This window comes from Chelon labrosus, assembly GCF_963514085.1.
Source record: "Chelon labrosus genome assembly, chromosome: 1".
NCBI lineage: Eukaryota > Metazoa > Chordata > Actinopteri > Mugiliformes > Mugilidae > Chelon > Chelon labrosus.
In genome coordinates, this window is record NC_140337.1 from 13,352,727 (window position 1) to 13,590,924 (window position 238,198).

Consider the following 238,198-nt stretch of genomic DNA (forward strand, 5'->3'; position numbering starts at 1 on the left):
GGAAAAGTATGAGGATCAAATTATTCCAACTCTGAGGACCGGGGGTGTCCGTACAAATTTTAACAATCCATTCAGTGACCAAGACTGGCATCTAACCTGTTCTAACTATCCTCCCTAGTGCTGCACACCTCCTCTATTGTGGTTTGACATTTGCAGCCTTTTTGACTTTAATGGTTGTGCTTTTTAAACACATTTTACGTAGCAGTACTCGCCACGTTTGCATTTTCACTAACGTGCCTGTGTTTGGCCACTCCGGTGACGGACACTTCTTTTGGTTATGTGCATTCACAACAAAAACTGCAAATACACCACAATGAAAAACTATCACTTTAGGGAGGCAGAGAAAACTCAATTTTGCCGTACAGCAGCTGAAAATTAATGAAGACGTATTGCAGAGAGAGAAGGTGATCGCGGACAACTGGCATTCCTTGACACATTGTAAAGTGATACTTTATGTGGCTGCAAACACTTGTGCAGCACTCTGTATTTAAGATAAAGTCATGTTCATTCTTCCTTTTAAGTAGAAGCCGGAATCTTTCACAGCTCTGACACATTGGTACATAATAAAAGTTAAGTTCAGAGGGCAAACTGCTCTGAAATAATTAAAGAGTTGGGAGCATAATCGCATTTTAAAATCTCTAATGAGTACACTAACCAGAGGCTTGATCAAAATATGAAGAAGAAAAAAAAAAAGGTGCGGCTATTAAACAGACGAACCAGCGGCCGCAGCACTTTTTTTGCGCGACCTTGCTTTTGACTTTGATAATAGCACCATTCAGCACCATCATACTTCAATATTATAACACGGTTCATCAGGTTCATTTCAATTCAGAAAGTATTCCTTCAACAAAGCAGCTGAAACCGTCTCTCCTCAGTCAATCCATTTTCCAGCCTACTCATTCTGAGGTCTGCTTAAAAAGCCATTTATTCGCACATATCAAATCATAATCGGCATTCTAATAGCAGTAAAATGACACTGATAAATACTCACCACTCAAAAGAGACCACGAGCACTTTAGAGTCTTTATATCCCCCGTTTTTTTTTTTTCTCTTTTTACTAAAGTGGACATTTTCCTCTTCATATGAGAGAGCACGACGATACCTGCAAATAAATGCATAGAGAATGACACATTTAACCCCCCCTCCCACCCTCACCCTTCCATGAAATAACCCTTTTAAATGCAAATACCCAGGAGGCAACCGGCGTCTTATCGCACATTTCATTGTCTCCTTTTGGGGTAGAGAGCTGTTTTGCTCTGCATCTGTATGTGAGCGCGCACGCACACACGCTGCAAATGTACAGACTTACTGGAACAAAGCAGCTTTAGAATAAATTACAGCAAAAACACGACAGCATCATCAAGAAGAACAATATAATTTGAAGTTTCTTTGTCACATAACTTGCAAGAGTTTTTACTTAAATGTGACGACAGCTGATCTGATCTTGTCAGGTTTGTTTCAGTTGTTTTTTTGTTTTTTTTTGTTCCCTTTGTCAAACAGGTATCTATTTTACAAGGGTGTTGCAAACTAAACCGAACCTTTAGAAGATGCAAATATGCCAGAGATGTGTGGTTTCAGACTGACAACTCAAACAGGTGTTGGATGAATGACAATAGAACACTGCTACCTCCTGCTTTGGCTTGCATATCTTGTTCTACACACAAAGTAAGATATCTTTCTGGTGCTCTCACATCCTCCACCTCAAGGAGAACAGCATTACTAAGTGACATCTTTATTAAGAAAACCTGACTGCCATGCAGCCAGGGACCATTCTGAGCCAATAAATGAACCACTGATGTCCTCTGTACAGATTAGACACGGCTACTGTGGAAGAGTAACACTGCCATCTAGTGACGGAAGAAGAAAAAAATATTCACTTGTGGTTCACTCGAGTGCAGGATGTTTAATTTAAAACATAAACTGTACAGTCTTTCCAATATGGAGTAAAAACACAACATGGTTTAAAATAGATGAGTCACGACATGCCCATCTGTGAACAGCTGAAAGAAAATAAATCCTTATATTAAACATAAAATAAACCACTCTAAATGTTTTTAGTTAAACAAGGCTTTTTCCCATTGCTTGCTTTCATCAGAGCCTTTATGGCCCTTGCCCTCATTTCCAACTCCAGCAGCTCCAGCTGCTGAATTGACGGCTGACAAACCGCAGCGGCGCCACCTGACACAGTCTGGGCAGGTAAGCCAACGTCTGCAGGATGCGGTGGGCCACTCTGCTCCTTAGCTTCGTCTTTGCTCGAAGAGGAAGAGAGCGCTAGGATTTCACTAACACTCCTGTCTATGTCGCTTTGAATGTCTTTCTTGGGCTGTGGATCTGTTGGGACGGGGTTCGCAGCGGGCTCTGAGCACTGTCCAACAACGTCTTCCGCTTTCACTGCCACGTCCGTGGCTTTTACTGTCTGCTCCTCTTTGGGTCCTTCAATGTCACTATCGTAAGTGTCCGCATTTATGCTCAGGACATCGCTCTCCTCCCCAGAGCCCCCACCCTCTGTAAAGAAAATGAGTTAGTTTGTCAGTATACCTCAAATAGTGACAAACGTTGTATGTGAGTAATTCAGATCAGTTACCTTGCTTAGGGTCCTCAGTTTTTGCTACTTCCTTGAGACATGATGTAGAATCTACATTACTGTCTTGCCTTGATGGAAAAAATAAATAAAAAATTAGAAACACTGATCACAACTTTCTTTCACTCAGAAAATATGCTTTAAATAAATATTATTCAGCTGTTAACTCACTGGCTTTCCAAGGTCTTTTCAGAGTTTTCATTTCCACTTGACAGCTCTTCTCCTTGACACAAACAACACAGTTTCAAGTTCATGAATTTGTTTTTTTTTGTATTAAAAGTAATTTAAGAACACACAGTAATAAAATAATGTCAAGCTGCTCTTACCTGCTAAGATCTGAGTGAGATTCTTCTCAGAGATCGGTTCCAGTTGCTCCGAACACAGAGATTTGATTTCCTCTAAACTACAGTCCTGTGAACGATAACGTGTTTAAAGAGTATCTTTGATGCTTTAACAGTCTCCCAAGGTCTCTGCTCTCCACCTTTATGAGAACTGGAAATCCTTTTATTCCCTCAAAGTTATTTATTCTGTCTTTTGTGTATTGGACACAAGTGGACAGTTTTTGAGGCACCCACTCAGTGAGGGGTGCACAAGTTTTGTAGAAATGGTCAGCATCACTCCTTTGCTGGTGAAAATATGGCCGCGGTCATAGGTCTTCAAGTGTATTATTTTAAAATAACAACACTCGCCAGTGCACAAAATGAATGTCCATAACACTACAGCGTGACAAAGCACTCTGTTTGTGGTGGACTGACCCATGAGAGAAAACTTTTAAAGTATAGTTTTAAATGTTGTAAAATGACCCCAACTAATTTTCCTGGTTGATTACAGTAAGGATAGATAAACAGTCAGTGATCATTAGTTTAGTTAATGTTTCCATTTACATTCAGTCGTACTCATAATTAGACGCAGAGTTTTCAACTACACGTTCTCACAAATCACCTTCAGTTCATCAGGCAGCATCTTTTGCAGCTTCTTCTCCCCCAACACGTGGAAGCACTGCTCCAGCATCTCCTTCTTGTTGCTGATGTAAGCCGTGATGGGCTGGAAGGGCAGGCTGAGGTCCAGTCCTCCTTCCTCAATGTCACTACCAATCCTGTCCAGCTCAGCGTCAGCAAGTTCCTCCTTAGAGACCTTTAAGTGGTGGGTAAAGAGTAAAAGTAGGTTGAACGGTTGCATTCTTATCCATTTCACACAACTGACCAGTTCTGATTAAGTTTACAGAAGATGTGACTCTTAAAGGACTTGTTGTTGTTTTGCAAGCTTGAGCATCACAATTCAACAAAAATGCAGGGATTATTATTTTCTTTTCAGTATATTAATCCTGGATGAGAAAAGGCAAACACACAGAGTTCAAATACTGAGTTTAGAAGTTTATATGCAACACAATGCAACACCACCACATGCCTATAATTACAATGAAGTGAAATCAACACTTTTGTTGAATTTAAAAAAAAAAAAGTTTAAACAAACACTGAACACTATAATCGATATTAGAGTAGAATTTAAATATTTTACCTTGTTGTATCTTTAAAACTGGAAATTCAATGTACACTAGACTTAATTCATGAATTATAAGTTAGAGTTTATTGTGCTTTTGTGAAGCCATAATTGTACATAAATCATCCAAACACTAAGCTAGCAGCATACACAAGATATTATCATTTTGCATTACTTGCACAACACACTGTCTCCATCTATTTATTCACATACTATATATATATATATATACATATATATATATATATATATATAAATAATGGTACATGTTAGCTTGTATTTTATACAAAATAAATCTTGTTTTATTTGAAATTAGGGCAAATGAACACAAACTGGTAATTGGTAAATCTAATAGGTCATTTTAATCAAACGTATAGTTCCTTCAGGACTAATTTACCATCACAACTCGCAGGTGAAATAATGGTTATGCAACATATCTAAACGTTATAGTTTTGCGATGATAGACCTTTTTGTAGTTTTTATTCTAAACTGAATAACAAGGCACTAGCTTGAACATCTCACCTCCAAGTTGGACTCGGTACTCTTCCGTTTACTGCTGTCGTGTCGTTCATCGGACTGCGAGTGTTTCCTTTTCTTGTCGGCGCTGCTCGATTTTCTTTTGAGCATTTTTAAAGCGAAATAAAGCAGCCCTTCTCGAGAAAAAACACGGCTTGACTATTAGCAACCGGCTAATTTTGAACGTCGCGCTGAAATGATGTCATCAGCAGGCGACGACTTCTTCTTCCGGTATCGATGACAGACCGGCCTATCACGCACAGTCGTCGCCTCCTGCTGGACTGGGGGGTTTTGCTGCTAGCTGGGAAAGACAATATGCTATATTTCTCATCTATTTGTGCAATATGAAACACAAATTAATTAACATTTTGTTTCCCTATTTATTTTCTAAGGTTTAGTAGTGCTTACGGCACTCACAGTTTTAATAAAACAGTAAAACACACACAGAAGTAAACATAATTAGGCGCACCGCTGGAAAGTAGTTTACACAGCGGTTGATCTAAGACCAGTTTAAAACCAATTTAATGAACAAATGCATTAACAGCATTACGGCAGTGGACTTTAAACATATTATAATTACTAGACTATACGTTTCCACTCTCTAACAAATAAGTCTGCACCCAGCCACAGAAACACAACCGTCTGTGCTTTAACTAAACCTGTATCTCATAAAGGGAAGGGCCTTTCCTGTGACTTCAGCACAAACTGCATTCCATCACCATATTACACTTCAAAGCTTTTACACATGAATTACCAGTGACAGTAAATCTCACGTCCTCTCCCTATACATTCCACGCGGCCTTGCCATCTACCGGCCTCCCATCTGCCTTCGCCGTTTCATCAAATGCTGCGTGTCGGATTCATTACGGCGAAACCTTCAAACCTGCTGCCGCTGCTCATTTACATCATCCGAGCAGTCACATTTTAAAACAGGCAGCGCCATCCTCCTCTGTGATGTGGCTGTGTTTGTCTGAGAGGAAACGTGGCGTGATCGTGACATGCAGGTGATTCTTATTTGCAGAACTTAAAAAGGAATTAATGCAAAACAAAGAGAATGTACTGTCTGTGGCTGTATGTATTATGCATGTCCTATAAAGAGTGAAATTATTGTTTTGAAGCTGCTCACAACAATAAATCTTGTCCTGACATAAATGCAAATCACATAAGGCTGAATCTGCCTACATACACATACAGGAAATGATTTGTTTACAGATTTCCTTATATAAAATTAAACTTAACTTAGCAGAGTTACATTCAATTTCATCAATAAACAACTCTGCTCTTTCCAGCATGATTACCACACAGGTAAGCCATGCATTTTGTTTAGCTGGACTGAGACACACAGGTTTCAAGGTGGTGACGACACAAGCAGGCAGTATATCACTCTAATTGGCTTCCCCGCCTCTGCCTGAAATAAGGCGGGAGCCAATGCGACGGCTGCCCGGGCGCCATGGCGACAGCTGTCTCCACATAATGCAGGTTGTTATCCTGATGCCATCCGCCAAATTATGCGGTGGATGTGGTGGGAGGCGCGCATCGATCACAATCACGTCACAGTGTGTTTTCCTTGCAACATCTGCTCCCGTGTGTCTGGATATCACCTCATTAAAAGGGCAATGATGGAGCTGGCACCACGGACGAGGACATTGGATTCTGGGGCCATGAAGGGAATCGGTGGGGGGAAAAAAAACCCCACAACCGCTCCGTGTGTTTGAATTCTGATTGCCGAGCTGATTCCCCTCAAAATTACGCCGCCGAGTTGTGATGAGGCAATTCTGCCGGCAATAGCACATTACTGCAAAATTAGATGATGCCTATAGACACGGTGATGTGATTGTCACTCTCCAAGGCTCTGTTGCCTAATGAGGGACTCTATGGAGGTGTGTTGGAACCTTTTTGTTATTCAATAAAGTTGCATGTAAAATGATGAGTCACAGAAATAAAGAGATGCTGTTTCGGTGAGTCAAAGAGACATTTAGGAGCTTATGAGCAAGTCTCACCTCAGTGGAAACACAGAAAAGCAGACGTGTTTAATACAACATGAAAACAGACTGTACGTGGTGGGATCAGGCAAAATAAGTAAATATATCGATCAGGGATAACATTAAAACCACTGACAGGTGAAGTAAACAACATCGACCATTTTGTGACGATTGTTCTGATGGAAAACTTTTAGACTTGGCACTCATGTGGATGTTACTTAGACATGTACCACCCACGTAGACCAGACCAGGCACCCCCACCCCATAGCAATGACACTCCTTGATGGCAGCAGCCATCCCCAGCAGGATGCAGCTTGACACAGACACACACACAAAAACGGTTTAGGAACAACAGAAAAACATGAAAAATAACACAAGGTTGATCCACAGCGGCCCCTCCCCTCAACCGATATGACCCTAAGGCCCCCACTAACAACAGTCTGTTGCCAGACACCACAGGACACCCTCAGAAGGTCCATGTCCATTCTCTGATGAGTCACAACTGTTTTGGAGGCACAAGGGAGACCTACACCACATTAGGAAGGTGATCATAATGTTATGCCCGATAGGTTATTTGATAGCATACTTCTGTGCTTTCTGTCTAAACCCACAGCCGTAAATGGCACTAATATGCTTTGATTGCATTGTAATGAATCAAATCAGGGTATGTCTACATGTGCATAATAATGCCACTTCTGTATAACTGAATCAATAGCGTTGTCGCTACATAATTACATAAACTCATGCAAAACCGTTCACTGTCATTACAGACCGCTTAAATAACGTGGCATTTTCAAACCAGTTTTTATTCTCAGAGAAAAACTGTGTTAATTTAACTTAGCACACAAATCAGCCCTGTTTGTTGACGGCTTATTTAAACACTTCCTCCCCCACTTTTTTTTTTTTTTTTTTTTTTAAATCCTTTCATCGCCTTGGGTACTTACAGACACCTTTCTTGAAGCCATATAAGTTGTGAACAGAGAACTTTCCAATCAACACCTGTCCCTGACAAATCTACACTTATTGACAGCGAGTGCAGAATAACAACTTCTCTGCCAGCGGAGATTGATTAAGTCCAACTGCACTTTTCTTTGCCAAATCACTTGACGCACGCACCTGAGACTGAGGCATTGCTTTGTCTTTTTGACAGTTAATTTCCATTAACTTTTAAAAACACCAATTCACCCTCTGGAGGTCTGAACACTTTCTTAAGTACAGTTGATGAGTGTTTTTATTTAACACTTAAAGACAAGCAAAACGTGATACAGAGATGGAACTGAAGATAAACTTTAGACTCTGGTTTACGAGTTTTGAAAGTTATCCAATTATATACAGTGCCACTTAAAAGTTTTTGCGTCCCTAGGAGTTTTCTACATTTCTGCATAAAAATTATTCAAATTATCCTAAAATTAGACAGAGAGAATCAAACAAGTGAAACAGAAATATTATACTCATGCATTTATTTATTCAAGATAATGAATCATTTGTACATATCTGAGTTGCAAAAGTATGTGAACCCTTGTTTTCAGTATCTGCTGTGACCTCCTTGTGCAGCAACTGAACGTTTCAGGTAACTGCTGACCAGTCGTCTACAGCAACTTGAAGAAAAAGTCCATTCCTCAGTGGAGAGCCGCTTCCGTTCTGAGACGTTGGTGGGTTTCCTCACATTAACTGCTTGCTTCAGGTTCTCCCACAACATTTCGACTGGATTAAGGTCAAGACTTTGACCAGTCGTTTCCGTGTAAAACGACTGGTGTGCTTGGGGTCGCTGTCTGCATAACCCAGTTTCTCTTGGACAGATGTCTTGCCATTTTCCTTTAGAGTTCACTGTTATAATTCAGAATTCATTCATGTGTTGATTTCACAGGTTAGTTAGAGATGTTTTTGTAATCTTTTCCTGCCTGATGAAGATCAACAACTCTTTTTCTGAGCTCCTCAGGAAGTTCCTTTGTCTGTGCCATCAAACACTGATATTCTTTTTTTAAACAGGCGAGTTATGCAAAAGTTCACCCCCTCGTACAGTAGTCAGGAATGGGGAAATTAATGGAGAGAGACCAAAACTATGTTTTATACCAGGCTTCAAACATGTTTATTTCAGCATTATAACACGGAGGACTGATTTGCTTTTCTACCTCTGAGGAAGTGCAGTGTTTGGCACTTCCTGTTCATGTACTTTTTCACCCCCAGATGTTGCACCTATCCTCATACCTATTCCCCAAACTCACTACAAATAATTGCACTGTTGCCGCACATATCTGGTCAACTGCTTTTCCACGCAGCCTCTCTTAGATATTGTTTAGAATGTGGCACAACAGCGAACACAAGAGGCATCGTTAGTCTGCAGTGCGCCACAAATCAAAAAATATCTCATACAGCCAATATGTCCTGACCGGTTACTTTAAACCACAAGCCACTTCTAACGATCCAGTAACACAGTAGAACTGGACACGCATCCCTCAAAAGAGAAATCAGACCGTGTCTGAACTTTCTGATCTGCCTTTTGAGAGTCTTGAGAGATTATTGACATTGATATCATGTCCCTACCCGAGGAGCTGGCTAAACACATAATGGTCCATCGATGAAGAGCTCGGAGAGCGGTCTCCTTCATGACCAAAGAGTCGCTGTGGCTGCACAACATAAGAGAAGAAAATCTTTGCAAGCAGTGGTTCATTTTAATGGCTCCCTTTCTATGCTGTTTGCTTTATAAGCCATTTAAATTGGAGTTATAAAATGTTAACCACCCTCTTTAGTGAGGCCTCTGTTATTATTAAGCAACAAATCTACATGCACCACTAACTTGCTATTGTTCTATAATGTAATATGCAGCTTTAATACTTCTTTTTTTTTCCTGCATTCACAGGGAGGATGAGGAGCTTGTTTCGGATTGCAAAGTTCCACGCAGAACAAAAGCAATCATGATAAGTAACGACGGAAGAAAACATGCAGGACATGCAGTTCCAAATACTGGCTCCATCTTTACATTCAACAGCCTATAGCCACATGCAAAGCAGTGAATAATGGTGCTGAAGAACTAATCACTCTGTTTTTGGCTCTGGATCAGAACACAACAGCTCTCCAGCTTCCAACATTCAGCATGCTGCTAACTTAAATATCAATTGTTCTCACTTAAGCAGCAGCTTTTCTCCACGGTGCAGCGAGGCAGCTTGTTAGAGGGCTGCAAAAAACAAAAAAACAAAAAAAAAACCAAGAAGGCAACATGTACGCAGTGGTTGTTGCCTGGAGTAATGAAAGCCAGAGATGTCTATTAAAAATCTATTCATTGGCTCTCACTGACTTCTAGGAGCAGTGCAGCTCATCAAGAACAGCAGCGGCTACGGAGTGAAGCTGATTTGCATTGCAGGCAAAACAGGAAGCTGGGAACACTCTTCCAGTGTTGCCTTTTGGCTTGTAATCGTCAGTTTACACTACAGCAGAGGCCGCTTTTAAATATTCACAAGCCCAGTGAGGCTTGAATTAGACACGTTCAAGTGCACAGAGTGTACAGCCTGGTTGCAGGAAGACAAATAAGTAGAAGCTTACAGGAGGTAATGCTGATTAAAATCATGTCAGACAGCAGTGCCGATAGGACGTCTGGAGAGTTTTCAAGTTATAGTTTCAGTTACATTACGTGCAGAGCATATAGCCAAAGTTATTCAGCCTACTTCGACTTTCTAGGCATGAAGCACCAACAGCAACAAATACATAAATATGTTATCAGATCTTAAAGAGCACATGCACAACTATAACAAAAAAGGTTCATAAGGCAGAATTAAAACCAAAAAGAAAATTAAATGAGTCAAATTCCACCTAAAACATATTTGGATTCTGTAGTTACAGCTTTATATAGTGTTTTTTAGTGGCAGAGTTCAGCGTGCTGGGTCCCTACAGCAGACTGACAGGAAATGTAATAGAACCAGTAAGCAGCCACCAGGTCAGGAGCTGGAAAAATACAAGACGAAAAATAAACTTTCTAACCTCATGCACCAGATGGTTTGTTTCACAGAACCATCTGGGAAGTTGTCCTTGAAAACAATGTGGCAGCCGCTTTGAAAAAATACTGCAGTGACTGGATGAACCATTTGATTACTAGATAGATAGATGCTTAGTGTCTATTGCAGGCTAACTTCAACCCAGTCAGATTTATCAGTGAACAATTTGACGTATTCAGAGAGCAGCAAAGAGGAAACACAATAATCCGCAATTTGCTTGCTAGCTTTGAAAGCTAGCAAGCAAGGAGGAGCTAGTCACGTAGTTAGCACGCTGGTAATACTTGTAAGAATTTGAGGAGAGATCATCATCACGCCTACAGATCTGCTCACAGGATGTTGATTGTTCACCCTCTCCTGCGTCCACAAGCGCATAACGTAGTTCAAAGCCTGGCAAGGTGTCTTGTCCTGTGATCTCAAGATCTAACAAATCTGGCGAGAATCCACCTGTTTTGAAAGGTAACAAACTTTCATGTTCGACTTTTAAGTTGGATGTGGATGCAGAACTGGGCAAGATCAGTTGGATAATCACAGAAAGAAGAAAAAACAAGCTTTGAGCTGTTGCAGCTGTTGCGTCCTGGGTCAAAAATGAACCATCAAACTCAATACTTTGATGTTTTCTCATTTCATTGAAATCCCAGGTGCATTAAAACAATCTTAATGTGATGCTGTTAATGACAATAGACTATGCAGTCATGATCTTTTTATTTATTTTAGGAATTAAGTGACATAAATCTATTGAAACAAATCAACAATAATAACTGCATACTGTATAAATGGCTTTCCATCACGTTCTGGATCTACACTCAAAAATTGGCTTTCCACAAACTATAACGCCTTTCCTTAACCAAGGCTTTTTTTTCTTAAGTTTTTCTCCCCTGAGAGTAGAAATGCATTTACACTTTATTCCTCCATCCAAATCGTCTTGAGAATATCCATCTTAAATCTACGCTGCGCCCAAGGAAAATGAAAAAAATAAATAAAATAGTCTCTTTTTTTTCCCACAGCCGGTGTGCATTTCACATAAACAGTCAAGTGATGTCAGTCATACTCAAATTCCAGCTGTCACTGCAGCAGTTTTTCTACTGGGATAAGCCGCTCACTACTTATGCTATAAGCCTTGAAATTGTTCAGTAAATAACAACATAAAAAGTGCATCTCTTCGTAAGGACAGGCAGGAAGATAACGCAGTGATGTGGGATGAAAACGACACTGACATGTCTCATCTGCAAGTATTCATGTGGGAGCGGCTTAGAAATAAGCAACATGTGAGGGGAGTGTGTGGGAAAAGGTGGTGGTAAGGAGAAATCGGGGAGTCACCCCATCTGCACTCCTGCCGAGAAAGAGCAATGAACTTTGAAGTTTCTTTGGAGCACAACCAGCAGCTCACTTGCAAGGTTCCCAGGAGCTGTGCTCGGTGTGTGTTCGAGTTAGAGTGAGTGAACAAGCAGGCAGAGATAGCCTGTCGGGTCCAGCAGGGTGAGATGAGGACCAGGCACTGGATGGGATTTGGCCCCCCTCTCGCCTTTGATTCAGTAATTGAGGGCTAAGACTGGGAAGGAAACTGACAGGCTCTTGGCCCTAGAGGGCCGACCTCTAGCCCCCTATACTCGTCAGGCACTGGTTCATTCCCAGAACACTCAGCCTATGCTGGGCCCATACATTACTCATTTAAAAGAGAACAGAAACACAGAGAGATGAGTTCACTGTTATCTGCTTGCTTGGGGATTGTCTAGACTACACCTACCACCTGTCTTCTTCAGCCAAAGTCAGAGCAACTTTCCAGGAGCAAAACTATTTGTACAGAAAAGCAGGCTGCAGAGTAGAAATGTTACCTGAAGGAAAAGACTAAAATTGGTTTGAGAATAGAGACACTGGAAATTTACATCCCAGCAGGCACGGACCAGCAATCTGGCAAATGTTAGATGGGCTGTCCAGTCCACCTCGTGCAGCAATGTGGTTTGAAAAATTCAACCTGCCACATGATGTTGGAATAGCCCATCTGACTTGGGGTTACATGGACACAAATTGGCTTCCTATAACCAGGGGAACGTACCGGGTCATAACAAATCAACAACCTTTTGTTCCGTAAGGCGTCACACGGTCCGGAGAGTGTTGCAGAAGCTGAAGGTTCTGGCTGTCCAGTTTCAGTGACTTGCCGATTTCTGTGCTTCTACCGCTAAACGGTTTCATTCCTTTGTCTATTTTAATCGTATTTATTATCGACTTTGTTGTGCTGTAACTCACAAATGATCACAGTACAGGTATGGACAACACGGATCCCAATTTTGTGTCTGTGTTTCAGTTGAATTACATTTGATTGTAAATACCCTTCTGACAGCTTTAAATGGGACTAATGTGTCAGGCTTGGCTGCTGTCAGTCATACTCAGTTAAAATACATTTGAACCCAGAACCTTCTTGCTGCGAGGCATCAGTGCGCCCTAAAATACAATCATCATCATCACCATAAAGATTCATACATGAATCCTCAATATCATGGTCCATGGCTCTGAAACAAAGGCGGCGCTGCTAACTAAATTTATTAAACACTAAATGTATTGCTCAGCTTGTTGTTTGCTATGAGTAGCCTGATATTGAGCTGCATATGTGGGGGAAAACAAGGCCGGTCCAGGTGGAAATTGGCTCAAGATTTACACCCAGTCCAACCCTGAGTCCCATTATTTCACCTGCTAACAGCTAATGGCAGACAGCTAGCATGCTCACAATGCTGACATGTTTATATCTAACATACTGTATATGTTCAAACTGCAAAAATTCCATTGCAATTCAGCAGTTGATAAGATGTTTTAGTTTAGTTTGAAGTGATGGGCCAGCGACATTGCTATAGGATATGAATGTCAAATATTTCATGAATGGTATTTTACACTGAGAAACTACATAAATGCTCTACGTCCTTCAAAAAGCTACCGAACCATTCAATACTTTCTTCTCATAATCTTTAACAATGCAGCTCCCGTTTAATACAAGCTCTGTATACGCCTCTAGAAATGGTAAAATTCACAAAAATGTGCCCTACACATTCGGTGGTAGGGAAAAAAACGGCGAAAAAAAAATAAGTTAGATGAAGCTGAAGGTAGATTTGAGGGACAAGCCTTTGCAACAACCTCTAAGTATGACTGACAGCAGCCAAGCCTGACACATTAGTCCCATTTCCAGCTGTCAGAAGGGTATTTACAGTCACATAAGCCCCGGATTTGTCCATGACTAACTTTTGGAGCAGCTTCTCTCGGGCACTCCGTCGCTTAAAGACTGTAAGAGAGGAATTTAAATCAGGTCAGACAAAAATATATAGAGAGCAACTGAAGGAGCATCGTTTTTAAGCTTTTGTAAACAAATTGCTGAGCACAGTATATAAATCCCCAACGGAAGGGTAAACCATTAGAAGGCCTTTCAAGGTTCGGGTGCATTTAACACAAGCCTGACGCTCAGTATTTCCATAGATGGCACTGTTTCATTGCAGAAGAGACAGAAGGGCTCTTTGCTGCCCAGAAACAATGATGTAGACCTCAGTTTAACAGGAGAATGATGTCATGCCGTGACAAGCATCGACCCACGATTCAGCTGCCCGAGATTCATGTTGTTTAAATGAATTTGAAACGATCTAAGACTTGTGCTAACTAATGTGTTTAAGGAAAACTATGTGCTTCTTTATTTCTGCGTGCGCTGCGTTGACGTTGCCACCGTATTTATAGAAAAGGATAGTTGCTCTGAACACATCAGAGCCACTGTCAGTACAAGAGAATAATTATTATTCTCCCCCGAGATCCCGCGGAGGGATAAAGTGGGAGAGACTCGTCAGGAGTCTGGGAAGTGTCTGGACGAAAATGTCTTTTGTGAGTCTCGAGTGTGTATTAAAGCTCCTTTGTGCTGAATATTAACTTCAGCGTATCACTCTCAATTTAATTTTGATTGCGCAGGATGGCTGTAGAACAACTTTAATCATGGCGTAATTGATTTATTTTATGTGTCGTCTGTGTTCGGGCGCAATGTGGTGTGAACTTGGCGCGAAGAAGGAAGACTGTTGTGCACTACTTAGTAAAGTCATATGCTAGTATTTGAGTTCGCACCACAGATACATCTTTAGCTGTATTTTAGTACTAATCAGAAAATGTTACCCGTTAAACATCAGCACTTATCATTAGCACTGCGAATGTGTTAGCATGCTGTAAAACATCACAAAGCTTCGTGATACTGTGGTTGTGTATTCATGTCTCTGGCTCTGTGCTTCGAGGTTATCTGCACTCTGGAAGTTTTCAAATATATCTCAGTCTGAATTGGGGATTTATCATGAACAACAGATTTATTTTTTTTTTTAATCTTTCTCTAAGTCTCAGCTTAAAAATCTGTTGTTCTTCTGGGAACCAGTGACATCATTAGTTCTTGGAGTAACTTTTCAGCGCAGATTTCAAGTTCCTGTCTCTTTGAATCCATAAGAAAATGTCTACACTCCACACAAAGTCCGCTTCCAGCAACAAAAATGGCAGGGTGTTACGGCTGAGTGTATTGCCTGACTATAATAGATGGTCAGGTTATTTATTTTTGTAGTGAGGGGAGCTTGAAGCAATCCAGCGGAGACAAGCCGAGGCTGCAGCTACATTAGGCTTATGTAGCCAACAGGGGCATCAAGATACTAAACAACAGATTGTACAAAAGTTTTACTCCTGATTTGAACAGAGGTGGGGTGCAGGCCTTTTTCAAAGATCCCCAAATACAAATTGGAAAAGTCAGCCAAGACCAGCAGGACTGAGAGGGCAGATGATCACTGACAGGACGAATGTTATTTTTGCTGCTATGTGTGGAGAATGAAGCAAAGGCTACAGGTTGGGTGATACATGTCAACAGCGAATAAGCAGTTTCCTCAGAAAGTTTGCACTATTTGTATGGATTTTTGTTACTTGGATGCAGTGTTATTCACTGTGTGTATATATATATATATTGGTTCTTGTTCAGCAGTGAGGTAACATTATTCAGACTATTACTTTTTGGACACAGAGGCAGTCGGCTGACTTTGAAACGCCCACCCCCACAAGCTGGGCTGATTGTTTGCGTGTCCTTGTACACCGAGGCAGCGCAACTACACATGACAACTGAGAAAACGCAGCTTTCTCTGTCAAAGCAGCAAACAGACAAATTTGTTGTTTCACTTGACAGCAACCGCCATCGACACTGATTGAGTTTCCGCGCAAGAACTGACGAATTGTCCCTGTAACATTTACTAACACAGCTATCGCAGCAACCTGCTATGCCTAATGCGCGAAAATAAATGTATGACGATGTGTTTGACTTTGTTTGCCAAACAGGGAACGATTAAATAATTCACAAATGCAAATGAGGTAGACAGGGACCAAGAATTGTCCCCTCCTTCAATATTAAGGTGCCCTTAGGCAAGGTTTTTTTTTGTCCACCTATACTTTTGGAGACGACAACAGTAGGATGTCCTGTTTGTTCTGGGTAGTTGAAGTCTGCAAATGTGTTTGAAGGTAAAGCTAGGGCATTGTTGGTGAAGGACTGTGCATGCTGAGCAGGGCTTAACAGGATATGTTGAGGTTAAAAACGCACACATTATGGGACAATATCAAATAGGCTGGACCTGGGAATTTGCATTGAATACATTTTCGAGCACTGCCATGCACTGTCAATCAGCTGCCCTTCAGCTCTTTGATTGGAGCAACAGAAAAGCCTCCAGTGAGCCGGCCGGTGACTGATTATGCACAACAATAACCTTTCAGAAAGCATCACGCCTACTAAATATGACAAAGCGCCTGGTGTGGGCTGCTGCAACCCCCAAACTACTTTCAACTTCGACTGAGAGCTGCAAAACTACAAAACGCAATACATCATTGATGTCTTAACTACTGATGTTCTCCTGTCACTGGTCCACTGTGTACCCTCATCATCCATCACAAGTACCTACCTGTCTCCTCTCTTTCTCCTTACACCTGTACTCTTTACAAATGAGCTCCCAGGATGCAGCCTGTCTATCCCTCCAATACCAGCCTTATTACGCTATTCTTCAAGCCATACCTCAGACAAAACAGCTCCATATCTGAGCCCAGCGGTCAGATCGATAAATGGGATGGATATAAATGCAGATCATGAGTCTGCTTCACTGTTAAAATACAAGGCTTCCCAAAGGGCAGCTGGATGCAGCTGGTCCTGAAATAGACCATATTTATGATTTCCATAATATTTTTCCAATCAGAATTGTAGAGTAGAAATTTGCACATCCATCTGTGAGAAAAAACATACCGACAGTCACGTGGATTTCATTTGCTGGCAGATAACTAGGGGAAAAATGAAGGTTATCAAGAAACCAGATACATTCCATTGTCAGTGACCTTGAGTTTCTGTGCCTGTATGGAGCCATTTGACTCACAGGTCCATCAGACTGACACTTAAGTGTAAAATGCAGATGTCTAAGGTGTGAAAATGTTTCCAGACGTGGTGGCACCCTGTGGAGTTTGGTGTTATGCTCACTGGCCTGTTATACACGCCCGAAAATGGGGATGGTTCCCAAAATGGAGTGCATATTCACAAAGAGTCTGGGTCGGGAAAAAAATGGTGCAACTGCTCAGCTATGCTTTGTTATTCCCACTCTTGCCTTAATTTTTCTTCAGTGCAGAAACTTTATACCGTTCAGTCTGACAGATCCCACCATTCCAAAGTAAAACTAGCTCCCAGTTCACTAAATCACACTTAAACCAATGCGTTTTAAAATTAAACCTTTCTTGGTTTGGCAAAGCAGATGACAGCGTGTCCAAAAGCCATAAACTCTAATCAACAACCGGATCCTTTACGCGTCATCCGAGTCATACATCAGCTCACAAAGTGGAACTTCAGACGCTTTTACGACCGTTAAAAAGCTAGATGACGACTTAATTAAGGCATTACTTTTAGAGAACGTTCAAGAAACAAACTTTCTCAGTTTGACAGAATTTGGCAGTCCCCCAACGAACTTTTAAATTGGAATTAGAAGAGGCTACATTTTACTTGCCTTGTTAAATTTTATAGGGGAACTCTATATATTTTACAGATCAAAGTTTGCCCAGAGGTCTTGGGAGAGCTTACCTGGATTCTCATGACAATCCACCAACAACTGACTACAGAGGTGTGGACCGATAAGGAACTACTGGCAGGTATGGTTGTCTCTTTAGATAGATCCTTAAAGTGCCTTTCATGGCAAATGTGCCTTACATTCCTTGTCCACCAGCATGCTAACTACATAGCTAGCTACACAGCTACGTTGCTTCGTAGACAGATCATTTGTTCAATCTCCTGCAAAGAGGACTTTCTGGATTGTCAGGTTAAGGTGTTACTACCACGAGTTGGATTAACCTCTATCTGGGGGCGTGGAATTAGCTTACGTACCTCCTCTTCTTGTTTTTGTCTTTGTGGTTCCAAGCTACATTAGCTGCTGCTAGCGGACTTGAATCACTGTCCAAAGCGGGGTGGTGGCATGAAAAAAGTAATATTATAGGAGTGCAGTTCTAAACTGGTTTGATTATTTTCCTAAATATTAAATAAACCATGTTTCACCACATGTATTGTTCTGTATGTGTGTAGAGTAGATAATACATCCATTTATCTAAATCACCATGGCGAGGTCAGTGGCCGCTTGTGTTTGCCTCTGACAGTCAATCTGCAACTCTCACACTCAGACCTAAAGCCAACAACCCATTGCTAGCGACTGTACTCTGTTTAACCATCAGCTGGGCGTGGCCTCAGACCATTAACACACCAGGTCATGGCTTTGACGGAGCAACCTAACCTTTGGCCCCGTGTCCTACACCACTTGGCACGACCTGCTCATTAGCAGGTCCAAGGGTCCAATCCTGCCATCTGTCCCAGGGCTAAGGTTCAGACGGGCCCCACTGTGCTCCATTGCACTCTCCGTGGCCCTCACAGCTGAGATGCCAAGGAGCAGAAGGTGACATTCCAACTTTCTGTCTTCCCCCCAGCTCAACCGCAACTCCGCTCAACTCCAGGTGAGGTTTATTCTGAGAGAGCTCGGATCCAGGTGAGGCATCGCTCCGCCGACAATATCTACAAGCAGAAGAGGTGGAGAGAGTTTTGTGTGTTTGTTTACTTTGTTTAAAACGTGAAGACGGAGCAGGGGAGAGTGTGTCTGTGCGAGTCTCAAATCGGCTGCATCTGGCTTTGAACGTCTCGCGGTGTGTTTGTGCGCACGCACTCATTCCCGGCAAACATTTGCCTATACCCACTGGCGGTCTGTGCAGCAGGAGACGAGGATGGGCAGAAAAGATGTTCAAAACGTTATTTTTTTTTTTCCCCTCTTCCTCTGCTTTTCACTAAAACACTTTTCCAGGGGGCACTGATACTTGATAGAGATGTGCAAGCCTAGCTCAGCATGACAATGAGCGCTCGCCTCTTCTAAAAGTCACACAGAACCAAGAAGAGGAGCGGCATAGAAAGAGGAGGATCAAGAGTGGTGAGAGGAAAGAGTGAGAGATGGGAGACGCCGCTGCAGCTCTCCTGTCAGAGCCCGAAGCCCGACTGGTGTAGACTGAAATTGGGATGGGCTCTGACGGTCATAAATCAGGGACAGATCCGTCGCAACCGCGGCGACCATGAATTAATTTCACCATTTAATCACTTTTAATCTCAGGTACATCTTTTCACAACCGGTCCTACACTTAAAAGAGATTTTATGAAGAACATAAGTAATGTGTTTAAAGGAAGGCTGTTAACGAAAAGCCTCCTCAGTCAATTACATGTGATGGGGATAGCCATTTGTTTCCAATCACAGTAATGAAAGATTTCAGCACTGATGTCTGTAAAAAATAAAAAAAAAAAGAAGGAAGAAGAAGCAGAGAGAATAACAGTCTGTCCTTGCAGAAAGTGTTTGCTGTATTAGCACTATTTGCAATATAAACTACATTAAGTACTTTAACATAAACTTTAATATTGATTATGCTCTGTAGCAGAAATGCAGCACAGTTCTCCCAGCAGAATAAAAGTTTCTATTCTATCAGCATAACAGTACAACGCCACAACTTTCATTTAAAGTAAAGTGAGAGGGAGGAGGATTATATGACCATAAGATCACGTCATATAATCATTCCTATACACCACAAATAGCTTACTGTACTGAACAAACGGCTCTCAAACACGTGGGGGACGCTGCAGTCTTGTTTCAAAGCTCAACCACTAGGGGCCAGTAACACAACACCTGATGGAGACGCACTTGGACAATGCAGTGTCAGTCTGCACCCTGACTCTTCTCCCAGCTGGACCAGCACCGTGCTATTTCCAAAGGGATTTTCACAAACATACAAACACAACTTGACAGGAAGGGGCTTTTTTTCATTTTATTTTTTTTTCTTTGTTCTGATAGGTGATAAGGATAATTTACGGTCCACTGCTGTTTAGAATTGCATAAGAAAAAGAAAAAAAATTACCTTGAGATTTATGACACACTGAGCTGGAAGGTAAAGAAAATCTTCCTCTCAGGTGTCTCGGTGAGGCCTGCAGCGGGATGTGATGATTTGGAGGGGATATTGCTGCGAGGACGCGGTACAGAGGAGAGGAAATAAACCGTGGCATTAATGTTGTGCTGCAAATGACTCCACCTTTGATGCCTCTCCAGTGAGCGTTCAACACAGCCACGTCTTTGTCTCTCTCTCTCTCTCTCTCTCTCTCTCTCTCTTCTCTCTCTCTCTCTCTCTCTCTCTCTCCTGTTTTTTCTCTGGTGACAAACTCCAGCCTAAGTCTTATATGTGAAGTTTCTATAGCAACCCTGTTGCCAGCATGATTTCATCAGTTAATTTCCCCATAGACCGCCTGACAAAGTGAGAAAAACAAAAAAAGACTTTGGGCATCAGGTTGACTTTGCGGGGGTGAGGTCTGCTTCTCGAGCTCCACTTCGACTCGGTGTTTAATCTGCTAAATGACTGTCACTGCTGAACTGTAACCAGTGGGAACCAATCAGAGTGTGTGATGACAGCTTTCGATCAACTTAACCATCTCAAATTTTGCGTCTGGCTGTCACCGCGCGCCAGGAGACGTTCATTTCTTAAACTTTTAAACATTGCAGGACAAATAAATAAATAAAAAAATCAGCAGTCAGAGAGTAAGAGTGTGTGTTAGGACACATCAGGGCAGCATCAGTCACCTCTGCACAGGAAGTTCACCGAGAGGATGTGGTGAACAGTCAACAGGAAAAACCCGGCGTTTGAGGACAGGGCACAACCTGCCTTGTTAATGTCTCCCTGACAGCGGGGGAGGCCTAATGTGGGTGGAACACACACAGCCTCGGCATTGATGGGCATTCGAGGGGGCCGCTCACACGGCTGGAAATCCGGCAGCTTTTAGGCTCTGACTGTGGCCCTAGAGGTCTTTGGAAATGTCAATCATGTGCCCTTGGACCCCCATGCTGGGACCTCGGCTTTACTTAACGTGGCCCTGCAATTTTCCCTGCAATCAAAACACCTCAACGGGCCTCTTCATCTAGCGGGCAACAGGAGCTGGCCTGATACTTTTGTAAAATAAATTATAGCAATTTTGAGAATCTTGAATTCTGGCCACCTTGATGAAGTGACCTCTCAGACAAGTTAACGTTAGAACTTTTGAGACTTCCATGTGCTGATTCTTACTGAAAAGTTACTCATGTAAGGAAACCAGCTGTGACACGACTCTTATATCTTTATGCTAATAAGGAGTGACAGCCATCAAACTGTTGGATTAGCATACGGACTAACAACAGGGGAAACAACTATAGTCACATTTCCAGATTATGTTTTTCATGCTTGTGGCAGACCATGTGCTCGACTAGTTCTTGGCCATGAGCAGTGGCTTCCTCGTGTCCCCACTGGTGTCTCACTCACTATTCTCGTTATAACCAACACTCTGTAGGGAACAATAAGTTGAGATCTCCAACAGCTAGTAATCATTGCCACTGTACATAATATTCACCCCTATGTTTTTCATTCGGGGGTTGAATTTCTAAGCAGTCTGTGCACATAGTACTGTGGTTTCACCTGTTTCCAGCCGTTATGCTATGCTAAGCTAAGCTAAGCTAAGCTAACTGATAGCTGGCTTCATATCTACACCAAATGTAATATGGGAGATTTATGTGCAAGAATGACAATCACAGTTGGAACATTCCTGTAAATGTGTGTGTGACTGCAGAATAAAAATCACTTTTTCATTACTTCTCTAAGTGTGTGGGCATCGAACCGTGGACAACCCGCTCAAGCCACTGACCCACAGCTGCCCAGTCAAGGCCTTTAGTGTCAAGGACTGAGAAACCTTTGCCCTCTCAGCAGTTAAACTTGAAAACAAACATCTAGCATCGAACTCTGCACTTGTGAAGCTCAGCAAGCAATACACCATCTGAAGGTAGAGGGACCTTTAAATGAAGTAACCACTCTCAAGCAGATTTGTTTTCCTACTTTTCTTTACTGCATTTAAAACCTGCTTGTATTAAATTAAAAAATTATAACGGTCCTGAAAAAAAGCCTCTAACCACACACTCACTTTTAAAATAAAGTGCCTTTAAAGCTCCCGCTGTCATAAACTAATCTTATAAATGTTGTAAAACTTGAGAAAAGTGGCTGTCAGGTTGAAATGGTCCAATAATCCAAATCCAAATGCACGCCGATATTTGTTGGGTTATCGATTTCTCCCTGCTGCTTATTTCTTTACGACCGCTCCCATTTTCCTCTAAGTTGACAAGAAGAAACATTCATTTGGCCGTGTATATTCACCCAAGCGTCTATTTGTTTCCCCATATACAACCCAAAGCGACGGGATTTATTACAGCTCAATCATTTTATCTGCGTCTGTAAAACATTTCAAAACATCAGCCTGCCACTTGTCATGGCAGATATGGCCTAATAAGTTCAGGTGGAGCAGCCAGACGCCCACGCAGACATTGATTTGCCGTTCTAATAAATAACTAAATGCTTGTGCAAAAGTTATTACTGCTTGGTATGCAGAAAGCTGGAAATACAAGCAGACGTGAAATTTTAGAAATAGAAGGTTAACCAGGAGGATGGTTTGTAAGTAATGAAAATGTTTTTCAGGTCCTGACTAAGGACTGTACTTTGGACAAGCCAATAAGAGCCCCCATAACTGATGTTTTAGTCAATTAAGAGGTCGTTTAATTTAGGTTCTTTTAGCTGAGCATACATATTTTGGCCGTCTCTTGACCTTTAGAGAGTCCTTTGTCTTTGCTGGAGTGGATTCAGAGGACAGACAGCTGAATTAGTGGCAAATAGCATTCGAGAATGAATGGAAATGTTTTTTTTGTTTTTTTTTTAACATTTCAGCCTCGTTTGATTTGATATCGGCGGTAACAGCGAACGTGGTTTAATCCGACAATCACTGACAGCTTAGCTGACAGCTTTCCATCATTCTGGGAGCAACTGTGATTTGCTTTTAGGCTGCGCACAGCATCAGGACGAGAATACCGGGGCACGATGAAAGGAGGTCGGTCACCTTTGAGGAGCTGGAGGTGTGCAGGTCTTCATCTAACGGCTCACTGTGGCTGCTCCTTCTTCTTCCATTGCTCTCCAATTAATCCACTGTCAGAAGATGAACGGATCAACTATAGCACCAAATGCTAAGCTACCTGCTAAAACACATGTCATTTCCTGTGATTACTTCATCATAAAAGTCAACTCTTATCCGTAGCAGTAGGTTATGTTCTGTTTGTGTTAGCAGCAATCACCCACTGGCTATCTTCTGATGATGTATCCAGGTATTTATAGAGCTACACATTAGCAGTAACATATATCAGGATTTATTTTTTTTCTAGGAATGTCACCACACCATGGACCTCATAATAAAAATAATCAAAAAAAATGCTTTAGTGAGCCATCACCATTGCGTTTTCTTGCTTTTTACTTGGTTTGATCAGACTGCTGGATAACATCTCAATGAAGCTCTCATCTTATCATGCCATTTGTACAAAGAATAAATGTTTCTCCGCGAAAAATCTATTAAAAACAATGCTGCTTTGGCACTGAGGTTAATATACTGTATATATATATATGATGTGTACGTCCGCCTGTTCACTAATGTGAGAACAGTTCTTTATAAAGCTGGAGGTTCTGTCGAAAACACCAATTAGTAAAAGCTGCACTTCACTAAGAGGTTAATCTCATCTTCTTAACTGCTCTCAGTCGTAATAGTTCTGCAGTCCCCTGAAAGTCTGCTGCATTTCCAGGTATTCTTCACATTTCAGAGAGTGCTCTCTCCTCTGCCTGGGAAAAGGCCTAATATAATCATATTGAGCCATGACAGTACTTCAAACCGAGCAGAACAGACAAGACTAAAATGGCATCAATAATATTCCAGTGAAGGGAGGGCAGAAAAGCTTCTTAAACTTCTACATAAAAAAAAATCCAAACAATTTCATCAACAGCCTCACTGAGATGGGTTCGGTCATGCCAGGTAAAGTCTTTGACACTGTCACCGTGACGTCGCGATAGAAGGAGCACCGGTGTGCTTGTGCCCGCCGTGGCACCGCCATCTCCGCCTTTTTCGATTGTGGATAGAGCTGCCATTCAGCGCACCCCGCCGCCCGTCAATCACTCATTTCGCCGACACATTAATGACCCTCATTATGTCATGTGGCCATATGGCCCGACGCTCTGTTTGTGTGTGTGTGTGTGTGTGTGAGGACGTTTGTCTACGCCGCTGTGTCTGCGCCACCGTCCTGAAAGCAGATTGCACCAGAGATGAGGCCAAGCTCTTGGTCACCTCCTTTAAAATCTCATCGCCGTGGTTACGCTGACAGAGGAAATATGGCCGCGGAGCTGGGGGGCAACCGTAATGGACTCTTTGCATCTGCTTCAGAATGTCATCCCAGATGTCCCCTTCTGTCCCGCAAGAGCAGGAGAAAGAGCCGCCGCCGCTGAGGCAGCAGAGGGTTTTCGTGGGAGCTTCTGAACGGTGCAGGTCGGGGTGAACTTCTCATCCTTTAAATATCAAAAGTGTCCATCCTCATTTCTGTCACTTCTGTCTGTTAATGAAGGTTCAGCCATTGGGAAATAAACCCACGGAAGGTAAGCATATCAAGATTACACAGAATTTAACCTCCCACAAAGAGGACTAAAAAGCCAATATTAGTTTGAAGACGGGTCACCAACATGGAGACTCCTGTATATTTTTGCTATTCATGCAATTAGAAACTACTTGACAATGGCAAATTATCCTCAAGGTTCGCTCCTGAAGAAAATTACAATCATGAGAGGTTTTCCTGGAAATAACACAAAGCAAAACAAAATGTCCCCACATAACCCTTATTACAGAAGTAGCTGAATGATTTGAGAATTATGGCTATCTGTGTTCTGGTGTCTGATAAGTATGAAGCTAGAGGGTGGATAAGCTGAAGCAGATGGGAAGGAGCTCGCCGATATGCAAAAGTTCAAAAATCTGTCTCCTCTCATGCTCAGTAATTAACAGGATGTCTCTCTTTTCTGGTTATTCAGGATGTCACAGAGTCTGCAGTGTCTCTGTAGGTTGGCTACGAACCCACTGTGATGACAAGACTTGAAGAAGTCCCTGCGCCTTACAGTCTTTATGATACGTTGTGCTAATTGTTTCTCAGCTCAGGCTCTAAAATTAACACAGACAGGGTTGAGTTGGTTTTCTCATCTACCTCAAGAAAGAAACTCAAAGTGTCAAACCTTTCCCTTAAACACATAAAATGAAGGGAGACTGGACTAGTAGTCAAACAAACCTGAATGGCATTGGTCCTCCTCAGCTCCTCTGCTGCGTGGTGTCCCCCAGGGGTCAATCCTTGGGCCTATCCTCTTCTCATTGTACATGCATCCTCTTGGGTCAGTTGTTTAGCTACTTTGAAGACAAGTAAATCAATTCTATGCTGATGATAAATTAAATCAGTTGTACTTTCTCCATGATTGTACACAACTTTTGAACTTCAAGTCAATAAGCGTGTCTAGTCTGTTTTTCTCTAGTTAAAACTTGCTTTCTAGGCATCTTGATTTTATTTTTTATTTTTTAAACCTCAGGCAATCGATCACAGTTGGTTCACATTTTTGCGCTCTTCCATTGGCTTCCCGTAAAAGTTTGTATAAATCTGGTGAATCTTTGGACTGTTTTACGTTGCTCTTTGTGCCTGTTTATAGAGCTTCACCACTGCTGTACATTTGTGTATAGTTGTTTTAGCGCTGTTTTCTGTGTATTCTTTCTCTGTCTGTGAAACACTTGCAACTGTGTGTTTGATGATTACGTACGCTGCTGCCAGGTGACACAAGAACTGCAGAATGACTCTGCTGTATAGAGCATCTATTCTGCATCTCCATTCGTCACGTAACAACTGCTGTCTATCATGGTGTTATTTTCCTTTTGGCCCAAACATTTCTTACTTTCTTGAGATTGAGGAAAAACACAGTGGTTCTTGGGTCTGACTTTTAGGAGGAAATGTCCAAGAAATTGATTTCCCTGTAATCTGTGCAGCCGGATCCAGGTCCATTATGGCCTGACATAATGACTCCACTGGTGAGGGTAAGCTTTTGCTTTGCCATGTCTGTTTATTTATCTTCATTTTTTCTTTTTGCATCTTCCAGTGACCCTCACTTGTTTCCTCTCTTCCATCTAATGCTGCTTTCTCTTGGTGATTTGTGCAAAATGTTGCCAATTTTTCACTGAAATGTTCAAAAATCAAAAACGACATATTCTGCTGATGGTTCGTTTGTTGTTGGCTGGCTGAGCTATTCCAATTTCCTGATTTCTATTCATTCACAGACTCCCTAATAAGAGATTTTCAAATTAAACTACATTCTGAATATTTACTCACAGCTATTTATTTAGTCGCATCAAACACGGTTTGGCTCAACCGCTTAATGAGAAGTCAGGTTACCATTACTGTCGAGTTGCACCTCGCAATGTCACCAGCGGGTTTATTTTTAGACCGCAGCGTGAACGTTACATACTCCTCTCTTCGGTCGGGCCTATCCTCAGAGACAACAGTGAGCAGAGGAGCACTGCCGCCGCCGCCTCCACCTCCTCTATTCTGTCAGTGTGTTCTAGTGATGTGGGATGCCAAGTGGGCTGGAGCACGGTAATCAAAGCTGCTGGAAACACAAACAACCAGCTGCAAGCCTGGGACCAAACGAATGCAAACCTCTCTTCCCTCGGAGCCATTGTGCTCACAGTTTCAGGTGATCTGTTTGACAAGTAAAGTGGTTTGATTAACTGTCTTAACTACAGAGGTCACGATAAGAACAGCTCAGCAGCTAAAAATGTGGTCTGGGATGATAATGTATTACTCTGAAAAGAAATTATTTGTGATGATTTACAAAAAGAAACGTGCCAGCACATGATTCCTATTCTTCTATTATTGTGCACTTAGCAGAAGTATTTTTGTTGCAAGTAATAATAAACCCACTCCCACACAACAGGATGCAAGATCTTTGTATCAACTACCATGTTCAGGTCAGATCATCCTTGTCCTACAATTTATTTTTCGCAGCATAGAAAGACAAAGACCTGAATCATAAACACTGTAAAAACACAAAAAAAGACAAATGAAGATATTGTTTTATTTCACTCAAAAAAGAAGCATGAAAGCACATGCCATCAAAATCCATCACAATCAGGTGGCATTTACTGTCTCATGCTACAGATGTCGTTCCTTTACCGAGCTCCTAGAAAGCTCAAATGCAAAACATGCATCAGTTAATTTCCTTCTACCTACGGGCATGTATGAAACCTCTATAAATAAATCAGTCAGTCAAGCGCAAGGTGTCAAGAACAAAAACATCCAGCTTGTCACTCCGACTGATGCTGGGATTTGGGGCACGGAGCTGAAGTCGCTCACTCGAGCTGAGTGCCTTCGCCCTCTTGTTTCCTCGCAGACTTCAGATGCTGTGAGACAACTTGGGGGGGGGGGGGGGGGGGGGGGAGGCAGAAGATGTGCTGGATCCAAAAAATCCACGCTTGCCCAGACTTGCTGACTTGCGGGCTCTACAGAGGGGTTAGGACAGGCGTTTGCCAGAATTCATCCAGTCTGCAAAGTCTCTCATGCGAATATTTGGTCTGGGCTCGGTTCAGACTTCCACACAGTCTGCAAACCTGTAGCCTGTCCTCGCACACATTTCTCACACTTCACTACTCAGCTTATATGATCATACTGTAGAAGACGTCAGGTGATAAAAAGTCTCTGGAATAAGTTCAGGAGCATGCTGGGAATGGCAGCGAGCCAATAACATCCATCTGGTGTTGCTAGATGACAATCAAAACGTCTGGGAAGGTTCTATCCTCTAATTTACTTTGACAGCTGAGCGTTGCCGTTTGATTAAAATACGCTGACTGTTTTTCTCTCAAAAGAAAATGCCAAGAGATGAGAGAAATCCAAGCTCTTGACCTCTTGAGCGCGGCTTTGTTCTGCACAGAGCAGCCCTGCAAACTTCACGATGAGCGCTTTGTAAAATCGCAGTCCATCGGGGCTCAGCAGCGTGTCCGGACATTTGAATTCAGCGACAGAACAGAGCAGGGCACAGGAAGCCCACAGAGCATATACCAGCAAGGCGAAATGTGCTCTTTGACTAAAGCTGTTAAGCCCCTGCTGATCGATCTGCCTGGCCTTTTAGCGACACTGTACACACACATTCCTTGGCCTGTGTGAGCAAGAACAGAAGAACGGACCAAAACATAGTGCGGCCACAGAAATATATGGATCTCAACTGACAGCACAGATATAATGAAATGCAGATTACTGATTTGCTGAAGATGGTCTAAAAATATATGACTTTTTAAAATGGTACCCAATTTTGAAATCAGGCTGTGTCACACACTTAAGGAGAATCTTCACTGATAATCTCCTGGCTAGTCTTAAACCATCACACACTACAAGATTTTAAAATACTGCAGAACATGCAGTAAAGGATATAGCTAACGTCATCATGCCAGAAAGTGGGAGCACTGAATGCACCATCTGGCTGTGAAGTGGACATAAACAAAACAGAGACTACGCTAATTCACACTCGTGTCCAATAGGTGGCGGTAATGCACCTGTAATCTGGTTTGACAACTGCCAATAAAACCAATAGAAGAAGAAGAAGAACATAAACTTGCTGTAACTTTGTCATAACTCACGGTTGCTTGTTGTTTGGGACGCAGAAATAACCGGAGGTGACATTTTAGCGGTCAGTTTTAATATGTTGCTACAGTAGTATGCTAGCTAACGTTAGCCTAGAGGGATGGGATGTTTCCGTCAGCTGTTCCGTGTCCTTGTAGGCTCTCATTGGCATCTCAAACATGTTATGTTACATGATATTAATCAGACTGATGATTCTGTGCGTAGATCAGGAGGTCTAAGAGTGGATCTGTAAAATCTCTCGCTACCAGATAATCTGGGGCAAACCTCTGGACCCAAAAAGGTCTGGACCAGATTAAATACGGGGATATACAAGCCTGAGCCCAGCAAAAAATAACAAACCCAGTGGTACTTTAAGGGCTGTAACCACCATCTCTAATACAATTTAATCACAATTATACCAGTTTCACAAAGAATACATGAAATTAACACAGCAAAATGTGTATATGGATCATTCCTGTGTGGCAAACTGCATCTCAATGTTTTGATCTATTCTTATTTAAACATCAGAGTAGACTTCCGACAGATTTCAGCAGAGATTCTCTGAACATTTCCGTCCAGCTGGTGCAGCGTTTTGAAGGTCAGCCATTCTGCACGTTCCGCCCGCTTTTTCCCTGATGCAGCGAAGTACGGTGATGGTAAACATGTGTATCTGTTTCTCTTTTAGCCGACTGAGCTTATCTGCGACAGAGAGCAGGGTGCTGATAGTGTTAGTTTCCAAGCTGTGGCGTCCCATTCGGATCTGTTTTTAAATTGAGTCCTTCTGTCCCGCCTGCTTTGTATTCCAATGACGGTGAGGTCGAACCTCATTTGATTTAAGGTGGAAGGAAATTTGTGGAGGAAAAAGACATTTGTCGTGGAAAATTTAGGGCTGGGTGTTGCCACAGGCCTCGGCAACAGGTTGTTTCTGGAAGAGACTAGAGAGCAGAGAAATGGCAAGGTTACTGTTCAAGTGTGGCCCTGAATCGCTTCATCAAAATAAAGACCTGGGTGAATCATCCTGTGCTCAATCAAGCTTTGCTGATCAGTATGCACCTGCAGGCAGATGTGTGTGGTGCATTAATAGGTTCTTTCCTGGCTTTCTTTTTTTTTTTTTTTTTTAAATCCTAACCTGCATTGAATAACAATTCCATTTAAGATCGAACTGTGTTTTATTTCAACTGGGTTTTCAAATCGTGGTGTCAGCCCACCAAGGGGCATCCTGCACACAGCAAACACAGCTCTAATCTATTTGACTTCTTGTTTATTTACTGTAGTTTATGCTCCCATAGTCAGTTATAGTGTGATAGCAGGGCCAGAGCTGCAGACTCAAGCATCTGCTCGTGCTCCCAGAACAAGTCTGGGTGTAGCTGCTGGGTCATAAAACCCTGTCAGAGTGAATAATGAGGTGGTCTCCCAGGCTGAGTCTGTGCCAGACCAGGTAGGTGACGTGCTGAGGGCAAAGCATGCTGGGAGCCGCGTGGTTCTGCCGACGGGCTGAGCAGCACTTTGTCATCTGCTGCAGTTGGCTTGCGCGCACACTGAAGGGTTCGAGCTGTCAGCGAATCGGGGGAAAGCCGAAAACCATCCACGATGTCAGATAAACACTGGGAGCAGAGGAGCATTCCCGTCTACAAAACAGATTGGAAAGCGCTGGGAGGCATTAGGAAGAGAGAAGAGAAACAGAAGGGCACGAGAGAGACTGGGCCGTGAACTCTCCTTCAGTTTTCTTACCCCTCCGTTTCACTCCCCTTCCCTTCCTCCAGCAACCTCTCTGGAAAACCGGGCCTCTTCACCAGCCCATTAAGACACGAGGTTTTGAAGTGGCAAGAGGCAGAGAGAGCCTGCTCGTTATTTCGCCTCTATTGTCAACGAGAGCACTGGTGCCTTTTCGAGCGAGTGCATCTCTTTCCAGACAAGGTTACACACAAAGTCACGACCGCTGTTGAGACTTTCAAGGCCCCTTTTAATGGACAACACAATAAAACAAACCCAAGAAGATGGCAGAGGGGGACCCTGGGAAGAAAAGGGCCAGATATAGCTGTCAAAGCACTACTCCAAGCACAGGTTTCTTTCTTGAAACACAAAAAGATATTTTATGCTACATCTACAAAATTTTCCAACATTTTGCATTTTATTTGTGAGCTTTGGCCCGCATTTCAGAAGCAGTAATTTGTTGTAGGGCACAGCTCACAAAAGCACCCAACTTGCATCTCTGATGTCGTGGGGACAGATTTGTTTTGACTCATCCGACTGCCAAACCCTCTAACCTTTCTGGACGACAGGCAGCACAAACTCTGTCCAGCAAATGAATAAATTATGAGTCCATGTGAGGTTTGTTGCTGAGCCCCTACCTCGCTTGTGGCAAACAAAAAAAAAATCTGCTCTCTCACACCATAAAAAAAGACAAATAAAGATAATTTAACGCCTTTTTTCCCAAAAATGCTGAAAAGTGAATTTAATTACAACAGGTTCTTAAATTTAGTATGGGTCAAGAGGTTGGGTTGATAGAGTTTGAAGTCAGTCCAGCAAAAACTTTATTGGTATGTTCGCTAACAATGACCATGCTGTAATTGATGCAGATAAGTTGAGTTGTAGACAGGACATGAGAGAAATTGATGCAGGGATGAGACGGGTCAAAGGGGACTGGATGAGAAGAGTGGAGGGGATGTGATGAAAAGGGTTGCAGGGGATGGGATGAAAAGGTTCTAGGTGATGGGATGAAAAGGGTTAGATGGCATGGGCTGAAAAGGGTAGAGGGGATGGAATGAAAAGGGTCGAGGGGATAGGGTGTAAAGGGTTGGAGGGGATGGGATGAAAAGGGTCTTGGTGATGTTATGAAAAAGGTCAGAGGGGATGGGATGAAAAGGGTCTTGGTGATGGGATGATAAGGGTTGGATGGGATGGGCTGAGAAGGGTTGGAGGGGATGGGATGAAAAGGGTCGCAGGGGATGGGATGAAAAGGGTAGACAGGATGGGATGAAAAGGGTTGGAGGGGATGTTATGAGAATGGTTGACGGGATGGGATGAAATTATAAAAGGAACCCAGGGAGTGAGATGAACAGAAAGAGAGACAGAGGGTAAGGACACATCTTTATAGTTAAACATGGGAAATAGAATGATACGGGCCGTTGTCTACTTAATTTATTTATAATAACTTCATATATTTATTTGATTTTAAAGCAGACTAGTACTGAATAAGCAGAATTTTAGCAGGCAGACTACAACCAGTGGATTTATAAAATGGCTTAAGCTTCACATACCGCTACTCTTTGATAACTTGAACCTTAATAAAGGCGACAAGCTTGTATTGTATAGGGAAAATGATCTTGGCGTTCATTTACACTGTATATGTGGTGTATTTTATGTTGGCCAAAGGTGAAACTAAGAGGAAAAAGCTAGAAATCCACAAATGAAATACGCTTGCCGGGTGTCAGTTGTTACAAAATATGCACGTTAGTAATGTACTTGGCTTGATTGTTTGTCTTAAAGGTGTCTGTGGGTGAGTCATTTCCATACATATAATCATAGAACCCAATCAACCTCATTCCCTTGAAAAAGACAGTTGCAATTTGTATATGTCAAGCTAGTCCAGCGGAGACGTGAATAGTGAAGTATTTCACCACTGATTGCAAAGGTGACTTAAAGAAAGCTAAATTATTCAAATGGCCACAATCAGTCAGCGCAGCAGACAGCTCATGTGAACCCCACCCCGACACCTTCAGTAAACCCGAGCGGCACTTTGGGGGGACGGCGGCCGGACTGGAAAAAGAATCGCTGGAAGGCTGTGAGAAATGTCTCCGGCTTGCAGCATTCATCGCTGCAGGAGATCCTGAATGAACACCAATCAAAAGAGAATCGAAGCCCTCACAGCGAGTTCGACCCTCATCATCCCCCAGCGGGATGCTCCAGAGAGGTGTGTGGCTGTTAAAATACAAAAAAAAAAAACAGCATCTCATGTAACTCAAATAGCCCTGCGACAATACTTGGACATAGCTATTTCTGAAGCAATGCTGCCTTATTAAAGATCAGAGACTCGATTACACTAAAGCCTGTCACTGCATGCGTCATCGCAGCGCCCTGGACCTCAATGTCAGCTGACACGAGGGTCACTCAGCCACATATAGATGCACGAAGCTCTGAACTCGCTCCATATAGTAAGTGTAAGACATTCTGCATCTACTACCTGAAGGGAACCTGGCGAATAAAGAAATAAGGGACTAACAGAAAAACAGAATCTGAGAAAAATTATTTAGAAGCTGTTCCACCCAAAGATTTTCTAAAGAAGCAGACAAGATGGAGAGTGTGCAGGAAAATGCCAACAAAGGCAATTAAATGGAGGAGTAGAGGAGAAGCTTTTCCACAAGGCAGCACACAAGCAAAAATAATATTTTGTACGAGCTGTAGACAGGGTCACACACTGGGGTCCACTGTGTGAGGAATCCACGGCAACTAGTGAGGCCAAAAAGATCAAGCACACACTGCAGAATCTAAAGCCAATGCAGTACTTACACTCATTCTTCCCTCTACTTTTGTTTGCAACAAGCCTTGAAAATCCCTTTCCACTGCAAAAACACTTTATACTAGAATACTTGGTACACAGAGCCTCGGTTGTGCCATATGCAAAGCTTAAGCCCATGACAGCGTGGCAATCAGTCAACATATACAACACCGGGACTCTGAAGTGGAAGCAGGTAATTGGAATTATAATTCACACCTGTGCTTTTCCAACCCTGACGTGTCAAAATGTCTCCTCCGGAAAGGTATTTCTGCAGAAAACAAAAGCTCTTCTCACTATTCTGTACCTCACTTCATCAGTTTCTTTTCCCTCTTCTTGGGACTTTTTGTTTATGGAAAATGAGTGATGGCAGAGCGATAGGATGTTTGACCCAGAGTGTCGGCTGAATTTGCAATACTGCAGGCAGGTAACACAGGTGTTTTTTCCTTTTTTTTCCCCCCTTTTCTTATTTTTTTGTCTCTCTGCAAAAGCCAAGTTTGAAAAACAGACTTGAGTATACCACCGTGGCAGATAAATAAATGGGGCTGTTGCACCCTTGCTGAAAAGCTATTTACCATGGCGTTGCGTGACAACAATCTTCCGCATTCAGATGCTTTTGAACTTCCAAGTGCAACTCAGCGGCGTATGTGCTGGTTATTAAATGAATAACTCATGAAGAGAAAAATTCATTTTCAGTGATGTTATCTTGTATCTTTATTCATTTTCTCTGTGTCGCACAGAACAGCAGTAATAGCGGCAGACAAAGCGGGAGAGGAAATAAAAAAAAGTAAGACAACAACAGGAGTACAGGAAGTTATTTACACTTACAAAATGAGAAATGAAAGTGAATGAGGTCAGGTTATGGGTGGCTGTGGCTCAGTAGGTAGAGTGGGTTTTTCACAAACCAGAGGGTTAGCGGTTTAATTCACGTGTGTTCTTGAGCGAGACACTGAAGCCAAAGTTGCCCTGGGGAGAGTGTGAATTTGAGTGTGCACTTGTGAACAAGTGAGTAGATGTGTAATTGTGACTGTAAAACACTTTGTGTATCAATAGGTTGAAAAGCGCCTTATAAATGCAAGACCATTAATCAACTCCAAAATTTGATATCAAGCCATCGAGAAGGACGAGTGCCAAGTTCTTAACCTCTGTAATCAAGAAAAGAAAACTGGATACTGCTTTATATTTTTAAGTGATCCATTAAGAATGAATCCCAGCTTCTCCATCTAAATCTAAATCACCACAGACACGAGGCAGCTGAGTAATTACTCAAGTCCAGATATTGTTTGGAAACGGGTGACAACTTAGCTGTAGAAAAACCTTTTGTCTTTGTCCCACCCACAGTATAGACATGGACGACGGAATTGGTCCTCAAAAGTGAAGCCAGTACAGCGTATAATCCAGTTTTCCCTTGTAACGGGTGGAGGCAGAGGGGAGGATTAATTAAATAAAAATGTGAGTGAGTCTGTATTTAAAAACTGATTTTTGTTTAATTAAATTAAAATCTACAATTGTAGTTTTGTAAGTGGCTCCAATTAACATTCCCCAATAGTCAGAATGATATATATGAACACATATCTATTTTTTGTTGATGCTTCATCTTACACTGGAGTCTTCTGATGATGGGAAATACATGTCGCATGATAAAAAAAACTTAAATCCTAAACTGAGAACATTTTATGGGGTCTTCGTTGTACAGTATTGACCAGTATATGCAGGAAGAGAGGTACGCTATGAAGATAACGGTAAGTAAAGAACTGATTACACAAAACATGCTTGACGCTACAAACTAAATCAGAATAAATAGGTTTCAAACTACTTTTCCAATCACAATCAAGACTTTAAAAGGAACATTCCCCCCGGATGTGGAGATGCAGCTTCAGGCAGAACACTTGATACTGCCACAGGTCATGCGAATTTCATATGTCTTTAATTATTTAATTAAGTAAAAAAATAAAAATAATTGGTTTAGTAAAGCAGCCAGATAGATTCTCCCTCTGGATATTGGAGAGAGAGAGAGAAAAAAAAAAAAAAAAAAACTCTGGGAGGTTAATATTAAAATCCACATGTCTGTTTAACACCTGATTCAGCTACAGCAGGAGGCCTGTTGAAACATCACTGCCTCACTGCTGGTACTGTGGAGACCTTTCAATGATTGAATTGAGAAGATGTTATATATATATATATATATATATATTAAAAGACTGTACATGCTGTCAGTTCAAGTACTGCCAGTGTGAGGTGTTTAAATCTACAAAATGTACAGTGCCTCAAGAGAATAGGGTTCAACATGCAAAAATGATCCTAATACACTATTTGTAAAAGAATATATAAGTGTGGGGATTTGCAAAGTATCTTTACCTATATACCCTATAAAGCAGCTAAGGAGGGACATTTGATTTGCATTCTTATGTGTTTTCTGTAAAAAATAGAGCTACGGGGCGTGAGGGCCATGGAAATTCAAGATAGAGCAGAATCAGTCATCAACATATTTGAATAATTTTTACAGGGAATTAAAAATCTACGAAATGTATCAGATCAAAATAAATCCTGTTCAGCCGTTTCCAGAAACATTCCAGTAACTGCTGCACAAAGAGTCACATGAAATACTGAAAAAAACAAGGGTTCACATACTTATACCTCACAGATATGCATTTATATACGTATAAAGTATAGTACTTCTATTATTACATTATAAACTGATAGAAAAATATTGGGTTTAGTTACTAGATTTAGTAAACAGGTTATATTCGTGCATGATTATGTGCCTTGTTTTGTAGAAAACCTGTTCAAGGAGAGTACAGGAGGCCTTGGTGCCACCATGAAGATACGCCCTCCTTCCGAAGAACGGATAACATGTTTGTTGCTCGGCAGTATGACGTGTACTGAAGATAATCTAGCATTGTGTATAAATGCTGTTTTCATTCTTCTGTTCTGGGAGCTCCTCTCCCATAACCTTGTGTTGTGTGAGATTTAGTGCACTGCTTGAATAAAGAAACGCTGACTTCGAGATCCTCATTTCAAGAGTGGTGATTCCTTTTTTCACCCCACATAATTACTGTCCCTAACCCTAACCCTACACTGATCTGTGAAAAAAGTTGTTAATGTGAACAGTTCATAATATTCAAAATGTAGATCGCCATAATATTTGACAACAAAACCATCGCTAAAAATCAAGAATATATTATAAATGTGCCAATATTTAAAATCATTCTAGACAGTGTGTCTTTGTGTCTGCAGTAGTATGACGCGGTGAACAGAGACATCATACCAATTACTAGCTACTCAAAGCAGCCTATAAAAGTTATCCTGAAGCAAGAACATCAGACTGAGAGTACAGGGGATGATTACAGTCTGAAAGGATGGCAGCAGCTTTCTGTAAAGCTCCACCGCCGAGCCTCTAGCTCCTGTAATCTTCCCTCTCTGACTGACAATGCCTTTTATTGTATTCTTGTACTTGACACAGAGTTTGGTGAAATGTGCAGTGAAGAGAGAGAGAGAGTGTGTTCTGTGTACAGTATGATTGATAAAAACAAGGCTTAGACTTAGATAAACTTTATTGATGCACAAGGGAAGTTGCATGGTCACAGCAGCTTAGTTGCAAATAAACACACGGTTAAGAACCATAAGTAGAAGAAAGATTAAATGAAATAAAATACAATATAAGTAAAGTCTAGTAAAATAAAACAAAAATAGTGTAAGGAAAAAACATACAGAATTAGCATATGAACAAATGTACAAGGAATAGAGATGGAAGAATATATATTATATACACAGGAATGATAGTAAGGTGCAATAGTGTCCATGACATAACATATAGTTGTCTGTTACAGAAAGGTGAGTTGTTGTACAGTTGGACTGGAGAATGATATGAAAGTAGTCCTGTAGCGTTCACTGTGGGAGCAGAGCTGGATCAGTCTGTTGGAGAGTGAGCTCTGCTGCCCCTCTATTGTCTGGTGTAGTGGATGATATGGATTGTCCATGGTGGAGAACAGTTTGTCCAGTGTCCTCCTGTCAACTCACTGCCAAGAACATGACCAGCCTTTCGGATCAATTTGTTGATCCTACTGAAGTCCTTTTTGCTGGTGCTGCTCCACCAACAAACCTCAGTAAAGTACAGGGTGCTCACAACAACAGACTGGTAGCAAATCTCCAGCAACTTGCTGCAGACATTGAAATACCTGAGTCTTGTACACAGCATCACTGTTGTCCCACCAGTCCAATCTGCTGTTCATGTGGACTCCCAGGTACTTCTAGTGGTGCACTACTTCCACCTCCGAGCCCTGGATGGTGATGGACTCCACTGGTGTCCTCTTCCTCCTCAAGTCAATGACCAGCTCCTCTGTCTTGTCCACATTCAGCAGCAGGTGGTTTGCCTGGGACCACTCTACAAAGTCTCAGAAGGTATCGACAAAATATGCCGTTTGTTTGTGAACATTTCCACTAAATGCTTCAATCTTCTGATTTTAAAGAACCGCTAAATAATTTGATGACAAAAGATGAAACCGCTGAGAAGGGAAGCAATGACAAACAACAAGAAAAGAATACTGCTGTAGCATTCGAGCCCCTGAAATGCAAATTACTTACGTATTACTTGGTGTTCCTGGGTGTATTTTCCCCAATCATGTCAAATAATAATGCTTGCTGCACAACAATTACTACAAGTGGGCATTTTCTGTTGGGTGCACCCACAGAGCCGCGTAGAAATGTAATTTCCCCTACACATTTTGCACTAATGCAGGCTTACATCACCGCACTGCCACGTCCATGTTTGATGCTGGACTTGGAGCAGTTTCTGGCGAGGTCCACGGCAAACCCAGCTGAACTAAACTGATTTGCCTCGGTTAACAAATGCGCTGCCAACATTCCTCAAGCTACATTGCATGATCTTTAAAGTCGCGCTGTTTTGCAGACAGTGGTTTTCTTCGGAAACGGCACAGTCAAATCACGTAGCATGAGAAGCTGTTTGTGTTTTTAAATAAAAATGTGCGTTACCACCACAAAACCCGATGTTTGTGCTCTTGACTTTAGACCATGGAGATTTACAATTATTTAAAGAGAGTTGGTCGAAACCCTGAGGAAACGACTTCAGATGTAACGTGAACTAGCTAAACTTTATAAGCGCTAGCTAGCATAGTTAGTAGCATGGTTATATCCACATCATGTTATTTCTACTCATGTTTGACACATGTGGGTTAAACATCAAGTTCAACTGAAACAAGTGTTTGGAAAAAATGAGCCATGCCTGAAAAGGTTGTAAAAGTATTGTCCAAAAGACATAGCCACTGAAATACAGGTTTCAACACTATAGTCACTAACGGCTTGTTTTTCAATGAAAGGTTGAATAAATAGTTATGAAGACTTTTACCTCAAGCAGTTCCTGACCATGTGGGGCAATGGTGCGTTGAATCACGTTGATTTTCTTGTAATTAACCGTAATTGGAAAAGACATGTGTAATCTCTATTGTTTCGCAGTCAAACAAAGTGATTTCTGTCGCCGTGTTCACAGGCGTATTCGCCCTCGTTCTGCTGAACTGGTGCACCGTTTTTCAGCATGATAATTTCAACCTTTGTTTTTAATCATCACGTCAACTGAATCATTTCAAATATTCCAGCGTCCCAGGCAGCCTGCTCAGCCATGCACGGCAAACGCCGCTGATGTCTAATGTCACCTCTACAGTGCGTATCACAGAGGGACAAAGTGTGCGAGGGAATAATGGCTGAATGTGACAAGTGATCTTACCTTAAGACTCGAGTTTCGTTGCCTCTGTGAAGTTCGCACTTGACTGACTATGTCTGGCGGCGTGCCCCAGAACTCTGCGCTCTAATGAGGAAAGAAAGCACGGAGGTGTGATACTGGGCGGACGTCCAAACACTAACAAAAGATATTCAGGAAAGAGTTTGCCTGCCTTCACATTACTGACTGCATGTGGGGGGGAAAAGGTGTGGGGTATGAGTGACGTAATGTAGCTGAGAAAGTACATTTAAAACATTAAAATTCAGATGTTTAATCAAAGAATTAGCTAACCTACATGAAACTGAGTACATCGCTAAAACAATCTTGAGTGGATCTATGTTATACGTCATGTAATTATACGTCTAATTCATATTTTTCCTCCATTTAGAAAGGAGCACAAACTTACAGAGAACTATTTTCACCCGGCACATCTGAACCTGAGAGAGAAAACAGGAAATCCATATAAATTTATCTGTGTAATTAAGACTGAAAAAGTAGAGCAGACATGTAAATAGATTAGTCGAGGGTTTGTCTAATCCAGAGGAGAGAAAGGAAATGGGTATGGGAAATGCTTTCCACTAAATGAGGAATCTTAATGAATTATTGGCAGACAGTCGAAATAAGAGCGACAGAGTTTGAGATAGTGGGATGGAATTTAGAAAAATAATGTTCTGACTTCAGCGATACTAGCCTTGAGTCGTCTCAAAAAAAAGCCAAATGAATAAACAGGAGTCACACACACACACAGAAAGGAAAATCCTTTCTCATCTGATAGACAAAATATCTGTTGGAGATATGTGAAATACAGCGTCTTACCTACTGTGGTGCAGTCAGTATCCTGGCAACCCAAGGACTCACTTAAAGGGATGAACACACGAGAGGCTCAACAAATTTTAGCCCGAAACTGGCAGCTTCACTCAAAGTGAACAAAACAGCGAAAGGAAGGACAAGACCACAGAACAACAAAAACAACACGTAGGAAGTTGAACTAAAGAGACTTTCACACCGATGATTCATTGGACAGCGGCGTACAAACACAAAGTCAGTGTAGCATTACAATTGCGCAAATGTTTAATCACTTGTCTTGGCATAAAGCAATGTTCAGTACAAATAGGATTCATTATTCTTTGCAGCAGGCATGATACTAGTGTGAGCACAGCATACAAATGATCTGGAGAGTAAACTAGAGGAGTGCCTGTGAGGAGTGAATTGGAGAATTATTTACATTTCCAACAAAAAAAGTGCACAGTAATGTAAACAGCACAAGAATTTACCACTTGTGCACTGTCAGTCTTCTAATGTCGTACAGTACAGAATGTAAATGAAACAAAACAATTAACATTATGCTAAAAGGAACTGTACAAACTCTAAAAAACTCCATAGATTATCTGCAAAGATTGTGATACCACATTTGTACATTTTACAGGCTGCAAGATAATTAAAAATAACGATCCAAAAGAAAGAATTTGTACACTTGACATAATTGTTTTGCATATATAACAGACCTATTTATAGATTCTGGTGCCGTTCGCTTTATAGTTGACTACTTGCTAAACCCCTCCCCCAATCAGCCCACCTGTGGAACTACAGATTCTTTACGTATGTACGTAGTAAGAGCAAGGTAAGGGATTTTTATTTGGTTAGACTTTTGAAATGATTAAACAATATTTATGCTACATGCTAAATTATTGTGTAGCATTACAAGCTGGTCCTGGAGTATATGCTAACATGCTAACAGTCTCTTGTAGTAAAGTTTAAACCATGTAAACTAAGTACCCAAATATGGCTATTTTTTCAACGTCTTTTATTTATTCAATCTACATAATCCTAATAAAGTGCACAGTCATGTTTCTTGCTATGAAATGAATCAGCTGTGAACAAAAGTCATGTGGACGTAAAGTTTTTTTAACCAACACACAGCGCCAACATGAACTAGGCAAGTAAGCTAGCTTAGCCTGATCAAATCTGCTAGCGATACATCTGCCAGTGGTGTCAATGTAAAGTCGGTCTGCTGTGTGACCGTGGAAAGAAACTAAGAAAGTAGCTAAGAAGGCTGGAGTTTAGCAAACAGTCAATTCCAGTAAAATGGTTTCCAACAATGTAAATCGTCACATACGCTCTCTACTGCAAACATAACATGTAGCTATGGTTACAACTGGATGTTTGAAAGGCACATCATGACAAAATGTATTCACGTTAATTGCAGTTTGGCGTATTAGAGGCAGTGCTACTTTCAGTGTTACTGGTCTGCAGAGGTCATAGTTCAACACACCAGGGCTATAGTACCAGCGTGTCCTATGACTAAGATCAGGAAAAGAAAGTAATTGATACAATAAAAAACATTTCACAAGGCAATGCATTAAAAATCTCATAAAACATAAATATGTCTCTGCTCATACATTCATTAGTCGTTTGAATTGTCACTGATGTGGGTGCACTTACATTCATGATCACTGCATTTAACGCAACATCGCAAAAGACTCTGGACCGTAAGCTTAGGGTATCACACGTTTGAGACTTGTGCGTGGCTTTTCTTGCAGACCCAAGATGTTTGACAGGTAGTTGAATTAGCTGAACGCCGTCTACAGCTAACTGGAGACTCATTCAGACACTCAAAGCCAACACATCTGACAGAGCTGTTATTAATTAACGTTTTGCTCAGTAACAACCTACGGAGTGCCTGTCAGCAAGTGTAACACAAGGTGCAAACGGTTGTTTAACATCTTTTGGCATTTGACTTCACAAGAGAGTCTTACACTGGATGCTTCCAAGGATTCTTTGATATTTCAATAAATGACAGCATTAGAGATCCACATTTGTTGCTGTAATGTGACAATAATGACCCGATCAAGCTAGCTTCAGCAACAATATGGCTACACCAATCATTGGTATGACAACATATCAACATATCATCATTAGAATAGAAAAAATATAATTTAATTTGAAGGTCAAGCCAGAGGTATCCTTTGTGCTGTGCAATGTGTGATGCTTTTAGTAAAGGTTTCTGGCCTTACACATTCACTGAGGTATACTACGGTCAGTGCATCTCCAGATAAAACGGCCCTGGTCTCGTCTCACTTCTTGATCCTTTGTGGAAGACATAATCTCATCCACATGCTTATACGCTGCAGAAAAAAAGCTCCTGTCAAATCATTCCTGTTACTGATTGAGCTAAATTTTCTTGATTCCACTGCAGTGGACCTTTGTATTCCAATTCTGAAAATTTCACTGATTTAAATGATATGTTGAGATGGTTAACCATGGACAGTAATGGTTAAAGAAAAAAACATTGTTTACACAGCACATCCCATTCAGGCTCGTTTAAAGAATATTGCCGGGCCACTGAAAGTGCAACGTGTTATGCTTCTCCTAGAGGTATTACAACCTTTCTGATTCTTGAAAAGTCTTCACAGACTCCAATGGCAGCTCATCTGACATGTCCACTGGGTTGTCGTAGGCCTGAGCGTCCTCCTCCCCTTGCTGGTGCCTTGCAAAATTCACAAAGACCTGGAATATGAATGAAGAGAAGGAGAAGATACTTAAAGGCAACGGCAGGATTAAAAACCTTCTAATACACACGGTGCTGAAGGGCCTGTGGACATTTCTCTACTCATTTTTATTTTTTTTTTGCTCTCCTCCTCCACTCTCTGCCTTAAAACAAACTGAAATAGTAGTACAGACGACGGGGTGCATGTGAATGTGTTGCCAGACAAGGGCTATGAGGCATCAAGTAAGCGTCTAGGCTCACACAGTGAATGTCAGTTTGACATCTTTGACCAGCTGAGAAAGAGAATAAAACAATCATTCTTCTCTCTGTGATGCCCATTTAATGTCAGACAAAATCAATCCTATGGCGTTCATAAAAAACAGTGTGTATTTCATTGTGCAGTAAACATCACTGCAGGCTTTTCATTCTCTTAGCATTAGTGGTAAAGCTACACACACACAAACACTAAAAAAAAAAAACTTTTACCCTACAGGAAAAGAGGATCATATAAAGTGATAAGAGCATTGCTTTTTCATTAAATGATTCTCATTGCCAATGTGAGTATAAAGGGACACGTGAATTACTGGATTGCATTTAAAATATATTAATAATAAAAAGTCATCCAGACCAATTCAATCACAAACTACTCACCGCCCCTATTAAGTAAATTCTTCTTCATAAGCACAAACAAATAAATGGCAAATAAAGACATTCAACAAGGCATAAATGAACACATCAATACTGTATCTGCCTTAAAAACATTCCTCTTTTGTTTTTGTGAAGCTCAGATGATGAAGACGGGGGAAATACAAAATCTATCCAGTGAGGCTTTGAAGCTTCTGCTATTCTTTTCCTTAAAGAGTAGAATCTGAAACCTTACCATTTAATGTTAATGAGCTTTTTATTAGCTTTAGTAAACTCCATTACTGAGCAAAGGATATATAAATATGTACATGTAAAGGTCAATTTCCAGTATATCTATTCTGTCATGACTGAAAGTATCTAATGAATGTGGACAGGAGGCAGACAATTTTCATTTACAGTATATATGTGAAAAGTTTGACATTTGAACAATACATTGGTTTGGTTTCCATCCAATGAGAAGCTTGAGTTCACTAGTTATTTGAATCTTCAGTATAATTATTGTATCTAATATTTCTTTAATGTCTCTGTTTTTCTGGGGAATCTCATTTTTTTTCTTTATCCAGAATAAATACTGTCTTCCAGGAAAGCCTTGGGCCAAACTCACGCCGGTGTGTGTGTGTGTATGTGTGTGTATATATGGCCTTAGAGCAGATCTGCAGCTGAAGAAGTCGCAGGTTGAACGCCCTGCTCAACTGCAGATTACAGTCCTCTCCTGAAATATTCTGGTCCGTGTCATTTATTTTGCAACGGTTTTTAATCAAACCAATAAATCTGTTTCCTGAGTAAGACGTCGTTAGGTGTAAACACATGGAGCTGATGGCTAGCTGGGAGGGGGGAAAAGCAACACAGCAGACTACCTTCTAACTGAAGAGCAAGCTATGCCTGCAGAACGCCTGAGGCTGAAGCATGCCACTGTGTGTGTGCGTGATGTCGGCAGTGTGCACCAAGGTCAAAGTTGTCAAGGCATCTTATCAAGACAGGATGAGTCAGAGGATAAGAGTGACAGTAGCAACAAATACACCCTCCGCCCATCTTCCTCAGCCTCTGACCCTGCCACTGGATGAAGCCGGCCTGATGTGCTGAGGCATGCACGCCATTTCATATTCATAGTCCATGCTAGCCTGTGCAGCTTTGTGCTGTTTGTATTTAACTTCCTGTAACACTGCAAGCATGACAAAAAAATAATAATGGCGGGACAGCCATGGTAAATGCGTCCTGTGCTTTGTTGTGCCATTATATCACTTTCTGCATTTTGCCAACCATCCATCCGTGACCCCGTGCGTCATGCACCAGCGCTGCTGAGTGGCATTTTCTTAATAACAGATGGACACAGGCGTTAATTACATTACAGAGGGTGCGTTGGGGTGTTTATTTGGTGCCCGTTGAGGCAGAACACAGGACGGGAAGGAGGTATATCACCCAATTAACCTCTGCAATATATCAAAGGAGCCCTTGTAGAGAGTAAAATGGCTATTTTTACAAACAGTACATCCACACGTTCACGCTCTGCTCTGAGGCAGAAGAAGAATCTTTAAATCTCAGCCTTAACTCACAGTTTTATAGCCATTCTTAATAAATATTAAACAATGCTGAGGAATAATGCACATCTTCATATCTGAGTTATTAGCTATGATCAAAGTATTACAAGGTACAATTTAAACCTGCAAGACTTTAGACCCTTTGGCTCCAATGCAACACATTATTCAGGTAGAATTATGCTTCTGAGCTACACTGACACTGTAGTCTGGTGTGGACCTCCCCAAAAATGCAATGTAGCATTTTCTCGTCCATGTCTCTAAGTGCCTCCTACACGCCATCTACTACTCTGACGGCTTCCCTCTTTTCAGCGTTGCAGTGATTCCAGTAAAAGTAACGGTTGTTCAACATTTATTGACTCCAAGCCCAATATGAACTGCTCCAGTCGCTGTCTGGAGTACACAGAGAAACTCAACACAGCTGACTAGTTGGCATTGTCACTACAAAACACCAGTGCACCAGCCTAGGCTACCTGCATAGGCTGCAGCGTAGGCTCTGTCCACCGAGGGGGGGGAATAAATTAAGCTTTACAAATATTATCACTTGTTTGGACTTGTGTTTTGATCTACATGCTTTACAATGTGATATGAACCAGCTTATCTAATGTTCTGTATCTCTGTTTGGTGCAGTCAAAAACAAGATTCACAAGAGTGGGTCAAAACTGTAAAGGTATGCTCGTACGTAAGGTCAGCTGTTTCGTTGGTGACATTTCGGATCATATTCCACACACAAAGCAGCAAATATTTTACAACCTGCCTCTAAAAGACAGTTGAGTGAGTCACATTTTCCTTTCAAATCTGCTCTGCGCTGCCTCGGCCATCAGAATTAACGCCTGAGCTGCAGGCTGTGCGGATCAATATTAATTGTGGTTCAAGTTGGGTGTTCTACTGTAGGTCAAGGCTCTTGTCTATAAATCACCGGCTGAGAGGTGACTGTCTGGGTCTCCACTGGCTCTCCTGTACTCCCTCTCTGTGTTTTAATTCTGCTGACCCCCTGGTCCAAGTATGATTTATTTACTGCCTCTGATCTGGTAAATATTGACCAGAGGGGGGAATGTGGGTCAAGATGACACAAACGGTAAAGGTGAAATTATACAAGGTTGAAAGTTACGGTATGACAGTGATCTGTGATGTAGAAACAGATTTCTGTTAAAAAATGCTTAGTTCAAGTTAGTCTAAGTTCAGCCTAATTGTTCCCATATTCGACTTAAACAATGCTGGTAATCCACAGGGTGATCATGTTGATAATGAAATCTTTTACACCTCTGTCTTTATATGGCATAGTTTCCTTATATAATAGTGGTGGAATACACAGACAACTCACTCACATCATAACTTTCTCTTTTCCTTTTTTTTTTTTTGTTGGCTTAATTCGAACAAGAGGCTCTTTATCCCCCCATGCTGGAGTGGAGTTATGACCTTTCCGGAGACCTCGGAGGTCATCCTCACCTCCTACCTGGTCATCTGCTGCTGAGCTAATGGTGGGTTTGCAAGACCAGACACACTCGTACTCGCCACTGAGTGCCTGATTGCATCAGATCCCTGGGGCCGCTTGGAAAACACAATGTGAAGCCAGTACATAACATGCAGGGCTCAGCTTATCTCACCATTCAGGGGGTCTAGCGAGTGTATTCGGGCTAAAATAAAAAGAAAAAAGAAAAAAGAAAAAAGGAAAAAACAGGTATTGCGGGAGCTTTGTATTTTTCAGTGTAGATATGTGATCGATAGCTGAGCTGGCAGGTGGACTGTCTTGGCAGTACAAACTCAGCATGGTCCTCATTGGTCAGCCTGACAGCCTAAACGGCGGACAACAATGTGCAGACAATGATAGATCTTTAAATCTCATCCTGTACTGAGCAGACTTGCGTTAAATAAGAGCACTTAAAATGCTGAACGCATTGACTGATGACCTAATGACCCGTTAAACCGGGCTGCAACTCCACACAATTGCAGTATGGTGGTAGAATTACAGTCTGCCTAACTTTTTGCCAGTGTCAGAAGAGAAATTCGTGAGTCAGAAATTCTCTCTTTTGCTGAATCCAGCTGAAAATGATGTTTTTACTCTCAAGCATAAACACAGAAATTATTAAACGGCTCCACTGTCGTACTGCACTTCACTAGTTTTTCAACTTTTTCAAGTGGTTTCAGAGGGATTCTGGCATTAATAATACTACATTTGTATAATGGAAAATCTGCCATCACCCAGTCTATATGGGTAAAAAAAGGAACAACATTCCTGCAGATGATAAATGGGTAAATAAATTCAAATATTCTGAGAGTCACATCAGTTGAGCTGAATAAAACTGAAAAATAGTCTAAGAGAAGTAATTTCTCAACAGTGTGTCCCAGGAAATGTACAGTATCGTACCCTGACTATAGAGGTATACTGTGTACTGGCATATTGTATCTCACAGTTAAGAGTGACTGTCATGAAAGTATTTCTTCAAATCAAAATTGGTAGTCACTTACAAGCTGGGGGCCCCCATATACAGGCCGAGTTAAAAATGGATAAACTTCTGTTGCCTGTAATGTGCCCGTCAGTTAAGCATGATGTTAATTCAGACTGCTTTAATTTAATAAATTCAAACATATCATCATGCCATGTCCACACTCTTCTGGATATCTCATCTAAAGCATTTCTTTTCCCACATCGGTAAAGGTCTCTGCTTCGTCGTCCTTTAATGAGTGCTTGTATCACTCAAATAGTTTTAATTACACACCAGTCGATAGGTTGGGTAAGACCCAATATGGGTATTCAGAGCAAAAGCAAGGTGTAACAGTCAGTCATTCATTCATTCATTCATTCATTCATCCATCTTCTGTAACCTCTTGTCCTGTGAAGGGCAGCGGGGAGGCTGGGCCCTATCCCAGCTGTCATCGGGTGAGAGGTCGCCAGTCTATCGCAGGGCCAGTTGTAACATATATCCTGTTTTTATGTTCTCACCTGATCCAGTGTAGTTTGTGACACGGAGTAGTCCTCCACGCCCAGCCTCTGCTGATGACTGGTGAACTGGCTAAAGATGTCGGCCAAAGCTCCCTGCGTGCACGGGAGCTGATACTGCAGCGTGTTGTGATGCTTCTCCTTGAGGACGCTGCCTGGAAAGGTCTCCTGGACAAAGTCTTCGACTAGGTTCAGAGCGGGAGGAGAGCCGCCGACCCTCACAATCACCGTGTAGCCATCACCAAACCTAGAAGGGAGAGAGGCAACTATTAAGTATTCATGACGAGAAAAAAAGAACTGGAAACAAGCCCACCAAACTGTCAGATTGCTCATGGCTAGTCATGGAAATAATGAACTCTTTTCTCCTGTGGTCACATCATGGTGTGATGCATAATGGGGTGGTGTACTGGAAAAAAACAGGCAGTACAGAAAGCAGTGGAGATATCAAAAAATATTCAAAATATAATTGCTCTCATATTTCCCCAGTCATTTCAAGCTTTCCTGGATGTGGCGAGCTGGAGGAGCAGGTGAGTCACACACAGCTGAGAGCAAAGGCAGCTCCACGTCAACAACACCAGTATAAATTGCCAGTTGATGAATAAATTTTTCTGGCTCGAATGAAAGCAGGAATCAACACAATCATCTGCATCAAATGTAAAAGAAAGCATCAATTATAGTGAAGCAAGAAAAAAAAGCCCCCAAAAAAGGCGAGACAGAAATTGCTTTTAGACAAGAGTGTGTATTATTTTAAAAGCCTTCACAGGCCTGAAACAGCTCACACAGGACAACGTCGTTTCAGCCCTTCATGCTGCCAGAGAGTAACAATATATGGAAACCTTGAGTTTAAAGGTGAACTAATTGCAATATCAAAGGAATTTCCCAGTTTATCTTCGTATTTTCAGCAACTTTTAGCTAACTGGTTTAACTTTTTACTATTTTGGTTTGGTCTCACTGCTCTCAACCTCGCTTGTCGGGAAGCTTTTTTCAGCAAAGGAACTGTGATAAACCAACTGTACTCTGGGGATCACTGTACTCCAGATCTAAATGACAGACAAAAGGAATTAGCCACTAGCTGGAGAACATACTTGAGCATGTGACCACTAAAAAGACAGCCACTTCCTTACGAAAGTGGTGGAGACCAAAATGGAGGCAATGGACATCTGATGAGGTGCCAGAAAGGCGATGAATGCTAACAATAAATGACAATATTCTTGCCTGTTTTGCTGACAATACATACACAAACAAACAAGTAAATAAATATAATGCAGAATACCTAGCATACGGTAAAGTGCGTGCTCCACTGATCAGCCACCACTTCTGAAAACATGTCAAAATGCACCCCTGGTACAACTTTACACCATGAACAATATCCTAAGCACAAAGCACTGTCACTAGCTAAGCTCTAAAGCTAATTAGCATTCTGCCTCTTCCTGAATATGTGCTATGTCTGGTGAGCACCAAATAAAACTCTGAGCCTTGTTATTCTGTCATTAGCACTCTTATGACCCATTGTTTTCTGCCTAATTAATTCCCTAATGTTGGATTTACTTGTGGAAAGGTCCATTGTGGCTAGCGCTGAGCAACGTGCAACGTGAGTCAGAGGCTCCCTCAGTGGCAATTAGAGATATGGTGAGTAAACTGCAGGCCTACGTTGTCCCAAAGGGAGCGAGGGAGGAAGTGAGAACGGAAGTCCCCATGGGTAGCAGAGTCCCTTCAGTTAAAACATGTCTGATTCAAGCTGAAGAGCCACCGCGCAGGAATACTGTAATGTTACAGAAACTGGATCTGGGATGGGAATGCTTATTTAATACTCTTTTACATTAAGAATGCATGAGGGTTTGGCACAATGGATGGCAGGTCTGAACCCTATTTGACTGGAATTTTCTTACATTGTGATTGGACAAGCTGGGAAATATTCAGTGTTTGAAGTATTGTGACATAAATCTGACGAAATTGATATCTGAACCAGCTACATCAGTAAAAATACTCCCAATAGCATCTTCCTTCATCCACAGTATCCACAAATGATGCAGTCAAAACACTGAGGTGAGGAAATCTGGAAGCCTGGTCCAATTCCACAGTAAAAAAAGAACATAATACAGCTACAAAATCAGGACAAATACAGACAGAATGGAGACAGTGTGGCGCAAGGATAGGGTTAATACACATATTACGATGCTATAGACCAGGTAGCATGTTGCCCATCCGCAACATCAGCCTCCATCCAACAGGGAGGATCTGAGAGCTGCGCCTGCACTGTGATCTCCTCGGGGGATGCACACCACGGGGGATCAAAAGCATCCCCATGAAACTCTAAAACATATTATGTAGCACACATCATGTGGATACTACTATGGGTGGCCTGCAAGCATCAGCACGTTAGAGCATGGACAACCCTTCAACCGTTTCAATCACACGGAACTGCACCGTGCTCCACCCTGCTATGAAATACAGTTTTGTTGCGTGTGCTGTGTTCATTTGGCTATCTTCAACACAAAACGTTTTAAAAGTGAGTGCTTCGTACTTTTTATTAGCACATTTACCCGGGCCAGGTCCACAGGGTGTAACTGTGAATCTATCTCAAACATTCTTCGGATGTTTTCATCCCAAATTGGCTCTATGTAAAGGTACAAAGGAATCCTGAGCTGTGATGGGAGTTCTCTGGATGCCGAAAAGTTAAATTATTTATAGCTTCTACTGCGAAACAAAGTACGAGTACAAACAGTGTGGGATCATGGTGCTCAGTTTCTTTAGAAGTTCCTACATAGCCTATTGTGGATCATAATAAAGCTGGACATGACACACAACATAAGAATCCTGGTACTGCAGGATTAGTGTCATCAATAAAACCACTGCATTCTGTAGACATGTAAAGGCATATTCACGCAGCAGTGAGTGTTGGCGAATAGGACAAAACTCCTTAATTGCGTTTTTGAAAATGTATGGTTTCTTTTTATGTTATAACAGTTGGTCACTAGCGGACGTTCCAGGCTCTAGTTGCCTGTGAAAAAAGCCGAACACAAAAATCTTGCTAGTGTATGGACAAAGTTAGCTTTTCTTGACCTCACAACAGAAAAAAGCCAATGTACACCATGTACACCATTAGGGTTCATCCAACACTCCAAGCCTACTATCATCATGGTGAATTCAATGGTAGGAATCAAAATTGTGGACAGTGTTTCCCTGCAGAAAATGTTGTTGGGAAAGTGAAGCCAAAACAAGCAGAGCTCCCCCTGGTGTCTGACTGCAGTATAGGTCATAAGCTCCACCTCCTCCATGTTAGTGGATGGGACTTGGGCCGAACTAAAACATGTCAAATAAAACATTTTCAGTGATGTCATATTAGATAGTTAATAATTCACGCTATAGAAACAGGATGTGTCATCGTGATGACTAACAGTTGCCGACCTCTCTGTGAAACAGTCTGTAGGACCAAGAGAGTAGGAAAAAAAAAAAAAATAATTGCAGTGTATAATCCAACATTACAGAGGGACGTAGAGGAGAGCGCAGTATTACACAAAATGCAACTAGAGATGCAGTCTAGAGGAAGTGTGGGCGGGTCATTGATATGGCGGCGCCACGTGGTTCCACTCTCGGACCGTACTGCACAGAATCTGGCTTCAAACTCGCCCGTATCCCTGGAATTCTAGTGTCAGTTTTACAAATGGAAGGAAGTGGAGACGCGTCGTCCATATTTTATACAGTCTATGGTCAACAGACCTGTGTACGCCCCTTTACTGTCACCAAGAGGCAAACTACAATACAATGCAACATGGCAAATAAGATCTGTGCCAAGCTGTTTGCAGCAAGTCAAAATAAAAGACACATTTTATATTTCCTACAGCCAGAACACATCTTCTGTCATATAAAGCCACATAATATTTGATGATTTTTATAAGATGCTACAGACAGCACAGATTGTAATCAGATGTTGACACGACTACTGTCAACATCCCAGCTGTCCATTCACATCAAGCTTAATTCATCATCTAATCCTGCCTATGACCATAATCTCTGTGTTTATTATAGCTGGCAGCTCAGGAAATATCCTTTGTCCAACGACTGTCAAGCTCAGCCAGGATGCACAAACATTGTTGCAAAAATCCAATAAAGCAAGGAAGTATTGTGGTGAACGGGTTCGGCAAGTTTGAGGTAATGAATTGCTGCTTGTCAGTGACAGTAAAAGGGCTTATCAATTAGCTTCCCCTCATTCTAACTCCCTGCCTACCTTACTTTTATTTCCTTTCTTGCCGCAGCAACACACAGGCTTCAGGCAGCGCTTTGGGAAAAATATCTTTCCTTCGTATTCTTCCTTTTTACTCTGCTTCTGTATTCACAAGAAAAAAAAACAAGTTCTTTCATCTTTGATACACAGTGCGTCTTAGCTCTCCTCAAATAAACTCTTCCTGAGTCGGGGAAGGTTAGCTTGGGTATCTGTAAATGGAGCGTGAACTGTTGGGCATGGTCCTAACAACAGGACCACATGTCTGAACAATTAATCAGCTTTTAACTGGTGATTTAAAAAGCGAGATCTTTGTAACTTGGGCTTGAATACAGGCATAATACAATGAGTGAATTATATTTACCGCCATGACTGCAACACATTGTCCCGACTAATCCTTTCAGAATATTTTACATTACAGATATGATACAGCAGCCCGGCACAGCAAGGCCGGGGCTCTGTAGCGTCTGAGGTTCTCTCGTCCTCATTTTCATTATTCCGCCTCAATCCTCTCCTCCGCACTGGTCCGCTGGAAAGTCGCTCTTCCATGTAATTTAAAACAAACAACCAGCCAGACACAGATAAGGGCATGACAGGCAGAAAATAATTCGGCTGCCTTCCTTTATCTGAGGGAGTCTGGAAAGGTCACCCTCACCACTGCCAAACCTTGTGTCTGCGTCCACGTAAGGGGGGAGGGCGGACGCAGGGCAAGAGGTCGCAGTGTGGTTTGGGTGGTCTGATACTTTGATCAAGGAGGACGTCATCAAAAAGAATAAAAAAAGAGAGCCCAAGGCAGAGTTCTAAAGGCAATGTGAGGACTGTCTGGTGGATGGATGAGAAGTCATCTCTGTCCATTTAGTTTTGCTAAAAAAGGTAGACTTGTGTGCAAAATACGAAGTTAATAAATTAAAAGTGAAGCTTCCCAGTGGAATTTATTTGCTCAGACACTTAGTCAGCTTGCAGATGTGCAAGTGTTGAACCGCAAGTACATATCTTGCACATCTTGTACACTTCTGTCAAGTCAAGGTGCAGTTTAAATAGTTTAAATCCATGTCTACTAGTCTCATGGAGTGTGTGCAGTACATGCTGTGCTGTAAAAGAATTGCAGAACATATCAATGTATTAAAGGGGAACTACTGTTTTTTTACAACCTGGACCTTATTTCTGGCATAAAATATAACTTTTGTGTAATTTGTATTCCTTCGGGAGATAATTAGATCAGTGTATATCCATATAGTGGGAGTGACTGGGGCACCGAAACGCAGCATCTAAATAACGCATTATCTGCCATGAAACTCTTTCATTTTTTCAATATTTTGTTATGAAACGCTAGTGCTATTCCCTGTTGAGTCCAGAGTTAGCTGTTATCATCATCCAGGGTCTGTAGATTGATCTCAACAGTTGGCTTGTTTACCTGTAATTTGTTACTAGCATTAAAGGGGAACTACTGTTTTTTTTTCCAATCTTTACCATATTTCTGTTATAAAATATGATCGTTTGCTTACCCATATAACTTTTTTCCTACTAGTAGTAGCAAATTACAGGTAGACAAGCCGACCGTCGCGGGCGAGCACGGCGCTCACATAGATGACATTATCCAGGTCATAAGACATTATCCGGGGTCCGTAGGTCAATCTACAGACCCCGGATGATGATAACAGGTAACTACGGACTCAACAGGGAATAGCACTAGCGTATCATAACAAAATATTGGTGAAATGAACGAGGTTCTCAGCAGATAATGTGTTATTTAGAGGCTGCGTTTCGGTGCCCCATTCACTCCCACTATATGGATATACACTGATCTAATTATCTCCCGAAGGAATACAAATTACGCAAAAGTTATATGGGTGAGTAAACAATCGTATTTTATATCAGAAATAAGGTAAAGGTTGTAAAAAACGGTAGTTCCCCTTTAATGTTACAGTGATTTGACCTTTGACCCTTTTCATATAAATTGTTATCCCATTGATCATTTCATGCCGTTGGATCTAGGTGAAATTTAGTCATGACTAAAATATGAATTCCTGAATTCCTAATCAGTGCTGAATGTTTGTGCCAAATTCCTTTAACGTGTTCACAAGACACATGTACTGAAAACATAAGGCTTTTGGCTACGAATCTAACAAAACAAAAACCAAAATCCACTAATACTGACTGTTACTCCTTCCTCATAAAATACAGCCTTTTTTTTTTTTTTTTTCAAATGTGCATTTTTATAACTACAGTTGCTTGCTAACATTCCTCTTCCCTGATTTCGCTTGCGTATTGCTGCATACTTGGCAAATCATGCCAGCAGCTAATAAATCAGTGTACTAGCGTGAAACCGCTGGCAGGAGTGTGTATTAAGCCACCCGTGGTGTTATGCGCAAATATGTATTCTTGTTTGTGCGCTAATGGAGCACATGATGGATGCACCGCTGTACGCTCATATCTAAAATTAAGACCCGAAAACCGGCTTATGTGGGTTGTGTGCTTCCAAACTAGGAACCTTTGGCAAAAGAAATACATAAAAAGAGCTATACGGTATTATTATTTATGGTCAGTCAAGAATTGAATCTTTAAGTTTAGAACTGACACCTCACTATGAGCCCTTTAAGTAAGTGCATTTAAAAATTCTGGTTTTTGTTTAAATAACACAATTTAATCCGTCCTAGTGTAACTTTTTATTGATCACTGCCTGTCTGTTAGTGTGTTAGGGGATATTTACAGGGCGTTTGCATGCACTATTGTGTTTCAAGAGTAATCTCACAGGAAGGCCGTCATTTGGGCTGTAAAATTTACTACGACAGGGTTGTCAACTATGCCAGGTTCAACATGGACCTAATAAAACACAGAGAGATATGTAATAATTTCAGCAGACCTTGAACAAGCTAATGCAGATGCTTCGTTTGCTTGTAAGCACAGAAATAAGCAATGAAAAAAAGTCAAATTTATGTTCCCACCAAGTATCAAGGCTGAAGATGTTGTATATTTTCAATGCAGACACCTCTCAGATGTGTACGGTACATATACGGTGCACCATCTGCGTCTGTCAGTGTTCTAGCAGCCTTAATTACACCTACGTTGTTGATGCATTGTAAAACCGTAAAGAGAATTATTTTGTCATCCATCTCCGCGGGTGACATGCACTTAAAAGCCGTATTTAGTTAATGGCACACCTGCAGAGCTGACGCAGAGCGAGTGGGAAGGAGTTTATTGGACTCCTCGACGTCAACTTCGGGGGGGATTGATCCAAACTTTTAGACACCACTCTTGTAAAAAAACTCTCCAGTGCCCGCAACGCATTACCTTAATGCATTAAAGGCACTTTACACCCCACTTTTATATCATGACGTGCTTTAAGCAAGGAGAAAATAAGACTCCAGGCTTGGGTGTACTTATTGCAGGTACTCTATGAAGCGAGGATATGAATGATATCAATCAGTGGAAAATCCTGCTACGGCTAGTGGGTGTCCTTCCTAACTGACAAGATTATAGGGGAGCTTTGAAGCTGCTTTTATTGGTTCCTCCACTTCATTTGGGTTTACTTAACACCTGGGAGCTTTCATACCAGCACACTGGTATACTAAAGCCCTATTTACAGCCTCTTGTGCAATTTTTTTTACTTATTTATTTCTCCCCATCTCCATCCGCCTTTCATAAATTCCTAGAAGTGTGATTGATTTGAGGGGTTCAATCCCAGTAAAAAGATGTTTTTTATCAGCCATGGAGGACTGGAATGAAGAGCGATCTTAAAATGGCCGCCCTACTGCTCAGAATCTGCCTCCCAAACCAAATCTTCAGCGCCTCTCGCACGCCGACCACCTCTTCGACGGTTTAAATAGGCTATATTGGCTCATTTGGGGCTTGATTGATGCACGGAGGCGAGGTCATTACAGCAGAAGAAGGGCGCCTCTGTGATAAAGACACGGTCACTGCTGAACTAAAGGGGGCAGCACTAACAAGGACTTGGATGGCTGGGTTGGAGGCCTCGCCACCTGAGAGTAGAGAGAGGGAGGGAGGAATAAATAAGCCTAATGTGGTGAGAGGTTTTTGAAGAAGAGGGGGTGATAGGGGGAGTGAGGGCTGTGTGTGTGGGAGGTTGAGCATGTATTACATATGAGCAATAGGGGGTCAAAATGTGAGAGCTGCCCCTGCGGTGATTCTGCACTCCTTTCAGGGGCTTGTGATGAAAAAGAGATGGAGAATTGGGGGGAGCAGGGAGGTGGGGGAAGCAGCATCTCCAGCTTTGCAGGTCAGCCACTCACGCCATGCGACAATGGCATGCATCACCTGCATCCATCGCAATGCCTCCCCGCCTTTCTTTCAACCCCCGCTGCCTGATGGAAGTCCTCCCATCTGCAAACGGACAACAGCTTGTGCATTTGTGGAAATCGGCCCCTTTATTCTCGCATTATGGACAGGATGTGGAGACAAAGTGCTGGATGTTTCAGGGGCCAGGGAGCGTCTGCGTGGGGGGGGGGCCAACAGGATAGCACAAACATGCGGCGGGATAGTGACGAGAAAAGAAAACAGAGAAGACATCCCTTAATTGCCTTTTCAGTCATTAACGGGGTCCCACACCTCATGAAACATTAATTACACCGAGCGCTGAGGAGATAGGGACGCTTAATTAGAAATTATTCACTGCATGGCGAGAACCGAGCGATAGCATTTCAGTGGCATGTAAATCGTCCGTGTGAGATCTAAAATAAGCACGGCGAAAATCGGTGTCGACGTCAAGCTTATCTGGCTTCCTCTCGCCTTGCTTGTCTTGTGAAGTGCGATTCCCTTTTACCTGATAGCATGTGGAGTGAAGTAGGACATATGTTAACCCTCTGTTCGCCTCTCTTGTTTGCTGCTTCATCCCTGCCCCCCCCCCCCCCCCTACCTATCCTATACCTCCTGTCTGGTTCATAAATTATTTACACCACCCTGCTCATGCCCCTACCGACAGGATGTAATTGACACTGAGGATCTGCCAATTACCCTAACATCTGGGAGGGACTGATTAGTACATCCCTCTCTCCCGTTTTAGTCCTTCCCCTCTCAACTCTCTGTCTTTTTTTAGCACTATCTACAATCTACTTTTTTCTCTCTTGACACTGATCTAAAAGCCGAGCCATTGATATGACATTAACACTCTTGATGGGAAATACCCTTGACACCGTTGCCCCTTCCTTGCTGTTCCAGGCATTTCACCTAATCCCCTGCACAACTTGAAAAATGGTCTGCTCCACCCCTCATCCCAGGTGTATTGATCTCTCTCTCCACCCAGCGATTGCCGCAACATATTCCTCTCATGAAGGCAGGTCTCGTGTGTGTGTGGAACGTCCTTCCTCTTACAAGCTCACACAAAGAAGTGGAAATAATGTCAGCAGACTGTACCTTAGGTAATGGATTGGCCTCACTCTTACATGCAGGGCTCTGGGCATGAGTGCCGGCCTTGGTAAATGTCAGATGAATATCAGAGAGTGGACTCGAGTGCTAAGAGTTAACAGAAGGTAGTATCTAGTGGTGGAGATGCAACAAAACACATTAAGTGGCAAGTACAACGCCTGTTAAGGTTGCCTTATAGAGACATGGGTGGTGGGAAATAGAACTGGAGGGAAAAAATATGACATTGAGGACATGGTGAAAGACAGGTTGTACAGACTAGCCAACCAGTCGACTTCACTGCTGTGCCATGCCGCTTTAAGGATCATGAGGCCCATTCTACCGTGACATGGAAAATATATAAGTCAGTCCTGATATACAACAAAAGTACTACTGCAATGCACACTCATCTAAAAGGCATCCGCTAACGCTAGCAGAGGAGCGGTCCAAATCCTCTCGACAGCCGTCAGTTAACAACTTCACAAAACGTCCTGCGCTAACAGAGAGAAGGAGGCTGATGGCTAATTTAATTGTCAAAGTTATAAGACCTTTAGCTGCTATACACGGAAAAGGCTTCGGAGAAATACTGCATTATTTAAAAAAATCTGGCTACACTTTCCCGTCTTACAACACGCAGTGGAGTACTATTATATGCTACTGACCGTGCTGAGTTGCAGCCTGTTTTTATACAGGCTATACATGTCTGCAGCACACAGTATGTAACACAGCGTATGTATTCAGGTCAAGAATATAGATTTCATTGTTGCAAAGGGTTACTTTCTATTGTGTTTTTATTAGTGACGTCATCAGCGACTAGTCAAAAAGCGCCATTGTTGCTTTGTTTGTGTGGCATTTGGCGGCTAGTAAATCTTTTACCCTCTTTTATGGTATATTCCCCATCCCAAATCTTTCGTAAACAAGTGAAATAAGCAGAACACCAAAACATTGCATAGTTCTTCTTTCGTTGCCACTCTCTACTACTAAGCAAAAAACATCAAAGCCACTGCTTTATCTGGGTTCCCTCGACACTCGAAGCTTCCTACCTCCAATTTCGGTGGTAGGAACCGAAGCCGTGGACAATGTTTCTTTGCGTTAAACGGAAATGGAATGGAAACTCTTTGTTTGGTCACATGTTAATCAACTTTATCAGTCTCTCCGATTGGTCAACACCTCAGTCACATTGCCTCATAATACCTGACAATACCTGGTACCCATCCATTTTTTTGTCACCGAAGGTTTTTCCACCCATCATTGCTTGCCAAATCTCATTTTGGCAAATCAGTCTCTTCCTGCATATTCTTAAATCTGTATAGTAAATATGATCTTGGAGCACGCTGCTGGTTAGCTTAGAAAGAATAAAGATTGGGAAGAGTGGTAAAAAACAAGCTTGGCCCTGACCAGTGGCAATAGGAACAAAATTCACCTACCAGCTACGCAACTACCATCAAAGTCACTCTTGTTAACTTGTTATATATTCGTTGTATATAAAAAAAATGCAGGGCTAGCTAAGTTAAGCTAAGCTAAGCAGCTGTGGGCATACATCCTGATAAAGTGTGTTCTTCTTTCCTTATGCAGTCCTTCTGCTGGGGCAATAAATGATAAAAGTAAAGATCTAAAGAAAGCTACTTCTATATTCCTTTTATTGCGACTATACAAGGTATTATGTTATTTATATGTGCAGTATTAATAAGAAAACACAGTAGTGGGATACAGGGGATTTCTTTCATTTCAATTCAAAGATTTTTTTTTTTTTTTTTTTTTTTGACGTTCTTGGTCCATGGTACTTAGTGGCAAAAGAAAACCCCTTACCTGCTCTTAAGATGCTGGATACTCCCAAGACACTTGAAGCGCCCGTTTACCATGATGGCCATGCGGGTGCAGAGTGCTTCACACTCCTCCATACTAGTGAAAGAGAAAGAGAGAGGGAAATTGTGCGACAAAAACGACCACAAAGCTTGAGTTTTTTCTTTGCAGACAGTGATCTTAGTCCTGCTCATGCAACTGCTAAAATGTGCACCTTTCAAGGCTATGGTAGATGTTTCTATCAATTTTAGATTGATTTAAATTCTTGGTTTTTCTCCTTTACAGTTAAAGTTTGAGCTTTATTAAATGCCTAATTTGACACCTTAAATGGACGACAAATTTGGTAATTAAAGGGCGCAGATGAGACCATCTGTAGTTCGTATTATCTCATTTTTTTTTTTCTCTTCCAGCGTTCAGCCGGAGCACAGGCCATTTGTAGCCGAGACAAAACCTGTGACGCCTTTCTGAAGAATGGTGCAATTAGGATTATGGCTTTGTAAAACCTGGCGAATTTGCCACTTAACAAAACACAGCCACCTGGTCACGCCATGGACGATTGGATGCAGCTCAGCCGCACTGCCTGGGACAACAACAAATGCTTTTATTTCTCCACGAAGGAAACACATGTAATGAGGATAATATATTCCAAATGGAGCGGCAGATCATTCACGCGCGCCGCCAGGAGTTTTGGGAAACGGTCAAATAAATAGGCAGTTAAATGTAAAATGTTCCGTATCGACTTGGGCTATCAGGTTTCATACGGAAATGAGGCATTTAATTCTTTTCTTAGTCTTGCTCAAAATCATGTCCAAAATTGGTGGCCAACAACACAGAAGCAAAACTTGGGAAACTTAACTTTGTTCCAGGAAGGCTTGGATAATGAAAAGACTTCAGCACTGATATTGACAGTTTCTCTTTTCATGGAGGGGAAAAAAAAAAACCCAGTCAGTCAATACGCCCTCACGCTTCATGAAAGCTTTAAAGCAGCCAGTGTGTTCTTGGCCACACATATTTTTATATATATACTGTATATATATATATTAACTGCCACACAAGAAACAATACTTTTCAACTTAAGTGTAACTCCAATGCTCCTATAACTGTGATATTTATGACTTATGTTTCGTTATGGAATACGTGGTTGTTCCTGGTGAAGAGCCACAATATTTTGACTCCATCTTAGTGGGTGAAGTGGGAATCGATCAGAGAGAAATCAATAGATGAGGAGAGGTCGCACCTGTGTGATGTGAGAATAACTGAGCGTCCCTCTTTGATAATACTCAGGATGCAGTCCCACAGGAAGCGTCGGGCTTTGGGGTCCATCCCCGTGGTCGGCTCATCCTGCAACAAACAAACAAAAAAACGTCTCTAAAACATCCAGTTCCGCCGCAGCCTGAATCGTCTAAGAATGAACTGTACAGTGGAAGCTGTATAGAATTTAATGACGGAATTTAACAGATCATTTAACGGTGCATTTTTGTGTGTGTGTGTGTGCTGAGAGTCAGATGGAAGGACTAAAGGAAAAAAAAATTATTAAATGAGTGGAAAATGTAATGAGCTGCGATAAATTATCTCATCTCCACCCAATTTGACTAGCTATGGATGTCATCAAAACACCAAAAGAGGGAATATTTTTGAAGACATTTTTTTTCCATCTGTTCTGTAAAGCCCAAACTATGCCAAGCAGCACTGAAGCCAACACATTAACATACAAAAAAAAAAACCCAAAAAACACACAGACATATGGTACAAAGGAAAATCCTGACTACACCCCTGTACACATAACAGGGACACAAGCTGAAGCATGCAGCAATGCAGCACAACACACACAGTCTCGGTGTCTTTTTCCTCAGGGCTAGTCTGTCCATGCACGATTAGAGAGTGACAGTACTCTGTCCACTGGCTGGTTTCGTTCCAGGCCTGGTTCTCCCTCACTAGCAGAATCCTACAAATCCCACGGGCTATTTCCGCCACCGTGCCCAACGTGTCCCTGTGCAAACCCAACGTGGCGCTGCCTCAAGGCCGCCTGGGCTCCCTGGGCTAGCACACAATGCTGAAATTGACACCGACACTGACAACACATTATCCCCCTGCCTCAGAGTGAAGGCTAGCCTGGCTCCGGCAGGTTTAGAATACTATAGCTTCATAGCTCACCAAACAGAGCCAGAAACAGCTGGAATGATTATTTCATTACTAGTATTTCCTTATGGATTACTCATTACTTAATTTAAACTGATATTAGTAGCATAATCCCATGAACTCCTGCAAATCAAACAAAGCATTTATTACCGTACACAGGCTATAATATTTAATGAATCAAGGTACTTGTGGGTGATAGATATTAAAATGTCTGTGAAGTTATCTAAAACAAAGCTAAAACAAGGCAGTTGGACTAGTTTGAGTTTTCTTCATCCGAGCGGCTTCTTTAGTTTTAAATGAATGGTGGGGAGTTTAGGATTTTATTTGGAATTTCTATGGGTGGTTGTCCACTTCAAAGTCACATGACTAGGATCTGTTAACAACCCAATACTCACCTGTAGTTTAAAGATATTCAGGTTAACCTGGGTGGTATCTTATTTCACCATTAGTGGTTCTCTAACGCGCCTCCTTACTCAAGGGGTCGGTTGTAGCAGCTGGACGTACACCCGGTTGTAAGAGTAGGCTAGGCGCAAAATAACCTTCAAGTCCTACGTAGCATTAACACCTAAACCTTACTAAATCTACTCGGAGGCAGGTGTAAAGATACAATGGCGCATCTAAATAAATCTATTTCCTGATTCTAGTGTAACTTAAAATAAGGTAAGTAATCGTAGCAAGGTGACAGCAAATGTCAGGCTGGACGTAGCTGAGCTCAACGATTTTACATCCAGCTGGTTTCAATTGGGTTGGAAAACTTTTTGTGAAGAGATATTAAGACAGCTGGCACTAACCACAGATGATCCAAATAAAAACCTAAACTCCCCCACCACTGAAGCCGCTTATATGAGCGGTGAAACATCTTCAAGAAAGCTCTAAGTCAAAGTGGCCTGTGTTTTAGGTTTGTTTCAGACATGTATTAAGATGTGGGTTTCTATTTTACAAGGCTACTTCAGGAAATCACAAATGTTTATACCTCTGTAACTCTTATTTCTGCTTTATTAGGTGGTGTGGTAGCTGAGATGACCATAATGAACATTTTTAACTTATGTATGTCCCTCATAAAATGACAACAGGGTTTTCTAATTCATATTAAAGACATTTAATTGAAAGCATGTGATTGAGTGTATTCTGAGTCAAGACTTTTCATTATTTTTCCATCAGTTTCCATGAATCCCTTCAGTTTTAAGCCCTCATGAACAAGAATTTAATGTTTGCAAACACAGTTCTTTGAAAAACCATGACCATTGCGTGACCCCCTTCTCATCCACAAGTAATGTACTTTTAATCCCAGGGGAAATTCAGTTTATGGTTTGCAAGTTTGATCCATATCTTGTTTCATCCCAAATTCCTACACTCAGTCATCTTCCCGCTACGGTCCGTGTGCTTACAGAAAACAAGTGATCTGCTGTAATCCAAACATCAATATTGATTTAAAGTATTACACTCTTAAGTCTTAATAAAACTGCAGCGTATCACGCTTTCAGCATGTACTACATATCAATAAAGCTGTATCTCACCAGAAAAATCACCGGAGGACTGCCGATCAGGGCCATCGCTGTGGAAAGTTTGCGTTTGTTCCCGCCGCTGTAGGTCCCTGCCGACTTGGTCGAATACTTGACCAGCCCCAACTTCTGGATCCCCCACTCGGCCACCTTCAGGTAAGAAAAACAAAGAGATTATGGTGTCAAGAGGAGGGCCCACACGAGGCCCCCTGACCAGACTTATGATCCCATGATGAATGATATTTTTGGGTTGCATCGCCGGTGTATCTGAGCTCTGCGGTTTTCAAGGACAAGGCGTGACAGCTGGCATCACCGTAAGACCTTAATCACAGACTGCTGAGGTGCTTTGCCGTTCCTCCCAGCTATCTCAACAACATCTCGTCAAACACAAGCACCAAAGTGAAGGACACAGGTGTCACAACAAGTGCGGGTTGTAGAATCTACAGCATATTAATTTCACATCTATTTGTTTATGCAAACAAGACTGCACGAGGGCTTGCCACCAAAACGCCATGACACAATGGGCCGCAGCGAAATTAAGAGTTAGCTCGCATTACAGAACTGGGTCCCTTTGCACTGCGGCGGAGACATCAAAGCCCTGGCGCCGGGTCCGGGACCCATGGTCACCGCCAGCTTCTTCCTCTTTTGATCTCTTACTGTTGCAGAAGCGGGCGGTGTGAGAGGAGTGCAGGGAGGCTGCCCGGGGCGGGCCACACCACCGGGCATGGTGAATAATGTAGAGCCATAACCCACAGCTGCTGCTGCTGCTGCTGCTGCTTTTTCTTCCATTTTTCATTATGTATCGGACGTCTCTCGTGGCTGTTGCCCATCACTTCGAGGTGAACTCCAGTTTGCCCTGCATGTATTCTACTTGAAAAGTAATTTGATGGTAAAGACAAACAGAAAGCCCTCTAACAGGCTACAAATATGCTATGAGAGAGTCGAGCGCTTGATAACGCAGCTGCACTGGGTATTGGGCTGGATGTATGATGCAGTGCTTCACACCATTAGCCATGAGAAGAAAAATGAATTTATTTAAATCCACATGGACGTCACAAAGAATGCAGTGGTTACCATGGTGACCTCCTTTTCTGGCACCCCTCGCAGCCGGGCGTAAAACTCCAGATGCTCCCGTCCAGTCAGCAGGTCGTTGATGGCATCAAACTGGGGACAGTAGCCCATGTTCTGGTGGACGTCCCTCATTTCTGTTCGTATGCTGGTGAGAGAGAGACGCATTAGTTATCTGACAATGTCTCAGCAAGATCAAGAGGAGGACGTCTACACAGCGGGGACAGTAGGAATGGCCAGAGGCACACACTTCATTTACGGGGGCCGTTTTACTTCTGAGAACTGTGATTAAAACAGAGTCAGAAAGACTCATCAAATATTAACAATAACTTGATAAGAAATAGAAAATCAGCACTGACCCAGTCACGGGCTGCTCTGCTCTTTGAAAGTCCTCCAACTAATATAGAGCAGCAGGGAGGTTCATTTCACATTCTCTACTTGTAGTCTTGTGTAAGTGTCCCCAAAAATCTCTCCCTCTTTCTCCCTCCCTCTCTCCCTCCCTCTCTCTCCGAAGCAAACAAACAAACACAAAATAAATCTGGCTCTGCTATTTTATCCAGCATGCAACCAACATGCACCCCCTAGAGGCAAGTCAAATAATGACAGCAGCAGTCCTGGATGCAGTCACGCCCGATTTGAAATCTACAATATTAATACTTTCACCACCTGCGGGCAACAAACGTCAAAGCTGATTTCCTCTCACAGCTGCATTGTTTTTAAAAGATAATATTGCATTTTTTTCCCCCTTAAATGTTATTTTCCTAGAGTGGTGTTCAGCCTCGGGGAAGCTCAATGTGATTTGATGAGTCTGCAGGCTGTTGGATGTCAACAAGGCCACGGTGAACAGAAAGCTCTATTGATCTAATATCATGTTTTGTTCTGGTAACTGTACGTAATGGCCTTCTGCTGATTCAGGGACAACCTCTCGACAGCCTAGTGTCTCTAATTAGCTCAGTCGGTTGGCTTTCTTTTGAAGTGGGGTTGTATGAGGGACATCTCATAGATACATACTCGCCCCTAGTTTGAAGAAGAAAGCAGTACCGGCATGGAAAATCAAGTTACACGGAAAAAGCTTCATCTTCATCCATCTTCCGTCATGTTCCTTCAGCCTCCCAGCATCAAGCCGGCGCAATAACCCCACTCAATAGCTAGAGGTGTCCCACCTTGACATCTATTTTTAACTCACTCAGACGTAAGGCAAACATATTACCAGCGGAGTTGCATTTCTGGCGCAGCCTACATCAAAGGTGCATGGAGGAGAGAAACAAACATGAAGTGGTCAAAGCTACAGCAACACCGGAGTGTGTGGAACAACTTTATTAGACAGACGTGTCTGGAATCCAGAAAATCGGCTTCTTCAGGGTCTGATGAAGGCTGCAAGCCGAAACCCACCAGTCTAATAAAGTAGTTCCTTTTTTTACAGGGAATTTTGGCCACGCCAAAAGTGAAATATTTCACAGTTCAGTTAATGGTGTGGTATCACTGTGCAGCTGCATCATATGCATGAGCCTGAGTGCTAACTTAGGAGGTTGCAAACAACCCAGGTCCAACTACAATCTTTTCTGACGTTATACTTCATGTATCGATATTAAATTTATGTAAAAATAGATGTCTTTGCACCCAGATAACTGAAGTTAATCTTACCAGGTGAAACATAACACATTCAATACGCTAGCAAATGAGAAACACAGCAACAAACATACATTATTGAGGAGAAGCCCTCTCATTAGTGAGTACTTCTCTGCATTTTTGTCAATAATTTCTTCCCAACTGTGTCCAAAAGCCAAAGACACACGAGTGATCATTGTTTTGAGATTCATAGTTGGTGCAAAAATGTACTTTACACAGCAGCTGTATTATTAATTTAAACTAGTTTGTTTAAAGTGTTTACACTGTTACTGTCATGGGTTATGAGATGTTTTTTTTCCCCCAAAAAAATGAGCATGGTGAGTTAATCCATATAAACACAGACAAATGTTGGCTTTACAAGGGATTTATTTCTTAAAATACTAAAATAGATCGTTGGATATTTGAGAAAGTTTGTGGTTGTGGCTGAGGCAACAGACTTTTATTTTTATGTGTAATCGTTAAAAGCAATCCCATCTGAGTTAATGCACTTCTATTCATTTATTTACTTTTGTTTGTTTGTCTATATGTATGCACAAGAGACAGCCAGTGAGCTACCACCTGCAGTTAGCGGGATAGCTCTTCTCTTAGCATCTGACAGATAGGAACACCACGCAGTAGTGAAGGTGTCAAATGCATGTACTTCCTTATGAGCACGCAATCATAGATAAGAGAGACAAGTGCAGGGGAGGGGGAACTTCCATTTAAGTGCTGCTGCTTTTTCCCTTCTGCCGATCATTCTTCTTTCCAATGCACCGAAAGCGTAATGAGCTGAAAACAGAGGAGTGGGTGTACGCACATCTGTTTTTCTCACTTTTCACTTTATGTTTTCCCTAAAGGTCTTTGAGATTTTTCTTTGATGTATTTCACCTACATTAATCAGCATTACCGCTGCTGTGTAAGGCCTCGCTCTACGTTGTGTCTGTGCGGAACACATCTCACAAGATGCCCAAATGAACAACTATAGCAACCGCCGCGATGCACAACTAACCGCAGCTCACCCAGGCTCGGATCAGCCGCCTTAGAGACGCGCGCGGAGGCAACGGAACACAGTTGTTTGTTCCTAAAAATAAGGAAGAACAAGCCTTGTTTCTCTCAGGCGCGCTTGAGTCTCACATTGCTGGTGTCAAGGTTTTTTTTTTTTTTTTTACAGGCATGTACAAATATTTCTTATGACTGATTTTGTAAGGCAAAAAAATCTGAGCCAGGTACAGGGTGAGGATGTGAAAAGGAATGAAATATGTGCAAGATGTGCAGTAGGTGGGGGGGAAACAAAAAAAAAAAAAGAAAAGAAACGAGAGCAGAATCTTCAGCTTTTCTGAGAATATCGCAGCGAGGAAACAAGAGAAAACCAAAGCTGAAAACACAGAGACAGCAGAATGCATGAGAGATACTGAAAGTACCTAGCCATGAAATACAAAGACTGAGGAGGAAAAGTAGAGAGCTGTATTAGCTGGGTGTGAGCTAAAAAAAAAAAACACACACTGCAGCTCGATCCCCATCTGAGAGCCTTCTTGGGTGGCTAATTATGATGAGTTACTTGGTGCGGTAGTGGGACTTAGCGCCTCACCTGTATCCATTTAGGAAGGCCTCTCCACTGGAGACTGGGATGTCTCCTGTCAGCATCTTGAACGTGGTGGTTTTCCCAGCCCCGTTGATTCCCAGCAAGCCGAAACACTGGTGGAGACAATGGGGAGGCCTCCATTAGGAAAACAGTGCTTAGCAGCGTCGCCGGAGAGCAGACAGGAGTGAACGACGCTCCGTGACATTTTAAATATTCTGTACGAAGTTTCCTTTTGCATGAATGTGATTCATTAACCCCCTTAAATGAAGTTTATCTATCGACTATGCAAACATTTGTCCCCTGCACATCGTTTAAACTGCACTTGATGCATGACTGGTTCAATGTTGAGCAAAATAGCAAACTGATATGTTGTGTACACAAACAAAACAACAGACAGCAAATCAACACAGCAGGCGCACAGGAACAAATAGTGTAAAAAAGCCTACGGTCCCCAAAGCATCTCTTCCTGCCTCTGCAAATTGCTACAACAAACACTATCCTCCCTCTGCCTTTTCTTCCTGATGCTGCTGATTTTAGTTCCCTCTGGAGGGCGCGCGACAGGAAGCCGTCTCTGCGGAGCCCGGCGGTCACGTGACCCCGCCTTAGGTGCTCCGGCTCCGGCATAAATATTTGATTCCTGTCATTCATTGATCCCTGCTTGTTTGTGGCCGGTGCTTGTGAATGCCTAGAAGAGGGCTAAGCTTGATGTAAATAATGCATGGGGAATGCGGTGTGTGATCAGCGGAGCCCCGTGAATCACAATATTCCACTGGCATTTACATTGGGCTTTGAGTAAACACTGGAAGGACGGATGGATACCAGCGGAAAGCCCAGCGAGCACGAATGCCTGTCAGCATTTGAGATTATGTTTAAATCAAGCTTCCAGGAGCACTCTGTGCGAGTCTGTGTGTGTGTGTGTGTAGCATTCAGATCGTGCAGGGGCATGTGAAACGAATAACACGTTATAATGATTAGGGATGATTTACTCCAACCATTCGTTTCTTTGTCCAAAAAGTTCACTTCTTTTGGTTTCCTGCTGCCACTTTGCTGTGAACCATACATCACCGGCTCCATATGCTCCTCTACTTGCCTGCTTGTGTGTTTTGAACACACACATGCTTGGCAGTAGCATAGTGGCATAAAACAAGCCAGATAAGGAGATTACTGTTCCCGCTAATGCCTCCTCTAAGCAGTGTTTGGAAGATATGTTGATTCCCCTCAGTTAGAGGAAACGCTGAGACAAACACACTCTATTAAATTCTTAAAAAAATATATATAACAGCAGACTGTAAACGGAGGCCAAATAATCTCCTACTCATTGCTCTCACATGTTCGCAAATACACTATATTACCAAAAGTATTCGCTCACCCATTCAAATGATCAGAATCAGGTGTTCTAATCACTTGGCCTGGCCCCAGGTGTATAAATTCAAGCACTCAGGCATGCAGACTGTGAAACAAGACATTTGTGAAAGAATGGGCCGCTCTCAGGAGCTCAGTGAATTCCAGCGTGGAACTGTCATAGGATGCCACTTGTGCAACAAATCCAGTCGTGAAATTTCCTCGCTCCTAAATATTCCACAGTCAACTGTCAGCTCTATTATAACAAAATGGAAGCGTTTGGGAAAAACAGCAACTCAGCCACGAAGTGGTAGGCCACGTAAAGTGACGGAGAGGGGTCAGCGGATGCTGAAGCGCATAGTGCAAAGAGGTCGCCGACTTTCTGCACAGTCAATTGCTACAGAGCTACAAACTTCATGTGACCTTCAGATTAGCCCAAGTACAGTACGCAGAGAGCTTCATGGAATGGGTTTCCATGGCCGAGCAGCTGCAGCCAAGCCACACATCACCAAGTGCAATGCAAGGCGTTGGATGCAATGGTGTAAAGCACGCCGCCACTGGCCTCTAGAGCAGTGGAGACGCGTTCTCTGGAGTGATGAATCACGCTTTTCCATCTGGCAATCTGATGGACGAGTCTGGGTTTGGAGGTTGCCAGGAGAACGGTACATTTCAGATTGCATTGTGCCAACTGTGAAATTTGGTGGAGGAGGAATTATGGTATGGGGTTGTTTTTCAGGAGCTGGGCTTGGCCCCTTAGTTCCAGTGAAAGGAACATTGAATGCTTCAGGATACCAAAACATTTTGGACAATTCCATGCTCCCAACCTTGTGGGAACAGTTTGGAGCGGGCCCCTTCCTCTTCCAACATGACTGTGCACCAGTGCACAAAGCAAGGTCCATAAAGACGTGGATGACAGAGTCTGGTGTGGATGAACTTGACTGGCCTGCACAGAGTCCTGACCTGAACCCGATAGAACACCTTTGGGATGAATTAGAGCGGAGACTGAGAGCCAGGCCTTCTCGACCAACATCAGTGTGTGACCTCACCAATGCGCTTTTGGAAGAATGGTCAAAAATTCCTATAAACACTCTCCTCAACCTTGTGAACAGTCTTCCCAGAAGAGTTGAAGCTGTAATAGCTGCAAAAGGTGGACCGACATCATATTGAATTCTATGAGTTAGGAATGGGATGGCACTTCAGTTCATAGAATGAGTAAAGGCAGGTGAGCGAATACTTTTGGTAATATAGTGTACTTTCAACAACATACCAGTTTTTGTTCTATTTTGGTGAATTCATACCATTTCTATTTTATTGCAGATGTAACTAAAAAAAAAATCTTCAACTTTGGGGAATTTTGAAAAGTGTAAATGTAAGAAAGTTCTCTAACGTGGACAAAAGCGAAAAAGTCTACATGCGTGAAATGGTTCTTGCGTGATTCAGCAGCATCTGGCTCACCTCTGCAGCAGGTACGCCCACACATAGCCTGTCCACAGCGGGGGTGCTCTTCCGAGGGTATACCTGCAGGGAGACAGACAATAAAATGAATCAACCAAGCAGCCAGAGAAAAAGAAAAGAAAAAAAATAGAGAGGAGAAGGTGGGAGGCAGGGAAGTGGCAGTGAGAAAGATAGCAGAGAGGGTGGCATGAGAAAATATGGAGCGATAGACCAGAGCAGCAGGGAAGAGGTGAGATGAAGGAAGCAGGTGGAAGAAAAAAAAAAAAAAAAAAAAAAAAAAAAGGGAGGAGGAGAGAGACGGAGAAAGTGAAGGAAACAAATTTTTACAAGAAGGGATCATTTGCAGCATTAAAGCGAGCCAGATGGGAAAAGCTATTAAAACAATTTTAGACACTTGCACAGAGGGGAGAAGGAGAGGACGTAAAATTTAGTATTTGCAGTGACAGTATTCATGAGGAGATCTGCCTCGACTTTGAGTACCACTTTAGCAACCTCAATAACCGCCAACACATTCACAAGCAGGCTGGTGCTTCATTGAGGCAAAGTTACATTCAGTGATCTCAATATACAGTGAGATGACCTTGGTGAAAAAGCACAGTGCATGCTGTAAAAAGTCCATTAAACACAGTGTACGTAGATAATAAGACCAAATGTCTACAGCCGCACCAGGGACCCGGCTCATCACGTCAGAAAACCAAATGGAAGAAAGATTAGACAGGCCTACCTAATAATTCAAGGAGAATGGCTGCTAGTGGCTCTTATGGACAACTGTGCTCTGGATTGAATCCTAATACTTTACATTTTTGTCCACTTTGCAACAGCAAGGCACTTTGTTGCAAAAAATATGAGTTTGTCTACTGAATCTACCAGAAAACACGGAGAGTGTAAGCACTGATTTGGAGGAATGTTTCTGGCCTGGATTCAAGTCCATTCGTTAGTCGCATTTTAGTTCCGTTTTTGGTCTCCACCAATCTCTGAGGGAAATATCTGAGTTTTTCACAACTAAATGTTCCCATGTGTTCACCAGTTAGTTGCTAGCTTTGTCAGCTATTGCCGCTTTGTTGGCCTTCTGATTGGTCTGCAACCAACCAGAAGAAGGTCCTAGATTTTGTAAGTCCTGACTTCCCATGTTACTTTTGCTAGGTTAGACAATGTGGAAGTCCATTCCCACAGAAAAAAAAAGTAGAGTTAGTTAGCACTGAAAAATGTCTAGTCGACAAGTGTGGGCAGGGCGGAGGTAATGACCGTACATTAATACTGGAAAATGCTGAATAGACTAGCAGTTTTCCTAATGTTAGCATGGCTGCTAATGTTAACTGTCCTCCAGGTAGACCATTATTACATCCCCTCTAGGAATAGACCCTTGCCTGCTATCCATAATCTGAACTAGCATCAGTAACATAGGAGGTTGGGATTTGGCAAAGGGTAGGAGCCCTCTGGTTGGTGGTCAGCAGACCAACCAGAAAGTCAACATGGAATTAAAAGAGCAATCAACACCAAACTGTGAAATGAAAACAATTAACAGAAAGAAGCTAGAACACTCTTCAAAGGGGAACTACTGTTTTTTACAACCTGGACCTTATTTCTGGCATAAAATACGATCGTTTACTCACCCATATGTGTAGTTTGTAGTTGTTCGGGAGATATTTAGATCAGCGTATACCCATATAGTGGGAGTGACTGGGGCACCGAAACGCAGCCTCTAAATAACGCATTATCTGCCGCGAAACTTGTTCATTTCACCAATATTTTGTTATGATACACTAGTGCTATTCCCCGTTGAGTCCGGAGTTACCTGTTATCATCATCCGGGGTCTGTAGATTGACCTACAGACCCCGGATGATGTCTTCAGACCTGGATGATGTCATCTCTGAGCGTTGCGCGCACCCACGACGGTCGGCTTGTTTACCTGTAATTTGCTACTGCTAGTTTTTTGCAACATGGCTGAATATTTTTCCAATTCTGAGGTTGTGAACAAGTTTCGCGGCAAATAATGCGTTATTTAGAGGCTGCGTTTCGGTGCCCCAGTCACTCCCACTATATGGATATACGCAGATCTAAATATCTCCCGAACGACTACAAATTACACAAAAGTTATATGAGTAAACGATCGTATTTTATGCCAGTAATAAAGTCCAGGTTGTAAAAAACAGTAGCTCCCCTTTAAGGTAAACTGTTCTCTGTGATTAACACATTGATCGATGAGTGGTCTAATATATTTTAGCTTGTAATATTTTGATGTTAGAACTAACTACATATTTTATTAGCATTATTTGTATTACAATTAAAATAGAAAATCAACAGACCACTGATCTCTATACCAAGTCAGTTGGACTCCCACACCTATAAATGGATCAACACTGCCATCGCTAAATCGCCAATTAAACACAAACAAAAACCATGTAGAGTCGTAGCACAAAATACAAAGAAGGGAAAGAAACTTCTTGCACTCTGTGAGTCAGCATCCTGCTAAGATCTTGTAGCGGCACTGGAAATGAAAAGTGGGTTGGCACTTTTCACATCTCACTTGAAAACCTTCCACACATGCATCACCGGCGTCTGCTGCTGACCGGCCTCATCCTGGCACATTTGCATTCAAGTCCGCGCTGTCTGAAAACCTCACCAGAGAAAGCACTTGAAAGAAGCAGGGTTTATTAAAATCTAAACAAACTGCACGAGGCGTTTTTCCACATAAAAGACTAAGTAAGGGTTTGATATGTTTTGAGAGTGGTTCAAAAGTAGTGTTGTCTTGCTCTTGCGTGGAAAGACAAGACAGGGCTTTTGTTGTCGCTGCTGAGTGTGACAGCTAAGACATTGAGCATTCAAAATCAAGGACAGCACTGTGTCCCTTTCCAGTGTTTTTGATTTTTAAAAGTTGATAACATAGTTCTATACGAATGCTGTGTGTCTATGTGCCTGCACATGAGTGGCAGACACCGAAACAGGGAACAGTCTTCATGACAGAAAGTGACAGCACTTGTTTCTCAGTATGAAGAAAATATTTCCTGTATAGAAACTCTAAACCCAATACTGAAAAACTGAAGAAAACTACCAAACTAATGTAAATTTAGGACTGCCTGACAAACAGTGACGTTACATTTATAACACAGTTGGCACATCAAAAGCACACGATAAAAGCAGAACTCATGTAGATGCATCAGTCTTTCGGAGCCATCTGGCAGCTGCTCTCAGTTCGTATCAATCTGGATTATACACACTACCTTTTAGTGGTAGTTTCCAGTGCTAAAGCTACATCAAAGCAGCGGATACATGTATGGAGGTAGGCAATTAAAGGATAATTCCCCTCCGACTGGAGCGTCGCCGCAGCCGTCAAGATAAGCGGACTGACGTCTAATCAGATAAGACAGTTGAGAGAATGTGGCGGCGGCACTTGTGCGATACCTTAAGTATAGATTGAGGTTTTAAAATCGCACGCTTTGATCTGTGAATGTGATATTTCAGGGAGGAAGATGCTTTCTTTCAAAAAGGCCAACGTCTGTCCCGTCCTTTCCATGACTCATAAGCAGTTGTTACCATACTTTTGTGTCTGATGTAGCCCCACGAGCCTATCAGAAGAGCTTGTACCTTTTCGTCTAATCCTTTTTTGTGTGTTCATATTAACTTAAATTTCAATAAACATCACAGAAATTGCAGCAAAACGAATGAAACCGTAATGAAACAGTGCAGTTGTGCAGTGTTTCAAGATACTTGAAAGGCAAATAGCAGAAGCGCTGTTGTGAATCGTTGCCCAAAGGGATTTGTGGCAATTTAATGGAAAAACACAAAAGAACATTTACATGAGAGAAAAACTAAGTTTAACTAAACTAAATGAAAGAAAAAAATAATTACTAAAAATATAGATTTTTTATTTTTTTTTTCCCAGAGAAAATCCAAGAAACAAAGTGTACTTTAGGGATAATTTGTAACGCATGATTGGTGGAAAAAGGTAGCTTTTCAGTAACCATGCAGCACAGGGACGAGTCTCATTTAAACAACTTCGCACATCTGATAAGTAGACTTGTAGAATGCCGAGGTGCCATTTATCAGCCAGCCTTCTTCTAAATTCAAACAGCTGTCACACGGTTCTTTGAAACTTTCCCTGTCAACTTAGTGAGTGACTGGAAGGTTAAACTGACAGCGCTGGGCCTCACAGACGGACACACTTCCATTACGGTCTCCATCGATTACAGTGCCGAAGCTAATGCGGCAGCTAAGTGGAGGCTAGCAGGTGGGGGCGCACAGCAAAGCGTCCCTGTTTAGAGCAGCAGGAAAAGGAAGGGGAGGAGCAGGAATCTGACACATGATTGATGGCCTGTCGATCGCTTCAGAGGCACGCTCAGATTTATGACGGGGCCCAGCCTGTGGCGCACGGCCACCGAAGCCACGTGCTCGTTGATCAATTTGTTATCTACACCCCAAATGGATGGGGCACAGCTGTGGTGGGAGTCAATGAGGGCACTGCAGGAGGAATCCGGATGCCTTCTGCCAATTCACTGCTGTTTTTGTGAGCTGATGGGCCACGGTGTCTCATCTCAGAGACATACTGTCAGCTATGAAGGTGCACATGAGCAATAGCTGAGCTGCTTGTCAACAGGAGACAAGTTCAATCAAATCTAATGTCTTCTCTGGCACAGTTCATATTTACAGAGCAGCAAGCCTTTGTGTTGTAAAAGTGCATCGAAAAGTTTGAGCTGAACAAGGTACATTTACACATCTCTCCCCAGCTTTTCACCTTCCCTTTGTGATACATTACCCATCCAACTGTTACCCGCCGCTTGCTCAGTAATTACCATAGTGAGTGTGGCGCACGACTGCGTGTGTGAGCAATGAGTGAAAGATTAAGTACGGCGCGAGAAAGAAGGCCGAGGGAGTAGAGGAGCGAAGAAAGGTGGCGAGAAGCAAAAGGCTGCGAGATCGTCCAGATGTCGGCAGCGAAGCTGCAAAGCAGGCTGCCGCGGTGACACTTCCTGCTGCCACACCGCTCGCAGGGAGGGAACATCTGCCGCTGGATGAAACGTTAATCTCTGCGGTGTTGAGGCATGCAACGCCATGGTGCGCTCGACTTCACCTACTGCGAGGGGGGGGAGGAAGAGAGATGTACAGGAGCACAGACCTTTACTCCCTAAAAGTGCTTTGCGTCCTAATGCCTGCTTATGATGCTTGTGAATGTGCACAGCTGCAGGATAGCAACCTGTCTTCCTCATTTACCATGCAGATGGAATAATGCAGGGGCATATGGAATAAATAACATAAAGTTAAAAACTCCCACTCACTCACTCTCACACATCTGCATGTTCAGTTGCTGCTGCGTAACAGCACCCTGACCAGATAGATAACTAGAGATTATCTTGTTAAGGGATCACAACAGTGGCAAGGTTAATGTTTTGATCCATATAACTTCAAATAGAAATACATGTAAGTGTTAAGTGTGTTGGTGGGGTCTGCAATTTTCTGTAGATGAAAAGTAAAATACATTATTTGTATTCGACAGCTGGAAGGCAAGAAATAAAATGGTGTCAAGTGCAAATGTGCAGGGCAGCGAGAAAGAGAAAGCCAAGAAGTCAGAGGATAAAGTTCAGATGGCCTGAGGGAGGAAGCTTTCCCTGAGTCTCTTAGTGCTGGCAATGTTTTCCCATGACTATTTAAATCTTGCATCTTATTGTGATAACAACAAAACAAACCAATATGGAGTGGCCTGCTGGAGAGGCGGCATCTCAGCGGCAGACAAAAACAGACCGAACAGACTGCATGGTGAAGGAGGCCAGCTTTGATCCGGGCTACCCTCTTGAGCCTGTGGAGGCGGGGGGTGATCGTAGGATGATAGCAAAGCTGTCATCCCTGATGGAAAACCGATCCCATCCCCTCCACGGCGCTACAACAGCACTGGGCAGCATCTTCAGCAGCCGCGCTGTACGACGGAGCGTTACCGCAGCTCCTTCCTGCTCCCAGTAGACCACACACATAACTTCTACTGTGTTTATTTTCTATTTTTTTTGTATTTATTTAATGTTTACTTTTTTGTCTCTTGTGTGTGTGTGCACTGTCCTTTAAACTGTGAGCTGCAAATTCCCCCACTGTGGGATAAATAAAGGATTATCTTATCTTATCTTAATTAAGTGCTAAAAGTGTATTATGCACCGTGATGCTCACAGCCCTCACATGGCAAAATGACTCCAGCCCACACTCTCACCGCATTAGTTTCATTCGCAGACGTGTAGTCATTTAACAGCACACGTTTGTTTAATTAAGGCTTTTCTTTCGCTTTTAACCATGTGCTACATAGAAGGCACACATTAACATCGTGAGGTTTTATAGGGCAAATAATTAGTTTCCTTTATTTGACGGATTAATCTTTTGTTTTTGAGTTATATGGATGTGCTGTCCTTCCTGGTGAGCAAAAGGTGTGGCTAAGGGTGGAGCATACTTCAGGCTCATCAGACTCATGAGGCTGTACCATGTGCTGACGTGCCATGGGGGGAATTTAGGTATACTTGGGTTTACTTTGTAATTAGTTGCAGTTCATGTCTATTTGTCTACACCTTTGTGCTTTATTTGGTTTGATCGAACCAGTATATAAGTCCCCTTGTGTGTGACTAGGCATTTATCATAACTACCCAGTATACACTGATCAGGCATAACATTATGACCAGGAGAAGTAAATGACGTTGACCATCTTGTGACAATTCAATGTTCTGCTGGGAAACTTTTGGACCTGGCATTTGTGTGGATGTTCCGACATGTACCACCCACCTAGACCAGACCAGACAACCCCACCCCATAGCAATGACACTCCTTGATGGCAGCAGCCATCCCCAGCAGGATGCGGCCTGACACAGACACACACACAAAAATGGTTTAGGAACCACTAAAAAAAACATGAAGGACAGCACAAGGTGTTGACCTGGCCTCCAAATTCACTAGATCAAGTATCTGTGGGATGCACTGGAACAAGCCTGATCCACAGAGACCCTTCACCTTGACCCAAAGGCCCCACTAACAATATTCTGTTGCCAGACACCACAGGACACCCTCAGAAGGACCATGTCCATTCTCTGACGAGTAACTGATTTGGAGGCACAAGAGAGACCTACACAATATAAGGAAGGTGGTCATAATGTTATGCCTGATAGATGTAAGCTCCCTTGTGTCACTAGGCATTTACAACCGAGTATATGCTTGACTTGACAAGTTTGTTGCTGAAGAACAGACAGGAGAATGTGTGACTAGAACAGCAGGGTGCCCACGAAATGCATCCCGGCAACTCCACACAAATTACTTCCCGACGCAACCCTGATAAAACACATCCAGGTATTTGGACCGTACTTGGTCAGCACATTTGAAAAGTCCACAAGAACAGACAAGAACACATACTGGTTTGTGACATGCACCAAAACAACACACCTTGGTGAGGTCACAGATCCTAAGGAGGTCGTTCTGGGCCCCGCCTTCGTACACCCGCTGGCGTTCCCGTGCGACGTCGATGTCCTCTTCCTCCGCACTCAACGGCTTCCCTGAAACGAGTCTGCCAGAGAGGGAGAGAGAGCGTGAGAGAGAGAGAGAGAGAGAGTCAAACCCAGCCCGCACAACACCCTTCATTAAAATTAACATGAACTCGCATGACAAATTATCTCGGTCAAAGTGTAAGCTCTGTGAAACAATCTCTGCAATTTTCACAAATAGCAGGAGCCACAGGCATTAGTTTCTATGGCAACCTTGCTTTTAGAGTAAATAAACACTCCAAAAAAAAAAAAATTTAAAAAATGTAGAATTTGCCAAACACGTTGAGAGTGCAACAGATGCTTTATGTAAAGTTCATAACCACTCTAAATGACAGAGAACAGGAGATTAATCTCTATCTGACTGAGAGGAATATTACCGCGGTAATATATTGTGGACATGATATTATGTGGACATGATCTGCAACAGTGGTGTAAGGTCAACAAGCTGCTGACAGCCACTTTCTACCTTGGTTTGCAGAAGAACTTATACTGGATGAGGAGTGTAAAGGCAAACATGACAATTCCCTGGATGGCCATGGCGCAGAGGTTTTTTCCCACCATGTCCCAGCTCAGCGGGTCCTCGAAGCGGTCTTCTCCTGATAAGAGCAAAAAAGCGAACAAACAAAGTTGACACACACAGGAGACGGTGAGCAATTAAATACTCTACGACCACGTGTCATTTTTATGCTAATTTCCGGCCCTCACCGACGAGCTCAGAGCAAGATTTAGCTCGACACATTGTCAGAACAAAAAGACGCCGCGAGACGCGTGTTTCCTTTCAAGGGCGGCCAAATATATCTGTTATCAAAAGTTTGTGGAAAGCTGGATGCTGTCAGCTCTTTGAAGTGTTTCTGAGACACATTCATTGGTGAGAGCCAGCAGTTTAAAATGCCACTTAGCCTCAAAATAAAATAAAATAAATCGCTGTCACCTATGTCATGTGAGGAAATCACAGGCGTCTTGTACTTTTCACGCTGAAGCCTTTTTTTTTTTTTTGTTTTTTGGCTAATGAACACATAAGCAAAGCGATGACAGCCACCCACTCTAGCCATTCTACAACCATCGAGCCCGAGGGGAGGGGGAGTAAGGAGACAAGAAAAACGAAAGCTCTTTCAGTCTCATTCTCTGGTAAATAGCCCCTCTCCACACTAGCCCTTTTAAGTAGTGATTGCTTTTCTCTTCCTGCTCTCCACCACCGCCGCAAATTATTCCTTCAAACCACTATTTCCTGCTCCATCTCTCTGCAGATAAGACTCCTCTTCCTCTTTCATGTGTCTCTTTGCCTCTTGATGCGCCCCCCCCCCCCCACCCCACCCCACCCCACAAACCCCGACTCCACCTCTACAACCACCATTCCACTCTTCTCCCTTTCTCCCGTCTAAATGCAACTCTTGAGAGGAGAAGAGCTCTTTGGGAGCATTGTCACAGAATATAACGCCGCTGAAGTCGTATTTAATGTTTGAATGATATTCTGTATATATCAATGACACTATGGAGATTTGTTCGTTTGACAACCTGTAGTGCTACATAGCAATGTTTTAATGAGTGGGTGGGTGCCCATTGTGTTGGTGTTGTGTGGTCAATATATGTTTGGACAGAATCTTTGAAACACATCTGTTTACCAAAAGCTCATATAGTCATATAATTAGTTTGGGCTTATAGTATAGATTATAAGATTTAATTCGATGGTATTCATGTAGCATTCAATTTGGAGGATGGATTTAGGAATTACAGGATGGAAACAGATTGGACAATTCACTTGCAAGCTGTTTCATGAACAGATGTGGGATAATTCTTCGTCAACTAAGCAGCTAAAGGGTCTAGCGCATAGACTGTATATAAATATGGACAGCGTGTTCCCCACTTCCTTGCATTGGCCAAACTAACGCTATTTTCCCGGGGATACGCGTCTTTGGAGCCAGATCCACGCGGAGCCATGATATCGATGACCCGGCCGCACTTCTGCCAGACTCCCACACATTTCGCTAAATTAGCATTAAAGGAGCAGTTGGCATTCAACTGGTGGTCGCCATTACGTCACATCCTGTTTCTATAGCGTCCAAAAAATTGACACTTGAACATTCATCAACGTTGTATAAACTACCTAAAATGAGAGATTTGACGTGTATTTTATTGTTTTAGTTTGGCCCAAGTCCCATCCACTAACATGGAGGGGGTGGAGCTTGTGACCTATACTGCAGCCAGCCACCAGGGGGAGCTCTACTTGCTTTGGCTTCACTTTTGAGGAGCAGTTCCGCCGCCCATTTTTATACAGTCTATGGTCTAGAGTTGTTTCCATGGTTACATTGGGAAACTCTTGAAAAAAATGAGTGAAACAACCCAACCTCAGGCTGCGAAAACAATACAAACCCATCAGAGAAATAGAAGCAACAGAAAAATGACGAAAGGGGTGGACAAATCAATAATTTGGTACAACGTGAGAAAACAAAAAAATGCACTGGTGAGCTCTGCAACATAAAAAGGCCTGGAAGGCAGCAGTGGCAGATGATGTCAGGATCCTTCATCCATGACAAATAAAAACCACTTCACAACATCCAGCCTAGGGAAGAACACTCTCCAGGAGGTAGGCATATCATTATCCAAGTCTGGCATAAAGGGAAGACTTCACATGAGCAAATACAGGCAAGAAATACAAGGTGTAGACCACGTATAAACTACAAGAACAGAAGAAAAAGTTTTTAATAAAATCAGGTGGGTTTTGGAATAACATTGGGGAGGATGACAGGGAAAAGGTATGTAAGGCTTGAAACAGCTCAGACTCAAATTAGCCCAGTCTGCCTTATTCATTATATAATAGTAAGTTCAGCATGTCTTTGGTAAACATCGAAAAGTAAAATGTGTATGCATGTGGTTCATGTGATCCATCCCTGCCTTGGTATAGAGCGGAAACTAGTTATGTAAATATTTTATTGCGAGGATGCACACTCGGGGGAATATTAAGCGAGGGTTCCTGAACCTTTTCATGCATTACACAGTTGCATCGTGTTTGTTCTTGTTTACTAAACGGTAGGGGCTGGGGTTGTGCTCTGTGTCGGGGTAACATGGAAGAGAAATTTCCTGTTTGTGTTCATGCGATAAATATTTCAAGCACACATCAGAATGGAGTGGGTTTATAGAAACGGCTGCAACACGTTAGGTCTTTAACCTTAAAACACAGAGTGTGCCTCTCACCAAAGCTGCTGAAGAGGGTGGCCGTGATCTGGTTCTTGGCCATGTCCATCAGCCCTCTGCCCAGACAGAAATGTGGGAATATCAGCAGCACCTGCTTCACGATGTCGTTGATTCTGGTCACGCTCTGTTGAGGAAAACGCACAGAAACACACGCAAGGTGACGAATTAGTTAGAAACTCTTAAACCCTGACTGGGAATTAAGCAATATGTGGACTAGGCACCTTGAATCAGCAAGGACAGAGAAGAGAGAGGTTTTGAAGACGGTGCCGGGACACGAGTGCATATAACAAGCTGAGTGCTGTTGTTTGCAGGGCAGTGAATCGCGGTTCATCTACCTTCCTGATGCAGGAATTTAGCAAACCTTAGGAAACATACTGTGTGGAGTGCGAGGAGGCACTCAAACAGATGTTCAACCTTAAAACTACAAGTACAAGATGCACCCGGAAATCCATGGGACACAGCTGGAAAAACTTTTGTCTCACGCAGCTTAATATTTTAGTATTTCGAGGTGCACACACATAAAAGGCCAGCATTATCTTAACAGAGTGCTTCCTGGCTGTAACTTGTCTTGCACTGTCCCCTTTTCCCTTTCCTCCCCCCTGTGGCTTCAACTCAGCGGCCCGGTAGAGCACAAAAGCAATAATTAATTAAATGAAGACACAATGGACGAGGACGTTACAAAGTAGCTCAAGTAAGTAAGGAAGTACAGTAAGTCAGGGAGGAAGAAAGGGGGCTGAGATGGAATACAAAATATTACTACGTTTGGCGCAGCACAGCGTTCACATCCAAGCTCATGCATTATGCATAGCGCTTCATTGCAGCATAGTCTTCAAAGCTCTTGAATACACGGAGAAAGACTTAGAAATTCATCATTCCTGTGTAAAGATGAGGCAGGGCGGCGGGGAGGGGGAAGGTGCAATTTGTTAAAGCTGTATGTAAGGTTTCCACATGACTCCAGGTGAATTTATTCATGGATGTGTGTTCGGTGAAACCCGTTCCAAGCTTTCAAGCGACAGTTAACGGCGAATGCATCTCGGCCTTAAAGGTAAGTTTCTCGTTGGTCTGTCCGCTTTTTAAAGGGAGTAGTGTCCCAGAGAGTTTGGTGAAAATATTGTCACCACTCTCGTGTGTGTATTCTAAATAGCCTAGCTTTGCATAAGTACCAGGGCACGGCTCATCTCTGATATTATTCCTGGAGTTAGTCGGTTCTTGTCTTAGCTAACTGTAAGCCGGCTGCAGATTTAGCATTTAGACATTTTGTGATCTTCTCATGTAACTTTTGTAATAATACCGAGAAGCTTGTTTCACAAAATGTCTAAATGCTCCTCTAAACCGATGTATTTGCTTTCTTGATTCTCCTTATCCCGCATGATCTCAGCAGGCATGAGCAAGTCTGATCAGAGAGCTACTATAGCAACAGAAAACTTTAAATGCACGCTGAAGAGCTATTCAGTCATCTTTGATGGATTAAAAGGAACATTTATTCAGAAAACCTGCTTTTGAATCTAGTCTTTCTTAATAAATACAAGGTACATAACTGTAATATGTCATAAAAGGGCATCAAATCAAAGAGAAGAAAGCAATCTAACCTAATCATCTCCCTTTGTGGCAGAACATACAGTAATTCTCAAGATCAAAAGTGGGCACAAGCATTTATGAGATGATTTCTTTTGCATTAGTAGATGGTCACTGGCCTGGCTTCTCTCAGACAGATATGAGACCAAGATGAAAAGGCCTCATTGATCATGATGTCAAAGCAAACCTTCAGATGTCCGGCAAAGTGCTCAACAATAATTCATCACTCCCTTTATCTACATTTATTCATTTGCTTGAAGACTAAAGGGTACAAAGAGCCTCAATCACACTCGATCACACACACACACGGCGCGCTACTTTCAGTGCGATATGTTCAACATCATGCCACCAGAGTACAAGAATCTGAAACGGCACGTCCGTAACTGTCTTTCCTTTTCTTTATTAACCCTTAAACATCTGTTCCAAAGGTGGGAGTATGTGCATCGAGGAACAGTTGGACTGCAACAAAGCATAGATATAACCAATGGCGTAGATAATACATCGACCTCTATTCACCTTCTTACTTTGGCTCCTGCTGAGGAGCAGCCCAAAGGAGAAGATGAGACGGTTTTGGTCAGTTCCTGGAAGTCCTTGTGGCGTCCTCTCTAGGCTCTCAGACAAGAACTCAACAAAGGCTCTATAGAGAAGTGTTGGTATGACAACGCTGCTTTCGAGTGCATTTTCACATTGTAAGCGATTTATTTTTGTGAACTATAAAAACTAAATGACGTAGATTGCCATTGCCAGTTATCTTCTAACTGGGTCTAAGCAACCTTTGCCAATAAAGATCATCACAAAAATCAGACTAACATTGTGAAGTAAAGCATCTTTCCTAATTAAGACTTAACTGAATAATACTTCAGCAAAAGTTCAACATGGTTTCTCAAAAGGTTAAAACATTAACGGTAGAAGTTATTATTATTTAGCAGTTTATTAAAGGAGAACTACTGTTTTTTACAACCTGGACCTTATTTCTAGCATAAAATACGATTGTTTACTCACCCATATAACTTTTGTGTCATTTGCACTTGTTTAGGAAATAATTAGATCCGTGTATATCCATATAGCGGGAGTGACAGGGCACCAAGACGCAGCCTCTAAATAACGCATTATCTGTCGCGCAACTCGTTCATTTCACCAATATTTTGTTATCGTACGCTAGTGCTATTCCTCGTTGAGTCCGGACTTACCTGTTATCATCTTCTGACCTGGATGATGTCATCAGCGGCGGTCGGCTTGTTAACCTGTAATTTGCTACTGCTATGGTTCGTCCACAACCTCAGAATCGGAAAAATATTCAGCCATGTTGCAAAAAAACTAGCAGCAGAATAACACTAGCGTATCATAACAAAATACTGGCGAAATGAAAGAGTTTCACAGCAGATAATGCGTTATTTAGAGGCTGCGTCTCGGTGCCCTGTCACTCCCGCTATATGGATATACGCTGATCTACTTATTTCCTAAACGAGTGCAAATGATCCAAAAGTTATATGGGTGAGTAAATGACCGTATTTTATACTAGAAATAAGGTCCAGGTCGTAAAAAACAGTAGTTCCCCTTTAACCAAAGGATTAATCAGCTACTCAAGAAAATAATCAATTGTCAAGTTCAATCAAGAAGAATAATTGTTTGTTGCAGCCCTGGTTTCCACTTATTAGCCAATATTTTGGCTTAAATATAAAAAGGACATTTCCACTTGTAGCGACAGTTCGGCGCAGCAGAAATTAAAGTTGACATTAATGCTCTTTCCTTACTGTTTGCAAACACTGTCAAACATATTTTTATCCCTCGGCTGCTCGCAAACATATGTAAATGTTCAAACACACACACCTAGGGATCTGCTGGAGGCACCCGTGTTCTCCACATTCAACGCTAAGCTTAGCCCGAGATAAGAAAGTCGAGGTAAATAAACAACAGCTATGACCTTGGCTGTGAGCAGCCTTCTGTCTGGCACAGCAATGCGAAGAAAGCGAGGCCTCATTTGAGATCAATACAAGAAATAACACATAGTCTCTTTACTGGGTGTTCATCAAGGAGATCTAACAGGGTCTTGGTCGGGGGGATGATGAAATGCAAGACAATTTCCCCCTTATGTTGGTGCTATGTGCCCATAAATCATCGTCAAATGATTCTGAAGGTGGTACAGTCTGTGCTGTGCTTATCTGACCCATATCGTTACTTGTGCTTATTCCCACAGCAAGGCTTCATTCATAATACTGGGAATCGCAGTCAAAGCAGACAGACACAATATATGGCCCAGACAGGAGCAAGACATTTTTTTAAATTTTGAGAATATTTATTTCTGGTTATTTTTGAGCGTCTCCAGATCATGACAGATAATTCAGGAGCTTTCGGGGGAAAGGTTTTTCTAAGTTTGTGTCTTTTCTTGCCTTTTTAAACATAAATACAGCTGGACTTGACACAAAGCTCTCCAATTACACCACATGAGGTAGGCAGTACCTGGCCGCGCTGGCACACCTGTATCTTTATCCTGGAAAAAATCTATCTGTGCCTGCGGTTATCTCTGAGTGGCACGTGGTGGAAGTATTGACTCAAACACTGCTTACAGCATACAAGGCAAGGCTGGGATTGATGCAGTCCACGGGGAGCTGGACAGTCCTGAGGGGAGGGAAAGCTCCCATTGGTCTCCACGCAAAACTAGGGCACAGAGTCTGAAACACAGCAGCTCTGCGTTCTCGCTCTGCTACTTTTTCTATTCCCCCTCTTGGAAAAATGGCGCTATACCCAAAAGGGATCTAGACTCACCCTGTGCTCGAAAAAAAGATAACAGACTGAAGCCTGTAGCTTTACTTTTGAGCGACGCTGTTTAACTAATGTCACCGTAGAGGAGTCTAAAAATGATGAGACAAGGCTTTGAAACCGCGGAAGCTGCACGAGAAGCAGACGGGATTGAGCTGTCATGTACGGGATCTAGCCTCTCTAGTGAACCGGAGCGTGTCGGGGCACTGTCGTATCTACGTCGCCAATTTTGTGAAGAATCTGTTCCAACGAGATATCAGAACCGAACACGGGACGCACGTGAAAGCCTGGAGAGTTGCAGCTTTTGTGGATTGATGTCGGCCCATCGGGCTCCGCTATCAGCAGCGAAATCGAGGCAGATTAGCAGAATTATCACGGACCCCTGTCCCCGTCAAGTCTCAGAGAAACACTATCGCCACCTCTAATGCCTCGAACAAGAAGAGTGCGCAGTAAATCCGTCCCTTTACACCGCCTGTGGGCAACACGCTGTCCATTAAATTATCAACAGCGGCCCTCTTTATGAGTAACGCCACTAACACTGTATCAATAAATAAAGAAAATGCAGAGACGACAAAATGGCAACTCTTTTGGTGGAGGGACGCGCCAGACGGAAAATACAAATTGATAATGAACGCTTGTGATAATGAAATGACAATGCAAATGAGGCAGCATCCTTAGGAGACAGGATACATCCCACGCCATCGTCGAGCGGCGCCAGAGGAAACATCATGTCGGAGGCAGACGTGTCGGAAGGGAAAGACTGACAACATTACGCTGCGTCTGAAGTGTCTGATCAGAGCTGTGGGAGACATTCAGAGCGACGCGCTCTTGTGTCACTTGACAAGGAATGACTGATCAGCACGAGGCTAAAAATACAAATACAAAGTGTATGCTAATCACGCGAGTGACAGTTAATTCTGTAAATAAAACGAGACAGATTTAGTTCAAGGAAAAAATGAAAAAGTCATCAGGAAAAGTTAATTTTCTACATTATCTCAACCCGTAAGGTACCGGGGTGGTGTCCTGAGGGTCCTGACTGCTGCACTAACTTTACAGTCAGATTTTATTTTTTATGAATTCGATTAAAATTCTAATCAAATATAAAAAGTGACTGACAGACAGCATCTGCCTCCCTTCTCTTCCTCTCCCTGCCGAGCTCTCCATTTCTTATTTAGTTTAGTTCCTTTTGTCTTTTGATTCCCGCGAGACAGAAGCAGCTTGCGGTTAAAGCGCAACACTTGCTGAAAGACGGATGCGGAAAGTTCTCCGAAGACCCAATTCCTACCAAACGATTAAACATTACAGAGAATACGGAAAATAGTTCCTCTGAAAAATCCTTGAGAGGATAAAGGAAATGTATTAAAAGTTGTACCTGGTGGGTACCGCCTACACTGCGGGAAAGAAGGCTTTGCTTCGAAAACAGAGCGTTTATCTGCGATTCGAGTCAATTAGACCCTCCACCAGCAGAGCTTCGGAATAATTTTTATTCTGAAATTCTGTACCTGATGTTTCACTGGTTAACTGTTGAAATTGTGCGTATATACAGCAGGAATGTGTCTCTTATTTTCACATGGTGCCGTGACTTACTTCATCATCAAAGAGCTCCATGACAAACGTGGCCACGCTGCCGTTTATACCAATGAACAGGTTGATGCAGGTCAACACCACATAAGCCGTGCTGGGCACACTGAAGATGAAGGAGGCGGGGTACATCATGGGGGTGATGGACCACCTGAAGAAAGCAAAACACTGTCACACAGACAAACAGGAAGGAACAGGAAACAAGAATCTATTGGCGTACTTTAAAGGTCGCTTGGGTTGGATTTAATGACTCCTAGTGGTGGGTTTGCAGACTGCAGCCTCCCGTTCAAAATTAAATTTTTTAGATCTAGTGTTTGGTTTATCTGTTCTAGTAGAAATATGGTAGACGAGCCCACTCCCCAGGTAAATATAAGCAGCTCATTCTAAGCCAGCAGAAACGATTCATTGTGACACATAATTACACACTAATGGCTTCTACATTTCATTTCTGCTAATTGATCCCCTTAAATCCCACACACTGGAACTTTAAGCAAGACCATAAAAGTTAAAATTACAAAGGTGCTCTCCACTGTGGCCTGCGCTCATTAAACTCCCTAAAAGGGTTAATAGCAGTGGCAAACACCGTGCTAGCAGTTCCCGAACCTGTGCCATTTTCAGATCATGAATGCAAATTACCAGGTCAGCTGAACCGTTCTGTGGCACCGGCAGCCTCTTCTGATCATTTGCATTTCCAGTAAGTGACCCATAAAAGCACTTCAAAATAAATGCCTCCCACACTTGGCAGCCAGTACGCCAAGTTCAGTATTAGAATTAGATGAGTTGAGATAGTGGTGTAGTGGTGTCACGGTGGTGATCCCGTGAGACCAGCAACCCCTCCCTGTTACATGACCTTTGCATGAAGTTTTAAGTAACTGAGAACATTTGCTCTAGTAGTGCTATGACTTCAGTTAGGCTTACTTCACTACATGCAATTGACAGTTAGTTCCTTTCTAGATTAAGACTCCCCTTCCAAAACATATGGACAGAAGAATTTTGGTATTTATCGGTCTATTTAAAATTGTGTTTTTCATAGAGGAACCAATGTGTGCAGCAACGACTCTTGGAAATTTGGAGTTGTCTCATGGATTTTTACATAATCCAGATGTGGATACACATAATAAAAATATGAAGCGGGTGCAATGTTGAACACTAAGGAACAACAATCGACTGAAGCTGATAAAAAATAATTCAAGAGAAATTTTAAGGTGAATAGTACAAAGTTTTTAATTAACTTACCCATAAAAAATAAGAAGCAGAACCAAAGCAGGCAGGTTGGAAGGTGAAACGTAGGCTTCTTGTTGGAAGCAGAGGAAGATCACAATCACAATCAAGCAGGGTATGATGTAGTTACACTGTCAAAACACAAACAAGCAAACAAATTAGAAACAGATATTCAGAAGCGATCTCCGTCAGAGGAAGAGGCCTGTGCATGATTAAAAAGTCAGGGCATTTATGACTACATTAAAATGCATTTGACATTCTTAAAATAATAAATAAATAAATAAGTGAAATAAATCTGACAAACTGAAAGGATGTGTAATTATGAAATCTGTAGATGACTTTTTAATTGGCACTCGAACATATCCGGCTTCAATCTTCTAATTAATTCGGTGAATAACAGACCCATCTGATTCTGTTCCGTCTGAAGAAAACGGCCGCTCAATGACACTCTGAAATGGATGAGCGCACAATGTTTTCATATAAAAGTTTTATCTAAGAGGCTAATACTTATTTAATATTTGTCTAAATCATGTCAGTGTTAAAAGTTAATGGAAAAGAACTACCTACTTTTAGACCGCCAGCATAACTGCAGTGCATTATTATACATTTAACATTCAACTGCGGTAAATACATAATGACAACGATGCATGTTTATTGATGGTTCACAAAAAAGGGTTACACAGAAATTTAAATGAGTGTTGGACTTGACTGTAGTATCCCTATAGCTGATAGAGCACGCATGGTAAAGCAGAAAGCTCTAGGGCTACAATCATTAGACTGGCTCCTTAGGTACATTTGTCTTCCACTCAGACAGCATTTATCCACTATAATGATGAGTGTCCTGATGCCATTTCTTTACCAAAGGTAGTTGATGAAATGTTTACTTCCATTATGCCTTAGGGAAACTGCCGGTAAGCCTGTTGAGCGTAACCAGCGGGGGCAGCTGCTGTCGATAATTACGCCTCAGCCAATAACTGTTACTCAGGTAAAGCTTTTCCCAGTAGCCAGCGGTGTCAATGCTACATTATCAATTACAGTGGATGGATATTTTTTTACAAATAGCCTTAGGTGGGGGGAAAAAAAACTTTTGAATATTTAACAAGGATAAAATGAGGCCACTGAAAACTTGCTTGAATGAATCGCGGTATGTAGCCACATTAAAAATATAAAGGAGAATACTGTGTAGGTTCCCTGCTGCTAAAATGGCTCTGACTCGTTGAGGCATTGACCCGACAAGACTTCTGAAGGTGTCCTGTGTTATCCAGGGACCAAGAAGTAGTAGTAGATCCTTTAAACCCAGGAATTTGTGAGGAGGGAAAGGGTCGGTGGTTTGGACTTTTATCAGAATATCAGAAGGCCTCTCAATGCTCGACTGAATAGATGTCCAGTCAGGTCAACACTTTGGAGTCGTTGACCCTTCCTAAGCAATTGGCAGTTGCGTAATGACCTGTGGAAACAGGCTACTAGAGGCAAGAAATACTGTTTCCATGAAGTGGTATACGTATTCTGCTACAATGCTGAGGTAGGTGATACATGTCAAGGAGATCTAGACCTAAGGATTCTCAACAGAGGGTGTCCAAGGGTATTACCAATGCCTCCGCCAGCTTGTCTTCTTCTCTGAGTGCGTCCTGCTGACATCTCTTCCCTCCTAAAGAATTAATACATACCCAACTGTCCATGTGACATAAAAGACAACTTGATTTCTCAGACCAGGCCCCCTACTTCCAATGCACAATGGCTCAGTTCTGAGGCCCATACCCATTGTAGGTGCTTTCAATGATGAAGTCATGAAGTCAGCATGGGTGCAATGACTGGTCTGCAGTCCACGAGTCCTGACACCCTTCTATCATAGCCAGCATTAAGGTTTTCAGTAGTTTTGTGCTGCAGTAGCTCTTCTGTGGGATCAGTCTACACAGGCCAGCCTTAACTCCTAATGCACATTAATGAGCCTTGAGCCTTGACCAGTTATACCTTGTAGGTACTGAACACTGGACACCTAGTGCTCAGATAGTAAACGACATGCTGTTTGCAAGATGCTCTGACCCGGTCATCTCCCAATCACATTTTGGCTCATGTCTGATCGGTACACTTGCCAGCGCTTCCAACACGCCAATTCCAAGATCTCACCATTTCTGTGCTGTCTAATATATCCCACTATCAATGTTATTCACTTAAGCTGTCAGTTGTTTTTATGCTGTCGCTCATTGTAGTTAATTTTAAAGCATTTTATGTATCACGTGATTATCTTGAGCTGTAAACGGCATCCCGATGAAGCTGGTACTTACCATGTCCCAGGCAAAGTTGGCCAACCAGTAGACAGCTGGGTTGACTCCACTGACAAATTGCAGATGCTTGGCTTTGCTCACCCTCTCTTGGATGAGGAAGAGGACAAAGCTGGCAGGGATGAAGGACATGGCAAAGATAACACAGATGGACACCACTACGTCAGTGGAGGTTGTGGCCCTGTGATTGAGGAGAGCACAGAAAGTTATAGCGAGCAATTAAGTGTGTACCAGCCAGGACACTGAAAGAGACATTTTTCCAGGATAGGCTATACATATTGCTTTTGAAGACTTTTCGAGGTGAAGCAATTTAGCTCTCAAAATATCCTATATTATGTAAATAAGGTATTACCACAAAGAAGAAAGTCACTTAATCACAACACAGGCAAACGAGTTGATGATTGTTCTATAACCACTGGGCTTCCAATGCTAAAATATAAGCCCAAGGGTACTGCTAAGATGCTCTGGATAAAATCATCCATATGAAGTGCAATATGAGAGAATCATAACATAATATATAAAATGCTTTTATGAAATGCAGAACTTTCATTCAGTTGTAATCTAAATGAAATGGTTTCATGCTTCCAATGAAACTGATTAAAGTTCTAGCGCGATATCCACTGCATTTAAATGTATCTCTTAGGGAATACTGGCTCACTTGATTTTCCGTTTCAGTGGGCACTAGGCATTGCTATACACGACGGCAGTTGCATTTACTTCCTCTGCCAACATTCGAAAGGCCACCGCCGTCTACGAGAATAAAAGAAATGGCTCGAGATAACAGAGTCCACACTCTGCTGTGGTAAGAGTGTGTCACCGTTAAAAGAATCCCTCGGATAAAAGATTCTGTTGTTGGTTCTCAAGTTACCAATAAGTGAGCCAGGTGACAATTAAACGATTCTGAAGCGTTTGGCTCATTTGCTGTAATGCAATGAAGACGTTTATTACTTTGAAATGTTACAATTTAAACTAATTTTGTGACACCTGCAGACATAATCTATGTAACTAATGTGCCAGGGCTGAGCTTCTTCGTATGAGTCTCTAAATTAGTATTACACGCACTGATTAAAAGCACTGGCAATGCTGCTTGAACATGACAAAAAAGCTTTTGAACATCATTAGCCTTCTGAAACCATATTTCTGGAGCTCCTTTTGGTTTCTAAGCAACTCTTTTAAAAGGTAAAGAAAGGAGAGGAGCACATTTTGAAATTTTGATCAAGTTAGTTTGTAAGCTTTAACCTCAGAAACGAGTTATCTTCCAAGTTTTCGACCTTCATTTCATTGTTAGACATCTTAATATATGCCCTGATGTCCTTCGTTGTGTGTGCTCAATTAGCACTGGATACATTGGATAGCATTGTGGCTGCTTCTTATGAACCCCCCCGCCACCCGCATTCTTCACCCCTGGCCCCCCCGATAATCTCTCACAAGATTTCCTGCTGCGTAATTAGCATATTAAATGACTAACCCTGTGCGGCTGCGTGGCTGCATTTATCATCGCCAACCAGGCGCAATTAGAACGCATAAATATGAAATCATCTTCCGCGGTGGGTGTCAGACCCATTTCTACAGGTTTCAAGGGCTGCGTGATGATCTGTTTGGGTGGGGAGGTAATGTAGGGGACAAAGCTGTGAATGATCCAACTCGGAGCGCTCCAAGGTGGTTAATTGCTGTGAAAAGCGGACAAGCAATCTGCTAATTAACTAATAATGGGAGAGCAAGAAAGATGAGCAGTGGGAGTAAAGTGTTACAGCAAGTATCACTTTCCCTTCTTTTTTTTTTTTTTTTTTTATTGAGAGGGGATGTGGTGCTTAATTTTAACCGTGCAAATGGCTCAAAGAAGCTCCAAGCACAACAATTGGATCATTATTTGCATTGTGAAGCATTATGTAGGCAACATGGACGACTGGCAACTGTATATTGTATATAGATATATTTTTAAACCGAACATCTTTGTCGTTATACATCAAATTCAACGAGGTGTTTGGAAAATAAGTTGTCATTTGTCCAAACTGATATTCCAGGGCAATTAAAAAGCAATGTATATTTCTCTATAGTGAAATGCTGCCAAAGCTGACATTTCTAAACATGATAGAGGGATTTTGAGGGCCCTATTTTTGTGCCAATGGAGATGAAGCAAAGAGACCTCGAGGGAATGGAGTGGGGGTTTTGGTGGGTGTAAGCATCGACTTTCTTTCCACCTGCACGCCCCTTCACGTTTGTTTTTTTCTTTTTTCGAGCTCATGACATCGCTTACACTGCACTGAAATTGGCAGTGAAGAGCACTAGAGGGGAGTGTCACTTCAAATGAGACGGCGCGGGCGCGAAACCGGTGTCCAAAACCTAGCCAGGGAACAAGTCATTAAGGATGAATTATTACCAAAATAACAAGTTTAGCAATTGTCTCTCCAAAACATTATAGAAGTGTTAATGAGACATTTAAATTCATTACCAGGACTGGAGTTCCCACATTGTTTTGATAAATTAGGGAGACATTTTAGGCTTCTGTGTGTTTGTTAGCGTTTTGTAATTGAGGTCCAGGCACAGAGTTCACAATCAGACACACAGCTACAGACGGCAAATTGAATTGGAGGCTAAAACCCAATAATGAGGGCATTTTACTTTAAATTGCAGGATTTGTCAAGTTCAACATTTTGCAGCTGACTATTTTCTGAGAATTCATCAATCCAACATCAAGCAGACATCCCGCCATGTTCGCTGTGAAATGTTAGTCCCCCCGCAAAACCACAATGACTTTATTATGCGCACTAAAATGTGAGTACTTAAAGCCGCATTCACTGTTGGGTTTGGCCACTTAGGGGGTGGAGGAGAAGCCGAAAAACGCAGCATCTGACAAATAGCAAACAAATTGCCCGCTTCCAAAAATAATGGATATAGTAGACGGGATGTAATATCAGCATCCATTTGGAGTCGTGCTTGTGGCCACAACCTCCTGAACGCAAGTCTAATATTTACTCACTTCGGCTCCATTTCCATTTGCACAGCTCTGGAGACAAATGTCTATCTTTAGCTGCTTGATGTATGGCCTTCTTGTCTGGCCTGTCGCTAGCTTTGTGGGTTGGCTCTTCGGTGCGGGCCACATAGAATATAGTTGGCTTTTAAGAGCGTTTTCATGGCTGAAAGTGGGGTCGGTAATTGAGGTATATGTTGTTCTTTGAACCGAACTAAACGAGGCTGGAAAACTGTACACACACAAAAAAAAGAATAGAAAAAGAAAGATGCATGGAGCTGTAATATTGTGCTTAGTCAGGTGCTCAAGACACATAGGCCTTTTTTACCATTCTTTTCTGAAACCTGCACACCTACTCAGCAGTAAAGGAGTGTCCAAGCTAATCTGGATGTCATAGTCCATAAATTGTACTCGTCACACTGCAAGGAGAGGTAGCAAGGTAAAGAGGCTTGTTCTGAATCCACGGAACGCCAGGACGTCGTAATTATCCTGACCCTCGGTGCGGTCTCCCTCTCTAACTACGAACTGTCGTCAGCACATGATCACTGCATAAATACCTGACTGAGGAGCGGGCTGGGGGAGGACAAGACGGAATAAAACCCGACTGGTAGCAGCCGCTGAATTGTGCTGAGGTGAGGAATGTGAAAATGCAAAATATCAACGACTGATAAGGAATACACATTGGCTCAAAATCAACAGCACGCAGAAAGAAATGAGATTTATATGGTATGAGCCGATATATTATGATTTAGCACATCATTAATCTCTGACTCTCACGGGGAGCTGCTTTCTCGCTAACCCGCGGATAAGGTCTGAAAAGGAATGGTATATCCCTGTAAGGAGCTCCCATGGGCCACCAAATCTGTGCATACTCAAACAAATCCCTCATCCATCTATCTGTCTTATGCTTTGTGTTTTATTGTCTCGCATTCATCTGTTCTCCCTTTGTGTGCGCTGCCTTTATTTCCCCTCACTTCATTTCTCTGTCCGTCTCCCTCCGCCTTATCGCTCTCTGGGCTCCCCAGTCACCGCCAGTGTCTTCTGCATCCCATGATGCATTGTCAGAAAATCAAAACCTGTCTTTTCCAACAGAGAAAAATGTCTCGCAGCAGCTGTAGACGGTGGGATTTTAGCGAGGGAGCTGTAGGTGAGGTTGGCAGGATACGGTACGCTGTTACATCCTATCCATCTGCAACGGCTGGCGCCAGCTGACACTGGGCGAGGGGCGGCCCCGGACAGTTTGCCAGTTAATCAGAGGGCTAACAACCAACCAATCACGGTCACATTTACAGCTAGGGCCCATTTGGAGGCTCCAGTTAACCCAGCCTGCATGTTTTTGGAGCGTGGGCGAAAACAGGAAACTCCACACAACTTTTTACTGTGAGGTAAAAGACAGGAAGAAAAGCATCAACGCAGCAAAAACATGGCTGCCCTTTTAACCCTTTCCCTCGGCCTCACGACTCACATGGCCACGTAGGAGAGCTGCTCCTTGGTGAGGTTGAGGGGGTGGCTGGACGCCGAGATCCCGTACTGGCGCGGATCCCGTCCCTCCGGCAGATTTCCTCTCAGGATGCCGTTGTTGGCCACGCCGAGGAAGGACACCACGCCGTGCCACGCCTGGTTGTAGAACCACACCTGCCGCGGAAGAGACAAACAACGGCGCTGAGAACAGCATGGAGGGAGAGGCTTTGCAGTTGCTCCAGATGTCTCCTAGCAACAACGTCATGCAACCTGATGGTGATTTGTTTTGGTCGCGGACGAATAATTGAGAACATTTGAACGGGGAGGCGATGAAGAGAATCGAGAAAAAAAAAAAAAGATATACATGTTGTTAAATTTAGGATTAAATACTTACATTCCTACCACTGCTGAGTCGCAACTTCTTTTATGCTCTCAACAAAAGGCAATGTCTTTGGTTTCGCTAGCAAGCTTATTAGCCAGCGAGCATGAATGAAAGGATAATGGTGGAGTGTGTCTGCTAGGTGTGACTCAGCAGCTGGGTGGATTCCATGTATTGTGAGGGGCTCTTAAGAAACATGTACCGCCAATATGGCCGACAGAGAGCACGTCAATAGAGTATAAACCCTTTTCTTTTGCACAATACAGGAAAACAAGAAAAGCTTGTGAGTAATGCACTTATATGAAAGACAGAATGAGATGCACAGCAGAACATAACAATATTACACGGCTGCACATTCCCACAGATATTTTCTGTTCTGCATTTTGCATCTTTGGGTCTTATAGTAGCCAGAATAGAGGAGAGACAGTCACTGAACAAAAGGCACTCTGAGGAGAGAGGTCAAATTATCTCGAAAACATTTCTGGGGGAACACAGATATTCCATAAAAATAAGCAATTGAGCAGATAAACATTGCTCTTTGGTTTAATGGAAAATAAGGGTCTGCACTGGCTGCCCAATTCCCATGTGACGCGGCGTGCTAGATGCAGAGTTAAAAACAAAAAAACAAAAACAAAACACATTCTCTTTTAATGTAAGCGATTCTCGGAGCCTGTATCTGCCGGGGCGCGGAAGAAAAAGAATGACTGAAAGAGAGAGGGAGACGGAGAGGACTCCCTGCTGATAGCGCGGCGCTAATTAAGAGGGGATAGGGTTTGAGTGTCGCCGAATCACAGAGGACGATGTGGAGAAATCTGAGTACGCACGCACGGATCCTTTCCGTCCCTCGTTTCCTCTGTTCTCGCAGAAAAAGAGATGAATCTCATTTTCTGCATTATATACATTGCTTGTCACCGTAAAAGTCTGCGGCTAAAATACAGTTTGATGTATTGGAGAGAGTAAAGAGCACAGGCTTGTCTGCGAAACGCGTGAGGGCGGCACTAGACAGTTCATCAGGTACGCTGGTGAAAATGAATGCATGCTAATATAACGGTGCTGCACTAAATCCTTCCTTAAGTCTATTATAATGTTCAGTTCATGTTGAGACAGTCACAAAGGTGATAATGATAATTTTGGAGGATGTAGTTTTTCGTGCTGTTAAACACTAAACTGTTTCTATTATTTAGCCTAGCAAATCGAATAAAATGAGGTTGCCAAAATAATAGAAACTTTTGTCAGCTGGCACAATGCAATTTATCAGCACTACAAACCCTTTCTAGAGTCTATTAGTCCTGGTCCACACTAGACTAGAAAGTGTGTCAAAGACAGAATGTGATGCTAGTGCAAGTTAGTAGCATTCAGTTAGCTATTTAGCATAATTCTTATTTCTTTCTCGTCTTTATTGTTTCCCCTTTCGTTTATTTAACTTCTTTAAAGAGTCAATGCCCAGGACGGGTAACGCAACTGAGTGTGCAGAGTTGTGTCAGGTGGTTGCCCCTTAGGAAGGTCTCATATTGTCATTCAGCGCTTGGCACACTGAAACAACTGAAGTTGAAAGTTTCCCCAGCCCTCAAGGGCCCCTCACAAGCCCGGGGCCCAAAGCAGCCTCCCGCCTTGCGTGTTGACAAGCTGAGCCTCTGCAAACCACCTCCAGCCTCCCAAATGGAAACACAGTTGAATCAGGGGCTCTCTCAGTTTTGCTCTTTGAAACAAATCCAGAGTAGCACAACCTCCATGAAGACGTAGCGCAGCACTGTTACACTAGCAGGCATTGGTTTTCACTCGTGTACCTAATAAACTGGCACGTGGGTGTACGTTAAGAGATGGCAAGTCACATCTCAACTCTTGAAACTACAAGGTAAAAGCATCAAAGTGAAATTCTCGGCTTCAACACTGCACACACACGTACACGCAGTATATTAATTTACTGAGCGTCTGCTCTTTAATTGATTATGCAAAGAAAAAATGTGAAAACATTTATTTATTTGCTAGGAAAGCTCAAGGTTGCACTTGCACTCATTTAAACAGAAACTATTGAGTCGCCCTTCGTTTTGTGTTCCCTGCATCAAAACGTTTTATTAGGGAGACTCATTCATGACATACTCTTAGCAATTTATTCAGAACCCAAAGTGCCACTAGTCTCCTCTGCTTTTGACTTTTCTGATGATACAAAATAATTAATTAGAAAGCGGCAGTCACATTTCATAATTATGGAAATTGCACGAGTAAAAAAGATGAATGGTTTCAGGTTTGACCCTTGACTCGTTTCCTCTTAATCACCACACTTCCTCCCCAAAAATCCAAAAACCGCACCGGGCTCATTTCACCTCAGCGATCATTAAACTTTCATCTTCTGGGATGCAACGCGAACAGCGGCCGACAATTACGAAAATACCTTGACGTTGTCCATGGTTCCCAGCTTCTTCAGCAGCGTCTCGGCGCTCTGGAAAATCTGATCAGTCACATTATCCTAATGAAGAGGAAGAAAACAAGAAGACTTAATTGGATACACTTGGAAAACCACCACTGCTCTTTGAAATGCAAAACAAGAGGCAGAGGGAGACGAGAATTAAGACTTCCGGAGAGCGTCTGGGTGTGATGCGCCACTTATTTTCCTCAGACTTGAGAAAAAAAAAAAAAAAAAAAAGAAGTGCCCCCTGTTATTCTGGCTACTTTTTTTTTCTTTTTGACATTTTTGTTTTATTAAATAGCGTGAAATAATTAAAATCATGAGAGGCGGGAGGGAACATGAAACAAAGATTCACAGTTAACAGAAATCGCCTAATTGCCTAATGTTCTGAAGTGGCACGACTGGAGCGGAGAGTGTTTACGTGCAGACGGGAAGGGAAATAAGAGCAAAGAAAGTGTTTTTCAGAGTGTCAGTTTGGTTTTTATGGTGAGGTGAGGAGATGAAAATAGGAGAGAGAGACGCTAGACTGGACAGGTTGCATTAAAATCCGCTCTACTCGACTCATGTTTCATGTGAAATGAGCCTTGGGATGAGGGCTCGAGTTGACAGGCGTGCGATTTCCAAAGTGTCATGTTGATACCATGCTGTTTCGGCCCCGGCCGTAAGAGTACTGAGCACATTACATGTGTGATATAAATGCAAATGGACCTCCCGTTGGACTCTGCCTTCATCAGAGGGCTGCAGCAGAGGAGGAGAGGAGCGGAATAGTGGGGGCAGAGTGGATGTGGAGTGAGGAGAGGTCTGCGGAGGTAAAGTGCGGGTGACAACTGGGGAGAGAGGTGGGTGGGTGGGTGGAAAAAATAAGAGGAGAAAAATCAAGAAAGACATCCCAAGAATGCAGGAGTGTGCTCAGGTGCAAGTGCTTGCAGAGAGAGTGGAAAAAAAAAAAAGAGATATCTCCAGCCGCCAAGACAGTTACCTTAATCTTTCTATCCCACAATCCTTTGCAAACCCGCACCACAATGTGACATTGTGAGGAATTTGGACACATTTCAAGACTGTATACAAAGCCTTATTTTATTTTTTTTTTTTGCCCCGCCATCGATCCAGTCTGCCGCTTTGGCATAACAAAATGTTTACACATCATTTCAGTAACGCAGCATGAACTCTTCATCTCCTTCCACATCAGAGTCAAAGAGAAGGTGAATAAACATCAACGCCATCTACACTGACAGGAGTATTTGTGGTAAATAACATCCCCTCTGTTCCAAGTCATTACCTATTCATACATCGGCCGGAGACACCTACTCTCCTATGTAACGCGTCCTCTGGCAAAAACAAGGGAATATTTAGTGTGATTTGTGTGTGTGTGTTTTTCTTTTTTTTTAAACTTCACTCTGGTTTGAATTGTGCCAAGCAGCGACGGGCAGATCCAATAGGCAGCCTTTCTGAGGATTAGCGGCGGCTGAAACGAGATGAGAAGTGGGCCAGCAGCTGCCTGGGTCTAATCCTTGACAAACTCCTCCCTGCTCAAGGACAATGACAAGGCTGGTTTGGCCGGCGGACCCGTCGGTGGCATGGCTCACGACACAGCAATAAAACCACTCGAGTGTGCGGTGACTTTTTTTGGCCGGGATTCCAAAGTGGCCTGCGCAGTTCAGCGCTCACACGGTGCGTGTGACAGTGCGTTAATATGTGTCTGCGTATGAAAACCTGCCAGGGAAGGATTTTATACTTTATTAAATTAAGGGTTTATTCCATTTCAGTGTGACATTAATATTATCTAGATTATACAGCGTGCCATGTGAGATGCCCATAAGCTTCCTCTTTCTCATCATTCCCATCACTTCTTGCTACAGAGAACTCTATTTCTACCTGCGAGAAATGTGATTAGAGAGAAATTTCAAAGCCCACCTCACGGTCGGCGCAGGTGGCTCAGGAGGCACAAACACACTACTTCCAGTTACCGTCTCACACCACAACGCCTGCCCGAGGAGCCGCAGCACAGAGCCAGACATTTCCCAAGGACAGTGTAGCACTTTAATAACAAGGAATGCAGAGCTGGGACGGCTAATGCTCAGCCATTAGGGTTACATCATCGCGGCTGCTCGAATTAAAGTCACATTAGCGTCGAGATCCGGGAGACAGAGAAGGGAGCCTGGGCAGAGATGAGACCGGAGGCGCCCGGGGGCAAAGCAATGTGCTGATCTCAAAGTAGTTTGAACGTCCGAAATTTGAAATGTTAATGAGAGGCTGTGTGATTGCAAGAGAAAGGCTACGAGAGAGATGGAGAGAGGCACGAGGAGGGGACGAGTGAGTTGGCAAGAAGTTCGGAAACACTGTGCTTGAGTAATAGTGTATGAATATATATTCATGAATCGAATTGACTGAGCTGAAGTGGTTGAGCAATAATAAGCAGTTAAGAAAAAGCAAGAGTGAAAAGGTTTGCAGGACCGCGAGTGCGTGAAAGTGTGTGCTCTTGCTCCCTGGAGTCCCAGATTTCTCGATTTATTCAAAGCGATGCCCAGACAATCATAGCCTGTTGCCATGGACACTCAACGGAATAGATCTGAAGAATCTCAACGTCCTCCATCCTTTGAATTCAGACTTCTTTCTCAATTGTTCGAGAATTCAGCGGGCTCCAAAAGTCCACTACAAATAACAACTCCTGTATCCAAGATACAAAGCTGTCTGGACAAAGAACGCAGCGCTCCAATTAGGAGTGGCTCACTCAGAGACAATTCATGACAAGTGCAGCCCAGTGGTGCAGCCTGTACTGGAGGAAAAAAACTGCTTCTGAACTGTCAGAAAGCTGGTCTAAATGTTTAGTGTTTGATAGAAGTCACACTGCTGATGAGTCAAAGATAGGTTTGGATTTTATGTGTGGATTAAGAAGCATCAATTTAAAAGTTACAGAAGGAAAACATCTAAATGTTACTATAGGTTGGTTTAGCGGGTTAGCATGCTAACATTAGGCTATTAGAGGTGATCGTAAATTTCATCTGGGAATGATGGGAATGAAAAAGGGCAATGTTTGTGCCAAGTTTCCTGGAAACGGATATAGAAGGGCCTCAGGGTTTATCCTCTGGTCAACATGAACAATAGTTTGAATATTTCAGAACAAACCAAACAACTTGCTAAACATAAGCAAGAGATGCTACTATACATTGGTTTAGTTAGCATGCTAAAATGATCTAATTAGCAATGGATGTTGTTATGCCAAGTGTGTGGACATTGTTATGAGCCAACAAGCCCATTTTTTCTTTGTAAAGTTTAAGAAAGATAATTCAGTCTACAGCAAAGCAGAGGACAAACTGGTTTCTATCTGTGTATTGCAGATAAACAAACTGTAAGTCTTCATGAGTCTTTCTAAATACCGCCGTGCTATGCTCCAAGGGTACAACTCTTGACCTTCTACCGCAGCTCACAATTTTTCTGCTGCATGTGATTCAGGGGTATCAACAGGTTTGACTCGGTGAATGTCAATATTAAGTACATACCTGAAATAAACCGAAAAGGTCTCTCAGGTCCCTGAACACATCTTCGATTTCTGCATCTGTCAGGAGAACTTGGGAGTTGGATTCTCCAACAGAGATCCCTCCGTACCTGGAGTTGTAGGGAGAAAAGCAGGAAAATAGGAAAGTTGGAGTGGAGATATGAGCATACGAGCAATGTCGTAGATGCAGCGACGTAGTGCGGAAATCTGAGCGCCCATCCAATTGTGCTTTCCGTGAACCCCCTCATGTCCATAAGGGCCATGCAGGTCTATGAGACACCAGGAATGTCAGCTGCAGTCCACCTGGAATTTTATATGAAACTCGGTGCACAGCCCTAAACTTGTAGTTGGCACTCTGCAAGTGCACTGACCGCTGGAAACAAAATCTAAGTAACTCACTGTTGTTCTTCCAAGTGAAGACCCTATGGCTAAAAAGCTTAACGCTAGTCTTTCAGAAACATCCAGTGCTCTGTGATTTTTTTTTTTTTAGTTCAATACTTTTGAAGTGACTCATCTGATACAGACCATCTCTGCTGTTGTGTACAATTAATCAAATCCATTTCCAACACTGTCAAAGTCATTTAATTGTCAATTTCAACATCACTGCTCATTTACCTGTTTATCTGTTCCATCTCCATCAGCCTAATTAGCTCCGCCACAACCAAGATCTACACTGCCTGGCTTGTGTCCCAATCTCCTACCTTCATGTGGGACTCTTCATTAAGATGCTGCTTTATTAAAAGTTGTTCTTTGTTCCAAATGACTTCTTCTTATTCAACTGTATTCCACATATGTAAACACACTCATAGCTCTACATCGGGGACCTACACGTCCGATAATTGTGAAGGGAACCTGCAGAGTAAATGTATATTACATGCTCCCTAACAGACGGCGTCATTTTCAGGCAGATGAACATGACTGCTTCTTCATATATGTGTGATATTTGTGCGTTTATTTCATAGCAGCAGTGAAGAGAGAAGGTGGGGACAGCTGGAGCAGTATGACAACCTAAAAGGTCTGGTCTGCTGAGAGTAAAATTGAGACGCCCCAGAAAATGACTGCTTGAAATGACTTTTAAGTGACACCTTTATGAGGTCAGCTTGACTGACACCCTCAGTAACGTGAGAAGAAGTCGAGAGGTGGCCTGCAGCGGATTCACTCTGTGTGGCCGTTTCCCAAACTCAAGCCACTCCTGCTGCATTTATCAGTGAGCTATTAGAACATTGGCAAGGTGGTTAGCATGTTACGTAGCGACATTAAATCATTGTGAAACAGTGCAAGCTGCACTCACAGGAACTTCTGAATGCTTTCTCCTTGATAGTCGGCCTTTTTGCTCTCTTGGTAGTTTTAGATGCCTCCTCATGTTGGAGCTATGACTTACCTCTACTACTCCCGTCACTAAGGCGTCCCGGTCACACACACATACATTTTTTAAACCAGTCCTGCCTTGCTATTCCCATTCACATGACCTACAAATATACTGCATGAGCAGATCCCACTTTGTACCCTGGAAAATATAGACATGTACCAGATGTTCTGGGATCGTGACCTAACATTCGCAGGGCTGAACAAACACATCAACCTAATGCTAACAATTAATCATTTCTCTCTGCGAGGGTTTGCTCTAAATGTTTTCATACGCTGAAATGACAGGTTAAGGGAAGCGTGCAAAACAGCGGCGCAGCAGGATTTGTCAGGACATGACAACTGCATAACGCGCAGGGGTGGAAACAGCAGCTCGGCCTGCAAGACTTTGTCCTTTCATTCATAGAACACACAGTTGATGTTCTACAACGGGATACGCCGACATCACAACAGCGGCACAGGTAGCGACATGGCTCTCTTTGTGTCCAGATGCAAAAAGTGACGAAATGCCGACATTACCTTGTTTTGCCCGAGCGCTCAAAAGTCTTGAGCAGGAAGTCTGTCACGTTCCGTCCAGTTAAATCCAGCAAGGTGTCAGTTGTGTTCTGTATCCTCTGTTAAAAAGAGAAAAACAGGAAAAAAAAAAGTTGAAACGTTAGCATTGGTTAAATAAATACACACTATTGGTTTGATATGGGGAAACTAACTCTTCTTTTATTTCTGTTTTGGTTTAAACTCTTGAGGAAAGACTGGCTATGAAGCTGCAAATGCTTTTCACCAATGGTTTGTTTGCACTGTATATTGTACAGGTGGGTTGATATTTGATTTTTTTATTTGAAAACAGCCACTTCCTGCTGCCAAAAAATTAGATTCACCAGACAAATGCATGAAAGCTACCGACTGTAAAACCAAAAAAACAATATTCTAAAATTGCCCCGTATAGGTGGAAGGAAGCGTTTGTCAGTTTCGATCAGTTTTGGTTTGTCAGTACCAGTGAAGCGTTTAACATTATACTCAGTCAGGTAATAGAAAGGTAATATAAAAATATTGCCTATTGCAACTTTAAGTTTGAAGACGCAGGAAACTGTTTCCGTAGTTTTGAACATGCGAGGTCAATCTGCAGATAATGTAAGGTGATGCTGGACTTTAATGCAAAACGGGAGCCGTGTCTTTTACTTTACTTGCGGGAGGATCTGAAAATTGCGCCCATAGCACTTGACTTGACCGTGCAGTGCATCATCACCGAGCGAAAAGGGCTGACTCCAGCAGGCGCGACCGCTCACCCACCCATAAAAACTCACCCACCCGACGCCAAATCAACAAAGCTGAAGAGCAAGAACTGCTCGCAGGTGGTATCTGTTCTCGCCGCTGTGGAGCATATTCTCTCAGCTCTCGTCATAATAGTCAATTAAGCTCGACCATGGGAAGCCCGGCTGAAACCTAGACCCCTGCCAAAGCTGGGGAAGCTGTGTCTAGTGTCAAAGGACCCTAATTAGATGCCCTTCTGTGGATAAATGGGTACATTCAAACATCCAATTAAGAGAGGGTGCGACGCGCTGCTATGAATACACTCCACCTTTTGTAGAGTGATACTCAGCACACACACACATACACCCACACACAAACTCACACCGACCCCTAGCTGCGTTAGCCCTGATTATTTAGAGAGGTTACAGTATGCTAATTAGCAGAGTTATCCTTGATAAAGTGTGATTGAGGCCCCCGACTGCAACGTAATTTACCAACATACCCCCCCAGTTACACCGGTTATCTGCCCTTGTGTACAAACAGCTTGATGTGTGAGCTTGTTTAATTAGTTTGTGTGCCAATTACATCTGTGTTGTTTGTCATTCATTTTTTCCCCCTATATATTCATAGTATAAGTATTTTTTTTAAATTTTCGTCCAAAATTACCATTTCTATCACATGCCGATCTTGCACCACGGGGTATGCAGGTAACAGCGGAGAGGAAGTAGAGGTGAAACAAGGAGGAGGGGATGCAAAAAAACCAATGGGAGGAAGCGAAGGAGGGGGACTGTATGGAGGATAGAAACATAAGTTCAAAATTAGAGACGAGAGCATGAGAAAGGAAAAGGAGGAGGAGAACTGAAATCGCAAGGCAAAGAACAAACAGACGGAGAAAGCAGAGGAAGGAGAGGACCCATCTGGCTTATGAATCAGAGATAAGGAGGAGGAACGGCACAGCAACCTTGGCTTATCTCTGAACAAACATGCTTCTCTTTCGAGAAGCCACAGGAACTGAGAAACAAACAAAACCAAAAATAAGAGTCTTTCCACTCCGCTGTGTGTACAATGAGTTTATACCTGGGCATACAGTCAGTGTGGGTCTAATTACGTTGGCCTTGGTCCATATCCCCCATCAAAAAGACTAAAATGGGAGCATTATGCGATTGTGTACTACCTGGGCCTGCATCTCTTGTTCATTACCTGGAAACAGCTTCGGTGCGCTTGGCATTCTGTGCATGACATCAGTTCTGCAGCTATCAAGCTGGAGAAGCGAGCGGGGTGAGGGAAATGTAAACTAAGGAGTAATCAAATCTGTTGAATGAGCTGGCATACTCGAGCACCGGGGAGATAAGAGACTGTGCTGTGTTCATATTAGTCTTGGCACTGGTTTTGCTGTGCTGCACCTCTGAGGTAAAATTCAAGTTTTATCTAGTGAAAGAAAGAAAAGCTGTGCTGGGGAAGCGGAATCTTCTTTGATTAAACCCGTTAAGTTGCACGGTGCAAGTGATGAACAGGTTAATTGTCTTTTTGTGCGCAGGGATATGCTTCTGCCGGTGTGAAGTTGTCATAACACGGTGTGTTGGAAGCGGCCTATTGTGTAACTGAGTGCATGTGTGTCCCTACGTATTACAAGAGACGCCCTTCGGTTCAGCGCAACTCATTGTGTTTGGTGATTGTATCCAATATGATCACATCCCAACAATCATTTTAAACCGAGCGAACGGTACTATTATATAATAGCCGGGGCATTGTGTGTGGAGCACTTTCTGGGTTACAGACAAGCTCTGTGACAAAGAGCTGCTCGTCAGAGATTGAGTTGCACAAGTCCGCGCCCAATGATGAATTGTCGTCCAGGCCCCGCTCTGTTTTGTTTAGCCACAACAAAGGGACACTGCTATCTCATCCTCCATTTGCCTCACCTCACAAGTCAATGACCTTTCCGCCTTTGTTTTGGAGCACCCCTGGCTTTCTGCTGAGAGGGTTGCTCTGGACAGGTCGTTTTACTCTAAAACCAATCTGCCCGCGTTGGGGGAAAAAGTGACAAATCTACAGCGCCAGGCAGAGAAAGGATGTGCCAGTGTCTTGTGTTCGCCAGGGCCGACGGGGTTTAGAGCTGATCAGAAGTTAGCTGGGTTTGCTCTTTCAAAAGCTGTTGTAGTGGAGAGAAAATCTGTCCTCAGACATAAGGTTTGCAGAGTTTGATTGAACACCATGAATAAATGATAAGATAGAAATAATATATCACGCTTACTGAAAGACTTGGAGTAGTCGTCAGTCATTTTTTACTCTAACAAGCTAATGTAGATAATGGCTGTTTTATTTCCTGTGCAGACTGTCTCTTTTTTTTTCTGCACAAAAGGTAAACCAATGCTCAACTTCAATAGCCTGACAGATGAGTCCAAGGAAGATAGTTTGCAAGCAAGCTGTAGTTAGGGCAGTCTCCAAATGATAAAGACATCAATCGTAATATGGAGAACGTGGAGGCTTTATCAATTCCTCCGCACGCATGACGGCCTATTCATCTATGAAGGTTAAATATCACCAGTGAACGAGAGTCAATACCTCAGAATTGATAGCGGGCTTAGTGTTGCCTGCCATTACCATGGAAACAATGATTTCACACTACCTCCCGCGGAGCTGTGTCCATGTTTTTCTGTAGCTCATTTTTCTGCAGTTTCTCAAGGGCATATTCGGAGGACCGGCAGGATAAAAGATAAAAAAGAAAACTGGTCTGAAGCCGGTACATTTTGTCATGATTTATTCAATGAGTGAGGCTTTCAGGTCAAAGGGAATACATCCTCTCGGTATGCTTGGCCTCTGTGGGTGGTCTCTGCCCTGGACTTGAATTAATTTATGGCCCCCTAAGATGGTCCACAGGTAGTATAAAGAAGTAAAACACACGTACTTGTTATATCTGTCACAATGTTTAAATGCAAAACTATACTGTATACAATGTATTTATGTTACTATCTTATGACCTCATACACTACACTGTGTTTCAAACTGTATTTTATGACCCACTGGTGGTTTGCAGTTAACAGCAGGGAGGCAACAAAGGTCAAAGAATAAAGTGTGGAGGATTGTGGGTTATGCCAAACTTTCATTCACTGGCATTCTCAGTCAGCCCTGGTGACTCTGCTTCCTCCAGATCACATATACACTGTGGAGTCCCTCAGGGCACTATTCTCGGGCCAATTCTATTTTCCCTATACATGCTCCCCTATGGACCCAGTCTTATGAGGTGCGGCATCTCATCCCGTTGTCATGCACATGATACATCAGCTTAATGGCTATTAAAAGTTGATAACTCATTAAAACGACTGTTGGACTGTTTCAAGGACATCAAAGATTGGATGGCCCTTAACTTTATAAAGTTAAATAAGAGTAAAACTGAGGTCCTGGTACTTGGACCTAGAGGTGCCAGAAACTGTTTTTTCTTTCATGCTGTGAAACCCACTGTTAAAAACCTGGGGATGATAAAGGACGGTGCTTTCAAGTTGCTTTCAAGTTGGACAAACAGATGAATTCAGTGGTCAAATCCAGTTCCTTGCAGTCAAGGCCCTTATCAAAGGATAAGTCTTTTTTTTTTTTTTTTTTTGTCTTTTATAGAATTTGAAAGGGTTGCACATGTTTTCATCTCATCTCGTCTGGTGTTCTCCAGGTCTCTTTTGCAGATGGTGAAGTGTGATGCAGTTTGTTATTTAACAGAAACATGTAAGTGAGAACACACTGGTCCTGTACTGGCCTCCCTTCACCGGCTCCCAGTTTGTTTTAAGAATGATTTTAAGGTTTTAGTGTTTCCATACAAGTCACTGAATGACCTGGCCCCAACATATGTCTTCCACATCTGGTTGTCTGTGTTGCATGATAATAACTGAATGTGCTCAAGGTTGTTTCCACGCAGAAACGATGGTCCATTTAATATCCTTTCACAAGATCTGGCACAACAGATGTTGTAAATAAAGGAGAAATGGTGCAAGCATATGTAACAAGATGTAGGTAAGAACTGTCCTTCATATATGCTCTTTTTACCAGGGCTAAATGCACTAGCAGCCACTTACAGCAGGATGTGATAAGGTCTGGTAAAGTAGCAAAGCAGGGGTGATGAATAAAATAAGAGAAAAAGATTCAGAGAGGATAAAAAAAAAAAAAAAAAAAAATGGAGGGAAGAAAAGAGCAAAATATTATATAGGGTTAGAAAGAAAGACTTTGATGGCCCAGCAGAGTAAAAGGAAGATACAAAGATACGAGCAGAGCCTCAACAAATGGGGGACTCTTTGACAGCGCTGTCATAAGCCAGGACTGAACGTCAGGGATCGGAAAAGGTTACACAAAGGCCACTTCTCTTGTTTGACTGTCTCAACAATCATCCTTTAACATCGTACCTGGACAGTAGCTTCTTTTAAATGGCCTTGAATGGCCTTGTCACCGACGGGAGCACACAGCGAGACCCGCACAAGTTCAACAAAGAGTTACAGATCGATGCAGAGTGTGAAATGGCACCCGTGCTACTATATATCTATATATAGTGGGAGTATAAGATAGGGGCCTGGAGGAAAATAAGTGGCAGATGAGCCCAGCAGGTTCAATCTCTCAGTTATTTGATGCCACTGACTTTGCAGACTTCATCTTTCTATTACCTTATTTTGTCCTGAACAAATGACATCTCCAAGTATGCCAGACATTTAAAGGGGAAAATATGGTAATTATCGGATCAAATCCTTTTACTTCACATTACTGTATCAGTATTTTCTTCTAACGTTCTCTCACATCCCTTAAGAAGTGAGTCTGAAAGGAGCCTTGTAACTTTATAACTGCTTTTTAAATTGAACTTACCACGCCTGTGTAACTTACACCTTAGACACAAATGAGTTGACACTTATAAGACTTATAAGGCCCTTTAAACCACAGTGAAGCAACTTCATAATCGTCTGTTGTGTAATTAGATTCCCCCTACAAGGTCTTTTTTCCCCCCACAGTGTGGCAAATTAATTACATAAAATGGCATTTTGATTATAGCTCATTCTTTAACTGTAAATTGCCTCAGTCTAAAAGTGTATTCAGAAAAATTACGTCTGGACACATCGCTGCGCTTTAATGTGAAATTATTGTTTCAAAGTGAAGATAAATATTACCGCAAACTCGGAACCATTAAGTTTCATTATTTTGAATCTTGTGTGAAAATTTAAAATCAATGTTATTGGGATTTGCCTTGCTCTTGTGAGGCTGAGGCCGCTCATCACACATTTTCTTCCAGTTTTCCGGTGACATGAAGTATTGGAGAGAGTTTGTGCGAGTGCGCGTTCAAGTGCAGGAAAGGAAAGATCCTTATTAAGAATGATCTGGACACAGGGTATGGATAGGTGGGACAGTGTTTGGGATTTGGGGACGTGGAGATGTTACTTCAATTTAGCATTTTGGAATATTTTCTCTTAGAAAAGCTTAATTACAACAACTGTAAAGGTATTTACATGCAGGAATCACCTGCCTAAACCACCACCAACATTTGATCATACACTAATTCTCATACATTTACACCAACCTGCACACATCACATGCTACCATGCCCTCCCACTTCCTGACTCCGGTTATAGCAACGCTGCCCACCGGCCCACACTTATTCTATTTGGTGGCAGACATGTTGACTCGTCACAGCAGGGAGAACACTGGTGTATTAATGATGGCACGGTTCCATTAAGCATCCCGCAGCAAGTCACAACGGCGAACCAGAAAGCCGGCGTAATTAATACACTTGAGCCTTCCCTACTGCGACGAGTCAAAATGTCTGCTGTGAAAAAGGTCTGTGCAGTCCGTGTGAGATATTATATCATTTCCCTGAATGTTTCTGAAAAGTTTCTGAAAAATAAATCTGGATAAACACCATGATAGTGCGATAAAGAACAAGCAGTTAGTCTGAATGCTATTCCATGTTAGCAGTGAGCTATCCAACCCACAGCTTGAGAATGATCACGCTCATAGGCAGCACAAAAAAAAAAATAAAAAAAAAAAATTAAAAGCATCAGCTAGAGGTCTTAGACAGCCAGTCGGCACAGACTTTATGTCTCTATGAAAATTAAAGTGTAAAAATCATAGTTAGTGACTGTATTTTGTGAGTGTAATGCTTTTTTTATTGCAGCTAAATCTCAGGAAATCAGACATGTCCTCCCTCCATCTGGGGTAAACCAGCAGAAACAAATTCTCAACCACCACGCTGTTAAGTCTCCAACAGGACCACAATATTTTCAGATTTAGGTGGGGTTAGCTATGACACATTCAAATTCAAATCGCTTAAAATGCAGGCACATGCCACAAAGCCTGAGCAAACAGACAAAGCCGTCTCTAATGAAATGACATTGGAGTGGCGGCGGCAGCTTCTCCATCTCTTCTCTCTCCAGCTTTAGATTTCTCATTATCATTGGCAGACAACAGTGCAAATCATTTAGCTCCAAATGAGACTCTCTGAGATGTGACTGGTTCGGTCAGCAGGTGGCTGATGGTAGGCAGTGATGTGCGGTCTCTAACTTGCCCATCGATCTCAGCCGGGATCAAACCTCTTCAGGTCAGACCCCGCAACATTCGCCCTGGCCGCATTCACCCATGTATATTGTTGAAGTAATGGCCTGTAAAGGATTGGTATTGACTTCTAGAGGATGAGACATGCAAAGCTCCCAGGACTCGTGATGTGAGCAGAAAAGGTCGGAGCTGGCACCGCACGCAATGAAACATCCAAAGGGATGCTACAAGGTTAAAAGTTACCTGAGAGAGATACAAAACACGCCGTGGGTGTATATTTTGTATTTTATTTCAGCAGGTATGAGGGACCAGCTGAATCGCCGGCAATGGCCAATTCTGTGTATTTTCAGTGGAATCAATTTTGGTCCCACTTTCATGCATGCACGCCGTTTCACAAAAGGGAGGCAGCACAAAAGGCTGATTTGCATTTTGCAATGCAATGCAAATTCCTTGTTAGTAAGTACCTTTACATTTCCAAATCAAAATGATGCTGACTGGGACTTTCAGACTGCGAGCCAAAAGCTTCCATGATAAGCATTTTTATTGTAGCGTTGTGTCACTGATTTATTTTTTACTTTTTACATGTCGACAGTTCCACTCTCTGGTTGCAGTTTATTCCTCTATGGAACGTAGAGAAAGTGTACCTATTCCACCAAAGACCAGTGGCTCTGGATCAGAAACATCTTGCTCAAGGGACCTCACATAGACACATTCAGTGTTGCAGATAATCAGCGTTATTGTACGGCCATAAACTCACATGCAATCTGATTCTACACTATCAAAATGCACGAGCCCCAGAGTAAGAGACTCACCTGCGGTGGAGGGAGGCCTCCCGCACCGAGCGGACAGTCAGGTAACATGATGGTTCGTTCAGGAGTGCTGCACTGACAGGACGGGGAGGGGTTAGACATGCTCCAGTTCCCGTTGAGGAATATGTCAGCGACGGCCTGATCCACAGGGGGAGTGAACCAATCAGACCCGCTGGAGGAACAGGTTAAATTCCTGCAGCAAAACAATAAAACACTTATCAGAATGAAGAGAGGGTCTCCAGATATATAAACTAACAAAATACCCCACATCCCAAATAATACATTTTTAAGGCCGCTGGATAATACATCTGAAAAAGAAAGTTGTGTTCGGCACAAAAAGCCGTTCACGGCGCTGAACTATTTGGGCCCCAAGCTGTGTAATATTTCCATTTCATTTCTCGGTTTCAAAAGGTTTTCATTATTCAGCCCATTCTGATCAGGATTATCTAGAGAGTGTGTGAAAAGCTAATTATTTATTGATCAAATTTGTTCTGGTAAATTGGTTTTCAAAATCATGCAGAGCACTACTTCCCCATGCTCTGGGTTACTGACTTTTTTTTTTTTTTTAACAGCTTCTTCCGTGTCTGCTGAAGGAATTGTTGAATACTCACGGCATCGGGTCTCCATTCATGCAGCGTGTGCCAAAGCCAGGGTTGTTCACCAGCGTTTCCACCACCCTTGACACCTCCGCATTTTCCGGCATATCGTTGCTGTAAATGTTGGGGATATGATAATGTTTTATTCAAACATTTCAGGATGCAATTAGGTTTCACATTTCATTCCTCACAGAGGGTACACATGTCAGCTGTAATCCACGGACGTCAGCTGACACAAAGTCAATAAAACACACCGATAAGTGCAGACGTGATACAAAAAGTGAGAGAAAGAGCGTGAACAACTTCTATCTTTTGGCAAAGCTACCTCTCCTCCCCAGAAAAAAACTGAATTACAAAAAGATGAGTTACTGACTAAAATGTTCAGTACCACTAAGGGTGATGTTTTAGAAGCGATGTGACTGGTTTAAGGACAGCTTGATTTAGGTTGTACCATTACAGAAGTTATATTACCAGAGCCTGGTGGTCATCACCAATCCCAGACATCACAAGTCCTTAATTTATGATAATTAATGGTAAGAGACAAATGACAAATGAATTGTGCCATGAATTAGATACAAGAAAGTCAACGATTACTAATGAATGATTGAGAAGTACCATCTAGTTTTTTGTGAAACCACTCAGTGAACTACAAACATCTCTAATCGTACTAGAATCATTCTGGCACATTCGTTCAACCAGAACAAGGAAAATAGAATTAAAAGAGGTGAACATCACTGCTACCTATCTGCATATCTACCTATTTACCCTCATACATACCATCCATCCATCCAACAAACCTTTCTACCTAACTACCCTCGATCCATCCCTATCCCTGCCCAACTACCCTCCATCCATCCATCCCTATCCCTGCCCAACTACCCTCCATCCATCCATCCCTATCCCTGCCCAACTACCCTCCATCCATCCATCCCTATCCCTGCCCAACTACCCTCCATCCATCCATCCCTATCCCTGCCCAACTACCGTCCATCCATCCATCCCTATCCCTGCCCAACTACCCTCCATCCATCCATCCATCCATCCATCCCTATCCCTGCCCAACTACCCTCCATCCATCCATCCCTATCCCTGCCCAACTACCCTCCATCCATCCATCCATCCATCCCTATCCCTGCCCAACTACCCTCCATCCATCCATCCATCCATCCCTATCCCTGCCCAACTACCCTCCATCCATCCATCCCTATCCCTGCCCAACTACCCTCCATCCATCCATCCATCCATCCATCCCTATCCCTGCCCAACTACCCTCCATCCATCCATCCATCCCTATCCCTGCCCAACTACCCTCCATCCATCCATCCATCCATCCATCCATCCCTATCCCTGCCCAACTACCGTCCATCCATCCATCCCTACCCCTGCCCAACTACCCTCCATCCATCCATCCATCCATCCATCCCTATCCCTGCCCAACTACCCTCCATCCATCCATCCATCCATCCCTATCCCTGCCCAAGTACCCTCCATCCATCCCTATCCCTGCCCAACTACCCTCCATCCATCCATCCATCCATCCATCCATCCATCGATCCATCCATCCATCCATCCATCCATCCCTCCCTATCCCTGCCCAACTACCCTCCATCCATCCATTTCTACCTATCTACCTTTTGGATAGAAAGTTTTGATGATGACATAGGCTGCATATTTTCACAGTTTTATACTTCAAAGGTTTTAGAAAGCTCACAAACATTATGTGTGCAATTCATGGCTCAATTCAAATGGGATGTCTCGCCAGTGACTACCGCACGTACAGAATAATAAGGTCTCATGGTAGTCCACCAGAAGCGTCCTTCCCTTTTAACTCCACTGGATGATGGAGTACCATTATTTTCTCACCATCAGTTGAATCAATGTACAGAAGGAGCCTGTGCTAGATATTTTCAATCAGATGTCTTTAAGCCCCCATGCTGAGATTCAGAGATTCACAAGGAGGGCAGTGTGCTTACTGCAAGATAAGTCTGAGCCTATAGGTGGTGTCACACAGGAAATTTAATGAATTTCACATGAGAGGCTTTAAGTGTTTTCAGTCAGTGACATAATCAGTTAATCAGTTAATAATAGTGACTCTGATTAGCAGTTCTACCTAACCAGCTATGGGTGAGTTCATACCTACATTTCATTCAGATCCAATGCATTTAACTTTGGTTTGTGTCCACAACGAAGACATAGTTCTGAAATGCCCCCAACTCTTCCAAACAGTTTCAGGAAATAATCAGAAAACTGAGCATGAGCAGCGAGTGTGGGCACTGATGAATAGATAGATACTTTATTCATCCTGTGGGAAATTCAGTAATAGGGAATTCTCTGCATTCAACTCATCCAAGAGTGCAGATATAAAGAGTGACTGTGTTGGGACTCGAACAGACAACCTTTGAGCGACCTCTCCAGTGCTTGAGTGGAAGTCCAATGGCTGCATTCAAAGCTGTTGTTTCATGTACCAGTATTAATAATGAATCCTTCCTATTAATCCTAGGTTGCGCAAGCTTCCTCTGCTATGGACATGGGGAGAATGTGAACCTGTGAACCAAGGCTGCTTGTCTAACCACTACCCCACAGCTCCCCCACCAGCATATGAACAACATGTTCAGTGTGATCGAGAGTGACTGATCATCTAAGCTATGTGAATCAGTCGTCTCATCTGTTTCCTCATTGGCAAAGCTCAGGAGTTTAGACCGTGATTAATCCTAAACAAAACTTGACACAAAAGAAGGCCTGAGAGAAAATGAGACACCAGAGGGTCAGATGTAGCACATTTTGAATAGGCCTAATAAATCACATGAATTCCCAAAACAGTACTGGCCGTACAGTGATGTTCTCTATAGCTAGAGTCCAGCTCTGTCTTAATGCGTATTCATGCACAAGCACGTACTGATAGGAGCCTGTTCAAGATTCAGTCTACAATATAGGCTCTTCACAACCTTTCATTATCATCCGAGTGTCCTGTACATATCTAAGCCCCGAGTCTCAGTTAAACAATCTTCCCATTCCAATTTCCTTCTCATTACCAACCACACACACTCTGCCCTTTATCTTAAGGGTACTGTGGGAGTTAAAACACAGTGTTTCATAAAGACCATGGTGATGGCTTGGTGCCAGCAGTGACCACAGCCCAGCCAACCGTTTGGATTAATACAGTGTTCACTGTCTCATTTAGAGGCGTCGGCATGAAGGTCACACGGTCATTTTCTCGGCCACCAGTGTGTGCAATTGAAGTGGTCCGATTGTAAAAATGGATTATGTGCAGCCATCTGTTTTGCAATTAACGATGGTTGGGTTACCGTGCTATTCAAGATAATAAAACTATTGGACAGTTTCAAAATGAAGATTTGTGCATATACAGAGAAAGAGTGGAACTAATGAATAGTTCATCTAGTCTAAATGAAACATCACAGAGAAGTAAGAGCTGAGAGAATAGAAGAGGAAAGCCAAGAGAAGGCCACATGATATTACAGAAACAACCCCACAGAGGGACTTCTACACTCTGACATCTCATTCAGAAGGAAGAAAAAGTCAATCAAACTAACTGAAACTAAAATGCAGAGGGTTGATTTATCTATGTTACCGTCACAGTTATTCATTATGAACTAATAGCAGGGTTTAAAACTTGAACTTCTAAATTAGGTCAATCCAAACTAAAACATCAATCACTGGCATCTACAGTCTGAGCCACGTAGTGTAAGCTTCTTTAATGGACTATTAGCACCACATTCAATCACAGAGTCATCATCAAGCCATAAAGAGGGGTGTTTTATAATCGCAGAAGAGAAAAGACAAAATGTGGCAGTTAATAAAGTGAATGGCAAATGCAAAATAAGACGCTTGAGGTTTCAAATGCATTACACATGAAGACTAAAACTTCCCAGTTTTGACACTTTGACAGCGACTACATGATAATCATTACCAACCCCCTACTGTTGTAAGCTCTAAGTATCATGAATGAATCTCGATCCCTTGCTGGTGAGCCAAGTTGTACCAATCTTTTGGAGCCGTGACGGTCCACAGTATCGTGTACTGCCAGTTGTCAAGTGGAAAAATCCCAAAATATTTACCACTAGCTGGTTAAGACTTTGGTTCCTATTGCAAAATTGACCATGCTGCAAGCAGGCTTGGAAAGTTTGGTGAACTCAGACGGAGCGGTGGCGTTGTTGGCGTTTTTTTCCTTTCTAATAATGAGCAGTGATGGAAAGAAGACCTAGTTCCCCCGTCCATACACTAGCAATATTTGTGTATGTTCTGCCTGTTTCACTTAGGACGCAGACCATTTAGAATGTTTCAGCACCACGGAGAGGGACAGAGTTGAATTCAAATATTTCCGCAGCAAAGCAGCAACAAGAGACTGAATAAATATTTGTTCATTCCATTACACTAGTTCACGTTTGTGGATTAAGGATGAAAACTTTTGTCACTTAAATATTTGTCCTATTTTGAAACACATATCGGCTTACAATAAGTGCAATTAATTCTAGTGGGTCTCCATATCTGGACCTTTTGAAAGGCAACTATAAAGCTTCAGGTTTACAGACTTCCTAACGTGTTAAACAGCATATTTGTTTGTTTCATTTGCATATGCGATGCCTATACCATGGTCCTATGAATATAGGATGATACTATACTGGATAGTAGTGCCAGTAGTGCCCTGCCAGCACAGAATATACGAGTAGATTAAATACCTGTAGGAAGGTAAAACAAGCTACACGGGTTTATAATTTGTAAAAACATGGAATATCTTATGTAGTCCTATTGCAAAACTAAGTAAAGCTTTACAATATTTAGTACTAAGGAGAAATAAAAATTGAAAAGAATCTGAAGTCCATGATCTCTGAGTCATGACTTGAATGCAGGCTTTATACTCTATCGGATTGCAGCAAAAGAAAGTGCACAAAAACAAAGTGAACAGCATCTCACTGTGACCAAGAGTTTAGATTCTATCTTCAACAAACCCGTATCACAAAAGTCTGCGCTTGTTGTGTTTTGACGTGAAATTCTACAAAGTGCTTTCGAGGGAAATGAAACACCAGCAGAGTGGATAAGAGACAACAGCTTCCTGTCACCAGAACACAGCCTGGATGCAGTGTCAGGATTAGTTTGATGATTTGGACAGATGCCGTAACCACTGATGCGTATTAAAATTCAGATGGAACTTTTACAGCATGTTTGTTGTTACAGTGACACAGGTCAGTGTCGAGCTTGGGGGGATTTTAAATATTAACTCCAAATGAGAAATAATTCCTGAAGACACAAAGTCACTAAATATGTCTTCTCAATGGTAACAAGCTGCAGCTATTGTAAGGAGGGGACAGCTCCCAGAACATAGCCCATTAATGAAAAAAGTTCTCTCTCAGTAATTCTGTCATTGACATGCATTTTTCCTACAGGGCTGTTGTCTCTTGGTAATCTACCATCTACCATCTATCTGCTACTATAACCATTCATCTCTCCTATCCAGTAAAAATCCACGACAGAACAGCATGACAAACCTGTCGCTGCAACTGGAACCAAAGCACGCAGTGGAATGGGAGCAATGCGTGTGGATGCTAGCTCCAAAACGTCAACAAAAAAGCAACAAACTTTAGCTGCCTCGCTGGCCGCTGACTGAGCACCGATGGAAGGAAATAGCACAAGTGCTGGTATATCACACTGGGAAAGCATGGTGCACATTCACGCGGTCCAAAAGCCTGGGTTTGCAAAGATGTTGAGAACAATAAATCAAACGTATCGACCTGCAAAAATTTAGGAGCCCAGTTTGTACAACAAAACTCGAGAGAAGATTGCGGTGCAGCAGGCGTTGTTTTACTCAACAACAACGGTATCTCTGGAGCAGCGGAAACATGCGGCCTGACATGAGCCTGGCTGTTTCATTTTACTGAGGAGAGCTCTGAGTGATGCTGTTGTTGCCACGCAGCAGCTTTTTAATATAGAATGTAAAAGAGGGGATACCGAGAAATTTTTCATTGTCATTGTTTCTCCACACACTGCCTAATAGCACCCCTTTTAATTGCTGCCTTTTTCTTATAGTTTGCTGATACTGAATATAACTTATATAGTTTTAATAAAGAGAATCCTTTTGAATCATAATTTGCCTTGAATTCATGAAGACATACAGAAAAAACTATTATTATTCGTACATGTTTTTAGTTCTACTGACCAGCCCTATCTACACATACGCTATATCATAAAGTAGCTACCTGTAAAAGGTGGTTTGAGGCAGACCATACATCCACGGCTGCAGCTCCAGACTCGGGTACTCGGTGAACGGCGGGACGATGAGGGAGAAGATCAAAGACAGGCAGACAAAAACAGCAGGCAGGACCACCTAGGAGGACAGCGACACATTTAAAAGAAAATATTCAAAAAATAATCATTAAACTGTCACTGCACCACTTAAGACATTTATCCGGCAACATCTGAAACTCCAAGCAAGTAAAAACATTACAGAAATCAATTAAAAAGACATTTCAATAAAGTCACGAGAAGCTGCTGCCAAATTACAAAATTGCCGAACGCCATCAAAATTAATAAACTGCACTAAACGTTACAAACCTGAAATGAATATTTGAGTGCTTTTCTTGAGTAAATCCCTCAAATAATCAGCCTTGGAGTTTCATTTAATCGTGGAGTTATTGTACGGTGCTCAAATACAGAAGAATACTGTTTATATATCAGTGGTGGGCAGTCAGGGACAGCACAGTCTTCTCTGCTGGCATAAAAACTTTATCAAAATCACTGACTTACTTAATCTTTTTTATTTTTTATTTTTTAATTAAATATTTCCCAATAGCCTATTCTTTTCATTTCATGGCTTGTCTGTATTTCTGGCAGTGTCACATTTTAAGTTTGTATTCTTAGGTCTTCTCTGTGGCCCACGGTAGCGCCAGCGTTTTCTCGTCCTCTGATTGGAGAGTCAGAGAGCCGCTCTGTTTAAGCCAAGCAAGCGGTTCATGTTCATCTGTTGCGAGCTGTGCAAGCAAATCGTCCCCGTCGACGTTTTCGTAGCAATTTGTTGAACCCACGATGGTGGACGGAGGAGAGGCTATCGACTCGGTTAGAGATCTTCTTAGAAAGACATTTTTACGGTGGACTTTGAAGGAAAAGCTGCATATTGTGAGAAAAAGGCGCAATCCCGGAGCTAGCTAGCCTGATCCAGCCAGGGAAAGGCTGTGTCGGGCACTTTTAGGTCAGCCACTATGAGCGCTAAGCTTGGCTGACAAATTGTTTCTTAAGTTCTGGTGACTAAAGTGAATTACATTTACATCTTTTATGTATATTTTTGCCATTTTATTGGGTCGCCATTAATGTCTGCTGGATTTGACGTATGTGGCGCTGGGTGTCTTGCTTCAGTAATGGCGTTCATCTCGATATATGAGAAGTCCTGTTTTATTGCGTATCCGTATGATGTTGATGGTTTCTACAGCAGTAGCGTCATAACGATCGTATTAAGACATGTTTTGAATGTGGCTGAATGAGTTATATATATATATATCCTTATTCATTTTATGACCTATGTAATGTAACAATCCACAGTGGCGTAGTTCTGAGTGATAAAATCACAGCTGGCCTTCTATAGGAAACAAAGAGCATCATTATGCAGTCTGCATGGCTGATATGGACGCATGATTATGTGTGTAAGCGTTGCAGCATTCAGCCAATGAGAGATCAATTTCATCACTCCCCTCCTCCCTCACTGTCACTCCATGCAACAAAATGCAAAATGACTGATGCAATCAACAATAGCGCGGGACCAGTGCAACAATGTTGCCGCATTAATATGCTCCTCGCCATCTTATGAGTTTGATTAAACACTCCCAACGCCGCCACCATCATCTGGCCACTCAGACATAATTAGTTTTTCACCATTCTCTTGTCTTTTGTGTTATTTATTTATTTTTTTAAAACAGATGCTGGCACGCGTCCCAGGCCCCCCCCCCCCCCAAAAAAAATCATGTAATTCTCTTTTCATTATATTGTTAGAACTGACAAAAAGGTCAGTGGGGAAAAATGTAAGATATCTTTACTGTTTAATGATTCGTAGGCTGGGGGTGCGCTCTGCAGCACAGGGGAGGTTTGCGTACACTTGATTAATTGCAGGGCGTGCCGTTGGTCTGGCCAATTCAGGATGCTACAATTGGAATTCCCAAATTTAATGCATGGAGCTGCGGCCATGGAAGTGTGCTGGGAAGAAAGATAAAGAACAGCAAGAGACTAAAAAGCTTAATGGCAAAGAGAGAAGTATTCTTGTTTTATTGCTCTCTCTCTCTCTTTCTTTCTCTCTCTCTCTCTCTCAGCAGTAATTGTAGGTGACAGCTGGTACTTCTTCCATTGAGAGAAATCGGCTAAAAACTGGGAGAAGTCATTATGCTCACAAAGCCAAAGCGCTCCCATGAACAATGCATGAGTTTATCACATTCTCAGGTTTAGTGGGGATTTAAAGAAGAGGGCAGGATTATACTATGCAAAACGGGTAAAAACACCACAACATCGTTAAGACGTGCTTCATTTCCCGCAAAGTCAAAAGTCTCATTAGGCCGAGGTTACTTCTTCAGCAATCAGTTACGTCTATCCACTTTCATTTGTGAATAATAGCTTTGTGGCTGCGCCTTGTGTTAAAGAGGGTAATAGCGTCAACTACGTCTTAACTACGTCTTTTCAGTCAAAATGATAATAACATAATGTTATCCTGAGAATAAAAAAAGATGTCAATACAACAAATGAAAATCTCATAAAACAAAATATTCTCTAAGACATAATGCACTAAGGAATCACCAGGCTCGCCCTCATAGAATATTATTCAAGAATTCCTATTATGATACATCAGTTATGCTACAATATGACACTCGAGTCAAAATAAGATACTATCATGATACTTTAGACATAATACAATGATATCACAATACTGAAGTCAAAGGGTATTGTCATGATACCTAGAACATGATACAATATTATCAAGATACTTAATTCATGAGGCAGTAATATCACGATACGTAAGCCACAATACAACATTACAGCGATGCTTAATTATAACTTAAGTCAAGATACGAGACTGTCATGACACTTAAGTCTCGACATAGTGTTAGCAAGATACTTAAAGAGTACTGTTTTTTTACAACCTGGACTTTATTTCTGGCATAAAATACGATCATTTCCTCACCCATATAACTTTGTTGTTAATTGGAGTCGTTCGTCAGATATTTAGATCAGCGTATGTCCATATAGTGGGAGTGACTGGGGCACCGAAACGCAGCCTCTAAATCAGGGGTCTCAAACTGATCTGTGAAAGGGCCACTGTGGCTGCAGGTTTTCATTCCAACCATGCAGCACCCATGCAGTGGGTGTGGCTGGCAAGTTTTTGTTCCAATCAAGCAAGAGGACACTTGAAATGACTGTGTGAAGGCAGTTCAGTTGATTGATTGAGCCAAGTCAGGTGTGCTGCTGCATGGTTGGAATGAAAACCTGCAGCCACAGTGGCCCTTTCACGGATCAGTTTGAGACCCCTGCTCTAAATAACGCATTATCTGCCACGAAACTCGTTTATTTCACCAATTTTTTGTTATGATACGCTAGTGCTATTCCCCGTTGAGTCTGGAGTTACCTGTTATCATCATCCGGGGTCTGTAGATGGACCTACTAACCTCTGACCTGGATGATATCATCTCTGAGCTTGTTTACCTGTAATTTGCTACTGCTAGTTTTTTGCAACATGGCTGAATATTTTTCCGATTCTGAGGTTTGCGATGGACGTCCTTACCGTTTTGAGCCAGAGCATACGAATGAGGAGCTCGTTGAAAGGAGGATGCGGAGGCAGAGAGAGGAACAGCTGGCCAAAGAACAACAAACCACTGCATGTCCGCAAATAGATAACAGGTAACTCTGGACTCAACGGGTAACAGCACTAGCGTATCATAACAAAATATTGGTGAAATGAACAAGTTTCACAGCAGATAATGCGTTATTCTGCGTTTCGGTGCCCCAGTCACTCCCACTATATGGATATATGCGGCGCTCCACTGGAGCTAAATATCTTCCGAAGGACTGAAAAAGACACCAAAGTTATATGGGTGAGTAAACTGTTGTATTTTATGCCAGAAATAAGGTCCAGGTTGTAAAAAATGATAATTCCCCTTTAAGTCAAGATACGACACTGTCATGACATTTAAGTCTTGACATAGTGTTAGCAAGACACTTAATTCATGATACAATATTATCACAATACAATTAATTTCAAAAAATATGCAAAACTGTTATTATAAGGTACAACATATTGAGTTTTTCTTTTTCATTCGAAGCTCTTTGCAAACCCCATGTGTTATATCCATGCAACTGATTTAACTGTAGAAGGCACTTTTCTGATTTCTTTCTTCAATGTCTCCTTCTTATCTTTACTAACTTCCTCCCACACATTGGCTTCTTATGAAAAGAACTCAAAAGCTCCATGTAGACTGGAAATCCAATATATATTTTTTATCTATTACACTAAAGTCCAATTCTAATTTTTAATTTACATAATAAAAAAATCTATACTGGATGTCAGTGTGCTGATACAATATTGTCACGCAAAATATCACAATACTACACTGTATTCACACTTTCTAATCCCCTAACGTACACCTTGAGTGGGCCGGCGCAGTTCAATTGAGTTCAGTGTGAGCTCCGAACACCAGAACCCTTCAACTCATCCACCTCAACGTAACCAATAACTCCTTCTCCCTGGTTCTGACATCGCCAAGGCTCGCCTGTCCCCAACTTCCAGCCCCATAAATCACTCCTTTTGTGTTCCATGCCATCATCTCTTTTATATTCCCATAACCGCTTGTATTTGAGGAGATTACCTCACTGCACAATCATATCTGCTGACAATGGGAGCTGTTGACATGACGGGGGGAAAAAGAGGAAAAAAAAAAACCTTTAGCCAAATGAATAAAGAGGAAGAGGTAGGAGGTGTGCCCTTGCAGACAATGTGCACCCTTGTACATACACAATCACACACTTATCCTTCTATCCTGCTCTGCGTCCCCCACTAAAGAGGGACGTCCAAGATTGACAGTGACTAATGGGGGACTGGTACTGCAGCAAATTACAAGAGGAACTCATACACCTCACAAAGGTGAAACACAGTTCTCTCTCTTTCTCTCTCACTCAGGCACACGGGGGAAGGATGTGCTGTACTGTTCATATTCACTTATGATTATTTCAGCATAATGGCTCCTGTCACGACTGATACCACTACATGGTATTCACATGAACACTGAGAGTGTCGATGTGAGGTGGTCCGGCTGCGTAAGTGCAATTTCAGAACTTGAGGAAAAAATATCATTAACTTGAAAACTGCTACTTACCAGAACTGGTTTTGACTCGTTCACATTGCATCTGTTTATTGGTTTTGACTTCTGAGATCATGTTTACGAGGAACAAAATAATATAGACATACACTTAATAAGCTAATAGCAGTCTGTCAGCTCGGTAATTGTTCCGCGATCACATTTAATACCCGGCTAATGAAAACACATGATTAGCACAAAGTAAAATGAAGGAAAAACAAATCGCGGGTGTCACTTTGGCTTTCCGGTGACAATCAAGAGTGATCAAGGGAAACTGATGGTCCTAAGTGATGCCGGACACAAATCACTTTTCATGCACACACAGCTTCACGGGGCGCAAAAGACTACAATATCCTCCACAGCAGCAACAACAACAAACCCTGACTTCTGCCTCGTGGCTGTCTACTGGTATCACGCATGCTTCGGGGGATAAAGATGATTATTGCACATGCAGTTTACTGACACGATGCTACATCATCCTGAACACTTACACATTGCCTTCAGTGTAGATTTCGTTTTCAACAACTTAAATTCTATTGACTCCACCAAGATGGATGACTTCTCCCCCCAGACTTTAAATTAGCTCACTCTATCATCTATGTCATTAACTGATTTTGAAAGCCAACATGTATTTCTCGCAATCCTACCTTGATCCTCCCCAGCAACCCTACTAGTATAACCCTTCAATTCATCAACATGACAGACCGAGGCCATTACCTGGGCAATGAGTCCCTTGCGGCTCCTCCGGGCGTGGTGGAAGCGCTTGATAAAGAGCGCCAGGAACTGCCTTCTGATCAGCTTCCACCCGGTGATGACCGTGGATCCCCTCCCACTGACACAGGCGTTTTTCCTGAGGTCTGGAGTGGACATTAACACGCGGAGCTATTTATCATCTGTGCATATGTAAAACAGCCGCTGAGGCAGCTTCTCAGCGCAGCTAATGGGCTGATTAAATATAACTTAAGTGTAGAACCTGCCAGCCGCACTAGCTCATACCTCAGAGCAGCAGCTATATATATTTTTTAACATCTCATGAATTGGTGTTTGGATGTGATTTAGGATGGAAAGAGTGATAAACAAAGTACTTTGTATGTAATGAATGCTGTTACTGGGAAACAAAAAAGAAAAGAAGCATTATTTTTTCACAGTAGTCATTATGATAATAAAGCTTGAAAACCATTTTCATGATGAAAGACGTGCGAAAGTGATTATTCTTTTCTCATGAGGGCTAAATTGAAAAGGTGAAAAGACAGTTGAGATAATGCATGTACTGGAAGCTAATTCAGTTATTCTGAGAGCAGAGCTCTTCTTTTCAAAATGGCCACTGAGGTGAAACAAAAAAAAAAAAAAAACTGAGTGGAATAATCTACATCCAGTGGTTGACTGTGCTAATCTGAAGAAAAAAAAAAAATTAAAAAAAACCCACAGCACCTACCTTCAACTTTACTTGTGAACTTTTCCTTTGACTCTGTACGAGAGACAGAAATGAACAAGCAGGAATTAAAGTTCATTTTACTCTTGAAATACAGCCCATTAGTAATCAGCGTATGTTCTGCACCGTTAATTACATTCCCAAATATTTAACTGAGCTCCCTTCATTAAAAAATAACGCTGATAAATCTGGAGGAACTTGCCACTCATACCAGAGATCTGCTCTGTTCTCGTGTGGAGGCTGGCGACGCTGTTCCTCTTGAATTCGCGGGAGCTTCTTTTGCAGTCTCTCACCAGCACCTCCTTCGCTGCTGTGGGAATACAAATAAGATATGTTGTTTTAGGCCTGACCCAATTTAGGGTTATAAATAACAATAAGAACAGCTAGCTGCCCCGCGTGACGCCGTATTATTCCCTGTAAAAGCACAAACCCAGGTGTTTCGGCAGCGTGAACAAATCCGATTCTGAGATTAAACTGAAAAGTGATGTTGTTTCGCGCCGGGTGGAAATAAACTGTGGGAATATGGGAATGGAAGGTTTATCCACTGAGGTCAATCAGTGACAGATATAAGTGCGTTGGAAAACAGAATATCATTTGGTATGAATATATATAGTGTGCAGTCTGGCTCGACAGAGGCAGGAAAACACAAATAGAAGGACTATGACTCCTACCTTTAAGTCATTGGTGCAAATATTGCTCATATTCACTCATATTGTCTTCCATACTAGTCACACATCGACTGACTAGTTTCAGTATGTGCTCCTCAATAATGCAGCTTGTGTTCATGATTTGTTTTAGGGAGTTCTGAGACCTTATAGGAAGTTTAGACTTATGTGTCAAATTGATGCAGACGGCGACAGAGCAGAGCATACCCTATGCACACCCTAACACCATAGCTGACGTGCACCTCCCCAGAAATGTAACTATGCGCCACAGAGACACAGACTGCAAGAGCTGTGATTGGTCCGCTTAGTAGTAGACACATGGAGGGAAGGTTAACTGAGGAGGTATGGAGACACAAGCATTTGTATGACTTGTCTTCGGCAAAATTTTGTCGAAATTTCGGCAAATGTCTCAGTTGCTATTGTTGAAAGTGAAGCAGGAAGTGGAAAATGAAGCAGGAAGTGGAATCAACCCGACTAGCCAAAAACTAGCGTTTGGGTGCTGTTTTTACAGAGCAAGCCAGTCTCACGAGCGCGCAAATATAAATGGCTCGCACCAGCCCGGGCTATGTACGAAAGTTAGGGCATCTATGTCCCACAGTACCCTAAAAGAGCCTTTAAGTTAAGATCATGGCTGTCCATTGCAGCAACTGAGAGTCACCAAGGTTGCCAAGGGTTCCTCAGGAGTCTCCCTGTTGTCTTTTCGGGAAATGCCTCCACATATCATCAGAAAACATGTGTAAAAAAAAATATATATATTTTTGGAAGTATTGACATGGAATATGAACTGGGACTAGATAAGGCTCCATGCTGTGCTCCCATTGTGTTTTCCAGCTGATAAGTCCCAGCTACAATCATCTGCAGGTATCTGTTTATCATAAAAATTTCAGGCAAAAATAAAAACCTTCAATTTCAGTCTGTTCAAACTTCTCTTATTGAGTGTCAGTAATCCTGACTATTTGGGAGGAACATTCATCTTTCAGAAGAAACCTGCGTCTTTCAGCTTACTTGGGTTATGCTGTGCCTTTGATAGGCATTTTACAAAATGTTAAACAATTCAAAACAAATCAAATGGCCTTTTGGGAGCTGGTCTCTGACACAGATGGTCACACTTATTTACAGCGACCAAGTGGCTCTACTTAGTCAACCAAATACAGCATGAGTAAGCAGTGTCAGTGGTAAATGCTGAAAACCTTTAGCCGTTGGCAGTTAAGAAGCGCCTTATGAGACAGCCAGATTCTGGCTCCACAGAAACCCCATCGGCATTAGTAAGACTGAGAAAGGCTACTTTTTTATTTTTTTTTATTTTGCTGTAAGTTGTTTGTCAATCGCTGTGAGCAATTTCCCTCCATCAAGATGATTTTAAAGCCTGAATTTGTTAAAAGACGAGTACACATGAAGTTGTTATATTACTAGTGTTTGGATTAGGATTTGGCAGTTTTTCCCAAGAGATGAAAAACAGTTTATTCCATGAACATGAATTAGTAGAAGCCCGATAAAGTTCTCCTGATGCAATATTGAGTATTGGGCGTTTTTTTTTTAGTTATTATTTCTTTGCATTTTTTCTAAATCTACGAAAAATCCCCCCCGGGTCATTCATAAATGCTTATCAAGATAATATTCTTCTAGATCATATGTGCACTGTGTAACTGTATTAAGTGCAATAGTTGAGCCTTCTTCCTGCAAAATAAATGGCAGTAAAGACATTTAAATATCTTTATAAATAGTGGTGTATCGCTCAGCTTCAACAGTCACACTGTCACAACTAAAATCTCTCTTCTCACTTCCGTAGAGTACCTGCAGACAGCAGATATTTTTAGGCATGTTCCTTAAAGTTTGGTTTATGGCAGACCTAAAACCAATATAAAAGACTGGATTTGGCTCTGCCATCCAAACTGATGATATTAAAAATGCCTTCATCGACCCAGACAGGTGAATTATCATGCATACATATTGTCATCTTACGTGGTATTTCTGCATCCACTCCAGTGTCTTCAGCCACTTTAAGAAATATCTGTAATGAAGATAGACATGTTAAGCATTTATGTACATTATAAACCCACAAACAGAATGAATGCAAGCTAATGACGCTGCAGTATCATTATGTAAGTCTAAACTAAACTTTTCTCGGCGATCGTATGCAGATTTGTTGCAGATTGTGTTCAGAATGTGATCAGGCCTTTGCATCCAGAGCTCCTAACCTTGACTTGAACACCTGCCAAGTGGCCTCTCTAAGAGAAGTGCCCTCCTTGATTTCGACTATTAATTCAGGCCATATGTCAAAATTAATAAATCTGCCTATTTGTGAACATTTTCCAAGTGACTATCCCTTATTTCGCGCAGATGTGCGTGTCAAGCCCCGTTTTAACATTTGACCTCCGAGAAGCCACACTACTGGGAGTTCAATCCCAATTCAGAACTGCATATAATAAAAATATCTGGCATTACAAAACACCGCGCACAAAACACAGATACTTAGAAAAGAGTAACTTCCAGTCTATCAGCTCCTGTTTATTAGTTCTGCATGTCAGAGGATCGCTGGGAATTTCAACTGGAGTGTATCTGGACTTCAAAAGACAACATGAATTGATGAAATAACCATGTCGCGGCTAAATTTTAGAGACTCACAAGGAATTATTTACGTTGCCCGAAGGCCTTGAGTGACTGATGCACGTCTGAGTTACATGAAGCACGTTAGGCAACAGTCACTGGGCTTTATGATCCAAGACCATAATAGCAAATATAAAGCATGACTCACTTCTTCAGAGAGTAACACAGCATGAACTGCGTATGTACTTCTTCTTTTCTATTACTAACACACAAACTGGTGATTGCTTTTCGAGGAATTTGAAATTTAAGGATATCAGTTTTACATATAAACAGAAATCCGAGAGTCAAATGGTCCTTGACTAATGCCTTGATAAAAATATGTCATCACGCCGCTGCATCGCGGCAAATTAAGAAAATATCTAAGACATAAACATGATGCAAGCAGCCGAAATATGCATTGTGCAAAACCTGACGGAGATTAAAGACACGCTGGTGGGAAACACTTGTAGATATAACGCAGTCGCTGCAAAAGTCGGCCCAGCCGCATTGAACCCGACCACAAGGGGTCATTCAAAATTCATCCGGCACTAAAACACAAGTTTGCTCTGGAGTCGGGAATGGCTTTGATCATGAGCGTGGCAGAAGTAAGAATCGATGCTTGAATCTGAGGAAAATTGTAGATTCAAACGAAAGTTATTGACGAAATTGTGAAGGTGTTTTTACAGCCAGTCTATGTCAAAGAAGTTTCAGTTCTTATTTTCTCACAGCCCTTGAGAAGCAGAAGGTCAAGGACTTAAAAAAAAAAAGAAAATGTAGTATTCTTAATTTAAGAAACACCAGAAAGAATAGTTTGAAAAACAAGCAAAGTTTTGTGAGGGGGATTGATAACAATCGCAAAAGAAATGAAACTAAAACTTTAATCTGTACGTGTAATGTTGGTATATGTTGTTGAGAAGATAGTCTCTTTATGTGTTCATCCTTTGATCTCTAGCAAGGCAGCCAATCCCATGTTTAGTTTACCTCCTCCAGCGTGGTGTCAGAGATGCCATAGCTGGTCAGGCCAAGGCCAGCCATGGCCAGGTCAAGTTCTTGGAAGAGATTGGCAAAGGTCCCGTCTCGCGCCCCCCCATAGGGCAGAATGTAGGTGATCTCCTGACCGATGCTCTCCAAGAAGACCGCCTCAGGGACGTGGCACCGCACAAGCTGACCCACGGCTGTCAAGTCTGCTGGACGGAGAGCCACAACATAACCCACAAAACAAACTCCCAAGAATGAAAGGCGTATTTTATAAACCGATACCACAGAAACCAATGAAATGCCTTAAAAACCACTCTGCGACATGCGGCGATCCCAACGTACCTGATGAGGTGACATTTCAAAACACTGTAACAGATCAGTGGACTTAATTCCCGGGCCTCATCCATTCTGAAGCCGGGTCTTAGCGAGAATCAATCCAGACAGTGTTGCAGAACGCACCACATCCATTATTGATCCAGAACCTCTCATACATAATTACTGCATCTTAACAGCCACCTCGGCTCTGTGCTTTATGAAGAGGTAAATGGATGTGCCGCACATATCGGACTGAAATGTTTGTGCGCGTTTCACTCCGCTTGCCGGTGTGTATTAATAAAGAGAAATGTGCTGTCACAGGTGGAAATATAATTACTTTTACGACATTTTCTACCTTATAGTTAACTACCGCATGGATAATGGTTTTGAACTCAGAAGCAAGCGCAGATCTGATTCAGATTTTTCCACGCTTAATAGCCTGAAGCATACCTGAGAGTTTTCTTCTGATCGCGTCTTGCATGATTACATCTGTTTACATGATTCAAGCTAAGAATGATCAAAACAAATAACCAAAAGCATATCATTTAGTTGGGCAATATCTGCACCATCTGTGCTGCTTCAATGTTTTTCTACAGACTGCATGACAAAAAAAGAAAAGTCAGATAATTCTGGTTATGACTTAGGCAGGAGTCAGTTTTGGAGAGGTATGTAACCTTACTGGCAGCACTTCCAAACAGGATGGAAACTGGTCATAACACAGCGTTTCCAAATGTAACAGATAACCACCGTATTTGCACAGGATTATATTTCTTTTGTACAGCGTACTATCAGTAATGTCACGGGTCAATCCTCTTCTTCTCCGGTGTTTCTCAATACCGAGCACTTGACGACTTTGACTGTGAAGTACAGACTCTGGAGGACAGGAGGATGTCAGGAAGGTCACTGTGTAATTGGAACAGCAGCATACTTGATGATACCTGCAGTATGCATTCCGGGACACCTGACCGTCCAAAGTCCACTCAAACTACGTCCCAATGCGTTCGCCATTCAACGGGTGAGGCACGGACACGTCCAGGCTTTTGGATTGTACTTTGTAGTTACATACTTTGAATTGGAGACTTGGATTAGGGTTTAGTCCGCAAGATCAAAAGTAAAGACAAGAATGCATATTGGCCATTTATCAATAGAGTGCATTTCAGGGGTGTCATCAAGTACGCTGCTGTTCCAATTACACAATGACCACACTGGATCCTCCCGTCTATACTTCAGAGTCAAACTAAGTTTGTGTACTTGGCATTAATAAACCTCTGTTTACTTCTTCCTCTTTAGTTTTTTATTTATTTTGGTGGTTGACACTAACAGCTTTATGGCTCATTACCTCCACCTTCTAAATTGGTGTAGGGGTCTTACTGGCAAAGTATTCCTTGGCGATATTGCTGTCTTTGCTTACTGTATGTTTTTTGTAGTTTTATGAATTCCATGGTCATATTTAGTTGCTTTAAAAATAAAATCAGCTTGACCATCTATTGAATGTACACCAATTAAGCATAACATTATGACCACTTGTCTAATATTGTGTAGGTCTCTCTTGTGCCTCCAAAACAGTTGTGACTCATCAGAGAATGGACATGGGCCTTATTAGGGTGTCAGGATGTTGTTAGTGGGGAGCTCTGGGTCCTAGGGTTAGGGTTAGGGTTAGGCCTCTGTGGATCATCCCACAGACACTTGATCAGTTTGGGATCTAGTGAATTTGGAGGCCAGGTCAACACCTTGAGCTGTTCTTCATGTTTTCTGAGTTGTTCCTAAACTGTTTTTGTGTGTGTGTCTGTATCAGGCCGCATCCTGCTGGGGATGGCTGCTGCCATCAAGGAGTGTCATTGCTATGGGGTGGGGGTGTCTGGTCTGGTCTAGGTGGGTACTACATGTCTAAGTAACATCCACACAAAAGTTCAATAGCAGATCATTGCACTGTCACAAGATGGTCAGTGTTAATTACTTCTGCTGTCAGTGGTTTTAATGTTGTGGCTGATCACTGTATATCTCTGTTCATGCATCTCTTCTCATGTGTCATCTTTCCAGCTGATCATCCTTGTGACAATGGTATGGTAAGCGTGTTAATTAATTCCCATTTCCTGATGCTTTAGTTTGCTATTATAGCCTTTAGCTTACTGAACAGCTGTGCTTTTGTTTTCAGTGTTGGGACATTATTATTTTAGTGAAACAGACGGCCCACTTCCAAGCATCACATTGAATAATTATGTCAGGATTTTTAAAATTCAACATCGTAGGCGTCATGTCTATCAATATGTATTTGTTGGTATTTTAAGTAATTTTTTTTGGTCTCTTGTGATAGCTTCAGTAGAGGGAGACAGCAATTTATGGGTGAGAGAAAGGGGACAACGTGCAGCAAAGGGCACAGGCTGGACTCGAACCTTGACCACTGCGTTGGCGACTGTAGCCTCAGTTTGTGTAGCGCTCGGTCAAGCCCTAAATAGGGGCTACAACTTTGACAAACTGAGAGGAACTGTAGATTCAGGTGATAATTCTCTTTAGGTTTTACATTAAAGGTGACCTCTTTAAGATGTTTCACAATGTTGCGTGGTACTCCGATACCGTGGCGTTATTAAATACCTATTACAGCTGCAGGATAGTTTATCATTTTACATCCAGCGTCTAGAAATTGTTACATTTATTAATTTTAAAAACGAGCCTTGCTGCTTTTATGTGAGAATGACTGAGACTGCGGCGTCTGGTGTACTGGAGGAGTGGACAGCAGTCATTCAAACGGCGCAGACAATCAAAACAGCAGATGACCTACTTCTACTAACAAGGCAGCATAACCCACTCCACAATAATTTACTGCCGAGATTGAGATCAGAGTTCATTTGCCAGGAAAATGTCATAATTTCCAAGATATTGTAATAAAAAAAAAAAGAAGAGAACTCTCTTATTACTAAAAACCCTACTTCTCCTGTATTTACCACTTATTTGGGATATTAAAGTGCACTCTACCGCCAGCTGCAGCATTTTCAAAAGCATATTAAAGCAGCAGCTACTTAAGAGCTAATGTTGTTTGCTGGTGAGGTAATGAAAAGATGAAAACGAAAAGAGTTAATGGGTTTTTAGCCCGCTTGGATTATGCTATTTCGAGAATTATTTGGTTAATGTTTGCCTGTTCCGTAACCGTTCCCTGTCTTGTTTTGCAGAAGGATGACACGGAGCGTGTTATGGTTATTGTTTGAATGTACACGTTAGGAGCTATATTAAATGTCTGTATACGTGAAACATGAGCGACAGTAAGCGAGATAAAAGTTTGTACCTGAGGGATCAGAGCCGCTCCAGCTTTGGCTGCCAATGCCATCATCTGGGCTTGTTCTCGAAGGGCAGTCCGTCTCCTGTTAATCAGAATTGGATTAGAAAGGCTTTATCATGCCGTACCACTTAGAGTGATGAACAGTGCCTCCTTGACAACTCCTGTCTTACATTAATCATATAATGGGCATCCACAAGTTTCTATATCATTGCTCCAAATAAAGCTGCGTCAACAGGTAATGTTGTCAAGCTGTAATGGAATATAAAGGCCCAATCTTTTCAGTCTAAGACAATGATGATCACATTTTAATTTCAGCAAAGTTTGAATAATTAAAGAACTTCATGTCATCTATTAAATGGATTTTAATCACAATGAAAGAAGATCAGAGCAATCTAACTTCGTCCGGGTCTGTTTCCCAGCTACGTTGGCTGCGTTCCAATTAATCACAAAAGTGTCAGGCGGCAAAGGAGGGTTACTACTCTACCTTGCACATAAAAGGTGTTTGCGTGTTTATTTATTTATTTCTAACAAACGACTGCGCTCACCTCAAACTGCCTGCAGACAAATGATAATTGCTCTAGCCCTGCTGGCATCAGTGCATCTTGTTCATTTGCTCCAATTGATTAAAACTAAGTGTGCAAGGCACCATTGGCGAGCGAAAGCGAGAATCACCCCTCTCCCAGGTGACAATTAGTTTCATCCAGCATGTAGGCGTTTGCCAATTCTCATGCTGGGAGAGACTAAACACAGATCATTACGGGGGGAGGGTGGCAGGAGAGAATGGGACTCTGGAAAGTCAGACGGAGCGGTGTTCAATAATGGACTAAAGGGAGGTTACCGTCGTGTCAGAGAGGTTTCAGCTGAAGATCATTTTTTGATATGTGAAGTCAAAAAGAATTACTCTCTTCAAACTGTAGCAGATGTATGTAAAGCCGTTTTAATATGGATAAAAAATAGTGTTTGACTGATGTATGTGTATTTCTAGCTGTCAGACTATACATGCGATCACAAATACTGAAACGTTTAACATATTTTCATATTAAATGTAAGACTTGCTCAATTTAACAAATCTCAGATGCTAAAACAATTTAAAAAAACATGTCCAAATATGTAGAATAGCAGAATAAGACACAAGGTATGTCATACAATTTCACTCACCTGTATCCCACACCTCTGCTGAACTATTACTTGATTACTTGATAAAGAAGACTAAAAATCTCAAGAGGTTACCAATGGCCAATTGCAGTTTAATTAGTTTTATAGTTTAATAACTAACTTCCACACAAACTGACCTCAATCCCATTCAATTAGTGATAAAGAGATATTAAAGATTAGTTGAAATCCATGAAACCGAAGCACGTTTAAACTCTTTTCGTTCTCAAACGAAGCCAACAAAACAAAAGGTAAATCTCTGGAATTAAAGTTGAATCACCAGGTCTCATGTAGTGGGCTGCTGGGTGAGCGGACAACAGTGGGCTAACTTCTAACTAGTGCTGTTAATTTGTCACTTGGAGCCAGAAGTTCACAAAAAGATAAACATCACACTGACATTTGATGTATCATGACCTCCTCAGACCTTAAAACCAGAATATTAGACTTTACACTTCAGTTGTCACAATCTCCAAAGAGATATATTTGACATGCTACGGGCTAGGTGCTACTGCTACATGTAGCATGTGGATATACAGTATATTGTTGACTACAATCCAAACATCTGTCGTTTTAGGCTGGGCAGGTCGACCACACTTGGTTTAGCAAGTATATATGTTTGGAAAAAGATAATGAAAGCAGAGATCGTGAAACAAACAATAAGAGGGTCATAAAACCAAAACAATCGGCTGAAAGATGCTAAAATGCTAATTGGAGCTCAGGGGAACGATTCTTACCTGGTTCATTTGTACAAATAAATCCTTTAATATTTAACTTATGCCTCAATTTGAATGAGTTTCTATGTGTTTCAATTGAAACTACAGTTGCTTGGTATGCAGCAAATGCAACTGCAAGGAACCACTTTTACGCTGCTCATTGCTAAAAGGTTAAAATATGAACATAATGTAACATGCACAATCAATCCCTAACTAGAAACTATATACTTACTGCTATTGCCTCTTTGGTCTTGCCGTGTATCATGCCGTTACGCTGCGCTGTCATCTTTTCAGTGCCGTCTCTGACCAGAGTGAGGTAGTAGCCGCTGCCAAAACACTTCTTGAGGAAGAGCGAGGAGCCGCAGCAGCGCATCTTGCCCTGGGAGATGATGGCAATGCGATCGCCCAAGATGTCTGCCTCGTCCATGTGGTGTGTAGACAAAATGATGGTGCGACCTGAGGAGAGACGGAAAGAGGGGCCGATCAATGTCACGCGTAGGCTTGTGAGCGAGTCACAATCAGCGCGTCTCATGTAACAATCAGATTGGAAATATGGGCGAAAAAAAAGTTTTAACAACTGTCATTGTTAAACGGAAGCCGCACGAGAAAAGATGGCACGGATCAAAACAGCTCAAATCAAGCCAACACCACAATCTGTCTCTGCTGCGTAGTCACTTATCTCCTTATTGCCGACTCCACTGTGTTTCTTACTCGTGCTTATCCGCATGGCAACAAAGCCAACTCCAGAAGAGAGCGTGGGCGTGAATCTGGGACAAAATTAAAATGACGATAAAGGCCACCCTAAGCCTACTTTCCAGCGTCTCTATGAGACCACCTTTTTTTATTCCAGCTCGCTCCCTTTTGTTCCGCGAGTCCTTTGATTCGAGAGGCATCAAACTGAACACAATTGCAATGACAACTACAGCATGCATCGCAAGATTATTCACAGGTGTTCTAATCCTTTTATATCACGCTGTATCAGATAACACATATTAATTATCACATACCCCAGAAATCAGAGAAACGACGAGATCTGTAATGAAGTCACAGCATGGCCATGTCTCTGCAGTCTGCATGAAAGCGCTATCACAGAGTACTGGGAAACTTTTGATCCAGTCATGTTCTAAAGCAGGAAACATTTAACCTGACGCCTTTGCTATAGTGAAATAATAAATAACACAGAGTCACTTTGAAAGAACTGTGCTTTATTACTTAAAAAGGCCAAAGGAGTCAATAAAAGTTAATTACAGATTCTTAACAATGTGTCTCACCAATTGGGGGATTCAATCCAAAACATGTAGCCACAGTTAAAGGTGCGGTGTCTAGGTTTTAGGGGGCTCAATTAACAGTGTGAGAAAGAGTGTGCAATCACGTCGAACTACGAATCATCACGTCTTTGTTAGCTCAGAATGAGTCGCTTCATATCAACGTACGGACTGGGCCCTCGTCCACGAAGCTCACCACGTTCAGGCAACGGCCCACAGCACCGCGGGCGAATGCGGCTCAGGTGGTAGAGCGCGTTGTCCGCTAATCACGGGGTTGGCAGGTCGATCAAAGCCCCTACGCCACGCTGAAGCGTCCTTGAGCCAGACCGCGAACCCAAAGTGCCTCCAATGTCGGGCGAGCACCTTGCACGGCACCATCTGCTGCCATTGGTTTGAATGGAAAGCGCTAAAGTACAGGCCATTTATCATTTCCCACAGATTTGTGCATAAGCATGTACAGTCCAAGTTTTAGCGGGGGTTATGTCAGGCTGTGTTCCATTTTTTGTGCCAAGACATGGTGCCATTTTGGTTTTTCTGAGTAAAATTTATTATGTGTTTAGTTTGGGTGGGTCTTGAGCGGCAGGTTGAAGGATTTCCCGTGCACATGGATTTGGATGGCATCGGAGCCGATCTGTGCATGATTAAACTAAAAACTGAATCTTGATCATTGGAAGTACTACCACCATAGGTTCCCCTACACAGTCGTACTATTAGGCTTGTTGCGATTTACAACCTCACTGCTGGATACCATGAAATCCTACTCACTGGTTTTCTCCAACTCTAAAAAGACTACAGTGGTCCCAGGATGAACCCTAGTGGTCTCCAGACCTTCCCTGGAGCACCTACAGTATTCACTGCATCCAGAGACGTATCTCAACATCTAATACAGTAGAGAACACGGTACAAAGTTCTGAACAAAAATCTTCCGTTTCCACCTTCCCTTCATTGAATTTGCAGGTGTTTATTACAAAAGGGTCAGGTGCTGAGCGCGGCTGTTTTTGCACCGAGCTAGGTAAATCTGTATCCTCGCAGGTCACATTATCCCCGGGACAAGGACACACTCAGAGGTCATTAACTGCAGCCCAGTGCAGCCGTTTTGCTCGGCCAACTATTTCTGCCATGTCTCCCCCTCCTCCCATCACCCACATCCGACGCCCACCCCCTCTCCCCTCCACTTTCTGTGTCCTGCCACCAGCTGAGCTGCTAAATCCATCCCTTCTCAGTTAAGTATTGCAGCCTTTTGCTATGCCAAGCAAGTCTGGATCCCTCTTTGTACAAACTCCAACAAAATGCCCAATCTGAACGAATGCCCACAACCCAGTCAATTTAACATATGCGGGAAAACGCTATGCTCATGAAGGAGGGGGGGGGGGGGTTGACGAGATTGCTGGAGGTTTAGTTTGACTGTGCCAGCTCATTTTGCATGGGATTCTAAAACTTACAGACAATTTTCTTGGGGACTTGTGGTGGTTTACAACGAGTGGGGGAAAAAAAAAAAAAATCAAAACTCACTACATCATCTGTGAGTTGGGAGAAAAATAAATGTGTTTGGATTGCAGATGGCCCACAAAGGTATTCTGATTTATAGTGTGTTGCGATGCATTACAGCGCAAAGTGATATATCAAATAGTGTTGGGTGAGCTCAGGTAAATTGCTAGAACTCGCGCTGCGTGCAGCAGAGTAGAGCTGGGAATCTGGTTCGTGTTATTCAGCTTCCTTCCCTCTAAATCAAGCTGATAGAAATGGATTTCACAGTGGTTGAGAAAGGCCGGACAGATATTATGTACATCACCAGTAAAATGAATGACTGGGCAAAACTGGGTATAAACTGCTGTTTGTGGCAACCAATTCAAATAAATACATTTTAAAGTCGCATTGCAGCCTGTCCATTAAATTGTAACAACAGATGGTGCCGTGTTTGGTTGGTCACACTTGAATGTAGTCTGTCTATTGGTACAGTTGAAAGGAGCCTCTGACTATTTGCTGAAGGTTTAAAGAGGTTGAAAAACTATTTTCCTTTGCGTGTGTGGTGTTCAAAGTTGCAAATGCGATGCTCGACAGCTTCCTATACTCATTCTTCATTGAAGAGGTTTGACTTTTAACACATTAGCATTAAAAGAAAGTCATTTTCACTCCTTTTTGTTTTCACAAAAACAACAACAACAAATGGAGATACATCTTTATGCCATTTGTACTGCAACATTGGCTTCAACCCCATATTAAACTGTATTCCAGGAAAAAAATGCATTATGCATAGCATGGAAATGTATGCTTCTGCACTCAGATTCTACAATAAATGGGATTGGTCCAAACATCCAACTTGATTTTTTTTTTAAAATTTGTATTCAAGGTTATCCCCCGTCCACATATAAAGCCACTAACTCGTCGCCCATCGCTAGTGGACATTAAAAGCTCTGGTTGCCTTGGTAACATTCTTGTAGATGTCCCACCTCAAATGGTTCCAAAGGAAACAAGCCAATGGACAATGCCAGCTCAACGCGCCACCACCACGCTCAATTTGAGTCACCGATGATACAGCTGCTCCACTGGACTTGTCTAGTGCGTTAAGCTCGCTACCAGTATGGTGAATTTGGAGGTAGTAACCAAAGTTGTGGATGGTGTTTCCATGCAGTAAACAACATCGCTCTAATTGGTAGTCGCCTTAACACCATTGCTTCAAGCTGTCATTGTCATTGCTGCTAGTCTCTTGGTGTGTACACCTCTTAGGTATTGGAAGAGAGAGGATCATTCTGCCGATTCCTTTATTACAATTCCATTCCTATTAAAATCAACACCACTGTTATATTCGTAAATGTTGGAATATTGAAAATAATAAATAATCCCGCATACTTATGCCATCCCTTTTCTCACAAACCAAATCACCTGTCTTCAAGTGACAGATTGGATCTTCAAGGCATTCATGGTGTCAGAATTCAAGGTGTGATCTGATATTATTATATTATGCCTCAGCTTTACACACACACACTGTTTATGGCAGTTTGGGAGGGGAGACGTTCGACAAACTGCGACGACTAATTAAATCTTTAAAACTGACTTGAAGGCTGTTAATGTTTTAATTTTGGGCAACTACATGACGTCTGAGACGAGCTGTTGAGATCAGAAACTTGGCAACTCAAGAATAGAAAGCACTGCATGTAACAATACATTTCAATAGCTATGTGGTTGGGATATATATGTATAAATATGTATAGACGTTAACATGTAGCAGTAAAGAGACATTTAAGGTAAAAGAGAATAGAGGACCGAGCCTTTTAAGGTTCAAATTGGTGATAATAACAGTTGCAATCAATAAATCAAGGACGCAAAGCAAAGCGAAAATCACACCAGGGCTGAAGGCACAAGGCTAAATGTTAAAATCCATTATATTAATATCATCCTCAAGGCCCATTTTATAACATAATGAGTGGGGTAATTTAATAGTAATCAACTTCCTGTAATGGATAATAATAAAAAATTCATAATTTGCTAATTTTTACTGTAAATTTTCACCTCCCACAGTAATTTCCTGATGAAATATGGGGCAAAGAGACATTAACACCCACCTTTAATGCAAAAATCAAATACCAACACTGATGCCTCTTTCTGCATTTTGATGAAGCATCACCTGCTAATTACAAGAGAGATCAAGCATATTAAACACGCACTGAGGGTCATGTTTAACCTATACTATATTCCACTATATTCCTCTTTATCGCGAGCAGTTTTAAGACAGAGTTTGAAGTGGCACCAACCAAATAAGCCCCTTCTGAATTTAATCAAAACAACACCCACTTGGGGCCGTGTGGTCAACCTGTCTGCGTGAAAGACCTGCACACTTAATTAGCTACGAAGAACCACCGTGTTAAGTCCAATTTCAGCCTTGAGCTTTTTTCATACAAATAAGACTCCCTGCAGATCTTTTTTGTGCTTAATGACAAGCCTCAGTAACACTGTGGTGCAAATAACACCGCAACGGCACAAAACATGACTCATTCAACCAGCCAGAATGTGGGGGTTCTCATTATAACAGAGTTATCTCAGGCTCCCAATTGGAGTGAAAGGGCTTGATTAGCGAGAGAGGCTAATGACACAGCGAGGGCGGAACGTCATTCAATGCACATTAAACATTTAGACATCTGCTCAGAGAATGTGTCACTGTAATGTCCGTGTCCTGCTTACAGCCACTAGCAAGCACAAAGTATATAAGGCCGGAGAGTGACGAGCTGACTGATTCTGGCAGACAATTACGGGCCCTGTTAAATAGCAATGTCAGTTATAGCTTCTTGGATTCACTTGTCTTCGCTCCCATTACAATCTGTTTAAGTAGACAAAGACAGCAAAGCTAAAAAATGACTCCGCAGGTCACTCTTCTAGTTGGTCCATTACCTTAACAGCTCTCATACCGTATACATTTGAGTCTTGTCAGTCTAAAGTTTGCCTCGAGCTGGGCCAAGTTTGGAAAGTTCCTGGGGTTTGAAAGAGATCAAACATGCGCTCTGTGTATTCCAGACGATTCTATAAACACAAGGGGCTTCAAAGCCTGACCCCATACCTTGTTTGTACTTTAACAGCAGCTCCCAGATGCCCCTGCGGGCGTAGGGGTCCACTCCTGCCGTCGGTTCATCCAAGATGACGATTTTTGAGCCACCGACAAACGCTATGGCCACAGACAGCTTTCTCTGCATGCCACCTGAAAGACACAACAATCTACATCAGCGACAATACCTTAGCAACACATTATGGCAGGGACATCTGGACAATGTGCAACGCGCAAACCGCAACGGAAGTCTTTGTCTGGGGTTATAAACATTCCGCTTATAATCTGTGGAAAAATCCTACAAGACCCCATATCGGGAAGTGATTATGGAATAAATATGTCAAGATGTACCTTTCCATGTTTTATTGTCGTGTGCAAGCCATGCAGTGATTGATGGCCCTAGGTGGACACACCTTCCTAGGGTAATTCCAGTCTCCACTCTCTAAGCAAGCACTTCAAAACGCATCCAATGTAGTGCTAATGTACTGGAAATGTCAGCATAGATCAACCTTGAAAGTCATATTTCAGAGATTTTGCTCACAAGCAATCCGTGACTGGGGACAATTTATCAAGTAGGACTTGCTCATGCCCCCAGACAATGAATTACAACCTGTGACACACGGGTACAGCGCATGTGTGCATGGAGGCAGCTGCATGCACGTGTGCTGGCAGAGGTGCGCCACATCCTGAATAAAAAGGATGATCTGCAGATGATGTTCCTTCTTGGGGGAGATGAAAGCACGGAGAACAAAGAATTACGTGCAAAACAATGCATATGTGTACACCTTTGTCAATCAGACACGTCAACATACATACAGACGCACCTGACAGGTTCTTAGCGAGATCCTTCCGCTTGTGTGGTAAACCAACATCCTTAATCATCTGGTCCATCTCCATTTTAACCTGGCTGCGACTGAGCCCTTTCAGCCGGCCGTAGAAGTAAATGTGCTCCTCCACTGTCAGGCTGGAAAGGGGGAAATAATGTCAAAACACCTGCTTTCATCCCGATGAAACTTTTGTGAACTAAAATAAATTCTTGAATTATATCAGAATCTGCTTCATAGATGAGACCATAATATGTTGTAATGCCTACCTCAGTATCTGCATGAATATTTGAACCCTACCTAATATAGATGCTTTCACTGTCTGGAATTAATATTAATGGAAGTAATTTGCAGGTGCTGGACCATAATTATGATGTAGGACTTGTGTCGGGTTTCCGGTAATCAGTTTGCGGGGACAGAGAAATAAAGGGTGAAACAAAAGATGGATTAAAGGCTGGGAAAGGTTTGAGTGATTGAACAGGTTTGTTTCATTTCTGAAATAATAGAAGAGATAATGGTGTGTTGATGGGAAGCAAAAGCCAAGGCCGTGCCCTCCTCACACATGTGATTAAAATCACAGGTAATATTTAGTTTTGATACAGCTGAAGAGAAACACGGTCATATCAATGACAGTTGAGGACATTATTTGAAGGCAACTATCTACTACTTAATTCACTTACTCATTGAATAAGACGTTGTGCTGGGGACACATTCCCAAGTACTTCCGGATGCCATCCATGTCAGTGCGGATGTCATATCCGTTGATGAGGGCCGTTCCCGATGTGGGCGGGAACAATCCGGACAGAATTGACCTACAGAAAATAATAAAGGAAAGAATGACTAAGAAAATTCTGCAGCTTTGTGACGAGCTTAGATTTGTTATTGAGCTGCTTTTACCAAAGAAAAAAGAAAAGAGCTTCAAATGCATGAAAAGAAACAGTTGTGGAAGCTTGAAGACAATAGCCTTTAGACGTCTTCTGTGTTCCACTATTTTGTATTATGTCCTATGTCATTTGTACAATACCAGGAATTATAATGGGAGTCCTCCTCCAAATAGTCACAAAGCATCTCAAAACAATAAGATATCAGCAGAGAAATTAGGTGAATGAAGAACGAATGAAGTGATGCCAGTGATGGGTGGGCAGGAAAGGAATAGCGATCACTTTAAGAGAGTGCCTCATTTCGAATTTTAAGATTCATTATTTACACAAAAATACTAAATTAGAAACACAGTTGTTACTTTGAGATACTAAGTCAACATTATGAGAAAGTTGCTCATTATCTGGAAATCTGGAAGCAAGACTGAACTTCCCCTACCCACAACATTTTTGTGGGGTAAAGTTGGCCTGGAGTCACTCCGCTGGGAACTGATCACGCCCCGTCGGCAAAAAATCTGCCGAACCAATCAAATAAGTGAGGTGGGATTTATGTGGTGATGGACAGACGTTTCACAGCGATGTAGTCATACAAGTCACCTTTCAGTTGAATTTGTTTATAAGAAAATGATTGGCTGCAGAACTATCTAATCGAACCAAGAAGTATTTTATTTTCTCTGTATTGGTTGAAACAGAACCCATGATGAAATCAAAATGGTTCTGATAGGAATTAAGTGTGGCTATGTCAGGTCATTACTTTAAAACTGTTTCCAAATATACTGACCCATAAGATTTTTCCACCACAATGGCAGAGGTACTAGAAGAGCACGGCATATTATAAGATTATTAAAATAAAAATTCTGTACACATCCCAGAAAGCAGATTCAAAACACCAACTCAATTGCAACAGCACATCTTACAGATAAATATATCTATGAGCTTCAGTGTTTGTCCTTTTGTCCTCTTTCTCATTGTGCTCCGTTATGTTTCGTTCCAGCGGCTCAGTGCGGATGTCTTCCCTGCAGCCTTTAGTCTTGCATCACTTGCTCTCTCTGTCGCTCATACTTTCCTGGCCACTGGGTTTCATTTATTTCCTGTCATCCTAAACCCGTTTCAACCTTCCCACAATTTTTTTTTATTATTTTTTTTTAAAACAGCAATTAGATAACTCGCGCTATCATCACAACAGCTGACTCTATGTGATAAATGTCCTCTCAGAAGATGTCACTCTGTGAAAGCAGCGGCCACTGAATTAATGTAGCTACAGTACAGTCAGCATAGTGTACAATTTAGATTAGTTGCACCCTGCTAAATTACACCAACACCGAGCCAAGTGGCCAAACATGAGAGAAAGAGATAATACAGCTCACATTGTGGTTGTTTTTCCAGCTCCGTTGTGGCCAAGAAAAGATGTGATCTGATTCTCATAGAAGTCCACACTCAGCCCGTCCACAGCAAGCTTCTTTCCGGTCTTGTAGATTTTGACGAGATTGCGGATCGAGACCCCTGCTTTTATATTGGGTGGTGGTTTCTCCAGATATTCTGCATGAAAGTGATATAATGACTATATTGTAATACTTTCAAAAAGTAATATTAATGGACGCTGCAAAAATTTGGTTTTCATCATTATTGTTTGTACATGTCTTCTCTGTTGCGCATGTGAATATTGTTGTAATCAAAGAGGAAAATGAAAGCAATGGAGAGACAAAAATATCCAAGCTCAGCTCACTACACTGATTCGTAATTGTTCTTTTCAGAAAGTTCTTGACTTGAAACTCTTTTTTTTTTTTTTTCTCCCCACATCTCAGAGCACCAAACTCTATTATCACCACATGTGACAAATAAGGTGCTAATGCTCGTTTGCGACCCATCCCAATTAGCTTCTTATCAGAACTATGTTCCCTCTAGTCCATGAACAAGCTGTTGTGAATCTGACAATGCATAATAACTGGCGGGACTGCGCCACAGTTACAAGGGAAAAGTGAGAAGAGACGCATTTTGAGGCAGTTTACCGTTGTGTGCACTGGAGTCTTTCAGCAAACCGGGGTCATCTTCAGCAGCTGAGGCCGTCCCACACCAATAAGATGAAGTGAAGGGGAAGTACCATGGCTTAGGGATTCCATATTGGCCTAGGATCAATCGAGAAGAACATTATTCACATTTTAATATTGTTTAGCTTGAGGCAACATAACTACTTCACAAAATAGGTTTCCTCCAGACAGACTGACACAAATCTCTTTAATTAAAGTCAATGAGATGAGCATTAAGAGTATGTGTTCGGATAGCAGCATTGCCTGCTTATTTAAGCTGAAGCCTAAAAGGTACAACACATTTTACCTTCTTTTTTAAAATATGGCAACAACAAAACATCCCTTAAAACAACAAAGCTGGAAGACAATGCAGAAATGCAAACAGTTCATTTGCTCAAAAATGTATACCTGGAAAGACGTTTTCAATGTACCAGGTGAGCACCCAGTATAGCACAGCATCACACAGCATCATGAGGATGGATACGATGAATGTGTAGCGCTCCCCCTCCACTGGACTCGTGCCAATGTTGTGCCACTGAATACCGATGCCTTGCTCCTCGTACTTGGAAAAGTTCTCACAGCCGTAGCCAAAGGCCACGCATGACAACAAACTCTGGGAATGAAAGATGTGCAAGTAAAACCATTCAGAGGTTAGGTTATAATATTAGAATTTTTCATGCTGAAGGTCAGACGAGAGGTCCAAACCACTATCACGTCTCTGTGGTAAATATGGAGCTGGAGCTAGGAGCTTTGCTAAGAATAAGGATAGGAACTTGGATAAACAGCTAGCCTGGCGGTTGCTTGGCAAATTGGTCTTAGCCGGGAAATACTGGTAATTACATGCTACATGGCGTTACAAAAACAAGATATAACGGAGTTTTATATGAGTTTTATAGGGGGTATTGGGCAAGTGTAATTAGCTTTGGACAGAGCCAAGCTAGCTGTTTCCCCCAATTTTTAGTCTTTCATGGCTGTATGCTAAATAGGTAGCAACTGATTTGTTGCTAGCACCAACTATACACCATTAAGACTGGGACAGAGAGTAGAATGTATTAATAAGGTATAATGTACTTGCTTAACATGTACTGTTAAGCAAGTTTCAAACTTTTGGACAGAACCAAGTCAGCTGCTTCCTACATTTCCTAGCCTTTGTGCTAAGCAAAGCTAACCCGCTGCTGGCTAACGTTACACATTTTACATGCTGACATCAGACTAGCATGAAAGTTCAGGTCCTAATGCTGCTTTCCATTCGAACTGTTAAGTCAGAATTTGCCAGAAAGGAATTTAAACTGGAAGTCCTCCGCAAGTAACATTTCCAAGTTGGAGAGTTGAAAGAACTTACCCAAACCCTTACCCTCAAAATCCAAAAAAGCTTTTTCACACTTCAGCAGCAGTAACAGTATACTTTTTATCAGCCCTGCGGTACTTGCTGCAGTGTTTGCATGCTCAGAATACTGTGTAATAGTTTTGTTAACAATGGCTTTTCAGGCCAGTGAACAAACCCCACTGCTACTTGGAGGTAAATGGAAGCCGCAATCACTTTCACTAGAAACGCGATATGTATGTTTACCAACATGCTGTTTAAAATTGATAGCCTTGGAGATTATTGCATTGCACTTTCAGCAAATTGGCAAACATTAGTAGGCTTTGATGAACTTTAGGTGATAACTCAGGCTACCTATAAATGATGAATTGACTTCTAACAAACAGTAAGGACTTCAAATTGAGGCACGAGGGACACTAAATGAGTCTGCTGCAAACAAAGATTTGTTGAATCTTTCATACAGTAGGAAACTGCAAATGATGCTTTGCCCACGAGACATCATCTGCCATGGCCTCTCACTCGGCATTGCCATGTTGCCTGCCAGCTGTTTTATCACGCCTCATTTGCTCGTAGCATTTATTCTGCGGCAGAAGTGTTTGCTGAAGCTTTAAAGACGAATCATCATGGATACAGTCTGCCCGATGTTACACTACCAATCTGAAAAGCTCTGCAGTGACGCCAGAACCTCTAGCCTGGCTGCTAACACTGCTGGCAACTCTGTGTCCTGTCCTTCACTGCCCATCTGTCCATCAGTCAGTAGATGAGGGTTGACAGCAGGGCTAGTGGGCACCCATCCTTGACCTCTGTATGAACAGCTAACAAAATGACAGGAGCCACTCCTTTGGCTTTTGAGCAAAGGGCATGAGTTGGGAGGCAGACAAAACAAGCAGCCACTATTGAGCACACGTCAAACTGCAGATTCAACCATCCTTCAGCTGGCTGCTGACAAAGAGCATTGTTAAGGAGTAGAGTAATCAAGGTTCACGCTCTTTAAAAGAAGTCTTTTTCCAGGACATTTTTCGACAAGTGCAGCTGCAGTTGGAACGACGGATAAAGATCACAGCGGAGCAGAGCATGAGTCTGTAGAAGTTCCTTCGAAAGCTGTAATAGCCAATTTTAAGTTTTACATGAAAATGACAGTGTCTGTGAAATGCTTCTTAGAATGGATTGAGATTTGGAAAAAAAAAAAACTAAGAGGAGGCTAGAAGCGCAGTAATTAATCCATTTACGAGCTGAAAGAAAACGGCGAGTATTTATGTCAGTTCCCTTGTTTCTTCAAATGTGAAGATTAGCAGCTTCGACTTCTTCGGGGTTTGGTAGTTGTTGGGACAAAACAAGTTATCTAAATAATTTGTTATAATTGAATGTTTAAGGCAGATGACACACAGCTGGGGATTTTTGCTGCATGCCATTCCTCACTCCTCTCCTTCCCTTTCTGCCTCTGTACTGCCTGCTTCTGAGTAAATGCAAAAATAACCCACTGCCCCACTTTATTAATAATAAAAATAACCTTTCGCTGCAGCTAGAAGAGGCCATACACTACACTATACATTAAGACGAATGTCAGGTGAGTTACATTACTCCAAAAACTGCCAGATATTGTAAAAGCATAAATCAACTCCCTTATTTAACTAAAGGAAAACTTGACAAGGTTTAAATGATTTTTCAGGAAACGCCATTTTTCAAGATTTTTCCGGGACTGAATGATTAATTGAAAATATCTCCGGTTTTCCAGAGCATAACAGAACCGCAGGCCCTCTCTCCTTTCTACCTCATTAAAAACTGGACGGAAAAAAAGAAGAAAACAGTCAATGTACAGTAGATAGTTCCCCAGTTTTATTGAGGTACTGACTGTACCCGTCCTTTGGCCCACAGCTGCACCCAAAATCAGTTCGTATAAATTCAGGTGATCTCGCGAATTTCTATTCCGATTAAAGGCTTCATTATCAAGGGCAACGCGGGGGGAGAATTTGTATGCCTCGGCACGGTGTAGTTTCATCTGAGCTGGGAGAAAGACGAAACTGCACATACGCACACATCTGATAAAGTGCGGGGATGAACTGGATAGTGGTTTGGTCAGAGGAACATTGCTCATGCTAATTAGAGAGCTGGAGGGCTATCCATCTAAATGGAAAAAGAGAGAGAAAAAAAATCTCAGCACCAGGGGAGGACCTCGCAATGGCACTTTGTGTAGAGATTAAATAAGGTTTTCTGTGCTTTATATGTCAAATGCATACATAGCCAGCATGCAGTCTGGAAAAGGACTTCTTTAGAAAGGATATGCATCGGTTTGAAGGGCCTACTTAAAGGACATGTCGGCGCCGCTTGTTGGCAAAAACAAAGTTAACAGAGTGTCTGAAGATGACAACAGAAAGCAGCAGTGAAGTAAGATTTCATATTGACTAACTGACAAACACGAGGCTGTTTACTCCGGCCACCAACATCGGACGCCACAGTGTCGACGCAGAAAAAAGGCCCTGATTAAAATTCTGCGAGGATGCATTTGCAAACACAGTAAAATGAAGACTCTGGATTTTGCGTGCCTTTGTCTGCAGTTTGACAAAGACAGCTCGAGGACAAACGATAGCAGCTCCGCAATAAAGGTCACGCAGAAAGGCTACGCTGAAAGTTGAGCAATGGTGCGCTATTTATCTTTATCCCTTAAGAGGATAGGAGAAAAATCCCCAACTTCCTCGGTGTGTGTCTGTCTAGCCTCTTCTTTTATGTAAATGTTTCATGGTTCTGTCACTTGAGCATGTCCAGTCTTAGCAGAAGCCTTTGTGTTTGTGGCAAAATATGACAGAACAAATGAAAGTCGACTCACAGTGACAGCATAAATGTTTAAAACAGTTCCTGTGAGCAACTGTGTTGTAATTTTAATGTCACTGGACCTCTTAATTCATCTTGAAGGCTCAGGTCTCGTCCTTTCCTTTTTTTTTTTCTTTTCTTAACAGGATACTTGTGCAAACGATTTCAACAAATCTAAGACAGATATTATTGCCACTGGGAGTGAGCAGCACAAATGAAATGAGGCTGCATTTAAAAAGGAATAGAAAATGGATGAGGAACAAGCAGCTGTGACTGACAAGGTTAGTTAGGTTATTACAGCGGCAAAAACACATCCTAAGAATATAACCCAATGCTAGTCATGCATGATAACAGCAGGGGGAAGACATTGAAAAAAAAATGAGAGCTGAAGACGGACATACCACGGCAACCTTGGCCCCGAAACCCATGACGTCGTCCCAGGCGATGCAGAGGACGTGCGGCAGGTAGAGGACAAAGAAGATGAGGCCACCGCACGCCGCTGCTAAGTTGGCCTTAGAGAAGAAGACGCTAATGAAGAAGCACTGGGTGATGGTGGCCAGGCAGAACACCAGCAGGAAGACAAAGATTACTGAGGGGTCACTGTATTGGAGGATTTTGCCGTACTGTGACAAAACAGAGAAATGGTTTAATGACAAAAAGTTCACTGAGAGGCGTCGTCAAGCAAAAAGGAAGATTCAGAAAATGTGATTATGATGGTTGATTGTTTTTAAGGAAACCAGGCAGAGTAAAAGGTGTTGGTAACAGCTCAAATATATGTCGTACATGGATATTTCCCCAATGGACTGATGTTCAGTCTTAAAGTACGAAGCAGATATATCACTTAAAGTAAGTAGATATGTAGATATGCCACTCTTTTACTCTGCCAGTTTGAAGGAGGACCCTTCACTAATTTTAGAGAGCATGATGCTGACGTCTTCAGAGGTACTTGGGCTGCTAGGATAATGGTGCCATTGTAATGGATGCAATTATGATTAAAATCCTTATAGAGGACGCTGTTAGATGAAGCCGTATGAACGTTCATTATAAAAATTTGAACTCTCAAGTACAACTGTGTTAGCATCAAGCAAATCGGTCTCATTTTTCACATCTGATTATTTCAAAACCAAAGCCTTGGAGTTGATGAGCGTCGATGGGTAAAGCTCTCCAAAAGTAGCGTTGGGTCCTCCTTGAGTCGCTGTTAAATCATTCTGAAATCACCTTGAGTATAAGGCAAAGGAAGAGCGCGCTGACAGCCAGTGGTAGCACACTGGACACTGCCCAGCTCAGCCAATAGATGGAACCCCTCAGCCCCATGATCCTCACTGTCTCCTTAAGCCTCGCCTCTTTCTCCGCGACAATACCCTTAACGATCATGGCCACCGAGTAGATCCAGGCTAAAGTCATGTATAAGGGGAGGGAGCGTGCCAGCGAGCGTAGGAACCTGAAAGGCGAAGGAGCCAAACCAGACAAGACCCATTTATACCTGGTGTTAACATGGAATCTGTATCGGGATGCGTTATCTGGGTAAGCACAACTGTTTGTTGGCAAGCATTTGCATTCGTATTCTAGGATAGTGAACCCTATGGTGGCGTATAATCATCTGTCAACAGAAGCTTATCAAACAGCTATGTATGTAATTGAAGTAATCACTTTAATCATCAGTTATCAGTTTGACCTTCTACACTATAATTGACAGAGTGTATTATTTTATCCTGGGTGAGCAATATCTGTTTTCTCTTTGGTTTGATAAGATGGAGAAGTGTATTTCCAGGAAAGGAGAGTCCATCCTGCCACCATGGGACCCAAATTCTAAAAAAAGTGACTGGCATTGAAAGGTCAGCGCTGGAGACTGATAAGTTGTGAGATGCGTGTTTGTGTGTGTGTGTGTGTGTGTGTGTTCGCGGAGGTCACGCGACGGTCAGTCACACAAATGTCACACAAGCATGTAAGTTGCCGTTCATTCTTTGATGCTTGCTTTGACTGTACCGCCTCCCATGCTGCATGTAATAAAAGTGTTTTGAAGATTGGAGGCTCTTGTCATTTCCCTCTGCCGGCCAAGGGGTCATACGAGGCTTTTTGTCGGACCTGACTGACCACGAAGGAGAGGGAAAATTGGATGACTCTTCAGCTTGTAGAGCGGATTCCTTTTCTTGAACTTATCAGTTATTCATTGGAAGCAAGCTGAAAACAACTTTGAACTTAAAATGGCAATCTTGGTAGCAAACACTAGCTTACAGTGCAGTCCTTGTAATAGTTTTTGGCTACAGTCTCACAGTTACTCTTTAGCGCTATTCGCACAGGACTAGGGGGCCTCCGGTAATTTGCAATAATAGTGTAGGTCATCTGTGATCTTAATCCAGTGCGAATCGGCCATGTCCATAATTTGTAAAGTAAAAATTACACCTCAAATTACCTACCCTACTCTCATAATACAGAGGTCCTGTGATAATACTAATCCAGTCGGCATCTCTGTGATTTTGGGGTGGGTTTAACTTTGTCAAGCCTTTGGTTTGATTCGCGTCTATTTTCTGCCTCGTTACTTAAGAATTATGAAGGATGTGCTGTAAATCAAAGTTTGGACAAATGTTAGGGTGCACAGTTGACATGTCAGGGACCCATTCATCCATCTAGATGGATGAAATCATTAAGTCAGACATTAATGTGTTCATCGACAAAGGTGGGGCAGTGAAATGAAACGGAAAGTAGCACAGTTTGCTTATCCCGTGCGAATGCGCGTCATGAAACCCAGACGTAGGGAGGTCGTTTCTGAATCACATGATGTCCCCAGGAAGAACTGTCCCGTACGAATAGGGCTTTGTGTTTACCTTGCCAATGAACTACTCAACGCACCATGTTCACTTGCTACTTGCTACTAAAATGTTCTGTCCGATGTTTGGTGCTGGGTAGGTCTACGAGAACCTTGAAATGGTGGCATGACAGCAGTGAGATTGAACCAAAACTGAGAGCTCCAAGATGCTATTACACATCTTTTTAATATTCATTCACTGGCTACCTTTAACTGGACACTAGTGTTCCGTTAATAATTGAAATAATCGTCCAGTCAGATAAAAAATGCCTCATGTAACCTCCTCAATCAGAACAATGTTCAATCAGACTGAGAGGGACGGCGTAAACCTTTGATAAAGCCTTCAGTAGGAAAATTAGCACCTAATGTCCGTGTAATCGCTTGATTCGATTTCTCTGCTTGGATTAGATGTGTTCCTTCTGAGCGTTGTGATAAAGGTTGAGGCAGCAAAACAACAAGTTCTTCAAAAGAGTGTTTGAAAAGAAGAACATAAGCCAGAATTGATGCGGGCAGTGCAGCTGAAAACAAGGATCCACCTCAGTCTGTGTTGTTCATGTTCTTCTATGGAAGGAATCTGGTGTCAATAGAAATGTTTTGCTTTTATTAAACCCTTTTAAAGTACGTAACCCTTTATGGGACAAGGAATGATCTGATTTTCTACATGAAAATAAAGATTTTTAACATTTTCACAACAATAAAAGTCTTCTTATGCCCTACAATAACACTCTAGGGTTGAAACTTTGAATTTACAAGTTTTTCCAATGAGTGCCCTGTAAAGGCTTAATGACAACCTCCTACTGTATATCCTGCGCGTTTAAAATTACATTCAATTTGATATTTACTACTGTTGCGTTAAAACTGGGATGTGATCTAAATGTGTGTTCATCTGTGAAAATACTTTTGAGGTTAATTGTTATTTTATTTCTTTTAAAACAACATAAAAGGTAGGTATTCATATATAAATGTGCATCCGTACTGTTTTAAACTGCTTGAGTGCACATAATATTCCGCCATCTATCCCTTATTATTTTTCACCCTGTGTGCTTCAGTGATTAATTAGATGTCAATGGCTTTTTCTTCCAACTGTGAAGGTGGACTTTTTTTTTCCCCTGCCACCTCTCAGTTAATCAAATTTTAATGACCACATGCAAACATTTGGAAGACGGTTTCACGCTGTCTAAAAACAAGGACGTGCAGTTCGGGGCGAGGGAGGGTTTATTGATCGCCGCCGATCGGTGTTAGTTTTTGTAGAAGAAAATCTTGTCAAACAAAAGCTTTTATTCGGCTGATTGGAGCCGTGAGCCAGGAAGAGGGAACAGTGTAAATACATCAGTCTGGACGCCAAACAGTAAATGCATTACCTCCATCGTAATGGAAGAGAAAACAAGTGTAAAATGACAGAGGGCTCAGGTGCAGATGACAAAACTGGTTGTTGTCACACCTAATCCAGATACAGCCTTATGATAATTACCATTTGATTTGCTATTATTATTAATGTGCTGAAAAATGGCTGTGAAATTATCATTTAGAACGGGCCTGTGATCTGAATACACATCCCGCTCGCAGTTGCTCCTCCAAGGCACTCGACTAACTCAATTTATTGTTATTAATGTTTACAAATTGTTGATGGCTTGCAAACACATTAGGCTGATGGGAAATTACATTTCACCCAGCTGTTCAAATATCAGTTTTTATTTAGCGGCCGCGTTTTCCAATTATACCACAAAAATTGATTAGGCCGATCTGAAATAACCATCCTTTTTTATTTCATTAACAGCAACTACAAAACCAGGGGTTGTTGAAGGAGACCAAGAAAGATGCTGCTGCATTGTTGTATGTCACCAAAGGTCTTTATGACAACAGTGGCGTTTTGTTTATTCCCTAATCGATTCTTCAGCAGAGGATCAATCCAAGAGATAAGCAAGGTCACCATATCCCAACAAGAGATCAATACATAAACAACACCTTATATTTCCACGTGTGCTGAACAGGAAAAATGATAATGCACAATGTGACCGTAACAGCTGTTAAAATGAATGCAGCGTCTTTTCAGGGAACAACTCCGTTTTTAAAACGCACTCCGATGATTAAAGATGTTAGACCCATATGAGATTGTTTTTCTAATGTGTTTGGCAGCTGGTGAAATATTAGATGGAGCAAAAATACACACTGTTAAATAATTTAACTAAAAAAAAAACAACTGTGCTTTCACCAGTATACCGGTATTTTGAGCATTACAGTTTTGTCCAGGGGAAACAGAGGCCTATAGATTAACAATATTTATTAAAAAAAAGTGATAGTAGTTTTGTATCTGTTACTTTTTTTTTTTCTTTTTTTTTTAACTTGTGTTTGTGTTCGTAAACTGAGATTTTTAGGCTTGTACATTTTGTCTTCTGCATGCAAATTCCATCCAGAGGTCTATAAGGTCTGACTGAGTCCATGTTTCAGAGCTGACTGAGCACAGTACGGTTTGACTGACAGTGTTTACTAGTTAGTGGTGTTGTGAATAGCGATTGTAAAGACAGTCTATATGTTAATATTGGACATTTTTACTTTAACCTTATTGAGATTCTAGCTTGACAGCTTCTGTGGACGCTAAACGTAACGCTTACATATGACATATGGGTTTACATGGCATAAAACATTAATGCCTAAATAAATAAAATAAAAATAACATACTACTCCCCCTATTTACACTATATTACCAAAAGTATTCGCTCACCTGCCTTTACTCATTCTATGAACTGAAGTGCCATCCCATTCCTAACTCATAGAATTCAATATGATGTCGGTCCACCTTTTGCAGCTATTACAGCTTCAACTCTTCTGGGAAGACTGTCCACAAGGTTGAGGAGAGTGTTTATAGGAATTTTTGACCATTCTTCCAAAAGCGCATTGGTGAGGTCACACACTGATGTTGGTCGAGAAGGCCTGGCTCTCAGTCTCCGCTCTAATTCATCCCAAAGGTGTTCTATCGGGTTCAGGTCAGGACTCTGTGCAGGCCAGTCAAGTTCATCCACACCAGACTCTGTCATCCACGTCTTTATGGACCTTGCTTTGTGCACTGGTGCACAGTCATGTTGGAAGAGGAAGGGGCCCGCTCCAAACTGTTCCCACAAGGTTGGGAGCATGGAATTGTCCAAAATGTTTTGGTATCCTGAAGCATTCAATGTTCCTTTCACTGGAACTAAGGGGCCAAGCCCAGCTCCTGAAAAACAACCCCATACCATAATTCCTCCTCCACCAAATTTCACAGTTGGCACAATGCAATCTGAAATGTACCGTTCTCCTGGCAACCTCCAAACCCAGACTCGTCCATCAGATTGCCAGATGGAAAAGCGTGATTCATCACTCCAGAGAACGCGTCTCCACTGCTCTAGAGGCCAGTGGCGGCGTGCTTTACACCATTGCATCCGACGCCTTGCATTGCACTTGGTGATGTGTGGCTTGGCTGCAGCTGCTCGGCCATGGAAACCCATTCCATGAAGCTCTCTGCGTACTGTACTTGGGCTAATCTGAAGGTCACATGAAGTTTGTAGCTCTGTAGCAATTGACTGTGCAGAAAGTCGGCGACCTCTTTGCACTATGCGCTTCAGCATCCGCTGACCCCTCTCCGTCACTTTACGTGGCCTACCACTTCGTGGCTGAGTTGCTGTTTTTCCCAAACGCTTCCATTTTGTTATAATAGAGCTGACAGTTGACTGTGGAATATTTAGGAGCGAGGAAATTTCACGACTGGATTTGTTGCACAAGTGGCATCCTATGACAGTTCCACGCTGGAATTCACTGAGCTCCTGAGAGCGGCCCATTCTTTCACAAATGTCTTGTTTCACAGTCTGCATGCCTGAGTGCTTGAATTTATACACCTGGGGCCAGGCCAAGTGATTAGAACACCTGATTCTGATCATTTGAATGGGTGAGCGAATACTTTTGGTAATATAGTGTATATTGTCAGCATTGAATTCATTCAACAGAAGAAGATTACCAGGACAAACGCACAGTTTCTACTGTACTGCCTATATAGATTCATTGTTTAAAACAACTCGTTTTGCTACTACCATTTTTTCCTTCCTTCCTGAAGCTCATCACGTCTCCTGATGACGCCAGGCTCATGTTCAGCCCTGTGCAGAAAGAAGGCATCCATCCCACCCAGAGAGAAACGACTGAATGAACGTTTTCCTTTAAAACATTTTATCCAAATTCCTTAACATCAGGCCCGTCTATTCCAGTTGCCATGGCTACATGAGGCATCTTCTGGCTATTATTCCAATTGTTATAATACCAGTGTCCATATAAATATAGCTAGTTACACATGCACACACACACATCCAGATTTTTTATCACTTCTGAAAGAGAGCTTGCAGCCTGCGTCTGAATGCACACACTTGCACACAGAAAACTAAGCTTGCAGGGACAAAAGTCAAAGAACAAGTTAGGATTCAAACGCTTTTTTCCAGCTTACTCTTGAATTAAATCATCTTTCATGGAGAGGTTACTGTACTGACTCCTTAAACTGGACTCTGAGACATCATCCAGCAAAGTAGATGTGAAACAATGTAAAATAGTGTATGAATGATCATAACTGCAATCACGCAAATATACACACATCCCAAATTACAAGTTAGAATCAATTACAATTACATCCCGCAATTACAGGAAATAGTGGAAAAATACAGCTGCTGTGATTTGAATTTGACAGAACAGCAGCTTTGGTTCCATGCTCAATTAATTAGCCCCCCCCCCACCAAAAAAAAAGCTGATTGGAGGATAATGATTTCTGTGCTCAGTGATGGCTATGATTAACACCAGCAAGAATACCAAAACACAAAGCATGAACTCTTCTCTAACCTGAAGGGCCCGTGAGGGCTGAGAGCTGGGTGCATTTTGGCAGATGTTTGTTTTCTTGGTCCGGCTGCATTTTAACAGCTTTAGTTTTGAATTTCAAATTTGCTTTTAATGCGAAATTAGAACTTGAGTTAAGCATTAAATTTAAATGTAAAATACAGAAATGCAACAGTAATTTTGCATACAACAGAAAACTCCGTATGCAAACAACATTTTGGTGGATATCTGAAGCGCATGCACCACCTTCAGACTCTATGCGTTGTGTTTTGGCACTTTCCCATTGAGCGACTCGTTTCTACTGACCTTAACTATGATACTTAAGAGCGCACAGGGAACTAGGAGCAGAACAACGTTCTCTGTGAACGTCGCCGACCAAAGGGCACCGTTCTGAATGCCAACAGCACGCAGCACTTCCTTGAGCCGCAGTTCCTTCTCCAGCACCAGGCCTTTGATGTTCATGCACACACTGTACATGAAGGCCAGCACCAGGAACATGGGGAGGATGCGTCCAATGCTCTGTACGAAGCTGGTTATAGTGGAAAGCAATTGTAAGTAAAAACAAAAAAGCATCAGCATGTTCACAAAGGGAGGGACAAAACAGATGATCTCTTGGAAATGAAGTTTAAGAGCATTTGTTAAAACATAAGAAAAGAAAAACTTCCTAGACTCCTGTGAGGTGTTTTTTTTTTACGCTGAGCTAACCTTTGTAAACTTGGTGCATCAGCTCAATCGAGCATTTAGTGCTTCCCCTCATGCCAGGGATGATGTATGATTTGATGCTGTTACAACACAATAAGGCGATATTAAACTGGCTTCATAATGCCACCAAAATGCCATGTCAATATCTCGTCCGTTGCCAATATAATAAAGTGCTTCCTTCGCTTTATTAGGCGGCGAAGCAGGGATATCAAATACATTCTGACAAAGTATGGATTCCACGTATCACTTATGCTTGCGTTCCATAAATACGGGGCTTATAATGCAAGCGAAGTGCTGTTCAGCACAAACGAATAGGTGAAGTGAATCTGAGGTAATTGGTAGACCGAAGCTCTTCTTTCAGGCGATCTCACGTCAACAATAGATCAAAGTACGCTTCCAGTACATCTGCATGGATTTTTCCTGTAAGCAATCCCTCCCACAAGGAAACACTTAAACATCTACTTCCCCAAATTACTAGATAGCTTTATTAGCTATATGTTTTTGCATCAATTAGTTGTTTTTCCCCATATTTTAATTTACTTTCAGATAGCCGTAAGTTACAGAACAAAAAAATTGTAGCAAAGTAAGAACTTTCACATTCTTGGAGCCAAACAACATTTAAACAACATCCACTCTTTTCACTTTCAATCTGTGCAGAATTACTGTACAGTATAACTGATATTGAAAGTATCGGCATACTCGCCAAGACAACAGGGAGGTTAAGTTAAAATTGGGCTCAGACTACACCTTATCCACTAATTTAGACCTTCAAACAATCGGGAGGAGATTTGGCTAGGATTATCTGGTAGTGTGAGACGTTTACAGATCTGGTCTTAGACTCAAACCACTCAATGAATCAGAAGGGTCTGGATGATTAAATCAGTACTTTCACAATAGCCAATAATAGAGACGGCTCTACAGCTAGAAGGTGTTGTCAAGCGGCAGTGAACATTTTAGCTCTCTAGGCTAACGTTAGCTAGCATTGTACTGTTTATAGTCTTTAAAATCTCAGCTCCAGTTCTCACTGATGCTTCTTTCTCTTGGTTTAATTGGCGTTTGGCAAGCCAGCTTGCATGTACATTACCACAACCGACTGGTGTGTGAAGCACTAACTTTACAGGAAGTTCTTGTAATGCAGTCTCTATTTTGTTAATACACATTTACCAGTGAGATTACACGGAATGGTGCATTTAGTGCTCCCTGATAATCGAAATAGCATCCTGTAGAGTTAATTCCAAAGCTTGTAGTGTGGGCAAGTTGGAGATTAGGGATAAGAATATCTGGGAAGTTTCTCTTTAAGTGTGTGAGGCAACCTGGTTTCTGAATCAGGCAGGATTTTAAAACTTCTGCAGCCTGAGCCCGGCATTAGTTGCACCACGGAGGAAGTTAAGTTACACGAGAACTTGAATGAAGCAGAGACACACTAGTTTTCGAGGACACTTGCGCTGCCCTCGCGGGATGGATCACTTTTCAAACGAGGTCTTGAAAGCCGCAGGGGAGGATCGGCTGACACGGAGTTTCTAAAAGTTCAGCCCCAGAGGAACTAAAACCAAAATCCCTCACAAGATTACACAAATAAAACCGCCTCTTTGAACCCGGAAATTCAAACTAAAAGAGGAATCAATACTCTTCAAAAAAAAGCTAATTGATGCATTAGCACCTTTTCTAGGGAGCTACGCAGCCTCAAGTTGAATACCAATTGAGGTATGATGTGCTCCCTGTTCTAACCCAACGTCTCTGCAACAGCTGACAGCCTGTGTGAGTTAACTCCTTCTGTGACTTGGAGCACCAGAGGGGAAGAGATCAGTCATGCACACCGTGTCTGACACTGACAACCTTGCCACCAGATGCTCTTGAATTATACATTCGCGGATCGATCAAAGATGCTTAAGTAATAGAACTCCAGGCAGGTCTGCGTTACCGGGCTCCAGTTACATTGGCGGGCTGACCTAAATTTAGGAAGGCTGGAAGACTGATTTCTCAGTAAATCGAGAGATAGTAGAGCGCAACCTCCCTAGAGGTTAGCGTACTATGAAAAAAATAAAAAATAATAATAAAAGAAGAAAAGAAAAAAGCTTCCTCTCTCTCATTTTGAGCAAATATACCATTGAGCTCTTAGGCTGGTAAGAAATAAGCAATTCATTGAAAGGGAGCAGGTTTTACTTTTCAGATGTGGAGTATTTTATTGCTAGTACAAAATTTTTTATCAAGGAGAAACTCTGTTTTGGTTCTGGCACAAAGAGCACTTAAGACTCCATTTACCCATATATTTTTACACTCTACGCTGAGAATGCTCCTTATTTTTAAATTTATCCACACATTTGGGATCACAAATAAATGAAAATGGATTTACAGACATTGAAGTCATGATAAGGTAGACCTCAAATTGTTGTTCCTGAAGTCATATGTCTAGCAGTATGTAAGAAAAGTTAGCATCAAGTCGGTATGCATTCAGAGAGTTACACACTGCCCGGTTCTTCAAGCTAGCTGTTTTAGTACTTTTAATTTGAAGTGTACTACACTGTCAGGTTTTCTACATGCATCATTGTGTCCTGACAAGTCTCCCCTGGAACCACTGACACAAAGTGGCACTACCACCACCACCACAACGTTCATCGTACAGTATACAGTACTAGTTAGACGTCGAGCACTTCCAGACAGAGATTTCTGTCCCAAGAGTTCAATTGTGGTTTCATCAGACCAGAGATCTTCATCCTCATTTAAAGGACTCCGCTCTCAGACTCCTTTAAATGTTGGCAAACTGGCGTACGTCCGTAACTCATGAGCGGCTTCCGTCTAGCCGTTAGTGATTCCCACAGGTCCCCCATTGCTGCAGAGGACTGAAGTTCTATTAGAGTGACTATTATTGACCAGGGCTCGTCTTGCATGATCACTCACTTCGGCCGAACGGTTAACTCTAGGAGGAGTCATGGGAATGCTGAATGAATTAGAAATAGTTTTTCTATGTTTTGTGATCTATCCCTCAACAGTTTCATCACACAGGTCTACAAAGTCTACGCAGGAAATCATGGCTTGGTTTCGGTGCAGACTTTTTGGATCATGGGGTGTTACATCCTCACGCCATCCGCCTGCTCAACTCTGAGCCTTAACCGGACCTAAATACCACTGCACCTCTGCACTGTAGTCGCATAGCTGCTTTTAAATATTGTAAATGTATGTATATACGACATAACCCTCTAAGTTTACATTTTAAGTTTACAGTCTGTATTTTATTTTATTTTTCTCAGTTTTACCTTTATACTTATATTGTTTACCTTGTGTGCTATGTGCTATTATTACTGTTTGACTGTATTACTTTTTTATTACTGGCTGCAGGTACAAAAATACATTTCACTGTGCATTGCACTGTATGTGCAAGTGACAAATAAAATCTCATCTATCTTATAGAGTGATTTTTTGTTAGATTATTTTTTTTTTTCGAAATGTGCAAATATTTCTGAGTATTTTTTTTTGTTTTTTTGATTTGTAATTTGTTGGCATTTTACAAATAAGCCTGAATTATGTTTTTCATTTAAGCCTGAAATTAAATCTCATCTGTTAGAGGTTGCTAATTGCGTTTTCCACAAACATTTTTAAAGCTAAACTTTTTAATCCAGTTATTAGTTTGGACAAATGTTTTTAATATGACAGTTCAAAAAAAAGGTGTTTCTCCACATTTTTGAAATGTCTTTTGCAGAAAACATTTGTCATTTTAATTTCTCATCGCAAAGTTACTGCGGTTTTAAACTGCATGAGTTTAGTTGACCTCACATTGACGTTTTTCTTGTCAGCTCCAGCCACAGAGCCCACTGAAGAGTCCACTCCCTGTCGCATTCTGTAAACATGTTGTCCCTAACAGACGAGCCTAAACACTGGTGAGACATGACTAGCCAGATTTTGCAGGCATTTCATTTGAAGGCAACAGAGTAGCAGCTTTATCAGCAAAAGTCTCACACAGTTACACAAAAAAAGCCCAAACAACAGCACTTCAACTGCTCAGATGGTAATGAATAGTCCCACATTTGCCAATGGGTATCCATCTAATGGTAAAAAATACCAGATCTCTAAAAGCGTCACACAGGGCAGGACGTATAAACAAACCTATTAACCGTCTTATTGCATCTCTCATTGCAGACTCAGATCTGAATTAATCAGCATGCAATTGGCTACACGCCGTGTCTCTGCATTCTGACAATTTGGAATGATAATGATGACCCCTTGCAAAAAAGTAAATAGCTTGGTGCTAAGTTGACTGAATCAATATATGAGTCTTTGGTCTACTTTTTATTCTGTGAGCAGGGGGTTACAATTTTTCGGAAAGATGGGATAACAGTTTATAGTATCAAAAGCTCATGTGCGGTCGTAGCTATAGAGGGTTCTTGCAGCATAGAGGAAATATTTTCTGATGCTTATTATTGCGCCATGTCACACTGTGACATGAGACAAAAATATACCCCCCCCCCCCCCCCCCCCCCCCCCCTTCACAGTCAAATATTCCTCACATCCACTGCAAGCTTGTATTATCTAACATGTAGCCAACGTAAAAGACCTATTGATGGGGAGCACAGCCTGAGGATCCAAACAAGACATGCTTCTGATTCAGGAGCGTGCAACGGCGCCGGGGCCGCTGATAAAGGACCAGTTTATGTGCTATCAGGCCCCGCAGGGTTCCGGCTTTATCTCGCACTGTCATCGCGGGACTGTGCACAGTGTGAATACAAAGACAGCGGGGGCTAATACAGTTTGGTTATCTCAGGTTCAAAATGCCAACGGGGTCAGCCGTGGTTGAAGTAGCCCAGATTGTCCGCAGTTCATCGGGTGCATGGCTGCCGAAAGCTTTCAGGAGGAAATCAAGAACACAAAAGGGAAATTACTTCGAAGTCAGGTCTGATGATGAGTGTTGGGGTCACTTCAGATAATACTTGCGTGCTGGCTGGAGTCTATCGGTGAAGCGGAAATATTGTTTCTGTGAGATTCACAAGACTAGATAAAATGAAATGCATGATAAGGTTGTATGTAAGGTGTGGAAAGGTTTACTTTTCTTCTGTCAAAATATTTTCTGTTGTGTTAATTGGTCATTGTAATCTCAGAGTTAAACATCTCATATGTGACTGGTGAGGAATGTAATTTAAGAGTCTAAATAATGATTTAGTCAAATTAAACGCAAACAGGGACAACAAAAGCACAACCGTGCCCTTCATTTTGCCTGGCAACAAACAGTACGAGGTGAAAATAATCACCACCCCATCGTGCCTCTCTGTGTTTCAGAGCATCTTCCTTTGTGTGATTTCACTCTCAATTATTTATGAATGAAAAAGCAGTTTTCAAGTGTTAATAATTTATAGATCTGCCCAAATGTCTCTCCAGGCGAAAGAGTAAATGGTGGTAGGACTGAGGGTTACTGCAGTGCTTTATGGCTCCTATTTATCTTCTGTAATTATTAATCCTTTGTTTTAGAAAGATGGGCACCGAGGCGATGAAGCTGGAGCGGGCAAATAAGCCGTAGCCGTGAATTTCAGATCATTATCCCAACAATGAGTTGTAAAATGACAATGAAAATGAAATTGGGCCTCTGGAACTGTGCATTACTAGCACATGGAGGAATCTGGTCCATCTGCGGAGGGTGTGTTTTGACATGTATACAATGGATGACTCTGCGTTTTAGTCTGAAGTAGCAATGCTTCTCTGAGATGAATATCTCGACTGGGCACGGTATCTGGATCAGCTATCCTCCTAGTAGCACTTCTAAAACTATCCCGTGGTCTTCCATGCTAAATCGAGTGCACCCACTTGTGCAGTTGAAACAACAATCATATATGTGTTTTAAGGCCAAAACACTCTAAGCTGACCGTCAGCCATCTGCCGGTGTAACCCGAGCAACTCTGGACCTAGTTTTTGTGGCGTGTCCTGCACTGTTGCCACTAGCTGGACCCCTGTTAGTAGTTTCTTAGCCGATTGAGCATGTTGAATATGCAACAGAGTGTGTAGGTTAGATAGATCACCCTGATTGGCTGATTGGTTTAGCAATCCAGAACTGCAGATCATCTGATCAGCATGATTCAGGAAAGCCCAACTTCCTAGCTTCCTATTCTACCAGCTAACATTAGCCCTACTCACCACTTCCACCTGCAAGCATGAAGACTTATTTCCTTTCATGCAGACACAGAACGTGCCAGTTTGCCATATGCCATATGTTCAAGTGCAAGTCTTTGGTCCAGACACAAATGATATCACAGTCAGCCTTGATTGCAGGTACTTCTTACGACGACGGTTTGGTGCATCCATGCCTTAATTTAGGTTACTAATTTAGTTACATCTGTTCCTCTTTTTTCACAACACAACTGCATTTTTGTGTCCTATCTTTCCAATACAAACACAGGATATTATTGTTAAAAACCTCAACAACAGCATGCCTGTAGATGTTTGCAGCCCAAATACATTGAGTCATAACATTGCTGTTTCTTTGTGTTTCTTTAGCCTCTTTAAACATGTTGCTCGAAACACCCCCCCGAAGGTCGACTCACTGTGAATCCAGTGCTACCCAAAGCAAAGAATATTTTAAAATTAGATCGCTAATCTCTGGAATTACATTTTCCCACGGGCTGAGAGTATTTTGTGTCTGCTGAAAAGAGAGGGTATTGTGTTGTTGGACCTAAATCTCCCAGGTAATTATCTTTTCTCTTGATGGCATCACTGGGCTTTTCCTTTATTAATGGAGATCATAATGGTGTGGGGATGGGAGTAATTTCCCAGACTCCGAGGAAATCTTGGCTGCGGAAGATTCAGTGCGATGCCGCATCATTTCTGTCCCTAGGTGAATGATCTAACATGATGGAAGCCGGTGCCATCAATAGACACAATTGAAACACAGATGGAGGGCTATCAGTCGTTGCACGTGATGCTGCTCCTGTGTGTTTGTTGAGATTGAAATACAAGGAGTGAAGGGATTCAGAGTGGTTGCCTGAATAATTCAACATCCACCAAGTATTCAGGAATTTCCTGTGGTTTGACTAAAATCAATAGTTTTGGACTACTCTTTCCATCTCACTGCCTTCAACCATGGCTTCCCTCTTGTTGATAAAGACCTCTCAAAGATTAAAGACTTGTATGATTTACTTTTAAAATTTGTATTATTGAGGGAGTTCCGTATCTTAGTTCATCGGAGATCAGAGAGAATAGGACGCTAGCAGAAGCACAACAGATATGAAAGAAACTTTAAGTTAGACAAATAAGAGGAAGCATCTCTCCGCAGGGCCCGAGTGAGTGATAAGACTCATAACTCAACTATGTGGTGGCAGTGAGTGGCAACTCCCTGGAGTGAGATGAAATGTATTGCTGTAATACCTCCTACCTCTTCCTCTAATCAGAAAAAATCTTTTGTACTCACGCGTCATCCACGAAGCAAGGATATGGCATTTGCTGGGCGAAAACACCGAGCGGTTGGGTCTTTGATGTCTGCGCTCGTATAATGCCATGGTCCATCATATCCTGCAGGTAGGCGAAGCCTCCCCATATATAGCGCAGGTCGTTAAAGGAATTGTCTCTGGCTCCGGGAGACCATGACCTTATTAAAAGAAGACACACCATGATGTGTCTTAGTAAAGGGCAAGTAAACTACAACGGGAATGGTCAGAAATACCGCCAGAGTGTATTTTAGAGGTTGTATAGACTGACAGTAAACTTTAAAAGACTAAAAAGGACATGATCCTTATGTAAACAGAAAGGGTACAAATCAGCATTTTCTTTACTATCTGGGCTTACAGGAATACCTCCGACAGTTTGGGAAATGTGCTTAGCTTTCTGGCAGTGAGTTCGACGTGAAGATCTACACCACGCTCATGTCTCTAAGTTAAATGTTAAAAGCTACGGTGCTGGGCTTTCCGATGTAAATGAGTAAATATGTTGCCTGTACTCTGGTAGCAATGCATTTTGTGTCAACTAGCAATGACTGCCAATGAGAGATGAAGAGGGGCAGCAAGCAACGAGGAGTATAGAGAAGTCGATGGCTAGGAAATGTCCAGAAAAAACTTTCTAACGGTCCAGACAAAAACTAATCTCTGCATTTGGAGGAAGGATTACACTCTAAAAAAGAAGGGATTTACATCAAGGATAAATACGGATCACCATCGATGAGGCTTATCCCCATTGTAGAGCATCGACAGAACAGACTGTTGGCCTACATCTTTCGCAAGTGGAGACAGGAGGGAAAGGGAACAGTAGCTTTAAGCAAAAATCAGTAAGCAATCAGCTTAGCTTAGCATAATGACTTGAAAACGGGGAACGACGTCCAAAAACAAAGAAAATTAAGAATTAAAATTAAGAATTAAGAAAAGCAAGATTTAGAGGTGATTTTTCTTATATTCATGACGTTATAAATGAAACCAGGGTTAGGGTTAATGTTGGAGTTAGCGTAGGGCAGGGGGAACAACTAGCCTAGACGTATCCAAAAGTTTAAAGGCTGGGCAGGAACAGGCCATTTCCTGGATTAGCTGCATATCTTTAACGTAGATATGTAATCATGGTATCAATCTTGCTAATCCTTGCTCTCAGAAAGTAATCAAATAAACACATTTCCCAAAATGTGAAATTATTTCTTGATTTGTATCAGAATCAAAGTTAAAGCGAACGTGTAACTCAGTTTCAGATACAACAATTCTTCATTTGTATTCCACAGGTTGAGTTGTGTCACATACCTTTCTTGTATTTTGTTGGTACGTTCTATCTCGTCAATGTCCATGCGGATTTTGTACTTGACGTAAGGAGGAGGATCGCTGGACTCCGGCTGGAGGTTTTCAAAGACAACACCTGCCCAAAACGTTTCATTTTTCAAAAGCTCCAAGGCTCTGTTCACCAGATGGCCTTCGGTTGGTGCCGCCTCAAACTTATTCAGGTCTAAACACTGTCAACAAACAGAGACAAACTGTTATATGGGCGTAATATTCTTACAGTAAATCACCCCTCCCCCCCTTTTTTTGTTTTGTTTTACAAAAACCTTTACTATCTACAAATAATGGAATGAAACGGAGAGAGGCATGAACACACTGGCAGATGGATATTTAGCACAAAAAAAAAAAGTATCACCCAGCTATTGACTAAACCACGCAGAGTGCAGTTCCAAATTATCTGGAGCTGCCAGGGGGGTGGGGGATGTTTTGGGCTTCGGCAGAGACAAGCAAATGAGATACAGCCTTGCTTGCTTACTCCCCTGTTCTGTAGCCCTGTCCCCCTGTTTCATGAGACGATAATGAGCAAGCCATCCTGGGAGGCAGGCACACCTGACAGCTGTCCACACATCTCAGTGCCGCAATAGTTTTATCATTCCTCCCCCAGGAGTCTGTATTCTATATCAAACTATGGTGGGAAACAAATATCACAGAAATATCACAGAAACTCCATTTCATACTAGTGAGGAGTGCTGAAGAGTTACACGAGCCCAAAGTTTGGAGGTGAAAGATAGGGAGGAAAATGTTCTACACAGTCCTGGTACAGAGGCTGTATCCTAACCACTCCTTTATTCGACTAAATTGATCAGAATTAAACACAAGTGTTGCTTTTTCCCATTAGGTATATTCAGTTAATTTAATTGACTGCCCCTACTGCATTCACAAATAGCCTTTAGAGTCTTTCTAATGTGTTTAATCTGCTTGGTGAACCGTCTTCGAATGTCGCCGCCACTCTTTGTCACGGCAAAAGCTAATATGTTCCAAGAAGCGACAGAAATGTGCGTTGATGCATTTCGCCTATCTCATATCAACATTCTGACTCGAGCTCTCGACTGGGAGAGCAGTCCCGCTGATAGCTCGCCAATCCCATCTTGGCCTAATTCACTGAGACAAGACATGCAGTTTTGCAGTCATGGTTGCGTCATGCTTGCAGTGGCCAAGCTGGTGCAGCTGACTGATAGCTGTGCTGTACAGTAAGCGATAGCATTAACATCCCCCGTGACATTTATAAACGCCTATGCAGAAGTCAAGCGGTCAGACAAGTGCTGGCTATCGCTTCGGTTGAAGACATCACATATAAATGAACTTAATGGTGTTAGATGAGACTTGACAAGTTATTAGTGCGCATCTACAAGCACCCTCGAGGATGTATAATGCTCAAGAAAAAACATTATAGTACAGAAATAGTTCATTCTTTATGAGCACCAGACCTGTTTTATTCCCAGGATTACGCAGAATGTGCATTGTTGTTGACATGAACCTTTCAAATGACTCTTTATTCCTGCCATCTTTTTCACTTAATCAGTTATCCGGTTAAATTATGGGACACATATGACTGAAACGCATTTTCTAATTTGCGTTTGTGCCACAAACGAGATGCAGCCAGACTCCTGAATGTGCACGCTGGTGGCGGCACCGCGGAGGGAGGCCATGCCAATTATAAAATGGCCGCAAATTGTTGGACTTTGATCTTCGGTTAATAATTTGCTCTCGCCGATTATAATTTCAAGGAGGCACGTGACTCATTTGTGAGGACGCGTTATCAAGTCGTCCCCCTGCGCCCGCCCTGAATATCTGCACGTTTGACACTTGTTAGCCTGCTTTTCCTCCATGCATGCTACAGCGATCAGCTGGCTCCAGCAAGGGATTACTGTTGGTTATTCACCAGGCAGAGGGGAGCATGCAAAACAACAAAAAAAAGTAATTAAATCAGACTAATTATGTTATTCCTCAGATGAACTAGGGCTTTGTCTTTAAGATTAATTTTCAATTTCTGCTCACTGTGGATGTAATTTGAATGACTATACTGGATTATTAACCTTATGGCTGAGGCATTTTGTTTGCATTTTTTAAAGCATATATTGTTCAGCCCTAGACTGAAAGGAGCCGTTTTCCTTAACATGTAAGCACACAGAAAAGTGAATGCCAGAGCAAAGGTTCAATGCCGCCCCTATTCTGATACTCATTCTGAATAGAGCAGAAAATTGAATGAATTATGATGGAATTTTATTGGCCTTGTATTGGATAGCTATCCCCACTGTGACATAATGTGAGGCAATGGGTTTGCTCGCACAATGTACACAAAGAAGGGTTTTTGCGGCAAACTTAAAGTCACCACTCTGTTTGATGCCATTTCAGATTCTACATAATTTTTATGATTATCATGGAAGGAACGTAGTTACAGATCTTCCTGTGCATTTGACAGTTTATGAAGCTGAGACTATTAAAGTTTAATGAGCACAACACCAAAGCCATTTCTCCTCGTTTCTTCCAAAAACACAAAAGCTGAGTGAGCAAGATGAAAAAACAAAAACCAAAAAAAACTGCAGCCTTTGATTTTTGATTTGAACAATGGCAGAGCATAGACGCCGCAACAAAAGAGCTAAAAAAGCACCGTGCTAAACATGGACACATTGTGCTTTCGACGGAAAGCACTCTGCGTACGTATCGTACCCCTCCCTTGTGTTGTGTGACAGTTGTGAACAGAAAAGGAAATTAAAGTAAAGTAGGACTTATGTAAGACTACAAGACTATTCACCAAGTCTTTGTAAGTAAAAACACAAGGTAATTTAATAGCTGTTTCCATATCTTGGCTTGGAAATTACAATTGGCCCAATATGATAAATGGCCATCTATATTTAATGTGTAAGATGCCGCTGGAGTTGGATCTGCAAACCAACAACCAAGAAAAAAAAAAACACAGCCAGTTCAACTCATTTTTACCAGCAGACAGTCATGTTTGAGTACTTTAAAGGTCACGCAGCACTTGTTTTTAATGGCAGCGCCAACCAAAGAAATCACATGGGTAATATCAGGTAAACTGAATGAATAACACAGAGGGACAGGCTGAAAAAGTGGAGAGGTTGAAGGGCAAAAAAAAATATGTATTTGCCAATTTCCCATAGCGGTGAGAATCGGGATTATGTTTAAAAAAAAAAAAAAACTCAAATGTCAGAACAGCTTTTTTCTCTTTTTTTTTTTTTTTAAATCCACCACTTTACAGAGGTCACACAATCCTCTTGTGCACGAATGAGGTGGAAGCCAGGTTTAGTGAGGTGCTTCTAGTAAAAGCAAATGGATTACATACGCCAAGGAAGTTGGACAGGAGCTTCAGCACTTGGGTGGTGGCGTTGTAAACGTTCCTCCAGTCGGAGGGCGGCATGCCGGCTGGGCGGTCTTCGGGAGGGCCGTTGTACAGGAAGTTGGCCAGGAGCTCGGCAGTCCACCCCGTGCCCTCGAGGCGCTGGTTGAGGAGAGCGGCAAACACGGGGTTTGCCAGCAGGGTCTGATTGTGAAGGGAAGGAAGATGGATTTATGGTCACAAATGAAGAGTTTAAAATGAATCTGGTATGACTGCAAATGAATATTAATGAGAACCAAAGGGCTTTAAATCCAGAGTGTATTACTTCAGAAGAAAAAGCAGGCCAGCTTTGCCCATTTTTTTGTAGAATGTATTAGGAGTGTTAAGATAGATGGCAGTGTTGGCTCCAGGATGCACATCACAGCATTCAGTGGGTGTGTGCATATGTGCATGGCCCAGACATACAAAGCCCCACAAAGTGAAAATGAATGTAAATGCCCTGCCTGTAAACACACACACACACACACACACACACACACACACGTAACACACACGTGAGCAACATACCCATGCACAGAAAAGAGACAAAGGTCCTCCTCTTATGATAAGAAACAACTCTCTTCCAGTCATCTCATGCCATGGATCAAAGAGCATTTGCTCTAATCTTTCAGTAAATTAATAAAACAGATATGCCGATCAGACACAAACTACTACTGCAGTAATGTACACAACACATGAATATGTATGTAGATTTAAATATGTAAACGATTCTAAGCTCCTCATACAACTCCCACCTGTTGGTTTAAATATGTTGCCCTCTATTTATAGCTCCCTCCCTCTAACCCGCTATTTTCATTAGTTTCCCTTTTGCTTTGAAACGAACGGCCAAGTAATAACATGACACCGTTTCATGTAATCGCAGAATTAAACACAATACTGATAATTCACCCGTCATGTACGCAGTATAAAGATGAAAACGAACCAGCAGAATCATTTAACTACTATAGCTGGTTCAAATTTCAAAGTGGACTTTTTTGGACACAAAAGGCCGCCGCATGTCAAATGAGCGTTGGGCCTCCACAGTGTCAAATCCCGAGTTGAGATTCAGATATATTCCGGCCAGTGTGCTCAGTGGCATTTCAGTGTCAACACTTCTGATGATATTCTGCTTAACCTAAGGACAAAGTGTCAAATTAAGTAATCTCTGCGCTGCGTGCGACCTTTTTAAAAAATCAGTGCATCTATCTTAGTGGCTGCTGCGTTCGGGACGTGACCCGTTGAAGATGGTGTACGTTTAAAAAAAAAAAAAAAAAAAAGCAAGTCATTCGAGACATCGGCGCAGTCATGCCGGCAAATCGACCGTAGCCGTTAAAACGGCTCAGTGGTTGAAATCTTCATCCGGCTGCTGGTGCACGCGGTTAAAGTGGTGCCCACTGCTTAATGTTCAGTGGCATTTGGAGTAAACAGTTGCAGATATGCCTTTTAACCTTGCTGGTCGTGTGTTAAATGAAATGATGATACATGACAGTGGTTTCTACAAAGAGCAGGTGCACTGTTTATGGTAAAGGATTTAATTAAAGGTGCAGTCCTTAAGAATCTCATGAAATCAGCTGCTCTTCTATCATACTGCTGACAAAGAAGCTGTACGGTCATGCGGTATTAACTTGTTGCCACAGTAACCACAGGTGCTACTGAATGAACCACTGCTGACATCTTAAGGATTTTATAAAGCCAACCTATTCTCAGCCACTTTTATTCCCAAGCCATTTCAGAGAACACGCGACTGTATGTCCTTCTGTTCGTCTCAACGCTCTGAATCTTCCATCTCCAATGTGGTTGTGGTGGTGATGGTAATTGGTCCATCAACGTAAAACGCCTCTGCGACCTTGAAGGACCTCCGAAGATGACAAACCTCTGAAGCCACCAGCATTGTGGAAAGAGGTAGAGAGGAGGGGATAAAGAGAGAGACGAGCTGGGAGAAAATGAAGACAAAGGAGGTCTGCCGGTCCATTTGTGTAAAGGTTAGGGCTAGGGTAATGAATACCCTAGCTATATGGAGCTCCCAGCGTCTGCTTCCCTCCAGCTGCCTATAAGCTCATTTGGAGTGACACTGGAGTAATGTCAGTGTCAAGGAAATACAGCGAAAGGCAAAGAGAGAGAGAGAGAGGAGAAGAGGGGCGACTGAGGTGTGGTGGCGAAGAGTCCATGTCCTTTACTTCTATAGATAATCCTTTCTGCCAGGATGAAAATTATCCTGCACTTATCCATAATTACTTTCCTCCCTGAGTCTCCATATCTAACTGAGGGTGGGACAAATTGATGTACACAGCATGTATATCCAAAAAAAGGTTTGAAAAAGGCAACTGGAATTTTTCCTACACAGCATGTATATTCTCACCTGCAGCATATGCAAGGTTGAGGCACAAAAATACGTCCTTACGTCCTGCATTTGTTTAATAAAATCTGGGAAGGGTGAGTTTTGTTGAAACTGCAGTGTTGCATTCTGTGAGCTGATCACTAAGAGTTTGCTACCAATAGTCTAGCTAGGTATCCGCTAAGCAGTAACAACTATGCAGGTCCGTTTGTGGTGCGACACTCTTTAATGGAGCTAATTTATGACTTGGGAAATATTTATGTAACTATGCTAAGTTTGAACTCAGTATAAGATAGTTATAAGTATATTTTAGTACAGCATATAGAGCCAGGATTGATTTTATGCTAAGCTAGCAGTCACCTGGTTGTTAGTTCATAGTTACTGCACAGACAGCAGGGCTGTATTAATTAAGAAAGTGAAGCATAAGACAGAGGACTTCTCTATTGAAGTAACAGCGTGGGACACATAAATGAACGTCTGTTAAATTCAAGCCCTTGCCAAACGAGTTCACAAAACGCTATTAAGCTAATCGCCGCCAGATAAATCTCTCTGTGTTTCGCAGTATGCCATAGTTTTAAATCTGTTGTCCGACTGATGACATTTCCACACTGGTCCATTAGTAGTGATGAGTTTTATGTCAACCAGCAATAATTTTTTATTTTTTTTTCTTGAGCTGAAGAGAGGAGCAATGGAGAGACTACAGAAATGAGTCGTATGGCAGAGCTAGGGGAAAAAGGAAGTCACTAATGTAACCTGGGTTCTATGAGTTCAATTTCTCTTATCAGTCAGGACAAAAGCAACAGAATCAAGGAAAGTTTCTGATGCTCCACATAAAAGGAAACTCAGCGTTTAGAGACATTATTACAGTCTAAACCTGAAAGCAGTGGAGACAAACGTGTATTGAAGAAGGTTTTTCCTTGGAGAGCGTTGAAAAAATATGAGAGACTGTAGACTGTTTGCACTACACTGTAGCTTTAGGTTTGTACAGGTAAATGTAAAACAGAAATTGAGTGTAAAGTTTGTACCTAGAGACCAGATTATACCCTTTCTTTTAAAACAATACACTTGTTACAGATCTTAAAGCAGACTCTTACCCTTAGAGTATTGACTTGAGGGCTGTCTTGTAGGAAATCCCAGACACGTGGCCCAAGTTCATCCCAAGAATCAACGAGCTCTTTCAACATAGCGAAAGCTCTGAATGTGCTATTTGCCTGAAACAAAAAAAAAAAAGAAACACATTATTTAACAGCACATTCATCTCACCTTACCACGCCTGAAAGCATACCCACTGAGCCTTCTATTCGTGCTGAGCCAACAGACATGAAAGTACTCCACATCTGCAAATTCGGATAATCCCTTAAGGAACTCATCACGCTGTAACACTGCCACCCCCCCCATGGCGATGAATGTAAATGGGGTTATTTACCCCTGAACACTGACTTGTAAACAATCTGAATATGTCTGGTGTGAAGAGGGCCTCCTGTGCCAACACCGGGCCGCTCGCTGTGCAGTCAGCAGGTTTCGCTTGTGCTCATTATGTATTCTCAATGCAAAATCCTCGCTGCGTGTCTGTTGTTTGTTTTGCTTATGCAGTTATCAAAATGATGCAAATCTATTGAAGAAATGTCATGTCATGACATTTGTTCTATAAACAGGCCTTCTGATTTATTTTCTTTTTCTACTCTAGGGCGTAATGTGTGACATGCAGATTTTATATTCCCACCGTGGCGGCATCAATCCGCTGTAATGAGCCTGATCCTTTAAATTTATACGCAGTATTTATTTAATTTAAACAAAGAGAAATGGGCATGAAGCTTGGCAAGACGCTCAGCTTCTTTTTCAAGTTCACGAAAAGTCAGCGTACACATAAATATGTTTTTCCTCCAAACCTACTTCTTTCACCAGGAGGCGCGCAGCAGGTGTATCAGGTGCGTAGAGTACTTTCCCCTGCATTAAAGGCTTGAAGGTGCTCCAAATGTAGCGCAGGCCAGGTGTGCCCTCCAGGGTGTCGACAAGAGTCTGACAAAAAGCATCTACAGGAGAAGAGAGGTGAGGGGAGACGACAGGGAAAGTCAACGCAAGACCAAAGAAACACCACCGACTCCTGCGCGCATAATGTATGTACGCTATTTCGCAGGTCGGCAGGAAAGAGGAGAAACAAGGTGTTTGATCTGTACAAAAAAAAAAAGAATAAATAATAAAAAAATCATAGAGGAGCCCAAGAAGCAAACATGATAAATATTGCACACAAGCTTGAACTCATACGTGGCCACTATAACAACCTTCTCCACACTTTTTCTCGGCGTAAAAGTGAGCAAATATGAACATGATATGAGTTTTGTAAAAACCCTCTTGACCTTTTCGATTTCGTATTTCTCACTAAAGGGCGTGGATTAGTTAATAATTTAGAAACATGTAGACACATCACATTGCATCACTAATGCAGAATGTTCAATAATGCTTCAAGAAAAGCTTTTCAGTTCAAATCGTGAACAGTCGTACTGTAGAGAGTAAAATCTACTTTCTAACCGAAGAAATGAAGTCACATTAACAACATATGCAAAAAAGGGATGATTACACTTACACGCAGCCACTGAGACTGAGAGACATCACGTTACTTTACGCAGCGTGTCAAGTGGACAGATTTACACCATGGGGACAGTATTGATGCAATCACCGCACTTCAGAACAGAGCTGCTGCTGTTAATGACTCTTTCTTGTAGAGTCTTGATTAAGGATTCTTGTTTGTCCATTTCTCGGGAGCAATCATGAGGAGCAGATTTAACAAAGTGTTGCGGTGTTGTTTCTGCGTATTGATTACTGCGAAGCACTTTCACAAGTACTTTGACCCAAAGGAACTGACGGCAGTTTCCGCCGTTTAAAGACAATATTAAAGAGCAGAAGCGGTGTAGAGCTCGTTCAGCCGCTAACCACAAGGTTTGTGGTTCCATTTCCGCAAAGTGCCCCTCTGCAAAGCGCCCTCGGGCAAGAGAGACCGACGCCTTGCATTGCGACTCTGCCGCTACCGGTTAAAAGCCCTTCGTAAAGTGCTTTGTACCGCTAAGGTTAGAAAAGCGCTATAGAAGAGCAGACCATTTATTAGAGGACATTGTCAGGAGAGGCTTGTAATTACTAGTTTTACAGGAGTCATGTGGACTGAGGATTTTGGATCAAGGTGAATTCAGCCACATCATCTTAACCTTTTTCTTTTTAAAACATCACTGGAAGAAAGCCTTTGTAAACGTATAAAGCTTGTTTTACTGCGGTGCCCTTGCCATTTTGTATTTTCTCATACTTTCCACGCGTCAGAGGTCAACTCACCTTCATTCACTGATTGCCTTGACGTCAATATTTAAAATAGCAGCTTGAATAAAAGGTGGATAAAAACACAATTTGTGCACCGGACATTATTACACTGTTGGAGGAAAACGTCTAGTGATGAAGCTTTGTAGTTGATAATAAAGTTTATGTGACTGGTGCTTCCACAGATTATAACAGGACTCTTTTTTTTTCTTCCCTGCAAACATCCTTATATTAGTTTATCAAATGAAACGCTTTAATAAAACGGCTATTGATTCAGACACAGCTACTTCGTTAGAACAACTTCCCAACTACAGAACTGCCAAGTGGATGTTTTTATAAAGAGTTGTCAATTATTACTTAAAAACACACACAGGCAGAGGAAAACACAAACCAAGAGTTCAGAGCTGAGCACATAAGGAAAAGCTTCTATGAACAGAGGAAGAAAGTCAATATACTGTGCAGCAGCAGGATCATTACTAATTTAACTTATCTGCCAATGTGAATATTGCCAGGTTGGGAGAGTGCTGAATAAGTTACATAAGGACCTGCGCTGCAAGCAGTGGGGCACCTGGAGTGGTTAGAAAGCTTGCTCTCGACTCTGCCTGGCTTGTTCTGAATGAAAATGCGCGGTTCTTGTAGCGTGGTGCTTTATCAAAGGACTGATCAATTAGGCGTGAAGTCTGCCACCCAATATGGCCGCCTGGCTTTTTGATCCGCTGCAAACTGTCCCTTTTGTTCTGACACCTGTCATTACACGAGGGCTTTTCCCAGCCCTCTTTTAATTTTTTTCCCCGTCAAGATGGCGACAGAACCTCAAAAACCTCCTCTCTCGTCTCATCTCGCCAGGGCAACCGTTTCCCCCCCCATCAGGGAGATTTTAGCAGCCATTTTCGGTGCAATTAAATGTTAGCCTTTCTGCCTGCTGCCCATCTTTCTCAGGTGCTCCTGGGAGGTCAGCGCGCGGAGAGCTAATGGTCGGCCCTTAGTCTGGGTCTGGCCAGCTGTTCCCTCTACAGACCGCACAGATGCCACCTCCTGCAATCATAACACTTGAAAGGCAGGAAATGTGTGCGACACACACCTCGGCAGCTCTCCGTTCAACAGACTGTTAGGTGTCTCCAGGAAAAAGTGACTCCAAATTGGAAGACTTTCTGTATTCAAGAAAAAATATGCAGCTCCGCATCAGTAAGATGAAAGGGCTTCTAGCGGACTCTTTAAAGATGGAGACAGCGCTGGCATCTGCAGATAACACGGACTGATATAGCAACTGAGATGCTCTGAAAAAGAGGGGAGGGTAGGCTGATTATCGTAGCCATCACTCACCGCTTCACGAAACAATGTCCGTTTTAAGTGAATAGTCAATAGTTTTGTTGTTATTGAAATGAAGGAAAACATATATGATGATAGAAGCTCCTTTCAGCAGATGGCAGGCTCCCAGTGTGCTGCCGTTACACCCGTTAACTGTATATAAAGATGGACAAGTATTCCTGGCGAGCAGTTGATTGACTTGGCAATCCTTCACTCCTCTTAATTAATTTACACATGGAAAAACATGCAGAGCGTGAGACAGGCACCTAGCAATCTGAGACGGCGCCGTCATTTTGTGCATAATTTTAAGCCTTGATATAATTTAAACAAGATTCACCTCCATATACTTGACATTAATGGGGAAATTAGCTATAGAGACCAAACATGGCTGTTAACATGTGGTTTATTCCTGCTGTAAAGCTGAGAAGTCTGCTGCGATTTATTCACTTATGGAGTCTGCCTGGGCGGCATAGTGGCGAGGTGGTTAGCGGTGATGCCTCACAGCGAGAAGGTCCCGGGTTTGAATCCATGGGCCGACTGGGCCTTTCCGTGGGGAGTTTGCATGTTCTCCGTGTGTCTGCGTGGGTTCTCTCCAGGTACTCCGGCTTCCTCCCACCATCCAAAGACATGCTTGACCTGTCCAGGGTGTACCCTGCCTCTCGCCCAATGACAGCTGGGATAGGCTCTAGCAGAGCCTGCGACCCTTTACAGGAACAAGCAGGTACAGAAGATGAATGGATGAATGAATGGAGTCTGCCTCAAGTGGCCCTTAGAGGAACTACACTTTTGGTCTTTTTCGTATTGGTGGCACTAAAGGTAGTTTTCAGCCATAAATTCAATTCCACTATAGCTACATGTCACGGGCACAAAATGACATTGGGGCTGAATATTTAAGAGCACAAAAGCCTCTACCTGGACCCTAATGGCGTCTCCAGGTTTATTTGCAGGCTATGTATTGTGTTGCAGCTAATCAGCTACACAGCTCGCAAACTGACACAAGTAGCGCAGTTTTCCTTGGTGAATGTTTGCCTACTCATCCGACGGGCCACGGTGCAAAACAGGACACGTGTTTGTGATTGGAGATTAGATTAGCTGGAGAGCTAAGGTGGGGTTTTTGATCAAAGTCTGTGGCTCTTCTGTCCTTGTGATGTAACACAAATGACGTCTTTGTGTTTTCAGTGGCGAAGTGGAAAGTTTACGTAGAGTTAAAGCAAAATTTAAATGTGTCTTTAAAAAAAAAAATCACTTCTTAGCTATTTACAGGGAAAAATGCTGCAGAAGACAAAACGAACGGTTTAATTTTTATTTTAAAACAATGCTTACCAATGTGGCAGTTGCAAATATAGTAGGGCTCAATAACGGATTATGCTTTTATTCATTCAATGTGGTGATCTGATGAAGAATGTCCTGCTCACTCTTTGTACTATGAGGATATAAACATAATACATATCCATGTGCATCCCGGTGCCCAGCCCAATATGTTTATTTGAATCCATTTCTGGACACTTCTGCTGTGTATAAAGCACGGTTCCTTATTTCATAAAAGTGTTCCGATTATAAATGTGATTGTGAGCACAGACGGCTCCACTCAACAATAAGGCACGCATGCAGATCTAATATCGGATATCTTTGTATTGTGGGAAAGATATATCAGTTCTTGATATTCTGTGTGCTAAAGGGAGCATCAGATTACAGAGGTTACACATTCTCCTGAGCGGCACACTTCTATTTGACAACAGAACTTTATTACGAAACGGCGGTCTGAAGGAACAAGAAAATCTGTTCTTTACACCGGGTTTAGCCACAGTCAAATAATTGCTTGGAGCCTCAAGTCAGCCCCTCAACTTACCTGGCAAATTTAATCAATGTGAGTTGCACCCTGGAGATGGGCTCAGTTCAGCACTACAGTGAGACAGCACTGTGGACTACAAATGCTGGAGCTACACACACACACACACACACACAGTCTCGCACCGGTCTCGCACGTGCAAGGGTTATTACTCTGCATTACTCATATTTCAGGCATTTTATTCAACGAACAATCAGAAGCAGACAAGCATGAGCGCTCCCAGATGGACAGGCGCACATGTACACCGAGCATGACATGCCAGTCCGAGTGAACTACCCCATGCATCAATCAAGGAGCACTTATTGCCTACAAGCAGTACAAATCTAGCGCTGTCTTGCAGCATTTCAGCGGAAAGTCAAATAAGCTTGAATAAATGTCACTGAAGTCACTCTCTCGCAGGAGATAGAGAGAGGACTCTTTGACATTCAGTACTATAAGGTGAGCCAGTCTCACTCCCAACAACTGCCACGACGTATTACCCATTCATCCCGTATAAAAGGAATGTGAATACAGCTAGATATAAAGGCTACTAAGCATTTCAAGAGACACCAATGCATATTTCATCTTGCGACAACTTAATATATTGCTGGGAAACTTTTGGACCTGGTATTCATGTGGATGTTACTTAGACATGTAGCACCCACCTAGACCAGACCAGGCACCCCCACCCCATAGCAATGACACTCCTTGATGGCAGCAGCCATCCCCAGCAGGATGCAGCCTGACACAGACACACACACAAAAATGGTTTAGGAACAACTAAAAAAACATGAAGAACAGCACAAGGTGTTGACCTGGCCTCCAGATTCACTAGATCTCAAACTGAAGTATCTGTGGGATGATCCACAGAGGCCCCTCCCCTCAACCCAAAGGACCCAAAGGCCCCCACTAACAACATCCTGTTGCCAGACACCACAGGACACCCTCAGAAGGACCATGTCCATTCTCTGATGAGTCACAACTGTTTTAGAGGATATTAGGAAGGTGGTCATAATGTTATGCCCAGTCAGTTTATAGGAGATTTAGGCATTAACAAATTTCTCCACAAAATAATCACTTACTTCCTGTTATAGCTAATCTCATGGGCAGATTCTGCAACAGCTTAACATTACCGTCCACAGTTACAGAGGAACACACCAACTATTCTGTACAATGACTCAGAAGTTGCTGTCAACAAGGAGGGAACATTACGAAGCAAACCTCAGTGTTGGCCTTTATTTTTGCTACCCCACTATTCCTCGGAGTGCACTTTTACACTTACAAAGGAGCTGTAATTGGCCATTATGCAGACACATTGCATATTCCACATCCATTTAGGCCGTACATAGAGCAACGCAATGAAATGCCAAGGCAAATCTGAAAACAGCCATTAGCATGCTAACAGAGATGTTGCCGCTTATTATGTAAGGAGGGTACAGTGTTTTTGCTAATTTGCCCCGACACTAGCATGCAATTCCACTTTACGGTGCAGCTTCATTCCCAGGGAATACGGGGCTTCTTATTAAAATCTAATTCTGTGTGGTTTTCTCCAAAGAATAGGCATTTAATGAAACAGGACTGCATGGTCTTTAATGAGCACAAGGCTGCAGGAAGCTGCACTGGAGATCTGCTTCTAAAAGAACAAGCACATGCAGCGGTATTCAAAGCTGCATGAAAGTAATATACATTATGTATATTCTGTGACGCATAAAAGACAATTCTTTGATGCCTTTGTGTTTCTTCTTAGGGTTTCTTATAAATTACATTAACTTAAATAAAAAAAAAAGTAAAGTTCCAATAAAACACATTTTTAAATGCATTATAAAACAATTAACTTTAATAATTTATTGTTTTATTTGCCCAAAATCCCCAAATCAGTTTCCCCCCATGAGGAAAACGTTACCATCCTTTAAAGGACTAAGAATAGAATCAGGTGTAGTTAAGCAGGTGCAAATGATTAAAAGTTTGTTAGTCTTCGAGCGTCCACACATAGATCAAGATCAGACAGGTCAGGTCTTGTTTTAAACATTCAGGTGTGTAATAATCCATAAAGCCTTTTCCCTCCTGTGGGTTCTTCCAAGACTTGCAGCGAAAAATAAAAACAGATCTTCTACAAATTAGATTCTCAGGCTGAAGACAGTTCGCTGACCTGAAAATGTTTCAAAAAGTTTGAGAAAAACTTTTTTCGAGCGCCTGCCCAGGTGGTGCACCTTCGCGGCCGTGATGTTGGCTGCCAACGTTTGAGCTCGAGAGTACGAGTGATGATCATCTTGATTTTTAAGGTTACACTGTTTTCTGCTTCCGTCTGTCCCTCCATGAGTGAACATTGATTTGTTGGCTCATGTCACGTATCCCACCTTAGAATCAACCATACAGACTCTCCAAAAGGCCACTATACTGACGACTAGAAAATACAAACGTGTCCAGTCCAAGTCTTCTTACATTTACAGGTGTATTTGTGTGCTGCCCTGACCGATGTCCTGCCCTGACCTTTTGACAACAGCTACGCTACCTGATTCGTTCAGCATTCACATGGCTTGCCTGACAGCACATAGGGTAGCTCTGCATACAATCCTTGAGTCGTGTTGTGGCTTGCCAGGCTGTGATGATACATGGGTTGGAGCTGTACATGTGTAGCTAGTGATTTTTAGAAGCTCTGCCAACATGGGCAAAATCAGACAGTAAACTTTTGTTGTTGGATGAGACGCTTAAACGTCATAGAAGGCCAGGTAAATGCTGGCAGTCTCCAGGGAGAAACAACAAGACCTGAGGGCCAGGAGATGGAAGTGAAATACCAGAGAAATCTGAGAGAAACGGAAGTGTTGGGCAGCATCACCACAAAATTGTGCAGATAATCCCTCAAGTAGAAACCCTGAATTGGACTTTAATCATGTGTGAAGCCTTATGCAGCAAGCCTGGATATGCCTTAATGCCTCAGGCCTTCTTGCAGCACGCACTGCGCCACATGTCTCATAGAGTCTCTTCTGGTCTCATCCGTCTAAAACCCTGCAGTATCGCCACAACCCTATCGAACCGGTACTGAGATACTGCAATACTAGTGTACTTAGACGTTAAACTTGAATTCACTGTTACCAGGGATTCATTACATAAGCAGCAAGGTTAACAAATAACCAGAGAGTCACTTAAATTGCCTATCTTGCTTTGATATAAAGTCCTCAAGCACTAGACAGATCTACGCATCAAAAACACACTTTAATGTCAAGAGAGCAAAGTGTACTACGTTAGATCAAAGGCTGAACCACAAGTCCTTGTATAATCTATCCTTCCTCTTTGGTTGCTTAAATCGAGACAGGCATCAGAGCACTCATCCACCTGCTCCGACACACTGAGTGTGGGCGCTGAAGTCCTGATTTTTAAAGCAGTGTGAATATACCGCCCTTATTTCAAATGTGGGTACTTGGAATAAATCTTTCATAAGCAGCACCACACTGCAGCGGAGCACACAGCTCCGGCTGCGGAGGAACTTATGTACCATAGAACCATGTTTATTCTCTGCACATTATCAGGAGTATGAGAGACAATGACATCCCAGGGACGGACTGGATGCAGGGAGATTTGAATTTCTCTCCCAGCTTTGCATCACTGAAGTCTATCAAGACTGACCCACACCAGAAAAATCGCAAATTTTTCACGACATTTATTACATAATCAAAATAAACCAACCATATTGTTTTGCACAGGAAGTTATAGAAAAACTGAGGATGGCAACTTTCTTACTCAGATGTTTTAACTCACTTGGACTTGGCATTTTCCTCAAATAAACACGATTTGCTCTACTTAACCACCAGAAGGCCGACAAAGTCAGCACAAAAACAGTAATACAGAAGTCCAAAGTGTGTCCTCAGTGAGAGTCATAGTAGGCCATATGTTCATTTTTAAGATGCCATGCTGTATATTTACATCTTATGGCGCAGACAGTAACTCCAGTTTCCACTCTTCTTTTGAGAAAACATCATTATGTTAGGGATAGATTTTAAATGGAATAAAATAAGCTGATTTGATTGGTTTTGACCGATGCCAGCCAATGACACTGTCTGGGAATGTAGAATGAGATTAAATGATGTACGGTCATCTCTTTCCACAGTTACTGAGGAAGTATACGAGTCACTTGTAGCACAAATTTGACTTACACGACAGTTTGGGAAGGTTAGCCAGAAAACAAAGACAGAGGTTTTATGCTTTTTGCCTCTGTCCCTTAGTGAGTGAAGTTCGGCTCGTGATGGATCATGTCATTTTTCCCACCTTCAACCTTTCTAAAACACCACTATACTGGAGGCTGGCAGACCTAAAAAGGTTCAGAGAAAGCCTGCTTACATTTACAGATGGTTTCACTGGCTACGACATAATCTGTGAAGACGTATTCCTAACCACACCCACTTTCCAACTCTGGCCTATGTGCCAACTGTGCTGCAGGTATCTATTCTTGAATGTGCAAAAGCAATCACATGTTGTTCACCCTGCTGTATAGCATGCACCACTTTTTTTTTTCCCTCACCTGCATGCACATTTCTGTTGTGATGTGGTAGGACTAAACTAACAAAAATCCCTACTCTGTCTTCCTAAACTGATATATTTTTTCCATTAAATTGTGAAAAAAACATTAATTCTGACACGCAAAGAAAGAAGAACTTGATTTGACTAGTCATGGATGTCATCCTCTGCCACAAATACCGGTCAAGTTTAATTCCCAGCTTTTGTTGAATGCAACATGCTCTTTGCCTGTGGCGGCAAATTTACCACCTGTGATACTGCGCATTTCGCACCACTTGTTTCTGAATTTCCTCATATTTGTGTTTATCGTGGCCACATATACTCCTGCTAAAACGCAGATAATAGATTAAGAGACAAGTCCTGTGTGACAGCGTTGTTTTACAAAGAAGCTTGCGGCACTCACCGGAACTGTTGCCCATAATGGAAATTGAGTTGTTGTTAGCCTGTCCAGGCGAGGGTAAACTGATGGTCTCATTGGTGGAATTGAAGTCAGACTGCCTTCCACATAATAGCATATTGATACTGCCAATCATGTTCTCTTGGAAATCCAGCGAGCTAGCCGCCTTAATGCTCATGGAGTTCTGCAACCTGGTGAACTGGATGCAAGAAAATGCAAAACACATTATTAAGCGGGGTATAAACATGGCTTCCTCTCGTGTGATACGGACACTTACCTCCTCAATCACTGGCAACGCGTCTACGGTGGTTTTCCTCATCAGTGTCACCGTGTCTGCTGCATTCAGGTCCAAAGCTGAAGGCGCCTAAAGGAGAATGCAAACAGTTAGCAAGACTGTTTTAAGTCTCCTCTTATTAAAAATACACAGACCAGTTATAACATTATGTTATTATCACTGGTCAAGTGAATAACACTGATTATCTGGTATCATGGCACCTGTCACTGGGTGGGATATATTAGGGTTTTGTCTTTTGTGTTAGAATCAGGAAAAATGGGTGAGTTGAAGGATTTGAGCAACTCTGACACGGCCCAAATTGACACGGCTAGACAACTGGGTATCTCCAGAACTGCAGCTCTTGTGAGGTGTTCCCAGTCTGCAGTGACCTATCAAAAGTGGTTCAAGGAAGGAAATGTGGTGAATCAGTGATAGGGGTGGGCCAAGCTTCAATAATACAAAAAAGTGAATGCTGGCGCTGACAGAAAGGTGACAGAGCATGCAGTGCCTCACAGTTTGTATTATATGGTGTTGAGTAGCTGCAGACCAGTCAGGGTGCCAATGCCGACCCTAGTCCATGGCCGACAGTGCCTCCAGAGGGTACATGAGCATCAGAACTGGACAATGGAGCAACGGAGGAAGGTGGCCGTGTGTGATGTATCACATTTTCTTTTGCATACGCCAGGATGTAAGACACACGCCCGTGCTATTGCCATGGGGGCGGCCTCCAACGATGTTCCAGTGTCGGTATGTATCATCCACATAAATGTCAGGACTCAGGTCTCCCAGAAGAACATTAGATCGTACATAATGAGATCATCGACGTTACTCACTCCACCAGCTGGTGGTTTTAATGTTATGGCTGATCAATTTATATGTGAGAAACCAAAGAATAAAAAAAACCATGCGTGTAGCCGTATCCCTGAGGTCTTCACACCTCAGCTAAAAATACATTTCAATTCAAACTCCTATATAATAACGACACGCGCTCATTTGTGCATCTTGACCTGTAAATTGCATCCTTACGTTATGATTCTCCAGCACTGGTTAATTAAAGCTGCATTAGAATGACAAGTGTTACTGTGTGTTACAGTGACATTCTGGAGGTACACAGTATGAGCCCAATTAGAAGAACTAAATGACGTGCCCTTTCAACCACCGTCATTTTCATGCATCAAGTGTCAAGTGTAGGCTGTTTCAGGAGACCATGTATCGTCTTTCAGCGTATGAATTTACAAAGCTCAGAAGTGTACGCAGGACAAAGGTCTGGAGAGGGTAGACGAGGGAAGAGCCGAAGGCTGAATAAATAAAGGGGAGCAGAATGCGTAACGGCGCATTAGAATTTTTAGATAAAACCCGGTTCGCAAATAAAAGCCCCATCATGCAAGGTTTCAGCAACAGCCTGGCTGCTGATTGAGTCTCGAGCGTGTTCATTTAGAATCATTTCTTGTGTTAGGCAGTGGAGGCCAGACTAAGAGAGGATACAAACTGATAGAGCGCAGGAGTGTCAGACAATTTTGAGCAAAACAGCTGAAAATCACCACTAAGTGATGGATGGAAGGAGAGATTTCAGCAATGTTACATTAGGTGATGGATAAAGTGAGCCACAGCGCCTGACGCATTTCTGAAGAAGAGATGTTAAACTCAATTTCCACCGCTCCAGGAAGAAACAGTTTTAGAAGCAAAGTACAAAATTCAGTTTAGAAGACTTACATAATTATACATATTTAGAATAAAAAACTTGTCAGTCCATTGAACAAAAAGGAGATTATGCCTTCAGGAGATCAGACTGACCCATGTTAAGCTGCACATATATTTAAATGTTCTTCATTTACAGGCAATCTGTAAAAGTTTCTCAGTCATCAAGATCATGGTGCATCCAAAAACAAACCTAAAACAAAGGCAGTTAGAGTCGTTAGGTGTTGTTTTAAAGATGTTTCTAACCTCTTAGCTAGCTAGTTTGTAGCTACTTGTTGAACAGTAAAACATCTTCAAGAAAACCCAACAAGTCCAGTTTACTTCTGGATTTGTTTATTCTTCCGTTGTGTTCTGAAATTGTTCTGAAATTATTTCCAAAGGTACAGTCAGCTTCAGGGAAACCCAAAGGCAGAGGAAAATAGACTCCAAATGCTGGCAATATGCTCGTATTCCCTTTATACAAAAACAACTACAAAACACCAAAATGTCTTCTGTTCTAAGCAAGAAATATGGATTGCCATCTGTTCACTTTTATAATGTCATAATGAAGCTTGGGCTAAGGTTCAATAAGATCTTTCCCCTCTGGTGAACGTGGGCTGTCGCTCTTACATTTTCCCACGCCGTCAAAATCAGTCCGTCCTGAATTGTCACGCCACAGCTTTCATCCAATGAACTATTTGCACGCCTTCACCCAATCATCATTCCTAATTGTTCCCTTGTCCCTGTGCTTTAAAGTCACTGTCATTCTGTCACTATGTATGCAGGATGTTCAATACGCTGTTCCCTCCTTTATCTTGTTCACCACCACCACCACCAGCGTCTAGACTCCCTATCTGGCCATATCTACCGGCATCATCTGAGATTCAGCTCAATGGCACCATGTCTCTTTGAGTCTAAGCGCCACATTATTACCTTGCGTGTTCACGTCCACGTGTTCTCAATGAATGTTCATTATTCACCTACTTGATCTCTCCTTATTGAACTATGTATTTGCGCACCAGACAACACCCGCTGGGTTCCACTTGTGATAAGCTGCTCTGAACTTTCTGTTCCATTAAAACAGCAAGTTAAGGTTAGCTTTAGCCGATTCAAATGGATTGGGAAGAGCTGGTTGGATTGGCTACGGCCGGTGCCAGCCAATGACACAGTCATGCGGTAATGTATTCCTAGTCAAACCCAGTCTCCGACTCTGGCTGAGGTGCCAACTGTGCCACAGGTGCCTGTTCCTGGATGGGCACATGCAGTCATATTCTCTGCACCTTTCACAGCTGACTGCACTGTATACTAATTTTTGTCGCCTGCGTGGATATTTTTGATAGCAGGGAATACGAGGCTTTGCCGTTAATCACCCTGCACGGTATGATTGATCTTATATAACAGGCTTTTAGGGTTTGTCTAATACCCAAACACATTAAAATAAAAAATGACTGTCAAAACATCATAATTCTGACATTAAAAAAAAAGAAAAACTTGATTTTGATTAGTCATGAGCTGCTCTTTGTTTACCATCTTCCATCACCTTCTGACACTCACCGCTTCACATAATATATATATAATAATATAATAATAACTCCTTCCCTTGTCCTTTTCTTTATGTTGTCGTATGTCGTCGTCACAATCGCTCAGCGACGTCGAAGCCTCAACTGTGAAGACTTGCTGTTCTTTTCTATGCATCTGCTCAAGGCACTGAAGAGCTTTTCCACCCTATCTTGTCTGTGTTTTTTTTTTTTCTTCTGCGCCTGAAAAGGCCTGCGGGCTTAAATTGTTCCGATGCTCTTTCCTACGAACTTCCTGCCTTATCACTTATTTATTGGATTTGCTGTCCCATATATTTTCTCTCAAAGATAAAGTCGAGGAAAAGTGCAGGCTTTCATCATCCCAAAGGGAACGGGGAGATTTAAAAGAATTCAGAGAAAACACTAGTTCTAATAAATAATTCCCACCTGATCGCGTGCGTTCGGGTAAAATCACTGGAAGACGCACAGGACCACAACGGCAATTTTTAAAAGCTTAGATTATATGGGGCAGAAAATGATCCCCGATGCAAAATGTGCGAAATAAAAATACATCAAGATAATGTTGCAGTAATAACCCACTGGTAGGTTTGGCCTTGAAGGATTCATTAATAAGATTTAAGTTTTGTTCATCCCTCTAAGTCAAAGACTGAGCCAGACAAGCATAACATTTAACTTTTAAATTGGTTAACCAATTGGCTGGCACAGAATATCATTGTCTTTATATTCAATTTACTGCAAGCCATGCGAGAATTATAGCTGGCGCAGACAATGTGCTCAGAATACTTTGTGGAGTGTGTGGCCGCTTTTACTTTTGTTTTTTTTGTCTCAGGGGAGAACCAATCTTGAACTCCCATCCAGAAAATGTCAAATAAAGAGACTCAATTGGATATTTTGGCACACAAATACTACTTTGGCATTTACTTTTTTCCTTAGGACTAAAATTCACCAAATGACTTTTGACCATAACCACCAATCTCAGCAACTCTCAGAGGACAGGATAGCCTTGTGGCTTACAATGTTATGCTGAATGTTTTCAGCCCTGGTGATCATAAACCAACAGCATAAGGGTATAATATGCACTATTTATCTACCACAGACTGAGTTGGAACATTTGTTATGATTATTCTTAGACACGGCCATATTTTTTACATTTAGAAACCATTCAGAGGAGAGACGGAAGAGCTGTGATATGTCAGTTCGGGCAGGAGCTGCCACATTTGCATTTTTCCGCGCCGGTCAACAAGCGATTTTACTCCTCTGCCGTATAGCGCGTAATATACTCATAAATTTATAATGTAAAGCATTTTTATGTGAACATGTATGACCACTTCTCTGGAGTGCCTTTACAAATCATGTAGGAAGGGAGAAGGGGTCGGGGGAATTGGAAATCCAGGAGAACAGAAGGAAGAGGGTAAAGGAAATAAAAAGGGTCGGCAAGCGGGGAATGCATATTTTATAATTAGTAATGAGCAGATCATTTATATCATGTATAATGTATCGTTCATAATACAGCATTCGTTTACAACAGGTTATCAGTGTGTTTTCTTGCTAGATTCGCTTGCAGCATGAGGAAAATGAGAAAAGATTTTGAAAATGTCCCTGCAGATTGTTGGCCGACCACTGAGAAACATGGATCAGTCGATAACTGTTTCATTTTCTGAGTAGTTGATTAGTTTGGTTAAGCGCTAAATAATTAACAGAACTCCCCCTATTAAACTCACTGTAAGACTCCAAATACAAAAATAACACAGCCTCAGTAAGTGTTCAACTCGCTGGGCTATTGTTCTCACACTTTTGAGGCTTACTTGGTCATTTTTGGAATTCCCAGCATCAAAATATACCGCAACGAGTCATTGTTGTCAATGCAAAGCGACACATTTAGGGAGTCTACTTCATCAATTCAACTTCAATGAGTCATTGCGAGCCATCTGCAGCTATAGCTATGACATGAAAAATCTATAATGTGGGTGTCAGGAAGACAAAGTAGGAACAAAAGATATCAACATCGTGTTTCCTCCCGAGTGCTGACTTTTTAAAAAGAAAGACAGCGGAAATCGGAAGCAGTGCATACCAAAATTCAGTTCATTTTTCATTGACTTCATACTAGTAGTGTTTAAGCTTTTACAAAAGCTTAGATTTGCATTCTTAATACCACCTTTATTAGACCAGACCATGTCATTTGTAGGAATGCTAGATGTAGGTGACCTTGCTGAGGATGAATTAGGCGGTTTTAAAAGCAGACATTATTATTACTGCGTTGTCCCCACAAGACCAATCAGTGTAAACACAGTTCTCCTAGATTTGTCAGAATCATGCTAATTGGGTCTATGCAAAAGTTCCTTCAAGATTCATCAGGATTCATCAAACTCAAATTAGACTTTGGGGGACGACGAGGGGAGCTCACCTCAGAAAGCACTTTCCTCACATCCAGGTTCTGCAGCAGGACTTGCTGGGTGTTAATCAGCTGCTGGGGAGTGAGGGAGCAGCTGACATTTTGAAAAGCCTCCTTTTCAGCCTGGCTGCTAAATTGGACATACTCATCCAGACCTGTCCCTTCACACAGGATGCTCCTCAGGTTGCCTGGCCCTGGAATGCCCATCATCTGGAAAGTAAACACCAACTTTTGTAGGAGCTGACAAACAACAGAACTTTGCATCTTCACTTGTTTTATATAATCATGTGTTGAATCCTCTGGGTTGTTGCTGGCCTGCAGGCTGAATCACGTTACAAAATCAGATGCACCTGTATGTAAATGTTTACACTGACACATTTTTAGGTTTTGTTAGTTTAGCTGTTTCCCAAAACATAATCATGTATGATGAATGTAGATTTAAGGTGCAGACTGTTTGCTTTAACGTAAGGGGTTGAACAAACCTTAGTGGGGACTTACACATACATATCTACCTACAAAGAAACATAGTGGGGACTTATACACCTGTATGAATTGTGGGGACTCACACTCAGACATACCCACCTACACACATAGCTTGGACCTAAACACACGTATAAACAAATCTACGTACTTAGTGGGGACTTAACACACCCACCTACTTACATATATAGTGAGGATATTCACACACACACACACACACACACACACACACACACACACACACACTTGCCTACCTGTGTAAATAGTTAGGATTGCACCTCTCCCTAAATGCAGTACAAATCAAATATCTGGACACACTTTCCCACTCAGTCTAAATTGCCACATTAATACTAAAAGGTATGAAAACTATGCAGGGTCATATGTAGTAAATAAAATCATGTTAAACAATCCAGAATATTCTTTTTAGATTTCAGATTCTTCAGCATAGCCACCGTTTGCTTTGATGACAGCCTTGGTATTCTCTCAATCAGTTTCATGAGTAGTTCCTTGGAATGGTTTTCCAACAGTCTTGAAACAGTTCCCAGATGAAGGAGATCCTCTGGGAACTGTTTCAAGACCAGAGGAAGTAGAGGAACTTAGGGATCTTTCTGTCAGAACCTTACCTTTTTCCAGATTGTAATCATTATATGTCATTATAAATGGGTCACGTTTAGAGACAACATTTCTTAGTCTTACTAAAATCCATGTTATTCTGAGTTACCTACTGTAGGTAGCTTCAAATAACTTTTTTGTCAAGCAAATACACGAGCATACTTTGATTCTGCCTGTCAAGGCAAGGACTCCCAGAGGCAGTTCTTGGCCAGGATATTTCATTCTCAAATGTTCAAACAAATCATACTTGGCACATTTGGTCTCTTGAACACTTTGTTAACATTTTAATTCTTTCATTTAAAAAAGAAAAAAAAAAGAAGTGAAGTGATACTTACTGGATTGAGTTGAATCTCTGCATTCATGAGGCTTTGAATGACTGTTGGTGGCACTGACAAGTCTTCCAGATGTGTGGAGAGAGTTTCATTGTTCCTTAGAATACTCCTCAGGTTGACTGGTCGAGCTTAAACACGAAGAGGAACCACTATTACTTTTTCAAGCTACAGTTCAGTGTCAGTTTTTAAGCAGTGTTGCACTAAATGTTAACATGCGGGATGCCGACGACAAAAGGATATTTACATTCTTGTTTTTAACTTTTCTTATGTTCATAGTTTTGGCGATGAATCCTCCTTATTCAGTTTGTGCAGTCTTTGTCTCAGCATCTATTCTAGTTTCCTTTCTATTTCAGCATTCTGACTCTGAATGCATGGAGAAATGTGTGTGAAACTTGTGTCATTTGCCCTAGTGCCTACCAGGGAGGAGAGCCAGAACTAATAGGACAGCAGCCATTCCACCATGGAAGGTCAGTCTAAACAAAGCACTAGAGGATTTATTCTGTTGCTGAAGGGACAAGGTTAAAGCTTATGTCTCTGTCTTCAAAATCACTGCAGTGCAGCTGCTGGGTATAATATAATCCTAACTGATAAAAGTTGCATGTTCCCTGTGTGCAGGTCACAGAAAGGAAATGGATAATCAAGAATGCAGAATCTGATTTGGTTGTGTTATGCATGTGGTTTTGAGTGGAATTACAGATGCTTTCTAATCTAGACGACAGTTGCAATTAAATCCTTCACTGGTGCAAGTAGGGGATGAACACTTGAGTTGCATGAGTGTGTGAGAGGAGAAAATTTGTTGCTAAACATGTACTAGACTGTTAACCAGCCAGTTTCTCCTGATTAGCTGCCAAGAGATTCCCAACTATTCACTATTACCCTCTCCATACTGACAGTGGCTCAGCGGGGCTCTCGCTACAGTATATTCACACATCCATTCCCATACTATATCCATTCAATGAGTACTTTCTGTTTGCCGGGACTCCAACATTTCCTGTTAAGATGATGAAGTTTTACGTTATGTAATTAAATGTGTAATATGGGCAAGTGAGTCGATTATCTGAATGAGGAGAGGAAGTGACTTATGCTGGGCCTATTCAAGGTTCAGTTAAGACAAATGTTTGGTGAAAATAGCTGGAGTTAATTACTCTCATCTTATATAATACCCTGTGACTCTTGCTGAATATTATTATGTTGCTCATGTCAAGGGGGCATTCAGGGGGGATTGACGGGGTTAGATTACAGGGAAGTAGAACATGCTCTGAGCCCTTCCTGAACATTGTTGCCTTTCTGATTGAAGTGACCACCTGAATCTTTTTAATCAAGCCGTGGTTAAAAAATAGAAGGACAACACGATCCCCTTTGCCATCGTAGTCTTTTGATAGTACTCCATTCTCAATTCTTGTTAATGACCTTTTGTGCTCTGGCTCCAGACAGCCAGTCCCATTAATTATGTCCAGGCTTAGATCTTTGATGGATTTAATCTTGTATATTACAAGCCAGCGACCCCAAAATGCAAATGGCCCAGGAGCCGCTTGTTGAACAGCGGCCCCCACTCTTTGCCTTTTTGCAAATTAGGTGCCGTATGAAAATCTGAATATCATCAGGCTAAATGAGCCTAATGCAAAGCAGCAACTTATCAAGACAAACGATCTGTCAGTCTGCATGGCAAATTGCATCATAAATAATCACACGCCATTGTTTTTGAGGGATAAAGGGGAATAACAAATCCTCCAACTTGTCATCCGCATGAAGGGGATACTTTCCTTGATGGAGCGTACTTAACAAAGACATAGCAGAGTGATTGTTGCTGAGGCTGCGTATTTACTATATCAATTATTTTTTGAAACAATACTCAGTGGCAATTAAACTTTTATACAAAGAAAAAAAAAGAGTCTACACTTCTGTGTATGGCCTCTGTTGCTCTTCGCTAGTTTCAGAAAATAACCTCACAATAAGATCATTTTATAAATAGCATCACTGTTTTACACTCAATGCATCAAGATTACAATAATCAAATTACTACGACTATTACCTGGGTCAGACTGTGACAGGACAGAAGCCCACTGGTCGATATCATCTGCTAGCAACCGTGTCTTGCTGAGAATAGATTTGTTCACTAGGATGGTTTGCAGCTCTATCAATACTCCAGCAATTCTGTTTTACCAGAAAGACAAAAAAAAAAAAAAAAAAGAAAGTCATGCATTATCAATTTGCCAACAGATATTGAAAATCATATCCAGAAACACTGTGTTACAAGCTAATGTAGAGTAAAATGTGAAAGGAAAAAAAAACAGATTGTGCCAGTACATACATGGAGTTGTTGAAGTTATTGACTTGGCCTGGTGTCTCCCCTGGTGTCGGATTGTCGAAACAGGGATTCTCGATGTTACAGATCATACCTTGAAGCCATGGCAGCATGCCAGCCGAAGGCATGGCTTTATTTGGGTAGTGACCTAAAGGAATAGAGATGAATACTTAATCTTTCAACTTGCCCATTCGATTTTCCTCAACGCTTTTGAGATATGCATTGCAAGTGCAAGTTGGGAACTGCCGTGCCACATTACTATTAGGCTTATACTCACATTGGCCTTTGTGAATTGGCTTATTGGTCGACCGCACCAACACTAATATGAAGAAGAGAAACAGGGGCCAAAGTACTTCAACTACCAGCCGCACCTGCACAAAGGACAACATACGTTTTATTTGAATAATTTGCTTATGAAATACATCACTGGAAGATATTGTGGCTAAAATCATTTGTATTGCTTTCATTCTCATATGTGGTCAAAGCAAATCTCTTCAAAGATATGTGGTGGTTGTGAAAAGGCAAACCGAAACTGCAGGGTTTTTTCTTTTTTTGTCCATCTGAACAAAATAATGTGACATTCTGGGAAATATGCTTATTCACTTCCCAGCCATTTGATGAGAAGATTGAGGCCACTTTCATATCTGTTAGTTCAGCATATGAGCCAGCAGGCAGTTAGCTTTGCTTAGCAAGACTATAAACTGACAAATGCCAAGAAATGCCAGCCAAGAAAAAGTCCAGCACATAACTCTGCTTAAAACAGCAAAATGTTCTTCTTACACTTCAGTTTTGTATGGATTAAATAAATAAGATATGAGGTAAATTGTAAATAAGCGAGCTTTAAGGGTTATGGTACATGGATTTTATTGCTAGAGTCAGACAAGCAGTTTCCCCCTTCCCAGGTGTGTCGAGCTACGCTAACTAGCTAATGAGCTTTAAGGGCTACTAAGCATTCCTTTATATTGATTAGGTAGCATTCCTTGCAAAAACACCCATGCACAGTAATTGAAAGTACAAAGCTGCAAAATTACCAGCAAATTTGATGAATATGTGTTCAATCCCTGTCACAGAGGTAAATACACTGTGTAGGCCCAAATGCCACAGTCCATATGTTTTGATTTGGCTCTTGCTATTACTCTAAGCACAAGATTGAGAGAGCAGTCTCTGCTTATGACTCCCTAAGCTGAAGCTATCACACGCTCCTTATCATCTCCTTGCCGCACTCCATCCTCTCCTGGATGAAAAGTGTCAACCACTTGCTTGCTTTAATTCAACCACTTCATGCCTCCTAGCAGGTAGCAGGGCCCCGTGTGGCATGCCACATTTTTTTTTTTCTTCATTTCAACCCCAGGAGAGAGACGAACAAAGCACTAAAGGCTTTATGTGTTCACCAGGCTGTTTCTTGTATTGCTGGATATATACTGTATGTGTGTGATAAACCTTGGGTTCAATCTCACATATGTGTGCAAATGCCTCATTTTTTTTTTACACATTTACACAGATAATATGCACGCTTTCGAAAAGCTAATTCATCCCTGCAGTGTTTTCAGATGAGTTTTACAAATCATATACACCAGTCAGCCACCAGCCTCATATTGTGTAGGTCTCCCTTGTGCCTCTAGAACAGTTCTTACTCATCAGAGAATGGAAACGGGCCTCCTGAGGGTGTCCTGTGCCGTCTGCCTGGCACCAGGACTTTTCTTAGTGGGAGCCCTAGGGTCGCATGGGTTGAGGGGAGGGGCCTCTGTGGATTGGGCTTGTCCCAGCATTTCCCAGAGATACTCCATCAGTTCGGGATCTGGGGAGTTTGGAGGCTGGGTCAACACTTTTTTAGCTATTCCTAAGCAGTTGTGGTGTGGCAGGTAGCACTGCCCTGCTGTGGATGGCTGTTGGTGTTGAGAAGTGTCGTTGCTATGGCGTCGCGGTCCCTGTTCAGCAACAACTATTAGTACATGTTTAAGCAGTTAATTACGAATGCCAAGGCCAAAGATTTCCCAGGAGAACATTGGATTGTTGTCAGTGGTTTTAATATTGATTAGTGTGTACATAATTCTAATACACTTCTGTTGAGATGCTACAGTGCTTTTGCGTCACACCCTTTGCCTTTTAGCTTCGATGCATCCCTTGTCTCATCATCTCCCAGCAATCCCACCCTCTGCCCTGCCTCACCCACTGAGCTCTCTCCACTAACCCCGGCCTACGTGGTCTCCCTGAATCTCTCCTATCATCTCTGGTAGACTGACCTGCTTAGAGGAATCAGCTGGAAAGCTCCTAGTCAGCTAAACCCCTACATCAGCTTCCCTAATACGTCTGGACAATGTATCTGATGACACACATTAGTGTATAATACAAGAAGACATCTATTTTTCTTAATTGCACTGGACTGCACACAGAGCTGCAGAGAATACAATAATATATGTTGCTTGTTATGCCACAACACCATGGAAACCTTAATATTTAAAGTGAGTGTTGAGCACACTAGCTGAGTTGCTGTTAAGGCATATGTGGAATCTTCAGTTGTAGAATTTGTCAGTGAACACTGATGAGAAACCCACATCGCATACATTTCAAAGAAACTAGATGGAATTTCAAATTCTCTCTTTTTTTTTTAATTCCATCTGGTCTGTGTGTTAGCGAGGATGTAGTTCTGCTGAGAGGGTGAATTATCATAATGTATTCCAAAGAAAAGGAGAGGAGAGGGAACACAGAAATCGCTGGGACTTTCTCAGTGTCTGGCTCCCCAGGCATTTGCCATCGGACACCGGAGTCTTTGTGAACAGATAATCTCCTCCTATGAAATTATGTGAAATACTGGACCATAAAATCAGTTTCATGCCTGTTATAAAATCTTAAAATGCTTGGTGAGGCATTCATATAATTGGTCATTAACCTCCACAAGCCCTCCAGAAGCACCATTGTCCTTGCTATCTCCCACTGGTTTTGTCTAATAACAATATTTCATGTTGACATTGGCCAAATATCCTACATTCCATGAACAGAAGCACCACTGTCCTCTTGCATTTGAATATTTCTACCAGATACAAAAAGATACCAGCCTGTTCTTTCTGCTGGCTGATAAAATTAACAAGGGGAGAATGTTTCCCAGATACCAAAGTTGTAAAATTGCAAATGACTTTGCCGTGAGTTATTCCAAGAAAGTATGAACTTTGATAAAAGCTGATATTTTTTTGTTTTTGTGGGTGGGGGAGGGGGGATATCTTTTGTTCTACTCAGGCAACAGGCACACTGCTGAGCTCGAACCCCTAACAAAACAAGTGGGTGTATGTGACTCCGATCATCACTGCAAGAGTATAAATCAAAGAACACAGTGCAGCTCTCTGTACCAGCAATATCTGCCTCAATAATGACTCACAGGGTTCGCTAGATTCCTTGACAACTTCTTTGGACCGTAGGAATGCTGTCGCAACACATGGGTAACTGTTATCTTCCTGCAGCATGTGAACTCTCACAGGCAATTATATATTGTATTATTGGCTGGTCATGTGTGGGCTAATTAGTCTGTGACAATGGGAGAATTGTTGCGGTAGAAAAAGTTTCAGGGAATTCTACAAAGTTTTCTACTTGCGTAAAGGCAATGCCAACCTTATTATTTTTTTAAATCTTTCATTTTAATTAACTATATTTGGACATAGTTTACCTGGTGTTCACAAATCAAACGATGATCCTATGATTTGGAAATGAATTTTCTGAAAATGTTAGTTTCTGATAAAATGGTCACTCAGAAATGTTGCACGGAAGTTGCAGTTTCAGTTGAAGCCCAGAAAAAGGTTGTCTTTTTAGGTTTAAGGGCCCCATACAGTTTGTTTGCTCTGGTCTGACCCCTTGGTTGAGTTTCTTTTCTCCTAGATAAAAATCCTAGGAACTAAACTGCTGTATTACAAATCATGTGATGCTGCTAACTCCAACAATGACTGAGCAGAACAAGGGAGCTAACACACTGAAAACTTGCAGTACACCGTGCACCTGTTAGTTGGCTTGGACAAAGGTCGGATCATGTTCCTACCGTAAAAGAACCGATCCAGAGTTTCTCTGGGACCAGATGAGACCACTTCCTCTCAAGGGCCTTGGTGCGGGTGTATTGGCAATCACCTGAGCGCAATTACTGTGTGCACGCCTGCTCTAGAGAACCAGACCAAGTGGTCGAACACACTACAGTTCAAATCCAACTGACTAAATGCGGCAGGTGTAAAAGCAGGTGAAATCAGTTAAAGTGTTATCACTGAAAGCATCTGATTCCCTGAGTTCTTCCTCTGTGAGCACTTAAAGTAGTTGAACTAACATCTGAAGTGAAGCACTGAAAGCAGTTGACATTTCAGCAGAAGCTGAAGGACCACAGATTATTTAAGTGAACTATAAATAGTTGATGTTTCAGTCAGAATGAAAGAAGTGACTGCAGAGGAAATGTCAGATGTAGTATTTGGGATATTAGTGGAAAAGTAAAAACGAATAACCTTTAATTGTCTGGTAACATTTTATGTTAACAGTGATTGGACTCTTTTAGGATATTTTAGGACAGTGATATGTCCTGTGGGGTAACATGTCTGCGCTCAGGCTGTATGAAGGGACAGAAAGGACATTTGCCCTTCAAACAAAGTCTTTAACATTCCCTACCCACCGCCACAGGCCCAATGACTAGCTCTGTTAGAAGTAAGATACAGGCGGCGTGGCATAACATGCACAAGAGATAGATCACCAAAAATTGAAGGTGACACTTTGAATTGGTCGGCATTAAGGTAAGATTGTTCTTGTTCTCCAGTGGGAGAGTTAAAGGCGGCTTACTTCGAGAGGAGACCATCTTCGTAGTAAATCCCTCCTATTACCTCTCCCACCCATGAATAACTTAGTTGCCCTTGATAAGACAACCCTGGGACCACATCCACCGTCCCCCCCCACCCCCCTACACCCACCGCTGACAAATTTTTAGCAGACATACGTTGATCTGCGAAGGGGGTCGGTGAGCACAAGCGTACCTTTTGTCTCTTCCGGAGAGTGAAGTTCTTCCACAGGAGCAGAGTGAACTGCGTCAGGAGACCCATTACGGCTTATCCTGGCAATATCCTGCCAAAGCGTCGCTATGGCAACTGGCCCACTTAATAAACCCTGGAGGGAATAAAAGGCAGAGTTTGGTTTTAATACAGAAGAGCAATGCATCTTGGGGGAGTGCCACTAATCATTCACTTCCCCAGGCCTTGGGGCTTATGGTGCAGCACCTGTTCTAAGAATTATTATCACCTACACTCAGCAAGTCTGAGGACGGGGTGATGTCTCAGCACGTGGAGATTACTCAGTATAAGAAATTTTATTAAGGATCATGTGATTCTTTTACTATGTATTGCATAAAACATTAGATCAAAACCAGAGTCTTTTTTCTTTTATTTTAAATGGGCAATGTATTCTATACATTTTCTCACTGACCAACAAAATCAGTCCATTAATCAGTCTTTTAGCAGAGAACAACATAAAAAACACACACACACACACACAGTCAACTGCACAGACCAAAGACTGCTGTAAAATATATATTACATGTTTTACTAGCTACTCAACTATGATTACACAGATAATAAACAAATAGGTTTGCCGTGCCATTTTTTACGCCGCTACATCAAATATGACCTTTATTAAAAACTCCCCGACTGACAGTCCGTTGACTACTGTGAATATATTGCCTTACCGTGAGCTTCCTTTCGGTGGAAACGGGAATGCCTTGCTCTAAGACTAACTACGTACGCCCCGTTAACGCCATACGTTCGGTACAGATTTGGCTGCGTGACATTTTCAAACAACTGGTAAAGCCATCACTGAGAGTGTGTTATATTTTTGTTACACAGATAATAGTAGTAGTCGGAGCCAATCGATCGCACACCCACACAACGCCCACGCTTTGACGCTCTGGATATAATTTATTAAAATACATAAAGGATATATCTGAGCACAACAGAGGACAGCGACAGAGTTTTTGTTCAAGAATCGACTATAACACAATTGCTTGTATAACAAGGACAAATATAATGAACAGCACCTTTCACCATATGAAAATAAAAGTAGTAATTTATATATCCTGTCATTACATGCAGACATAAATTAAGCCTATGATTATGCGACGAAATGAAAATACATCATTAAAAAGCATTACAAGGAAAATATATTTTCACTGAGAGCTCATCCTTAGACCATTGCTCATAAAAGCAAAACACATACAACATGCTACGTCGGCTCTGTATGTAATTTATTGTTAGAAATTAATTAATATTCAGCACCAAAGGGGTGCAATTTGTCTGCGTCCAAAACACGTTGCGGAACACTTCATCCGATGTTCCGCGGACACTTTTAAGATTAGAGCATGTACATTAGGTGAGGCAGGTGGGAATTGGGATGGGTCTTTTAGCCCAAGGGTAGACCTGACAAATGTGCCGCCTTTTAACGCTCCATTTCCTCTTTCAGCGGAGGTTCCTTCGTCTTTCGCCGTGTTTACATTATTCAATGCTACTTCGTGGATGTTTTATTTACCGTCATGGGAAAATTGATGCTTCCCGAACTGCCAAATGCCCCAAAATAAGTGCTCGAACGGGCTGAAGAGTTTCAGCGCTCAAGGCCGGTCGATAATATGCTGGAGGATATTGGCGAGATGGCAACGGAGAAATCACAGAATCTCCTGCATTGTATTGTTGTAGAGGGCAGTTGTACTGAATCTTGCCATTACTGCTTTCTGTTGTCAAGCTATCAAATGCAATCCATGTTTTTGACATTTACCAGAGACTGTCTTCGGTGTACTACAACCATATTCTCCTCATCCACTGTAGTTTTTCTTGTAGGGTGCTATTCATTATTTGCCTCAGCCTTCAGTACATGGATTTTACACCTTCTGTAGGAGATAGTTAGGAAAGTGTACAAGCGGCAAAAGGCCTGACTCGTTACACCGAGCCCTAGTCTATGCATGAACACTCTATTCCATCAAATGCTTGTATAATTGAGTATGTGCTGCATTCACTCGCACAGCTTTCAAGCCCTGTCTTTTGAAACATGTAACGCACAAGAGAAGGACAGCTTGGCACCACCTCCACTCTGAAATCACGTCAAGCATGAAGGGTAAACAACATCTCCAAGAATATAGTCAAGCCATATGTCAAAAAAAATATATGTGTGTGAGAGTTGTTTTGGTATCAGGAAAAAAATAAAGAGTTTTGTCTGAAAAAGATGGCAAGTGTGTGGGTGAGTACTGAGGAAAAGTCCAAGCTCAAGGACTCTTTTCCGATTCCACATCTAAAGAACAGATAGCAAGTAACAAGAGAGGGCGTATGATTGTGATTTGCATTGCGGCCACAGCGCTTCCAAACACAATGAACGCGGATCTCTTGAGAACAAAGAAGCCATACAGTGTGAAGTGTTTTCCACACCATCATTTTAATCTACCACTAGAAGCACAGAGAACAACTGATATGAGATCTTTTTGCCACTTTGTGGACAAGTTTTTCACAAGGCTGTGGCCATCAGACGCTGGCATCAGCTTTTCACGGTATCATTAGTTCCAAAGAAAGTCATGAGAAAAGAGCGAGGCGGGGAGAAAGGGAGAGAATGTAGTGCTACAAAAAAAAGAGAGCAGAGTATTGGAGAGGACATAAGTGCTGATGCATGCCTGGCATTTGGGGAGTAGGGACGGCAAAGTGCATTATTTCTGCCCCTAGGATGATCGAAAGAGAAAACAGATATTTGTCATATCGCATGAGAGCAGAGGACAGCGGAGAATGACTGCAACATCAGTTACAAGGGGGTCGCCATAGCCCTCTGAAGGGTATAATGGCCCCTGTGCTCCTCCATTCAATCTGTCTTTTTTCTCTGTCTACCTCTATCTCTATCATAGGCCCTGTACAACTTTACTGCAGCAGGAAATCTTACTGTACAGTGTAGAGAAGAAGTATTTGTACAAACACCTAACAATTCTTGCAAAACGTGCCTCAAACACCAATCCAAGGTTTATCTACAGTAAACTAAAAGCTGTTCTTGAACCTTTTGGAGTATAGTGATGGTGAAGGTCTCTCTTGAAATGTATTACTTTGCATTTTGATACTCACATTGGAAATTAGCATCTGTTAGAAGGTATGTTTAAGAAGATACCTATATTATATAAATGCACCCCTGACCATTCTTGCATAACTTGCCTAAAAGCCCTATCCAAGCTATACCACAGGAAACTGAAAGTTCTGCTTCAACCATTTGGTGTGCAGGTCTCTTTTGGAAGGTATTATTTTGAATTGAATGCCCCCAACTGTCAGAATTACTGTTATTACCACAGAAAATTACTATATGTGAGAAGGAATGTTCAAGAAGGTACTTGCGATTCATGCAAAACTTGCCTAAAATGCCAATCTAAGGTATACCCAAATTCAACTGACATATGTTCTTGAATAATTCAGAGTGCAGACATACCGCAGGTCTCTGGAAGGTATTATTGTTTGAAAATGTCTGAATTACTTCTACTCACATTGGGAATTAAAATCTGTGAGAATGTATGTACAAGAAGATAATTATACAGTATATATTATTTGGATTATCCCTGAAATTCTTGCAAAACTTACCAAGGACTTGACTCAAAGTTGCCTACAGCACTTATCAAAGTAAACTGAAAGCTGTTCTTGAACCATTTGGAGTACAGGCATGGTGCAGGTCGCTTTTGAAAGGTGTTACTTTGAATTGTGTTCAGACAGTCAGAATTATTGCACTGAATAATATAAGTTTGTATAGACTGAAATTGAAGGCTTTTATTTCCGCCTGAATTTTTTTTTTTTTGCAAACAGATGCCTGCAGATGATTGTAGCTGGGACTTATTAGCAGAAAAACACAATGGGAGCACAGCGTGGAGCTTTGCCTAGTTTAATTTTAATAACCACACCACGAAAAATATTTTGCGCATTTTTCTAAAGACTTTTTTTTTAGAAGGCGTTTAGAAAAAAAAGCCTTTTGAAAACTCAAAAAGAAACTTTGATAACAGCATAGGTGCTACATCCAGATAAACCTCAACCTTTTCATCTTTGGATCTTATATTTACATTACCATTAACTAGTGTGCTCCAGATGGTGATTTAATTGTCAGACTATAAAATGGTATTTTCAAACAGACACATTAAGATAATAGAGGCATTTAAAATGATAGCATTATGTTCTAGAGTGCAATAGATTAATCTTCCGTGACTGTGGAACCATTTTGAGTATCCAACTATATCTATTACTTCATGAAGAAAAGTATTTGGATTTTAAAAACAGAAAAACTGTTGAATACGAGCTGTCTCATACCACAACAACAACAACACAACGGCACTCAAAGATTTCCTTTTAAGTATCAAAACCCCAAACCAACAGGCTTTGAAAGTGTAGAGCTACCAGCTTGCTCCTTCACAGAGGACTGCATGAATCTGTGGTGTTTCAGCGGACTCTACTTCTGACCCAGTTCCATGAAAGAAAGCATTAAAATGCCCATTCAAACTTTTCAAACCACTCCGTTACGCACTTCTCCTTGGTCCATTCATATCCCCAGTATGTTCCATAACCTTCCTTTTTCCATAAATGTGGCTAAATGCTCTGGTTCCATTTGTTGTGTTGCCAGCATGAGAGTCACAGAGGACGGAGTCCCTGGATTCTGAAGTTGTGTATTTATCTACTCAAGGCTGGTGATGTAACTTTGTTTCTATGAGGAACACTCATCTGCCAGTTTATTAGGTACATTAGTCTAATACAGCCCTGCGGTGAACGCAAACTAAATGAAGGAAGTATTGTTCTATAAGCATTTTAAGGACTGTAGTTCGTTGAGCAGATTAACAGTATTACATTATTCTGACAAGTGTTTTTAGTATTATCTCCACACCATTTATAATAATACTGTATAACAGTGTAACGGGACCAAAAATGTCATCTTGGAACACTGAATTAACACCTCTCTTATTAGCATTAGTTTTAGTGAGAATTATAAACTGACAACTAAGTGTATATTAACATTGTTTTCCTTTCTCATATCAGTTCATCTCATTGACATGTCCTCTCACATGAACTACACTTTCTCTGTTTTTATTTTACACCAATTTCAGACGCAATCTCAGCCCTGCCTGCTGCAATCGCTTGGTCAGCCCATGTCCAGTGCAAAGGGAATAACATCTAGATTTAAGGATGATGATGACACATCTGGCCTTGACCAATCAACCTCTGACGCCCTTCAGCCCTTCAGCAATGCCACAGACAACAAGAGGCTCAGTGTTTCTACAGCAAAATCATCCGTCTGAGGTAGCTGCAAGAGTCTCCTTTGTATCTCTGTATTACTGCACTGTATTAGCTGTCAGCACCTTGCTTTCCCGCAGGCACGTTTCATACCTGTCTCTGCGCCACCTTTCCAAAGAGCCAATATAAGCTTTTAAAATGGCAAGTCTTCTTACTAGGGCTGTAGTCAACCAAAGAGCATCTTTGGTACGTGGAAATTGCACCTGTTCAACTTCTTACAGGGAAAATAAATGAGAATGTGAGTAGATTAATTAAGAGTAAACTCTATCTGGTAGCGTTATTAGCAGAGCCTTAGCTAGAATTAGCTGTACCTAATTTTAACTTAACAATGTTATGCTTAAATAATGCCAAATGACACAGCCAAACAGTTTCACATGCACCTGCTCATATTCTTGAAAAATTCACATTCAAAGCCTCAAGCAATAAATTTGGTGGAGTTCTGTATCACAGACATGTTAGCCTATCATTTTTAGATGACTGTGAGATGTAAAGTGCCGTTTCCAAAGTTAGCACTCAACTTTTTTGGCCACCTGTTTTAGCCACATGGTGCCAATTTGAAGCCAACAACTCTGAGTAAGAGACCTTAAAGTCTGCAGTTTGTTTGGCTGTGATCAAAGTTGGTGTGCTCAAAGTAGTCTCTGAAAACTATCCGAGGTAGTGCTTTTCTCCTCATGGAAGTACCACAGGCAATGGTTCAACCAATGAGAATTTGGCTAGTCAAGCGCATATGAACCAAGCTTGAGATACAGTGCTACTGCTGACAATATTCAACGGTATAAATGATCTAATGTCTTTTATATGTAAATAATAAGTCAGTGCAGACCTTTGCTCTTATATGGTAAACTCTACAATAAAGTATACTTCTCAACAATAGATTTAATGCACTAAAAGAATACTTTAACCTCAAATATGCCAAAATGTTTCTACTTTTATTTTATTATTGCAGATTCAGAACAAATTAAAAATTGCACACTGAAACAGTGTTGTGCATGGTGGAAAAAGGTATGATTAGCTACCTATTTCCTTACTCTACCTCCTAGAATGACAAGGCCAGAGACCCATAATTACTTATTTGAACTGACAAACGATGCCACGCTCGAGAGGACAATATGGCAACGTTCTGCTGCTGCACTCTAGTGTGTTAGCGAGCGAGGCAATTGTTGCACTGATGTTAGTTTGGAGAGTAACAAGTAAATTACTCAGTCTGGGGAATTTGGTCACACACCTGGAGCAGTACACGCAGAGTCTTTATTCAAGTGATTTTCTCAGAGTGTGAGAGAAAAGCGATTGTGCTGCAACTGTTTAATTACTTGCTTATTAAATGTATTTTTAGCACAGAATGCTTTAATTCTAATGAGTAGCCTAATCAGGTTTTGCTGATGGCAAACATCTGTTTTGTAATTCACATCCAAAAAGCGGATTTACTTTAACAACCTCTTCAACAATTTTGTCGCTTGTGAACATCACCTTGATATTGCACGGATAAGCTACACTTACACTTAAACAAAACGCTCCTTTAAATCACTCGAAGCTGTGATACTTTCTAAATGCTGTCAGTGAAATCAAGACAGCCATGCCAGGTAATCTGTTTTGGAGAAGTAATATTTCAGTGCTACTTGGGGAAACCTGTCAATCATTTTTAGCCACTAATTAATCATTCATTACAAACAAATGAAACTGATAAATAAAAAAATTATAGGATAAATGTTAGCACTTAATGATAATTAAGACATGCCATTCAAGAACAGACTGTTTTGCATATACAGTAGAAAGATACATACTCACACTTTTCCACTCTTTAAAGCAGTCTAAGCTTAGTGTAAATCATTAGCATGGGAGGAATATTATCAGACGTGGGTTAAAGTTCACAGTCTTTCCCCTCTTCATTCGGCAAACAAACTGTCAGAGTGTGAGTATGTTAACGCTTCCTCAAATTTGGTCAAAACCACAACTAAACTCGAGTTTCTCAGGTAATTGTGTAAAATAAGAGGTTTCAAATGTAACCCTTGACTTCTTTCTCAGCTCTTGCATTTCCATGTCGAGCACAGCCAGCCTGGAGACCGGCTCGCTAAATGATTTCAAATAAGATAAGCAGCTGTCAAGACGCTTCGTTTGATCCGCTACAGACGAGACGGCGGGAGGAAAACAGAGACAAGTGTATAGCTACTGAGGCCTGAGCCTGAGGTAGCCTCGGGAGTAGAGATCATACTACAATAACAACAACAACAGAAGAAGAAGAAACGAGACAACATCACAAGAGGCTTGGCTACAAAACATGTGTCCTGTTAGAGAGAGAGCAAACTGTCAAAAACAACCTACCTCCGAGCTGTGTGGTTTTCACCCATCAGCGCATATCAAGGCCTAAAGATGGATTGGATCAGTTTTAACTGCTGGCCATAATGACTCAGACAAAAAGAAAAATCACATGCATTTACTGCCTCTTTTCCCGTCTCTCTCTTTTACATCCTGCCTACCTGGCGTGTTCGCTATCCCCTTTTACCTAGAATCATATAATATGCAAATGACCTCTGCTGAGCCTGTCCTAGAGACTGTAGCCACAGTGATACTGGAGCCAGGAACCACACAGGTGGTGTGCATTACACAACATGCTCCCTTAAGCTCAGCCCTGCAGCAGAGCACATATGTCTTTTTCTGGTAGTCTTGTTTGAGTCACCTGATGAAGTGAGGAGGGTGAACGGGAGCACTGCTCTACATTACACTGGCCTTGTTGTGGCATTGGTGGGCTGTGTAGGTTTGTCTCGCATGCTGTCTCACGGTAAACTTTGAACTTTACTCACCTGTTGACTTAGCACAAAATATTCATGATCTAATTAGTCCTAAAATAAATGTTTTTTTTTTATTATTTTTTTTTTTTTTAACAAGGTAAAGCATGAATTGAAGAGGTTATAGACCAGATGGGATCTTGGGGAGAGTGCGTTTATCTATTGAGAAACAGAGCCAAGCTGGAAATGTTGACGCTGTTGTTGATCATCAACTGAATGTGTCACACGGGGGGGTGGAGCAAAGAGCACTGACTGTAGGGTTTTATAGCAACTATATAATTTGGTAACAAGGGGGCTAAGAGTTTATTATTTGAGGTGATAAAGAATAATACCAGTGTTGCACTGGGAGGATATAATTATGTAGATGAGACGGGTGTTTACTGAGAAGGTGGACGGGAAATAAACAGAGAAGCCTCTCACTGGATGATATTACTGTGCTCTTTGGGAAACATGTCACCAAGAACTTTTTTTTCTTTCTGTTTTTTTGTTTTTTTTTTTAGTCCAAAGCTAAAACTGTGGCGACAACTGTCAAGAGATTTTTTAACAGTGCCTGCTTGCACCAAATCTCCCAGAGCAATGCTGGTGATGTTGGGCAACGTTGCAAATGTTCAAATGTTTAAATTAATAGCGGTTAATTTTGCGTTAACAGTTGTGTAATGTTACTATTTTTTTGCCGTTCAACTCGAGTAGTAATGCCAACACTAACCACTAGATGGCTTCCAATTGTATTTCAGCTAGCCTGGTGTAGCTACAGTACATTCTTATCAGAAAATGAGTTTGGTACGTGAGAGAAATTCTCAAATGTCCCTTATTATTTTAATATCATATATGAAACCTAACATTTGTGGATGCAACATTAGATTGTATGTAGGGTGGAAGCTTGTGTCCTGGACAGAAGATCTGCCTTATGATAATCATGTGGTTGCAAGGTATGAATGGATATGTTGTTGCATGCTCCATTGTATAATATGTTGTGAACTCACTTTAAAGAGTTCATCCTGAAGGTGTATTTGAAGTGCCTTCTGTGTATATGTGTTCTGAAAACGAGTCAAATGTATACCACGCAATAATAGTTAAATTGTAGAAGTTTTATGTGCGTCATGAGGTGTCATTACAATGTATAGTGTCAAGTCATATGCAATCTTATGATGTTACTACAGATGTGAACATTGTTTATGCTAGTATAAAAGCTCTTCAGTCATCATCTATGTGTTGCTGATGAGTCCTTGAAACCTTTATTGCTTGCAAGCAATAAAGGTTTTCTAGAAAAGAAATAACGTGTCACGACTTTTGACCAACTCTCATCTGCACTAGAACAAGCAACTGACCTCCGTTGCCACGACAGGTAACACACCTTTGTATTTCATAATGGGGTGTGTTTCACTCTGCGCTGGATGCAACCAATCAGAGTCATTTTGCTGGAAACAAATTAAAGTCCATGGCACTCAGATGACTGCACATCACTGTAGAAGGCCCGTCCAAATCATTCGAGTTGCCCTATATACTTTTGTTTGACATGATCAACTTCCAGATGCCTTGGCCTCAGTGAAACTAAGGCATTTATGTAAACCACAACATCATAAACATTAGCAGATTCACAGATGTATTGTAACTGATCTTCAGATAACAGTGCAATGTGTCAATAAAAATGTCAAAACTATTCCATGTGGGTTATCGTTCATAACTGCCATCAAACTCTCTGTTCCTCAAAGATCATTCAAACTACAGAAAACTTTTCTGTCCCTCACAATCACTCAAGGGTGCCAGTGATTCGTCCATGCTGTGCAGGTCCATACTCCCAATTGGTTACATGCATTCACGCTCATGTAACTCAGGTGAAACACCTTCGACTAATGACGTGCTGCAGTTCGAAGTGCCAGCACATTACAGCACACCCGCTGTTCCCAGGTCAGTGCTTGTCGAGCCATTCTAATAAAAAAAAAACAAGGGACACATTTGCACCTTGCATACTTTAAGATGCAACTGAGTATGGCAACACAAAAACTGAACCTGGCGAGGGGGAAATGAGCCAAGGGCAACAGACTTGAGGTGCATACAGTGAGACGAGCAAAGAAGCTCTAATGAAAGCCGATATTCTGTAAAGGAAATAGTTAATTCATTGGTTTTCATCTCTGAGGAGCTCAGTGTTGGTGCATCATTTACTGTTTTTTGGATGCCTGTGTAGAATGATGGGCAACTCATTTCCAATTCTGAAGACGGGAAACGAAATAATTCACCAGCTGTGGAGACGAGACTGTGCTGGATCAAGTTTTAAAACGGTAAAGCTAATGGGGCATTTGGATAACAACCCAAATTCTGTGCCCATACAGGAAAGTGAGATTAGTTTAACAAAGCAGAGAGAAAAGCTTCCTCAAACCAGCTTATACCTCACCGTGCTAAGTTTAATTACACAGTTAGAAGAATTCCCTCTGGTGCCCTAACTTCAAGACTTTATACCATCCTACTACTCACATCATTACAGAGCACTAATGTTTGCCTGTACAGGAGGAAAATTATTCCTTACCATGCAACCTAGTGGAGGGCGCTCCTTTGCAACCCTCACTGATTTTATTGCCCAGGGGAGCTAAAGTACAGACTTTTTTATGTGCATCAAAGTTCAATATGGCACTCTTACTTGGCTAGCTTGTGCTTCATTTCAATCAATTTCAACAAAATAAGAGATAGGATCACAAGATGAATACCCAAGTAAGTGAAGTCGATATCCCAGGGTGCTTATCGAGGACCAGTAGGGAGAAAAGCCAGACGGAATCTCACCGAGATCTCCCAGAGACCCTATAGTGGCGAGCTAGTTTGTTTTCTCCTGCCCTTATTTTCTAAAAATTCCCCCTCTCTGTTGATGAGGTGAGGAGTATACACACAGGTGCTTGTTAACCATGTTAATTTGGACGGCCTGGACAGCTGACGGACACTGGGAAGGGATGATGATTTGACAGGCCTGTAGGGTCACAGCTGGCACTTTGGCTTTCCACTTTGTGTTATGTCTTCCTCTGAGCAGGTGGAGAGTTGTCCTGGGAAAAAAAGAAAACCCAGAAAAGTTGTGGAAAACAAATAACAGCCTTCCTAGACAGATGCTGTTCCCTCTTCCTGACTGCTGGCCATGGGTACAGTTGTGTTTGTTTTGACTTCAGCCAGCACAGCCCACACAGACAGTGCATAGGAGGAACAACACTTTTTTTTTTTTTTTTTGCTTTCTTTTTTTAAACTTGTGTGGTCTATCTTGACACCACCACTGTAAGGACTGCAGTGAGAACATGTTGTGAGAAAAACAACACCTTGAAATCTGGACTTACAAGACTACATTAGTTATATTATTTCTCTTGGTTACGACATGAAATTAGAATAGTTCATCATATAAAGTTGATCAAAAGAGGAAACAAAGCACAAGGCCATCACTGAAAAGCTACTGCAAAATAGAATTTTCTTTTTCCTACCCTTCCTCACAGCAAGCTGCTATGACTAGTCAGAACTGCAGTGACAAAGATAACAAACTCACATCACGAAAAAGGAAAGGTCACTTGCATTGACGGCTAACGTATGATTTTCGAAAATATGCTAGGAATTGAGGTTCTTAATATGAAAGTGAAAAGTTACTGTTACTCTTGACGGAACATGGAGGCATGAGGGCTATTACTTTTTCAATTTGTTGTCAAATAGCTGTTTGGTGTGTTTGTTCTCTGTTGCCACATTTAAGGGGTAGAAATAACAATGTTGCTACAACGCGTTGCTACTTTCTGAGTGCATTCTGCTCGGCATCAAGACTAGTAATTCACAGTGGAAACGGATTCTGAATCCCAGCGGATGTTTAACTTTTGAATTTGTATATTTCCTTACAAAAGATATTTTTTTGACCTCCCTCTATAGCCAGTCACACCAAGGTTATTTTGTTGTGCGGTTGCGTTCACTCCAACGAAAATGAACCGACCTAGGGGGAAAACATTCCCAGTTTTGGAAGAACCGACTAGACGTAAAAGCACTGGTCATAGTCCATGGCAGGACTGTACCTCTTTTGCTAATGTTCATGGTTGGAAAACAGTAAGGAATCGCTCCTTCAACACATGGGGAATCAGGTGACAAGCAGTTCCGAATTGTCTAATCAACTGGAGAATTAGCCATTTGTATTCCACTGCATGCTTCTACGCTGCTAGGAAAAAAGAAAGAAATGGTGGAAAGTAAGAAACTGCCTTAAGCGTGGCTTCATTTCACAAAGATAGTGCTAGCTGTAATGTCTGAAAATTATCATTTCAAGAACAAAAGTGAGGAAATATCAGCTAATATCAGCTATATGTTGAAACATCTTTTTAGGCACAATGGTTTTAGATTCTCAAATGTTGTGTACATGACACAAATCAGTGCCACTGCTTCTCAACTGAGCATGTAACATTAGCACCATGCTAATATTGAATTAAACTGCATTAGAAGTTGAAAACCAACCAAATATTGTCATTCCATTCACTTTAGATTCTGCAATGTGTTCAGATATGATACAACTCTTAATGCTGGAAACCCAGACGAAAAAAGCAATCAGGAATCTATAAAGAATCAAAATAGATTCATATAGAATAGCACTGATGGCAATAAAATAAATTCCAGTTCATTCTTATCCCTAATGGCTCGTGTACCCATCTATGAGAAAGGACACAGGATGTAAGAGGTCTAGCTTTAACCTCTGTGCACATCAGCGTAGAGCTGCTTGCTGCAACTGAAAACAACCAGTTTTTGAAGCTTGCACATGCTTACTTACGCTACAGATCAATAGCAAGTGTTTGGGAAACTGAGGAGTAAAAACAAGGTTTTTTTTTTTTCCTCTGCTCATGTGGACAGGCTGTGAACAATAGTCTAATAGACTGCTAGTGTGCAGCCAGGTGTGACACCTGCTGCTACACTGGCATGGAGAACCACAGGAACAACAGGGCCAACCCAGTTCGCAGCCAGTATATCGATTGGGCCAATGTCGGCGCTTGTATCATCTGCAGTAGCTGGTTTTGCCCCATGAATTTGGCTAGGTGGAGTACTCACTTTCACTGGTGAAGATTCTCATCAGACTGAAAGGTTGCTAACAAGTCTTATGGGAGCCCGGGTGGTAAACAGAAAAACTCAAGATCTGACGTTATCAAAGTGTGCTATCAGTGGCTGTGTTGAATGGAATTGGCACGTATTAAGATGGCCTTGATGACACTGACTGAGCATGTGGTTTAATCTAAGGAAGTGCAGTTTCCTTTCATTTCCCTAGGTTTAAAGTAATGATATAGTGTGGAGGGCTTGTTGGGTGAAAGATGCTGTATTTTATGACAAGACAATTAATTAACATGATTTGCATATCATTAGGGATGGAAGTAAGTCTCTTGTTAAAGAGACCTATCAGAAAAAAATAAAAAAAACTTCGAACTCATGTTCCAAAATTAACACCCTTTTCAAAGCATGAAAAAGACAGTCCAACATTTGCAACCAAGATAAAAGCAGCGCTAATGAGAATTTGCGCTTTTTTATCTGTCCCTGGTGGAAATATAAGCTTCACTTCCGAACTGTACGCCTGTGTTATCCGTAATCTTCAGCCTCAGAAGCTACGTTTAAACAAACAGGTAACTCAACAAGAAGGACCGTCATTTCTGAAAATCAAAACACAAATTAAAAGCAATTGGGACTTAAAGGGGATTCAGAGATTTAGACAGAACAATTGACAGGACACATCCAACCTCCAATATTCATAAGAATAAAAACTGCACATGATTACGATTCTTCATACAGTAGCTGTTCACAGATCCACATACATAATGTATATAAGGGTATCTGAAGAATAACAGAAGTTACTATGATATTTTTGTGCATTAATAGTTAGATTGCACTGTTCAGTACACAATACTTTAGTATAACTATGCTTGAACCTTAGCCTTAAACTGAAGTGTCTTTCACTGAGGTCTTATCGACAGATGTTCCACTATACCAGACTCTGGTTTCAAAATTATAATCACACAGAGCTTCCCTTAATAAGCCCCATATGCTGCCAGCAGGTGAGATTTCTCTTTGGCTGGTTCTCACACAAAAATTATTTTTCCATTTATAGGCCCAGCTTGACCGTTCCACAAGTCATTATCTGGGAAAGTCACACAAATTTTGACTTCATCCAGACTGATGATTGGCCCTGGAAACATTTAGCAGCGGAGTAGTCTCTGTGGACTCTTTTTTTTTGTGTGCGTGCGTGTCCAAATGTGAGAGAAAAAAAAAGTTAACGAACAAATAAGTGAGGAGATATGTTGAAAATGATGTGCTATCTGGGTGGAATAAAGTAACCCCAGGCTAATTTCCTACCGGGAAGCTCGCGCATCAAGCACAGATAGTGTGGTTGTTTTGTTGGTTTCGGGGTGATATTTTTCTGCCTGCGCCCATGCATTTAGTTTTAAAATGCAGCAAGAAGAAGGGATCGGTTTGTAAAATGTACGCAGATATAATAATTTAAGAGGTAAGGGAGTTTTGAAGAGAAAAATCTGACATTGACACTACAAATCAAGTTGCTCAGTGCTTTAGGGACCACATTGGTAATGCTAAACCCATTTCGCTTTTGCGCAAGCAACTCAGCTGTGCTTATCGATCTTAGGTTATATACTGTTGATACACAGTAAACTCTGAGACAGGTAGAAGGAAAGATGTTTGCCTTAAAGGTGATTAATAAAAGACTGAAATCAATTTTAAAATACACTGGTAACCAAAGTAGGACTGTAAAAATGAGAGTGGTTTGGTCTCTCTTTTGAATTCGTGTAAAAAGCATGGCTGCTCCAAAATTGGCTGCAGGGAATGAAAAGCTCACGATTTGAAGACGTATTATGAGGTAAAAGATAATCACTTGTTCCCTGTCAAAAATAGCTAAATTGGAGACGCCTATTAATAAAACAGCCTTGATGGAAACAAGACTGTACAAGACTTTATAGCTTCAAAATTCAAAAAACTTACATCTTAGTTCCTAACAGCTAAATTGACTTTTTTATTTTATTTATTTTTTTGCAGAATTTAAAGAATTTGATGAGTGACACACTAAAAATAAAAAGGCTGCAGAGAAGTTGTATTATTAGCTAGACAGTCTTCTGAATGTCAGCTGGATTTGATAGGCAAATAATTACCTTTAAAGATGATCACGCTTTTCTTCTGTCTCCTTCTGAGATATTGTAGCAAACCGTGAAAGTGGAAACTTACAAAATCTGGACAATGGTGAGCCTCATTCTCGCCTTGTATCCATTATTCATTTCAAATGTGATTGACCAGCAACTTTTCCATGTTGAATCTATGATATCGTTTTCATGTGTGGCCAGTTTGAGTTGGTGCCCAGATGAGCTACGCTGCATAAGACCTAATCATTATTGTGGTATTCTGTTAATATGTCACTCATCAGCCTCCAGGTAGTGAATAACAGAAAACTGTATCTTGGAATCAGTTGAAGCCACAAAACCAACAGAAGCCCCAGCACTCCACAAATATCCCAGCTTACAGATCATTAAATCTCATTAGAGCTTTAATAGCGTAGTTGCTCATTATTGCACAAATGTCACAGAATGAATAATCAAATATTAATATATTTGCATTCTCGTGTGATTGCGTCTAGGCAGCACGTACAGTAAGCCAGCACTCTCCATAGATAAATTCCGCATGTATCTATGGAGAGTGCTGGCTTACTGTACGTGCTGCTGATATTGCAACCACTTTGAGGCTGTAGTTCAAGGTTTTGAATTGACTGCATTATTTGTTCACTTGATATGCGAAGGTAAACTTCCTAAAGATCTAGGATGAAAGATCATTCATTCTGCACCACTCTGACAGAGCTTTACAGACGCTATGAGCTTCACAATGGTAGCATTTATTGCATGCTAGCTGCAATGGATTGTATTATTTTGCACTGAATGTTCCAGTTATACTCACCGCCACTATGTCTACCTCCAGTGACACTGCCAACAATGGGAAAGTGCTACCAAACCGCTCCTTTACAAGCCAAAATAAAAATAACAGCTGATTGTGTATTGATTACTTCCAACTGGAACAATTAAAGGGAGGCATCGTCTCCGTGATCACCCTGCAATGTTCCTGAAACTCATTGTGGAGATAACGCAGCCCTTTAAAGAGCATCTTCCAAGGAGCTTTTAAATCTGAAAGGATGATGTGATCATTAGACTTATTAAAGCTATGAATGGCGCAATGCATTGAAGTGTGCATTGACATAGCAAAGCGACAAAAGTTGCTGGGGTTTTTTTTGTTTTTTTCATCACCACACAAAGGCAGTCTTGGTCTGGAGAAGTAATTATTTGCAGTAAATGGTCACATACATTTGAGGCTTCAACAAAGAATGGCTTGAGTGTTGCCATTGTATGTCTCACAGATCAACCTGTGTTTTGCTCAGATAAAACTCACCCAGATAATAAAAGAAAAAAGAAATCAGCTTTTGACATATTTTCAGCTGTAATTGTAGGTTACAGCCTGGAAGGAAGACGAAGCCCAGCAACATAGTCATACATGACATCTGAGTGCTCTGATTGGTTGTTTGGCTTTCCAATTGCATGCAGAGGAAACGTTTTACTCTGCATCACTTGAAACATGCCCCATAATAAAATCCAAATGGCGTGCTAGCAGACTCATATTCTGATAAGAATTCAGTCTGGATACTCCAGGCTGTATAGGTCAATGAGGAAAGCTCTCCAGTACCATGCATAACAAGGAAGAACACTGAGAAATAGAAGCAAGTAATGGAATATGCTTTTAGGGACATATCACAAATCGGTTCATTTGTTGCTTTCTATCTCTCTTTATTCTCACAGTTCATTTTTGTCTTTTGTTTGGGCGCTTGGTTCAATATCTATTTGAGTCCTAGACATGAAAATGGGACACCGCCTTCAGGTTGGAAAAGGGCTTTGTTGGATTATTGATACTTGAAACTTTTGTTTAGGTTTTTCCATAATTCAGCATAAAACCTACTCACACGAAGACAGTCCATAAAAGGCAATTCAGATGATACTGAATCTGAATGCATTCTAAAAGCACATCTATTAAGGGGCTTGCTTTGTATACTTTACGCAACTTTGAAACCAGCATTATTTATCATACTGTAAAGCCTTCAAAGTGAATTAGTGATTTAATTTGGTGAGTAGTGTGCTATGCCCACTCTTTATGGTTCCACGTCAAAGAAAATGGCAAAGTGCTAATGGTAGGCCATGTTCCCAGAGTAAGCACTCCACCAGCTCAGACACAAATGGGTATGTATTAATGTCGATTAGTGCAACCGGCAAATCAGACGTTAGCATGTCTGTATATGTTTATCAGAAATGGAGCACAGATAATATGCTTCACTGAGCTTTGTCATTTAACTTTTCAGTGTCTGGGACATAATGGTGACAACTGTCCAACATGGTGATCCTACAAGCAACCACTCAGCGAGCAATTTGAAAACTGACTGCAAGTAGGACACAATTCTAGCGTCAGTTTGACCAATTGAAAGATGTGGAGACATGTTGTGTATTTGTGTATTTATAGACTCTATTTTCCCGAAGGAAGACGCTCCAGACATGATTAATCAAAGACAACAAAACAAAACCAATTAGTGCAACTTATTTAAACTGATAATGACAAAACAATGGAAGCCAAATGCGGGCACCTCATTTAGAATACAGTGTCTAACGACAATAAACTAATTCCAAACCAAACACACTGTATTTTTGTATTACGCAACTTAAATGACCGCAAAGAAAATTAGGAATGTTTGCAACGTGGGGAAAGGGTGAAACCATGGACCTGTGTTTAATTGCTGTATTGAATGTGAAGGTCTGAATATTACCATATATTTGTTAATGCGTGGTTGTGGAAATGGCCATAACATTTTGTCTTTTTAATGAAGACATATTGTCAACTTTAAACGTTAGGCGTTATACAGGCATTTTATTTTTTTTTATTTTTTTTTAAACTGATGGATAATGGACTCTTAACAGGACTTCCTCAAGAAATAAATACTTAAATACTCGAGCCTGCTGGGTTTTTAAGCATACCAGAGGATAATAATCTGTGTTTTCTTTCCACATAGGGCACAGCAGACCAACTTATTGTGGATGATTTGACTGGAGGCTACAGAAGCTTTTACGTTTAGCCTTGATAAAGGATAAAGGCTCGATGATAAAGACCATCAAAAGTGTTTTTAAAAAAAATCCTATTCATGTCATTCTATGTCCTGTACAAACCTCTCTTTGTGGCAACAATACATATTCATCTTTTGATAAATCTGCACGAGATGACAATTGTCCATCTAGAAAAATAACACACGTTGGCAGTATATTAGGAACACTTGTGAACACTAGTACATTCTAACATAACACTAACTGCACTAAAACCCCCTTCATGGCTCTTATAATCAATTAATGTTGAAATAGTGCAAGAAATGTGGTAATTCAACTGTATGATCATTTTGGAAAATGTAGTTCAAGTTGCTGTTAAACTAGATTGAATTAAACACTAAAGTATTTATTTAGTCTAGTCCACTGCCTAAAATGGAGTCATAAAAAAAAACAAAAAAAAGTATATATATGTTTCAGTTCAATACATTTAAATTTCAATAGTGCAAAAAAATGCAGCCTCCAAACTGAACAGGTGTCAAACATATGGTGAGCGGGCCAAAAGCGGCCCACCAGAATGCCTAAGCTGGCCCATGCAAAAATTACATTAGAGACATTAACTGCAATTTTTCCAATAACAGTGACTCCGATTCCTAGGGATTTAGTAACAGGTGTGGACATAACACAACACTGAGACCTAGAACTACACAGAAATTGGACTTCTTTTTCTTAAGAAATGTCCGGTTGTTCATTACTTGTTTTGTAACAGTACAGTCCATTAAATGTAAACATTTTCATTATGAACTTCTACGCACCAAGACAAAGGGAGTTTCACACCCCTGTTTTAAACAAATGCCCAATACCATAAACTTCATGAAGCAAAGATTTAGGGCAAGACTAATATAAGAAGGCATTTGCTTTCACTAGGGTACCTAATGAACTGGCAAGTGAGTGTATATTCCACATGTTCCAATGTTTCTAATTTGATTTGAGTTTGCCTTGGTCTTAAATAAAATAAAATAAAATAAAAATAGTTGTAAAAGTATGTTAGAAACATTGCAATAAAACGTGTTACGTCTTTTGACTTTCAGCGAGTGAAATACCACCTGAATCCAGATAAATGTCAATCAACATTCAAACTATGGGGATATAAATCAACATTCAGCTATAATTTATGGATTCTGAAAATCCTTTGTAGGATAGCAAGAATTTTTAACTTGCAGCGTTGCTTAGCATCGCTGCTCCTGCTACTGTAATGAGCTGAAAAATCTAATCTACCTTGAACACATTTCATGTGTGAATAGACATGGAATTCTTCCATACAGAAGTATGCATGAATGCCAAATGCTGCCGTCTTACTCTGGTATGTGAACCACGATTTGTTCAGGTTCTGTGTGTGAAAACGAGACTCAACATGCAGTGTAAGAAAACATGACTGCAAAGAAGCTGTTAAGTCATCGTAAATGGCACACATTCAAAATGTTCTCCAACCTATTCTTTACACAACAAGACCAGGGTAACACAAACACAGATGTTATAAATTGATCTCAGTGGGATGTTGCAGCCTTGAGCTCTTGCCGGGAATACAGGAAATTGACTTGTATCTTTTCATGCTGTATTTGAGAACAAGAGGTTTCTCTGATTCACCTCGCTGCATGAGGGAAACGTCGATAAATGGTGGATAAACTGGCTGGAGGATGTTTGCGGGAGCTGCATCGGTCTCTTAATAAGAGAAACAATTGAGTCCCGGTTGGAGCAGCATCTGCATGGCATGGCCTCCTAGTACAGGTGACTGCTAAAAGTAAAGATACGACATTCCCTGTCAGGTAAATATATGGTATATCTGCAATGCACCAGAGAACTATACGGCACCAGCAGGAGAAGACGAAGCATTACATAATCTACAAAAGGGTCTTTTTACTCATTTCCCAAATAAACTAGTATGTAAACCCTTTTATATGGTGCAGGGTTGTTATATATCACCTAATGCTAAGCAACCGACTAATCAGACAGGTTGGTAAGCTACCACAAAAGTGTCTAACAAAAGGTGAAGCACACATTTTTATCTTCCATTAGACACAAGGTTTCTTTCATGACATATTGTCTAGTCTTTCAAACTGTAATGGTTCTGTGACAATGGATTTCTAAAAGGTTTGACCTTGGATCCACACCTCAGACAGCAGACAGCTCAGGCTGATCCAAATTGCTCTGTGTTCAAAGCCTGATTGGCATCTAAAAAAAATAAAATAAAAAATACTCTCCATCGATTTGCCCAGGTTATTTCCTCCACTATGACACACTCCCCAGGCTGTTATCCCAGCAGGAAGTTGACTTGTGGCTAAGTGTAAAAGCAGGCAGGGCGAGGTGGCTCAAACCAAACAAAACGCTCAAACAACAGCTGTAGTGGACGGATGCTGTACACAAACATACAGATGCGTATTTTTACTCAGTTAACTTTTAACACAGTAAAAATACAAAAAAAAATCAGGTGTACCTACAAAATCACAGAAGTTGAATGTTACATAATAAAATGCTGAAAATCCAGACATCAGTAAAGCCCAGCTTGTGTACTTTTTGGGATCCCTAGCTGATAATACATCTGCTCTGGCAGTATGGCCTTGGTATACACATGGGCTTCCAACATTGAGTAATGATGCTGTCCCTTCTCCCACAGGGACTGGACAGCACTTTATCTATGACGCTTCAAATCTGTCTTGTCTGCTCTCAGTTTTAGGAAACCACAGCTCCACGATTCCACAGTTTACTGGATGGTTCACAAAAATGTTAAGAACTTGTGATTCATTACTCAACAACACTGATGCATGATACACACCACAAGCAATTATTACTGCCAGTGGTGTGACTGAAGACCACCCAGTGCAGATTGGAACCACTACTACTAGTGCTTGGGAGTGATAGTTTTACAGGTGGGTCCATTTTTTATGTGAATAATACACATATATTTTATACGTATAATGCACATGCACTCAGTATGATTCACATCCAAATAACTGCTTCACTGTTCTGCTGACCAACACCTTCCAGTAAATGCAGCAATGTGCCAACAAAGGCATTAAAGTTACAGACTGCGAGCAAGCGAGCAGACATGACGAATGCAGCATTTAAAATGTTTCAAATATTGTCTTTGCAAGTGTTTGGCCTCAAGCGTGCACACAAAATATTCAGTAAAAAATATTCATTGTACGAGTAAATTTGTAGTTTTCTTCATGAGAAAAAACTGTGTATTTAAAATAGATGTAATTTTCATTTCACTAAAACACTTTTTCGGAAGCTATATAATTTAATTAGATGTTTAAATGATTCTAAATCTACTACCAACCATCACAACTGTTGCCTCTTTGGCTGTATCTCGTGTCTTTTGTAACTAAAAAGCCCTCACACTTGTCTTCCTATGTCCTGTGATTGTTTACAACGGGGGTAGGCAGAGGTGAAACACTCACCTGCAGTTGGAGCCACAAGAATGCGGTTTTCAAATCCAAACCCAAATGAACCCTTCATCCACATCTCAGTAAAGCCAGTGGCCTGACGAAAATATTTAGCCCTGCCACTCTCCTGATATTGGATATGTCACCCTCCATTGCCTGTACCATGGACCAATGTCAAACTCATTTTGCCTGTGGTGATTTTCCGTACCCTGAGCACCACAATAGCTTTTTCTTGGAGATGATGCTGTCCATGAGAAGATCAGAAAAGGTAAACACATAGCTATCTCTCAGGGCGCTATTTGTCGAAAGGTACTCTTGAAGAGATGGAAACATGTCAGCTGACTGCAATCGATATATAGGAATTATTCTTCAAACAAGCCGACATTATTCACACCCTGCATACTGGTGGAAAACAGACACGGGTGCTTTCATATATTTTACTAATCCAGCCTTGATCCAGGCTTGATTGACAGCTACCTCAATTGAATACTTTGAAAACGTGGCAACTCATTCTCATTAGTACATTGAGTTGGATGACCTCATGTAATTTCCGGCACTACTTCACCTACATTTTACCTGAGCAAAAGACCAATCAGCCAGAAAAACTAAAAACACCAGCACATGACTTTTCATTACAACAGCCATTTTTAATCTTAACATTTAACATGCATGGAAACGTATTTCAATCTTACTAATTATGAACCTCAATTCCCAATTTGGATCAGTGCTGCTTGCTGGAAACCCCAAATCCCCCCGCAGAATTGAAGATTTATGTAACATGCATTCTTAGCCATGCATCACTAAATATTCCTCTAACTGACCCCTTAATGATGTTCTGATTGGTCTGCTGACTACCAATCAGAGGGCTCCTACCCTTTGTCAGGCCCTGATGTGTTACGTTCAAGCACTAGACTAACAATAGCACTGGGCGTCTATTTCCACAGAAGCACACTGACAACCTGCAATAATAAGTCCAGAGGTAATGTGGAGGAGATATAGTTAACAAGAGCAGCCCTGCTAACATTGGCTGACAGTGACATGAAAAGATTACTAGTTTTTTGAGCAGTTTTCAGTTTTCATGTATGGTTATTTTCTCCTCAGTACCCACATATGACTGTCTTTGATTTTGGCAATTACAAGTAGGATACAGATATACTGAAATAACGCTAACATTAACATAAACGTTGTTGCTGCTGTGACAGCTGTACTCTTAATGTGTGCTTCACAGTATAGCATACCTGGGCCTGCAAAATATGCTGCAAAAGCTTACATTAGAGAGCTAACATTCAAGCTTTATTCTTGACAAACTGTGTCAATACAGGATTTAATGAGTATTATTGATCGGCAATACAAGAATATGAAAAGAGATGTCCGTTTTTTGCCCCTCAGGAAATTAATCAACATAACAATGTCATAGCTTTTCTTCCCAAAGCCATTTGTCTGCCCCCGTATCAATTCCTACACCAAAGTGCATATCAAACACTTAGCTTGATAAATGCTGGCAATATTCATTGAAAAGCTATATAAACAGTCCTTCAGTTTTAGGATGGAACCATCCACCGCCTTCATAAAATCCAGAGCTCTGACCAGCCCACTGGAGCTAATGACCAATTCTGCACTCCGAGCTAACAAGCAGGCTTCCTTCTTCAGACAATGAAAATTTTCCACTCGTTACTTTTGCAATTCGTGCACTTTTAGGCGTGACAGCAACTATTCATGTTGATCTCCTCATCAGCTCTGATTCATTTTGGATCGTTTGCTGCCCACTGCCCCATCTCGCTGATGACGTTGCCTGGAAACTGGTGTATTATCCTTTCAGCAATACCAGTGTAAAAAAAAAAAAAAAACACACACAGGCAAGATATGAGGACAGAAAGGCACAAAGAGCAAGGAGGGGGTAAGGAGGGAATTATACCGCCAACACAGTGACAACCAATTTGGCAAAACAATCACTGCCTGACTGCAGCAATATAATATTTCACCAGGGGAGGGGAACTTTACATGAAATGTCAGGGCAAACACTGACCGTGACAGGCTGACCATTGAGCTAATCCATTACTGGGCTCTGATAATGGTGCCATGTGTGGAGCCCCCAGAATCTCTCTGAGTCTCCCTCTTCACCCTTGGGCTTCGCAGGGTGGTGGGTTGACTGTGAATGATCTGAGTGATGACTGTGAAGATGAATGACTGGTAGTGGAGCCAAGCCTGAGCCGCAGGGAGCGCAATGAAACTTAATACTGCACCTTCAAATATGTCTTCCAAGTCCAAGAGCTGAGATCAACCATCTGCTTCAATTATCACGCCATCAGGTACGAACTATTCTGCAGAGAGATGTGCAAACTATAATTGAACCGAGCTACAAGTAATGACGTGAAAAGATGCACTCTGGCAACCCTGTTTTTAGACATTTATGTGGTGTTGTTTACAACCATCATTAAACTTAGACCAAGTTATTCAAAGAAAAGATGAGTTTAAATTATTTCTCAATCTAACTACAGAACCAGAGATATAAAGTCAACCCCCAGAAGAGCTAGCTGAAAACTGAAAACTGCATGCCTTATACTTTCTTATAAGTATTCATTCAAATGTGCCACCACTGTGCAAGACTTAACCACACGGAGAAAGGATTCTGTTACAGTGTGACAGAAAAAGGTCAAACCACAGAGAATAATTCATTGGCATGTTGCAACTCATAAAGTAAAATGACAATTATAGCCACAGGTAGCTCTGTGGGAAATATGAGAGAAACATGGATGAAAAATGGATCATTTAACTGGGACAGGATACTGGATCTGGAGTCCTGCAAGAGTATGGGGCTTAAAGAAATATGAACATTTAAAAGCGCTGTGTACAGATTAAAATATTTAATCGCATAGATATACAGATTGGTATCACTTTAAAAAAAAAAATCTGTTTTAAACGTACGTTTAAATGTATGTTTAGGAATATTTTTCCAGTTTTTTAATTCTGTTGATGTAGCTTTATGCAATTACATCTTATTATATACGCAACAGTCCAATACAATGACAAATATTGTCCAGAATATTCTCAAGAATAAGCCAGCTGCCCATTTTGCAGTTGCTGTTGAAAGTCTGTTGATTATAGAGGTGCCAAGGCGTCTTTGTTGTCATTTATCCAGTCTGGTCTGCCTTTGGCAAGGTGGAGGAGGTGGCTGCTCTCAGCTGGCAGGGCTTTCAAGCTGAACTTGTCATTCAAAAGACCAGTTTCTTTAACCATTTCTGCTCATTTGTTGTTGCTTGCATTCTCCTTCTTTTTGGGATTTTGAGATTTTGGCAGTTTTGGTGATACAGGGAGTATCACTGCCCTCTGTAGGGTAAAAGGATTTGCTTCTGTTTGCTTTTTACGTCATTACTGCTATTTCAATCACTTTGTCATTTCCCAAACTACCATGCTGACCACCTGTGTAAGTTAATTATGACTAAAAATAATAATAATGATAATAATAATTAGTGTAATTAAAATCATTTGCATTATTATTAACATTGACACCTTTATTATTCGTATTTAATTATTCTTTAAACTAATAATAAAAGGTAAAATCTGTAATTAACTGGACAGATTTCAGCAATTTACATTTACTAGACTTCAGTTTAAGTCATTTATGTTAATTTTCAGGTACCAACTTTAATTTCAATTTCTATTTTATGCCACACAGCATTTCAGAGGATTATTGTACTAAAAGGAATGAGGATATATACAGAAAAAAATACGTACAAAGTTATTTTTTCTTGACCACTGGCTTGTAACCTGACAAACCCATCACGAGGATACATTTAAAGCCTGTTACATTGCCCAAAGGCAGCCACACTGGTTGCAACCCATCATCTCATTTGCTCTCAGTATATAAACAAGTCAATTTCTTTTTCTACACATCAAGTCAAGCTGTCAAGATGCTCCTCAAGTGCATCCAGCACATTTGTGTGCACTATGGGAGGGCGCACACAAGACCAAACGCTCCTCCCTTTCCTTTTAACAAGCTTCATTCAGTCGGGTGATAATATCTGTGAATATTTTAGCACATTTGAGTATGCAGGCTGCGAGTGCATTGACTGACAATAAAGAGGAGAGAGGAAAAAGAAGTCATAGAAAGAGGAGAATGTTTTCATGCTGAAATGCAAAATTGCCAACCACTGGGCTTCCTGTCATCGGTATCCCGGGTCACTCAGATATACTTATATATTTTATTCTGTCTGGCACTTCCAAGTCACTGCAGGATGTACACATCGTTCCCAGATGGAGATTAAAGTACATAAAATGTCAATTTGAAATAAACAGAGAAGAAAAGTGACTCAAGATCCAACCCAAGCAATAGAGAGAGAAGGCGGCAGACAGAAGGGAGGGAATAGTGACAAACTCGGGAGGCAGGATAGCATGAGAAAAGAGAAGTGGGTTCCAAAACGTCTTCTGATGTGTTTCAGGCAAAGGAAGAAACAGAGTGTGAAAGTGTGGTAGAAGCATCTACAAATTTTTGGACTGAGCTGCCAAGCAAATCCTTTTTATTCCCTGAACAAAACAGCCATCTTGGAAGAAAAGCATTTCATTTCTGCACATTTTTCTGCTATGGGCGGGTGGAGGAACCAGCAACCAATGCGTTGTAAAGTGCCACAAGAAGCTTAGGTGAGGAAGGTTAATGAACCCACCTTTTCCATCATCCCAGTGGCCGTTTTTATGGGAGAAAAATTAATTACTTGTGACAAATACACCAGTGCTTGGGCGAGCTGCCGTTTCTGTTAGGCGGCCTGTGAACAAAAACATTTTTCCAATGAGGTTATATTAGCCATGGACTTGCCTAGTCAGTGCCCTGTGCAGAAACGTGTGTCAACGCTCACAAAAGACACCTAACCAAAGCTACATCCCTACACTCACTGACAAAACATGGCAGCGCATAAAGAATGCAAAGTTCACACGCTCTGACACTGATGGCACGCTGTTCCTAGAGTAAAACACTGCACACTCTTTGCCATTATGACTCCACGCTCCGGGGGAATGAAATGACTGACATTCTTGCTTTTGCGCTCACGGCTCGACAGTCACCGCGCTTGGAATCCTCACGCGGGCAGGGCTTGAGTCTTTCCCTCAATGCGCAGTGCAGCAACATGCTCGGAAATGGTAATGAAATAATTTGCTCCCGTTTCTCCCACAAGCGTCGCCATGATTAAAATGACATGTTTTAGTGTTCCCCGTTAGCAGCATATTGACCCCATTAATCACGCCGCTAAACGCCGGTTCCTTCTCCGGATCGGTCAGCTTGATGAACTGTTCATTGGCTTCATGTGTTGAAGAGTGCTCGGGTCTGGACCAGAACTATTAAGCCAATAAAGAATATGGAGTTTTAATAATTAAGATCATGCTGGCTTATGATTGTATTCATTGTTCCCAGTAGACACCATGGAGAGACATGATATTGCATTTAAATTAGGCATTAATTGCATGAATCCAAAATGAAAAATACGATGCTTTAAGCTCACCAGACACACAAACCAACAGCTATAAACTACACAGTGCGACCCAACAAAGGAAAAACATCAATAGTTCCTATTTTTGTGATCATCAGCCCAGTCACTATCAATACAAGAAAAATGTGCTTCAGTATGTGCACATGGCTCCATTCAAATTAAATCCTTAGAGCTGGCCAAAAAGACACTTCTCTTTGTCTCTGAAGGACAGAATTAAACCTCACATGTGACTCATACCTTTGTATAATCCCAAGAGAGAAAAACAGCAAGAGCGGGGAGAGCTATAAGGCCAACAGAGAGAAGGGCAAAAAGGTGAGGAATTTAATGTGGATCTCAAATCAAAATAAAGCGGAGGAGGTAATTCAACAAGGCTTTGGACACTACTGTCAGTGAAGGTGCTGAAGTATAGCCACAGTAAGACAATTAAATAGCTATCCGTTTCCTCTAATGGTCGCGTTTGGTGGAGGAATGACAAATTAGAATTCAATGAAGTTGTACTTATTATAGCTGCATGCTTGCCTTTTAATGTCTGTGCGGTGCCACCCTGTACTCACAGACAAATTACCCTGAACGCCACGATAATGAATTATTTATGCAAATTGGATCACAGAAATCTTGAGTGGAAACTTTTGCAAGAAAATGGGTAAAACTTTGTGCACGTCAAGTGCCTCAATTATGTGTTTCAAGCTATGTAGTACAAACAGAAAATCAATACTGGCTTTAGATATGCACGAGTAGAGAAATAAATGTGTTGTTTTAACATGGCTTAGTTACAGCTATAGTTTGATACCAAGATCTTTTTTTTTTGTTTTTGAAAAGAAGGTACCTGAAAGCACGACTTATTTATTTCAAAGCATCACAACAGACAACCTTGACAGGGACCAAACTGTGATGGAATTGCCAAAACGGCAGCTTTTGTTGGGTGTTCCTGGCCTGTAGTGGTCACTGCCCTCGTGTCATGGTCAGCCAAGGCTCACTGACGCATGTAGGAAGCAGGAGGATCGTGTGGTCCGATCCAGATCAAACAGATGAGCTACTGTAGCTCTGTATAGTGAAAATGTTCAGAACACAGAGGGTATCATAGCCACCTATAGTGGCCATGTGAACATCAGAACTGGACCATGGAGCAATGGAAGAAGGTGGCCTCGTCCAAACAAAGCAAAGAATAGTGAGGTTTGGATAACTGAAAACAAGTTTAAGTTGTTGACTTGGCCTCCAAATTCCCAAGATTGTAATCTAAAAGAGCATCTGTGCAGTGGACAGAAGCTTTGTCCAAGGAGGCTCCACTTTATACCTTGAAGAAGTTAAAGGATCTGCTGCTAATGTCTTGGTGCCAGATACCACATCACACCTTCAGATGTCTAATAGAGTCCATGAGCTGACTGGTATGGGGTGCTTTAGCGAGTTTAGAGAGGGATCTAAACAATATTAGGCATAATTGCTATATTATATGGTATTGCTGTATGATGTAGTATTGCTGTTTAAATCACTGTGCGCTATTATACAGAATAATATACTGTAAAAGCATCTGGCGTTCACTTTTACAGCTGTACAGAAAGAACTGTCTTGTCTGACCTACTCAAAATGCCAGTGTTGACACTATAAGTACTATGAGTATTAAACAGCAAAATAAACACACATTCACTTGTGAGCCTCTTAAATGCATCCTTCAGCCAGCAGAGGTGTCTAAGGACTGAATTAGACTGTAATTCTGTTGCCAGTACATCAACAAACGATAAAAAAATGCATTCAGATGTACAGTTTAATCAATCCACTTATCATCTATGTGGCCTGTTGGGAACCGCACTTAATTGACACTATTTGCAAAGGAATACTGAATAAGCAATGGCATAGATTGCCTTTAAAGCTCTCTTTGTGGGACATTCATAATTATGGAAACACAGACACAGATGCTCTGGGTGATGTGATGGCATCAGAAGACTCACTTAATTTAATGCAGTCACACCCTTTGTCCTATGGGAGCTTCATCCTAATATAGGAGCTTATCGCAGATTTAGTTAGACACTAATTTCGGTCATCGCTTACTTTACATAAAGGACACAGCCAGATTTGCTATCACGTGAAATGTACTGCAGGACAATTCTGAAGAAGTTTGACATTCAATTTTTTCCCCAAGAGAATTGAGGACATGACCCGCCTGCCAAGAAGATAAAGAATTACACGGTTTTTGTTCAGTTTACAACTCAAGGTCTTAAAATGATGGATTTCTATGGGACCTACAGAGTATCAGTTTTTGCATTTACAAAAACAGAGGAATCTTTATTTGGGGGAAAAAAAAATATACACTGTATGTTGAACATTTTATGCCAAAACTACAGCTATATTTATCACAATGGTATGATAACACCTAGGAAGCCTGCATAAGGCAGAGAGAAGTACACTTTCCATGCAGTGGGTCCTTTGTTGCCTTAAATTGCTCCCAAGACAAGGCCATTTGGCTCACTCATGTATGATCTACTAGAAATGGTGTATTGTCAAAGGCTTGGAGACTTGTCATGGTTAGGCTCTCCTGGGGAAGAGAATACCACAACTGTCCAAGATATCGGATATAAACGAGGCTGTGGCCCCGAATGGAAATGGATCTTAGTAAGCTTTGGGGCCATTACTTTAAGTTAGATGGAAGAAAGAGGATTTTGACTTAAAGTCATATCTCAATAAGCAATGTAAGGTCATGGCAGGTGCACGGATGTTGCAGCAATGAGTTGTAGGATCTAAAAGGAGTATTATCCGTCACGCAAGGTGATTTACAACCTTACTCGGTTTTGATGACTCAGTTGACTGGCAGGTGACCTTTGAAAGACAACTCCAAATGATGAATTTTATTTACAGAGACATGTAGTATCTAGCAAAATAAACTAAATCTGTCAACTCCTGGTGCAGACACCAACGTTTGTGGTGTCTTTGAAATACTGTATGTTTGTTATTTCACACTATATCTCTGGACTAGAGGATCTACTTTAAAACAATGAAAAATACTGACAAGTTGTTGCATCAGAAGGCTACATGAAAAAGACTACGAAGCCCCGAGATGCGCCGTGAGAAAGACATCACGTCCAAACTGTCTGGTTAGTAGCCACCACTATTACGAACAGGCTTCAGCAAAGCATGTGGCAACCTGCTGTTTATTTGAATCATCCAACCCAAAACTTGACAAGTGGCTTGAGCCTTTGATTTCAGTGCGTGAAAATACAAACGTGCCGTGAAATGTGTGTCTGCCAGTGTGCTTGCTCTGTTTTCACCATACTTTATTGGCACTGTCAAACAAGATAGGTGCGACCTGACAAGCTGACAGACCACAAAAACAGGAAAGCTGTGAGCTGGAAAAATGATTTTAAGGGAGGCTCTTGAGGATCAAAAATGTCTACAAGCTCTAATTCTATATCTGGGTGTATACTAGAGAATTGCTGCATTACTTTAGTATTTTCCCATCATTTTTATCACTGGGACACTTGACACTTCACATATTGCAAAATCCATTTTAATCCAGAGATAAAGGTATTGACTAATTTTCTCAAGAAAGAGATGAAGAACCACAGTGTAACTAATGATTACTGAGGGGGACCAGGCTACATTACCATTAGCAGTTACAGTGTTACAGAGTGGACAGTCTTTGCTGACAAATTATCATCAGTCTAAGATGTGCACACTCTAAATTTTCACTTACCTGTCTAAGATAGCAACACTCAGGCAGAGGTGGACAAAACCCAGTAAAACACAACTAGAGGCCATCTTAAGCAGCTATGCCAATGCATACTCCCATCTTCACACTGGGCCTTCATTTCAACTACAAAACACGTGGGGAGTTTTGTGACTGCTTAACACAGAAGTGGTTCTGATGCTATCATGGTGACACACAGACATAAAGACACTCCTCACTAAATTAAACCAATTCCAGCCAAGTTGTCAGGAATGATAATAAATGATCACGTTTCCATCAACGTTACTGTAGCTGATACCAGTTCAAAACAGGGGTCGCGTTAACCGAATATTTTCCGTCATTGACCGTTTTTGTTTTTTTTTTTTTAAATGTGACATGTCATTTGGACAGATTGCAATTCACACCCCTGACCACTTGGTGGCGAGTGACATTATTAATCGGCTCTTGTCTCTCGTCGCAGTTTTCATTCCAAACATCGCAGAACTTTTGTCGGTTCACGATTTCCTGGTACACTGATTATACTGATGCACACGGCAGAGCTCGGCACATATAGAATATGTCTATGTCTATGCAGCTAACGGCTACCAAAATGGAATTTGCATACCACCAAAGCACTTACCCTACGGTACCGTAAGAGCTGTTTAAGCTCGCAGTTCGAGTACGGACAAGACGTGTCGGCAGCCGAAACTTTTTTTTTTTCTTTTTTTGGTTACCATTTAAAGTCAATGCTGTTCTGAAAAAAGTACTTACAGTTAATGAAACTTTAAAATCAAATGCTATTGAATATGTCTTTATTATTATTTTAAAAAATTAAAGTGACGGGTAAAAATAGATTACGATGGGATTTTTATGACCTTGTCAGTCAAAATGACCGACAATGAAAAAGTCTACCGCAACCTCTGGTTCAAAAATAAAATAAAATGTAGCCCCATAACACTTTCACCGTGGGCTAAGAACATCCCTACCTGGAGACTCTGACTGAAGATGAGGATTGACTTTGAGTGACATATAAGGCCTCTGGGCTCTGACCTTTTTCAACTTTGCAAATTAAAGCAAAAACCTAGAACTTCCAAAGTTAGGAGTGGAACCGTATTTATTTTTAGGTTACTTAGCGGGTGGTTTATGAATATGGTAAGTGACTGTACATGTCATAGACTAGTTAAAGCAGAGTAGCAGAGTTAATTAGTTAAGCAAGCTAGTTAAAAGATGAGTCAGACAATAACTAAATCCATCCTAAAGCTGTCTACATGATCTGGGTTGCAAAAGCAACTCACTGGCAAAGCAACAGCAGCTACAGACCTCCGTCAGAGCCTGCACAGGATAGGGTGGACGGGTATAGGTCACCTACTTATTGGCAGTGTTCACTGAAGTTGTACACGTAGACTGTGTGCACATACCACCAAACTCAATGTGAGCTGTTACGAAGTCTGTGTAAAAATTTAATCAAACCAGAAGTGTACAGAATCAGTCTGGAAAACACAGCTGAGATCATCAGTCCTTCAATAAAACACATTTTGCACCAATGCCCTAAACAAACATACACTTTACCGTTTTGTAGAAGTATACAAACAAGTACAAGACAAAAATGTAAAGGTACAGAAAACTGTAGAATACCTATGATAAGGTTGTTATTCATAGACCGTGTTCGATCAGTAACAACCATAATAGAAGAAACTAACATCACTTCTGACTCAACAGCAAATTAATCTCTCATGCCACCACTACATTATTTCCTCTTCCTGCAGTCTATGGATAGTGCCTCTACTGCACAATATACTTTCACCAAATATGTTAACAATACACTATTAAATTAAACATTCACGTCAGTGTACCGCTGGCTTGTCCTTGACATGCATATCCCTCAAACAGCACACAACTGAAGCTTCCAACAATGAATCACCTTGCTAACATCTTCATAGATAGAAACATGTTTAGCCTCCCTTCCAAATACAACATTTCATACACTGCGTATGCCATTAAGTCTGCAATTTGCTCAAGCAGACCTTCAGCATAACAATCAACAATATTACAAAGTGTCTTTTTCTCGCTTTCCATCTGTCTGACAGTTCAATTTCCTGTGCAAAGCTTTAATTTGGCGCATCCTGCTCTATTCTGTATCTGTAATTTAGATCTTCCAAGGTCATCTGGGCGTATAGAAGAAAGGGCCATTGTGCAGATATTCATCTGAAATGTGATTTCGTATTTTACCCTTGTGCCACTGCAACCCCTGAGCAGAACAAAGCTCATTTGCAGGGGGTCACTTTTGTCTGTGTTCTCGTAAAAGAACCATGGGCATTTAGTTTTGACAGCGGCTGCTCAGAACTGACAGAGCGATATGAAACACACCTACACATAACATATTGAGTAACTACAGAATCTGCAAAAAAAAAAAAAAAAAAAATGTCCACTGGACTACTTCTCATCCTCTAAGGTATTAGCAGAAATGGCACAAATTACAAAACTCAGGCATGTCAATTTGTGAAAAATAACCTAAAATGCACAAAAAAGAGGTCTAATATTGCACTAAAGCAGCACATCTAGAAGACATCTTAAGTCAAAGAAACTGGTATACACATTGCTGGGCATCACACAGACACACACACACACACAAACTAGTGTTTTATTGATTGAGGAATGCCCTTAAAGTAATTGCCTAAAGTCAATCTAGCCAGATAAACTGTTTTCTTGCTTCATTAAAGGCAACCACAACTTCTCCCTTAGTCATTCAGTGTGAGTTATTGACTCTCAGTCCCATGACATTTTGATACAAAAGCAAAGTCCTATAGATCTGAAATAAAATGATTGTGTTTGCTGCCCTTTGTCTTGTAAAAAATGTCTCTATTGGACTTACTCCCTTTTGTTTTTGCCACTGAGCGTCTCTAAAAGCATTCATTTTCAAAGAAGATGAATGGATATGACTCAGAGCTGGATATAAATCCTTCAGACCTGTGACAAGTAGCAACAGCATGTTTTTTTGTTTTTGTTTTTTATCTCTGTGAGTTACACAAGTTGTTGGAAACTGGTGTCATCAGGTTATTTTTCTTTGTTATTCTGTGAGCAAAACTACCACTTAATCCATAATTAAACACCCTAGAAAATTCTGTTAATTCCTACGATAATGCAGTATCAGTTGCATTATTGCGTCGACCTGACATTTGCTTTGTCACAGGGACCATCGTGTCCACTCTCGTTTTTGTTACAGTACTATTACATGGTACTGCAGTTAATAATTTAACCCCTTGTCACCAAGCGTCGCAAATTTGCGACGCACTGTTTCCGCTCAGACTGCAGCCGAAACAATGCATGTAATCCTGCAATGTCGGTTTGTGCACATTCAAAAAATACCTAGGAACCTTTTGCAAGCACTAGTCTCTTGTACAGTCCCTGACAAAAGTCTTGTCACTTATCCATTTTGTAGAAACAACAGTTTATAACCTGACTTTTAATTAATCCATTGGTTTTAGAAATGGCTCATATGAAAGCTAAAACCCTCCCAAATTATGTTTGATATACTAAAATAAATTTGCTTCACTGAAGAAAGATTGATCATTTAATGAACACAGAAAGGTCAGATTTTGGCAAGACAAAAGTTTTGTCGCCTACAGAAAGTAATGCGAAAATTGAACAAATCATTTACTTCAAATACAAAAATATGATGCATAACATCAGTGAATTAAGTACTGGTGCTGTGAGATCCATATTTAATATCTTGTATGACTTCCATGAGCTTGAAGGACTGCATCCATGCGGTTCGACAATGATTCATACAATTTATTGATGAAGTCATCAGGAATAGCAAAGAAAGCAGTCTTACATGCCTCCCAGAGTTCATCAAGATGCTTTGGTTTCGTCTTCCATGCTTCCTCTTTCATTCTTCCCCAGACATGCTCAATGATGTTCATGTCTGGTGACTGGGCTGGCCAGTCCTGGAGCACCTTGATCTTCTTCGCCTTGAGGAACTTTGATGTAGAGATGGAAGTATGCGATGGAGCACCATCCTGCTGCAAAATTTGACCCCTTTTATGGTTGGGAATGTAAGAGGTAGCTAATACTTCTTGATATTTTACGCTATTGATATTGCCTTCCACCCTGCAAATCTCTCGCACACCCCCATACTGGATGTAACCCCAGACCATGATTTTTCCGCCACCAAATTTAACTGTTTTCTGGGTGAATCTCGGATCCATGCGAGCTCCAGTAGGTCTCCTGCAATATTTGCGGCGGCTGTGATGTAATTCAACCGAAGATTCATCTGAGAAATCCACCTTCTGCCACTTTTCCAGCGTCCATCCTTTTAGCAGGCTGTGGGCCTTGGCAAATGCCACACGTTTTTTTAATTGCCTTTTGTTTAGTGCTGGTTTCTGGGCACTGATTCTACCATGGAGGCCATTTCGAGACAGGATTCTACAAACTGTTCTGGTTGACACGGGGACTTGAGGTGACCAGGCCTGGTGGAGCTCTGCTGCAGTGGAAAAGGGGCTGGCCTTGGATTTTCGAGCCAACAAACGGTCCTCCCGAGCAGTTGTCTTGCGGGGTCTGCCGGACCTGGGCTTGTCAAAAACATCTCCAGTCTCTTCAAATCTTTTTCTTATTCTTGTAAGACTGCTTTCTTTGCTATTCCTGATGACTTCATCAATAAATTGTATGAATCATTGTCGAACCGCATGGATGCAGTCCTTCAAGCTCATGGAAGTCATATAAGATATTAAATATGGATCTCACAGCACCAGTACTTAATTCACTGATGTTATGCATCATATTTTTGTATTTGAAGTAAATGATTTGTTCAATTTTCACATTACTTTCTGTAGGCGACAAAACTTTTGTCTTGCCAAAATCTGACCTTTCTGTGTTCATTAAATGATCAATCTTTCTTCAGTGAAGCAAATTTATTTTAGTATATCAAACATAATTTGGGAGGGTTTTAGCTTTCATATGAGCCATTTCTAAAACCAATGGATTAATTAAAAGTCAGGTTATAAACTGTTGTTTCTACAAAATGGATAAGTGACAAGACTTTTGTCAGGGACTGTAGGACCAGTCGGAGTGGTAAGCAAAAACACAAATAATGAATTTCTTTATATAATTGAAAAATCAATTCAGGCGTCAAGGGGTTAAGGATAAAACTACTGCACTAAACGCTAACACAATTTAAAGACGTGTAGGAAACCTTTGTAATATATTACCAAACACAAGCAAGCTTCAAGTATCAAGCTGATTTTCATGAATTACAAAATTTAATGGAAATCAATGGTTGTCCTGAAGGTAAGAGAAAGACATTTAATAATTTAAAGCAGCGGTGTCTAAACTATGGCCTGCGGTCCAACTGCGGCACGTGGTCTGTTTTTAATTGGCTTGACTGCATTGTACTATTTAGTTTTAACAGTGGCATCTTGAACGCTGCAGCGTCTCCACAAACTAAGATTAATCAAAGAAGAAGATAGCGAGCGAGTGCAGAAAATTGAATATTTCTTCACAAAACAAAGGGACGTGTGCCTGTTTGATATGCTATAATGAAAGAGTCTAATATACGACCACACTATGAAACCAAACAAATGACCTACACTGGTGCCGAACGAGAGCAGAAAGTTAAGCAAATGGCTAGTCTGCAAGCTCTACAAGGGTTTTTATCCATAAAGCTCCCTGACCAACACAGGAAACCTTTCTCAGATGGTGATTTAATAAAAGAGTGCCACACTGAAGTTGCAGGATTAACGTGCCTGTAAAAAAAACAGACAAGCATTCAACAACGTTAGCATGTCCAGAAACACAGTTCTTCCATGAATTAAAGACTTGTCAATTGCATGTGATGAGAGCACGGATTCCACAGAGACCGTACAGAAAACAGAAAGCAGACTGAAAATCAGAATGACCTACAGCTTTCTATGTGATGTCCTTCCCATCTCTACCACTAAACTTCCTTCTGCCCTGCCGACCATCCTTCAGTCTGAAGCAGCACTGTTCTCACTCAGTACAAGAATTAAAAATACATTCCACAGTATTCAGGTGTTAGTAAGTCCAATTATTTATTTGTACAACAAGCTTGAAATATACCTCTTTCTCCTTAACCCCCTCCTCCCAGTCCCTTCACCCCACCCATCATCCTGATTAAGAAGCAATATAAAGGTGCTGTTTCGTGAATGAGCTGCCTACTATTTTTGTAACAAAATAAAGTAAAACCCTTTAATGGAAAGCTGTGATGTAGGCTGTTTTTTTTCTTAAAGCATTATCACATATCTAGTATAATTTAACTACCGATATACCTCACCTAAATGGCCCAGCCAATGTGGCCCTCAATGACAAAACTGTGATTTATCCCTGATTTAAAGCAATGATATAACAGGAACACATGTTAGTAATAGTGTTAAAGCTACGTGATTGGTCATTTAACTAGTTAGTATATACCAGGACATGGTACTTGTTGAGACTTTGTGGTGCTTGTCAAAAATACGATAACAGAAACATCTTCATTGTAGCTTTGTTCTATAATGTCTACATGTTGAATCACTTCTTCAACCAATGCTACAAGTGAATTCGTCTCAATGTAAATATTAATCTTTCACTGTATAGCCATTGTGCACAGATAATGAAATGACATATGGGACTATAGGAATATTGACCAAGACAGTTGCTGACTGAGAGTCTTTTTTGTCCCGCTACAGTACATTGTTTAGTACTCAAGCCTTGCTTTGCAATAGTTTTTCACTCAGGGCTGTAGATTAAAACTAAACCCTGATTTAGTCACATCCTTCTGATTATTCTCAAACATGCAAAGACAAAGGCCTGGGATGTAATTACGTACTGTTGTGTTGTTTTGGAAGGGAAATGTCACCACAAATAGTCAAGGTTAAAACTGAACTGAGTGATAAAAATCAAGAGCTGATTACAAAATGTTTGCCACAACAGACAGCAAACATGTTCTTTGGGGAAATGAATAAATCAGGAACACTAGTGTCTCCAACACTTTTGTTGTCCAACATGTTAAACAATTATAATTATTTACAATAAGCCCTTTAAAGAAATAGAAGTGTAAGGATGGAAATCTAGTGCCTATGCAACATTTGTTAACAAGATGTTAATACCAAGTGTCATGCTGTTAGGAATCAAACTGCATACCAGCACTCCTCAAGAACCACGGGACCCGGCAACAATTATCAATCAATGTTTAATGAATTAATTAACTAGTTAAACTAGTTAAGTAGTTGATTACTCATTTTGTTTTTGACGTTCAAGTTCCATCCTTTTGTGTCTTTTTCTGCATTCCTGGCAGCAAAAGGGGACATTGTTGGTGATGGACATTAACATTGTGAATCTTCAAGACAATATATTTACTGTACTTATCATTGAAGCACTAAAAACATCACAATTTCACATATATATTTCATTGAAATAGATTATAAAATGCTTCAATTTACTAAATTATATATATATTTTTGCTGTAATGTAATGCCTTATCTAATGTAACTATGTATCTGTTCACTCATTCACAGTATTATATACTGTACTTGGAATTTGCACAGTTTGACTCACCGTCTTGTCTCAGAAAGCTCAGAAAGCTCAGCAAGATTCAATTAAGCCAATTACAAATGTACAAGGAAATCCGGGCAATTAGTGATCTGAACACTTTATTCAAAGCCTGAAATCTAACTAGTTAATTACTGCACAGATCTTCCTCTAGAACTCTCCTCTACTGACGTCCTACTGTACTAGCATGATAATGTAGATTAGTGTAGAATGTAGAGAGTAAAATACCTAATCCATCAAAACTGAGCCTATTTGCATTGTGGCAACTTAATAAAATGCAATTTGAGGGAATGGTACTTCTTGTATTTAAAGAAAAACTAATATAACTATGTCTGTTTCTATTGACTTTATGCAACATGAGCTTATAGTTTCCAGAGGGCATCTCAGCTCATCCGAGAAATCCAGACTCCGCCAGACTGCTCAGCAACCCAATTAGAAAACATGGCACTTCACAAGTTCATCATTTATGTCTTGCTGTGTGCGGCTACGTGCTAGCATCTATGATATAAGCCGGTGTTGGTATTAGCATCCAGCCATATCCAGCCCCTGTGATGAACGCAGATGTGTACACATCAGTGAGAGCAGCCCTTTAGGAGATCTCATTAAATTGCTGAATCGCAGCAGCGTCCAATCAACAGAATCCACAGAGAATCCAGAGCAACACATTTTTATTATCCCAGGCGGGGCCGCAAATAAGATTTTGGTTTTGTTTTTTGTTTTACGTGCTGAAACGTTTCCATGTTCTTGATTAGCATGCTCAATCGCAGACGGATATCTGCAGACAGCTTTATCTCCGTTCTCAGTAGCATATTTAGAAAGAAGACTGATTACAATCAAGCAAGGTCAAGAGATTAATGGATCACTGGGATCCATTAATCTCAGCTCTTGTGAGCTAACATCGAGGTAGTTTCTTTTCTCCCTCTCAACAAAAATAGCAATCAGAGCGGAGAATATCTGCAGTTTGGACATGAGAAGAAAAAAGACTTCTATATGTCCGCATGTTTTAAGATGCTGCTGGTGCATTCTGGGACCAGCCACCTACCGTGCCGGGACACTATCGCCAGATTCAATCTGCAATATGCTGATTCTATCATAATAAAGAAAATTGGCTCAATCCCTGAGGAGAAGGGCCCTAATAGAAAATAATTCTGCCCTTGAAACACTCTGGGCCTGGCTTTGATTAGATGATGCTATCTTTGTTTAGACTTGAGCATCTGGGGCAGGACCATGTGTTCATATATTTAATTAAAATACCATTGCCTGCACTGACAAAGGGTACTTATCTCATCAAAGTGTTCACCCCGGGTTTTTTTTCTCTTAATTCAAAAGATTATCTTTGTTGATCGGCCATAGCGGTGGGATGAATGGGGCCAACGGTGAGCATGGAATCTATTGGCTTGTCAGGGTCCTGGCATTGTCTGCTGTCCACCTTGACTGCAAGCCAGACATCGTCACTGCACGCCATCTGGCTGGAAGACAGAACTATTTTGCCTTTATCGCCACATCTTTATCATTCATCTAGAGGTGCACGAGAGCATAATTACACTGTCATTATGGTTGTCACAACCTTGCAGCGACAAAATTTGTATCACTGACCCACTAAAAATTACCTTTGTGTGCTACTATTACAAACCTCATGCACTGCAAGAGGATGTGGGATGCACGGGTCAAACGGTACTTTTCATATCAATTTCTAAATGGTGCTGCAACTAATGATCGTTTCACATCGTGATGAACCTTCTCAAATGAATCCATTAATCGTTTTATTTCACACAGCCAAAAGGTTTCCAGCTTTTATTTGTATTATATGATAGTCAGATCCGTCATATTTCAACAAGGACTTTTGAGTTAAACTGTAAATTCTACAGTGTCTTTTTTTGTTGTTATTTCTCACATAATATTGATTCATCATTTAAATGTGAATCATCGGCTGATTACGAAATCATGAAAATAATACTAATTTGCAGTACTGGATCATCAGACGTATGAATGGATGTTTCATTTTTTTAATTTGGACTGATTTTTTTATTGTTTGTTTAAATATTTACTGGGTCCTTCTGTGAGGTGTCAGAGAAAACGAGTTCTACATTAGACAAGAGCTTGTAAACAATAATGTTAATTAAATTTCTGTGCTTTTTTTAAAAATATCAGAAGATTTTTTTCAAATACAAAAATATAAGTAGAGAATATGAGGTCTGAAAAATGGAGGTAAATTAGATTACCTACAAATTTATACATACAGTACACACACTTGCCAGTTTGTTAGGTCCACAAGTGATTATGAAAGTATTTTAACATAACAGCCATGCACTAAACCTTATTTATGGTATTCAGCATTTGTTTAAAATAACAGAGCCGTTCAATCCACTGTGTTTTCATTTTGGAGGCTGTAGTTGGTAGTACTATTGAATTGTATTCTGCTGTACCGGCAAATGTTTCTATTATTTTGACAACCCCTTTTTAGTCAATGGGCAAAAGTGTTATATTCAATATACTTTATACACAATAGCACCACAAACAACAACCTCCAATATGATCATCCAACCGAATTACCAGCTTTCTGACGTTGTTTCAACATAAACTGAACACTACAGCAGTCGTGAAAGGAGATTTAGTGGAGGATTATTAGAATGCATTCGTTTTGACAAGTGTAATGAACTGGCAAGTGGATGTACTTATAGCAGTCCAAAAATGCAAGTTTAATACAGTAAAGTTTGGTATTCTGCTCATACATTATGTAATCTAATGCGGATCTCTATCTATCATCTACGGTGTAACGAGGTTAACATACTCAAGTCATGTTCAGGCCAACTGTAAACAAGACCTGACCTACGAGCTCTCAGTCTGCTGAGACCATACCGAGAATTAAGTAACCCGCCACCTACATCATGCTGCAGTCGTCCTCTCAGTTATGTGTAGCACACTCCATCCTGTGGAGCGCAGTAGCACACAAAAATTCCCTGGGCAGCCATTACCGCTTTCCCAGCCAGCGCCAGCCTTCTCCTGTGGCCTCTGCACCGAAAATTATCTTCCAAATGAACTCACAGAGGATTCTTGTGAATGTCACATAACCTGTTTGCCCATGGCATGAGGGCCCTGTTTGCGTCTCCCGGGTGAGTAAGTGCTGTGATACTGTCGGGCATTAAAGGCGTGTGAGAGGTTTTGCTGCTTATCCCTTCAGTCGTAAAACAAGGCTATGATGGGATATGATGAAGTGTATTTATGAGTGACGAAAAGTCACAAAGGCTGCTGGGAGTATGTATAAGATGCAAGAGGGGCAAGTAAAAGTGCAAGGATGACATTATGTGATTTATGAAAGCACAGAACTACACAGGATACACAAAACAACACTTTGCACCGTCACAAACCCAACTCAAAAGGTTCTTTAAGTTGCTTGTTACTTAGTAGCATGAGTTACTGCCTGTTCATCAAAATAAAACAACAGGCATTATACCTTAAATGTATGTAAACCAATCAGCCACAACATTAAAACCACCAACCAGTGAACTAAATAACATCTTCTGGGAAACCTGGGTCCTGGCATTTATGTGGATGAAACATAGCACCACCTGAGCATTAATGCAGACCAAGCACACAAACATGGAAATGGCAAGGGGGTGTTCTTCTGTGTATCCATGCCGTAAGTGTCTCACCTGAGCACACCCAGTCATGATGTTGAACAGGGGTCACCGCTGATGCCCCGACCGGTCTGCAGCTACTCAGCCACATACAAAACAAACTGCGATGAACTGTCTGGCACATTGCTATTAGTAGCAGTCATACTGGTAGCCCGCCTTTTGAATCAGACCACAGGGGACAGCCATCACTCCCCACAAGCATCAATATACCTTGACCCAATTTAACCTGATTTAGGCAATACTGCCTATGATAACAGGAGAATCAGTGATCCTCACTCGACTGTTCAATTTTATTTGAGGGGACATCAAACAAGGGAAGCTACTTTTTAACAAATTAAATGCATCCAGCGAAAGGATACAGTACATGGAGTATATAGACATGATACATGCAGGAGTACATGATACTAGGTGATACATGATGCATGGGAGATTAGCAGTGGACAGAACGAAGCCATTTTATTTAGAGAATAAACTGTAGAAAGTTTAGTAGTAATACACTATACACAAAGTTACTGAT

The 238,198-nt window shown here is 41.6% G+C and overlaps 2 protein-coding genes across 2 annotated transcripts; both read right to left on the minus strand.

The window, feature by feature from the left end:
* Nucleotides 1-1,645: 1,645 nt before the first annotated feature.
* Nucleotides 1,646-4,994, minus strand: caap1 (caspase activity and apoptosis inhibitor 1). The gene is made up of 6 exons (XM_084551680.1): nt 4,604-4,994; nt 3,524-3,715; nt 2,908-2,992; nt 2,753-2,804; nt 2,585-2,652; nt 1,646-2,505 (listed from the first exon to the last, which is right to left on the minus strand). The coding sequence occupies exons 1-6, from the start codon at nt 4,706-4,708 to the stop codon at nt 2,045-2,047; spliced, it is 963 nt and encodes a 320-aa protein (XP_084407806.1). The 5' UTR covers nt 4,709-4,994; the 3' UTR covers nt 1,646-2,044.
* Nucleotides 4,995-41,781: 36,787 nt separating this feature from the next.
* LOC311486628 (phospholipid-transporting ATPase ABCA1) lies at nt 41,782-195,808 on the minus strand (the record flags this gene model as incomplete). Its single annotated transcript, XM_084542543.1, has 49 exons — nt 41,782-42,393; nt 47,498-47,741; nt 58,884-58,976; nt 60,115-60,218; nt 62,534-62,668; nt 63,593-63,734; nt 66,783-66,889; nt 69,573-69,635; nt 76,975-77,095; nt 77,539-77,668; nt 80,265-80,388; nt 86,187-86,331; nt 87,417-87,532; nt 89,687-89,864; nt 94,120-94,289; nt 96,887-96,961; nt 100,402-100,507; nt 102,282-102,376; nt 110,336-110,525; nt 110,944-111,042; nt 117,141-117,268; nt 122,985-123,124; nt 123,703-123,735; nt 123,905-124,006; nt 126,327-126,375; nt 127,932-128,137; nt 131,524-131,599; nt 133,615-133,838; nt 139,200-139,337; nt 140,009-140,148; nt 140,689-140,820; nt 142,254-142,425; nt 142,896-143,012; nt 143,322-143,526; nt 147,447-147,668; nt 155,000-155,222; nt 162,783-162,959; nt 164,089-164,294; nt 167,426-167,623; nt 170,888-171,004; nt 171,687-171,826; nt 181,148-181,340; nt 181,419-181,505; nt 187,035-187,232; nt 188,450-188,574; nt 190,479-190,600; nt 190,758-190,899; nt 191,029-191,122; nt 195,743-195,808. 49 exons carry the CDS (start codon nt 195,806-195,808, stop codon nt 42,265-42,267), a joined length of 6,738 nt encoding a protein of 2,245 aa, XP_084398669.1. The 3' UTR covers nt 41,782-42,264.
* Between the last annotated feature and the right edge of the window lie 42,390 nt (nt 195,809-238,198).

Bases quoted from the DNA above. Each gene is read 5' to 3' on its own strand.
- caap1 (XM_084551680.1), bottom strand. From the start codon at position 4,708: ATGCTCAAAAGAAAATCGAGCAGCGCCGACAAGAAAAGGAAACACTCG. The intron at 2,805-2,907 runs GTAAGAGCAGCT...GTTTGTGTCAAG, and splicing joins TCTCACTCAGATCTTAGCAG to GAGAAGAGCTGTCAAGTGGA. The intron at 2,653-2,752 runs GTGAGTTAACAG...TTTTCCATCAAG, and splicing joins GAAAAGACCTTGGAAAGCCA to GCAAGACAGTAATGTAGATT.